Raw genomic sequence first — 221,061 nt, 5'->3', positions numbered from 1 at the left:
AGCTCTGGGTGGAGATCCAGAGAATAAACTTAAGGCATTTTCTTTCATTCAATAGAATTCACATGTACATGTTCCTATAGGAGATGTGTCTCTGCAGGACTTAAATTTGATCTTGTTAATCTTGACTGATCAACACAGGTAAATATGAAAACAGTAATTTGGACACACAGAGGGCACCTTGGGTGACAGAGATCAATGGTGGATAAAGGGCGAATCTAAGCCCTCAGTGAGACTGAGTTTGACACAGCAGGTCTCAAATATGCTAGCATCACTGCTGCTCGGTAAAGGTCTGGATATCTTTTAACCTCAGACTTTGATGTTGTTTGACTCCAAACAGTGTGACTACTTCTAACTTAAAGACTCTTTCATTAGCAATATTATTTAGCCTGACAAGAATTAAATTGGCACTGGTTTTGTTTTGCCCCCTGCGTGTCTCCAGGCTTGTCATCTGCTATTAAACATACAATACACAGCCAGGCAGGCGTCTGTGTGTCCCTGTGTCTGTTTGATGTGGATGATCTCTGATCCCACGTACCCCTGATTGGGACATGTGCTCTGTCTGTCTGCCTTTCACCCTGAACTTGTACAGCCCTCTGAAAAGAACCAGGCAGACTTGAAATTAACTCAATTTGGCAGTAAAATTAAATGTCATACAGATATGTGAGATTATTTCACAAATAGAATATGAGGCTAGTGCCAGGGAATTTGACTTTCACCTCTCAGTGCAGATAAGTCACTTACAATTAATAGATTAATTAATTGCAAGAGGAAAGACTCTCCCCTTTCAGCAATAAATTGTTATTGCTTAAATTATGTGTAATGAATTTGAAGCAGCGGTCGGAGCTGAGAATTTGCCCGGAGGATGGACTGAAGCCAGTGCTGTTAAACTGTTTTGCATGTTGTACTTTCGTGTTAAGGAAAATCTAGCTGAGTGCACAGATGACTGATTTTCATTGAACTCATGCTGGCCAACACATTCTGCTGGAAAGCCACAGTTTCATGTCCTGCAGGCTTGTCTTACCTTTGTGTTTTTTTTTAGCTACAGGAGCATGCTGTTGGGAGTGCGTATTGTCCCCTGCCTCAGTGTGGCTCACATTCCTTCTCTCTCAGAGGTTGTTATGTGTTTGAAAATGGCTGACAGAAAAAGTCTCATTCCAAAGTACAATGATCCTCTTGTGTTCTGCTCTCACTGTCATCCTTCCTGGGCTTACATTAATCGCAACACAGCACCTGCATCGCTCATAAAAGATGCTCCAGCAAAAAGATATGTGTATTTTGCTGCATTTAAAGAGGGAAGACGGGAATGAGTTCAGATTTCTTTCAATCTTCTCATTTTTGAGCCACCAGAGGCTTACATTTGACAGCCTTGATCAAAGTGACAAATCAAACTGTTTGAACATGTTGAAAGACACATTTGACCTCCACTTTAAGCTAAGGGACATACAGTTTAGAATGCACCCATAAATAATGCTTGATGTAATATCATAAAGGATAAAAACGTCACTGTCTAATATTAGAATTTGTGATCATAATTGTTGATATGAAAGTCAGACGGCTCAATTCAAGATCACATCCCATAAAACAAATGCATTTTCAAACATATTTCAATTCAGCTGCCATGACTGCTGAGTACAGGAGCCCTGAAAAACAGCCAAATTGAGCAGCTAAACTAATTGTGACGTGACAGTTCTTGAAGCAGTAAAACACCTGAATGAAGCATCTAAGATAAGCTGAGTACTGATCAAACTTACTCAGAAATTAGATGAAGCACAGAATGTATCCTGGAAGATCATTACCATAATTTTACAGGGAATACACATCAAAAAGACTCCACATGTCAAATTTGTCAGTCTTCTGTATTTTTGAAGGATTTTCAAGCATTAAATGTTGTTCATGGGTTATAGAGATGCCTCTAAATGATCTCTCTGAAGAGAGCTGACAAGAGGAATAAAAAATATAGCCTAATATATTAGTAAAGCTTTTCGCTTTTGCAGATGATCCTCGATACGCTTTTACATAGACACGAAAATAGGTGCATTAGACTCAGAATGTTGCATTAAATCATATCAAAAGAATGAACATAAAAGCAATCTTTCTAGTCTGAAATAATGCCATGGTGGTGTTGTTCATGAAGCTGCAAGAAGGTGAAAAGCTCTTTCATACTTCAAATCTCCAAGAGGCTACAATCATGATGCACTTTTTCCTGGTTGATTAAAATTCAGTGGTGAATATGATTGTTTGATCCTCTAAAAAAAAAAAAAAAAAAAAAAGAAAAAGAAGCCACACGGTGTTAGAAGCAAAACCAGTTTCCTTTATGTGTCTGTTCTAAAGATATTCCATTATTTTTTCAGTCTTGGTCAGTTTTCTATTTCCTCTTTTGTCCGTGTTTTGTGGCAACCCAGTGAGCATTTCTGAGCAACCCAACACCAAACATTTAGTAGGCTTCAGATTTGATTTCAGCTTGAAAATTGAGATGGAGATAGGAAAGCAAAGGAAACAGATGAGTAAGGAAAAGCAACAAGGTTTAATTCTTGGATTTATAGCATTGTATATTGCAGAATATGGGCAGGGCATTAACCTATACCCTCACCATATATTTGTATCATGTATTGTCAGTTCTTGTTATAATCAATTATACTAACTTGCTGTTTAAAAAACCCCAAAAACGTCATTTTGCTATACTTCATTACTACTGGATAGGAACTCATCCAGCTCAGTAGTATTCTGGAAATTCCAGTAAATATATTGTAACATGCCACTGATTCAGCTCAGACGGGGAAAATCCCAGCAGTCATCAGCAAATTCTGGAACTCTGCACTGCCCCCTGGGTCTGAAAGTGGCATTGCAGTTGTCTCGCACTTTTGTCAGCGTGTTGAAGCACGCGTTGAATCATGAAATGTTTTATCATGTCTATTTACAGATTCACGTGTTTGCGATGTATCAACATTTTGTCCATGGCCCATTTTTTGAGGCAAGTTGTTAACACTTTGGGCAGCCAGTGTGGCAGACAAACACAAGGTGTGTGCTGTCTTGCAGCTCCATATAAAGCTGGCAGGGAGACAGCGGAGGGGAAATGGATAAGGACATGACCAGAGAGGACTGTGATGAAACAGGGACAGACGGGGCCAATGCCCTCAACTAGGAGAGAAAAGGCAGCGTGGCGCCTGCTGAGGTGAATCTGTCCGCCGTGCTGGTGCCGGCTTTGTTTGGCCAGAAGATTCCCATCGATAGCCTCAGTGGTTGCTGAGAACACAGGACAAAACATGTAGCCTATGCTAAAAAAAAAACCTCCAGCTTCTTAGTGTTTCTTCTTTTGAACTCTTTAATGTTCTCGTCTCTTTCATCTCTCACAGTCAGGACAATCTAGATCTATAACTTTTATCTCAGTACAGTTAACCGCTGTCATATTCAGATCATGAGCTTAGTCATGCTTTGTGAATCATGGCAAACAAAATGGTCATCATGAGTGGACATCATGTGCAACTTCGAACAGCAGACTTAAAGCGTCTCTATTACCCGCTGAAGCAAGCGGGCCAAAAAAAATTAAGAAAAACAACACCATTCTCCCTGAATGTTAGAAAAGTAGGGACAGATTCTAATAGATGTAGAGCCATTCACGATTGTATTTGTTGACACTGACATTGTGGTCACCCAAAGCAAGCAGACAGGTCAGCAGGGTTATCAGTGGCAGAGACAGACTGACGCAGGGATCCTGCAACATGTTGTTCCCTAATTGAGTCGGCACTGGCAATTTGGAAAGATGTTGAAGGTATAATGAGAATTCAAATGACCTCTAATTCATCAGCATGAACAGCCCGCTATTTATCAGTTTGTGCCGTTATTTTTTCAGTCTATTATTTCCTTTCCTCCAGTATTGATTTTTTTTTTATTTATTCCCGGCTTGATGTTGCTGCGAAGAATTTCTTTTTTTACACTGACAGGTTAATTAATCTGAAAGTGTTTATCGCTATACCTCAGAAATGATATAAAAAATGGTTCAAATGATTTCAGGGTCACAGCTTTCCTATTTAATGGTTAGCAATCTGGTTTAATATCACTATGCCAGTGTCTTTAGATAAACTGGTCCAATTTCAGTCAGTATAGAAAACAAATAACACTCCATTGTGTGCATTAGGAATACAGCAATTTTGTCTTAATAAAACAAGATCATTGGCTATTTGCTATGTTGTAGGATCTTGATGGTCTGGAATTTTTTTATAATTGAAGCTCATACAAAAACAAGATAAGGTTACATTTAATATTTGCAGAGGAAAATACCTGAAATAATCCAGTTCTTAGCTGTTCAGACATAATAAACCACATCACATTACTTTATTCCCCTTTCAAGCGTATTGAAACACCTTGAATCTCAAACAGCGGTTTTTTATCCTGGAGTAGTCAACTACTCTCAGAGGAATTTAATTTGGTTCAACTGCAGGTTCCTGTGTATTATGTAAAAACTCGTGTTCAAAATGAGGGGCTAATCATTCCATTTGAGAGGTTGTAATTACATCCTTTACACTGAGCAATGGATATTTCAAAGTCTCTCCTTCTCTGTCGTGAAGGATTTCCCTGGTTAGAACAAGTGGCGCTCAGCCAGCCGTGCAATAGATTGACCTGTGCGGTGTTGGCCTTTGCTGGGGAATCTATTGCTAGATTTGTTCTAGAAAAGGTCTCTTTTACAGAATATAGATTGCACTCATATATATTGTAGAAATCATTGGCTTGTTCATGTGTGGAATTATGTGTTCTCTTAGTGCAAAGTAGTTACATTTGAAAGAAAGACAGTGGGGGGTTCACAAAAAAAAAGAAATATATATATAGATATCCACCAGTGTTGCAGAACTACAGTATGATGAGGAGGAATAGGGAGGTCAAAACTTCCCCATGGAGTTAGGTAACTGCTGCCAGGAATGGGCTGGGCCTCCAGCAGTGATGAGGCAACACTGGGCCCATGTGTGTATAAATACCTCTGAGCTCTGCATACTGAACAATCAGACAGTAGAAGGACTCATGAAAGAAGTGACAAGGGTCAGACCTGAAAAATCCCACCGGCCAAGAGAATCACTGTCCATCACTGGAGCTGAAGAGTAAATTGAAGACATTGTGGTGCTCTTCGGTGGCCTGACACCCATGAGAAAGAAGACCTATCAACTCTAATCTTCAAAGGATTTAATAAACCATCCCAACAAAAATGAAGGCATTCAGCATTGCAGTTGCAGTGACACTCGTGCTCGCCTTTATATGCATTCTGGAGAGCTCTGCCATCCCATTAACTGGGGTAAGAATATGACTTAAGCTCACCTCATTTCCTTATTAGCTTTAAATGTTTTGTCAGGAAGAAAAGACGTGGTTTCTAAATGTGCATAATTCATTAACAGGTCCAAGAGCTGGAGGAGGCAGGGAGCAATGACACTCCAGTTGCGGTACATCAAGAGACGCCAATGGAATCGTGGATGGTATGTTCAATTGACTGAACGAATTAAGCCAATTATCGTGGGCAAATTAAAATTTATGCGGGTTTGTTTTCCCTACGGAGCACACTGATGCTCTCTTCACACAGGAAAAGGATGTAATGTTGGAGAGTGCACCTTGCTCATGTATCTTGTTTTTCACACAGATGCCAAGTCACTTCAGGCAGAAGCGCCAGAGCCACCTCTCCTTGTGCAGCCTATGCTGCAACTGCTGCAAGAGCTACAAGGGCTGCGGTTTCTGCTGCAAGTTCTGAGGATTCCTGCAGCAATTCATTATTAATTTATTCTGCTTTTTTTCTTATCTCCCCATAAGAAATGACCTTTTCTTTACCTCCTCGTTTAGTGCATTTACTGTTACCATTTTTAAGAGAAATGATTCACAGAACAGCACGGGCAAATGAAGAGCTACTCTTTTGTATTTATTTTATATATTTTCAACTTTTTCACTCTTTTTGTAAGCTCAATGATGTGAACATTTCCTATTTAAGAATATGTAATCTGTGACTGTTTTTTCTTTGACAATGATTATCTGTTGCTGAATAAAAAATATCAACATTTGAGGCTTCCTTAAAAGATGTTTTTGTGTCATTAATATGGAAGACAACATGAACATATCCTCATCGAATGGGTCTAAAGTGAATATCTCAAGTACCATAATACATTTTCTGATCAACTTTATATGTGACAAATCAATGTTATCTGTTATTAATCATTTGTGATTATGGTTGCACACATGTAAAAATCTTGCTGCTTTGGCGGCATGAATGCAAACACCACATTCACAAATTTACATGTTCAGGTATATTGTGTTCTCACATGTTTAACAGGCAGAATGCACAACGTTTATGTGAAACTAGTTTTTTTTTCTTCCTTCCTCTGGAAAATCCTGGACAAAGTAATGACTGAACTTACAGTTGATGACGTAATAACATTTATCATCAAAACTGAACAACATGATGTTCTCAGCAGATGCTCTATAAAAAGACATCTTTAAAACATGAATGTTTTCTTTGTTAAATGGGAAAAACTTTTCATATTCTTGGCTTTCTTGCGTGCCGGCATGTTTCCTTAAGTTTATTTACAGTCAAACAGAAGAAGTGTCAGCATAAGTTAGCATATGATCATAACTTAATTCTATAATTATTGTGATGACCTGAACTTAACAGCAGCTTACAATGGCCTCTGAAATGAGTTCAGTTTCACAGCATTAACAGTTTTTTCAAATCACCACGGCAACACGTGCAGATGTGAGTATTTTTTATTTTATTTTTTTAAATCAGTGAGAGCGAGATCTTTGTGAAGCATGTCAGTAAAAATTCAGAAAAGTTTGCAGCTTCTGTTAATATGAAATTATTCAAGAAATGCGTTGATCTAAAAAAACTAAATCTAACTCACCAAACTACCAACAGATTTTTACAAAATATGATGCGAGCCAGGAAAAAAAATAAAATCCAAACCTCCCACAATGTTTTCACCAAAATCAGTACATGAATAACAAAAATATTGTATCATCTATTGCTTTTTTTAAATGTTTTTCCGGCAATTACAGAATGAGAACGCACTGCAGACCGCTTCCAAATGTCAGACAAACAAGTATGATTTATTTATTTCTCACTCACTTTACTCATTATTCTTGTACTCATTTTCAATACAGTACTCAGTACTCATTTATACATACTGCATAATTTGAATGAAAATATTAGATTATATAACATGCAAATCATTGCACTGTATTTTAGTTGAATGCTCATTAACATATTTCGAAATTGGATTTCTTTTTTTTTAAGTTTCAAACTCATTGTCAATAATCATGAGCCCACAAAAAGCATCTGCTAACAATCGATTACAAGTTGTGACCAGCTTGTACAATATGCTAACGTAGGATAGTCAGTTCATACTGCTGGAGGTTTAATGTTTTGCACAGACAGGCATTTGTATGCACACACACCACACTCAAATAAACCCCCAAACACACGAGAATTTGCTGCCATCAGTCATGTTTTGACAATCGTTTTCATAATAATCATTGCCTAATGATGGGTGTTCATTTTATAAATGACCATGTTTCCTGCATATTGTCATTACAACTGCTATTCACATTCAAGATTAAGATCCCAAATGACATCCCTCAAGATTTATTACAAAGCAACAGCAGCCATTTATAAGTGCTGTTGTCAGTCTTTTATATGGAGGTTGCATGCAGTTTGAGCTTCCACGTGAGTAGATCACTCTGGATTTAGGACAAATTATAAATACATTATAAATATATTATATTCTTTATAAAACTCAATCTAGAACTATTTAGCACAACATGTTTGAAAGCTTTCATGAATAATTACATTTCATTGGCAGTTTCTTTTGGAAATACATCAAGTAAACTAAGTTTATTAAAGATCCTTTAGATGGAGGGTGAAATTTAAAAATATACAGAATGAAAATACAAAATTGGCTCACTAATAAAAGTTGGCATTGTACAGTATACACTCGAGGTATTTTAATGCAGAATTTAGCCCTCCCTCAGCATTATTTCAAACCAAACCTTGAGTTATTCTTGGAATCAGGTGTTTGCCAAGGTTCAACCACTTCATACCATGGAATTCCTCTCACTGCTAAAGTGGAGGATTGAATAAACTCTGGAAGTGTACAATCTAAGCTTGAGTTCATCCAATAAACTCATCCGGCCTACTTAATATAGCCCCAGTCCGGCCTTTAATTTGCATCTAAGACAGTCAAACTCAAAGGAGAAAAGAGTCATCAAAAGAAGATAAACATTGCTAAGGGCAAACAGAACCTCAATAAGAATTTTTAATGACCCAACAAGAATGAACACCAAAGGCAAAACAAGCACAATGAGCCCTGCCTTGTCTCATCTTTGTTTAGCGGTTTAACCTGGGGCCACTTTGTTTATTGGATTTCATTCAAATTAAACTTCTCATTGAGTGTTATAATGCGTGTGTGGAATTATATGAATAGGAGGAAGAAGTGATGACGAGCCCCCTCTGGAAACACATGATGGTCGAGGGTTAGAGGCAGTTTATTGTGTGTACGATCAGGCACGCAGCTGGCAACAATCAAGCAGATATAACATATAACTTATAATGCCAGATGTGCGGGGAAAAACTCCCTGCCCTGTTTATTGTGGACTTACTGAGTAAATGACAAACAGCTGTAAAAGCAGGTGGTTAGTCATAGTGGCAGTCAGGTGTCAAGTGAGACTCACTGAGGTCATCTGGTGGATGGGTATGTTATGACAGGGATATGAAGCAAAATGAATTGCAGGTGCAGCCTGACTGTGGCAAACAGTAGTCATGGCTACATGCACAGTTGAGTCAAGCTACGGTCACAGCTCGACTTGGACATTTAACTGGACCACCAACCTGTGTGTCCAACCTGTTGTTCTGTGGGCAGTGTGAAAAAGTGTTCAAGACGCTTCTAACATTATCTATGGGACATCATTGTAGATTTAATTATAGCAGAATTTATTGCACAGACGCTGTCGTTAAGTAATTTGAAGGATGGTTTTGTCGGATGTTGCTGTGGTTATAAGTACAACCAGTTGACACTTTGTTTTATTGGGCTAATTTTCAATCAAAATTTAGCTGTCTGACTAAAGAAACAGAAAACATGTGAATGTGTTTTGAAAAAAGATAAAACTTTTGTACCATGTCCCATTTCATTCTAGCATCATCTGGGTCTGTTTGTCCAGTTCTAAGAAGCTTGAAGTAGTAGAGTTTTAGTATACCTATTGACAACAAGTGACCCACCTTGTGTTTGATACAGCAGGATCATACAGATACTCTTCCTTAAGGGAGATAACTGTTGCATTTAAAATATGTGCCTGCATGCTTTAAACTAAAAATGAGGCTTTTTTTTTTATGTCTATTTTTTTTTATAGTTTGTGATATAAACACATTTTGTGAGCCAATGGTTTATGAGATTGCTTAGGGAATGATTCAGCCATAAAGACTGCGGCCATCTCCGTTATGAGTGTATTCGATAAAAGAAAGCACGGAGACTGATGTTCCTCATTTCAAATATTTTGACCTGTCGATGTAGAGAAAGTCTGGCTAACAACACTTACATTTCAGAATGAAATCCAGCCTTCAAAAACTTTTCATCTATGGCAAATTTAAAACCCTTTCAAGTTGTTGTATTGGGTAGAAAAGTGAGGAAGTGAATGTAAGAATATTTAGGAGTCAAACTAAAATTACAAAATTACTTTAATGACTTTTTAACTGAACAACACTAAAACGCTGCAGGGCATGTATTTAGTGACAGGAATAGAGCAGAACAAAGATGAAACGGATAGTGAGACAGCAGGTTCAACCAACTCTGAGTCTATTCCTGATCTCTGAGTTGATCTACTCTGAGATAGAAAACTCTTGGTTTTCGGTTCCAGAAACGCTGATTTGAGTGAGTTTAATCAACTCTGAGTAGGTTCACCTTGAGTTTTGCGTGTGCACCACAACTTTAAAAAGCCAGCATCAATGGAGCCCCGATTCGACGAGTCACCATGGCAACGGGGAAGAAGCGGGCTACGTTTTTCACCAACCTCGAATTGTAAATCTTAATGCGCTCATACGGCGAGTTTCAACACGTTTTTAGAAAGAAGTGCAACACCGATGCAGCAGCAAAAGTGTAAGTTTAAATGTAGTCCTTTGCAATCACAATAATATTACAGGGGAAACTGCTTGAATGGTAACCCATTCATTTATTTCATTTAGGTGCAATCCCGCAGGGGAGAAGCGCTCTTGGCAGCAGTTTAAGATGAATTATAAAAACATTGTTCAAACAGGTGAGACCTCGGCATGGAGGCTCATTTTGATCATGTTTTATACTGTAAAGTAAATATTAAGTGGCTATTTGACTGTGCAGTTATTTTATCCCCAACATAATGCTGTTTTCACACACATAAACTTTGTCTTCTCATCTATATCATGTTCTGTTAAATAATTAAGCCTATTTAAACTAACACAGACTTCTACTCAGCCAACAGAAAGAAGGCAGATGCCCGTAAAACGGGTGGTGCCCAGCACTGTCACCTCTTACGGAAGGCCAGTGGCTGAGGGAATCCCCGGAGGGAGTCCACCCCCAAGACACAAGTGTCTTTATAAAATATTATAGGCCTATATATATCTTTTTTAAGCCTATTCATACAAATATTTATTTGTCTTTTATGTAATTTTTTCTTTTGTCCCAACAAAACTCTGAAGTTGAAAATAAACTAAAGTTAACCAAGTCGCCCAAGAAATTTTTTGAAAAGAAGATAAACAAGGCAGACTAATTTGCAGAGCATTGATAAAAATCAAATGGTCAATAATCACAGAAGAAGGAGCTTCACAAATACAGGTAACACAAGTAAACTTAAGCCAACCTAACAGAAACAGAAGAAATTAAGAAAACATAACATCAAAACATATAAACCATGACACACGATTTCCACATATCAGTGTTTCAGTCTGGTCCTAAAATGGCTTTAAAAAGTCTTTTTGTTCAAATAATCTACACTAACCGTACCCAGAAATAACATTAACAATGATAATAATACAAAAAGAAAGAAAGAAATGTCCCATTTACACAAGGATGCAGGTATTTGAAATGACAGATGCATCCTACTTCTATCAGTAGTCCTTGAGCTGCTTTTAGATCCTGATTAGAGTCCAACTTTGCCTAATGAAATTCATTGAACATAATCAAGAGGGCTCACATCTGTCTAAATAAGGGCACACGGTTAATGGTGTATGTCAGAGTGAAACCCAAGCCATGACTTTGAGAAAATTGACTGCAGACCTCTGAGACAGGATTCTGTCAAGAAACAGATCAGAGGAAGGATAAAAGAACATTTCTGCAGTGTTTAAAGTGACAGGGACCACAGTGGCCTTCATTGTTATAGAGTGGAAAGAGGACAGCCATCGGCACCGTGCACCACCAGTCAAGCCATTGTGGCAAAAGACTCATGAACTAGACAGTCTTTACTAACAAGCCCAAGATGCTTGCTAGGAATTTGCCAAAGCCTGCGGAGAACTCTCACAGCAAAGGGGCTCAGGATATCAGACTGCTGCAAACGTTTTGATGTCAACAATATAATCAGAGGAATACCGCAAAGAAAACACAGGAGTGGTTTTGGGAAGCTGTGAGGACGTTTAGACATGTCCAAGCTTGACAGTGGACCTGAACACCAGGGACCATTCCTAAAGAAATCTTAAAATAGTTGCGCTGACGCTCCCCATCCAAATGTTTTCACCATGAAGAATTGGAGACACTTCAAAGAAAAAACAGCTTGCCAACCTTGGGTCATTTGAGACTGTCTTTGCAGCCAATCAGGCACTAAGTGATGGGTCTGGCTAATTATAGAAGTCTTTATCGGATAATTAATTCACAAAACCCTCCAGCTCTCTATTTTTGCTTTTTCATTTAATATCTGTGTCTTGATTGATAAGAAAATAGATGCACTGGATGTATTTTAAGATCTGATCTATGACAAGAAAATGTGAAAAAGTTGAGAGGTCTGTCTACCTGAGCATTCATAAGACAGTTGTGTGTCTTATCCCTCACCCATTGAAATGATGATACTGCTTCAGTGAGATCATGCCAGAGTTTGTGTCATGTTTAACTTTTTACCTCATATCTAGTTATTTTTTAATACCAGCACGATATGGCACCTGTGTTGGTGAAGATTCACCTTGAACTACTGTAAACTGTAAACATCATCGTCTTCAAACTACCTTTTGTTTAAATCGATTCAATTCAGCCGTTTTTTTTTTTTATATATATACTTGTGGTTGTGCGGGCAGAATCAAGAGGCTTAGTATTTGTCATAATTATGGACCTGTGCCATGCAGCCTGTGGGTAGATCCATGCTCGACAGTGTGTGCACGTGCGTGTGTGACAAATGCAAGGATGGCCTATAGGCTCTCGTAATCTGATGTGATATAAAAAAAACACAGGGATGGGAATAGACATAGTTGTTCAGTCAGTCTCTTCCTGTCTTCCATTGATCAGCAGATACCTTAAAGGCTTGGGAAAAAAAATGTTAATTGACTCTTTCACTGCCAAGAAACAACCTTCCCCAATGCAAAGCTTTTGGAGGACATTTCCAAGCCTGATACTGTTGACCTGCTGTCATAATCCCAACCTCACCTCTTTTGCTTAAAAAAAAAGCACCATACTCCTGCTGCACATATCACATCTCCACGCACCTTCATAATGCATCCCACATAACCATTTGCATTTAGATCACCTCTTTTTTTTTTCTTGCATTGCACATTGTGAGGTGGGATCTGAGTCGATACTGCGGTGGGCTTTTAAGGAGAATGGATGGGGGTGGTAATGAAGGCGAACCACCAACACAAACAGGCCGCCTGGCCGTTCCTCCGCCCGGTACCATGCAGCACCTGGAGTCGTTAGTTTTAATTAGCAGAGGGGAGTGATAGGAGCTCCTCTTCTCTACCACCCACCCAACTATCCCTCTGGTGGTGCGCAGCTGAATACTGATGCTCCCTATTACCTCTGCATGCTTTTCCCCCTTTTATTATTGGATTGATTGCTATACCAGCCGCAGATTATAAAAGATTCAGAATGCTTGTCCAAAATAATTCATCAGGTCAACATATGGATTAGCTCAGTCGAATTGATGATTAAAGTGCTTATCCTCACTTGGGGTCGAAGTAGAAGCTCTGCAAACATACTGTACAGCAGGAGCAGTGTGAGTGTTGATGTAGAATCTGTGTTGGCCGCAGAGGAGAGTAATGCCAGTTAAAGAGAAAGATGTGATGTGTCAAGTGGGCAGCTCTCAGATGTTTCATGGTATTAACCTCCTGGCTGTTGCTGAAAGTAAAGCATAAGATTCCAGCATCCTTAACATTCAACTCTCCTTTCTCACCAACGCTGCTCTCAGCACTGATAAAACCTGCAGTCACCTACAATGTCCTGACACTCCACCCACACACTGCACAGATGCCTTGCTAGCTCAAGCAGAAGAGAAGTCAACAGCACAGTTCTCTAAAATTCAAGCAAAGCGCACGATTAATCTGTGCCCAATGATAATGTTTCCTGATATTTCAGAGAACAGTATTGCAAATCTCCTTTTTGTCTATATCACAGTCCCTATGATGACTCCTTCAAGCTTTATCTATTTCATTTTTATTCAAAACTGCCTTTTGTGGATTGGAGTCCTTATAGAATTGCTCTGCTTCACCCCCCTCTCTCCTCTCTATCGAGACATGTTCGATGATTTACATTACCCATCAAATCTTCCAGTACCTTGCTGTCAAATACTCAACATAGCCTTCCAGCCAGCTGGAATACCTTAGGCTCCACCTCATCCTCACAGTGCCTGAATGCCAAACTGAAGGAGCAGGGTGGGGGTTTTGACAGATTTATTTCTGAAAAAAATAAGTCCAGTGTTTTTTAAACCTGGAAAACTCTGGCAGTCCCATTGGTATGTAAAGTCTTATCTGGTTTAGAAATGAGGAACCTTTTTTCTCTAAGGCCTCGCGAGTTCCAGTCAAGAAAAATGGAAAATTGTATAGAGTTTTAAACAATTATGCTCCCTCCTTTAGTCTGCACTGGAATATGAGACAAATTGTGTGGGTAAGATGATGCATCTGAGGAGAAGCATAGCCTGCTTTTCACATAGTTTGTCTCTGCTAAACTGAACAAGCAATATTTTCTCTTGCAGGACAATCCATTTACACACTAAGTACACGCGTATACGCACAGCAGAATGCTCATACTGTTTACTCACACAGCGACCTTTAGATATTTCACAGGTTCCCAAAACCTGTCGAAAAAATTGTGTTGTCTCATATGTGTTACTGCACATAGCCATGTCTTGAAATCTGCATAAATCGTGTCAGTTTTGCTCAGCCTTATATTACCCTTGGGAGTGTTATGTGTTTGAGTGCTGCACAGTATCCCCTGGTCCATGTTGATTATATCAAACAATATGCAGCACGACTGGAATACATAAGGAGACAGGGCACATCTTCCCCCATGGCTGAACTATGTAAGAAGCCTCTTTATCGCAGGGCTCAGTTTAATACTCCAGACTTTGAAGGAGCCACCCTGGGGTGGATAGATAGGGCTTGTCATTGTTTTACTGGCTCAGACTCCCCTATGAAGCTGCATAGGCTCCCCTGTGTGCCTCGAGTCAATGTAACAGTGCTACAAAATCATACAGCATGGATTTGTCATTCCAGCTTTCCATCTCTTATCAGCCAATCTGGGCTAAGACACTAAAATGAATGCCACTTAGTGTCAATAAACTGTTTCAGATTAGAAAGGGAGATAAAAATGTGATAATGAGATTAATTTCTCTGGCTTTACCCAAAGAGACTCTTTGCCAATTGATGCATGTTAATATTCTATTGTATAGGTAAATGTAGAATTATACCTGAAGCAAAGGATTATATTGCAAAACTGTGAGAGCATGTGCAGACTTTTGTAATTAAATTAATCCAGGATTTATGTAGCCCACTCACTGAAGGAATATACATTGTACTGCGATCATGCATCAGTGCATTTTCATGTAATACTATAATGCCATAGATGACTTACTTAATCTGTTCACACACGCCAAAGGTCTCTCTCGTTCTGTCTCTCCCTCAACCTTCATTCACATCCATCACCACGAATGGCTGGTGGCCTGAAACAAGCCTGTCCCACTATAATGGATGGTTCCGATTAGCCGCCTGTGTGTATATGCTTGACAGAGCCACGGCGAGTTGAGCACTGTGAGGCTAGTGATTTGTAAGGTCCGTGTGGTGATACAGTTGGGACGGATGTTAGCCGACCGTTTGGAGTCCCAGTAGAGCTATGTTTCCTGCTGACACCATCACATCTGTAGGCAAATGCGCACGTATGTCTACTTCCCCCCCCCATCTCCAATCCCACGGTTTCTGCACAAATAACTTCCTCCCTGACTTAAAAATGAGCTTCGGGTTGCACCATCCATCGATCCGGCATTCCACCTACATCTTCCCCTCCCAATCTGTTGGCAAGATCCTCCATCAATGTGCTCCCTATTCTTTAGCTTGCTTCCCTGTTACAGTATGACTTTCTTTTGGAGAAAATTCTGTTTAATTATAGTTAAACTAAAGATAGCAGTAAGAAATTCTGCAAAAGTCTTACAGAGAGAAAAACAAAACAATATAAGGAGATCATCTCCAAAGCTGTTAAAACAGGTAAAAAGAAGATTCTTTTATCTGAAAATAGATCTGTAAAAAACAAGAAGAGGGGCTTATATGTTTTGATAAAGAATAGCTGACTAGTGGACAGCTGAATATCTTTATAACTCATCATCAGTGGCAGACTCTCCATGGAGGCTTCAGCACATAGCATTATGAGAAAGGAGGAAATGCATTTGAAGATGATGCTGGAAGAAAAAAAAATCCCTAATTAAGAAAACACTTGACTGCTTTTTTTGCTTGGCTGTGCTCTGATGTGGATACAGCTCCCAAATTCTTTACATCCTCTCATAAAATTCTGAGCTGATTCCCAAAGAGAAAGGGGTCTCTGATGGGTTTTCTAAGAACCTCTTGAAAGAAAAACTTTAATGATGACAACATAGTCTTTGTATTTTATGTCATCTTGGAGATATTCCAAAGGAAGTGCTTCTGCTCACTCCTTGAGCATCTCAGTTAGCTGTGTTGCATGTAATATATTTGTGATGACTCAGCATGTTCATTACAATTTAAATGATCAATAAACTTGTTAGAATTGCTGCTATATCATTAGCAGTCCAAGAAAATCTGTTTTCATTATAAAATAAAGATCACACAAGCTCCACATTGGGAGCAAATGACTCCAGAGGGTTCTTCTTACCCACTGGTGAAGACACAAACCTGAAGAGGAGTTATTTATTACAGACACATGCAGCATCTTTTCATCCTGCTGATTCAGGTCTCCAGAGGTGCTCCACAGCATAAATCAGCAAGGCCCATTCCTCATTCCCCAAACATACATCCATCTATCCTATGGCCCTATGAAGTGCTGCAGTGTATGTCTATGAGAATCATCTGTTGCACCCAAATGCCCCACCCAAACCGAGGGCTTTCCACTCAGATTGTGGAAATCAAGTGGCTACTGTGCAGCACAGCCAGGAGGGTTGGGATCCCCATGGTCCCTGAGTGTGGCCTCCCCTCAAAGAGCATTCCATCTGTGATTGCTGCTGCATGGAGAGAAACAAAGTTTTGAGAAGAAGAGCAGGGATACCCCAGCTCTTCCAAGTCAATATAGGCTCTAGTTAATTTGTTTTATTTAATCACTCTGACATCTATCCTTCAAGTGCCTGACCACCATAGCTTATCCCACCCTCCAAATGACTCCTCTTCCAGCGATTCAAGGATCGAAGGGATTGCCAGGGTAGGTACTGGACCCTACTTTATTATGGTGCTACCGAACAGAGTCAGAGGTTAGAAATTATGGAATATTACACAGGGCACCAGACACAGGACATTTTGTTTGAAAGTCAATCACACACATAAAATCAAAGAGACACTTAAACTGTTTGTGGCGATGTGTGTCTCTTTCCGCGTAAAATGTCTTGCATGTGGTGGTTAGATTGTCTTGTATGCATTTATAGGCTTGCAGTCCACAGCTGCATGCTGTTACAATGCACAAAATGGAGCTGTTTACAGATATTTTTATCACATATACAGTAGGTTGTTTATCCTGGACTGATGATAAAATAAAAATTAATCAACATCTAAGTTTATTATTGCCAAAAAGTAGTTTTTCAAATGCTAGGCAGCACATTTATGTCAGTTTTTAAAAAGGCACCCACCGCAAATCTGAAAGAACACACGCTTTTTTTTCCTGACTGCTAAAGCTGTCAGGAAAAAAAAAAAAAAAAAAAAAAAAAATCACCACACTTTTCATTTTCTCATCGTCTCTATAAATTGTTTGTGGGAAGATAAGAGCCTTGGAGGAAACATGTATTAAAAGACCACTTCCTTCTCCTCCTGTTTTATGCTCCCCAGTATTCTAGCAGGGATGATAAAGTATCGACTTCTACGCTTGTAAAACGTAATGACCTTTAGCCATTTTTTCTGTTAAGTATCATGACAGCACAAAACAAAGCCACAGACAATTTACCATGCACTTTTTCTTAGAGTGAATGCCAGGAATAAAATGATAAAATATTCATTATGTACACCAAATGATTACTGAGAATACCACCACTAACTGATTAAACTTCCTTTCAAGACATTTCCAGGGTTTAAGAAGTTTGGATAATTGAGAAATGTCAGCCAACATGGGACAACCTTAAATGAATTCCTAATCATTCGGATGTATTTGTTTTTTTAAATAACTCAATGGATTATAAAGAAAAGTATCATGACTTTGAGCCTCTTTATTCCGTCTCCGCCTCGATGCAGTGGGTATTTCTGTAGAGCACTATATTTCTCAAATGTAATATCTCTTTCTTCTCCGCCTTCTGAGCCTCCCTTAAAACATAAATCCACTCCAGACTAGCGTGCTCCACAGTCCGCAACGGTTCTGCCGTCTCGCAGATTAAGGCAGAGTGATCCAAACAACTTGGCAACACTCTTCCTGACAATGCACTGATTTGCAAACTGATTACCGTGAAAGAAGGAAATATAGAAAAAACAGGGGTGGATGTAAAGAGGCCAATATCAGATAGAGAGAAATAGGCAGAAAATGACAGTGATGGGAAGAAGAAACAGAGGACAGAAAGGGAGGAAAAAATGGGGAGCGCCAAAGGTGTGCTAGCTGCTTTTACACCAGCAAAAAAGAACAGAAAGGAGGGGAAATTGAAGATAAGAAAGCAGGAACTCCTTCATTTCTAAAAAAAAAAATGATAAAAGAATCGAAAAACTAAAACTAAAACTAAAACAATATGAGATGTTTCAAGGAGCAGCATGAAGAGGAAAGTCGTTCAGGGACTCTGAGGTAAGACAGGGTCAAAAGCATTAAGGCATCAACAACAGAGAAACAACAGTTGTCATGGAAAAGACTGCGATCCCATGTTGCTGTCGGGGACTCTTGCTTGTGTGTGTGTGTGCTTAGCCACAAGCCTGCAGTCAGCCTCTCGGTATGGAGGCAAGGCCACAGTCCAGAGAGCTCAGGTAATTTGACGGATCATGCCACTCAGGCTGTGATGCTTGCAGCTCTCCCTTGCTAGGGATTGTTTCCCCAGGCTTGTTTGGCCAGGCTGGCATGCCGACAGAAGATGAATAGCGGCTTCTTCTCACACCCTGTCTGTCTCTGATCTGTCCTCGCTGCTCCAAGGTCAGCCAGCCACAGAGTTGTGGAGAATGGGAATATGGGTCTGGCAGGGCCGGTTTGCTAACTTGAGGAGAGGGGAAAAAAAGGGAGGTTGAGGATGAGGCAGATGGAGAGGTGTGTGCATGTGTATTGCAAGGAGAAGACAGATGTCAGGGAATCTACAGGGCAGATACATGACTTGGGTGTGAGCAGGTCTGTGCATGCCCTCTGTTTGTCCTCTGTGCTTTTAGTGTGTGTGTGTATTTCTGTGTTTGCAAATTAGCAGAAAACATTTTTTCAGGAATACATCAAACGCCATCAGCATGCTGCTGAGATGGAATCTGCCAACATGCAACATGCAGTTTGCTTGGCCCACCTGCTGCTGAGTGTGTCAGCCTCGCTTGGTTTTTGCAGCCTAGAAACCAAAACAACTTTGTGTGTTTATCCAACTCTTCTGGTAGAATAGAAGCCACTGACCACATCAATAACTTAAAGGAAGACATACTGTATATAGATTATATTTCAGTTGGAATTTTATTTGTTGAAACAAGTTTCTGCTTTTTGAGAAAACTCATTAAATCTGAGCTGTGAACTGGCAGAGGTAATCCTCAGTAAGAAACACATCTATGAACATTAAATCTAATCAAACTTAGAGAATCCTACTGAAGGAGAACAATCCAATGGTGGAGGGAGCTGCAGATGAAAAAGCTGTCGGCATGGGAATTGTCATCATAGTCAACAGTGATGAGTTTGCATTTACCAACACAAATTTTCAAGAAAAGAAAAACTGTATGCAATAATTCATCCAACTGATATGATCTCAAAGGTCATAATTTGCATGAGCAAACATGATTTTAAACAGCTCCTACATATAAAGGTGGTAGAGTAAACAACAAAGAAAATTTGTGTTTTGGTTGTAAGTACTTTTTACCTCATGAGCTAGTATAAGACCCTTCAGCATTAGTTACTTGTACAATGGGTTTTTGCATGATAATCCACCAGTGTTTGGCATGAGGTTGATGAAACTTCACTTCCTGCAAAATTCTTTCAATTGCATGATCTTTGAAGGTTTTTTCTTACTACAGGCACTAAATCCCCTCACAATGTTTCAGTGGGATTTAAGTTAGGCTTTGACTCAGTGAGTCCACAGCACTCTTTGATATTATTCAGAATTCATTTCCACCACCATACTTCACAAGTGGTTTGAGGTTCTTCTTGGACAACTTTGATTCACGTGTTCAGAGCACATTATTCTTAAATGCCTCGGCTTTGCCTTTACATCGTGGTGAATGTCAAAATATAATATCTGTTGCAATGTCCATGGAAATATTTCTCCTAACACGGCTCCCTTGTCTGACCTTTACAGCAACAGCTGCCAAAGGTTTCAGCAAATCTTGTGATTACATTTTTTGTCTTTAAAAGATTTCTATTTCCACCAAAAACATCTGCCCCTGTGGTGAATTTCCTGGGGTGGTCAGTCCTGTACAGACTGACAATCTTTTAAGATCCTCATTACTTCCATATGATTTTCCTTAAAGGGGATTGATCTATGACAAATAATCTTGAGATCTTTTCAAATCCTTTTCTGGACCTATTGTCATCCACAACCGTTTTTTAAGCCTTTACAGAGCTCTATACATCTTGATATGATGACACCACTCTTAAATAGAAAGAAGAGTTCCAGACCTTAGATACCAATGGATTTCCCTTTGGATATTACTAAAGTTTTTAGAATTATAATGGCAAAGCCTATAGCCATAAAGCAATCATAATCATGCTCTAGTATATATGAGCATGTATGTGTTGGGTATATATTTTCAAAATGTTGAATAAAGCCCTCTGAAAAAATTGTTCTTGTTCTGACATAAAAACAATTTTTGGAAGTTTGACTATGCTTCCTTGAGTTTCGTTTAAAAATATTTGTCAGTCTCTGATGGGTTAGATACGGTGATTGAAACATGTTGGGAAAGATTACACACATGGTTTATAGAGAACATTATAAAAACTAGTATATACATGCTGATCTGTAGCAAACCCTTCTCTCCAGAGATGATGCATGTCCATCTACTGAACCAGGTTCTGTGTTTTTACAATAATCTAATATTTGGTGAAATCAAGACCAAAAAAGACAAAGCGTCAAACCATTTCAAGAAAATGATTGTAGTAAGGATTGTAAGGTTAAGGCCGAGATGAGAAAATAAGAAAAACTCAAAGCTTTAAAACACTTTGGAAGTGTTAAAAGCATGTATTGTTAATGTGACATTTCTGGGACAGTTTTCCTCAGCTCAAGAGCATTGCTAACACTGCCGTGCTCCCTTGCTGCCATTGTTATTTTCCCTTCCACATCACATTTGGCTTGAAAACAGCTCTCTTCAGATCATCCTCTGAAGCTATGATTGGACTTTCTACTTTTTGGCCAGAGCCTGCTTTATTGCCGCTATATCGGGCTGGGGGAGGAGGATCAGACCTGACTGGCAGGGAAAAACACAAAGTGCATTCAAATGTAACATTTTCAAATAATAAACCAGATTTCCCTGCAGTACTTTGTTGTAGAGCCAATTTTTTTTATGCGTACTGGTATATTTGTTCTCCTTTGTTACCTGAAATCGAATCTCTATTTTTCCTAGATTATGATATACTTTCTTTCGGCTGTTATGGTTACTGTTGCGGTATGTGCTTATTTACAGGTTGTGTGTGTTATATCTTTGTGTCAATGTGCATATGTGAGCCTCATGAGTGAACTGTATGAATGTCACTAGATCATCTCTTTGTAGATGCAGCTGAATAAGTATAGCTCAGAAAATCAATTTTGTGTGCCACAAGGGTAACATAAAAACAACATAACATTTTTTTATTTGTGTCAGCTAAGCTTTAGTCTTGAAGCGTGCACTGCAAATCATGTTTTTTTTTTTTTTTCCCAGACTAACGCATGGAAAATTGCAATACATGTGGACGCAGCTCTTTCTACATTAGATTTTTTGTTTTCCTTTCAACAAGCTACTGCTCAGGCGCCGCTTTAATTAAAATGTGCTTTTTCCATACACAACATTTGATTTGTGTTGGAATGGAGTTTATATAGCAAATAAATTGTTCTCCTGTTTGGAGGGATGCATGAAATACGTGAAAAAATACGGCCTCTTGTAATGTGAGCATTGCGGCTAGTGGTAATGAGAATTTGATGTTTTTCCAAATGTGTAGTCCAACATCGAGTCTGTACATTCCTTAACTTACTTCATCAGCTCTCCCTTCCCCCCTGTCCCATTCACTCTTCTTAACTAACCTCCTCCTCTTCCTCCTCTCCACCTTGCTGCCCTCTTCCTATAACGGCATCCCCTTGTTCAATCTCTGCACTGTCAGTTTGTGGCTCTCGCCTCTTCTTTAGTCATTGATCACAGTGGCAATAGCGTGTGGTGTTTGCTGGTCTGGAAATGTGCATCTCGACAGGGAAGGAGAGGAGATCAAACACTTTAATTACAGCAGGCTTGTAGGTGGTGCCAGCTACAGGCAGCAGTCATGTAACAAGGACAGGTAGAAGAGAAATGCCAGGGAAAACATGGTTGCATCAGGGCAAAAACCTCATTAATCGTGACGCATTTGATCTCAAACATATACGAATACATTGTGCAAAATCATAAATATCTTGACACTCCTGTGCTCATACCTCCTGTCAACATGGATGGGACTTGAATGTGTATGCTGGGCAAAAGCTCTGTCAAGCTTACTTGTAGGAGAGGAAATCAGTGACTCGTGTGCAAACACCACAAATGCATTTACACACAGTCAAATCCCAACTTAACTTCTTATCAAACTAACAAGCTTCACCGGCCAGTCCTTCACTAAAAGAAAACCCATTCATTTGTAGGAACTGCACTGATCCTACAGAGAAGGACATAGGAAGAAGGAAAGGGCTGACACACCAGCACTAAGATTGATGCTCTGTCTCACTCATCCTTGTGTCTATTCAAAGCTCCAGGCATAGTGCGAACCAACACGTTACTTCAATGGGTTTTATTTCTACCAGGCAGTGCTTCCCTGTCACTCAAAGCCCAGTCACAAGGGCAGACAGTGTCAACCAGCTGATCCAATGTCTGAGACAGCTGGACTTGTCAGAATTACACTGCTTTTAAGATGGAGAGTCAAAAGGTTGTGTTAGGTCAAAAGAAAGGACTATGTGACCTGAAGCACATTAATATGGAATCCCTGTCAGCTTTGGCGAACATGGTAACAGAAAGAGAAAGTTAGAAACTGTCTGGTAAAATAGGAGGGATAAAAGAACAGGTAGATCACAAACAGTTAATACAAAAAGAGCAAGATAAAGTACGCCCATTCTAATTTCTGTGGCTACACAAAGTCCTTTGCTGGTGGGATTCTGTTATAATTGTTAAGGTGGCTTTGTTTGTGGCTTTTAGCTTAATGAGCAAATTAGCTCAATACAGATTTTAGTTAAGCCGAGCAATGAAGTGTTTTTCACTATAAAAATTTAAGCTTGTGGGCAAAATGTAATCAAGGAGACCAATTCTGCCTTATTGTTAGCGAACACAATTTATATTTTCACTAAGATCCTCCGCAGGGGGTGCTGTCCCTCAAAGGCCACAATGAAAGAGAAGAGATAATTAGGAAGATGTGTGAAATAATAAATGCAAAAAGATGATTGCTCTCTGAGAGTTTATCTTTTCTTACCTCTGCAGTATTGTAATCTGTTTAAATGTGTTTTTTTCTATCAGCCCCCGAGGGACTGTCTAAGACATATCAGCTTTATGGTTGTTTGGTCTGGCTTGCACCACAGAAATAGATTTTTTTTTTCATAAAAAGCAAGGTCTTTGATATGGCAGATCAATTTTTCAGAAGTGTTTTTCTTTGATAAACAAGGGCCTTTTCCTCAGCGGGTGAGCACAGGCACAGACTTGGACCTCACCCAGCGCAGGTTGGAACAAGAGCAGTCGAAGAAATTATGGAGAAAATGGAGAAAAAGCGAGAGCGAGGAAGAGGGAGGAGAGGAACAGATGAAGATGGAGGCAGCAGCAGTGAAGAGTATAAAATAAATATTTATGTCCTGTAATGTTTCTGCTTGACAGATTCTACATTATATTAGAATGTGCTACACCTCAACCATGAGGAATGTGTTGGCAATGACTTGCACACCACACCAATAAAGCACATTATTGGATTTGGATAGAAAAGGAAAGGGGTTGTGCAAGAAAGAAGGGAGGAAAGTAATGAAAGATGAAAGAAAGAAACAGAAAGAACAGGAGAAAACTGAACAAAGGGAGGAGATGCAAACAAAGCTCTGACAGACAGAAATTGACATCTCGGGTACAGCAAATTGGACAACGTACATCAAGCAGGTCGAGATAGTGTACACAAGGAAAGATGGCAAAAGAATGAAAGAGAGATTTGTGGCCAATGGAGCGAAGGGCATGAAATGAAGAGAGCCTGGAGGCCCAGTGGAGTGTGTCTGGAGGATATGTGTTGCTAGATCAGGGAGAGGAGTGTGCTGTGGGAGCAGGGATGACTGCAGGTTGGGTCTATCTAGCCGGCTAAAGGAAAGAAGAGACGGACAAGGCCCATATAGTCACCGATAGTAGCCACCAGGATCCACCAGGGAGGTGCAGCAGTTTGGATATGAAGCGAAGGGGAAGAGGACTGATGATGTTTATAATTAAAAAAAATCTCAGTGTTCCATATTTTTGCGGTATCCTGTTGGGGAATGGTAGATTCTTACCATTCTTATATTTATTTAAAGACCATATCTATCATTTCTTTTTATTATAAAATTACACATTTACTTACACATCAGAAATTTGACCTACAGGAAAAGAATCATAAATGAAAACACATACCCATATTCACACTGATATCATCACTCCTGAAGTCAGGCGAGGAAGGAGGGACAATGTTATTACCGTTGTGCCTGGTAATCTTTGAGGCCTATGTTTTGCTGTGTCCATTCGTGATCCAGCACATGCTCATGCATTTATCTAACAAAAATTATTGAAAAATCTATCCATAGATATTTCTTGGCTCATTCTTCACATTCCAGCCTGTTAATCTATTTAGCGGTGCCAATCTGTCAGCCTTCTTAATCAGTTCTCTGAGAATCTGACACCTTGTACTTCAGGACACTCCCAGTAGCTTGCAAGGGGGGAATTAAGCAGCAGCTTCCTGGTAGCTTCTTCTCAAGTCTTTTTGCAGTTGATTTATGTGTTTTCTAATTATTAATACTGCCTTATTTTCACCTTTTATTCTCCTATAACAAAATTGTTGATTATGCAGTAGTTATGCATCAATGGTTCTGCTGTTTGAAGACCGATACATTCATCTTTATCTTTTCTGTGTTTTTTTTTAGATTATTAGTGTGCCTCACAATTACACATTATTTAATATAAAAGATATTCATCAGTTTTAAACAGTATCTCTGATTGTACAAATACACACCACCTGAAAATAATGAATAAGTATTGCGCGTTTCAATGTTTGAAGTCGGAAGTAGAAGTGCACTCTGGAGTTGTGTAGGAAAAAATCTGAGAATGAATTGCTATTACGATAAATCTAAATCTGCTCATTAGCTGGACAAATCATTTATTTGTTAACCCAATTGCTGATAATAAATTGATACATATTTTTTTCAGGTGATTATTGTAAGAGAAGTACTTCAATTCCTCAACTGATTAAGGAATGGAAGTTTAGAGGAGTAAAACCAAAGAACTAAAAAAAGAGCATTGAGATATGAATGTGATAATAAATGAAAAATTAAGAAAAAATTGAATACTGTCAATAACAAAGAAAGAAGGGAAAAGTTCCATTCACACTGGACTTTTACATGGGTTTATTGAAGGATTTGTAGTAATTGCTGAGCTCAATGGTGGTTTTAATCTGCAGGGAATCTGCAGATTTTTGCTATGCTGAATAATAATCTGACAAGGTAAAACCTGGAAAAACCTACATTCAGAACACAGAATATTATAGTTTGAAATATGTTAAACAATGGCATTTATATCAAGATTAAATCAAATGACAGAGTAATGTGAATTCATAAAAACTGCTGCAGTATCATCAATATTCAGTTACATCTGCATACCTAGATTCCTTAATGCCTCTTTTTTGGTTTCCTTGTCTATTTTGATGACTGACTTCTAACATATTCTTGATAATAAAGTGTGTGCAGCCACTCAGCTCTCACAAACATACAAGTTGATGATAGGCCTCCTGCCCAGTGTGAAATGATGGGGAATGAAGATATCCGAGTGGGCAGTGGACACAGTTAGGTATCCAGGATGACACAGAAAGACAGATCTTTTTCTAAAGAATAACATTAGTCATTGTCAGTGAATCCAACTGAATACCAACATTGCTAGGTTTCCTCAGGATGAATAAGCAATATTTGTTAAGCATTTTCTGACACATTAATGCAATGATAAATTATTTGTTTCAGGCATATTTCTGTGTTTGTTTTGGTCCAAATGATTTCTGCAGCTGTAATTGTCCATTCTGAATGTTTGCAAAAAAAATGCACAGGGAGCTAATGCACATTTAATAGTCTCTGTACCAATCAATTCCCCGTCTCGCATTGTTTTTTGGTCTAAAATACGAGGACAATTATTCAGAAGTTTGCTCATACACTTTAATGCCATGCAGCACTGAGAGCAAAATTGCTTGGAGACTGGTGCTGTGTTGGACCATATCAATGGAAGTGTCTTTCTTGCTTCTCCTAAATGCACTCAGACATAAACTACTGAAACGGACAGACCTGGGAGGCAGAGTGAAAGTCAGTGGCAGTTTAGTACAAAGTAGGTATAGGGAGCACTGTCTATTTAGTCTATTTATACACAGTCAGGTTTGTGCTGCTGTGGTGTAGAGGCTGACAATAAGTCAAGCAGGGGGTGTGAGACTGATACTGTTGCCCCCCAGCTTTTAATGTCATCTGCCACAAGAGGAAAATATTGAGGTACAAGTCTGAGCAGGTTGGAGCAAAAGAAATGTGAGAACACAGGTCAGTATTTGCTCTTGACTTCTTGCAGAGATCACCAACTCAGCTAGCATGAAAGAAGTCCAAAAGTTCATCCAGTCTGGCAGTGCAAGTCTGTGGGTTTGCTGATAAAAGCTAAAAAATTTTTGTTTTCTCTGCTAATCGTTTTTGTCGCTTTCCACTAAGTTGTCACTAATGTGGATATGTTCAGCACAGATCAACACAAAAATAGTTATCAGGGAGCCTTGTCTGCCATTTTATCACCAGCTGTAAACAAAACATAGCAATTCCCACAGCAAACTCAATGCATCATGTACATATGTATATATATATATATATATATATATATATATATATATATATATATATATATATATATGCTCTATCCAGACACCACAGCTGTGTAGTGAAGTGTATTTGTTAACAGCAACTGGGAAAAAAAGTTCAGACCAAATTACCTGCTCATGCTTGCAAAATTTTACAGTTCTAAAAAAATGGCACAAATTTCCCCCTATTTAGCCTGAACCCAGATATTTGCTGAGGAACATAAGAAGCATTTTGTAATATTTGTAATGATTATTCAGACAAGCTAAAATATTTACTTACTTTCAGACAGTTATTTGTGTTTATAACAACAATGGATGAAATTACAGTGTGAAATGTGAAAATGGACATTTGTGTTGATAAAACCACAGAGATATAACCCATTCACATTTCTCTAATCTCTGATGAGCTTTAGGATCCTTCATTCCAACGATTTGTAATCAGATCCAGAAATGTTGCTGTGTTGCTTAACCTTTACAGTTCTGGTAAGAAGATGCGTTTTTTAAAAGAAAAAAAAAAGCAATAAAAACCCAGCAAACCCAAGCTGCCCAGCAACAAACAAAGGTTGGACACATATTGGCAACTGGCAGGTATCATGCCTACAAAAACTCAGTTATTGTGGAATTGTTTGATGACATGACTCATTTCTCAAATGCCCTCTTTCAAGGTCACTAACAACACAAGAGCAAAGCATTTTATGGACCCTTTTTGTTGCCACTATGTATATAAATGATCAATCTATCCTCTGTAATATCAACCATCCTCTGTATTATCAACCATTTGTTTGTGCACAACTATTTGGAAGGCTCAAGTTTGCAATTAAGCAATTGCTACTTTGGATTGAGCTCAATGACCACATTTGGGCCGAAGGGCGGAGGACTAAGTCATTAGTTACTACAAGCATTGGTTATCTTGCTTGGTGTTCAGGTTAAATCCATAATTTATGCATTATGCATTTGGAGTGCATTGTGGAAATCTTCCTAAAAATTAGCGCCCAGTTATACACCTAAAAAGGACGAAATAACAGTTATGAATCAAAACAATGAATATGCAACTCAAGTTCACTGGTTGATATATGTCCTGGCCTGTCTGTACAGACAAGTAACAGCTGGACAAATGCAGCCATAGACACTCAGTCGCAAGCAAGCCAGTCACACCCCAAAATATATCTGATCTTTAAGGTGGAATGTTCATCTAATCATAGAATCATTACACAAGATCCAGGACACATTGTTTGAGAAAAATGTACTCTGTGTATGGCAGTGTTTTTAATGTAAAATACAACAGTGAGGGCTTCAGCATCAGCTTCTTGCATTGACAGTGTTCGACACAAAGCCTTTTTTTCAACACAATTATGTATTTTTGATCAATCTATTTAGATAGATTACTTTAGAGAAAATCTGTTGGCAGCCTAGATTCGATCATATTTAGTTGGAACTTGCTTTTAAGTCAACACTCAGGAATATTTCAGAACATCACTTGTGGACATGTTAATCAGATTGCCTTGTTGCATATCAATGAAAGCAAATACCAATTATGTACAAATGAAAAGGGGACCTTAAAACATAACATGCAGCGTCTGGCCAATATATTTCTTTGCAGATTTTTTAAAAGTTGTTATGGTTTAATCTGCTGTAAAAAAAATTCCTATACTGTATTGACAATTTACTATAAATATTTAATTTAGAAATTGTATCATAACTGACTGCCATATGAATAAGTCATTTGTGATTTGATCTGTACAGAATATCGCAACAAACTAATTAATCTAACTTCCTATTACATGTACCACCCTATTTCATGTCATGATTCGCACCGTATTTTGATGTCCGACATCTTATTTACATAAAAGCAAATGTTAGCTTCTGTGTGCAAATAAGGAATTATGCCGTGCTTTATGCATGTAACAAACTCTACGGTAAATGTAATTGCCGTTTCAAAGATGGGCAGAAAATGCACAATGTTCTTTAGATTGAGTGAATCTTGATACAAAGGAAGCAGAACTGAGCTGTGGATCTACATGAGCTGACAGTCACAATTCAGATGTACAAGCTCACACTGGATATCAGATAATGCTACATGCAGTATGCAGATGAAATGAATATTAAAAATGCCTGACAGGGGAAAAGATACTGTACAAGGGCAACTTTAATCTGTTTAACCGCTGTTGATATAACCATTTACATGAATATATGTAAAGGATAAAATCAATTTCAAGACAGAAAATAACAAACAGATCAGGTCCAAACAAACAGAATGCAACTGATTTTAATAATGTCCCACAGTTGAAAGATTGAGGGAGACGTCTTTGAGATTGACTGGATGAAACTTCCCCCAACATCTCGGAGCTTGTGTACAGCTCTTCTTTTGAAAAATATAATGCATTAAAAGGAGACTCACAAACAGACTGAATGAGCTACCGGGCACAGTTGTGCGTTTTGTTTGGACTGTGATACGATGTTTGTCAATGGACTGCATTCAGATTGCACTTTCATTTGTTGACCATTTAAAGCACAGGTTTCGAGGCAATGGGAGGTTCAGTGTCTCACAAAAGGGAGGTCAGGGACTGAAGCATCTAGCCTCCAAACGGTGGACAAATGCTCTACCTCCTGAGCCACAGTTGGCCCAATCAGTTGTCAGCAGGTGTTGTGGTGTCGCTCAAAAAATGGAGCAAGCAGGTTAAGCACAAAAATACCCAAAACAAAGAAGAGATAATCTAATTCCATATGAATAAAAGTCATTTCAATTGCATGCTTAGAGCAAAAATAGAAATTGTTAAGGACCAAGTATTTGCAAAGTCATTTGATGTTATTACCTCCGCCAAGGAGGTTATGTGATCGCCCGAGTTTGTCTGTTGCTTTGTCTGGATGTTCGTTCGTCTGTTCGTGCTGCAATCTTGTGACCTGCCACAAGGTGGCGCGACCTCAAGGTGCCAAAGCCAAACAGAGCCAAAGCCAGACAGAATGCATATTGCGCGGATTTGTTGTAATTAGCACAACAAAAGATTGCAACGGCAAGCCAGTGTGCATAACTGCATATAGCGTAATAATAACGGCGAACACTGCTTCCCGACAGAACATTATAATAATAATAATATTAATAATAATTAATAACGGCGAACACTGCTGTTCAATAATGAATAGGGAGAAGGGAATGCCTCTTCTGCTGACAGCGCCAAAGAACAAGTAGCCCACATCAGGAACGTCTGTCCATACATGGCTCGCTATCCACAGGTAGGTTGGCAGTTGGCGGAGGTCTGCACTCTCTGAGTGCATTTCTATTTTTGGGATGTTATTAAGAGATTAAAGGATAAGACCGGTTTTTTGACATTGGGCCCTTGATTTCACATTATAGCATGATGTTCTACTCACCCCTGCTTGTTGTTGAACATTTGGAGCTGTTCCGAAGATATTCGAGAGGCGTCTGGCTGCTCTCTTGAGATATTCGGCCATGAAACGGTTTCCTATGGGCAAGCTTATACAGGCACAAACTATGCTGTTTATAATTTATTAATTACTGTACATTAGCACTGATAACGTGGAGGTGCGTCGCTTACTTAAAAAAATCCGGGTTATTGTAATTTTGATTTTTTTTTTGTCGTAAAGTGGGTGTTACTGACGTCATCGTCGTGCTACTGCCACAGACAGCCCACAGACCTGCTGCCTATTTATTCATTCGGCTAAAATTCAAAATTAGTAACCCGGATTTTTTTAAGTAAGCGACGCACCTCCACGTTATCAGTGCTAGTGTAAAGTATTTAATAAATTATAAACAGCATAGTTTGTGCCTGTATAAGCTTGCCCATTGGAAACCGTTTCATGGCCGAATATCTCAAGAGAGAAGCCAGACGCCTCGCGAATATCTTCGGAACAGCTCCAAATGACCAACAACAAGCAGGGGTGAGTAGAACATCATGTTATAATGTGAAATCAAGGGCCCAATGTCAAAAAAACGGTCTTATCCTTTAAATAATTCAGTGTTTGAGTGTAACATACATTGGATGTTGCTTGAGGATACATTATAAAAGCCTTGCATTATAATAAATAAGACAACTTCCTCCTCAGTCGTTTATGAAAAATATTCACACAAAGAAATGAATGTACACACACAAGGATCTCAAATCATAAACATACTTTTGCGTATTTGTAGTTTATTGACAGGGACTGTTTTTTTTTTTGTTTTTTTTTAAACATGACAATGTGTCACAAGACAAATTAAAAGTAGTCAAGTCTTAAAACATTTTACCAACATATCATCTGCAGGCTACTGAGTTAAGTTAGCTTACAGCAGTGCGCTTTACAAAGACAGTTAGCCTTCTTTTGTATTTTTCCATATATTTGGTAGTATCTTTTCTACACTCTTAAGTGAGTAAAAAAGATGGATGGAAGGTAGTATCTTCCCTTATTCAAGATTTATCAGTACAAAAGTAATTACCTCTAAAACTCAGTCATAAGCTTCTCTTTCAGGATGTGAAATAAAGTTGGCTCATTAAACGAAAAAGTCCATCTAGCTGAGCAGGATGCCAAAAGAAAAAAATCACTCACACTCAGGCAGGCACATAGGCTCCATGCTTTATTATTTAAAAAATACCCATTTTCTTTGTACTTTCTCTTTTTTCCTTTTTTGATGGCAAGCTGCAAAGCCTGGCCCCTTCACGACACACTTCATTTTCAGCCTATAACACCTTATAACCCCTCTTGAGTTCCAATTTATTATCAGGCAGTACAATGAATGTTATTGAGGGGCTTAAAAACCTGTAATGATCCTTTTCTTCATTATGTAGTGATGGTTACCAAAACACTGCTCAGCAACAGCGAGGTGAATTTAATTAATTAATTAAGAGCTCAATGTGTGTTCAGCATGCAAGGTTATATCGATGCACTCTGCGTATTGTTGCTAAAACTTTTACAGGTGAAGAATCCAAAAAAGTCATTGAACAACTCATTTTTGAATTTTCAAATCTAATGAGAGGACAATTCCGAACTAACCTCACTTGCATCAAAATAAAGTTTTCTTTTCTTTTCACACCACTACATGTTTCCCCAACAGGGAGTTTGGTCTGTCAACGATGCTATTTAATCCGTCTCTCTATCTCTGTTTTAAGAAGACCTTTCTTCACCTCCATCACTGCAGCACTGTAAAACATTTTGTTCTGACTACAAAGACTTCTGTGTCGCATGGCTGTCTGCCTTTTTTTTTTTTTTTCATTTGACTTCTAGTCTTCTCTTTTCCTGCAGGGCTTTGTATGTCATTTTGCAGAGAAAGTATTGCTGACAGTATGTGACGTGTAGGTGAGAACGCTCAATGACCCTGCAGGTCACTTTAATTTATTATCAAGCTTAGACTGCGGTGAAATATACTCCACAGCAGTTAATGTGTCACCTACGTTGTCAATGTTGAGCTTCAATCAGATTGCCTGAGCTTAACAAACAGTGAATATGGAACGTTTTCAGACACTTTGTTTCCTACATTTTATTGTTTGTCAGTCTCTGCTTTAAATTGAGAAAAAAAAAACATTTCTTCATTATTCTAGACACAATACTTAACAAGGACAGAGCAAAAACAAATTTTGAATGTTGGGTGAATTTCTTTAACTATTTAAACTCTTCATACAAAGCAACTCTTTGACAGAAGCATCATAGGTTTGTCAACTTTTCATCCAAGGCTCTTTGAGTCAGATATCTGTTTAGCTGTACAGTTGGAGTTAGAAAGTCTGTTGGTTGATCTAGAGTTTAGTAGAAAAGACGAGAGTAAAACTTTATTGTCCCAGGAGAGCAATTTGTTTTTCCAGACACGCATAATAAAAAACAAGCCACACAAACACTGTACAAAATTCATCTAACCACACTATCCATGCTGTCAATATGAATCAAGGAGAACAGGTGCAAATTATGTGAAAACAAAAACAAGTTAACAACTTATTTCAAAGACTAATAGCAGGCAGAACAAAAGACAGCCTTTACCTAATAGTGCTACCCACATGGAAACCATAGCTATACTCTGAAGGGAGCAACTGATTTAGATGACACATTTAGAGGGTGAAAAACAACTGACTGTGCATTAAGTCCTCTAATAAAGACTAGTATGCAGTGAGGCACAGTGCTGTGAACCATGTACCATCGTGTGAAGAGGCACTGAAACCAACATATAACCACAACAACTTTAAACACTTGCTTTGGCTAAGAAAGAAACCTTACTCTGTCAATCAAAACTACTTGGTTATGGTTAGAAAAAAAAACAACACATTCTTTTTACAACATGACATCCACCTCAATTTTGTTGGTTATCTTAATTACATGTGAACAATAAATTACAAATAAACTTTTTGTCTTCCTGGTTGGGTTTAGCCAATAACATCCCTTGGTTGGGATTATAAAACAATAACGCTAGGGTTAAAAAAAATGTACAACTTGAATTTTATCATCATGGATGCAATTTTTAACACTTTGTACTTTATATATTTTGATCTCAGAAACAGTTGCAACAGAAATAGTTGCAAATTCTTTGAATGTTTTTATAGATCATTTTGGGGAGGAGCACCATCTTGACTGCTTTAAACATGACCCTCTCTTTTAACAGAGGCTGAAGGTTATTTGTTCTTATTTGTAAGATTCAAGCAGCAAATCCTGCTAAAGAAACAACGCATTCCATAAAAGCTGAACAAAGCATTTTCATAGGTGTTGTGTCTATATTAATACTCTTTTTTTTTAATAACAAAAGTTGATTACCCTTCTTGTATTTATCATTAGTATCTGCATTAAAATTCAGCTTCTTATGCAAGATGGTGCTCAAGTACTTCTCGATCATAGACTACTCACATTTTAGAAGGATGGAGGCTACCAAGCTTTTTGGGAGTTAAAATGCCTGGATACAAACATGTTGCAAGGGTTTCCGGGCATTTTTTCTCAACCCCAGGCTTGGTTTTGACTCTGACATAGAGTACATCATTAACTGACCTTCAACAGGCGGGCGTAACTCTTCTTGATTATGTTCATTAAATTCAGTCAGGTATAGGTGGAGTCCGAGTTAGAATCATTCCAAGGGCCCCTGATAAGAGTAGAGTGCATCTGAGGTCAATTGTAATACAAAGGGTGAATACTTCTTAAAACTGAACATTTCAGCCATAATTAGAATAAATTGATGAAACACTAGAAACAAAATGCCTTTTGCCCTGTTATTGTGGGGTATAGTGTGAAGTCTAGTAAAAATGACAAATTCAATCAATTCTAATATTACCCTCAATTATAAAACCATAGAAAACTGACAGGGTCAGTGTTCTGATCAAATATTCCAAAATTACTTTCTTCTGTCGCAATCACTGTCGTGCTTTGGAATTATTAGAGTTTTGCTATACTATTCGTTGCGGCTGTCTTTTGAATGTTCAGTCGCTGATAAACTTACAAGCCCATTTGTGACGCGTCCAAGAAATCCAAGTGTCCATTATCCATTTAAGGTGTTTATTGTAACAAAAATCCAAACTGTGATCAACGAGCAGATGAAGCAAAGGGAAAAAATTATATCTTTTAATAAATAATAATGATCATAATAATGGCGAGATTATAAAGTAGAGTGACGTCTAATGACGGTCAACAAAAAATATTTGAGCTTCTAGTTCTCTTTCTTTGTGTCTCAAAACTCCCGCTACCACACACAATGGGTAACATAAAATAACCACAACCCTGGCTGTGTCACGCAATGACGTCATCAACGCAATGACGTAAAACCTATAAAAGCAAACAAACAAAGGTATACTTTGCTGCGGACTAACAGTTTAAGACAGACACTTAAACTCAGGGTCTGCCCAGCTGCCATTGGATGAGAGGCAGGGTACACCGTGGACCCAAAATTTGGTCATCCAGTGATATTACATGGTACAGCGTGGACCAATATTATTCAATGATATTGCATCTTACAGCTTGTGTGTTTAACTCATGATGCAAGCCAAAAGGTATTTCCACCACACACCTTTTGGAAGAGGATCAGTTTAGAAATAGTTAATAATTACAATATTAATAATAATTTCTGTATAGAGAATCTAACTCCATTCAGCTTATCAAGTAGAGTTGTATTCTGTTCATGTTTACAGGGACAAAACAGGTAGTCCTCTGGCTCGACCAGCAGCAGTCTTTATTGCACACATGCCCTGCTAGTTGGACTGTGAGAGATGTTAACGCACATACTCTATGGGTCTATCCAAGATAAAGCTACAGAAGCATTTACCCTGGGGACATTTCTAAACACTGTAAAAATGACTGGTTTATTTGTACAATAACAAAACTTAGAATATTTTTCAAATAAGGAATACACAAAAACATAAAGCTGGTATTTGTTGAGAATGTATAAACCTGAATGTCATTGCAGTGACAGCAATTTACTCTACTGTGAGTGAGTTATAATTGTGCAAATGTGTCCAGATGAACTCAGGTTGAGTCATCAGTGTTAGAAGGTTGTGTATTGCTTTCACAGCTACAGAGGAAATACATCTTCTGTTTGTGACAGCTACCACAACATCTCAGCAGAATTATCAGGAAATGGTGACAGGTCCTTCACACATTTAAACCCGATGACTGGAATAAATGAAAACTTTATCAACCATTTCATTAATATTTAGATAGCAGCACTAAAACAACAAGAGTAAAACTTGATTCTTACACCACCAATATTGATTGAAGACTAATAGCTTCAGTTTTGCCTTTTTGATGCACTTTTATTAGATGATCACTGTAATCATCTACTTTGACCTTATACTGATCCCTTTTAGAACTCTTAAAACCACATGTTAAATTACATGCCCCCACCTCACCTTACTCAGCAGGTGCTGCCACAGAAAATAATGTCTGCTGAACATGGTGGCTAATTATGCAGATGATTAGCTTATTTAATGGTAAATTTAATCAAGTTAAGACTGCACGAGTAGTGCAGTCAAAGATGACACATAGGATTTCAACACTTGACCCAAATACAGACACATGCCACCGGCAGGTAGTATATAGGTTGCAAAAGAAAATAACTTCAAAAGAACAAACTGAATTTGTTGCAGGCAAAAATGTATTGCCTCGCAAAATTACTCAGTGTAAAGAAAAACAAAAATGAGCAAAGAAATGACAGACAAACAGACAGAAAAGGCTGGGACAAGTCTATATAAACACAGAAGGGCTGTTAGAGAAACAAGACATGTGGGAACAATCAAGCAATCAAAAGAGAGATAATGAGAGAAGCACAGGAAGTAAAATAACACCAGACACAATTAAAGAAATTCAAAATTAATCAGGAAATAACAACCAAAAGCATAAAACAAAAGCAAATGATCTGAATATAAAAATGTATTTCTAATTGATTAGAAGTTGCATTGTACAATGCATTTAATATTTATTGGAATTATACATTTTTTTTTACCCAGATAAAACATGACAGTACAACACTGGATGTGTCACTAGACATCTCTGACCATATTGAGCTCATATTCTATGAAAATATGAGGGAGATTTAGCACAGAACTGAGCCGAGCAGGAAAACGTGTCCCACTTGGATGGAACACTAGCAGTGCATCTTGAAGCCAAGCTTTTGGGAGCAAGCAGGCATCCACAAGTGGTGCCTGAAACCAGAATAATACACCACCACTCTCAGAGTCAATCTTAACTGTGGCGATATGGGCACTTTTTGCCTCCTTAGGCGGGAGCAGCATCTGACACCTGCTGCAGTCTGGGTTTACAGGTGCATGTTGTCCCTGTAGGGCGACAGTTAGCAGCTCAGACCAATTTCCAGAACCAGGGCCTGGGAGACACAGGAACGAAGGATTAGAGAGTAATCTGATAGGTTTAAGGATATGGGTCATGTAATAAGCAGTTGTTGGGAAAACGTGACAAGTTTGCAAATGTATGACAATTGCATTTGACAAGTACAAGTGCATAATTTCTTGTAAAGTGTGAAATAGTGAGATATTTAAAATAATTAATCAACAAACCAAATGACTACAATAGAACGTTTTATTAATCTGCTGCAGTATGATAAGCAAATTACATTAAAATCTCCTGGAAGTACATAAAACAATTCCAGTATGATTTCTGCCACAGAACAATCAGGAGAGCACGGATTTTCACTGCAAGCCTTAAATGAATGCGGCTGAACATGAGTTTCTGCAATGCCCTCTGCCATAGCCACTTCTCACACAGAGCTCAAAACATCCTCTTTTTTTTTGTCCAGAATAAATTCTAAGCTCTGTTTTTAGTTTGTCAAGAGTTCATGTTGTGAATCCTGAATTCCAGAAATCATGGAAGAATCTAATTCTCCTATTTTTTGGTCACCTGGAAAACAGAGCTGCTGGGCATTTCTGTTGTGGCACTGTTTTTTGTTTTTTTGTTAAGCACTGGAAGAAAAAAAACGAGAGCACAGAACAAGATCTGTGAAGAGGCTGCAGTTTCTCAGGAGTTTTCCAAAGGTCACAGTGTCCATTCACACACCAATTTACATTGATCAAGCTTCCCAATAGTTGTTTATGCAAAGGGAGTTTTGCCCAGAAACCTCACTATATATCAACCCGGGACTTAATCCTGCCTCAAGAAAAGCCTAAAACCCTTTTTCACATGAACTCAGTTGCAGATCCACAGCAAGGGTTTCTTTTCCTTGATGATTTTCTTTGTGTTGCGTTACATACCATTTGGTTTTCCTTCCCCACAGTTGATACAGATCAAAGCACAGAACATTTCCCACAGAATCAGGCTATGAATCCCAGCGGCCATTTGAAAGCATCAACAAAATAAAGAATGGAGGTAAGATAATTCTGCTTGTCATGTATTCCGTCGGTCTGTGTTCCAGCATTGTATAGCTATTTATTTAAGAAAAACATTACTTGCCTGACTAGGGTAAAGTGAATAATTAATGCAATGACTAATCAAGTTGAACAATATATTTTGCTTTGGAGGCTTAAATGTCTAATTTTTCTCACTTACCACCCTCGTTTGTTTTCCCAATATACTAGATATTAGACTTTGTAATGCACCACAGGTCTATTCAGAGCACAAAAGCCCATGTTTACAAAAAAATGCTTACAACAGGTGATGAAGTTCGATTTGTTCAGGTATACATCTAAGAAATCAACCCACATCCAAATCCTTTTCATCAGCTAAAATTGAGTTTAGTAAAGTTTGCTAGTATTCAGTATTTTCATACTGTCAAAAAAAATAAAAAAAATCCATGAATTACAAATAATAAGTAACTAACATATAGCCAAAGCCAAATTTATATTTTTCATCTTTTTATTCTAGTTGGGTATGTGATGGAAAAAAATAATAAGTCCATGTTTCATTTTAATCAAGGAACTAGATTTGAAAAATGTTCTTTAAATGCAGATTAAGATTTGTCTCCGACAAAGGTACTTTCTATTCTTTTTGCAAACACTGTTAAAAGTTTATGCGAATATGCGAGCAGCTTTGTGAGGCTCTAACTCTGCATTTATGTCGTGAAAACAGGCATTGCAAACTTGAAAGAACTGTCTGTCTGACTGCCTAATGCAAAAGGAAACTTTAGCTTTTTAAGAAATCTATTTTCCTCCAAATCTTGTTAGGGTAGTGAGGAATTAAAGACAAAAATGCAAACACAACTGCAAAGGCAGATAGGTGAGGAGTTAAAGTAGCTTTATTCTTACTCAAGCAACATCATAATCCAAACAGCACATGTTTGGCAGAAACTGAGAAGGAAACGCAGATAAACTAAACAAGAAGCCAGACCTGAAGTTAATCAAGTATATGCAATGTATAAACTAAATAAAGTAAATCATGGACAACACAACAGTAAGTGATGAGCAATACAAAACAGCTGGGAGGCAATTAGTGATGGAGAGCTGGTGTGTAGCCAAAGCAGGAAGTAAAAATACCTGGAATGAACAGGGCAGACAGGGCAGATATTACAAAATAAAACTTAAATTAGGATGACTGGAACACTGAACATAAAATAAAGGAAAATGAACAAGAATTCTACAAAACAGTTAGCACAAGCTCACCAACCAAATACAAAGTCAATGAAAACAGAGATGATGGTTTACCAAAGCAAACACAAGAACACCAAGCTACCCCTAAACCAGAAGATCTTGATAAAACTTGAGTCTAAACAAACACTTGGAAATATGAGGAGTATTTAAACTAGAATTTCTTGATTTATTCAACAAAAAATATCAAAAGATCTTGTACTTTGGAAAACGTAACTATGCCCCTGCCATTTGGAGCCAGTATTGTTTCCTTTATCATAAATGACTTCTTAGGAGTTTTTTGCTTAGCTGTTCACCAGTCTTATGTTGACTTGTTTACATTTTTAGTTACTGCTCCATGCAAAATTCTTTCGGCTGCAATATGTTTGAAGGTTTTCTTACAGCCTATTGGAAATTTAAATGTGATTCAAACCAAGATTTCACTCAGTTGTTCCATAACAGTCCATAACACTTTTTTCTTTTGGGCTTTCTTGTTTTCTAAGGAACATTATTCTGTTAAAAAGTATACACTTCTAGTTCAAATTCAGCTTTTGGAGAGATGGCCTTAGATTTTCTTGAGTCATGATGATGAATTAATATATTCAAATCTGATGCAATTGTGTGGAGCTTGTATAGTATGTTCTTGTAGTATGTTCCTGAGCCTGTGTGGGTTTTGTTCAAAAACATCCTATTAGGTCTAATAATCAACTGGTATTTCTAAATTAGCCAGAGGTGTGTGTATGAGAGCTTGCATGGTGGTCTTCCTGTGTTTCACCCTTCGATGGACTGCCCAGAGTGAACCCTACCTCTTGATTAGTGTGAACTGGGATGAGCTCCAGCAGCCATCAACCCTCCACAGGACTGACATTCTTTTTATGTGGACCCATTTTCAGAAATTGACTCACTGATTGGCAATAAGACAAATGTATTGATAACATTACCATAGTTTTATACAGAGATTTTCTCTAATAAAATACTTGGCTTCCATGGAAAGTGGACCCTTCCTCCTAACAGGTGGCTCACTGCCATGGTCCCAATGCCTAAATTGATTATCCTGAAGGTGATGCAATTTTGCAAATGCATGATAATGAGATTCCTGCTGCGTTGCAAATCTGTTTGCTTCAGAAATGTCAGTGAAATACCATTGAACAACATCTGCTGGCCTGTCATGACAGCTCTATCAAACAAGACAGAGCATTAATTCTCAGCGGTCATTTTCACAGTTCCACATGATTTGAGTGAAAAAAATCATAGTTTAAAAAGTACCTCCTAAAACTTGGGACAGAACATCTGATAAGACATGATCAATGTGCAAGCAGAGGGGTATTGAGGAAGGTCAGAGGAGATGAAAGGGAAAGCTGGAGGGGCTGAGAGATGGATGGATATCTGCTGAGTGACTGAGATGCACAGCAACGGGGACAGACAAGTTGAGGAGCAGGTGATGCATCACTAATTGACACTGTCAGAGAGCCACGTCAGCGCTATAGGAGCTCAGCTCAAAAGGCATGAACAAATGTTCGCTCGTGTCTTGAAAGAGTAGGATGCGTTTCATCAACGGATAAAACAGGGGGGTGTATGTTGGAAAATTTAGCAGCGGCAGGGCAGGGGATGCACTAATTTTACACAAATTGCAGAGAAGCTTGGCAGCGTCTACAATCAATACATTAATTACGCCGGGGTGTGATAATCATGCAGAGATGTTGGTGACAGCCCTACTTTGATTAATGATTTCACTGGGAATCAGTCCAAGCACAAAACAAATGTGCCAGAACTGTGACACTCATAGTATAGCATATCCTGTATACAACTGTTTAAATTCATATTGATGGACCATGGCAAATGGGTTAAGAGAAGGGAGAAAAAGAATGGCAGGGTCATAAACAATAAAACATTTAATTGTATACTCCATTCCACTTAGCATCACCATTGGGTGAAAATAATCCATTTTAAAAGCCACTGAGTCTATTCTATTGCTGGATAAATTCAATACACTATAAATGTTTAATCTTCATGTTGAAACCCTAAATACTACAACTGCAAAAACAGTATTACATTTCTGGTAGTTCCTCCTTCTCTTTAAAACATCAGCTCTCTCACTTTCTTTTTCTTTCCTCTAACAGTATTAAAAACCCAGCAGAAGGGCGTCCGAGAAAATGCAGCATGGCACAGATTGATTATAGGCAATTGCCTATACATTAGAGACCACCACATAGTGGAGATGTTGCTGCGTTTTGAGGAGAAATTGATAAATCTACCAGCATATGCTTGTGTGATTGCATTGCACAAACAGCTGACTGCAGCTTGTTTTAAAATTGCTTTACATCTACAAACTGATAAGAAGGTTATGGTGATGATGAGTGTATATGTTTTTGTATACGTCTCTGACTGTCAATTGAAAAGCCATCTTTGTTATTCTTGTCCCATCAATCAAACATCCAACATTTCACCTTCAGGAGAAATCTTTTTTCCAAGCAACTGCCTAACAGCTTAGAGCTGAGAAACAGAGATCAAAGAGAAGAATGAAATCACAACTCTTTCATGTGCACAATTATTTAGGTACTTTTCTGTCATACTTTGAGAATCAATACCTGCCCTCCAAGTGTTTTTTACATATTGAAACAGCTTTGTAGAAAACTGCCATGCCACATGCAGTGTGCAGATTGTTGATTCATTAGTCAATTGATATTTAGTTTTACAACTGGATGCACAATTTCAATTTAAAAAAAAGTTGTAAATAAAAAGATAAGAATGCAATGATTTCAAATCTTATAAACCAATATCTTGTCCACACAGAGAACATCTTAAAAGTGAGATATGTTATTGTTTAAGTAAAAAATATTTGCATTTATTAGCTTTGACACCAATATGTCTTAAAAAAAGTTGGGACAATGCCACATTAATTACTGTGTAACATCTCCTCTTCTTTTAACAACAGTGTGTGCACAACCGGGAACTCAGGAGACAGTTGTCACACTTTTGGAAGAGGAATGTTGTCCCATTCTTGTCTGATATAGAATTCTAGCTTCTCATCAGTTTTGTCTCATCTCTTCTCGTCAGTCTTTGTCATAGTTTACTCATAATGATGCAACACATGCTTTTAGTACATGAAAGGTTTGGACCGCAGGCCTTTAATGCATGTACCATACCATCAGAGATGCAGGCTTCTGAAGTGAGCACTGATAACAAGCAGGATGGCCCCCCTCTCCTTTTTACACCAGAGGAAGAAGTGTCCATGATTCAGCAATATATGGACTATATGCAATATTCAGTCTTAAATTTTACATTGAGTAACATTATTTTAAAACTGGCCCACAATTTGTTGAAGGAGGTTTTTGCAGATTGGTGAAACTCTGCCCACCTCAACTTTCTAATCTTCTGCTTTTTGCTTCTAAACTTCTGAGAGACTGCCTGTGAAAGGTGCACTTTTTATACGCGATTATGTTATTGACCGGTTGCAAGTTAACTTTATTGGTTACAAAAAGTTTCTTTTTGGTGCCACTTACTTTTCCAGCCCATCACCCTGTCCTAACTTCTTTGCGACATCTTGCTGCCATCAAATTCAAGATGAGCCTACATTTTTTTTACATTTTACACAGCATCCCAACTTTTTTGGGAATTGGGGGTTGGGTTTTCCAGTGTAAATCATACACATAATAGACATTCTAAAAAAAAAAATCTTGGCTTTCATCATTTTGAAAAGCAATCAAAGGCAGCCACATTTGGCTTCTGTCAGAAATACATTGGATTTTTCATTAAGCCATAAACCAAAGTCAATATGGTGCTTAAATGTTTGGCAAGATTTATCCACTTTGAAACTTGCTCCATGTGTTGCTACTAAGCGTTTGGCAGAGTGATGGATTCATCCTTTCTCTCTACTCAAGCTTTTCGTGCTCTTATGTTCAAGGATTACACCAGTCCTTTTCCTTTCAGTTGGTTTTCAGTGTAAAAGGTTTGCTGCAGCCAGGCCCGTCTCAAGGGGGACACGGGGTCCTCTGTGAGTATGAGATGCAAAGCCAAGGCTCATAATCGTACACAAATCATAGTAAATGGCCCACATTTTGCTGGCATGTTTTTCTCTACAATCACTCACCAGTCGACATGTCGAGGACACATTGCACCACCATTCTTCCAACTGGAAGATGACCACTCTGTGATCTACACAATAAATGAAGAGCGGCAGTCAACAGATTCAAATTGTTAAGTGTCAACATGTCCTTATTTGGTTATGGATTTGATTTCCAGGTATTTTTTTGTATTAAGTCCTTTTAAGCTCCTGAGGTACTACCAACTAACTGCCACCACGGTCTCACATGGTGCCATGATTATCATGTCCATGTTTTCAACTGTCTGCAATGGAAAAAGAAGTAGAGAAGAGCTGAGTCGAACCATACAAAGCAAAGGAAAAAGGCATATGATGTTAAAACTGAATGACAGGCTCAACCAACTCATATCACATGTAAACAACTTCCCCGTTGTCATGGTTACTAATCATAACAAATGTTAAAAAGCACAAGAATTACCAGCAGAGATCCTTCACTCAGCAAAGCATCCTCAAAAAAAATAAAAATAATCATTGTTTTCTTACAAACAAACAAAGAGCTTCATAGGCCCACTTTATTCAGTCCCTTTATTCTCAAGAAATTCAACTTTCTGGAAAGATGCTGGCCTGAACCTCTTGGCACGCAGACGCGCTAGCGTAGCTCACTCGCTTAGCTGGCTGGCTTGTATTGATAGTTGCACAATTAAAGCGATTAAGATGAATAACTAAACAACTTCTCATAACAAGGGGATTAAGTAGCCAAACATGTTAAATGAGATGTTTCACTTACCGCTCCGCTGTCGTTGCTGGAAGCTATGTTGAACTGACTGAAATTCACATGCATATGTAGCAGTTTGTTAAAAAAAACAACAGCAAAAAAAAAACGTTATATTCATTTCACCAAAACACCCCACTTGTATTATTCTTCCTTGGGTTGTCCTTCTTCTCTGCCTGTTCATAACGTAGTAGTGTGAACTTGTTTCTGCTGACCGGTGTGTCTGATGTTGAGCCGCACACCCTCACACGGAGCTCACTGCTTTTATTTCTGTTGACAGTAAAACTGTTGAATTGGATCCGAGTCCCTGTATTTCATTCCCTCACAACACAACGCAGAGGAAAAATGTACAGCAAAAGGCACGCCGGTTACATCATATAGCGCAGTTTGAATGGCTTAATGTGATTGGCTTATGAGTAAATGGTCTCCCACATTGGGTGCGTTCTTATGATTGGCTGAAACAAGGAAGATATCTGATTGGTTGCGGATCATTCCGTGTTAAAAAAGAAGAAGACATTTGTGGGTTGACGCAAGTCAGGGGAGTCTCAAAATCCACACACAAATGCAGCGAAGTCCACAGACCAGAAACAGTTTGTAAATCAAGTTATATTTGTGTGTGCATCAGAAATACATTTGTGAATCTTTTCCTGTGCATTTGTGAATCTTGTCCTGCGCATTTGTGAATATTGAAACTGATTTAGGTGCTGTTTACACATACCCGGGTATTTTGATAAACGCATATTTTCTAACCTTCGTTTTCAAAAAGAACTCGGTGCACACAGCCCCGTTTAAAAAAAAAAAACACGTCTACATTGATCCGGAGAAATACGCTATCAGGAGCTGTTAAATTACGCCAAGCCTGACGGTGGCAGTGTTAGAACAATGAGAATTCCACACAAGCCAATCAGAAACCTAATAGAGAACCGCTGACAGGAAGAACTTCCGGATCCTTTTCAAGAAGAAAATATGGCGCAGGCTCATGTGTGTGGACTGACAGCGAGACTGAGCTACTTTTACACGTTGTGCTGGACTATAAAACTGCTAAAGCCGTGAAAAATGTCTTTATTGTTCAATACATTGTATGACTGTAATATTCAAAATCACACAAGCGAGTATAGCTCTCAACAACAGAAATGCTGCTAGTACCTCCATGCTTGCCAGATAAACAATGAATGGCGTTATCACGCTAGTATCCTGCCAATATGGCGGATAGGGGCGGGGCTCTGTACTACGACGACAACTCCGCATTCCATTCTGAAAACTCCGTTTTCGTCTCTTTCAACCAGTTTACACACAAACGCTAAACGGAGTTTTTAAAAAATCTCCACTTTTGCTGGAGTTTTTTTTTTAGCTTCGTTTTCGGAGGAAAAAACTCCGTTTGTGTATAAACGAAAGGCACAAACGAAGGGAAAGGTCTTCGTTTTTCAAAATACCCGGGTATGTGTAAACAGTACCTTAGCTCCATACCATGTAGCTTACTTTAATTGTGTAATCTAGTTTTTTCATTTAGAGGAGGAAATATTTAACACCAACTAAGTAAGTTCGGTTCCGCTACTGTTGCTACAATTGTGAACTCACTGAGTAAAACTGAATCATTTCCTGTAAGAAATTTACATTACATTTTACCAACCCTTGGGGCATCACGTGACTTGAATGCGTTCTTTGTGATTTTGACTGTTAATCTGTTTACTGTGTCAAAATCACTGCAGTTCAGCTCTGTCCCTGTGGGCACAGTTCTTTGGCTTTTCCCAGCTGACAGATGTAATTAGTTATTTTGCTGCCAGAGCAGTTCTGTCACACACACACATACTAACATAAAAAAAAAGTGACCATCTATATGCAGTGAGACGTTGTGTGCATGTCGATAATGCAGTGAGAGTCAATTACTACTGTTGTTGCCCACAAGAAACAAAAATGGTTTTGTTACTTACAGCAAAACAACTGGTAAAGCACGAGATATGCAACCCTGATTTATTACAGATGTGAGTGTAGAATCACCTGTAGACATAAAAGTGAAATACATCAGTAGTGAATCATATGACACAAGACACACAACCATTTTAACTGGAAATCTGTGTTAACACTACTGTATATCAGTACTGCCAACATGATATTGTATGCAGCGCAACATTTCTGCAGCACAGAAACTTACGATTCCAACTGCATCCGGTCAAGACATTGTTCCACAAATCTGTTGAGGTTACCAAGTAAATGGACAGCGCAAAGGAGCCCAGTTGGTAATGAGTTCCAGAGGAGGCAGATAGAGAGTGAGATAGAGTGGTATTAAAAGAGCAAAAGACAGAGCAGAATGGGAGTGAATGAGCTCGTAAGAAGGGATTGCAGAATTGCACCAACAATAAGAAATGCCTAAATCAATTCTGGACGAAATGAGAGAGATCGATTTGCCAGTGAGACAAAGAAAATAGGCATCGGAGCAGGTATGGGAGTAAAGAGGGAATGAAGGGAGAGAAAATATAACAGAAAAATAAATGTCACCTATTGGAAGTCAGGCAAGAATCACATGTCAAAATCATTTTACAGCTTTAAGCCACAGTCTACTGTCAAGACCAGTATTACACGCAAACATTTTTTCCCAGTTAAATCCTGGTGAAAATACATTTTTTACCCATAATATGTCCATGTCCACCTGCTTCCACCATGAGCAAAACAAACTATCACCACCATGACTGAGAATTTCCACCTTTATACTTCCAGAAACTAATTTCAAAATCAATTATTCAAACAAGTGGGGCTTAGTTCAAACAAAGTTTATCTAATGTTTTGAATTTAGCAGCACATTATTAGCAGTTTACTAGCTTAGTCAATTTGTATAATTTTATCTGTGCCATTGTTTAATTTAAAAACAGTGCGAGAGTCTCTAATGCTATTTTGCTGCTCTGTTTTTGCTTTATTTGACATGCATGTGTGTCAAGTAATTTGCTTTGAGCATAAACTGCATCACTCTTCAGCACATTGTGTCTGTATTAAAATGTATTTTGTTGTGTATTTTAACACCTAACCATGATCTCTCCAAAGCTAAATAATGTACTTTTTATGCCTAACCATAACTCAGTATAGTAATGCAAAACAAAGTAGTACAGTGGTGGGACAAAAAAAGTCAAAATCAAGCCTGGAAGTTCAAATAAAGACAAACATGAAGAAAACGGCAGTCCCAGGATTGGACTCAAACATGAGTTCCTTGCTTGGGAGCTGGATGCCAATGTCCTTCCCTCCCCTCACATCCCCGGAGATGGTCTGTGCTGCTTGTTGTTAAGCCAGCACTATAGAATGACTTTTTCTCGCCACTGTTTACTGCTGTAGAAGGATGACTGTCAACATGCAGACCACCTTTGGGTCTGAAAGTGATGGTAAAGTTTGTCCTATTCTAGCTCTTGACCGAGCATCGGTATGCAATGAACTGCGAATGTGAATGTATTGTGTTAGCATATTCATGAGTTCTTGTTTGATCTAATGCAGATTCTTAACATCTATTTGCTTCTTTCCTACTCTTCAGTTTTAATTTAAAATGGCTCAAAAGCTATTCTCATTTCCTTTTGTACTCCTTTGTACAGAGCAGTACAAAATAGTGACTCAAACTTGGCCCATTTAGACTACATATTAACCTGCAGTCACTCTCAATCCATGTCCAAGCAGCTGCTTTGCAACACTAAAATCCAGATTTTATAACAGCAATGTTGTCTGACATAATCACCATCCAAATAAGTTGAAGACAGCAGCCATTTCCTTAGCTGTATTTCAGCAATATTAATGATCATTCAGGAAGGAAGTTATAAGGAACACAGCACACAGCCTCCATCTGGCTAACAAATCACAAGATGTTTGGACATGCACAGCTCATTCAAAACTCTGTTAACTGTTGACCTCTTTTTGTTGTTCACTTACCATCGTAGATTATTGATGTGTATGCTGTGGCAGAGACCTTGAGGAGTAACACTGTTGACTCTTTTACAGAAACTAGCCAAGGTTTGTTTGTTCAAGACGTAGCTAGATTTGTTGCAAGGTACTTTTCGGTTAAACGTATCTAAATCTGGGGACAACATTGATGACTTGTCAACAAAAACCAAGTCTGTCGCCAGGGGAAACAGACACAGAGCAGACATGAGTCACAAAGAAAGAAGAGGAGGAGCAGGTAGGATGAAAATTAGTAACTTGATCTGGCAGTAACAAAAGCCTTATAACAAATCTGAAAACATCCTACTGATTTGCAAATTATTATCAGACTTTCCTCTCCTGGTTGAGAATAATCACACATCTTGACATTGTGGTCCCAGATTGTGCCTGTGAAGTGATGTGGAGTTCCCTAAATCAGGCAAACTTGTAGAGCTATATTTAGGTCCTTTTAAGGCATGAAAGGATTATGTTAATGAAAAAAAATCTAATTCCAATGAGCAGAGATAAGTTTTAGGAGTTTAAAGAATGCCTGGTGAAGGACTTGTTTGAAGCTGATTTAGTTTTAGTCTAATTTGAATTTTAAGTTCTGAAGCATCATTAATTAAATGTTTTGTTAATTTCTTTTTCCTTTTTTTTTATAATTTATCAATCCATTTCCTCCCATAGTTGTATTGTCTGTCCCAAGCGGTCTTTCAGATGAATGAGAATCTCAATAGCATAATATACTTGCCTCCTCTTGGCAGAGCTGCCGAACTGTGTGGGCTGCCATGTATGTTTGATACTACATGTCCTTGTTTGATTTTTAATTTTCTTAACCACATGAACCTTGGCAAGGCAGTTAAGAGATAACAGTAATTCTAAAGTTTCCTCAATATTTCAGTCATATGAAAACTGTTCATGAAATTATTGATAATAATCACTGTTGATGAATTTATCAGTGTAAGCCTGAAACACCTGTGCACACACATATTTGTTAAAGCAATTATCAATCTAAATTTATCTTATATTTTAGAGATTAGTGTGTTTGGGCATCAGTTTAATTCACTCTTGCAAATGCTAAAACTATCTGTCAGTTTGTCTGCCCCTGGCCTTGTTCATTCATTAACTCTCCCTTTACACCCCGAGGCAAAAAGCAAGGTTGCTATCCTCATTAACCTCTCTGACTCTCTCCAGCTTACCTCAGGCCAGCCCCACCTTAAGCTGAACTCATTACTGCTGCATCAAACTGGGGAGGCGGAAACTGAGGTTGGGAAGCACAAGTAAGAGTGGGCGAGACAAATAGCCGGCTGAAGATGGGAGACTGTCAAAATGGGTGAGAGACAGGGAATTGAAAAAGAGGTTAGAGTACAAAAAAAAAATCTAAGACAGGTGGAGAAAAGTGGGGATTCACTTTCATATGTTTAAATGAAAAAAAGAATAAAAGAGACGGAGCGACACAGATGACAGGGGCAGAGAATCCATTAGGGAAGTCGGGAGTCACTAAGATGATATGTGAACCAGTCATAAGCAGACATGCTTGGAGCTTAAAACTGCAGCACTTGGGATGGTTATACATGACTGATATCCACCTGTAGAAACCAGTTATTCATCACTGTCATTTTTGTTGGCATCAGAGTACCAATTCTCTCAGAATCTTAGAGCAAAGAGTTTCATGGCATCTTCAAAATTCTCTAAACATTCTGACTGCTCTTCTGCACCCCGCTGTCTCGGATGATCAGAGTTCAGTAATGGTTAAAAACACACAATTGATTCATAAGTTGTGGAACAATTACGGGCTCAAATGGATGTAAAAGTAGTCTTGATGATAATGACGAATTATCATCATTCTACCACTCAAAAGAGTTCTGTTTTTTGCAATGGATTTGTGGGTGATTAATGGCATTAAGACACTTTTAATTAGCGAGGGATTGCTTGTGGAATTGAGACGAAACATCTATTCTTGGACAGCAGGAAAGCAACACTGTTCTGCAGCAAAAGTCATGGACTGAAGGCAAATAGTGGATGGTAAGTAAGGCTTTGGTGTGACATGAAACATACCAGTTGGTATGACATTGGTCTACCCGAGTAAAATAATTATGTTGAGGCTTTTTGTGTCGGTGGACTTCAATAACATGTGCCAGTGACTTGGATCTAGAAAGTAAGACTATTTTAATGGTTGAATTGTGCATAGAGTAAAGAAATAAAATGAATGGAAAATTGCAGTTACATTTTGAAAGCCATAAAACAGAGAAGTAGAAGGGGAGACAGTGTTAGGCAGAAGATATGATTCAATTCCATCATCTATTAGAGCTTGGTTAGTGGCTTTGATCTGGCTTCAAGGCCAAGCACTGACACGCTCAGGATCCATTCACATCTTAAAAGGTGACTCTCCCTGTGTCTTGTTTCATCATTTAATCTACATCATACTAACCCTCCTACAGGGAACGATACCCATGTGATTATGAGCACCTAATCCCACCCACACCGCAATATCTGCCATTACAACAATTAACAGCCTTGGCTAAGAACATTGACAGATTGACCCTCAAAAGAGAAAATTCTTAGTAAAAATATTTTTTTTCTCTTCTCTTATTTCATCCTCCTTCGCTTGGCAAGCTCCTTTTCTCATCTCCTCCTTAGTTTCAAAAGCAGTTCCTCAATTTCAAGGTACTTTACAAGCAGGGCGCGTTGCGGCAGCAGCAATCAGCAGTGAAAACAATTCTGTGTTCAAAGCAGGATGTAACAACATCAACTTCTGAGGCACGAACAACCAGGGTTTTGTCAGTGGCGGAAATTAACCAAATTAAAAGGTTCTGGTTGAGAAATCAATTTTTCAAATTAGAATGTGATTTGTTCCTTCCAAGACTTTTTTCCTAAATTTTGAACATTTACACCAAATAAAAACCCTGTAAGTTACACAACGCCATCATTAAAAAATATATTTTAACATCATAATTTGTTATATAATTTTTATTTTGGCAGCTTCCACCACCAGGCCTACTGAACCCAACTGCACATCCACCTCTGCGGCAGCTTCTACCTCCAGGTCTCCTGAGCCCAGCTGCACCTTCACATCTGTGGCTGCTCCCACCGCCTGGCCTCCTCTGTCCAGCTCCACCCCCATCTCTATGATTGATAGCAACATCACTCCTGTCGCCATCCCTCCGCTACAACCTCTGTGTCTAACTATAGAGGAGGTTGGAGCTGAGCTCAGAAGACTTAAGTCAGGGAGGGCTTCAGGCCCAGATGGAGTCTGTCCAAGGCTTATGAGGACTGTTCTGGTCAACTTGCAGTCCCTCTTCAGAGGCTTTTCAATATCAGCATTCAGATGGAAAAAGTCCCGGTGAAAACTTCTTGTCTCATACCAATGCCCAAATTAGGGCAACCGGGGGAGCTGAATGACTACAGACCGGTGGCTTTAACATCTCATATCATGAAGACCTTGAAGACAACTCCTTGTTCGTTGCATGAAATTGCAGGTTGCTGAGGCTCTTGACCCCCTCCAGTTTGCCTACCAGAAACACATAGAAGTGGCAGACGCGATTCTGTTCATGTTGCATCGGGCATATGCTTATCTGGATGTGCCTGGTTCATATGTGAGAATATTGTTCTTTGACTTCTCCAGTGCCTTCAACACCATACGGCCTCCCATACTGAAAGACAAGCTTCTAGGTATGGGTGTGGCCCCCTCCCTGACATCATGGATTATAGACTATCTGACTGCCAGACCACAGTATGTCAGGAAGGAGAGATGTGTTTCTGGAACACTAGAATGCAGTACTGGGGCTCAGCAGGGTACTCTTTTGGCTCCTTTTCTTTACCTGGGGGTGGTGCTGGATAATATTAGTTCAGCAAAACCTACAATAGTAAGCGTTATGAATTGTCAAACAAGCCAGCATTTGGAGGTTGGAGAGGTGATGAAGGACTGTTTGAGGTGGACCAAGTTTGACTGCAGCATAAAATTGGGTTTTTCTTCAAAGGCAAAATCTTGGTGTATGTTTTTTTTTTACATTACATTACGTCATTTTTACTCACTATTTGACTAGGTATCATAGTCTGGTGTAAAATACAGCCTTTAATAATGCTACATTAGCCTGTTGAGGTATCACTGTGGCCCCTGTGGCACTGGACCAGACAATGCAACAACTCACTATTGTCTATCAATTGTCTGTACTATTTATGTACCAGTCCTGATATGTTATACTCACTAATATAGTTGAATCCTTCAGGCGACGCGATGTCAAAATTCAACCACAAATTCATATATCTAATATATTCATATATAATATCTAAGCCTTAGCATTTATCTATTAAAACGTTAGTCTAAACAACTCATTTGTACACTTAACCCTAACCAACGGTGACAGACAGCCAAGACCAAAAGTAAGTAGCCCTCAGGCAATTTTAGTTACATGGAGCTCTGACAGTGGTGCAATTGCACAATGAAAGTTTTGCATAATGCAAAATATAAGCATACTACAACTCCCAAAAGACGAAAATAAGCATTTAATGTTTTTGGAGTTTGAAAATGTGCTAATTAGACCCTTTTTAGGGATGCATGACAGTTTCATATGAAATGTAGACAAATAAGGATTTTAAAAGGTAAACGTACAGTCATCACACTCCATTCCCAATACAATGTACTAAAGCACTGACGTTAACCTGCTTTTTGTCATGCTAAAGAAGCCAATCACATGGTTCCTTGAGAAAACCTAACAGACATGTTAAGGGTATATATGACAAAGTGAGGGTTACACCACAATCTTTTGTTTTACACAAATGTCAAGGATTCATACATTTCGAAATCAAGACCTCCCCTGGGTAAATCAGATCACAACCTTGTTTTTCTCTGTTCAGCATATAAACCCCTTGTCCAGAGACTACCTGTCACAAAAAAGACTGTTAGAAAGTGGTCACATGAAGCTGAAGAAGCCTTACAGGGTTGTTTTGTACAGAAGCAGCTCAAAGTCAAGATCAGAGAGAGCAAGGAGGTGTATAGAAAGAAGCTTGAGAGTAAACTGCAGAGGAACAATATCAGAGATGTGTGGTCAGGAATGAAGAAGATCACAGGCCTCAAGCAGAGGGAGGATCGGATGGATGGAAGTCTGGACAGAGCAAATGAGCTGAACACATTCTTCAACAGGTTCAGTTCAGGAACAAGCTCACCATCCTCCCCTCCTGTTCCCAGCCAAAGAGACATCCCACCCTCCTCTGACTCACAGCTTTCCTGTAACATCTCCACCTCCACCTCAGTCATGGATTCTTCTGCTTCCACTAGTTTGTCTTCAACCCAATCAGGAGATAATGCTGTCCCCTTTGCCTCCCCCTTCCACTTTTCTGTTTCTAGAAGTCAGGTGAAGAGGCAGTTGGAGAGACTGAACCGGAACAAGGCTGCAGGTCCAGATGGTGTCAGCCCCCGAGTCCTGAAGGCCTGTGCAGAGCAGCTCTGTGGGATTCTGCAACACCTTTTCAACCTTAGCTTGACCCAAGAGAAGGTACCACTGTTGTGGAAGACATCCTGTCTGGTTCCGGTACCAAAGAAAATTCACCCTTCAGACATCAATGACTACAGACCTGTTGCCCTGACATCCCACATCATGAAGGTCCTGGAGAGACTCCTGTTGACCCACCTGTGTAAGCAAACCAGCACATATCAGGACCCCCTGCAGTTTGCTTATCGCCATGGAGTTGGAGTTGAAGACGCTATCATACACCTGCTTCAACAAACCCACTGTCATCTGGACAAAGCAGGCAGCACTGTGAGGATCATGTTCTTTGATTTCTCCAGTGCATTTAACACAATTCAGCCTGATCTGCTTCGTCTGAAACTCCAGAAGACTCAGGTGGAGGCCTCAACAATCACCTGGATTAATGACTACCTGACAAACAGACCACAGTTTGTCAGACTGAAGAATTGTGTGTCTAACCAGGTGATCAGCAGCACAGGAGCACCACAGGGGACTGTTCTCTCATCATTCCTTTTCACTCTGTACACTTCAGACTTCCAGTACAAGTCAGACTCCTGTCATCTACAGAAATATTCAGATGACTCTGCAGTTGTCGGGTGTATCAGAGATGGACAAGAAGCTGAGTACAGAGAGCTGGTGGACCGCTTTGTGGCACGGTGTGGGAACAATCATCTCATCTTGAATGTTAACAAAACAAAGGAGATGATTGTAGATTTCAGGAGAAACAGGGTCAGATCAAACCCTGTTTCCATCATGGGAGAAGAAGTGAAGGTGGTTGAGGAATATAAATACCTTGGTGTTCATGTGGACAACAGACTGGACTGGAGACACAACAGTGAAGCAATCTACAAGAAAGGACAGAGCAGACTGTACTTATTGAGGAAGCTAAGGTCCTTCAAGGTTTGCAACAAGATGTTGCAGATCTTCTACAAGTCTGTTGTTGAGAGCGTCATTTCCTCTTGCGTCATCTGTTGGGGCAGCAGCATCAGAACCAGGGACCTAAAAAGACTCAACAACCTGATAAGGAAGGCTGGTTCTGTTCTGGGGACGACTGTGGAACCTCTGGAGACAATAATGCAAAGAAGCATCTATAATAACTCCTTGATTTAATTGAGCTACATCAACATTTAATTTCCCTCTGGGATAAATAAAGTATTTTTGAATTTGAATTGAATTTGAATTATGGCTGAGAAATGTTGGCATTATATGTATATTATATGTATATATAAAGCAATATTTTAACATGGTGGAGATTCCATTAGGTGCAACTTTAATGTCAATTATCTTTTGCCATCCTCCTCTGACTTACCACTCTCCTCTTTTTCCTTCTTTTCAGCTTTAAGTCAATCGAACATCCTTCCATCTCCTTGCAGCTTTTCGAACAGATCCAACTTTCCAATTTCTGTCAGTAATCCCCTACATGAAACTCTGGTTTCTTCCCAGTTCTCCTCTTCTTCCATCTGTCATCCTCAATTTCTCTGGCAGTAGGAGGATCACATCACAATTTCCTCTCCAGCTTCTGTCTTTCTTTTCTATGATTGTTCCATATCCTCCTGTCTTGCTTTTCCCTCATGTCTTTCTGCTTCCTTGCACCTCTTGGGATAACATAATTCAGAGGACAAGCCTTTTGAGACCAAAGGCTTTCCCTCCATCCCTCTCTCCTTCAATCCCTCTCAGTGCGGTTCTCAAAGGGATAGTGATTACAACCAAGTGACTGCTGCCTCTGCCATGCCAATTAATGTCGGGGCCTTAAAGACGTAGCATGAGGAAAGTGGGAAAAACTGGTTGTATCCGCATCTCCATACATTATCATATTAAACAGGCTGTTGGGATGTCTCAGGCCAACTGGTAGCTCTACAGCAGACACTTCAGGGACACGTTCATTCAACCAGACATACTCCACCTCAAACATGTTTGCATAAACTGTCCCGCTACCAAAACAAGCTTGGTGAGGTGTCCTTCTGTCCTTACAGTTGAGGTTCCAAATCTGACATCATAGTATATGTCTTTTTTGTGTATTAATTGGGACTGAAACTAATGTCATTTCATTCTAGTCTCTCAAAGTGTCTCTTGTTGTGGAGGTTGGGTGTAGAGGGTCAGATACCATCATTCTTCAAACAAAAACCCAGAATTGACATGAACAAAAAAAGAGAGGAGCCTCTAATACTGGCTGGTGTGGGTGAAGGGGGAGAGAGGAAATGATGAATAAATAAATAAATAAGCACACTTTTCATTACAATGTGCAAAAAAATAAAAATCCATCTTTTCCACTTTTATCTAATTACTTTAGCGAAATGACCATGCTGTGATAAACATGTTGTTGTAATGGATCAAGCATTTGTCAAAGTCACTGAACGACAGTATTTGCATACATGTCCTGAAGAGCTCGCCCCTAAATGAGCGGATGAACCCGCATTTAAACACACTAGTATGTAGAAACAAGGTGCAATCATCCAGATTGTCACACTAGTAACAATAAGAATTTGAAATAAAGGCCTGTCTCGGATAAAGTCTTGCTCTCTATTTGTGCATATCAGGTCGTGATGCTCCATGCTTGTTTTGCTCTCCACCTTTGTCTTAGTTCATTGTTCGTCACCTGTCTTTAGTTAGTCTTCACCTCCCTTGTGTATTACACAGTATTAAGTATTCACTTACTTCTGAGTTGTGTTTGTTCTTTGTACTCACCCAGTCAAATGTTTCAGGAATTTGTTTATCACCGGTTTCTGTTTTTTAAGCCGTTTAACCTCTTCTTGGAGATTACTGTTTCCCAAGCTTTGATTTGATAAAAAAAAAAAAAAAAAAAAGCCAAAAGTTGACACAAACCTGCAGTACTCTGTGAGTTATTGGTGCATAAAAACTGAAAGCAGCTTCTTCATGTTTAGTTTAAACTCCAGAGACAGAAAGCAAACCTGACCTAAAATGCCCGGATGGTAATGTACCAGAACATCTGAAATGTATTTTAGTCCTAAACTAACAGTAGTATTTCCAAAAACAACTCCTTAGTGGGATAGGAATCTAGTGTGGAGACTGGATTGCAGTGCTTTGTTCCACTTTTCTGGTCTTTGTGAGGACATGAGGAACATAATTTTTCATAATTATTGAGGATCTTCAGCTTTTGTATAGAATGTGTGACGTTTTGTTTTCTGCAAAACAACCTCAAGCACTAGCATAAACAATCCATGTCCCAACTCAACAGTTAAAGAGATGGTTGTTTCATGATATCCTGTGCTTTCTTTTTTTTTCCACACTTCCAGACACTCCTGGCTTACATTTGCTCAGGGTAGCTAAAAGGATCAATTTTAATTTTCAAAATGTAAATTCTTATTTGGATGTTTATTTTCATTAACCGATGCTGAACTTTGTTGTGTAGAAAAGGTTTTCTTATATTGACTCTAAAATCAGGTTAATATTTGTGCAATTTATTAGTCTTTTAGGTTTTAATTAGGCTTTCTGGCAGTTTTCCAAGCAGGTCTCTGAAGAAAGTTTTCTTGTTCATCTAGACCTTAACTTAATCTCCTGTAAACTGCATTTCTTAATCACTAAATGAGCTGAGGGAACAGTTGTCTTTCTATCGATCTATTGCCTTTTCCAGCTTTTTGAAGTGCACAGTTGCTGCTTAGAAGAGCTCATGAGTTCAGAATGTTGGGTCACCAGGCCTCTCCAAAAGATAACTGATCAAGCTGCAGCCCAACGAATCAGATGTGTGTGACCTTTGTTAGATTTATTTGAGAGATTAAATTTATTGGGATGCCCAACCTTTTGCATAGTGCTCCTCTACTGTATTCACTCTGAAATTGCACAAACATTACGCTCTAATCTCGATTAAAATTGTAAAAATCATGTTTAATCTATAACTTATTGTTTCTACTGGACTGGAGACACAACAGTGAAGCCATCTACAAGAAAGGACAGAGCAGACTGTACTTCTTGAGGAAGCTAAGGTCCTTCAAGGTTTGCAACAAGATGTTGCAGATCTTCTACAAGTCTGTTGTTGAGAGCGTCATTTCCTATTGCGTCATCTGTTGGGGCAGCAGCATCAGAACCAGGGACCTAAAAAGACTCAACAACCTGATAAGGAAGGCTGGTTCTGTTCTGGGGACGACTGTGGAACCTCTGGAGACAATAATGCAAAGAAGGATTTTGCATAAAATCAAGAGAATTATGGACAACCCTGAACATCCTCTCCATGAGACTGTTATCGGAAAACAGAGTCTCTTCAGTCAAAGGCTTCTTCAGTTTGGATGCAAAACGGACCGCTACAGGAAATCTTTCCTGCCCACAGCCATCAGCATCTATAATAACTTCTTGATTTAATTGAGCTACATCAACATTTAATTTCCCTCTGGGATAAATAAAGTATTTTTGAATTGAATTTGAATTGAATTGAATTGAATTTGAATTGAATTGAATTTTCTCCTCACAGTAACAGGAATTTTGACCAGGTAGCATACTATTCGCATGTTGCTGCAGGCAATATTAGTTGTACTCGGCTGTCACAAACCCTCCGAGTCTGTGACTGCAAGAGCCCACCACACAAAAGCTGAAGGAAGAATTAAGAAATCCTTCAAATTCACTGCAGTTTTACCATGACAACACTGAAGCTTGTTAGCTCAGTACAAGAATAACTACCAGAAAATAGACGCTCGCCAAAATAATGAGACATAGAAATAGTGACAGAGTAACATTTCTGAGAGATGACTGAGATCATTAAGTCAGAAGTTAGTTACAATAATTGGTTACTGCAACTGTAAGAACTCTCAGTTAGAAAGAAATTAGGTACTGAAGGTAAAAGAAAATCAGGAAAAGGTCAGAGCTCTGATAGGACTACTCTAATTAGTGCTACCTTGGAAGAGGATGAGGTCTTCCTCTTCAGCAAAAAGTCTCCTCACTAAGAGGTCCTTTTCATTTCTACGGTATTACATTTTTTCTTTTAGCAGAAGCTGCCCCGTTTGTTGTCTTCCATCCACTTTAACGATTTCCCTATACAGAGCCTCATTTGCCTCCTTCTTCTCCTTTACATATTTTTTCCTTCAGTCAACATTTTAAATTACTAAGCACTCATTTCTAATTTTAAATGTTACAGCTTCTGCATTTTCATCTTTTGTTACATGTTTTTTTTTTTTCTTCCCTTCTTGTTAAACTTTTCTTCCTTCATTGGCCGACTCCAGTAAAAAGTGTCCAACATTTAGTCTGAAAATGAGAGTCCACTACCTGCCTTTGTAAGTTATCTTACTATCTCTCTTCTGTCTCTGCAGACTCTCCAAGTCTGCAGGAGCCCTCAATTCCAGCTCTGTGCTCATTGCAATGCTGCACAATGATGCAGGGTTAATATGATCACTCGTGTTCTTCACTGCAGTGTTGCCCTCAAGGGAGAAAACCAGACTCAGATAAAAAAAATAAAAAATAAATTAAGAGTATATATCTATAGGAATTTGACAACATAAAAGCAGATAACTCTCTTATGTCAATTCTTATTATTCTCAGACTTTGACTGCGAGGAGAAACTGAGTCAATGCATAATAATTTATTTTTGTTGCTCCCAGAGTAAGCCACCATTTGGAAAAATAAGCATCTCTTAAAAGTCGATCTGAAGTTCCTAATTTGGGACGAATTATGTTAAATTTGTGCAAATCTTACATTAAAACCAGCTGATTGGGTTGTTCGTCTACCATTTATCTGCTGTTTGTGCACTTATGTCAAATTGGCTTTTCTGTTGCTGTTCATACAGCACAGTTCATGAAATGATGAGAAATTTGTTGTGGACAAAAGACAGAATAATTTGCATTCACTTGTGAACAGAAAAAAAAAAGCTTTGGTCAAAATAAAGCAACTCAATCTGGTATGCACGAAAAATGCAAAATAAAATAAACAACAACAATAAAACTCTTTTCATCTGATTAAATGGATGGTTTATAAGGTTTTGCTGAAATTTACCATCCTTAACTCGAGCAGCCTTCTGTATCACTGTACTGTTTTAGGGTGACACTACAGCCATCTTGACATTCAAAAAGAGTGCCATTAAAATTGTATTTGTCCCAACTTTACATTGTATTTGTCCAATAGAGCTTGAATATCCAGTGTGACATGTTATTTCACGCAGAGCCTAAACTGTGCACACTGATGTTGTAGCGTCACATTTTGAGTTAGAAATACAACCTAAACAATTAAGCAGTTATTTTGGTTCACTGGCCAGGGGTCTTATGCAGGTAAGTCTGCAACCTTTAAATATTTAGTTTAATTTTTGCACAGTGTGGAAGTGGAAATTTATCATAATATCCTTTTGCTGCGTCAAGTCAGTCTCTCCAAAATTAAGAAATATACCTCTGTGCTTGCTTGCTTCCACAGTGTGTCATACAGCTTGATGGGAGCTGGCGAGGTCTGAGGGTAATTGGCTTTGTGAAGTGTGAGTCAAAATGCAAATTTTTGTCAACATTTTCACAGTACTTTCATAGAATAACCAATAAAAACAGAATGCAAACAAACTGTGACATGTGACAGGTGCACAAATAATACCTGCGAGTACAACAGAACCAGGCAGAATCACTGACTGTAGTAATGAAAGCCATTCATGAAGCTTCCTGAGTGCAAACACCATATCTTTTGGATCTGAGTTTTTAGTGTCACGCAGAGGCAGTGTTTCTATTTTAATGTGGAAGCTGTACAATTACCGTCCTGCGGCATTTTAGAGCAAATACTGAATTGCACTCCTCCTTCTCATACACAAAGAGAAGGAGGGGGACATGCTGATTAGAGGAACAGCATACCATACTGTGTTTGACTTAATGATTTTGCACAAATAACAGCATACAGTAAATGGTGGATAAGCCCATTTATAAAACGGGGTTTCCCTCAGGCCAAAGACCATCCCGCTCTCTTTTATTCTGTTGCTACATCTTTCTACTGCTGTTTTCACTGTTTGCATGAGCAAATTTGCTGCACATATAAAAACAGAAATGTTAGCTATGGTTTATCTTTCTTTGTCTTATCATGTAGAAATAAGAAGTTGCTCATCTAGCATGCGGTCATTTAAAAAAATTTTTAATTAGGAAGAATCATTTAAGAATAGCTTCCTAAATGACACAGTGTATGACATCATAAACATGACTGTGTCCTAGTTTATTCTGCTGTGTCAGATCTAATCAAGAATGAACTATAATCATTTGCAAACAAGTCACTCACCATGAATAACTAATACCATGCTTTTGATATCTTACCCAATAAACAATTCTTGGTTTTCCTATCATTGGTATATTTGGCTATTCATCTTTCAAAGACAGACATGCCATTAGATAATTCCCTACTATATTCTAATTTTGTCCAAACAGCATAAATCTGCCAGCAGTGCTATATTACCTATGCACTCAGCAGTAATAAAGCATTAATTGGCTACTCTGGGAATTAAAAAACAAAGCAGCAGTTAAAAATGAAACAATAAATCAGCTAATATAAAAATAATTCTATCCCAGGCATACTGTACTTTTAATGGACTAAAGGCTTCTGCATGAGCTAGATTATATGGAACTGCCAAATGTTTGGAAAGTATGCATAAATCTACCTTTCAAAGTTTTCTGTGCTTCACAGCTTCCGATCTGTTGTTGTTGTCATGTTTTTAAGCAAGATTACTTGCTCACAGTGGCTTCTTATATCTTCCCTGAAAGCAACTCCCTTTTACACTTTTAGTGCCATGTGCAGCATTGAGACAAAAGAGACTAACATGCCTACAAATTGCTATTCGGTACTTCTGCATAAATTGAAGGTGTTTTACCCAAATGAGTTTGTGTCTAAGTCAGCAGTCAGATGCTCATAGATCAACACAGTCTGAACAGTCTACACACAACTTATAGACTTTATGTGATGATTTCTCTTTCACCTCGTGTGGTATGTGCTGGCAAAGCCACTGATGATGACCAGTACCAAATCTGTCCTTGTATGTTGTTATGTTATGTTATGTTATGTTAAAACATTTGGCAGTTTTTATCCAAAGCGACTCTTTTCATCCAACATCTCCGAAACCCGCGACACCTAATCAGAAGTGTGGCTCCACCTGACCCACACTCATCCTCTACCTCTGTGTTTGTAGTTATTATGCCTGCCTGTCCCCCAGTGGACTCGTTCCTCCGAGTAGGCTACCGCAGCAACACCAAACCGGCTATAAATCACATTGCAATATCACCGCTCCGTACTTCGCGTCGCGCTCCGCCCCGCCCACTGTGAGCCTTCGATTGGCCGGTGAGGCTCCTTGGTCGGCCTCTCTTAGCGGGACATCGGTGCAATCGTACATCCCGCCTCCTTCCTTAGGGCCCGTGATTGGGAGAAAGGGGCTCTCCTTGAGCTGTCAATCATGTTCCTTCCCTGTGCGCTTCGCATTCAATGCTGCTGCCTGCGACGCGCCGAGTGCGGAGCGAAGAGACGCGCTGCATACCAACAGAGAGACTGGGAGCAGGCTAATTTTGGGTCAGGACGCGCAGAACCCACCCTGTTCTTCGACAAAAACTGACTAATTATTGGGTTCCTGGACGGCTTAAATTTTTACCTTTGCTTCCCGTGCATTTTTTCAACAAATCTCACTGTTCTTTAAGGCACAGGGAGCCAAACTAAGAGTCTGGGATATTAGTTCGTTCTGCACTAATATTTCTCTGGTTGAGAGAGTCTGCAGCGAAGAAGATAAACAACCTTATCAGACTCTCTCTGACGGGAGACATCGAAATGAAAAGTCGAGTCTGATGTTTTCGTCAACTCACATGTAGAAGTAAGGACTATTGCTGCTGACATTCATCCTCTGGGTCGTTTTCCCCCCGCCGCGGTTCCATAAGGGAGGAATACCGTGACATTTGGCTGCAAAAACCAGCAGAAAATCAATCAGAACTCCATCATGGGCTGCCCTCTCTTGCGGAACGCATTCGCTGGTTTGATCCTGGTGCTGCTGTCAAAAGGTAAGTTCTCACAAGCTACTTAGTGATGTGTTGACGTTTCTTTACTGCTGCGTCTCTATATTTACCTTTCATGCCTTTCATTCTTCAAAAGATGGTTGTGGAGGTGAATACTAATGATGGAGAAAAGGAGGGGGGTCTACCTGCATGTGAATCACGCGTGTCTACTGTGCCACTACGCTTCAGCTTTCTATTTGCTTACACAGATATGTAAGGATGGTTGTTTGTAGCCTCGCAAGCTCTGTGCGCGAGAGCGCGTGCGCGCAGCGCCAGGTTCATCTCCAAGCGAACCTCGTGGCTCAGTGTAAGCATCGAGTGGTGCATGTTAAGATGTTTACTACAGAAAAAAAAAAAAAAATAGACACTCATCCCCAGTCTAGTGTGAGCATTCCTTTACGTGACTTGAATGGGCCAGTATCCCCACGCGCATGACGCGTTTCGGTGCGGGTGGGGGCTGTGGAGTTAACGTGAGTACGGGTCGAAGCGATGCAGCGAGACTCATAAGGGAGACGGTGTGTTGTTCTCTTTCTTCAAAACCAAGGTCGAGAGAGACGGAGACGTAGATGATGCAGGGTGGACAGTAGGGAGGGCTGGAGGGGTCAAGCATGAACTGGATGGGTAGTCAAGCCTTAATCCCCTCTTTATTCCTTCTTTTATTTAAAGCATCTTCCCTTCAGCTCCACGAAAGAGACAGGCACACTTTATTATTCTGCTCTGCCATTCCTCCAGTTTTAAACAGTGTACAGTGTGAAGACAACTTGCACAAACAAAGGCTTCAGATGGGATTTTCAGTGTTTTTATGTTGCTGTTGCCCTCATGGAGCACTAGTCTGACAATATTTAAAACCTTCTTGCCTGTCTCACAATAGCATCTTCTAATATCCCCACAAATCAATGGGATGTCCGATCAAACGTTAGCCGTGCACAACATTTCCACTATTCCCTTTAATTTTCCTCTGCCCATCTAGCACGAACACAAACGCTCATACCCTTCTCAATTAGTCCCGCCTGTGTCCGATGGGAAATCAGTATATAAATAAATTACTCTGGCCCTTAATAACAATAATTGATGTGTCAGTGCAATAGGATGTGAGGTTAACAACGTGCAGATGCAGACAAGCCCCTTACCCTCCCGCTCCTGAGCTTCTTGTGGGCAAGGAGAGCCCAGCTGGTCATGCTTGGCTTCCCACAGCAAGCCCCTTCTCTACTCCAGGCAGAGAGCAGACGGACAGCCCTGCAGGAAGTACACAGCACATAAACACAATGGGCTCAGCACCACGCAGTCCAACCCTACAACCATATTGGGTCTCATTTCAGGTTTCAGCCCTCTGAATTTGTAATCTGTGGGTTTTGTGATATGAAAATGTGACCAATCATCCAAGGCACAGTTGAGGAATGATTGGATATTGATGTGAATCGTGCACATAGCAGCACATTCAAAACTGATTCATCTTGGAGAGGGATGCTGCCTGCTGCTGCGTGTTGGTGTAGGTCCTTAAAATGTCCATCTTTTAAGGTGGAAAGCATGCATTATGAAGGGAGACCACGTCTGTAAAAAGGCCACCATTCGTTGCTTGATAAATCATGCAGCAGTGGAATAATCCTTTGCATCTGTGCCCCTGAGAGTCAGGCGTGTGCAATGCGGTTGCGTAAATGCTTCACCACCACTGTTTAACAGATTGAATGTGAGTTATTATTGCCTGTTTAATGATGTATAAGACACATTCCCTTGAATGATTCTACTGCTTCCAGAGTATTTATTTATCTGAGCATATTTCTTCCCTTTATTCTCACACATTTAGTCATTCACATCATGCACAACAAGAAAACACATGTTTTAGGAGAGCAGAGTGTTATTGTAGAAATAGCAAAATGGGTTTCAGACCTGTACAATGCCATGCCAGCCAGGGAATTTTTCTGTGCTGCAAAACACCATTAAGCTATTCAAAGGTTTCCCACAGACTTGGCATGTGAATGCACAAACCAATCCATGGATGTGATGTCCAGGACCTGGCATGCCATCATACCTTTCTCTTCCTAATTTATTTTCCCTTTTTACTTAAAATGTATGGGTACCACTACTCCAGGTGGATGACCAAGTACCCACTCTTACATACAGTAAAATATCTGCATAATCTTGGCACACAAGCTGTCTGCAATTACTCATTATTAAAATGAAAACATACACACACACACACACACACACACACACACTTCATTGTGGAATTAAACAATTTACCTTCTGCTGAAAAGATAGCTTTCACCAAAGAAACATTAAATATAAAAAAAATGGCAATAATACTGTCAACTATTCTATAAAAAGTGAGGTTAACGAGACAAGTTGTTTATGTTGCCTCAAAGGCCATAGCAGAGAATGCTTAAGGTTATATTAAATGATTTAATCATTTTGATACTTTCTTCCAATGTTTCGAAATAAACTACATTTCTACCTCACAGAGGAATCCATTAATGCACTCCAGGAATTTCCACTTTAACACTGTACTGTGTGCAGATATTACTGAATACGTTTTGCTTTAACGATGAAACAGATGGGTTTTTTTACCATCAAGACGGAAGCCCTGGTAAGAGGAAGTGTACAGAGCGGGAACACAGGTGAAAACAAGCAGGGTCGCTTTGTAGCCCGCCATCATTCTTGTTTCAGCAGCATATGGGGGCCAAGTGGGGTCAATGCACATTGCACATGTTAGCACATAGCCATCCTCCTTCTTCCCTGCTCCCTCTCACACACGTTCATACATAAACACAGACACACACACACACATACACACACACACACACACACACACACACACACACACACACACACTCGACTGGATCACCAGTCTTGGCTTGAAGATGAAGAGGAGGGAGATGCCAGCATCAACAGATGCCTTGCGCTCCTATTCTGGAGGGGCCTCTGGTTTTTCTCCCTCCCTTTGAAATCCACAGTTTCTGTGCGCTGTTGTTCTCCATGTTTGGCTTAGAAATCCTCTGCCATTTTGGCAGATTTTATTTATCTGCAAGTGTTGGTGTGAGAGGGCTTGGATTTGGTTTGAAGAGCCTCGGGGACTAGGGTTGGAGATGTACCCCGTACGGAGAGGGCTTGGGGTCTGAATATTTTCCCCAAGGGTTTCATTTTTAATGTGTCTTGTTGTATGGTGGGCGATGGTTCACAGCATCTTACACTGAATCTGTTCCTCACACAGCAAGGAGCAGATCACACCTTAAGAAAAGTCTGGCAGAAACAGGTTATGTGACTGAAAATTAGTTCAATTTGGTGTTTTATGTAAACCTAATTTAGATCAGTAGTTGAGAACTGATGTTTAAATTAAAACACAGTTGAACCAGAATAAAACATGGTATATTGAGCAAGCGGAGTCATCACACATATATATTCTGTCAACTGGCAGTGTGTTTACTCCCATTGGAATCTCTGAAATGAGGATCTCCTTCTGTTTATTATTTATTCAGATTCTATAATTTGCCATGAGTATATTGCAAAATATGAATTCTAAAAATACTTGATTGAGTATAGATAGTAGTAATCAGTGCCTTAAAAGCTAAAAAAAAGTCCATGAATATGGAGTTATATATCATTTAACAACATATTTGTCAAACTGATTACCTAAGTGTTATATTTTAGTTTTTAATCGCAGTAATTTTCCTCATTCATACTGAATGAAACTGGATAGAAAAAACAAATATGATGTGTCTCTGTATAGAAATACGTGCAGAATTGTATGGGGCATAACCCCTTCGGATTTAAGGCAAAAGTGCATGGAAGCCAGGCGCTAATGGTACAAAACCTGTACCATTTTTATGGCTTTAGACTTTGGAGAAACATTTTTCTTTCCACACACCCTCAGAGCTTTGACAGGGGGTGGGTGGGTGACAGATGGATGCATAACCGCAGCTGTTGGTAACTTAAGTTTTATTGTTAACATTAATGTTGTAATTGCAGGACAATTTAGCTGTTAATGTTTCTCAGAACATTTGTCAGACTTTTAGGGCTCCTTGCAAATTTGAAAGTCATTCTAGATAATTCACTGTACTCTTGACCTTTTCTACATCTGCCTAACATAGTTGTATCTATAAGCCTGTCGACTAGGCATGTGCCACTGCCCCACTTACAGTGTCAATAAGGGTAGATCAGAGCTTTTATTCCCCAGGACTAAATCTCCTTGTGTAAACCAAAACATTGTTTTTTTTATTTAATTTGCCTTTTGTAATATTTTCTGCAATACACATATTATTCTAAAAAAAGAACAGAAAGAACATTAGGATGATGGGTACTGTGGCAACAGTTGAGGCGTTAAAGCATTTGAGCCTCTCAGGTAGAAATTTAAAAACAAAATACAGCTTTTTTATACTCAAAGGAACAGTGACATTTTGTAAATGCAAGATATGCTCTTGATGGGGAGTCAGTGGTACCCAGCATCACCTCAATTATCTGACTTGAATTACTTTTCATTCATTTAAAAATTAAATGGATTTTGTTCTAAGAGTTCTGTCTTGTGGATACATTGAATACATTTTAGCTGGCAACCTCCTGCAGTACTTTTTATGAATTTCAAGGTGGTACGGATCCACATCTAGGACAGTGCAAAAGAAAATAAACAACAGAATAGACAAAAAAAAACAACACTCCAATTAACTTCATTCAGAAATTTTACGGATTGGGAATTGATGCTTGTATGCATTGTATAAAAAAAAAGACACTAAACAGACTTATTTGTCCCTAAAAGAGATAAGAAGAGAAGAGAGAAATATGATTCAGAGTAACACAAAAATAAACAATAAGACAGATAGGACAAATCAGAACAGGGTCAAAACAGAAAGACAACTGGATAAAAATACGAGGGGTGTTAATCACAGTGAAAATTCCACCTACTAAATGGCACTTGACCTCCTATATAAAAGAACTATCTCTGAGTATTTGTAGGTGAATGTGTCAGTAACAGCAGTATCAAATGACCACAACTTAATGTGTTTGTTTTTGTTCCCTTAGGCTTTATAGCATTTCCAATTATTGGCCAGACAGAAATTGATAACTACTCCTGTGATCTGTCAGGCTCTAGCCGAACTCTGCATTCATGGTGTTCGCAGCTGTTATGCCATAGTGGTGACTGAGAGGTCACAGGTTCAGCACCTTCTACATAATGATGTGAGGTCACTGCACCATGTTGATACCCTTCAGATTTCTCCTGTGATAAACATTTCTCCAAGGCATACTTCAGTTTTAGGAGTGCGGCAATCACACATAGGCAGTGTCATAAATAATTATTACAGCAAGGCTTGTTTGCAATTATAATTACAGTTCTAATGTATGGAGCTCAGTGTAATGGAAAGTCACTGGGACTGCTTTCAGCTTGGGACAGGTAGTTACACCGTGTTTAATCACTGTTATAATTTGCTCTGTTACAACCTTTCTACATTCTCCTCATCCTTATAGACCTTCACCGGTCTGCCTGTGATTATGAACATGAGCTCTGGGTTGTCACTGTAACAAATGAAAAAGGGCTATGTTTTATTTAGCGCAGGGGAGGGATCGTTCAAAAGGGAGCAGAGTGGCTATAGAAGCAGGAATAAGAGGTGGCTCATGTACTCGCATCAGCCACTGCCTACAAGTGGTAAGATTGGTGCCCTTCATGTGGGTGACTGGGGTTCAAATCCTGACCTCCCCCCCTGCTACCTCCAATAGAGGTCCTAAGGCAAGACCCCCTTACGCTACCTGAGATATGAGAGTGTAAGTCGCTTTGGATAAAAGCGTCTGCCAAATGCATAAACATAAACATAAACACACTCTATGATAGAGAAATAAACATATGCATGCACGCATTGTGGAATAGTTTCTTTACTTGGGCTGCCGGGAAGATAAATTTGAACAATTTCCACACTGAAGGTGTAAGTGGTAAATCGATGGAAAGGCAACAAGAACGGGACATCTTTACCGCATATAGAGTATACATTAGTATGGATATTAACACTCCCATTGATCTCTTTTCATAGCATTCTTATTAAAAAGGTAAATAAGTCTCACTGCAGATTTCTTCCATTTGGTTTTTAAAGCTTCAGTCGTCACTGCAGATTGAGCCATCTGCAGGGAGAAGGCGAGAGGAGGAAAAAGAGATGTTTTCTTGTTTGCTTATGTGCAGATGTTACACATTTAGGAGGAATGATACTGTTCGAGGGGGAGAGAGAGCGCTGTGTGATTTTCTTCTCTCTATTCCTCTTCCTTCTAGTCTTTTTTGTGCCAGGGAGTTAGCATCATTGGAAACACAATTCAGATTAGTGCAGGCGGCTTGTCCAAGGGGAGCCGGGAGGGACGAGGGTCCCGCTTTTCTCCCTGTCCTCATTACCAAAAGACAAGGCGCTCTCCAGCAAATCAATGGAAGAGGCTTAGGCACTAATGCAGGCCATGTCTGGTGATGGGACTTAGCTTTGTGTGTGCGTGCTTTCCGTGTCTCACTGTGTAGTATGTGCTATGTGTATGTGATCCTAGCCTTATCTGCCTATGTGTAAGTTTAATCATTTGTGCTACAACAGAAGGTGGGAGCAAAACATTTATTTCAAACAACTGCTGAATCGTTTGCTTTTGGAGTAACCTCAAAGCTCCCAGCTAACTGTGCTGATATTTAACCACGGGGACATGTGATAGCTTAGAAGCCCCTTAATTACACCAAGATAACGTCAGATTCATCTGTGAATCCATTTAGTCCAGTACTAACGCTGTTACCATTGTAATTATAATTGCTCAGGGCATTGTTGCCATGACTACTACTACTTCAATAGCCTGCAGTTGTATACAACTTCTTTACGCTGACAAAAAAAAACAAAACAGGGCAGCACCTTGGTGTTTCCTGTCAGCAGCCCTTGCAGCAGATGCCAGCATCAAAATTCGTCTAAAGACCCACCTGTCTCACGGCTCAATCTACTGCAGCTGTTCTCCGTGTAGTGGATTCTGCTGTTGCTCTCACATTTTCAACCTCCATCCCACGCTTGCGCTTCTCATTTTGTTTACACAGGTAAAACCACTGGGTGCAACAAATGCTAAATAATAGTTTTATGTTGTGGATTTTCAGCCTCTCCTCCGTCTCTGACATCTCATGGAGCTGGAGGTGTTTCTGGGTCTGTGTGGCGGGAATGGGAGAGCAAAAAGGGAAGAAAGAGAAATAAATAAAACTGAGGAAAACAGATCAATAAATATTTCAGCAGCTGCTCCCTCCACAGACTTCTCCTGAAGCCATAAGAGATGGAGAGGGACACAAAGAGAGGGAGGGATGGATGGATGAAGTGCAAGAAAGAGAGAGAGAGAACAGGGGTAATTGTGTTCCAGACTCTCATTCTCAGTGAGCTCTCAGAGAGATGGACGGTGAAAGAGACCGATAGAGAATGGGGATAATTGTGTCCCGGGCTTTAATAGACAGAGAGAGAAGGCATGAGTGAGGGCTGGAAAAGAGTCACAGGACGTGCTAACGAGCACCACATACCAACATTGTCCTCCATGGGAACGAAAAAAAATATATATGAGAGCCTATACTTTGAGACTTTGGCACGACATAACAATGACTGTAAGAATCTCCTTCTTCCTGACTTTCACTTAATTCTAATTCCTGTCAGGAGTTAGCGACAGACTGTGTGGGTGTGTAGTTTGTGCAGCAAGCGGCTCTAAATGATAATGAGCCGCTCAACAGCTGAGACGGCGAACGTGTCGCCACGAATCAGGCGTGGCCACCGTCAGTGCCAATCATCAGCTGATGTGTTCTCATATTGTCATAAAATTTGCTCATCCAGATTACGTGTTTCACGCAGCTTTTGTAGTGCAGCACATGTGTTTAAGGGGGGGGGCAGAGGAAGCTCATGACGATGGACAGGCCAGAGAGATGGAGGAGTGATGAAAAAATGATTGAAGGAGGACTGCTGGGAGGGAGCGAGGGAGGAGAGGCAGATGGTGTGAGGGAGGAAGGGGATGGAGGGATGCAAAGACTCGCAACAGGCGGTGATCGAGATGGATTGATTTTGGAGGCAGATGATTAGGTGGAATGAAAAAACATGGCAGGTTTATGCTGCCAATAGAAACTGAGTTTGGTAATATTGCTGTGTGAGTGGGAGTTGTGAAACTGTTTCAGGGTCACTTGTTGTGTGATATTGCGGCATTAAGGAGCTGGTGCTAATGTGATATGCTGCTGGTTAGGGAGTCATTCCAGCGAGGCAGCACACCTCTAACAAGACGCTCATGCAGTGTGCCCACATAATGAGTGGTTTGGAGCTAGTCAGGAATCCACAGGTTACATATGTGATGTTATTTAGATAGTCGGTAAAACTGACAACATACGTGGCAATCAAATGTCAACACTACATTCTTTGGTGTTGTTGTTTGGAAAGCTGTATAATTAGGGGAAAAAAATATGCAAATAATGTGTGGTAGTCAGTGCTTGTAACATCCAACCCCATCTACACAGAACTTCACTGCGATTAAAGATGTGTCAGAATCCTCCTGTCGTTTAATGCCAGCACGTGTCTCTGGCTCCAGCTGTGAAGGTGCCGGTGGGAGTTCTTTTAATAAAGTGTCCATGTTAGCATGACATTCTGACAGAGAAGACTCTGTTAGGCAGTGTTTGGCAGTGACAGCCCATAAATGGACTCCCAGGAAAAAGTTCCACAGAAACATTTTTGATTCCTCCCACCACGTCCTCTGGGTATTGGGTGTTCAAAAATTGCGGCACACGTTTTGAAGCGGAGGATCACAGGAATGGTTTTGGAACAAAACATCATATTTTTGATAGTGTGGTTCCATTGTGGTAATTGGGATGTTGGGTGAGATACCATCAGACATTTGCACTGCAAGAGACCTTTAATTGGGTTTGGAAGAAGATGCTGCTGTATTGTTGTATTTCACTAATTAGATGTGGAGTTGGATAATACTAAAAGCCTTTGCTGCTCTTCCCACTTTTTGCGATGCAGAGCAGAATTCCATTAGTGTTTGGACGTGAGCACAGTATTTTGACGCAGATTATTTAAGACATTTCAAGGATATTGTGTGCTTTTAAATCATGCTGCAATCACATTTTGTTCCTTAATTCATAGAGGAGTATGCTGTCTGATTTGTTAAGTTATATCATTCCTAGAGTGCCCGTGTGTCTTCCTAATTCCCCCTCAAAAATCATCTTCCTTTGACATTTCAAGGCAGCAGTGTGCTTTAAAAAATCACGCCAATTACTCTTTTTATTCCTCCTTGTGTCTGAGCAGCAATAGATAAAAGAGAATTTGGCAAAATTGGGCATATTAAAATGCATAATATAATTCCAAAGATGCAAGTCAAATTAGAATTTCTCATCATGCTGTCCTTGTTCAGCGGCTGTTTACTTGTTGTTGCAGCAGTGAATGTAACAGCGATGTTTCCGGAGTCTGTCATACAAAGTGTGTTGGGTTAAAGTTATGTTTGACGTGATCAAATTTGGAGATGGAAGCTCCAAACAGGGTTACTACATAAAAGTAGATATTGTAGGTATCCCTCCCCTCAGAAATGACTTTGTGAAATCATTTGGTCATAGCGGCCAAACATCTCACTCTCTTCCCATCAAGGGGGCTCTAGCTGTATTGATGTGACCTTTATCTAGCAGACCTCCAGTTTTATTAAGAAATAATGAAGGTGCCAGAAAAGGGCTATTAGCTGCTTAATGTCGGGCAACAGTACTCCAATACAACATATATTTGCTGACAAGTCAATATCTATACCTGACAAAGCTGCTGCTGCACTTTAAGAAATGTTGTTGCTGGAATTGTTGGTTTCAATTTGATTCCCTCTTTGAAAACAAAACGGTTTCTGCTGGAGTAGAAAAGCAGTGATTTATACGTCTTTAAATCCTGTTATAAAATGAGAAATACAGTTATATTCAGAGTGATAATGTGATGATATGCTATCAAAACAAAAAAACATAGAAACAAAGACAACAATAAAAGACAACAAAACAAATTCATCATCAGGCTGATGTCAGACGCACACGATTGAAATCTGACGTGAAGACACGGTATCTGAACCAAAGAAGATAAACAGCCCAATTGACGCTTGTTATTAAGCTTCATGTATCGTAAACATCTGCTTTATCAAACCTTCAGCTACCTTTGTTTGTTAGTTTGGTTTTGACAGCTATAATCAGAATTGATCTGTATGCTACAGGGAGGCTGCAAAATTTGACATGACAAATGTTTGGCCGACCGTGCAGGTGTTTTCTCAATCAGGCCGACATGATAGATCCTCTCTCGAATCCATCATGATCAAGCCATATTGACACTATGCTTCTATTAAGAGTTTCTTCTGACAGCAGAGAGAAAAGAAAGATAGCAGCTAGTCAACTGCGGTGGGAAAAGTTTCTGCCAAAAAAACTGCATTTTCACTCAGCCCTACGGAGCGATTATTCATCCAAAAATATTGGAGGGAGTTCTGCTGCTTCTGCTGTTGCTATTGATTTTCATTTAATTAGATTTTTTGCCAGACTGGTTTTGCGTGCTGAATTAATGAGAAGAGTTATGATGGTGGGTGAAAACTTGTATTAGGGTCTGATTATTTCAGAGAGTTTATGCAATGTTTATGCATTGCTGAAGGTATGTAATATATTGAGTTTAACTGACACATGTTTTGTCACTAAAATCTAATGCTGAATATGATGCACTGGAAAAAAACATGTTTGATATAACGTACTATAGGAGACACTTCAGCCAGTCGTTTAATCATTTGGGCTCACTGCTCACAGTGAGGCCTTTATTTTCAAGTATATACGTTTCTGATGTCAGCAATTTGACCGCACAGTTTGATATCATGATTTTTTTTTCTTAAATGTCTGACTTTTGAATGAATAAAGATTTCACTTTTATATAAGTGTGCTGCACAGGCTGAAAGAGTGACTGCCTTTGAAATACAGCGCCTTTGAAACTGCAACATTTCAATTTAGGGGACCTCAATTACACAGTCACTCATGGAAGTGGATGGAATTGCATTACAGTCGTGCCACATTTATTATAATCCAGCCTGTTTGTGTTCTGTGCTTAGTGCTCAGCCCCAGGGACCCCACAGGCCTTCTGACTGTGCCCTCTCACCCGTTGCTACTTTCTACTCTCAGCTCACACTTGAAGACACGAGCGCACAACCCAAGGCCATCTGTTTGGTTTTTCTGGGGCAACTTGATGCCTGCAGGAATATGGACATATGTGGTAAAAAGTACCATCAGAGTTGTCAATCTGCTGTGTCTGCCCTGATTACCTGGGGACCATATCACATCCTCACAACCTTTGATAAAAGCTGTAGCTTCCCTGCTGTGCTGTCCCCTGCAGTGTAACCCCCTTTGCAGTTTAATGGGAATGTGCACCTATATTAATGCCCTTTTTCATCCCATGCTAATTTCATCAAAGATGCTGAAGATGGCACATATATTCTTACGATCATTTTAGAGCGAAATGATGTGTTAATTAATACCACAACAGCATTTTTTATTTACAGAATTAATTTAATAAACACGATGTTACAACCAAATATTTTCAAAAAGTTCCCGTCATGAGCAAAATTACTGCCTGGCCTCATGTAAATATTGTGTAACCAAAACATGTTTATATTGCAGCTCTTATGGTTTTAGGCAATTTATGGAATTTTTCCCCCCATAATTTAGCTGCTTTACACTTCCAGTGTTGCAAAGTGTGATTTTAGCGAAAACCATGATGAAGTAGTTACAAACCTTTCCTTAAATGTGGAAATGATCTCATTTTCAAGCCAAGTCTGGAACTGATTTAAGTGGATATTCAGAGTCATTGTAGAGAAAACATAAATGCACCCGGGCCTGTTGCGAACTTTATAAACGTTTTGTGAATGCACATTGTGTCAGTTTAGGTGTCCCAGTACCTGTGATATGCCCATCATGTGGCAAAAATGCACTGTTGTCAAACAAATTTGACTTCTGAGAGAAGTCTGCGTTATCTTCTTTTAACCTATTGACGCCGGATGTTGCGTAGCGCAACATTGTGCCTAACGCCGGTTGTTGCGTTGCGCAACATGGTCCCTAACGCCGGTTGTTGCGTAGCGCAACATTGTTCATTTATCATTATTTTCAAGGCGCATGTAATGCACAATGATTGGTATTTGTTTGGAGAGGATGAGGACGAGGACGAGGAATTTTTTGGCTTTCAAGTAGACTGGCAGTCCGCTGGATTTCGCCCCCGACGTCAACAAAAGTTTACTCGTACACCGGGGCTGAAGGTGCCAATATCTGAAGATGCAAGTCCTTTAGATGTGTTCTCGCATATTTTCACTGATGAAGTTTGGGATATGTTGGTGACACAGACAAACTTATATGCGGATCAGGCGCGCGGCCACACACCACCCAACTCGAAGTGGAGCCCCGTGTCAAAGCAGGAGATGAAATCTTTCATCGGCAGGGCCGTAACCAGGATTTTTCAAATACCGAGGTCAAATATTGCGATAAATCTTGTTTGACAAAAAAAACATCCTAATATGTTGACTTTTTAAAATACAGTTTGGAAATGTGAATAAACAGAGGTAACTCACAAGCCCATCAAGGAGGTGAATATGTAGGTGAACAAGTTTATTATAACAATGTGATCACAAAAGTAGAGTATTTGAGTGAGTGAGTGAGACTCAGTTCTTCCCCTTTCTTCCTCTACTGACTCTCTCTCTTCAACTCCCTCCTTCTCATCCTCTCCTGTGTCATCTGTTTTAAAATATCATCATCAGCATCACCATTAATATTATTGTTATTATTAATATTACATTATTATTATTATTACTATTGTCACCATCATCACCATGCATGTGCATGACCCACTAAAAGGTCAAATGAATGAGTTGGGTTATTGGTCTAACCGATGTGCAAAATTTTAGACACCATTTGCAATAAAATCCAAATGGTTCATGAAAAATGCAATCATTTTACCTAAGTAACTGGTTGAATCCACCCACTAAATTAACATCGTAGAATGTGCCAAACAGACCACAAGATGTTGGCTGTATTTTAGATGTATATTCTCAATTCAATCCATTCACTCAACACAGAGAAGACATAGGTATCATGCTGGGCCTGACAACTAGCTAAATGCTGGTAAAACTTGGCTTCATAATGCACCATGAGCAGCAAACTAACCTCAAGATTGTGTCATATGAGAGAGTACACGGGGTATTTCATTCTGTTATTTTGCACCGTGTGCATCATCAACTGTTTTAAGTAAAAGAAAAATATAAGTTTCTGACCCAGTTTCTATTAGTCTGCTTTATTTACATGTAGGAAGCCATATAGCACTGAACAAAACTGTAGCTAGTGAGGCTGAATGACCACTAGCCACAGTTGGCACAAAACTGTCAAGCCCTGATTAAAAAAAAAAAAAGTTAGCTTAACAGCCCAAGCCGTGTCACGATTCCCAACAATTCCATTACAGGTCGCTACTTTTCTTTTTGGAAAATCGAATTGAGAGAGAGATTTGTGTGCAGTGTGTTTGTGCCGACTGGAAAACGAAATCCTAACCAAAGGGCTTTGTGACTGTTGCTTGAAATGCTGAGGACAACGATCTAGCATCCTCCTATTCCTAGCCGCGCTTTGAACGCATATGAACATTATGAACTGTCACTCATTCTCACTGGCGATTGGCGAAATGAACTCACCTCCTTCTCTCTTTCTTTTCCCCTGGCCAGTTGGCTTTCCAAAGCTGAGTTTAGTTTGTTTAGTAGATTTCCTCATCTTGCTTCCATTTCCCAGCTGACTTTCGCGTCGAAGCTGTGTAATATGATAAACATGTTTCCAATGTCGGGTGGCGTAAAAAAAAAAAAAAAAGAAAAAAAAAAAAGTCGGGTGCCGTTTTTGCGCTCAGTTTTAAAATATAACGTGATGATAAAGGGATTATGTGGACTTTATTTTCAGAAAAACAAATGAGAATGCATGCTGATCTTTCCACCAATCAAAGTCAGAACGATTTTCATCTTATATTAATTTGACATTTCTCTGAATAAAAAAAAATAAAAAAAAATAAAAAAAACACCGGGGAAAATACCGAGGTCATGACCTGTGTGTCCTCAATGCTGGTTACGGCACTGTTCATCGGTATCTGCCTAACTTTTGGAATAATCAAACTACTAACTCGCCGGGATTACTGGAGGCAGAGCAAGTGGCTGTATCAGACAAATGTCGCCCGAGTGATGGCACGAGATCGTTTTGACATGATCTGGAGGTAATTATTTATTCTTGCGCTTCATTCTGACGACTTCTCATTCTTATTTGAGTGGCGTTGCCCTTATGTAAAAAAAAAAAAAAGAGAGCCCGGTGCGAATTACTGCAGTATAACTATGATGTTTTAGAAGTCGTGTCACTGAAGTTTGCAGTATAACTGCAAAATGCAAGATATATTGCAGTTTCTTTTTATCATTCATTATTATTGCTGATATTATAATTTTGCAATGACGTCTCTATCATGGCCAGAAATGTAGCTGAAGTGGTGCCTACATTTACTACTAATACTAATAATAATAATGATAATAATAATAGTAATGATGATTAGTTATAGTATAGTAATAGTAGTATAATAAATAGCAGCATTGGGTATTATCCTGAATCGTGTGTGTCTGTGTGTGTGTTTGTGTGTGTATTGACTCATCTTTTTCATTTTTTTTTAATGAAAATGTGTTGGTGTTAATGCTGAATGAACATGACGGAATAAAAGCAGAGAATTTAACCTTTAAAATGCAAATTATTTCATGTCTTTATGTGTTTCAGAGGCTGAGACTATTGAATTGTTCTTAGGTGTTTTCAATTAATTGTTTTTAGTTAAAAAAAAACCTCAGGCATTGGGGACCTTTTCTAAAAACTGGCTTAGGCATTGAGCAGCTTTTTTTGCAGGTGCTTTAGGCGCCAATGGGTTAAACTTCCAAAAAGTAAAGAGAAGAGAGCCAAATTAATTACTGGAATTCATAGAAAAAACTGAAATTCAAATCAGAAACATGGATCTACAGTAAATACTTAGTGTCTCGTGCATTTTGTTTTTCAATATTTTGTTCAATATACTACATAGACTTTTTAGCCCACCCATTTATAGCCCATTTAACTACAATGTTTTTGCATTTGATGGAAAAAACTATGGTAACAGTGCCTCTTTTGGTGTGCGTTGTAGATGAGGTTCATTCTGCAAATGAAATTTCTACAGAAAGTAACTTACCTTTGAAAGTTAGTTCCCAAGATGTTACCATTGACCTTTATAGCTAAATAACTCTCCAAACGTGTCAAATGTTTGATAAAGAGGAAAATAGTGTGCCTCCATAACAATTGTAACTGTCTCAGAATGGTGCTCACATAGTATAAATGGAATGGATTCAATACTATTATTTCATCCATGCGCAAAATGTCTGCAGGGCAAAAACTTACCTGTCGATATACAGCCATAAAACCAGAATATCCATTTGAGTCCTTGTCACCTTAATTTCACTTACAACTCTCTCTTTGAAGTATAACCAGGCATCCTGGGTTTTATATGCCTTCAGGGTTTGCTTTGTGAATTTTCCCGGCATAGAAATTAATTAATATTGGAAACTGTCCAGATGTTAATGTCTATGGTCCACAGATCCCTCATTGAGTCTATAGCATCCACGTGGAGACCAACAGCTTTAGATGTAAGATGACTATCACTTGTTATACTCCCAATTACACAACTTGCAGCACTGGCCATGTTGAATGTGTTTTCACTCAGAGAGCTTGACTATTTGGAACTGGGATGTGGCTCCATTGAAGGTTTTAGGGATTGAGTACCAGACAAACAATGTTACATCTGGCTGTTCTTTTTTCCCTTAAACTTTAAAGTGGGTACATTTCTCTTTTTTAGAACAGCTGCAGTAGTCTTTCACAATAACACTTGTCATCTAGCTTCAGTCTGCTCTGATCTTGTCTTCCAAAAATGTTTTTCTCCACTGATTAAACTCTTATTTATACTAGCATTAAAAGAGGTGAAATTGCAAGGCAGGTGTCATCAATTTTAAGTTGATTCAAGATTTATATACTATAAATGTCTAAACATTTTGAATTAAATATGAGGACATGGTTTAAAATGATCTTAATACTATTGACTTATACGTTAGGCACCACCACAGAGAGGCATAAGCTTCTTTCTTGAGAAAAAAAGTCCTCTTGTGCATCTGCCTCTCTGCTCCTCACCCTGGATCTCTCTTCTCTGTGCTTGGGAAAGAGAGACCGAGGAGCCTTTCCCAGTTTGTAACTGTTACGCCACTTGTTAAGGTATTATCAGTGATACTTGTGGGTGTTTTGTTATTACTTGTGATGCAAATTGTTTGTTTCACGAGCTGTTGTGTAGCATGGTGTTTGCTCTGTTAAAGAGATATAGTTGTGGGTCGTTAACATAGACTGTAGATAAAGATAGAAGTAGCTGCCTTAACCTCATCCAGGGCCTTGTGGACTGTTTTTTTTAAACCTTCAGCTTTGCATTTATTCACTGCCATTTTGAGTGGTTGTAACTTGAAGTAATGTGCAAGGGATCAATTAAGCAGCAACCTTTTTTTTTCAACCATCTTGTAAATATATTTATCTGCGCAGTAAAGTTTTAACAAAGTTTCCCCACATCTGTGGGGATTGACGCCTCAAGTGGAAATTTGAGGAACTGCAGCTTTTGGCACTCGTGGTATAGTTCTAACCATGAGTAAGAAGGATAATTGGGATCTTGTCTCAATACTAACACAAGTTATTTTCTTTATGATTAATATTATCTAACTTATTGCCAATTTAAGCCCAACTGCAGTTTTTGCAACTGCGTGCTGTTGTGGGGAGATTTGAAGACATTCATATTGAACAGAAAGTTGGAATTGGGACTGGTGACGCATGAATGTAATTATATACTGCTCCCCATCAAATTGCTGAAATACAAAAATGGCAATAAAATTAATAGGACTGGGCATCAGCCAAATAAACTACTTTAGAAATAGAAATACCAAAACAAAGCTGGTTCTGCTTAACATTGGTAACATTTTTTTCCCTTTATTTCATTTCGAGGCAACATCTACATTTAATGTAGAGTTATGATTTTTATTATAACCTTTGAGTAAAAATACTTGCATACAATTTCAAAATCAGAATTTAGCATTGACTGATGGAAAGCGATTGAGTGATTTGTGGATGATATAGAGAAATATTGTCCACACTTTGTCACCATGATAAAATAGGGAGTAAGTGGATAAGATATGTTGTTTTTTTTTAAATCATAATTGTCTAGATAGTCTCATGCACATCCCGAAGGGGACATAGACTCCATGTTGTCAGACTAGGGACATTGCATTGATCCCTGATGCATAAAGTCTGTGGTTTGGTTTCGCTGTAAGTGCAGCAGGAAGCAGCAGTAATAGCTTTTGCATGTGAGGAAGGGGAAGGTGAGAAGAGATGCTGGGCTGGAGAGGGTCAGGCCACTCCTGTGATGGACTGTGCTTTGCACAAAGGATGGCTGAAGGCAGACTCAGACGGAGGCACACCATATGGTGGGTTGTGTCTGGCTGTAGTCGGTTGTTTTATTTATTAGCCCTGCCAGGTTGGTCGCAACATTAATTTCATGCCTGCGTTACCACACCTGCATCGTGAGGTGAAGTTGCTGACTTCAAGTAGCTGAAAAATATTACATATACAATATACAAAATACAATATTTCCCTCAAACTGCAGGAGAAAAAAAAAGCAAAGTGAAGTGATTAATAACGTGTTAAATAATATCTTGAATTTTGCTGTATAAGCTTTAAGCTTTTGATCTTGTGCAAGCACAGGCCTTTTGATCTCATACATACCCTTTTCAGATATTCTGCGTTGTACTGAATACAGATGTGCTTTCATCTAACCACAAAATCCTAATGAGCGGCAGAGTCACAGCATTTTAGGGTGACAAATACCTTTCTGCTTTCACTCATGTTCATATTAACATCATGTTCTCTGTTACCTTTATTTTGATCATTTCTCACCAGCATTCCTTGTTAGTTGCTCTCATGTCAGTCACCATAGTAATGACTTATTAAAGGAGACTTGGCTCATAAAAGTAGATGATATATTTGACTGACTTCCTCCCCAAACATGTTCATGTGGCCAGGAGGTGTTTGTTCATACAGGCAGATACAGCTATTTCTTTCTTTCAGAGAATATGCAACATATATTGCTTGTGAGAGCAACTGTGTGTGAAAGGTCAAAAATGTTTCCCATTTATGGTCTCGTTTTAAAAAGATTGTTTTTCAGTCCTAACTGTGATTGTTTTCTAACCCTATCCACGTAGTTTTGATTTTTAACCCTAACCAGGTGGGTTTTTTTTCTAGTGTACAGCGTTTACATGTATCCAAGGCAACTGTTTAAATGCTGTTCATGAGGGTGGCAGACGCTTTGTAAAAAGAAGGTATTTTAAACCTAACCATGACTGTTTTCGAGCCCTAATCTGGAATGTTGCTGGAACTGCTTTCAGTTGGAGGACTTGTTGTATGGCAGCTCCCTATTTTTGAAAAATGAGACAAAGAAAATGTATGTGTTGGATTTAAAAGTATCAGACTTGTATTTTTTGGGAATCTGCATTGGGTTTATATATTTTCAGCCTTGGCCCGAAAAGTGTGTTGTTTGTAAACTGCAAGCGATGGACCAATGACAGACTGGAGAAAAAAAGTAAGGAGTCAAACCTCTTGGCTTATTGGTGAGGATCAGTCTGGAGGGAAGGAAAAATTCTCAGTAGAAATCTTTTTCCTGTCATTTTGAAAATGAATGCTGATAAAAGAAATAAGCCCAGCCTCAAGCATCCACAAAATCATGTCATACTATTAATATTTGACACACACTTTAAATTTGGACTCAATAGCTAATGTTTCCCCTCTGCAGATTTCACAAAAGTGAAAATGGAACCCTGTTGGCCTCTTTTTGTGCCAGCAACAGGACGACTACCTGTCTGAAAGATTGTCTGAGAAAGTGACTGAGGTGCTTAACCTAACTCGTCTCATGATTCATCAAAACCCACTAGAATGTGGCTATCCTCATTTTTTTTTCTCTTATTCTTTTACCCATATCAAACAGACAGCCACTCCTAAAAGATTCATGCATGTGGACTTTGGGGTCATTAAAGAATGATCCACTGCAAAGCTGTATTTTCACTCTCATAATGAAATCCAATATTCATGAAATGGATTTTCCTCTCTGCTCACTCATTCCACAGACAGATATGTGTTTGCTGGTGTATTTGGACTGTGTTTGCATAGCCTTGTAAGGCTAGCATGGGTTAATGGTATCCTAAAGGCGCATTTTCAGACCACCCACTTAATTACACAGGGTTGACGGATGACCTCCCTCACGTTACCTGTGTAAAGCAACACAGAGTTACGTCCTATCTTGGCTTTTCTAAGATTGGGGTCAGAGTAAAGACCAGTTAATCAAAGCTTTGTTTACACTAGTATTGTGCTAACCACTCAGAGCTTCCAGGTGGACAGCTTAATCAGATTGGCTCATGTGTATCTAAAACATATGCTATGTAAATGTTGACATTAAAATAATATCAGGGAAGTAAAGAACTATATTGACTCTTGTTAATTGAACATATTTGATTTCTATGTACTTATGTCTCAGTACTGTATTTTGATTTGAAGACATTTTAATTCTCCTAAATTTAAATTGACTTTAATTTTGAGAAAAACTTTGAGAAGTCATGCACTCTTGGAAATGACGTGAGGTCCCATATCACATATGCAAGTACGTCATGAGGGCTAGATATGACTAAGATTGGACTTGTGTCTGCCAGTGGCAGGTTAGTAAGGTTAGCAGCTGTGATGGCAGGAACAGCTGGAGCATGAGTGCTTAAAAAAATGTGCACTTATAAGTGTACATCAAAATATTTTCACAAGTGTCAAAGTATCAAAGGCAAAAATTTTGACATACCAAGAAATTATCACCATGTCCAAAGCAAACAACAAGAGACATTTAAAACTAAGCATGCTTACTCTGCTTCATTCTAGTCCTTGCAAGAAAAAGAAAAAGCTCTGGAATTTTCCTCCTGAATATCCGTACAATGTAGCCGATTTGTCAACAAGACTTAGCAACATGTTATATAAGCTCGCAAAGCAAAGCAAAGCAAAGCAAGACTTCGTCAGACGTTGAGTTTTTAAAAGACTATGCCATGGGAGGCTAGCTTAAGCCCATGTTTCAATTCATATATCTGATGTGTGGCCTTTTAACTAATTTATCTACTTCAATATGACACTCTGTAAAATAAAAAATAAGTAAAATTGAATAAAACATTGCACATCAGATGTTTGTGTTCATTTCTTTAAAAGGTACAATGTATACACGATTATTCAGCCTGTCTGGTAAGTGTGCCAGATATAGTTAAACAGGCTAAAGTAGAGTCCTTGGCAGGTTAATGTCAAATAAGGTATCAAGCCAAAGTACAAGCAAATAAACATAGACAAATAATAATACAATAGCAAATAACAAAATGGCTGATAAAAACAAACAGCTAAGTCATATAAAACATAAAAAGACGACTAATAGACTGCTAATTGTCATGTTTGCACATACAATTCAGTGATTTAAATGGTGTTATTGAATTTGATACTTTTATGAATTTGATTTCTTGTACTCAAAGATGTGACATTACAGTCATTTGTAGTATGTGTGCTTTCCAAAACTGGAAAGTTTTATTGAAATTAAATGCAAAAAAAATTAGATCTGAGGGGGACAAAGACAATTTTGCCAAGGGCCCCTGATGTCTGGAGCTTAAATTTGAAATCATGCATTAAAATCATGAAAAAAAAAAAAAAACGCAGCCAGGGTCAGACTTAATACAGTTAAGTTATCACTTGTTACTTTAAACACAGACATCACAATGTTATTAATTTCTGTAAATTCAAAACTAAACATCCTTCCTTGAATCAGTGTTGGAGAGGCTACATTGTTCTTAGTCTGACCACTAGATGTCATAATCATGAAAAAAATATATATTTCTAATAGGACTTTATTACATTTCTTAAGATATATACAATTAATTATTTATTTCTTCTACACATCTGATGCTGGCAACGTCTGCCTCAGCCTTGAAAGCAGAGAGCTCATCACTATGAGTGACAGTAAGAGGAGTATTTTCACAAGCTGAAGGGGATGGTGGTGGAAAAGCTTGAAAGGTTTTCTTCTGTAGGTGTGAATGAGCCTTGTAGGTCTAATTTAACTTTAAGAGTGACAAGTGGATTTTAAATAAAAGCAAGTAAGTGACACCAGTGTAGATACCCCAGGGCAATATTGGATGGCAATGTCGAATAGTCAAGAAGTGATATCAAGATTTGTGTTCTGAAATGTGGCGGGAAAAAAGAAAATTAAAAACCCAAAAGGACTAATTTGGTGCATAACAGCTTCCTGATTTGCCACCTTGAATTATGGCAGAATTTGTCAAATCTGAGATCTCTGTGATTAGAATTATGCCAACAAAATACCACTATCATCACAGGCATCAGTAGCAATTTTAATCAAGTTGTCTATTTTTGTCATACCATCAAGTCATTATTCCACATTTGATCCTCACTACCTTCATCATGATAACCACCAACACTGCTATCATCGAACAGATAATCAGCTGAATCTTTCCTCCCCATCGTCTCACTGTTATCACCATCCCTATCACTGTTGTTAATTCCCAGCATCACACTCGGCACTCTGCTGCACAATTGTGTTTTGTTGTCGCAGCAAGTCACAGTGTTTTTCTACAACAATTATATACTCCACTGAAGCAAAGGAGGTAATCCTTTCTCTCACTTTGATTCAGGGCTTGAAAACGAAATTATTTTTCAATCGTTCCGTTCTGAACGGTTCAGGCATGTTTAACGTTTTCGTTCTTGCATTCCGCCACCAACATATCGTTCCTGAACAAGTTCGGAACGTAAAATATCGTTCGTTCTTATCGTTCCGGCAGTGTTTGGCGGGCCTATCAAGTCTACGTGTGTGCACTTTACCTTAGAATAGACGTACTCATTAGTATTTGCCCTTGATTTACACCGTAGCTCTATGCCCAAAAATAATAAATCACCGGCAGCATCCAAAAACATTTAGATGGGCTATCCATCCCACATAGCTTACTGTAGCCTATAGGCCTATTCTATGATAAATAATTTCTTATCAAAAACATTTCTGGATAAATGGGGGAGAGCCGGGACGAATGAAACACGTGCGCCAATGCGCGAGATCCAAATTTCTGTTAAGCTTTTTTTCTGCCATTCTGAAGACTATATTTCATCTAATTCACCTATTCTATTATTATTACTTTAGGCTACTTACTTGAGCCCTGTTGCAGAATTTATAGTGGATCCTCCTGTTTTATTTTGACCCAGCATTAAGGCGTGGGTGACGATTGAAACAAGGGTTTCATTCGTCCCGACAGTGTCCTCCTACTGACACTTAAATCCTTTTTGTCAGTAAACCTGACAACGTTAACATTTCATACTTTCGGCTTTATTAAAGTAACGATTCATCTGCTGTATGGTCATAACATCCTACTGCATAAAACAACTAAAACAACTTTTGATCACAAAAAAACTACGAAGGGTAAGATTTTACTTATCAGTGTCAAAAACAGGCTGGTGGGGCTAACGCTGGAACTAGGTGACGTCACGGTGATTCGTGACATGCCTGCATTGAGCCTAGCGGGCAGCGAAGTGAACGCACAACCGGAAGTAGTCGTTTTTTTCCCCTGACAAAGGCTACGCTTTTGTGAAATTTTATAAAATATATAGGGAACGGAAAAAAAAAACGTTATTAACCGGTTTTGTGGATTTCAGAATAACGTTTCTGTTCCGGAACAGTTGAAGACCATTTCGTTTTCGTTTTCGTTTCTGTTTCCGTTCCTCGTAAAATTCCGTTCGTTTTCGGTTTTCGTTTTCGTTCCTTGAACCGGTTCGGAGCCCTGCTTTGATTATATATTTAATTTCTCTCATTCTTCAGCCCAACTTCACCAAACCCACCTTTACTCCTCCCAACATTTATGCACCTTCTTTTGGAATGTGCAGCAACTACCAGAGGTGGACATCTGTAGTAATGTTGACTTCTTCATGTCATCCTCTGAGTTACCCTGGTTACCACTTCTTCTGTGTCTGTTTGTCTTCCTTAGTTCCATGTCTTATGCACAGCCTCTTTCTACTCCTTTGGGTGTTCCTCTCTTGACCCATCTGCTCTCTAAAGCTGGACTTCTGTTGCTCTTCCACTCTGACGGTGTCATAAACTGTGAGACTGCGTGTAGCACAGGGTGTGCTGCTCTGCATGGAGCTGTTTGAGGTGCAGATGGTGTGCAACAGGGGTGCAGATTGATGAAGTCGAAGGATAGAGTGTGTATGTGTGTGGGTTTAAATGTGTGCGCACAAAGCCTTCATGCTCACACTTGTACATTTATTAACCAGGCCTATTCTCAGTGTGAATCTAAGTGAATGAATCTCGGAGGAGGGACTGATATCAGAAGGGCTGCACGCGAGGCAGAGTGTTCCCAAATGTGTGCCCAGCATGTGCCCATGGCTTCATCTGCACTTGTGTTTGTGTCAAGAGAAGGATGAGCTGAACACAAAAGGATGCTGGGTGAAAAGGTCAGCACCAAGTTAACGCTCCTCCTCCTAATCATGAGTCACCACAGAAAGTGGAAGCCACTGTAGGGTCCAGTTCACATCTTACTCCCTGAGGGCAAGCGCCTTGTTATCTCTGCATTTGTCATCCACACCTCGACTGCTGTCATTGTGAGGGAAAATAAAGTTACCCCACACAGGGAAGGGATATTTTCCATTAACAAGTGTTTTCTAATTGGCTCTGAGCACTGACAGACAGCCATGCACTGAACAAGAACATGAGCTTTCTATTAATACAAGCTTGCTTTTGCCTCAGTCTGAGGTGTGAGACGAATGCTCACATTCGCACAGAATCGCATACACATACCAGCACTCACACAGCCACACATATGTGTACACGCAGAACACAAGCTACACAAACAAGTGAATAAATCAGAGCCTGAATAAATTGGGAGATCTTGATATATTTTTCCCTTCATTCCTTTTGCCTCGGCTATTCCTGCTTTCTGCTTGATCTCTCAGCCTCAACAGGAAAAGAGGAATTGAATTAAAAAGTGCTTTTGATATCTCCTCCTCGCTGATAATAAATAAAATGCTCAGACTCCGTCAACAGGATGACTTCCGCCCCTGTTTCACCCTCCTCTGCACACACCCTCATCCTTCCACCCCCACCCCCCTGTCCCACTCCCCTCCTCTGATTGGAATCTGGAAACCCATTTGCTATCATGCTCTCAGACCTAACTCAGACCGTGTCAGGTAGTCTGCACACGTCCCCTTCAGTGCTTGTTCCTTCATTCTCCTCCCTTTCTCCTCCTTTCCCTTTTTTCTCTCGTTTGCCCTCTCCTTTCGTCTTTATCCCCCTCGCCGTCTGCTGTGGGCTCTGTGGAGAATTTGCCCAAATTACCTGTCATACTGGTGGCTACGTGTAAATAAGCTGGGAAAGTGTGTCGCTTTTTCTGTCCCCCTCCTTACTACTCTCTCCCCTCCTTCTTACCTTTATGCTATCTCGTGTCCCTGCAAACTACCTATTCCCTTCTTTTCAATCCATCACATCTTTTTCCTATTTTTTTTTTCTGTGCTCCCTCAACCTCAGTCTCTTCTTGCTGTCTATGCTCTCACAGTTTGCCAAGATTACAACGGTGCAATGGGGTGGTCTTTACAGTTCTTTCTTGTCGGAGTTTATGTCTGACTCTGTGGGAGATGTTGCATGTTGAGAATCAGACATCATCATCTGTCATTTGGCCTTTGAGCTTTGGACGATGGGTTTGGGGCGTAGAAGCGAGACAGTGTGTTCCATGTATTCATCAATGTGAAAGCACAGGTGCACATCTCTACATGATGCTTGGTTTAGATGTATTCTATCCAGCAAATTTTCGTCCCATCTACTCACCTTAGTAATTCTACAAGTGTACACCAGTCTTAAGTGCTTGCTGTTTCGATACTTCCACTTTGTAGTCATGATAGACGAAGATGGAGGTGTGCGAGGGAGGTCAGGGCCAAGCTCTCAGGCCCAATTTCTGCTTTGGAAGGTGTAATCATCTCTTACCCGGGGTTACAAGTGCAAAGACTGTGATTTGGTGGGAGGAAGGTGGAGCCAAAACCCAGTGGAGGATGTTGAAGCGAAGTGGAAAGAGTGAGAAGGAGGAGGACACAGAAACTGAGTTCTTAAAATTCAACCAGCTAACAGAGGCACTAGTCAGCCATCTTGTTAGATTTATTGAGTCTTGCACACTTTACTCTAGAATATTTCAAGGATCCTGTTGAGAGTGAATAGACTCAATTCTTGGATTCAAGAATGGTGTTATCAAAGAAGATATATATAATGCTTTTTTACTTATAAGAGTTTGGTAATGAAACCACAGCAAAGGGAATGCCACTCTTCCTTAAAACCTGCCGTTCCTAAACTCTTGAACTTGTTTGTAGTAACAACACATTTATTTAGCAGATGCTTTTATTCAAAGCAACTTACAAGTGAGGAACACACTGGGGGGAAATGTGGGCTTTAGTACCTTGCCTATGCTGGGGAAGTTTGGGATCAAAACAGCTACCTTTAAATTGACATTCTAACTCCTGAGCTACACCAACATAAACTTTCCTTCTGGACTTTTACGACATCACTATGAAACACATTTGCATAATGCCTGCCCAGTGGCTATTTCGGCACACTTTGAACAAAGACTCAGCAGCTGCCTCACAACGGTTTTTTTTCTTTTTTTCAACAGATGACCAAGAGCATGCCAGTCTTTTTGGAATAGGACCTTAAAGAGGGTTCAGTTCTCTGTAAATAAGTATTAGTAATATGGATAATTTAAACCAGTCTTCTGATGTAACACCAACTCTGTGCTAACAGAGATGGAAATCCAAGAAACCAGCTCTTTTTTTTAGCTCTCATCCTGAAAAAGCACCCTTTCAATTTTCATTCATTCTAGGATTTCACGCTACACCTCTCTTCGGGATCAGATAATTTATACATTTGTTCATCTTTTACACCGTTTGTGGGGACTGTGTGAGGTGAGCTGCTGGTGAAGGTTTGCAGAGATGATAGCACCTGTTAGCTAAAGGGAGCTCAATCACGAGAAGTCACGCATAAGCCCACTGTGATCCCACCATGTGGGAAAAAAGTAAGATATGCCGATCTGTAGAGGGAACATAGTGTAAGTCTCCTAATTGGAGCTCTGTTGAAATATACACATCGAGGAAGAAGGTGGAAAAACATGGTCAGGTAGAAGAACAAGATTTTATGCAATTTTTTACACCAACATATTGATGCAAAAACACATACTTTTAATCTTCTACCATCTCAAGCTTATTCATTTGTTGTGATGTAATGTTATGCACACTGCAGCAGTCTCCAGAGGCTTGGAACATTCACAGAAAAAGAAAACTCAGAGAGAAATTCCTCCTTGTTGTGAATCTTATTAGCATTCCTATTGAAACAATGCACCGCAGGGCATTTTTTCCTCATGTGCAGGCTTTCAAGAGGTGGATGACCAGGTGTGTAGAAACATTCAAAGAAAACAACAGGGGTTTTCCCCCTGCTGGATCTCTTAACTTTGCAGCTATTTCTCAGAAACTTAAAAGACAACAGTGGATCTTAATGGGAACACGGGGTAGCTGGGATTGAGAATTCCAACCTGCTGCACCATCAGACTCTTGCTGCATAAACTGATTACGTGTAACAGTGTGTTGCCGTCATTGTCCTCAGACTTTTCTTTTTGGGCCATCCCCCATGTAAACTAGTCCAGAGCCTCAGCTAGTCAGTCAGCCAGGAACGTTGGGCAGAGAAGCAACAGAGGACATCAGAAACTGACAGCAAGCTGAGAGAGAGGCCTTTGATCGGGGCAGCTCTGCGACTCCACATAGCCCTATTTACCCTGGTCTCTCTGAAACACAGCTACCCTGTTGTCACAAAGCATGGGGAGACTTCGGGACCTTCTTCCTCATGTGCTCTATAGCTCACTGTTAGTTTGACAGGATAAAGCCTGGCTTGATTTCTCCCATGGCTGCCATGCCAAAGTATATACATGCAGAACAAAAGCTCAAGCTAACATTCCCAATAATATGCTTAAGAAAAATCTGGGAACCAGACAAAAAACACATTTTTTATCACTTTATTGTACACCACTGCAAGCAAAGAAGGAACCATGCTTTTCTTAACGAGCTCAGGATAAAATTCCCCACCATGCCATGTTGGCTTTTCATGGCTTGATTTCACATCCATTTATCCACCCCCTCACAGCAAATGGGCTTGAGAATTTATGCCTTTCTACGACAGTGGTGCTATCAAAGCGGAAAGCTGCCTTTGGTTGGAAGAACAGATAATAAAAGGAGTATACGACTGGATCGATACCACTAGCGCTCGTTTGTGGTCAGGCGGCAGCGTAAAGGTGTAACAGAGATTGAAGTGCTTGAGCCAGATGGTAAGAAGACATGGCCTTGTAAAGAAGTTTTGTAGGTTTAATTTAGTTTCTATGTCTTAAAAAGAGTAATTTATATGCACACAGCCAGGCCCTCTTAGGCTGTTTTGAAAAAGCTCATTATTTCACGCTCTGCTGGTTCAATGCCTTCTCTCTCTCTTTTTTTTGGCTTTGTTTGATCATTTATTGTTGTCGTTTTCTTTTCACTTTTGTACACAGGACAGAGACACCAAGGCAGAGCTGGATCACATACGGCTTTGATTGTCCAAAGCTGATTGAATCTCTAAGCCCATTTCTCTTCAGAAGGAGAATGAGGGAAAACAAAAATTCTGCATCTTCCAAGTACTCTGAAGCCATCTCCAGCTTTTTCATTCTCTCCCCAGTTTAACAGTGTACCAAAATCCCAGAGTTCAGATTAAATGATATGACCTGTTTTTTCACTCTGCTGTTGTACTTATTATTGGTGAAAGTTTTTTTTTTTCCGACTGGTGACTATTTTATACAAAACTTGAATTTGATTTCCTCCATAAATCTAATTTAAACTTTTTAAAAGGTTAGAGATAAGCGACAGCAAGGTTAGTCATTGATTTCAGTGTGTTTCCGTGATGGAAATGCTTTGAAGTTGTACAAAGGAGCACATAATGTTATCCCGTGATGCAATTTGATTAGATTAATCAGGTCTCTACTAAGATGGCAGCTCAATATGTTGGCAGTGCAGTGAGGGGAGGGTAAATGGACATACTCAGATTGGGATTGATTTAGCAGGCAGCATCACTGCTGCACCTCTTACTCACCAGTGTTTCCCTGACTGCCAAATTATCCGGAAAACCCAAGCAAATTAACCCTTATATCTGTAATAAGAGCTAGCCTGAATGCATTTGAACTGCACTGTCCAATAAATACGTCATCGATGGCGACCTTAGGCTGAATACTCAGAAGAAATCCAGTTGCAGTCTGCTTTGCCATTTAATAATGGTAAGTCTCCTACATGAAGTGCATCAGCAAGAACTATTAGTCATTAATCTTTTAAAGAACATCTTTGAAACATAAAAGCATTTCTATGTGATGGGATTCCCTAGGCAGATTAGCATTGCAACTGAGTAGGTAACAACCCTGTCCATCGTAGTCTTCTTTTGTGGCTAAGCAGGATTGTAGATACACCACAGAGAATAGCGGGGGTCCAGTCAACTCTTCTACATCTTTTGGGGAACAAAACTGAGTGCAAAGAAGAAGAAAAAATAAAGCCTGAATATAGAATACAGAAAAGAATGATAGATGACTAATAAGAGTATTTGTTCAAGTGGAGATGAGAAGTCATGTCAGTGTCAAAGGGAAACACTTTGCTGATGCCAGAAACACTGAGGAGTATTGTCAACCTTGGTGGAGGGAAGTGCAAATGAGAGTTATGGGAAAAAGGATTTTCTGGAGGACTATAATGAGATGGTCAAAGTTGAAAAGACAGTGTTACATTTTACATTGAGGATGAGAAAGTATCATGGAGATAGTCGAAGAAAAGGTGAGATACAGATACAGAGGCTTACACTCGGCTCATGTATTATTGTGGAACATATTGACAAAGCTTGTAGGGTAGAAATAAAAAACTGCTGGCAGTCTTGTGTAGCGAACTCAAGTGTGGAATTAATACAAACTTAAACCTTTGGAAGACCCAAACATTCCTGTGGGGGATGTTTTTCTGTTTAGGGACCAGATGTGGGACGTCTACACAAAGGAAGAGACTGAGATAGACTAATTTACAACAACTTTTGGCCTATGAAAGCATTTGGGAGTGTATTTGGCACAGACCTGGGCCATAAACTTATGTGGGATGCATTAATAACTTAGTGCTAACTAAGCTGAACAAACAAAGGACCCTCTTAGGAGAAAATCGGAGAAAAACCAGACTAACCCACTCTCTACCTTATCTGGACAAAGTAAATCAAAGGTGACATCTACCCTCACCAAGAAAACTGTATTAAATGTGTTTGATATCTTTGTATAAGTTCTTTCAGGTTCTCAGTGAAATCACGAGCTGCATTTTAAGACCCTTTTCACGATCGTACTTGGAAAAGTAACGAAGAAATAACAATGTTGGAAAAATGACTAACCTGACTATGGAACCACATTGCCCCCTAGTAGTCTGTAGTATTGAATAGTTAAATCCAAATTAAGTCAGAAAACTGGACATTTATATGAAGTAATGCAACTGTTAACCGATGTTCCTGTCCTTTCTTTTTGTACTCCATGGTTAACAGAAGAAACATTGTTTGGTTCGCTATTCATAGTTAATAACTTTACCGATATTCATCTGAATTTTGAGACTTATAATATGTCATGTAATGTGTTATTTGATGTCTTTATATCATAAGTCTATGTTATATCTTTAATCTGAATATCTTAACAAGTTGTGGTGTTTTCAGAATTATCGAGACAAATGTTTTATGAGAGGAATGGAGAAATAGAGTTTCTTGGTTTTATCCAAAATCTCTAACATCAGATCGTCTTACAAACACGCCCATGCAGACGTCACAACAGTTTCAGGCATATCGTTGGCTGAAAGTGTAGCGTAAGCCTACGTCATGCCCCGCCTCTGCGAGTCAAACCCCGGAACCCGCGATCCAAAAATCCAGAATCAATGAGAATCAGATTGAAAAAGAGAGAGAATGGAATTAATGAATCATGAAGAAGAAAGTTATGAACTGAGAAGAAGATGGAAAGACTAAGACTAAGATAGAAAGATGAGGAGGAAGAAGAAGATCCGAGCAAAGAAAGAAACAGAATGAAGTAGTAGAAAGATAAACGTTTTTGTGTTTGTGTTCGTCCATTGTCATCCATGTCTTTTTACGTCTCACGTTTTTAACCTCCGCTGATGCACAATGTTATCACATATTTTTCCTACCAAGAAAGCAAGCGTCAAGCTTGTCAGCTTTTTGTTAATATTTTGTGAATTTAAGTTCAACTCATCAGATTTGGTCAGCAACCCAACCCATTCCCGACACTTGGACAATTATGTCATTCTGTACGGTGAGGTCCTCGGTGCCATCCATTTCCGTCTGCGGATGTATAAGAAGCGACCATCCAGCCAACTTCAAAGTCCACGAAAGTCATCAATAACCAAGGAAGGCCCTGAGACGCTGAACCAAGAGAAATCCACTTGGACTCCGCTGGCTACCACCTGGTGTGTTCCGAGCTGACTAACAGGACTACAGTGAAGTAAGGTCGACCCGTTTTTCATCTTACAGACGGTTACGATAGGTGCCTCAAGATTTTCACTGTTAAAATGATAAATGAATCCAAGATGTCAGTTTGTAGCAGCAAATAATAAACAAACCTAAACTATTTGAATAAATCCAGTACTTCTCCATTCCCCATATTTTATTTTCAATTCACTGAGTGTCTTATTTAATCACCCATATTCAACGCATTTCTCCAGTTTGTTTTAAGGTTCATGTCTTTGGTCATATCGTTTTAATAAATAGTTCATGTATGTATATAATTAACAGGTTGTGCATATGCTTTCTTTACGTAATGTCTGTCAAACCAAACGAGAATTCACGAAAGTAGTGCAATATGAGACTGATTATTAATTGAAATATTAACTTAACATACCAGAATCGTAAGATTCTGTCTTTTTTCCTTCTTTGAAGGTGGTGCCCATACAAATCAGGTTAAATAAGGTTTATTTAGATAGTGACAACGTCTTGTAAATCCTTATATTTTATCAAGTAACGTTACACTTGAAACCAACCATTGATGGATAGGAGCAATGGATAGGAGGATGACAATAGTGTTATTCAGACGAATGAGGCTATGATTCTCCAAAGCGAATGTCACTAGACCCTAGTGTGTATTCAAAGCAGTGGTCTTTGTAAACAACATCCTCTCTTAGGTTTACAAAGGAGTTGGTGTTATCCCTCTTGGTTAGAGGCTGATGATCTGCTAACAAAATGATTGTCATCAACATTCCCTGGGAGGGTGAACTGCAATGTTTACCATTGCTGATTGTGTTTTGAATGACTTTTACAGGCACATTTAAAATGGCTGTTGGTTGTACCACCGTCCCCACACAGGCCACAGCCTCTCACAGAGGCTATTAAAAATCAAGCAAAGACATTGACACGTGAACAGAGCGAGCTGCTCGTCTGGCTTCCTCGACCCCTGAGTGAAAACCAATGTCTGTAACCTTGAGCAAGGTATGCAATTTTCAGTAACAGAGGATGTGACAAGTGCAGCAGTTGCAGTTGAGCAGAGGGTCTTATCAACGTGGGAGTCATCTCATCAAGCTGACATGCAGATAATATAATAGGCTGAAATTGGAGAAAGACAGAATGTTTCAGAAGAAAACCTTTCAGTTCAGCATGTCTGTCTGTTGAAAAGCTTTCTTCCTGGCAGAAGCCATGGTTTAGTTCATCTTTGTGAGGATTCTCCGCAGTTGAGTGCGTGCCAGTATGAGTCTGCGCACAAGTGATCTGTGGTTAGAGCAATCCCTCAGGTGTCTGATATCTGATCGCCTGGATTGATCGGCCCAAGGAGAGCGTGACATTCACCTCGTACTATCAGGCCGCTGGCTCAACCAATAATAAGGCTGTGAAACAACAGTGGTAGAGCCCTTTGTTACAGGAAGTTAATTAGCTCTGCCTGTATCACAGAAGTGAAATAAGAGTAGGGACAGAGTAACTAGAAGCTGCGCTGATTTCCCAGCAGTGGTTGTCTGCAAGATGAAGCAGTCCGTAGCATTGACACTGTGTGTATGTGTTATTGTGTGTGGGGTTCCCCTCTTTCTGGTATAAGGTGAGTCCCTGGGGATGCCAGCTTGATCTTGAGACGAGACACCGAGGCTTTTAGTAAGGCTCCAGGCTGCACAAGGTGGAGCCCCTGCGAGCATTGATCTTTTAGTGCTTTATAGGGAATTTCATCCATAACAATGGAAAACACTGAGGCGTGGTGCTCTACAACCACATAGTGAGGGCTGTGCAGCATTGCTGTCAATACACGTTACTGTGAAATGGAAACAGCAGAAATGGTGATTCCACTAATGGAATTTAATAGCTCTATCGTTTGATTCCACTGAATGCATCATAACAGTTCTCAAGTCTTTGCAATTGCTTCCCATACGTTAACAACTCATAAATGCTAAAAGATTTCTTTACAACAATCAGCCACAACATTAAAACCACAGACATGTTAATATTCTGCTGAAACCTGAATCTAGGTATAGTGATGTGCCAAATGGATGAATGAAAAGGCTACATAAACATTTTTAACTTCACACAAAAGACGTGTATCTATATGCTCCTTGAGTGCTTGTATCATTCATGCTTCTTCGTTTCGATTTATTTGTCCAATATTTCATTTAAAAAAACTCTGATATCAATCAAGCAACACATTTCTGAAATAGTTTGTCTTGAAATAATTTTACCCTTCTATTGTTTCATGTCTGTATTATATTTGCCTTGAATAGTTAGTTACACATTTTTTGAGTTTTATTGGTTTTTCATGTTGTGTGTTTCTTATGCACTAAGCTACATTCTCCTGGTCTTGATCAAATTGAATTAATCAAATATTCTTTATTTTTTTAATATGAATAGTCAGTTAATCATATAATCGCTGCACTGGCATTCGCATGGATGTTATTTTGACATTTACATGAACAACAGATAACTCAAACCCTCCCCCACATGACAGCAGCATGTAGCAGTAGCAGCCTCCCTCAGCTGAACAGCAATGACAAAGAGTCAGAGGTGTTCACCCAGCAAGCCAATTCCACAAAGATGCCATCCCACACCCCACAGGGCCAAAAGCATCTGTTGCTGCTGTCCTGATACTGGAAACCCTAGGACAGCCTCACATGTTCCTTGTTCACATTCTTTGACTGGTCAGAGCTTCTTTGACTGCATGAGGAGGACCAATTGAATGATTGGCAGGTGGTCATAATGTCATGGCTGAATGGTGTATATTTCTGTAGTTTTGGAGAAAAATATGTCCTTTGACTAGCCCTATACCATATGATAACTTTAAAAAAAGTTGTATAACTATTCTCCATCATGAGCTCTCTGCCTTGGTGTAGTATTCTTTTTCAGGCTGTTTTTTTCTCTGTTTGTGTGTGTGTGTATTTGTCTGTCAGCAGGACTACAGAATAACTGTCAAACTTTATGAAACTTAGTGGAGACGTGGAACATAGGCAAAGAAGGCCCCAATCTAATTTTGATGCAGATCCGAGTAGCTCTCATTGAACTTTTTTCAACCCTGCATGTATTTTGAAAGTCGCAGTCTTAGCCAGTAGTAGCAGTACACTTGCTTAGCAGTATTGATTTTCTTATATTTAGACTTCAGCAAGGCCTCAATGTTTATAACACTGTTTAACCATAACACAGTCTTGCAAAAACATTGTGATTTAACCATAATGGTGTAAAATCTATTACTCTCACAGTGAAGACTAAAAGTTAGTGTTGGTACGCTATAGTTGTTGGACTTTCACACTGGAGACAGTATCATAGATTCCAAAAACTTTAACAATGCTCTGTTTTCAATGATATGATACGGCCAGGGATAGCACTCCCCCTCTAACATTGTACATCAAATATTGTTGCTATCTTGCAGCTTTATAGGCTGTAATGGAAAAACTAGCACTTTACTTTTTGCAAAGCAAACCAGAATAACTATTGCACATTTTGAAATCAGACAGAGTGCTATCCATCTTTAAGAATTTAAAATAACCTTCACAATAGCGCTGCACCATAGTTCATTTCAGCATTGACATTGCAGTGAAAGAAAAAAAAACGCATTGCAGGATATAATGTCTGTTTTCGGTGGATGGGTCTCTGCAGCCTTCACCCTCCTTTGATAAGAAGTTAGCCTCCACCTTCCAACACCACTCTGTGCACTGTTCTCCACAGCAACTGTAATAATATGCCCCTGAGGAAAAAAAGCAACAGTTTGGTTTAATGAAACCAAATTTAGAGAATCGGAGTTGAATGAATGAATCAGTTATAATACATCATAATATTTATTTATATTATTCATCTTCTATGTAGATTAACTCCCCTAAAACAGTTGAAAAGATTGTTGAGAAGAATTATTTCCAAATAGAACCATGCAAGTAATCTATTAAAAGTTTCAGACCTGACAAAGCAGCTGTATCATCTTTACATTTACTCCCAGCTATCCATTTGTGGCCAAAACACAAAGTTTGGAGCAATCAACATTTCCTACTTGTAGATATGGTTGATTTTAGATGTGATGACAGTCAACAATAGCAGCTCTTATTATTCATTGATTGGATGTGCTTGTAGTACTTGTTTGTTCTGATTGGTTTAAAATGGCTTCTGAAAGTGATTGTTTCATCCAAGCATTATTGCAGCATAGAATTTAACTGAAAGTGCATGGCCTTTTTAGACAATTTTCTTTGTGATGGTTCAGTGTAACAAACCAACTGGAGTGTCAAGTTGGAAAACAAAATATTGGCATGTTCGTTTTTCCACTCCGTGAAACCCCAATTTATGCTATACAGTATCTTTGTTGGTGAAACTAAATCGAGCAACTGTTTGAGTTGCCTTCCTGGGGTAGACTGAGAATCAATGAGTGGAAAACCATTTGATATTATGATCATGAAAAAAAAAAAAAAAGTCAAATGACAAAATCACAGAATAAGTTGTTTTAACTTATCTGTTTGAGTACTGTGCAAGTAGGAGTACTGCTTTATTATTGAAGAGTAACTAAAAAGATTAAAGAGACAGGGTGAAACTCTGCATAAGAAGATAAATATATAGATAGAAAATAAGGTTCAAATCACGCAACATTTGAAAAGAAGAAACATGACAGAGAAAAAGATATAACTGATTTAGAACCAGCTCTGGAGTCCATGAACAACAGAGCCAAAAGATTCAATGTCTAATTTAAAGTTTTTTAAATCCTATTCAAACCGAGTCTGTAACACATCCTGTAAAATAAGTGACAAATGTTTTTGTAGAGAACTAGTGCGATACATCAAGTTTATTCATTTATTTGCTTGTGTTGCTCATGGGATGTTTGCACTTGTAAATGATTACACACAACTGTTTACATCTATTTTTCCATTTTTATGTCAGTCTCTTACATGTGAATTTTGAATAAACGCAATCAAAAGATTTGGTTGTTTTTAGTAGACCTCATTGTTTGATGAGTTTCAAGAATATATTTTTTAGACCAGTAGGTCCATCTATACCCGTGTTGGTGTGTGACAGATTGTGCTTTTGTTTAGTACTACAACGCTGGTTATGGACTGAAAGTGACATAATGTTCCTGTGTGTGAGGGCAGTTCGAACGACAGATCGAGCCCAGGCCATCAGTTCAATGAATGGTCTTTTCTTTTGTGGTCCACAGGGCCACTTTTTCACAGCAGCACACTGGGACCCTATGACAGCTCTCTCCTATTCAGCAAACTTTTTTTCCCGTTCTATAAGAATCCCTTTGCAAAGCCCTCTCAGTATCTGCCAACAGAAAAAAAAGGGACCTTTGCTTTCGTAACTTGACATGATAGAAATTTTTCTTATGGTTTTTTAATTTATTTCATCAGGAGTTTAATTCTTTGAAAGGGGAGTTAATAGTCTGAGTTATCAGAAAGCTCCCTAGTGGTGCGAGAAGTCACAGTCGATCCCTCTGGATCTCGATCAGGACCCCGAATAGAAGATCCGACGTCATTAGGATTATCTTGGCTAGTCGGCCTGAGGGACAAGTCCTCTCTCTCTAATGTCATGTTCTGAGCAAATCCCCAGATATGAAAACCTCTTTTAAAATTTGCAACCAAAAGCATAATCATTTCTGGATAAATTGGGCAATTTAAGGTTAGTAAAAGCAGACAAAAGATTTAATTTTGATAATTTATGAGACATTATTCAGTTTTTGTTTCTGTGTGAATGTGCTGCAGTGCCAGCAATAGTATTTTGTCTGGCTGGCACGGCCTTAATACAGCTGACACCGTTGCCCGCATTGTGCATTTGGTCTGGCCAGCAGCCATGGTCATCAGAAGCAGTTATGCCTGTCTTTGATCATTAGCTGGGAGGGCAGAGCCTCACTCTTCACAGCACCTGGTTGCCTCTTGCCTCCATGTAATACACACCTCCAGGCTTCCCTGTAGACTGTTTTGTCCCTCCATACTCCTTGTTTGCTTTTTGTTAAATTGAAAATCGAAAATTTCAATTAGATATATATATGTGACACTCTTTTACCCCACTTTGCTATTCACAGTTATACTAATTTGCATGAGTTCCCTAACCTCTGCAAGCTGTCATAATTTCCACTTGGAAATGGAATTCCTTGTTTCCTACCTAAAACAATGTCACAAGGATGTAAACTATGAATTCAGTGAAGTTTTAATTAGTGGCTTGAGTAATGAACCAAAGTAGCAGCAGGTTCAGAATGAAATGAATAATTTTGTGTTGAGGCAGAGTGTCTGTGACACTGTTGGACATGTGGTCTTAGATGTTTCCTCACTGATGGAATTGCGTATGTTTTAGTCGGTACTTATTTAGTCCCCATAGTTCAAAGGCTGTAGCTGACATTTTCCTAATGTGTGTGTATTTTCTGAGGTCGCCATGTCCTTTTCCTTCCCCGTCATTATATGCAGGGCACTTACTAAACCTTTCATAATTTGCTAATGTAGCATTTCACTTCTGAGGTCAGCTGTAATAACACATTTCTCTGAACATTTAGTCTTATCCAGGGTTTTGCACGGAAAGCACTATTAATGTTCCATTCCAATTTGTTATTGGTAAACACTGTGAAATTGCATGAGTCAACAGCTTTGCTGAAGACCCGATTTGCATGAATTTTCCTCTTGAAACAACATCCTCCCTCTTAAAGCATGTTTTAGTCTGTACCATCTGGTCTTTAGTTCAGTACTGTATCAAGCATTGAATAGTCAGTCTCCTAAGAGGAACGAAAGGTTTCTTATTTCTTTCCAATATAGGCTTATGTAGTGTTTGGTATCAAAAACTAACTGCAGTAAATTATATGATGTAGGGCTGTATTTCATCTGCTGAGCTGAGTAAATCCTTATGACTATTTTGTGGATAGACTAACATCCGTCTCCTCTGTAGATCTCTGATCCGTGTCTTTTAGTTTTTGCTGTGAACAGTGTTTATTTTTCTCATTCTGAGAAGCCAAACTGCACAGACCATAAAGCGCTCTGCCACATAGATGTTGCAGTGAATATATCTAATGTGTATTTTTATCACGCCTTTGAAAATTGTTGGCTGCCAAGTGGAAGGATAATAAGATGTGGAACGTGCGGGTGAATTTTAAAACAATTCCAATTTTGCCCTCCGTTTCCATTATCATAATCTTCAAAGATGCTTGTCTTGTTCATTTTGCTCATGACCCTGGCAAGCAAGTCATTGAATTTCCTGAAATAACTGCAAATAAGAGAACCATCATTAAGATCCCCAGTGTGTAGGAGTGATAGGACAGCAGAGGCTTCAGAAATGAAAGGACATCCAGTTGATGGCTTTGCAAATGATCTGAACTCCACTCATGACATGAATGCAAATCTGTCAAGTTTTCCTCTTCCTTCTGCAGTGCTGACTGACCTCCATAATTAGATGAGTGCTGAGAGATGAGCTTAGCTTGTGGCAGTGCTGACGTGAGAGAGTGTTTTTTAAAACATGGTGTAAAGGTTGTAAGACACTGGACAAGTCTGATAGTAACACTGTACCTCGAATTAACTTGGTGAAGTGGTTGTAATCTCATAGGAAATGTTTTTTAATCAAGAAAATGTGTTATTTTTGGCCTTCTTTCACTTAGATGCTGGTAGGGGTGGGAGTTTTTTATGTCACTGTCAACAATAGGGATGTTTTTGTGCCGCCACTGAAAAAATATCTTGAATGCTTTAAACTCGGAGGGTTTTCTGGTAGGGCCTCTTTGTGTATACAACAAAACATGCCAACCTTTTCAAGGCATTAGTATGTAGTCTCTTTGCTTAGATAAACAGAACAATTTAAACATGTGCATTTTTTTAAAATATAGATCAAAGAACATTTGATCACAGAAAAAGTAATAAGACTGGGGGCCAGATTTACTAAACTGGTAAACTGATATGAGGCCAGAAAAGAACAGATTATAGTAGCTAGTTTTTTGGATGATTGACACTGATCTTGTCTCATGTACGAACATAATAGGCCATATGAGCATGACAGTGACTGTTTATCTGGCCTACTTCATTGAAAAAGAAAAAAAAACTACTTCCAAAGTTACAAGCGTGGTGTGACTTCAGTATTCAGCATGATTACATATTTGTCATTGTTTTTCAGCCTGAAGAGTGCATGAGAGTGAGATGATTATTAAGTGAAGCCTCACTGGAATGTCAGTATTTTCAATATTCTTCATGGTATTGTTATTAATATCATGATCATTGCAGTTGAAGGGGCTAGATTTTCTAGATTTTCTCCGGCAAATAAACTATAAAAGTGTGTTGAGCTGTTTTTACACATGAAAGATATTCAGGAGAAAATATGGGCAATTTGGTCTGGTAATTTTCTGCAATTGCTGTTACTCAAGTACTTCACAGCAGGAAACTTTCTGCCTGAGAAGCGCTCTTACAGTTGGTGAGGGTGAGTGTATGTCTAGTGCAAAGAAGGTGAAACATGATGCAAAAAGTACACTTGGGAAATTGCTGTTTTCTTTCTGACTGGCCGAATATAGTGGGTGAGGCTTCTTGATGATTGTTGTTGTTTTATCTTCAATACTGCAAGTATCTGAGGATATCCACAATAATGAAGGGCAATTGGAAAGCAGCAAATGGGTCAGTAAAAAGGAGACATGGCAGCAATTCTCACCAGCAAAAACAAACTCATTCAACTTGTTCAGTAGCAGCAAATGCTCCGGAATATTAGCTGCTCCATTCGCATGTTGTGTCATCTGATGTTCCAGAAATGTTTCTGGGGGGATTGGTAGATAATCTCTTCAAGACGTTCAGAAGAAATGCTGGGACCATTTGCCTTCACAAATACTGAAAAATCTTTCATTTCAGGACTCCAATGCATGTGGGAAAACAGCGTTGTAAAACGGTATGTTCTGATATCATCATCCTGTGGTATTTCAAATAAATCTTCCATGCAGCAAATATCAAAGTTACATCAAGCACAAAATTAAAGTTTTTTTTTTCTGTTGTAACTAATGGCACAATCAGTGATAAATATTGTACTGCAAGCCTTAATGACCATACTGTGCAACTCATTTAAATACTCCCCAAATGTTGGGCTCTGAGGAACCTCCCAAACAATTTGTCTTTAAACTGTGCAGCTTAAGTGTAAAGCTGCTAGAAGCAAAGTTGTGATTTCTGATGATGATATAAATAATAGTCACCAAATGCTGCAGCAATTATGAGTGAGTCACAGAGGACGAACAAGTCCAAAAGGGATGCAGGCAAACAGCCAACATCCCAGAAGAGGCAGAGATTATGAACACAGCAGAAGACGATGACATGTTTGCCCTTGTAACATGGATGAGAGAATCACAGGTATTTATGTTCTAATACATACTGAATGGGTTTGAACTGAAGAGATTTTTCCATATATTGTTTTAATGCTAATTTAAAATTTGCACAAGAAAAACACCAATTCAAATGCATTAAAATAATATTACAAGAGCTTTATATGATCAGGTGAGATGGAAAGAATGGTTTATTGATTAAAGCAAACATTGACGAGGTGGCAGCCATTGTAATAATTAGCACACAGGATGTGACTCATCACCTCTTTTGACTTACAACCTGTCATGTCAGATGGCTTGTTTCACAGAACCATGAGGGAATTTATCTATTTAAAATGTTTGAAAAAAGGACAGCACTTTAAAAAGGAAATCAAAGCAGGTGATAAAGCGTGTCTCTCAAAGTCATGAATAAACTTCAACTAAGTGGAACCAAACAGGACCAATTAGTGATTTGCTGTTGTTTATTGCCGTCACACCCACCTGTTGCAGCTACCATGGGGTGTCATTTAGTTTTGGTGATTAGAATAGAGTATCAACATGCAACTTAAAAGACCATGTAAACTTAGCCATTAATTATTAGTAATTTGGATCTTATTCTTTTAAGGGTGCAAGCCTTTGTCAACTCAACATTTTGAGACGCCCTGTCATTACTCATTATGTTCTCTGCCTGTGCAGCAAATGTGGAGGGAGCTTGTCAGCAGCCTGCGAGCTAATGTTAGCTGCAGCCATAGTTTCTCAGTCAACAACTAAAAAGGAAGAAATGTTATAATATTGTTTTCATTTAGACTTCTAGTCAAATGAGAATGGGAAAAACCAAGGAGCTAATTTTATATACAAGGGTAATTGTTGATAATCTGTTCAGTTGGCAAACAGTACACATGCGCTGCATGTATGTCGAGCATTATCATAGCACTTTTTGACAGCCCTTTCAATGTTTGCTCTCTTCCTCCTGCCTGTGCTCACGTATACAGTTTATCAATACAGCCGAATGCTCTCATTCACATATATTGTTTTGTTTCTTCTGTCACAATGTGAAAAAGGTATGAAATTGTGCCTGAAAAGTGGCCCATTAAGACGGATGAAATAGTTATATCATCACAGCTGCATCATCTGAAAAACACATAAACTAAATAAGTAAAAGATGTGCAGAGATGTTAGCTATTTTGACATTTTCTATAATATCCCAGTGAAAAAGGAACTTACGAGCACAGTTACCTCTTACAAAGTAACAGGGCAGAGGCAGAAAGAGGTGTTTCTGCTACGGGAAAAGATCTCACTCTGGTGTATAAATCACCAAGTTGGCAAGAGTAGCGATGTTTGTCTCCTATTTTACACCATCATAAGTTTTAAATGTGTTTTTCACTGTGGGAGAAAAAGGAATTTGTGTCATTGCAGTGTCTGAAAAGTATGATTTGTAAATCTCTCATTCAGTGCAGACGTGAGAGCCCTGCCACTATGATGCTGATTTGCAATCAGCGCGCATTTACCAGCACCAGCCGGCATCGATCGAGTGATTGATAAGCTCAGAAGCATAGGATTCCAATGCCTTGGTAAATTTGAAACCAGGTCTCAATTCCCATCCCTGTAAAGTAATGCAGCTTGCTTATCCCTTGAAAATACGGGGCAGGGAAAACGTTGGAGCTAAAGCTGTATTCTTACTCAAGTTGATGTCTGAAGAAGATTTAATGACATTGTTTTTCACCTTTTTGAGGATTCACTGGTATACTTTTGATAATGGCATCCCATTGTGCCCTCCCTCTTTACGACAGTTGAACAACACTCATCAGGGCACTAAACACTAGTGTTTATCTTGATTAATCATCTCCTCATATGAGAAGGAACATTTATTTGTATTTTCCTTTTCCAGTTTAATCAACATTGATTAAAATTTGTGAAGCATGTTGATGCAAACCTTGTTAGAGACAGATGTGGTTTTAGGTGAAAATTAAGAGCAGGCACCCAGCTGAGTGTGAATATCATGTGACAGGGAAAGAACATCTGTTGAACAGGTGGAGAACAGAAAGAAGTGGAAACTTCAATTTAAAAAGGACCAGAAGAAATAAGAGAAGTGTGAAGCTGAAGGTTAGAGGCAGAATACGTTTCCGTATGAAAACTAGAGTAGACAGTGTGTAATTAGTTTTTTTCTTTCACACCATTATGTGGAGATCATTAGAAAAGGATGATTTTAGACCATCAAGGGGAACTGGCCAATGAACCAAGCTAAAGCCGTTCCACTTGGAAATAAATTAACGATGATACTCAAATCTTTTTCTATTCATCTGGTCCAATTAACTGATTGTGTTGTGTTATTCTGCAGGCAGGACCTGCAACTCAATGTGAGATGAATTGGAGGATGTGCGACTCTAAATCTATTTGATTAATCACTTTTTTGATAGTGACTCATTATATTAAATTCTTTTCACTCTGTAATAACATATTTAGAGACTGATATCAGTAAAGTAAACAAGATCAAACAGGATAGTTACAACCTCTACAGTTGCATTCCAGTGGGAAATATGTTTGTGTTAATTGCGTTGTTCTTTCTTTGTAAATCTTTCCCATTTCTTTTTTCATATTACAATCACAGCTTTTCTTCGCATGTACTTCATATCGCAGGGTATAAGTCATTCCCCTTCTACATTACTGCTGGCATGTAACGTATTACGTTATTTTGACTGCAGAGCTTTCTTTTTAACTGTAGATAAGGATTCTCTTGCTGGCTTCTGGGCTTCTGTCGCACCGTTTTACAAACTTCCACCTAAATACATAGTGCCCCAAGGTGAGCAGGAGCAACCACACTTGGCCTACTTTACTGAGCTCCCCTTGTTCTTTGCTGCTCTCGAAACGTTTCTTTTATCTTATTGTAACATCACTGACATTCATTCAAATACTCTATATATCTTTGTGTTTGATTCGTACATATACAGTAAAAAATACGTTTTCTTTGATTCATTGTTTGATCAACCGCAAAAAATCAAGTATAAGTTAACCAGCTAAAATTCAGTAAGCTGAAGTAGTGAGCTACAGCAAAACACATTTTAGTTATATGAAGCTCAAAAGCCTCATTACTGGGCCAGTGATAATCTGTTCAGTAAATTTGACATTTGGGTCTTTGTTTTATATATATACACACATATACATAATATGTTGCTGCTGTCTAAAATCCATTTAGGACATTTCATAGCTTTGATCCCATTCTACAATGCAGTGTTTCATTTCTAATTATTTATCCGATTGAAGGACACACACCTACTGTAAACCTGAGATGAGTAGGACCAGGCCAAATATATAGAATATATTACATTAATACCCCCAAATGCTTGGAGAAGCAAATCCCTCCCTCATAAAGTTTTGCTGTGAGTCTCGGCGAATTGCAGTTTGTTATCAAGGGACGCAGCTGGGGACAAAGAAAACTCTGATTTGCTGTGTAGCAAGCACAGTTCTACCTGGCGCTGCAGAAAACTAAAAGCTGTGGGAAGAAAAATGCAATGCAGCAGTTGGATCTATTTTCAGGTGTGTCATGGCGGCATGGCACCACGGTGACACAAATTACTGTAGCGGTGCAGCAGATAAATAAAACACAAAGTTGCTAAACCACATGTGAGATGATATAATTGTAATTTAATTCAATATTCACACAGAGGACAAGGTAACAACCAGTAAATCTGCTACACTTGGTGGTGGCGCATGTCCAACTCGCCGTCAGCATAGTGACAGCAGCACAGGCAGACCTGTGGACTAATGCTGCATGCATTTTTTGTCCCTGCTGGTACAAGTCCCATTGAGACTTATTGTTTTATTCTGTCACTTATCCGCTTAATTGCTGACTTAGTCTAATGCAATCTAAGCCACTTACATTTTTCATACATAGCACATTAACGAGTTAGTGCTGCCTGTGTTGGCCGGGTTAAGGAGTTTTGCTGAAGGGCATTGTCACTGTTACACACTGCCTAAAGACAGTTGTCCTTTTGTGACAACTGTCTTTACACTTTGTCTTTTTCCACCCTCGTGTGGAGTGGATGCAAGGGTTGCTTCATGCTGGGGCTCCTGAAGAGGTGATTTAAAAACTAATTTGCAGGCTTGGATGGCTTGGGTCGGCTCCAAAATCCAGCATTTTGTTTTCTGGATTCTGGATTTTTTTTCTTGTATTGACTGGACAGTGTATCACATATCACACTGCATGGGAGAAACATCCCTGGGTATGGTTGTACAGGAAATAAAGACACTCATGCTGTCCATTAAATATGGCTTAACATTACACCAGCAGTTTCTGGCAGATCTGAGATAATGGGTAGTTTATCTGTATGTGTCTGTGCTTCTATTTATGGGTTTTTTCAGCTCACTTAAAACAGTTGATGGTATGGCAGTCCAATGGCAGACACTCGTCATGACAACATAATTGTTAAACTTCTGTTGCTTTCCATGTCTGGATTATACAACTGTTAAGTAAATCTGTCAGTGGTAGGACATGGAGCAGAAAACAGACGTTATTTGGCATTTTAGACATTACCAAATAAGAACTATATAGAGAACTTATTAATGTTGGTTGCAGGGGTTTAATGGCCTTTGTACTCCATCACTTTTTTGCCCACTTTTCCACATTCTCTTTTTTTGCTGCCTCCATCCTGCATCCCAGTGGTCCACCACGCCAGCTTGGAGCTTGTCAGAGATGGAGGAGAGTATTCTGGCTGTAGAAACTCACATCGATCCACTCACCCGCAGTCCACATCCAAACCTGCTGACTCCCAGCAGAAAATAAAGGGAGACAAAAAACAAAAAAACCTCTCAGCTCTTTGTGTCTCACTCCTCCCTTTTTGTTATTGCAACCATCAAAGACACAGGTCACTTATAAACTCTTTGGTCCCTCGTCCTGTGTTCATAACTACCATTTTCCTCCCCACCCTAATCAGATGTGAATTTCCCCTGTGTTTGTTCAGGATATTGTTTTGATGCACATATCCATTTTTTAAATTCTCCTTCCCATATTTACTATTTCTACCTCCACATTTATCTTTTACTTGTTTTTTCTGCTGCTTCGCTGTTCAGCTTCCCTCTGCATAACTATTGCTCTGTGAACACAAAATACAAAACACACATGCTCTCACACACACACACACACACACACACACACACACATCCATTTCTCTTTGTCTTGCTCCCTGCTGTTTGTAGGCCATCTTGGAGGCTCAGTCATAAGGGATTAGCCACAGACTTGATCACAGTCACAGTTGTTGCCAGTGTTGATTCTGTGGCATGAAGATTTACACCCGACACTTAATAGCACACACGTTGGGGTATTTAGCTCAGGCTTTGCAAGGCAAGCTGCTTGCTCATTCTATGTCTGCCTTAAAAGGACCTTTTTTTTTGTTAAGACGTGAAAACTCACTCACATCAATTCTGTACCACCAGATGAAACATTTCAAACTAAACGAGTTTTGCCATGTGCCATTTAGCCTTCGGCACGTGACTCCATCATTTCTCATTACCTGGTGCCCTCTAGGTGTCACATTATTCCAGTCAGTAGACACAAGTTCCAAAAATACTTAAGCTTATAATACTAGGAAGGAAGCTTATGACACAAGATCAACAATCATTTGAAAAAAGATCTATCGAAGAGATTTATTCAGGGAATAATATCAAAACGATTCAAGAACGACTCGACATACTCTTGGTATTTTGGGGATATTTAATTGTAGTTTCAGATTATTATTTTTTCATGTGGAATATATAACACTTTGGAATAGATAAATCTTTGGAATAGAGCCCTTCAAATATTAAGCAATATAGGATTTCAAAGAGAAAGTGTAAAATTTATATTTAATGAAAGACTGCTTTGTGACTGGGTGCATGTTTCCAAGAATAACTTTAATTTCACAGAATAAAGGTGTGATGTAAGATTATTCTAAATGATTCGCTAATCTCCCTAATTAATGAGTCAATGTGCTTTATTTTTCCAAATCAATCACCATTTAGAAATTCAGTTGGCACTGTAGCTGGAGAAGGATTCTCAGCGTTACATTCTTCATGTGCTCTAGTGTTGGTTTGAGCATTCATACAGAGCCTCTGTGATTTGATGTTTTCCATATTCACCATCCAATAAGCAAGGCGGGAGCACACTACACATTCAGTTTTCCATCATACAGCCCTAATTCATCGAGCATTTTCATCAAAGCCTGAGCCAAGCTGAAAGATCAATGGGCGTTGTGTCTCTTGATGTAGACTGATACTGGCCGACAGGAGAATCAGTAACCATTCAGCTCGCGTCTGTTTACAGTTTGGTATGCTGCCATGCTATTAGGATACAGCGGCTGCCAGTCAGAAGGCTAAGAGCTTCCCCTCTCCCTACTGCGATAAGACAGATCTGATCCGTTCCTTCACTTGGCTGATGTCAGTAGTATCATTAGAATAAATGAATCACCATATTGCACTGTGTCTGCTTCCCTAGCTTCATGCATACGAGAGAAGGCGTGTGTTGGCAGAAACCTGTGTACACGCTGTGTTTTTTTTTTTTTTATATTTTGACCTCTGTGCAAGAACACATGCATTTAAGCTATTCGAATGCAATCAAAATAAAATCTCTGTTTATTCACACAAATGAGTGTCCATGTTCCTCGTTAGGCATCTAAACGAGGACTTAATTAGTTAATTGGCTTGTTACACCAATTGCTCCCCATGCAGCCTGTGTGGGTTGGCTGTCATTCATGGGAGGAACTGTGAAAGAGGAGGAGCTGTCTCGACCAAAGGAAGTAACAAGAGAAAAAACCTTGAGAAAAATGTGCTCATCACATGTTAATTTAATAAAGTGTGGCAGGTCAGTGGCTCGCCACTTAAGAGTGGGATGGTCGTCGTCTTTCTGGTTTGCCCTCAGTCTCATAGCAAAAGAGTGGGTGAGGGGTGACTTTCAATTAGCAGAATGAGCCTAATTAATCAGCGAGGAGGTGAACTGTGATGGGGACCAGCAACATTGCCTGCTCATTGCTGTGACGGGGTGGAAGGTTTTGTTGGTAGTGTCGCTGTGCCCAGACGACCTTCACTGCTGCAGATGGGGAACAACAGAGTGCACACATGACAGCCCAGAATCACCGTTGTCCTCATTACTAAGCAATACGGTAGAAATTTCTTTCTGTGTCGCACATATTACAAGTGACCTGTGCATGATGGCGTCAGCTACAAGGTTTGTAGCATGACAGAAATATTCTGCATTTAAATTAACTCATTAGTTTGGTTTATCAGATCTATCTTAAATGTGTAACATAATCTTGTCTCTCTAAGTACTTATAAAAAGCTGAATTTTACAAGTCATGGTGCAAGATTTTAGTTTTTGTTGCTGTGTTTATTTCCTTACTTGCTCATCAGAAAGCTGTACCCATTTCTAATTAAAGGAGATTAATGCTGATTGACGCAGTCTCCTGGAGTGCTTACTTGAGCATTAAAGAGGGTATCCAGTTCAGTCGCCAAATATTTGGACACTTTTTTATTTTATGTTTACCAAACATATTCAAGTTACAATTAGATAATAAATACATGCCTAAAATGCAAACTCTTATCTTTAATTTGGAGATTTTTACATCAAACTAAATGAAAAGTTTAGTAATTACAGCTCTTTAATATCTTAAACCCTCTTTTTCAGGGCTTGAATATCATGTAATTTTTTAAATACTTAATCAAAATTGATTTGAAGCTGTAAAAGATGCCAACAAAGGATGCATTTTCCTTTGTGATGTGTTGGTAGTCCTTTATTTCTGTTTTTCTTCCTTTAGTTTTGTCTTTAGAAGGTGAAATGCAGCTTGGTCTTGTTCAGATCAGGTAATTGACTTGTGTGGAATATTCTATACTAATGGGTTACTTGCAGTATGTTTTGGGTCCTGGTGTGTCTCTGCTGTAAAGTTGTGTCCAGTCAACTTTTTGCTGAATCTCTGCAGACTGTATATCCCACCCACTTCGGAATTTATCTTCATTGGTAAACATTAGCAAACCGGAACCATTGGAAGCCATACAAGCCTAATATCGTCTTTGGGAGTCAACTGCCCAAATAACATACAGCCCTGCAACAAAAATTCAAAATTTTTTTTTTTTCAATTTAAAATCAATTATGTAAGTTAAGAATTTCTTAAGCTGATAATTTTTATTGAAAGTTGACTGTGGTATAGTAATGAGCGTTGTTCTTTCACAATTTACGCTTCTAGTCCAGCCTCTCCTCTGTATTCCTGCTTCCCACTCTTTAATATTCCTCCAGTTAATGCATGCAGTTGGCTCTTCCATTAGATCTCCCCTCATTCAAAAATGTTGCTTCCCCTCATTGTTCCTTTTGCTCATCCGTAATGCACCCAGCACCACACCTACTCCAATATCCACCAGGGAACTCAAAATTCCTCACTCTACCTGGCTGGACACTCATCCTTTGCTTGCTGCTGGAGCTGCTCATGCCTGCCTCTTGATATTCACGGATTTCAAAACACCAAAACGGTCTGCACCAAAACTCTTTTTCTCATGTTTTTTTAATAAACTGTTTCTTCTTGTTTTAATGGGGAAAAAGTTAAAATAACGAATATTTTCTCTAACAATGAAGGAACTCTTTGTCTTCACACATTTTTTGTGTTAGTAAAGTCCAATTTTAACCAAGTAGATGGTTAAAATTAGCCTGGGTGCCAGCCGAACTTAGCCCCGCCCATAAAATTTTTGGACGGGAAGTTCGGTCTGGCTCTGCTCAGTTGGGAAATCTCTATGCTCGACATCAAAACAGATTGCCAGGGCAGGCTTTATACGATGATGGACAGATGATCAACAGGGACATTATCGACTACGTCACTAAAGAGCGCTTGGTTTGAATTCATTTGAAACAAACATGGCTGCTGCTGGAGAGCTAGGGTGTGTAGATTCTGTCATCGAGTCTGTTCTACATTATCACCACATTGCATTCATTTTAAAAGACGAACAGAGGAAAGCGATAAAGGCTTTTATCGATAGAAAATATGTTTTTGCCATCCTTCCTACAACAAGTGTGTGTCGCTCAATCTACGTCACATATTACGTTGCTCTGATTGGTTGTAGGTCTATCCAATTGAGCTAAGAGGCATTTTTTCTCCTGGTTCGGTTGAAACACGCCCCATACTCAAATCTCTATTGAGCAGTATCAGACTCACATTCTGACTAGAATCGTGAGTATGACGTAGTCAGGCTAGGTTAAAATGGCCTGCAAAAGTATTCACCCCCCTTGGCATTTTTCATGTTTTGTTGCCTCACAACCTGGAATTAAAATGGATTGTTTGAGAGTTTGCACCATTTCATTTACAGAACATGCCTACAACTTTGAATATGTAATATTTTTTTTATTGTGAAGCAAACAAAAAATAAGACAAAATAACAGAAAACTTCACCGTGCATAATTGTTCACCCCCCCTAAAGTCAGTACGTTGTAGAGCCACCTTTTGCAGCAATTGCAGCTGCAAATCTCTTTGCATAAGTCTATGAGCTTGTCACATCTTGCCACTGGGATTTTTGCTCATTCCTCAAGGCGAAACTGCTCTAAATCTTTCATGTTGGATGCTTTTCGCTTTTGAACAGCAATCTTCAAGTCTAACCACAGATTCTCAATTGGATTGATGTCTTGACTTTGACTGGGCCATTCCAACCCATTTAAATGTTTCCCCTTAAACAACTCGAGTGTTGCTTTAGCAGTATGCCACAGGTCATTGTCCTGCTGGAAGGTGAACCTCCGTCCCAGTCTCAAATCACAGGCAGACTGATGCATGTTTTGCTCAAGAATATCCCTGTATTTAGCACCATCCATCTTCCCTCGACTCGGACCAGGATCTCAGTCCCTGCTGCTGAAAAACATCCCCATAGCATGATGCTCCCACCACCATGTTTCACTGTGGGGATGTCATTTTCCTTGGTCGCGGAAAGTTCAATTTTAGTCTCATCTGACCAGAGCACCTTCTTCCATACATTTGGAGAGTCGCCCACATGCCTTTTGGAAAACTCAAAATGTGCCTACTTAAGTTGAGTAAATTATCCAGATAGAGCTCATAACTGCTAGGTGTTCCATGAGCAAAGCAACTATTAGACTCTGTCTTTGGGTGATGCAATGGGCATCAGAGGTAAAATTTTCAAGTCAGATGAGATTCATGTTGCAGCTTAGGTAGCAATCAAAATACCCTGTTGTGTGATAATATATTTGGATAATGCGGAAACATTTTGAAATGCACATGAGAGCATTACACACAAACAAGTAAATATATGTAGAGCGCTTGTTTGGTGTGTGTATGTTTGCAGTGTTCATATGTATGAGGTGTGGGCTTGAGTTAGTGGGAATGGCGTGGGTGTTGACAGTACATTCATATTGGCAGTGGACTCTGGCAGGTCTCCCTCTTAAGGCTAAAATGTTTGCACTTGACTAAAAGCAGAACACCCACACGGTCAGGCTTTTCATAACTAGATGGCTGTTACACAAGTTGAATGCTGATGCTAGCAGCTCCATGGGATCTCTTTCCTTTTTTTTTTTTTTTTTCTGTTTCTGCTTCTTTCTCTCCGTAGCGATAACAGCATCATAGATTGTTTCAGAAGCAAAGTTCCACACTTGGTGTTACAAGGGCGCAAATTATTGTCAGATCCATTTGCTTTCTATTCATCACCGTAGCATTGTGTTTTGTTTAATTGACTGTGAACCTGCTGGTGTGCATCCAGCTCGTGTTCGGCAGACGCCAGGCCTCACAAATGAGTCTGGGGGGAAATAAGAAGAGTCAGCAAATTAGCCAATTCGCATGCATGTCAGTGTGCTGCATTTAGGGTGATGGTGCAGTGATGGACTTGATAGACAGCAGGAAAAGAACAATATAAAAAGCCACAACTGTGAAAGGATCTAATCGCTGCTTCAATTCCTCCTCACTGTCAACCAACTGCATTCGAGATTTATGCTTTCCCTCTTCACACTCAAATTACTAATTACTGGAGAGCATGGGTATAAAATCATGTGTTTCACTTCAGTTCTGTAGCATTTAGAATAATGCTCTTGCACCAAAAGCGGTGAAGACTCGCAACACAACACAGGAATTAATTTACAAGCCTCTGCTTTTTTTTTGTGAGGGTAGCTTCTAGATAAATTTGTCTCTTTAAATCTGTGAAAAGGCAACCAGTGACATGTGGCGGCAAGAAGGAGGTCACAGATCACTGGGTGTAATTGTCACTGATGGGCAGCAACAAGGGCAGCCCTGGGACCGTCTTACTTGGCTTAGTCAATATGAGCATTTGGTGAATGTGCCAGTTGTCTGTGTGCGTGTGTGTGTGTGTGAGAAAGACGCACATTAAGTGAGTGGCATTTTCTCTCCTTCTTCTTCTCTGTTTTAACTCTCAGCCCATCAAATGTCCCATCCCCTTAACATCACTTTGTCACTCCTTACACAACACAACTCCAGGGTCCATTTCATTAGCTGTTATTTTCAGCTGCAGTCCTCTTTGTCTTCACTAAATTGTACTTTGTTATGAGTTATGAGCCTGACGACTTCAAGAATTCTGTCAGGATCACAGTCTTATTTGACCCTTTACCCAGAAGGTGGTTTGTGGAGTGCAATCAGGCTCGGGCTCTCTTGCCGTCACTCATATTGACAGTTTTTTTTTTTCGTTTTTTTTTTGTCAATGTCCTTGGAGTATGTGGCACCATGCATTATTATCCCTTCTTCAAATTGAAATAACACTTGATATTCCACTCTGAATAACATTAAAAACTTTACAAGTGTGACTTGACATGGAGGAGTCGATGCGATAAAAGCCAGCTCAGGACCTTTTGTTACAATGAGGGACACTGTCTCATTTCAGGATGCATGTTTTCTGGAAGCTGTATAAGTGGCTGTGCTGTACAGATAATTAGCAAATTAAGTGGTTTCTCTGTATAAGTCAGTAAGCCCATCATGTTCGCCTCCTAGCAAGAGGATATTGACAGACGTGAATTTAATAATTATAATTAGCAATATCCCCCTTTCCCTCATTCTGACAAGAGTTCATCTGCATACAAAAAGGACTGTTATGTCAAGATTTATATCCAAGCTAATGCATCTCTCTGCTGTGAAGGAAATTCCAATTATCCATGTAAATATTGTGATGCTTATCGTACTAACAATCCATCTATCCATTCATTTTGTTACAAATTGCCTAATAATTACACAGAAGTCATGATTGTCCACATTATAGTAGCTTCCAACATTGCAGTATTAGTAACTTTGACTCATGATTACTGACTTCTTGAAACACTTATCTACACAATAGATGTATGTTCTTGATAAAGAAAAAGTACAGTGATATTATGCTTATATGGCACCCACTTAGAAGAAGGGTTGTGGAAAACGTTCTTGATTTTACATTATTTCTGCCTGTCCGAATGTAAGATAGAATTTGCTGCATAGTTTTAGGCCAGTTGCAAGAATAAATTATTTTAAATTTTACTCTTCTTGACACCACAGATACTCCCGTTGTAATCAGGCAAAAGTGTCAGTCCCACCTCTTTGTGAAGTGGTAAAATGGTTAAAGAGTGGTGAGAATGCAAGTAGTCAAAGGGAAACAATGGTTTCACACAATACTCAAATGACTTACAGGAAACTGGAGCTTTCCCCAGTGGATATATGTAAAAAATGTATAATAATTAAGTAAATAAATGGTCAAAAACTCATGGTCTGGTTACTTCTTTTACCACCACCCCTTCAGTCTAAAAACGTGTACATTTGTTGTTAGATAAACTGAATAATCAGTACTCATTACCCTACTGACACAAAGTTTTAGACCTTTTTCAACTATTTTCATTACAATTAATACAGCCCTAATTGCTGAGATTCATCCATCAGAAACAGTAAAATAAATAATGATGATAAGTTAATTAGAATAAAAAAATTAACCCATGGGCTGAAAGTTTGACAGGAGCACTTTGATTTATTTAAACATTTCAATAAAAACAACTGAATCCAACAAGTGAGATCATAATGCCAGATGTTACCACGTTTGAATCCTTAATCCTAATCGGTTGCTTGTTTTTCATTTCTTTTAGTTGGTAATCCATATTTAAAGCGTAGGACAGCCCAAATATGAGTGTTTGAAGCAGGTTGCAGCTCCTACCTAACTGGTCCCATCTGCAGTGTCAGTTTTGAACATGCAGGATTTGCTAAACTGGTAACGTCATCATGGCAAAGTGGAAATAATGGTACGCTTTTTGCAATAAAATGTTTTTCACTGTATGCTTCAGGCCCTATTAATGATATTTTCCTAATCTTCACCGATTCCTTTATGCCCAACAAAGTAGTCGGCAACTCTAACAGAACAAAAAATAGAAAAAAACAAAGTAAAGTCTGGAAGTGAAAATATAGACAAAAAACCACATCACAGCAGGATAATGTTACGATCGATTGTCAGTGCTCACAGTGGCAGCAATCATTAACTTAAATTCAAACACAGTTACTGCTTGTTTGATAATTCAACCTTATTCTTCAAATGACAAATGGTCAAAACAAAAGTGATGTTTCTTTTATCTTCCCTCACAAAGTAAGTGAATATCTGCCCAAGTCAAAAAACCTGAGCAAACACAAGAATATTGAATACTGGCATTTTCTTTTTAAATAACTTGTAAATTTCACCATGCAATTGGAGTTGTCGTGGCTGTAGTTCATAAGGTACAGAATGTCATCTTTTAATCAGAAAATTGCTAGTTTGATCTCCAAATTCCCAGTCTACGTGTCAAAGGATCCATGGGCCAGATACTGAACCTCACAACGTATTCCTCATTTGTAAAAGTTTTTGCTAAATTAATGAAAACTCTTTTTTAATTTGTAATTAAATTTACCTCATAAAAACTAATAACAAGACCATATTGGCGATTGTTATTGTTGATGTTCATTTCTATCTATAAGATCGACAAAATACAAAATATTTTCAAATTATGATTCAGTCTGAAAAACATTTCAGAGCCTACTTTATTTGAAATGCTAAAATAGACAATAAATCATTACGTTTTATTTGTTTTTACAGCTGGATAGCTTTCTTCTAGGGACGATCTGGTATTTTTTCCACAGAGCAATTCACCACCTGGCATCAAAGTCATCTTTAATATCAGAGCCTCCTGCATCAGCCCAAGCTGTGCCAAAAACTCATTAGAACTTCCACTGAGCAGAAATGAGTGTCACGGGACAGAAGGAGTGGGAATTAAGCAAAACCGCTGACTTTCAAAGATAATGAGAGACCGTGCATACAAGCTGAGTCAAAATATTTTGCACATTTGGAATTGTATCGGTTGATTGAAAAAAAAGCTGTTCACAGGGGATTACCATTAGCCTAGTGGGATAGGTATAGTGGACTGAACATCAGGGAGACAGGAAACATCAGAGGCATGGAGCATCAAGAAAAACTGGTCTTGATGGTTGAGCTTTAGACCCATAAAACACTCCTACACATCTTGTAAATCAAGACTGCAGTCCATCCCTATTTCCTCCCTACCAATGCATGCGTAATAAGACAGCCCCGGTCGACAAAGCAGGAGTATTAACACACTTGAATGCACTAATTAAAGGGATCACTGTAAATCATCTCTGTGGCTGCTTAGCGGTCAAACCCTGTCCTACGCTTTGACCTTTGCCTCTGCCAGTCAACTGTACTCCTTCTGCAGGACCACTCTGCTGGATTCAGGCTAACAAGCTATTAGACCATACAGATGGTCACAGTGGCTGTGGGGGGACAGGCTTAAGCATGGCTGGTTCATTGTCACCTCAAACTGCGTGTGTGGTGAGACGTCTGAAGTCATTTTGTCTCCATGAGAGACTTCTCAGGCTTATGGTTACAGGCTGATATGTGAAAATAGAATTCCATGCATTTTCCTTGAAGTTAATTCACAGGCACTTATAATCTCTTTAGAGGGAAGAAGAATAAAGCGGCTGTTGCTGCTCCTTTTGTTTCCCCTCTTCCCCATCAGAGGTACTCTGGAATATAAGCAAACTGGAACAAAGAGACAACAGGGACCAGTACAGAAAAATAAATCTACTGATTTCATCAGGTTGTTTTGCTGGTGTCACCAAGTTGGTATAGTCCTTGCTTCTTAGACAGGAGGGAGCAGCAACAACCAGCATCTCACTGATCTACTGTAACCAACAGAAGAGATAATGTCAGGCTTCCTGAGGGTGTGCAAGTTCAGGTACAGTTTAATTATCATCTCATTAAGTCTTGTCTTCAAGACATAAAAACTGAATTGAAACAGGCACTGTGAGTTATTATCCAAATGACCAGTTGAATTTGATAATTAAGGCCAGGAGTGGAGAGGAAATGAACAAGCCAGTCGGATTCTCAGGAGGAAGTCGGAGCACACCTGGTGCTGGCTAACCTTCTCCTGTGAATTATTCTAACCCATGGAGCCTCAACATGCTCCCACAGCTGCAGGCCCAGTAGGAGACCCCGGCACTAGAGGACCAATTTAGAGCCAAGTTGGCTGATTGAATCATGGAAATTAAACTGGCTGAGCATATGAAACGCATAATTTCTTGCCAGTCCTACTCACTGATCTAATCATGAAATCCTTCAGGAGGGAGACTGGGTCTCGATGTGCTATGCAAGCATTCTAGCAGCGCCTTGATGTAAATATGTGTTGGGTAACAAGGAGGAGAAACACAACAGAGTCAAAGTAGGAGGCAGGTTTTCCAGTCTACAGGGATATCAGAGGGCCAGCACCCGCCATCTGACAGAGAGAGGCCCTAAGATTCATAAACAAGGCAAGGTTACTTAGGTGGCAAGAAAGGAAACAGGGGCTTTGATTTAATGTGCATCTATGTCAGGCACTTTGTGATAGATGATAGGTTGATACACAATGGTCTGTGTACTATTTAACCCACATGACACACTCCCTGATTCACACAGACTGTCTGACTGACACATTGCCTTAACTGACTGAGCTGACTGACATAGTGACTCACAGTAACATGAAGTCTGATTACAGATAGGGGAGCAGAGGATACCCATGAGGCTCTTCCTGGACCTTTCCCACCTCTAAGCTTGGATGCAGGTGTTGGCCAAGATGCTGAGTGGCCAACAGAGGAAGTTGTGTGTCAAGATTTCCCCAAGATTGTGATGAAAGAGTGAGTGAAGAGCGACATCATCAATGGAGTCAAAAATGGGCTGTCTCCCCAGACCTGAGTGGGTGTGTTTGTCTTTCTCAGATCAATAGCTGCTACGAGGATCCCATGAAAGACAATTTGTGAGGCATAAAGGACAGACCCACTGGTTTAGTTCAAACTGCCCTACTCGGAGATTCATCTTTTTGATTCGCGTTTTTTATTTTCATCATTGATTGTCCATCATGTTATGGTTTCTGCCCTCTTTCCTAATTTGGCACTCATATGATTTAACTTCTCCATTGTTTCATTTGTCCTCGTTGTTGTCCCTTCTCATATGTTGGTGTTCATCCCCTTCTACCCCTACTTTATCTCCATACAGCTACATCTCTTCCCGTCTTTTATTAACACCCCCCCCCCCCCCCCCTCCCCGCTCTGTCTCTCTCTCTCTCTCTGTGCCACAGTGCCAGCTGTGTGATGAGCCAGGGGCTGATAAGCTGTGGTCAGCCTCTCTCCAGATGGTGGCCTGAGCAGCAGCTGCCTTGGGGGTGGGCTTGTGGGTGGTTTTGGTGTGTGGAGTGATTACAGTGTTGTTGCATTTCCAGGTGAAAATGGGAACACACAAAAGAAAATCAATTGTCAGCGGCATGCTATGGTCTGCCTGTTTGAGCCGCTGTTCGACATACACAGGCAGCTTCTCTGCAGTGTGGTTTCTGCTCTGTTGCCGTAGGTGCTGTGTTTGATAGTTTGGCTTTGTGGAGTCGTCTTTGGAAGTGACATGCTTGCTTTCCCATATGAGATACCCCTGCCATGTAGCCCGGAGGATGGAGCCTCAATGGAGATCACCTTCATATGTAGAAGAGACAGTAATCCAATTGTGAGCAATGCTACTTGTTCAGGTTAACCTGTTATGCATCCACATTTTTCGAATGACGTCTAGAACAAATCCAAATCCTCCCACAATATTTACTTCGATGTGAGTCATCGATGTGCCATCATACCCCAGTACGTGATGTAACCCTAATTCCTTTCACCAATAAAGCCTTTTGTTTAAGCCAATGTGCTTGTCACGGTCCTTGCTTGTCTCTATGGATATTCACAGTGTGGATCTGAGCGAGGGGCCAATCTGTGGGAAGAACTCTTAAAACTCTATAGTTTCAGTTATTTCAGCAAAGCCAAAGTAGAATTCCTCACAAGATCAAGTTTTGCAATTGACATACTCTTAATTCTTTGAGATTAAACTAAAACTTGACCCAAACTCCTGTGTAAGACCTTTTGTTTATTCTCAACATCAAAAAGACATACCATAGGTCACCGTCGGTTTCCAAAGATTGTTTATAACATTTCTTCCACTTCTTCCTCCCCCCTCTTCAACACCCCCGCCTCTTAAATTTGGATCCTAACAAGGGCTAAACTCTCTCAACAGCTCCTACATCCACTTCAGACAAGGCCTGTTCTCTTAGAGCTGTTGGTGGGAAAAAGCCAGCCGGCAATGGAGGGTCTCCAAGGGACTTGTGTGAGAGGCATACAAGAGAAAAGGGGGTGGGAGAGTCAGTGGAAAGAGAACGCCTGGGAGAGAAAGCAGGGAGTGAGGAGAGATACCCCTTGTGCATGACAATGAGGAGACCATTCAATTAGCATCACTTTATGGCCTCTGATGTTGATTACCTCAGACAGGCCAGCAAGTCCCATCGTTTTACTGATTAAAACCAAGAGGAGCACAGCAATAAGACACTTGGAAGGATTGGTCAGACAGTGCGGGCTTTCTAATTTCTGTTTTATAAGCAAGGAGAAACAAGGTCAATGCATTCTTGGAAACAGAACCCACTTGTGTTTGTCACTCCAACCGCCAGGTAATGGCATATAAATGAAAGACAAGCTGAGAGGAGAAGTCACTCTGTGCTTTTTTTCTTCTTCAATGAGTGTGATACATATGTCTTGCATGATTTACTTCCGCTAAGAAAAGTGGCGCTCAACATGTGATTAATTGCACTCAGAAATGTCATTACCCCCAACTGGGTAATCAGGCCGGCTTCCAGACGAGTTCTGTGCTGATTGCCAAATGTGTCAACCATGCCAGTCTTTGATGATGGGCCACCTATGCAAGCATGATGGCAGATAATTCTCAAATCAGAAACTGGACGCAGCTTGAGGCTCTGTGACTCCAATTTTTGGTCTTCTAAAACAAAGCAGATATTTTCTCTAATCTCTTTCTCGTGCGTGATGTAACATTTGGTCCCATTATATTTATTCTGCAGAAAAAAAAACATTGCCAGAGGTTCTAAAATCTTCAGATACGTTAGCTGTTGATAAGCTATGTGTTGTCTAGTCTGGAGTATTGTGCCGTCAGTTAGTTTGTACCCAGTTGAGGCAAGTTAATCGGAAAACATGCATCGCACTGAATTGGTCTTGTGCATCCCTGAAAATATTCAGTATGTGTTTGAATTCTCACCTTCTTTTATGTTTGTCCTACCCTGTTTTCATGGCATTACTCAAGGTGATGCACATCAAACATCAGACGACATAATTTGGACACTGACACCGGTGGCTCAAAGGCCATTTGCAGCTAAGCGTGTCTTATCTTCCTGCCAAACAGGACTGTGACAGACACTTCTGACAACCAGTATGAGGGCTGACGTAAGATAAAAATGGGAGGGATGGAGGGCAATGAGCAGGTTGAGGGGGCAGCATAAGCATGTAATGTTTTTAGTCATTGCTGCTAGCAATGTTTGTTGCTTATTTAATAATTCATCCAAAAGCCACTGACCCACTCAATTAAATCCCCCACTATTCTGTTTTACATTTTCCCTTTTCTTCAAGAATGCACAGTCGAGAAATAAAGCAATTTTAATATTCAAACAGTTGCAGGGAGGGATAAACAAGTGGAGGGGAACTGGTAAATGTGATTGCCCCAGTAATTAAATACAGTGGGCTAAAAAGGAGTGGAAGAAAGGGAAAGGGGAATGGACGGGAGGATGTGTTAGTCATATCTGAAACGCATTTGTGACAAGATTACGGGAGGGAAAATAGAAGGGGATTATAGAGGAGTGAGAGGGGAGGAGACATGAGAGAAGGAGTAGGAGGAATTGGATGAGGTCTCGGAGGCCCTGAGGTGTAGGCTTAGACCGCGTGACCTCAAGGGCAGAAGATGCAGTTTGTGTGCGCGACTGTGTATATATTATACCACATTTATGTGGGAGCACAAATAAGCATGTGAAAGAAAGACATAAGATGGAGTAAGTGTGAAATATGAAGCAAATGTAAAGAGAATGCTCATGTTTGTAGTTCTGTCTGCTGTACAGTATGCATATAAAGTGGTTGAAAGCAGCCATTTGTGTGTATATGTGTAAAGGTTCGACAAAGTGTGACTCAGTTTTTTTTTTCTTTTTCTCAAAATGAGGACACCCATCAACCTCCCTATTGAGTGTCTTCTGGCCTTTGCTGCCACAGTTTTGATGGGGGTCATGTGTGTACTTGTGTGTTCGTGGAGTGTGCTCGTGTGTGCATTTTGTGTTCGTTTAAAAGTATTGGATGCGTGTGCCTGTGGGTGTACAATGGTTCACCGCTCCTGTGAACCTCATTCAGTCAAAAGTGCGGTTAGAGATGGAAAATGAACAGCGATTTGATGTTGACAGAGTCAGAGAGAGGGCGGAGTGGTATGTTTTGCGTGGTGTCAGAAGGTTGGGAGTGGCTGTTTTGATGGGGGGTTGCTGGAGGTAATGCTGGCAGCTGTGCAATGATGGTGGAACTCGGAGGAGGTGATGGGGAGCCAGCAAGCAAGCAGCAAACTAGATCAATGACACGGCGGGCACGGCCAGAACAAAGTGCTTCGGCCCTGTGTGTTGATGTGTTGGAAATTGCATCTTCAGGAAACATGCTTGATCAGATTGTGGGATCAATAGAGGACGGTGGCTGCCAGGCTGCTGAGCGACTGAAGAGGCAAGGGAGCCAAGTATGGGCCTGAATGAGAATCAAGGGGGCGCAGACCAAAGCTCCATAACCTCCTTCAGATGGTCTAATACAATATGTCACCTCAGCCACCAGAGGGGCTGAGCCAGAGAGATTGGGGGAAGGGGCCTGCCAACGGTAAAGACTGTTAAGGTCGTTGGAATCCAAAAGCAAATTGAACAGATTCAATTCCACCACAGCATTCCTGGGATTGGCTGAGAGGCTTTAAACAGACTGTGGTGTGTAATGGGCCGGCCATGCATCTACCAAATGTTAGTGATGTTATCAACCAAATATCTTATCCCACTTGCATTAATAATACACATTAATGGTCAGGGAATTGGTTCAGTAGCAGCACACTTGCATGGCAGTGGTTGGGCACAACCAGCAGTACATAGTATACACAGAAGGATGATGGACAGTTGATGCTTGAGTTTATTTTACAACAGACATTTAAACATAATTAATAGGCACACTCGGTTTCTTTACGTCTTTTTTCTTTCTTTTTCAAATGCACATAATGAAACACACAGCATCCTGTCTTCACAACTGCCTGATAACATCATTCATGAAGTCTATACACACATAAAACACACTCACACATACAAAACACTCATCCAAGTCAAGCAATGCGGCAGAGATCCCCCCCCTCCAATACAAGGCTGTTTCTATGGCAACAAGCTCTAGTTTCTGGCACTGAAAAGGGGAAAGTTACAGAAAAAAAATGTGCGGCCTCCAGGAGGCGGGCAGGGGGATTGTTGGAGGACTGGCCTGGGGAGGTGGTGAACAGTTAGGGTTCAAGAGGATGGCAGGTTTATGCCTAGCGCTCAGCTCAGTGCTTAAATTGAATCTCTCTTATGATCTGTATATCTGACCTTGTGTTCCACTTTCAGCTAAAATAGTTTGTTTAAACTCATCAAAGGCACGGACGTGACATCAAAGCATCTGCTGCCAAAAATTAACTGCCATGCGAAGGGAGGGGGGTGGCACAGCCTCAAGGCCTGACATGTAGGTCAAGGGTGTCCGGAGACAGACAGCTTGTTGTTCATTTCTTCCAGTGTCTGTTTTGTGGCTTTCGTGGCTTTCACTTTCCATTGAAATGCTCAGACCAGTTTCCCTCCTGCCCCTGGGCTTATAGAATTATTCTGCTGACTTTTGAGCAGGTTTCATGGAAGATTTATCAACGTCTCACCTATAATCTTGACAGCGGAGTGACCAAGGCTTTATAAGTGCTTGAGAATCCTTCAGTCCTGAATTATAACCCCCTACCATGGAAAAACACATTACCAATGCAGCACCATGCAACTGCAGCTTGATTATCCGCCGCAAGAAAAGTTTTTTTTTTCACATCTTTCCCTGAATGAGTGTCTGTTTGTGTTGTGGAGAACTTGCCTGAAGGGGACAGGCTGATAGCTTGGCAATAGCACTGGCAAATCAACTGGAGGCCATTTTCACACCTAAGTCTTGCTTGACTTAGTGCAATATTAATATATCTCTTCTTCGCCATATTCTCCTTTCTCTTCACCTCACTTCCTCTCTGGAGAGATTTGCCTTGTGACTGCGACAAACATCTAAGCTTTTTCTTATCTGTCATTTCGTTTTTCTTGGTTGCTTCGACTACACTGCAGTGTTTCTTTCACATTACTTATTCTTTGTTCCTTTTCTCAACTCTTTGTCTTCTCACTCTCCTTTTTCTCTTGGCCTTTCTTTTGCTCTCAAGTTCTCTTTTAGCATACACTTCAGAATGACTGTGACTGACATATCCAGGCACAATCCCACAGCATCCATAATATTTTTACATCAAAGCAAGGCATACACACATTTTTAAAGACATTTCATTGACAACATTCTCCTTCACTTGATCCCAATGGATTTACAGGTTTGTGCACTTAGCAGATGGTTTACGAGGTTAAGTGTGGAGTGTGTTGGTGTGAGCTGACACTTATTTATGAGAGGTGAACTCAAACACTGCAACAAATATAGACGTTTGGGATACTTCACAGCGCTGCTCACTGTCAAGGACCACTGAGACATGTGGCCAGGGTTAAGTGGAAGAATGTTTCTTTTTTATTGTGGACTTACACCTCGGTCTTCATTACACATTTCGCTCAACTGCAATACTAAAATACCTCCATCCTTTTCAGAGAAGGTGAGGAACTCCTGACAACCTTTTTCAACCAATAACTGTTTGAAATTGTCAAAGTTGTGCTGAACTGTTTAGAATCATAATTGGTCGAGAAAGGTTGGTGTGAGCTCAACTTGAACCTGCAAGTACACAATGGGCCTCTATTATTTGAGTCACCTATAAAAAATGTCTTGCTCTCTTTCCATATGAGTGAGATGAGATCTGGCTGGCCAGCTTGAAATGATGTGATTGACCCCAAAACTTTGATGATGCCTGTGACTGGCATCTGTGAATGAGTTTTTCTTTTTTTTCCAGCTCCTAATCCCCCCATGAGAATGCGTTTTCTTTCTTTCTCTACTCTCTCTGCTTGTTTTCTTGTCGATGTTTCATCTCTATACTCCCTCGACCACTTTTTCCCCTTCCATTGCTCCATGCATCCTCTTGTTTACCTTCGTTCTCCCTTGATCAGACTTAGACAAGCCCAATTCTTCTGACCCTTTTACCCTGTCCTGCCTCTAGCCTTTCCACGGGAATGAACAAATTTGATGATCAATTCTCCTTCTATCTTGCAGCACACACACACTTTCACACCCTAAACTGCCTCAGAGTGCAGAGATCAGCTCAGCCCAGCTGCCTGCCAGCCAATTACAAAGCCACATCACGAAACACCACTGTCGCCAACCCCCACCTGCGAGCCTCCATGCGTCAATCTATTCCTGTCCACTTCCTTCTTCTATTACAAGCCCCACTCAAAAGACTTCCATTTTATCACTTTTAATTACATACTGTGCCAAAGGTTTCCCTCCTGCAGTTCTTGGACACTAGATTGTCTTACACCTCCACCCACTCTGTCAGGACTCCAACAGCAGTTTACCCTCCAACTTGCTCGCAATAATCCTCCGTGTTTTTTTTTGTTTTTGTTTTTTGTTTTTTCGCCAAATTGTTTCGTGACATGTTTCATCTTTTTCCTCGACTCAAGCTTGGCTAACCCAAGTCCCTGCTGAGCCAGCTCCCGTTCCTCTATGCTTTACACTCAGCTCTAATTAAAAGCTGTCTGATACGAACACCCATTTTAACCATTCCCCTTCTTTGAGTATATAGCAGCCCTGTAGTGTGATCTCATTAAATACATATCAGCAACATAATAAATGCTTAAATCTCACTTCACAATGGATATCTATGTCATTCAGTCTTTTGTGTCACACTGTGTTGTATGACAACATTTGTCTTTTTTACATGTTGCTTAAAAAGCTTAGTAGATTGTTGTTAGTTTGCATACTGAGGTAATTTTGAGTTTAGGTCTGTCTAGACAAACCTGAGGAAAACATTCAGTTCTGGACTTTCTTACAAACAGTCTTCCCTTCCCTTCAATTTCAACATTTTCAACATTTTAGAAGAGATATTTTAGTACTGGAACCCAGCTGCATCTCCACCAATTGTCCAAAAAAGCTGTTGTGGCTTGAGCTTTCAGCGGGGCGCCTCCAGTCTTTCGCTTTGTTTATTACCCTAATTTGTTTGGTCTAGTGTAGTAGCATCAGACATGTTACTCTGCTAACAGGCACAATGAGCCGCAAGGTCAGTGGTTAACAGCTCTCTTGAACTATCCTGCTGCCTCCTGAAATCCTCATTTTTAAGTTTAAAGGTGTATTAAAGGCACGAGGATGGAAACCCATGGGCTTGAGGTTAAAGGCTGAGTCCACCATTTAGAGCTATTTACATTTGAGCAAGCCTTGAGGGGAGAAGGCAGGTTTCACACTAAGTTACAGGAAGATAGTACAGATTCCAATCATAACTATCAGAAAAAGACAGAGGTGAACTAGTGCTGTTTCCACTCATTATCAACTGCTATGGCCAGCTGAAAACGCTCAGTCCTATTTGACAACCCTTTGTCCAAAGAGTAGTCAGGAACAGCCGTGTTGAACAAGGCTTAGCCTTTCTGTTCATATGTCAGGTTGTGTTAACAGCAGAGCACTTATTTGTCCCATTCATGTGTAGTGTTTTTGACCTCTTATCCTCTATCTGAGCAGCCAGCAGCCTCCCTCTGACTCTTCACCTCAATTTGCTGCTTCACATCCAAAGACCCAGACTTCAAAGTTTTTATGACTGGTGTGTCTGTTGCTCCTCCTGTTTCAGATGTTGCTTTTGAAGTAAAAGTTCAATCTGGAACATTTCACAAGCAACTTATTTTCCAGCCGTTTTCTTGATTTTTCTATTGATTCCCATGTGACTTGGTAGCAAGGAAAAGGAAGAGAAAAAAGGTTAAAAAAAAATTAAAAGGAAGAGAAGGAGGGTGTTGAATCGATGTTAGCTTGACATCCCGTGGGGGGGGGGGGGGTATTGAGAAAAAGAAAATGTTTTTTTTATTTTCTATTCCAAAAGCCACCTGCAAATTTCCATGTAATATTCAGTGATCTTCTTTCTTATTGAGCTTGCAAGCAGTGTGACCGCGAGATGTTGGTTGTTATTGGAAATCTTTAAAGGACATCAATTTGTAAGCTCAAGGCCAACTTCGGAAATGATCAAGGCAAATTTCTGTGTCCAAAGTAAACACAGAGGATCTACTGCACTACATTACTAAATCTTGCCCTGTAGCTATTTCTCTACTTTGATTGTGTCTCTAAGATGGTTGTCACATACCCAAACAAAAACAGAGGGCATTTTGTGTTATGGCCATATTTTGAGTCACAGGAGGAGACCAGATCCATATATATTTAAATCCCAGATGCCTTTCATTAAAAAAGTGCAATCAAATTCTGTTCGTGCCCATGTAATCAGGGAAGGCAGTCATTAATTATAGCAGTGTAGTAGAGCTCAAAACTTTAATTCACAAATGGCACAGCTGCATGCTGCAGTCTCCTCTGTGTACTCTGCATCTCCATGTCTAGCCCATGAGCGGCTCCATACACCACTCCCTCACCAGTCATCCTCCATGGCTTTGACCAAGCGTGCAAATGGCAAATGGACACTGGCTGCCCCAGCAGGCCTTTCAGCCCATGTCTTATTCATGAGCAGGGGTTGGTGCGATGCCCCTCGTCACACACCATGTCAGAAACACTGACGGCTCTAACCACTCTCCAAACCTCTTCGTACCCACTAAAACTGCCATGACATTTTCACTTTATGTGCTGCTCTGCTGTTATCCTGGCTAGCAAGGAAAGAGATCATAGTAAAAGCCAGCCGTAACGGCAGAAAACACTGAGCTGAAATGTAATCCTATGCAACTCCAAGCTCACAGCTAGTCATCACTGCTCTATAAGTTGCTGTGTGAATATGATAATGTGATTACCGATGGTGTTTTTGGTTATTGCAGCACATCAGTGAGGAGAATCTAATGTTGTGGTCTGGCTACAGGCAAGATTGCAGTTTGCCTATTCCAACAAGCATCTCATAAAGAGCACAGAGTGGAGCTAAGCAAGAGAGGTTAGATGATTACGTGCCTCTGTGGTTTCAGGAAGATGGGTCCAGCGTCCCAGGCAACAGTGACATCAGTAGTCTGACATTCAAGATGAAATGTCTACTGCACAGCTCGTGAAGTCAATAAAGTAATAAAGTTGTATTGAGCACTGGGCTTTGTTTAAAGGTCGGGTCATTTTTGGTAGCCAGCGAAGGTGTTGGCTGTGCACAAGGTGGTGACATTAACAGGCACAAGTCAACAATAATGTGTGCTCCCGAAAGAACTATTTCACTAACTATAATCATTGGTAGGGCATAAATACATTTACAAAGACTTATCTCTCTTTGACTTGATGTTGGGGCAACAATATTTGTATTAGGTTTCCCTCCTGAGACTTTTGTCTCTTAGAACGTTAGAAAATGTTCAGGTGAACAAAGGCAAGCCACATTGAAGAATTTCACCTTTATAGTGGCTTCATCTTTTTTCTAAGAGCTGGCAGTGTCATTGAGAATCAACAGATGGATTAAATTTTAACAAGACACCAATGATGGTCTCTCTGCAGGCTTTAAACATCCAATCTATCACGGCCATGGCCCTCCCTCTTTCGCCTTCTGCTCAGCTCTATCTGTCTCTTTCTCCTAAATGGTTTGGGGAAGGAAAATTTATCTCTTGATTAAAATTTAATTATAAGCCAGTTAAAAATTTCCCTCTCTTCTTTCACTGCCCTCAATAGAAACAACTTTTCCCTCCAGGTGGAAAGCATCTCACTTAGGTGACGGAGAAACTGCTAGACTCTCCCGGGGACAGTGATTATTTCTCAGCCTCTTTTATTACACCTATAGATCAGCACAATTAAAGTCCAAAAAGGGGATCATAAAATGCCTTTTTCCTAATGCTGTGGCACTCTGGGGGTCTAACGTGAGAGCTTGGCCATTTACGACTATCTGTCCTGTTGCTGCCCCACCTTCAATTGGTTCAAAGTTAAGTCCATGAAAGCAGAAATAAACTCTAATCCACTTATCTCATTGATTCATCCAGCTCTGACCCTCCTTGCCCTGACCCTGCCTTGCCTAGAGATCATATATTGGGCTCTGTCCACATGCTGTCCCGCTTGGCCTGAGTAACGCACAGGGACAAGGGTCAGAAGGATGCATAGCAACACATAGTTGAGGTTGTAGCAAGGATCTCATTCTCTCAATTAGTCTCCTCCTGAGTCTCCCTGGCCCTTTGGGGCTCAGCATTTAATAAGTAATTGAATAGATGATTTCTATTTGGCTGGCTCTTCACGTACTGGCTCCCCTTGTGGAGGGTAGAAGTGGATGGTTTTGTTCACAGTTTGTGTCATCCATGTCTTAGTCCCCTTTAACCACAATGGTGGCAAAGGATACACATCACATCTCTCAAGTGATGTCACATTTGAGTGTGTCCATGTGTGTGTGGTCATCTTCCAGCTGTGCTGCTACTCCTTAATGACCCGCACTGTGCCTGGGAGCGGGGGGGTGTCACAGCATCGTGACTATCAGCCTAGGCAGATTGGCTGCTGCCACAATCCCAGCCCCATCCAAGCCCTCTGTGCACATCACACTCAGCCCAACACGCACAGAAAAAAAAAAACACGCTCTTACAAATACACATCACCATGTCTCCTGCTGCTTGGATTCCTCTAAATGTGTTTACGCTGCTGTGGATGGCTGCCCGAAGATGCTATTATGAATTGATGTGACTTCAGGGTAAAGATGTGTGTTCGTGTTCAGATAATATGCATGTGCTGACTGAATCTATACAGCATCTATATGAAAAGCTGAGATTGATTGTGCGGCTGTGACATGTTGCAGAATGAACATCCCATGTGCATGGCATAGGCTATTACCAAAGCTGGGTTTTATTAACCTGCCATGGCCTTGGGGCAGAGAGGAGTCCCCAGTGTGACCTCCGATTGTAACTTTGAAGTATCCATGCAGTAGAAGGCACAGAACAGAATAGAGATGGTGAATTATGCTTAACATATACCCCAAACAACAAGTAGTGTGTCATAAAACCACCTCACATCTGCACAGTCAGCTTGCTTGGATTTTGAATAACCACTAATGTTTAGTTTAGTTATTTCGATTTTTTATTTCGAACAAATAAAACATCAACAATAACAAACAAACAAAGAAAAAACCCCAAAGCAAATTAAAAAGTCTCCAACAACAACAACAACAACAACAAAAATCAGTAAAAAACAAAAAGGGAGCAGGAAGAAACACAGGGTTATCCAGTCCTCCCCCTCAGTTCACCTACATTTTCAAAACAGTAACAAACTACATATATATGTATTCATACTATCTTCATAATCAAGTCCATAACTATATATTCATGCTAGTTTAATAATCAAAAACATTATATATATATATATATATATATATAGCTATATATACACATACACATATCCATGCATATTCATAATGTATATCAGATACAATCAGACCATTTTATTATAAGTCTTAATTTATTAAAAAAAAATTGTTCCTCTTCCTCATTTTTTTTGTACCCATCGAATATTGATTTATTCTTGAATTGTGTGATATTTATACTTTGTTTAAGTTCTTCGTCAAGCTCATTCCACACGGTCACCCCACAAACTAAAATGCACATGCTTTTAAGAGTGGTGTGAACACACGGCTGTTTTAATCTGAATTATCAGATTAAATCAGAGGTTGTACCCTCCTTCTATTCTTTAATAAAGTAGTATGACTTGGAAGTATATTATTTCTTGCTTTGGACATCACTTTTAAAATTGACCAAATCCATGAATTTCATAACTTGGGATTTAAAAAAAAGTGAATTTGTGTTTGTATTTAGAATAGATAGACATGAAGGGGCGATTCATTAGGATTAGCTATTAAGTTTCTTTTGTGTTGGTGCCCACATACTAACCAAAAAAGACTCCACCAAAACAGTCAATAGAAAAGAAAGTTGTTGTTGTGTTTGGAAATACAGTTTCTAGAATTTAGATATGTCAAAACCACCAGTAAGAACTGAAATTACATCTTAAACTGCTATAGTTTTCAAATAAATCAGAAAATAATTAAAAATATTTTTAACCAGAGAACTGAGAACTTTTAACCTTAGATGTATTAAAATTTAATTTTGAGTCACCTCTAAAACACAAGATTATTGTAAGTAGACATTTTTGAATGTTGCTTCTTATACCAAGGATTTTCAAAGATCTAAGGACTGCTACCAAGGCCGACCTGATGAGTCTGAGTAATTGACACCCACATCTCGAGGCGGATACTCCAACAAACACTTAACAAGGCTGGTCTCCATAGATGCAAACCTTCACTTCATTAAGACAGACAAACGAAAGCTTGCTTAGCTCACAGATTATCTGTTCTGTGGATACATCGTACAAAATAGAGTTATCTGGACACAGGGACTTAGCTTTTTGTTGGCAAAAGGAAGGAGAAGCACACAACTCCAAGAACCTTATTCCCATGGTCAAGCAACGAGACAGGAATGTAATTTTTTGAGCTTTCTGTGTTAGCAAGTGGTCTGTGCAACGTTGTCAAATTAAATGGTATCATGAGAAAAATCGCACAGTTTGCAGAGAAAGAAAGTGTCCCAGGTTTTGACTTTCCAACAAAACGATGAAACTCACAGTCAAAATTATTAAGAAGTGATAAACAAAGAATAACAGTTTGGAGTTGCCTAGGTAGAGACCTTAATAACAAAGACCTCAAGACCAGCAATATGGCAAGGAAGCCTTCAAAAACCTGGAGATCATCTCTGAAGTAGTCCAAAATCTCGTAGAAATCTCGTTAGCTTACATAAGAATCATTTGATTTTTGATCATTGAAAAGGGGTATGGTTAATTTGAGACTCACATTAAAACAAACTGAACAGAAATGTGTACTTTTGAAAAAAGTGAGGGATACGAGGACACAGAGTGTGTTTCCATATGTATGAGAGAGGCTGAAGGTCTCAGAAAAGAATTAAGATGGTTCATCAAGAGAGAGAAAAAGAAGAAAAATGCTAGAACATTTATTTTGATAGCAAGGGAGAAGAGAAGTGGGAGTATATTTAGAGGCAAAGGAAGAAGGATGGAACGAATGAGAGTGAGGGAGAGGGGAGAGGGGAAAGAGTCCATCACAGATCTCTAGTTGCAGCCTTCAATCAATTATTAACGCCGTGCAGATTAGCGGCCGAGCCAACAAACGATGCAATGATGGCTGTCAGTTTCCCCCGCACCACCGCCTACCCAGGGAATGATGCAGAATGAGAAAACGACGAAAGGAGAAAGAAAGAGGGGAAGAGCAGCGATGAGAGATGAATTGGAAAAGAAGTTGGAACAAACTTGTTCTGTGGTTTGTTTATTTCTCTGGGAGAGAGAGATAGCAGTATGAGCTTCTGAGGAGTGTGATGTGCTGATATTGGTAAAGAGAAAAAGAAGTCACTTTCTGTCTTGATTGAACTATAGTCTAGTTCAGTTTATAGGAAAGGGGGCATGAAGATATATAGGAATGGAGATTTGTCAGCTAGGTTAAGGAAGATAATAAAGTCTTTAATTTTCCTTTCAAATCTTTACTTGTTGTCCAATTGGGGCAATACTGTAAATCAGTCCTTTTTTATTTAGTAAAACATTAAAGTAAAAAAAGAGGACAAAACACAACAAAATACCTGCTTTTAGCTTTTTAAATTAGCTTTTTGTTTTTGTTGTTTTTCTACGTTTAAAAGTGACTTTGATGGGTTTTCCGACAAAAACCTTGAACATTTTCTTGTATTTGTACCAAATACTACCATTAGATAATGTAGGAATAGTGTAGATCTATTAAACCTACAGACTGTTTACTAAATTCTGTTACCAATCATGTCACATCTGTGCCAAAACTTAGATTTCTTAAGCAACAACTACCGTACTCAAGATTAAAATAAAGTATGTTTGTGTAGACTCATGATATTTGTCCAGTGATCTGAGCCCACATAAAGTTGTGGCTGTTTAGTTGAAGCTCCACCCACAGTAACCAAGGCTGTCACAATTATTACATTTCCCATGCAGATTATTGAGATTAAACATTTTATTGGCTCTTTTTATTTTTAGGCCATTGTTATACCTTAAGTCTTAAAGGTAGGGTAGGAGATCCTGGATTTTGAGTCCAGCGAAGCTGCATTTTGAAAATATATAAAATAAAAAGTCCCAACCCTTTTCTTCACTTTCCCCCCGAAGGCACGCCTCTAGAGTACATGAACGCGCACGAGCACGAAGGTGCACGAGCGCTGTTCTGACAGCAAGCATCGATCGTTGCCGTATTTAGTATTTAGTATATGCTAACTATACGTTTAATAATGCTAGGTGCTAGCCAAGCTGGCTCTAGTTTAGCTTCCTGCCAAGCTTCTGGACGCGTAATTCGTTCACGGAGCAGGGTACGCGCACAGGGGGAAGGAGGGGGAGGGGGAGGGGGAGGGGGGAGGGGGAGGGGGAGGGAGGAGCAGATTGCAGTTTGATAGACGGCATCAGAATCCAATCATTGTGAACGGTCCGTTCACAATGATTGGATACTGTTTTTCCTAGATTGTACGTTCTAGAGGCCACTAAAACTTTTCATATTTGTGTCAAAACTTTTAATTAATTGGTTGCAATGGGGGTGTGAAGAGTATTTCAAGTAATATGTAAAAAAATGTTCCAGAAAAAGATCCCCTACCCAACCTTTAAGTCTAAGGTGAAAAACAGTATTCTTCAATTCAAAGTGATACATGTAGACTTTCTGAACAGAAAAATTGCACATGGCAGATATGTCATGTCCACAGCAGACAAGATGATGTCTAATAAAGGCATAAACCCTCTCTGTCAGTCCACATGACTGAATGGTGGAATACGATTACAAAATCATTGTCAGTTTTACCAAGCTGTTTTCAAACAGGTTAAAGAAGACAGTTATGACAATTATACAATGCAGTACAGTACACCCTGAAAAGGTAGCCAGCCCCTCAGGTAATCACAGAGACAAATAAAACGTTTGAGCTTTGGTGATTTTTTAATGTTTTACATGTTTTTCATGGCCAACATAGTTTTGGGGAAGCAGAGTTTGCAATCTAAGCTGCTAGATGTCACTACACCCCTCACTCTTTATAGTAAAAAGAGACATCCCTGTCTATCGTTTCTGTCTTCAAGTCTCATAAGACAAATCAGTGCTATAAAACTGGATTTTTCAGTTGTTTTGTGTACTTCTACATCTTATGTTTTCGTTCTGTTTTTCTTTAATATGAACACAGTACATTGAGTTTGTTTGATTGTTATTTTAAACTTTCAGAAAATGTATTGCCCCTTTTTGTATTTGGCTCAGGATATAAGATTACATTTAGTAAGTTAGATAGTATAATATCGATGTTATCATCTGCTTGTTTGAGTGCTGATCAAAATTAGAAGTACAATAAATGCTTACTGTTCCCCTTAATCAATTGAAGATAAGAATGTGATAAGATTAGGTGTTTTGAAAAAATGATTTGCTGTTATTTCATATTTGTGTTTGGGTTTCAGTCTCTAACATATCACACTACCAGAATAGATGTGAGATAATGATGAAGTGGAGCAGCCTCAGAAAAACACGAAATACCTGGGAGAACAGATCATTTTAAATATGCAGAAGCACCGTTTCCAGGAACATGAGAAAAAATAAAGTTTTTTTTTACCGGTTTTTATTTCTTTCAGTCTAATTTAATTAAGGTGATGTTAACCACTTTCCTAAAAAGTTTAGGTGTAGAAAGTGAACCTGAACTTTTTACCTCAGTGTGGGAGAACAGCTCTCACCTGGGACACCAAAAGCAACTAAGGGAAATGACAATTTTGATGATGGAGCAGTTTGTTTGTAGAGGTGAGAGAAACAGGAAAAAAAGGAGGTTGAGTGAGATAAAGTGGGTAAAAAGGAAAGAGGAACGCTTTAGAGGAGGGTTTGCTTGACCTCAAAACGTACAATGGTAGATCTCTGAAGGGCACCACAGCTGGGACGCCCCTGAGTAAGCACAATTAACCTATATGCCCAGTGGTACTATACATAGCTTTTTATAGAGGTTAGGGTAGATTTGTGTTGAGCAATGCTTTTTGAGCATGTTAAAACTCCCAAAATTCATAAATCATTCAGATTTACCTCAGAATTTGCTGACCCTATGGGGGACATCCACTAAAGAAACACTGAGTACATCCTCTCTGATGACCCTGTATTTACATTATTATCTCCATCTTAGAATGGTGTTAGAACTATGTGGTTGAAAGTCTGAATCAGATATGCTCACCTGGTGGTTCTATCCGAGCTCATCAAAGCCAGCAGGCTTTTCACTACGTCTGAAATCTGGACTCTGAGCTCATCCAAATAATATAAAATATAATGTGAAAATGACAACCAACAACCAACATGACCACTTCTTGACACTTATTTTCTTTATTCTTGATTCATTTTACATCTACTGATTGTGGAATTAAATGTTCAATAAAAACAATACTATTAAAGCTTGACATCAGACATATGGCAAAGCTTGCTTGCTTAAAGTACTAAAAAACACCTATTCGATAGCACCGAATGTGCACATTCGGTGCATACATGTGCACTGATCATAATGCTCCTCACTAAATCTGTGGCATTTAGTTTTCATTCATATATTCAAATCAAATCAAATCAAATTTATTTGTATAGCACATTTCATGTACAAACAATTCAAAGTGTTTACATAAAATAAAAGCATTGCAGCAGGGAGTGGAAGAAGCATTAAAAATACATAAAAGAATATTAAGAGAAACAAATAAAATCATTTAAATGAATTTAAAAACAAGCAACAGTCTAGATAAGTTAAAAGATACCATGCAGATTTCATGCATAGACACATGAGAAAAGAAATGTCTTTAACCTGGATTTAAAAATGTCTCCATTTGGTGAAAGTTTAATCTCCACTGGCAGTTTGTTCCACTTGTTTGCAGCATAACAGCTAAATGCTGCTTCTCCGTGTTTAGTGTTTAGTCTGGACTCTGGACTGGACCAGCTGACCTGAGTCCTTGGATCTAAGAGCTCTGCTGGCTTTATATTCTCTGAACATATCACAGATGTATTTTGGGCCTAAACCGTTCTGGGATTTGTAAACCATCAGCAGACTTTTAAAATCTATTCTGTGACTGACTGGAAGCCAGTGTAAAGATTTTAAAACTGGTGTGATGTGTTCAGATCTCTTAGTCCTGGTTAAAACTCTAGCAGCAGCGTTCTGGATGAGCTGGAGATGTTTAATGCTCTTTTTTATATTAATAAGCCTTTATATACTCAGCCTGTACTTTTGCCCATTCCTGCATTCCATGTATAGTGACATACTTTGTACTGATGACCTAATCTTATCGTCCAGGACTCCCACCCATCAATTGATCTTGTGGGAAAAAAATGCAGCATTTTGTACCATAATGACTTCAATGTAAATTAGGCTCGTGTCATTGGCTTCACTGGAACATGCAGTTCTGCTATTGTCTCCCACTGACTTCCACAAATAAAGTGATATTGGTAAGTTTGAATGTTTTTTGTGTGAAGAAAGTATGTGTTGTGTATAAATAATCAATAACATAAGCATAGCCACATCAGTTGAGATTGGCTTCGGTAAGATGTGCTTGTGTTGATATGCTAATTAGCCATGTGGGAATTACCTTACTCTATATTAACAAGCCCTGCTGTCATAATTGCTAACCCCACCATCCCCCACCATGGCCGGTCAGCAACAAAGCAACTGTGGAAAACATGTTGGGGGTTGTCTTTTTGCTACAGATATGCTTATGAATTTAAGATGGATTATTCAAAGGGATTTTTGCAAATGGAGAAAAAAGTGGCGGCAGTGATTTCTGGTGCTTTTCAGCAGCATTACATTACATTACGGTCATTTTGTAAGCATTACATCTGTGACACTGAGGATCTCTCCCGCTCAATTTGTCACCATTTGCACGTGACAGAGGTGGATGGTTAATGTTCTCCTGGCCCCGACCTCTGCTGTCCCCTAGGCCTCTCATCATTCTCCCCGTTCACCACAGCAGGCCTTTGCCTGCGACCATGTGGGATGTGAGCAAGATGGGCTCCACACTGTCAAACAACCCTTCTCGGCCTCATGGGATGACAACACAAGAAGCCTGCTCTGAGGGCTCAACAGACTTTACATTAAAGTTTGCTTGGTGGCCGTATATGTGATTCCAGCCCTGAGAGTCCAAGGTCTGCCCTTTGGAACCCAGACCTCAATGAAGTGAAGTGGAAAGCTTTATTATCACAGTTCACTGGAGAGATTAGTGAATTTTTCATCTTCTTGAGAAAAATAATGTAATATACTGCACCTTAGATCTACCCAAAATCACTGCTAGATCCATTCTCTCGTTGCTCTGGTTTCAACACAGAATAAGTAACTGTCATTTTTCTCTTATTGTTTCATTTGGTTAATTTTACGAATAAGGAGAAGAAGCAGTCCCATTTGTAACAAGGAAATGGGGAAGAAAAATTTATTTTGTGTAGCCAATGGGGTTTCAGTCATGTAAGCCTTCAGGTTTGTTCTTTAACTCTAGTCCACAAACCAGTGAGCAGTTTTAAAGCCACCTGCACCTTTGTGCATGCATTGACCGCAGAAAATTGACCTTCTTCAGGTTCGCTTTCAGGGGAGAATAAAAGCACTTCTCCAGGGGCTCGATGAATAAATCACGCATACACACAAAAAACAATGCGTACAGCTTTTCCTCCAAACAAACTGGTATTTATAAAGACGGAATGTGTGGTGAGAATGTGGGCTCCTTGTGTACTCGTCACACGTTGTGTAATCACGTTATAAGAGCAATGTAACCCTGATATGATGTGGTAATGGAAAAGGATAAAACATAAAATTATGAAAAATTAAAACATATGATTCAATAGAGTTAAATTAGTTTGATGATGATTTAATTTTGCCCTAATTTGTTTATTGTTGTTGATTTTTGATTACACACTCTAATTCAATTGTAGGTACAGCCAAGCACCGTGCTCGTATGTAATGGTTGTGCAGGACCTTGCAAACAAGGCTTTAAAAAGAGAATGAGTATTAGGAGATAAGATAAGCTTATATTCAGACAGCAGACACATTTGAGTCTAATCTCTGTCAGTTTTGGCTCAGTTATAGAGCCACATATGGGCAAAACATTCTTTGCTGTCTCATTACCCTGCTATAGGCTTCCTAAAGCTGTTTAAGAAAACAGCAAATTTACCATGATCCATCTGTACATCTGTGTCTCCCTCCTGATCGTTTCCATGCAAGGCTGTATACTATACAAGGCTACATATTCATCCACACCAGTTTAAGAGAAGTTGCCAGTCCTCCATCAGTAGCTCTGAGGCTGTTTTTTGTGAGCTGATGAACGGTTTCTCTTATTTGTAATTAGATAATTTCAAATGAGAAGTTTGGAGAGTGTTTCCTTTCATTCATGGCTTAAAATATGAGTGGAAATGAGGTTTCTATATATTCCCTAGATATTCGTCTATAGTTAATGAGATTTACAAAAGAGAGACGTATGTATGGCTGTCCCAAAAATGTATTCAACCAACAATGCATGAGATAAGTTGTGCAAAGGGGTTAAATTACTTTACTGGCAACGATACACATGATTTTATAAATCTGGCAAAAGAATATGTACATGCACATGTATGCTTCTGTGCATTATGTCAAGTATTTTAGGCATGAAACTGACTGAGACAAGTTTTAAGAATCTGGCCCCAGGGCTCAACAGTGACTACCTCAGAACGAATGCAATTTCTGAAAATCTGCCACCTTTCAGAAGTACAATGGCTTTGTGCTCTAAACTTTACCATCAACGACATAAAAGACACCAAATAGCAATGCCGCAACCATCTCTGTTTCCTCCTTTTCATCATTTTGGTCTCAAAGATCTTTAGTAGCAGTCATACATTGTTTAGCCCTGCTCTGAATTCAAAGTCTGCAAGCTCCAGCAGTGGAAAAGTGATCATGCTATAATTAACCAGTAAGCATGAAAAATATTAATTCAGACTTTTTTTCAAAAGAAATATTTCTATCATCCTACACCTCAAATATGCTTCTATTACATTTGCACGTATTTTTCCCCTTAGAGTCCAAGGGCAGAATTAATTTAACCAATTCCTGCCAGGTGTGAGAGCTGAATTAGAGAAAATAAGGGTGTGGTGCTGGTTAATAAGGTCAGGAGAGAAACTCATGGGTTGCCCTTCTTGCCCAAGGCTTTTTTCGAAAGGGAAAGAGGTTTTAAGTTTGCCAGAAGGAACAAGGATTTGCAATTAACCAGAGTGCCACCAAGGAAAAAAAAGATGATGATGACAGAGTGGTGGAAAAAAGAGCAAAAGGAGAAAATGAAATGTGCGTTTTCTGAACAGCTGTCTGGCAGTAGTGTGTGAATACTTCCATGCAAAGGAGGTGGTGGGCTTTTGGTGCGGATGTATTCACACATGATGGTGTCTTTTTTTTAAAAGAGCTATTGGCAGACTGTCTTTAGCTGCACCATTTTTTTTCCCTCTCCACCGCTTGTTAAGCCAGTCTTCTTCCATCAGGGGCTGCCTGCTGCACCATCTGCGGCTGCAAAATGCCCAAAATGTATTAGTGGAAAGAATATGGACGATGAAGAGCAAATATCTACCAAGAGAGTGGCACTGAGATAGAGATAGGAGGGAAGGAGCGGGGACCAAGACAGCAGGAGATAGAACTGCAGAAACTTCCATTTAAAGTTTTTAATAAAACATCTATTTCAAAATAATTTAAAAGAGTAGTAACAAGAAGGAGGAAGAGCGAGGAAAGAGGCGGACTAAGAGTGTCAAAGAGGAGTCAAGTAGGTGCACTGAGAAAACGAGTGAAAGGAGAAATGATGCAGAGCAAAAGAAAAAAAACCGGCAGGAATGGAGTGAAGCAAATGGAGAAATGAGGCGGAGAAGAAGTGACAACAGAGGGAGAAGCTCGAGGGGAAGGGAGCCAAAGAGGGGGAGAAGATGATGAAGAGGAGGAGAAGGGCTTACAGGGGGTCTGTGCATGGCAGCAAGATGTTCTTTGTGCCTGTCAGAGTCTGACTAAAGATCAGGATTTGTGTGACACATCTGTACTAAATCTCTAACATCGACATTCTGCCTGTCTCTGCGTTTATCTGGGGAACTCTGTCTCTCACTCAGTTTCCTCTTTTTCTCCTTATATATTTTTTATTTATATATCCATCATACCCTGTTTTGTTTCTCTCATGCTTCTATTTAAAATCACGCCATTGTATTTCTGCTTTGTTTGACAAAATCTGCACTGACAGGTGATGAGAGCAGATTAAATGCAGTAAAGGTTCTGAACCTACAAATTCATGTGTACATTAATTTTGCCTGTCCATCCAATCATACGTGTGGCCCCATTTTTATTGCATTTTTAATTTTTCTCCTCCCTCACAGGCAGCCCTTCTTTCCCCTTCACCTCTCTGCCACTCTCCCAATATCTCCCACCTTTCTTCTTCTCCCGACCAGCTCTTACACCATCATCTATCTTCAGCACTGACTCATGATTCCCACGAGGGCTGCGAGGTGACAGGGATCATAGAGCTTTGTGGAACTTGTATGCTCAGATAAGCGACTGAATTAGACGTAAGTGAAGATCAGCTGTGGCATTGCAGGGGAGAGCAGATGAGCAAGTAGGTGAGAAGATAAGAACAGGGAGAGCGAGAAAGAGGAGAGGAGTAAAAGTGAGTTGAAGGATAGTGACAGAAAGAAAAGAGTGGAAAAAAGCAAAAGGCACAGTCATTTGAGGAGGTTTTAGAAGCACGGATGGAGAAAGTTGCTTCACCTGTTGAGCTTTATGATAATGGTGAAAGATTTATACCGACTGGCAGCTTGTCCATGCACTTACTGTATGTTTGCAACATCGTAGACTGTGTGATAACTGCAAGGAGGTGCTGATGCATTTTACACTTTCACTTACACCAGATATTCCTACTTCCGTTGCTTAATAAAATGTCAGAACATCTGCACTATATTTGACCCAATGAACAGCAAAATATTTTCCACATTTAGATATGAAGTAAATCTATCAGCAACACAGAAATTAAATTGAACACAAATCTGTGTGCATGCAGCCCTACAGATTGGCTATGCTGTATCCACCCACATAAATATTATGGGAACTGCTGATGTTTAACAAGGTAACATTAAAATTGTCTTGAGGTTTCGGAGGCCCCAATCTCAGACAAGCCTCCGGAGACAGGCAGGTGTTGAAATAAACTTTTCTTCACAAAAACAATAGACTTCAAAGGCAAGGAGTCCAGAAAATATGATCTAAAGTATCTAAGCTGATCGTATCATTGGATTGGATGCAAAAAACCAAACGACCAACAAAGGTTAAAGGTTAACAAAGTACATTCAACAGCCAGCAGTGGCTATATTTCCTGTATTTGCAAGAAATCTGTTTTGTGAAAATGACCCTACTTTTTACTTGATGTGCAACCTTGGTAAACACATTCCTAATATGATTATGGCCTCAGTCTCTGGGCTCTCTTCTTATTTCATGATATTTATTTTGTGAATTATGGCCCCATTTAAAGTTAACAAGACAATATATCATATATGCTTTAGGATGGAGCTGAACATAAGAGTCCAGAAAACAAATGGCTGATGTCACTGGGGCTTTATCCGTTTATAATTTTACAATCACAACAACGGAGAGACAGCCTGCAATGCATTATGGTGTGTGGCAGTTAATGTAGTCCAGTGGTTCCCCAAAGCATGTGCCGCAGCACGCTGCCGATACCTTGTGCAAGTCCAAGTGTGGCATGGGACCTTCTTTTTTTTTTACATATATTATGATCTCAAACCCTATTGCTGTAATTAGTATTTTCAGTCACATTCACATGTATTTCAGCCCTAAATTGGATTAAGCAGGTATAGAAAATGGATGGATGGATATATTTCACTGTTGGGATTTGTTATTCTAACACATCCGTTTCATGACTAATCTAGGAATTATTCAAGCGTAAAAAAAAGTGGCTCCTCTACTTATATTAGACAACTTAGCAAAGAACCAATCCTAAATTATATCTCTGGGTACTTTGTTATTAGCAGCCTGTTACAATGATACATAGTTGTTTCTATAAAAAATGCCAAATGTAACACAGTTTGACATAAAATAGTATTTCTATACCAATAAGAATTGCCCAGTTTGGAGCTATTAGCTCCAAACTGGGCAAGTGAAGGACAGAAGACGAAATGACAGACCTAAAAAACTATCTACAGCAGATGAAAATTGAGAAATCGGGAAAATAAAAATCCATCTAGGACCTAACACAAGACCTCAGAGGTGCAGTTGATCCATCTACTGTTCACTAAAACCTCATGAGAAATGGTCTCCATGGAAGAGTAGCTATTAAAAAGCTATTCTTAAGCAAGGTAAACAGGGAGAAAAGACTACTACACCAAGTACACCAAACGACACAAGAACAGGACTGAAAATCTTAAGCAACAGCTTATGGATGGATGACTCCTCCCCAGAACCCGGACCTCAAAATAGTTGAAGTAGTGTGGGATCAGAAAACAAGGCAAAAGACAGCCAACATCCAAAGAAGAGCTTTGGAATGTCCCTAAGTTTACTTAAAGAAATTAGAAAGCTTGACGAAGAGGGTTTAGGCTGTGTTGAAGAATAAAGGTTTCTTTTGCCTTATATATTGTATTTCCATTCATGTTTGCACATGTTCTTATTAATCACTGCACCTGTTTCCCATATTCCCCAGGAAACATACTGTATACATAAAGAAATGGGGCTTGGGTCAAGACTTTTGCACAATAACATCTACCCATACAACAAGTACATTCATGTGTGCCTAAGTCTTCTTCTTTACCTTCGCAATGAAATCTCTTTTGATAGAAATCAATTTGCCAAAAATGTACGATCTCGAGTAAAACAGGCATGCTGTAAATTCTATGTATTCATGTTAATTTGACATTTTTGTATATCATTGTATGTAAACATGCAAATATAAATGGTGAACTCTCTTGCATGTAGCTGAGATAGACAGCCAGGCATGGAGAGAAGGAAAAGGAACTAGACAAATAATAGAGAAGCTCACAGAGAAAAATAGAGGAGGAAGCAAAGTGAAAAAAGTGTCAAATCTAATTTAGATCCTGTCCAGCTGCTGGATGACTAATGTAGATTTGAGGAAGATACCCATTTTTTAAACATGTGCAGACCTTAACGAACTAAATAGAGAGTAAAAGAAAAATGTCAGGGACTGGTAATATTTTCTAAATCAGACATTTCACACTCGCTCAAACAGTGCGGTACTTGGGAGGAGCAAGAAATCTCAAGCTTTAGTAGAAGTAGATGAGCCAGATTGCTGCAAAGTAGGTACAGCATTGAAAAAATGACTTCACAGCAAAATAACTCCTGGAACACAGTGAACATCACAGATAGATGATAAGTTGCATAAGTGAGAAGGAATCATGGGATGGGTTTTTCATGGAAAATAACCTCATCTTCTGCCGCATTTTGTCTTTGATCAAAAAGTTTTTTTTCATTCAGGGCCTGAATGTTCTGATTCATGCACAGTCACAGCTTTCCGAAGGTTAGTGTACAACACAGGGTTTGGATTTTAATCTTTTACTCCAGACACCAGTGCAAATGCAGGGAATAAACATCTGGCTAATGTCTTCTCGGGTCATTTGCAGATGAAGTCTGTGCCGCTGCATTATGTTCTGAGAAACGATAATGAGACAGTTTGTAAAAAGGTTAGAAATTATGAGTCAAAAAGCTATCCCACCCTGACACAGTCGCTTGCTCCCTTGCTTAATAATAATAATGACTGACAAGCAAATAAAAAATCTTTACTATTTCTTTTACTAAACTTAGACTTCAAGGATCACCTCGGGATATTAAAATTCCATCTAAAGGGAGGATACTTTTATTTCTACATCACAAAGGTTATGATATTTTGTAATATTTCTTGTACAGAATATGCTTTTACTTGGGGAAGAATCATTGTCATACATAGTAATTCTTACCATGCCCTTGACATTTGCAGTACATCCTGTCAGCTGTGTGTGTATTGTCATTAATATTTCATTTTGTGTCACAGGAAGGTGGCTATATCTTGATGTATCATTTTACCCGAGTGCATTGTAGGCTATGCATTCTGACACTGCAAAAAAATAAATGATTCTTCAGGATTTTCTCGCTGTGGTTATCATTTGAAAACAGCTCACAAGAAGAAAGAAAGATTTTGAATGTGAATGAATATATTACCTGCTCTTATGATTTCATGTGGGTGTAAGTATATGCATAAGGTTTGTGTCCACTCCTCATATTCTTGTGTGTGCAAGTTAAATTGTTTTGCAGCTCGTTCACACATGCAGGAAAGAGAATCCAGAGATAAATTTCAGTGCTCCACATGAAGGAGCATTTATCCAACTCATAGAGCTCCAAGCAGACGGTCCTATGATAACTTATGTTGACTTGGAAATTTGTTTCTATTTGTTACTGAGCACTGAAAGATTAATAATCTCCACAATGAGAGAAACACAACCCTTTCTGCTAGAAAAAGCAGTAAGAAAAGGTAGAAGAAACTAATGTGCAGGGATAACTAAAAGGTAAATCAGGCAGTGGCATTGTATTTAATTGCACAGTTCTTCTGTCACAGCTTTAGTCATGCTCCTTATTTCCTCGTATTCCCCGATAGCCTCAGGCTTTGGTAAAACAGCTTCATTGAGAACATGAGCCAGCAGACTCAGAAGTGGCTCAGTCCACCAGGGCTGACATAAACGCACAGCTTAGTTTTGCCCCAAGTAACTAGCTGTATGCTTATATCCTCCTCAAACAAGCTATGACACATTAATTCACCTATACCTCTCTACTCATCCCCCTGTTTTTCATCCTGAGTAGTTTTTCTGCATGTCGCACGTGAGACTCCTCTCGGTTTTGCTCAGCAGCAAAGATTAAATGGCCTCTTTACTGATTGCTTCTTTCTCATGCCCTGGCCTCTCTAAAGAAATACCAAAAGCACCATCACCCAGGATGAAAGGAAAGGCTAGAGGGTGAAAAGGAGGGCAGACGTCTTTAAAGTCTGGAATATTTTTAACTTAGAGGGCTTCTTTTCTCATCGAGATGAGAGGGCAACCAATGAACATGAACAAAACTATCATGTTGTCAAGGGAATGGAGGCTTTTTTGCAGTATGGTAGTGGCAGCACGTCAGTGGTGCCAAAAGCTATTCGGGATCTCATCCGGCTCCCATCTGATGTGAGACAAGGATACAGATAGAGAGAGAGAGGGAAGTTTTAGGGTTTGTTGAAGGAGAGGAAACTCTTGCCTAGTGATCCAGATATCTCACAGGAAAATTCATGTCATCTAAGCTCCATCCTACTTACAGACCCAGGCTGACCTGAGCATGCGGTGCTGGTTTGAATGTCTGCCATGTGCTCTCCAGCACAGCTGTAGCCAGCCAAAACTGGCACGTTGGCTATGTGTTTAGGATCCAGCAGTGGCGAGTCACAGCAGTGTAGCAACAATGGCAAGAGCTGCTGTGACTCAGAATGCAAATGAACCCCTTCCGCAGCTGTAAGGATGGCTGTGGGCACAGCCAGGCAGACTCTAACTGCACACAAGCATAGGAAATATGCAAACACATCCACAGAAACTCACACTCCCACACCCACACAGATTTGAAAATATGCACACAGCAAACAGATTTGCAAAAGCTTGGAAATACACATATTCATATTAATTCTCACCCTCTGTCTCTCCCTCTCTCACACACAAGCTAATAGTCACTTCATCTGTGCACACCAGCGTCTTAGTGCACTGCACCATGCCTCCTTCTTTTTTTCCTTCTCCTATTCCTTCCCTCTGGAGCTCCCTCCTAAGCAGGTGTTAGCTGATTTCTGTTCCCTCAGGTAATTCTGTTTGTTCTTTGCAGCAAGTACTACTGCTGTGAATTATCCTGACAGCACATTTCTCCTGGGCTCTGGCCCTCAATCCTTCCCCCTTCCTGGCCTTACGCTGTTTTCCATCTCTTCCCCTGCACTTTGCACCTCCATCCTTTCTCTCTGCTTGGATATCCTGCTTTCATCCTCACTCTCTTACCAAACCCCTGTGGCTCATGTAGCGAGATCCCAGGACAAGCAGCCCAGTGGTCCAGAATGCACAAAAAAACACACATTGCAGCAAGCCTCCACACTCAAAATGGTCACTCAAACACACATGCCAGGAAATATACTTGTTGATATATAAATTCATGGATTGACTTTAACCCCTCGCTTTTTCAGCCCTACAGTCAGTAATTTTTGAATCCACTGAGCTTGAAATTCATTACTAAGAATTTGTTGGTTCGCTGCTGTAGCCAAAATGTTTGTTTTGTTATTTGCAATGAATTACTTATTTAGATTACTCATTAGCATGGCAGCTTCAGACAGTAGCTAATTGCCTTCCCATTCAGTCATTACAATTAACTCTTATTGCTCTGTTTGAGTATATTACATATTTTGCATATTTCCACAGACATTTCACAGTCAGAATGAAATGAATTGTGGTGGGAAAATTAATGAGCTAAGTCAATGGTGGTGCTGTAAAGGCTTATGCATGCAAAAATTTAAACAAAAAGCTAAATGAAATCTTTTATTCAGCTCCACAATAACTCAAGATTTTGTTCAGAATTCACAGAATACATTGTCAGTGCATTATCTTTTATCCTCAATGAAAATTGCATGATTTTAGCTTTTCACTCTAAGTTAATATCCAGATTAGAAGCAGTGGCAGTAGTTTGGCAGCTCCAAACTCTGTTTCCCATTAAACCTACTTTTTGAGTGCATCATAAATGACCATTGGCAGCATGTACTGCCTGGTCATCCATTTCACACACACTGCCCAAACACTCAACTGACTTTTTGATGCCTCATTCCTTTTGACTCCACTTTACAGCCAATGGTCCTATTGAAAATAACGGCTCCCATGCTATTACACTTCTTTGTCTCCTGTCACCATCAGATGGTAATTGCTCTTTTTATTGTACCCTCTTAGAGGCTCAAGTGTAAACTATAGAGTAAGTTTTGCTGGCGTTCTGGAAGCTTAACCGCATGGATGGAAATAGGCCCATTTGCTCAGTCTTGCAGCAGCCTATAAACAGAGCTCCTTTAATGGGTAGAAATACGGAAACTGTTTTAAATATATATGTATAATAAGATTAAAACAATTGTTAAAAAAAAAACTGTGCCTCTTATTAAGATAAGACCTCTTATTTAATTGTGTGTGGGTGACAATAATTCTGTTGTTCAAAACTGTTATTTTCTATAATGGAAAAAGCAAATTACATTGTAATGACACAGCCCTGCTGGAGCTGTAGAAATGAATCTAGTGCTGAATCTAGTCCATTGTGTGCAAAGGCCAAAGTTGTCGATGCAGGAAATTACTGTTTGTTGCCAGTTTGTAGCCTCCATTTATGGCTGTTTTTAAGGATAACCTCAGCAATTGTAGCAAAAGCCTTGCAAAAATGAAAAACATGAGCAGGTATAACAACAATCTTGCATGATAGTAGGTAAAAATTGCATTTGTCCATATGTACAAGTTATAGATATGTAAAGGGTGTGGAAATTGTGAGAGGGCTGCACGGTGGGGTGTTGGTTAGCACCTCACAGCAAGAGGGTTCCTGGTTCGAATCCTGCCTGGGGCATTTCTGCATTTGCGTGTTCTCCCGCTGTATGCGTGGGTTCTCACCGGGTACCCCAGCTTCCTCCAACTGTCCAAAAACAAGCATGTTAGGTTAATTGGTGTCTCTAAATTGTCCCTAGGAGTGAGCGTGAGCATGCATGGTTGTTTGTCTCTGTGTGGCCCGGTAATGGACTGGCGACCTGTCCAGGGTGTACCCCACCTCTCGCCTAATGACAGCTGGGATAAGCTCCAGACCCCATATTTTTCTATGTGTAACTCTAACCAACCGTAACTGAAGTTGAAATGTGAAAAATGATGGGCCAATACTGGGTTCAACTGTGCTCAAGCTTTGGTGTCTAGCTTGATGTTGATGTTGAGTCCATGTGGAATGCCAGGTTTTAAACTCCCCCTCAAGGCTTTCTGAACATGTTAAAGTTGTGCAATATCATGTTTGTGACTGTTTCACATAATGTAGAGTAGACTGTAAGCATGCATAAAGCAAGCATAAAATGTTGTGATTTTAATATTTTTGATCACACGTTACAGTTTAATGTAATGCAAAATGTAGGTATGTAATTATTTTGGATCCAAGAAAAAGTATGTTACCCTTTATAGAGCACTTCCTTTGGAAAGAGCAATGTTTTGTGCTTAGGGCCAAAAAAGCTATTACACATTCTACTGCACTGTAAGTATCGTGTGTTTGTCTTTTGGTTAAGAACGCAGACCAGTAATTCTGTTAACATGCGTTGTTAGCGTCTCTTGCTGCTTTGAGTGGCGTGCAAAAGTTGGAGGTCTAAAGTGATGTACATTTGAGTAACGTGCACATGAGATAGCATATCACTAAACCAAATATAGCCCTCCACTCGAAATCCAAAAATCTGTTTGGTGTCATAAAGGGCACCTGCTGTTAGACTTGATGTGCTGCAGATTTTATATTCCTTTCGTTTTCTTAAAAAGTATGTCATTGTCAGAGGATCTTTGATGCAGAGCTCCTTGATGCATCGGTATGTTATGTTTCTTTTTGAGAGCAGTGACAACAGCACCCAACAAATCTGTCAAATTATTAGTGTACAAGTTATATTTGAGGAAGTCTACAGGGCCTTGTGTAAGGCCGATGGGCGCGTGTGTATAAGTGTACTCCCTGGGAAAGGAAGTAACAGTTTAACTACCGTATCGATTTCAAGAGTGCTAAAGGGTTTAGGCATCAGTCCAAGGAAAATAGGGGTAAAAGAAAGTGGACTGGGGCTTGTCCCTGGTTTTAGTACTTTTTGCTTTTCTCCCTAGCCACGCTTGCTTCAGTGGTAAAGATCTGTGGCTACCCATTGAAGTTGTAGAACTGCTGCATTGAGTACTATATGGCTATGTGCACTCTGCAGTGCTCTATTGATTGATGTGTGAAAAGGGATTAGTAGATGGGAGGGAGATGAGAGCGTGTGGGTGGGTGGTTAGGATTCTGGGTGGAAATAAGCAACAGGGGGCAGAATTGCAGATGCGGCATATATACAATGAAAAGTTATACTTTTGATTTGTACATGATGATTGTTCTGCGTGAGAGTTCAAACTGTGCAAGTAGTTATTTGTGTGTGTGAAATGTTGGAATATTGGGCCCAAACTAAATTACCTTGAATAAAGAGCAGTAAGATGTCAAACCAATCTTCCTGATGCTTCTAAACGAGTCCAACAGAGCACTTAAAATGTCAAAATAAGCCACAAATGTTTTAGCCATTTCACTACATTCCTCCAACAAAAACATATTTGCTGTATGAGGAGGAGGAAAAAAAATGACATTACCAAACAGATTCAAAACAATTCATTCACCCTGACTTCTCTGACATTTCGTAGATTTCCTGTCAAGTGGAATCCTGCCAACATCCATTTTGCTTCACTGGCAATTGTGAAAAGCAAGCAACCTGCATATTCGTCTTGTTGAGCGAGACATCCAGGTGGTTTCTCACCGCTTTCCCATCACTCTCTTCCTGCTCTCCTGTTGCTCTGTCCCTGACAGGCGGTGCGGCGGGTGGAAGCAGCCGGAAGGGGAGTGTGAGATTTCATAAATAGGGAATAGAGGGCTGAAGGAGTAGCGGAGGGAAGGAGATGTGGATAAGGAGGATGAGGGCAAGCAGAGGGGTGGACATGGGCTTGGATTTGGGCCGTCTAGAGTTAATGGGATCAGACGAGGAAGAGAAAGGGATATCTGTGCCTGTTAATGTTTAATCCCTCATCCCCAACCCCTTGTCTCCTGCCTGCAGCTTTTGGCATCTAATAATCCTTGGGCTGCCTCTCTTCATCATCAAGGTATCGAAGGGAAGGGCCTCTGTAAATATTTAATTGGCTGCAGTATGCCGGTGTTAATTATGCGGGTGTGTCTCTCCTTTGCTTTTTCTCTCTAAACCAGCAGTACTCCGTCCACTCTGCTTTATAAATACCTATATATATATATCTATATATATATAGATATATATGTACACACCGCTATTACTGCTTCTCTTATTGCTATATACTTTTGTTATCACTTAATAGTACCACTCCACTCACCTCTGCTGTTATTTCTGCAGTTACTATTACTACACCCTGTAATTCCACATTCAGCTACAGCTTTTCCTCATTCTCAGTGACTTTCCTTTTTAGGACCTTACCTCACCCTGGTTATCTATCTTCACCTCTGCCTTCCACCTTGTGCTGTACCGCTCTTCTTCTCCTTTCAATTTCTGAGCCATGGCAGCGCCTGTTGAAACGGATTATTGTTATGGGTTCCATTATAACCTCTGCGTCTTATCCGTCTTGACGCCAATCATGCTTTCTGAAGTAGCTTTCCCTTTATGTGTTTATTTGATCGTCAAGGGCAAAACTAACTAGATGAACAGCACAAAGACAGCATTTCAAGGACTTTGCAAGTTAAAGTTGTACAGCTCAATAGAGCTCTCATAAGTGTCTGCCAGTAGCAAGTGCAATTACAAACAGGCACATGTAAAAGTCAAGAGAATACAAATCACATAATGGATGTCTCGTGGGCACTGAGCAAGCAGCATTGCAACAAACTGACAAAAAAACAGTGTAAGAGAGGCAAACAAACATTAGATTACAAGTGGAGGAAGTAATGTGATCGCCTCGGCCAGCGACAGTTAAAAAAAAAAACGTTTTTTGCAGTTGACCAAAACAGGTCTCCTTTTGCTCAATTTGTACCAGCAGTTAGGTGAAAAATAGTCTCCTTGATCTGTGTTTTCATGCATGTAATCCCTCAACCATGTTCATTCATTTTATTCTGTCATATGTTAAATTTAGGCTTGAAGCTCAATTCTGTGTACTGACAAAGGCTTAAGGTTGTCCTTTGAATATCAGTCATGTTGCATATTTGTGGCTCTGCATATATATGCAGGTGAAGGTTTCATTTGTGAGCAAAGAAGGTTTTTGCATGATTTTTTAGGGAGATACTAGTAGTTAGACTAGACAGTATCTGCTGTAGACAGCAGTAAGCAGAGAAATTCAAACGTTGGTTGCCACTAAATGTGGGGGCCACTGTATTGTTCACCACCAATATTCTCCAGCTCTGGTTATTCATCTTTAAAACTCAGCTATGTTCTGTTTTGTGTAGGCTAACCACTTTTCTCTCCCACAACTCTCTTTAGAGTATCAACGTGGTAAAGAAAAAAGCTTTTTTTTTGTGCGTGTGTTTCCACATTTAGAGTGTAGTTTAAGCTTCTCTGTTGGCAAGCATCCTTCTCTCTGGAGTGTCAGTGGCCAAGACTCCTGAATCATCCTGGTGGGTGCAGTTCAGCCTGTATGCCAAACCCAGGAGGAAGCAGAGAAAAGGAGAGACATTGATCAATGGGGCCAAAAGAAACCCAGAAACTTAAAGTGACATTTGAAGGTGATGTTTTTGGTCATGCAACAGCACACTGGTGGTTGCACTTTAGCCTCATTATTGTATTGTTTGATCATGTCTGTTGTGTTTGGTTGGTAGTATTTGGTGTAATTGCCTCAAAGGGATGAGTAATGGTTTGGAGGCATGTTGTCATTCAGCCATTTAATGACTGGATTTTGTTTAACACCCAACACTCCCACTCAATGCTACAGATGCACAATTCTTATTCCTTTTTCCATAGATGCTATAAGCGTAAATCTCCGTGAATAATTGCATACTACAATATTTTTTATTCTATGTGACTACTGTTTCCTGCATACAAACCAATATGTCAGTCTTTAGTATTCTTAACATTAAATGCTAATCCACAAAGCTGTTCTACTTTGTGTGTGTATCATTTCAACTTATTTACATCAGCCTCACCTTTATGTCTACATCATATTTGAAGCAAAGAGAAATTTAAGACACCTACTTGTGGTTTGATATGGTCTTCATGAGTAAATTTTTTTGTATTACCGGTAATTGCCGTGCATTGTCAGACTTATTTCCACAATAAGGCGTTACATTGGAATGGCTTGGCTAAACCACCTTGATATTTCAGGAAGAAAGGAAATAAAACCTGGAGTTTGTGCTTCTTCATAACACAGTTCAGAAAGAAGGCTGCACGCTCAAGATTCATTTCTTTATTCTGTATCAAATGGTTCTAGGCACTGGCCTACCTCTTAAGGATACAAGCGCAGGTCGTCACTGTTCATTCCAAAAGGAAACGTGAACATGAGTTCAAAATCTTGCGTCTTGTATTCTCAGAAGGGAATATTGGACTAATTTTACACAGTTTTACAAAACATTCAAAGTCAGCTTTTTCTTTCTGACTGACAAATCAGAGAGAAAATTACTTTATTTGATACCAGCCTGTCTCAGAAGTACACTTGCTGAAACGAAATTTGACAACATATACCTCTTAGGACAAGAACAAATACAATGCCTGGCCAAAAAGAAAAAAAGCACGCCCTCTATTTAACTAAGCAAACATTTTAGAGTCTCCCATGGGTAAAGTACTGTAGTTATTAACAAGTTTCAGTAGGCAATGAGAAACCCTAACTGATGAACTGAGTAGCTTTTCATTCCCTAAATAACCACGTCAAAATCCTGTTGTCATATAAAAGGTGTTACTCTGTTTCAGAGGGGTCAAATTATTGGTCTGCATGAGGCAAATAAAACAACTAAGGAACAAAAAAAAGAACAAAAAGCGTTGCTAAAACCTAGAAGTGGTGAACCATCATTTTAGAGGACAAAATGTGGTCTAAAAAAACCTTTAAAAGTTATGGTCAGAGATCACTTAAACATTTTGTAAAATCATGTTGAAGAAAATCAACAGTAGAAGCTCACAGCTATGTTTAATTGTGAAAATACTTCTGCATGCACTGTGTGAAGATGACCCAAGGTAATCAAAGATAAAAGGTGCTCCAGCAAAATATTAGCGAGTGTGATTTTTATTTTTATTTTTTTTAGGCTAGGTAGTATTACATACTTTGTGCACACAAGGTTTTCTCACCTCTTTTCCAAAAAAAATGTCCTCACAGCATTGTTTACAAAATAAACTCCATCCTCATAAAAAAGTGTGCATGCAACCTTTCTGACAGAAATGACAGAGGACCTCATTACAGTTTCCTGCCCTTCAACATATACAGGTAAAGCAGCTCAGTTGAATGCTACAGCAATCTCCTGGACTTGCAAAACTTCTGCTGCTATTCCATCCATCCATCCATTTTCTATACCTGCTAAATCTGTTGGTCAGCTTGCAGGGGGCTGGAGCCTATCCCAGCTGTTATTTGGGTGAGAGGTGGGCACATCCAGGGTGTGCTTACTCCTAAGGACAATGTTTTTTTTTTAGAGACACCTTTTTGGACACTGGGGTACCTGGAGAGAACCCACACATACGCATGGGAGACATGCAAACTCCACACAGAAAGGCCCCAGCTGGGAGTTGAACCTGGAACCACTCTTGCTGTGAGGTGACGGTGCTAACCACCACACCACAGTGTAGCCCCTGCTGCTATTCTTCAGCTTAAATCACCTCATTCTCAAAGTTTCCCCACCAACCGAGGTCTGTCCTGGGTTATGTCACAGTGTACTCTATAACTTCAGAGGTGTTCTCACGCCTCCGTTACTTTGCCTGTAGTTGGCCTGTAACTGTAAATGTTTGTGCAAACATCACCAGGGCTATCTTGGCAGAGTCCGCCGTCGCCAGTTAAACAAAGACACCGACTCATATTTGTGACATTAAACAAGGAGATAGCAGACATAAACCTTGGTTTTTCTAAAAATGTTCAGTTTCAGTACCAAAGACTTGTGGTTATCAAAGTATTCCTGTTTATGTGTACAGGGCCTAACATAACTTGGATACTGTACATGAAAAATTTGACTCTTACTCATTTAACTCTTCCAATAATATCATACTACACACATCCCAGTTAAACAACATTTACAACTTTCTTCTCACTTGTAAGACGTGATGTCTGTACTATATGGTATACTTTGCGAAAGATTCTTGTTTAAAAAAGTCATGATCATCTTATATTGTTCTAAGATGAAAAAATGCAGAAACCTTGGAACCTTTGTAAAGCCTTTGGTGTCTAGAAGGATAATGTCTTACTAGAACCCACGGACAGACATGTAAAAATGTCCCCTCAAACACTGTTAGCACATTCTTTGTAGATCCAAGAACCAAGCATGTTTGCCTTACTTTATGATCCAAGCATTGTGACAAATTGAAGGTTGTAGTTTGGAGACTGTTATTTTCCTGTAACAACGGAGGTTCAGACAGTGGTAACATGCAATTGGCATGCTTATCCCAGTAGTTTACATTCAGTGGGTCGGATTATGGTATCAAAACTGAATAGTCCATCTGTCAGGCTAATATAAATGATAATACAGCTATTGCTCACACAATTCTTTGCAGGGGAACCAGGGAAATAGGGAGCATAAATCTCAGCAGTGCCCTGAGGGCACCTTTGTCTGAGGACAGAGGTGGTCTCTCGGTGCTGAAATACAGCTCCTGGTTCTGTTTCATTGATGCATTCAAAGAGCAGGGCTGACATGAAGAAAAGTTCCACATGCATTTTTTTTTTCTCTCTGTGAGTTTCACCTTCAAGATGAAGGCATATTTGTATTTTCAATAGGAATTATTTTCTGTGTTTTTGAGGCCACATTGAATACCTTCATCTCTTACTAGTATTTAAACTTACTTGCCTGTGATTTGTCCTGTGATTCAGTGCAGGAGAAGAATTGTAGGGTGAATGTGTTGACCTGGTTATCAGGTTAAGCTGTGCCTGGGAGTGGAGACAGGTTTTGGGATGCAAGGTGCCAATCGAGCCGTGAAGATGGGAATTGAGTAGGGAAATGGGAATAACTGCCTGCTGGTTTGTAACCTTCACAGTGTTGTCTGGAGCATTCATCGTATGCATACATCATTGATTCTATCAAAGCAAGTCCATATTTTGTGTATGTGCCTCTGTGTTTCATTAGGTTGTAGAGAGTATGTTTGCGCCTGTAATTGCATACATATGTGTATTTATGACGGCATTTCACACAGGTATTGAAGCCTCAACTGAACTGAACTAGTCCAAATAAAGTGTAAAGTACCACGTTCCTGAAAGAAAACAGCTGAGAGCTTGAGCTGAGTATATGAAGACTGAGAGAGAAGAGGCATGAGCACAGCAAAACAATACATTATTCCACAGGGGTAAAAAAACACAGATAAACGAGTGCTTGTGAAAGTTTTTGAACGTTGTACACAATGGCTAATGTGCTGTGCCCCTCCCCCAGGGCTTTTAGAGATGGAGCCAGTTCTCGGATCCTTGGCCGGCCTAGATAGCACAGCAGCAGTGGCAGCATCAGCAGTGCCCATTAATGCGATTACAGCTTTTAGTGGGAGATTTTCAGGGCCAATTTTCTTTTGAAGCATCATTAGTTTGTCCTCTTTTCTTGTTCCCTGTTGGTATGTCAGCTGACAAACATCGGCGCTCACACCCAGCATCTGCCTTCAGTAACACATGCAGTGAAATACACAATCTTAAAAACATGAACACACAAATACACTTTCATGCACCTAGTCTATAGAACATCATATACAGAAAAGGCAGAGTTACACTCACAAAAACAGCAAAAGAGGCATAAAAACAAGCATGTTTAGTCTTTATTTAAGAAATAATAAAGTACTGTTTAGTATAGTTGGAAGGACCTTTGCTATGCAGTTTGAAAACTTTTTAATAAGCAGCGCATGATATGCGTTATAATGCAGAGGGCTCTCTCATTATTCTTTGTAATCAAACCATGATTCCTCAAAAATGCTTCTCTAATTTGAAACCCACATTACTCATCTATTTAGTGGTGCATTGCCATCACTTCTGGCTTTAATCTCTTAGCAAGTTCTCATATGACGTGCTTAACATGTCTCTACTTTTGCACAGCTACTTAACAAACCTTGAGGTGCCTCTTAGCACCTGAGTGCAGCAGCTTTGTTTCATAAAGTCACCATTTATTAAACCTCAAGGCGAGGCAGCAGATAAAGCCTATTGAGATATTGAGGTCATCTTGCAGGAGGAGGGAAAAAAATATTGTCAAAGATAGAGGGAGGGCAGAAGCCAGAGTCTTGGGTGACATGCTGTGTTTCAGCAGAGTTAAGATGAACAGAGCCATGTGTCCTACTGGGGAACAGCCTGCTTTCATATGCAATATCATTGCCAGCATACAGTATAAGGTCTTTGGCTTTAATTGTTAGCAGTTCAAGCAGGTTCACAATAAATTAATTCAAACTGTTTTATTTTTTCCCCATACCCGTACATGTCACGGCACTCACAAATGCCAAGCTTGTTTTTCCTCTTCAGCTAATGACTCTCAGGATGTGTGTCTGTTCTTGTGTGAGTTTGTAATACAGTTTATGTTTGTGTCCTTGTATGCACGTGCTTCTGTTCTTTGTGTGTGTATTGGTAGGCAGGTTGAGCATCCCTTCTGTTACCGTTGCTGTCCCTTCATTTCACGCTTCAGCAGCTCCGCGTGAATCCTCTTCCCTTGGCTCATTATCAGTGCTGTTCAATGAACACGCATCCCACCAGAATGCCGGGTAAAACTGAATTATTATTCAAGAATGAGGGTTAGTGCAGACATTGGGACTCTTTTGTTTTGTATATTTATGACTTTCCCTTTAGAAACGTTAGCAGGATGCAGGACATATTAATGGTAGGCAATGGATCTTCAAGCACCAGAGCTAAGATTGATGAGCACCAGTGGATTGTCTAGTGTTGCTATTGGATGCTCATTTGACTCTTCTCTTATTTTTCTTGGCAGGGTCCAGTGTACATGGAGCAGAATTCGGACACCTTCTGGACAACATAACAGTGTTGGAAGGCGAAAGTGTCACTTTGAGGTAACTCTTGATCCTACACCTGCACCAACTGATTGCATGAAAAAAATGTTTGCCCTTCCACCACCTGTCATGCTGGCTTGATTGCCAATTCTCTGTCTCATAACTTTAATTAGGCGTCCTACAATGGGCCATATTTTCAAGCACTGTCTATCCCAGTTAATTGAATGATAATAACTGTCAAATACTGATGGAGTCATAAAGTCTGTTGTGACAAAAACCCTTTCTTTTTGCTTAGATGTAACAATATTGCTAGTCAGCTCAGGGGTGGACCTCCTCTCTGCCCAACCACACCTACCTAACTGTGAGAGATGAAGTAGAAATCACAGCTTTTCCCGACTCCCAACCAAGCTGGAAAACAACCAACTTACCTTTCCACCTGGATATGACCAGGCTTGGAAATATATTCAGCTATACAGAAAAAGGAATATTAAACAATTCAACATTGCTTACATCATCATTAAGCCTACATATCTGCAACAACTCTGAACAAATTAATCTTTTAGTCCATCTTTTTCTCTTGAAAGAAGAGTGAACCTCCTACGAAAAACAAATATATTATTCTGAAGCCAGGTACAAATTTGTCAATATTTGTCAACAACATCGAGTCTCTCTCAAAGTTGGAGATCAAAGAACCAGGATCTATATTGTCATCAAGACGTGTAGCTTGAAGCTGTCTTATTGATGCTGTGAAATCAAATATATAGGATTTACTCAGGCGTTTTCACATCTGAAAGCCCAAACTTAGGTGATAAAATCTTTGCTCTTGGTGTGACCTTTTCTTTTTGTATATTTTGGAATCATAAATGCTGTGTAGTAGTATTTACGTTACGAGAATGACTCTTGTTTCTGGGTGTGAACTGTAGTTCCAGTGTTGATTACCATGTGAATTAGATGGCTTTAAAGCCTCATTAGTTGTATTGTGATGACATATTTTTTAATCAGATGTGTATTCAAGTCTAGTCTGTGCAGGTCAGCACACAGCTGTGAAAGAAAAGACTAAAAAGCTTTAGAAATAAACTCAATTTTAATGTAAAATCACTTTTCCCCAAGTGGCACAAATACTTTTGTTGTGCTTGAGACAACGCTGTTGTGTTGGCTTTGATGCAGCCCATTAAGAAGAGGCACTTTTGATGTTATTATGATGCTCATTTCCTTTGGGCTTACAGTCCTGTAGCAACACCATCAGTGCAGAAGTGATTCATTTAAAAATAGATTTAAAAATTAGAGCATGCTTACAAAGATAATAGATTTCTATGGAGGGATTTCTTACATTATTGTCTCTTTATTCAAACCCACCAGCCACAAACAGACAGCTAATCACAATCAATATGAAAAGGTGTGTTTGCTGTTTAAGTCATGTGTCGGTGTGAAGATCAGCACTGCGCCTCGTAGCCTGTTTGCTGAAGACTTCCAGGCTCAGTTTCTCTGTGGTTGTTATGCACTTGGCAAGTGATCTACCTCAGATATATCTATCCAGGTCATATCAATCAAACATAAATACTTCAGAGGCATGTCATCTTACTAGCTGAAGCTGGGTAAGGACATCTAGTGGCCAAGTGTAGAACTGAAGTTTCAGCTTCAGAAGCTTCAGTACACCACAGTATTTTACTTTTAGGGTCTGAATGATTTTTTAGTTTATTGCCATTTACCTTTATTATGCTCAAGTGGCCAGACTTGAATTGCATGCATCTCAAGCTGCTTTTATTTTCAAAGTTGGCTTGCAGACAAAACAAATGACTAAGCTGTGAATGACAGTCTGTCTGACTACTTATCGTGCAGTTTGCCGCTCACAAGCTGTTGACTTCTCTGCCGACTAATCTTAGCCAAATGTTCTATAACTTGGCCCATTTTGCTCAACCTGTGTGACAGGAAGAACATGTAAAAAGTTTGCTCAATTGTAATGCATTACTCAAGAGTTTACAGACAAATAAAACTGAGAGACAGCTAAAAATTTGAATTAAAGTCTGAATTTGAATGAAAGAGGAATGCAGATTCAGCACATGAGGTCACTGAATGGTTTGATGAGAATGATAATTAGGTGAATTGTGTGCTGTAGTCTTTGCAGTCGCAGCATTTCCTCCGAAATGAACAGAGAGCGCTCACGCGTTCTTATCTTAACAACCAATAGAGGGATTATTATTTTGGAGAATGAAGGTCTTTTCCTTTATTAAACTTGAAGTTTTTTAACAAAATCTGTTAAAACCCTAGATCGCTCTGGTAGGAAATCTCTACCTGATTTTAGACACGTACCAACTTTTGCTTATTGGAAATGACAAATGTCTATCGAAGTCATTATATTGATTGGCACTGTGATGTGCAAAAGTTTGGGCACCCCGTGTGGACATTTTGACAGTGTGATAAACCACTTTATTAAAGATTGGCCTGATTCCCAAAAGACATTAAATTGAAGTTGACAAATTCATTCATTATTGGAAGCAAGATTACTTTTTTTGTTCCCATCATTTATTATGTTACAATAATAAAACAAGAAAAGGAAAAAAAACTGATGCAAATGTTTGGGTGGACCTTTTATGGTTAGTACTTACCAAAACCACTTTTTGGCATAGCTTGTAAACAATCTTTATAGCAAGCTAAGAATCTTTCAGGTCTTGTTTGGCTGAATTCTTCATGGACCATCTTGGGCTCCTTTGAGGTTTTTAACACGTTTTCAGTGATGTTTGAGTTTTTGGAATGTGAGGACTTTAGCTTTTGCTTTAGGATGTCACTATCCACTTGTAGAAGTCATCCTCATTTTATCTTTAACTTTGTTTCATGCATGTGATGTTTGTTTCCACAATGAGCTGATATTTAATTGAATGCATCCTTTCCTACACCAGTAAAACGTTCATTGTATTTACAGATTGCAGCAGACTGACTGATCTGCTCCTCTGCTGAACAGTAAAAGTTTATCCACAGCAAAGAACAATAACTATAACTGTAAAGGTAATGATGAGCATCCACACTGCTAAACAGCGATGTTCTGTAAGTGGTGCTGCCAAACATGCTCTGTGCATTCCAGCTGTGCCTAAGCCCTGGAGTTGAATTTTATGACCTGCTGCTGCTGTACAGTGCACAGAGGAAGAAACCAGATAAACCTTCCAAGAAATCCTTCAAAGACAAGAGGAGTTGGAAGTATCCGCTCCTGTTGCAAGATCTGTCTTCTTTTGAGAATAGATTTTATTCATACTATTGTATGAGTCAACATTAGTTTGGGATTAAAGTGACAACTGTCAAAGAGGACATCAGTAATGAACAAACTTCCATGCTAAAGGCTGCTTGGTGGCATGTTACAGTTATTTTGTTGCATTTAGTTTACCAGTATTGGTGTTCTTAAAGTTGTGGCATGGTCTCCTATATCCATTTGAATTTACAACTATTTTTTATTTCCATTATAGTTATTGTTTGTAGAGTGGAAGGCCTTTTAGAGAGGTGTTCTTTTCATGAAATTCTGCTTTTTTTTCTCCAAATACAGCTTTGCTTATTGTGAACCGAAAATTTAATAGTCTACATGCTTCTTTCCTTCCATCAGGTTTGTTTGGATGTTTGTCACATAGGAAATGTTCTTGCTCTTGTGACTCCTCTGTAAAGGTCTGATAAATCTTCGTAAAGGTCCTTTACAGTCAAACAGGGGTTGATTGGCATTTTTAGCATTCCTGCAAGTCATTCTCTCAAAGTGTTCCTGTCTTCCAGACCTCAGTTTGACCTCCATCATTCCTGTTAATGGCCGTTCCTTAATTACTTTGAATTGAGGAAAATGCTACCTAAAAACACATCAGTCATTTTCATTTTCAGAGTGCTTTGAAGCCTGCTAGAGGACCTTATGGCTACTGATTGCTGGTACAAAGATTTGAAAAGTAATTTTAAAGAAAACTTGCATCACCTGGCTTTTTGTAATTATTGCCCTAACCCTATTTTTGAAAAGATCTGCGATCTGGTAAAAAGTCAACTTTTTTGTGTTCCCCAACTTTTACCTGATGCTTCTCTTTTTTTTTTACAGTCACAAATATGTACAAAAAGAAAACCTGTTGCTTGAAATGTTGAAAAGAATATGATATGAAACTGTGCACCTTTCTGAAATCAGTTAATCCTCTATTCACAATAACAACTTTTTATAACTAGAATCACAAAACTGTGGACCCATGTCTTTGTATATAACAAGCCTCTCTGTGATTATGTTTTTGATAACTACCTGTCAAGTCATCACGTAAAACATGCATCTCACTTGCTAATCACGCCCTCTTGTCTCACAGATGTCGGATTGACGAGGAGGTGACCCACAAAGCTTGGCTGAACCGCTCTAATATCCTTTTCACGGGGACAGATAAGTGGTCACTGGACAAGCGCGTGACGCTGGTCAACAGCAGCAACAGTGATTTCTCCATTCACATCGACAAGGTGCAAGTAACGGACGAGGGACCCTACACCTGCACCTTCCAAGCCAACAACAAACCCCGCATCGCCAATGTCTACCTCATCGTCCAAGGTGAGCAGCTGAGTTGTGACGTAACTGGACTCCAGTAAAAGTGACTGTTTACTGTTACCCTTATGTGTCCAGAGCCTGCAGGAGTACTTGCTGCTGATACTGGAAAAGAAAAACACCCATTGTAACCATTGGACCTCATGTTTCAATCCTGTTTCTGTTAAATTATGCTTTAATAGTATATTAGAATCCATAATATGTTATTTTTATGACTTAAAGTTGGTATTTATGTTCATATCAAAATTAAATGACATGTGTATAGTATGCTAAATTGGTCTTTGCATTAGGACAGGTTAGCAAAGAGTAGCTAGTAAGAGAAGCTGAGCCCATTTCTTTTTTTTTTTTCACATGGCCTGTTAAGATTACTTGGTCTGTGCCCAGAAAGCTGGATCAGATGGATGAGGACGAACGCTGAGTAGATTAGGTGCATGGGAGGCTGTTCAGCTGCCTAACTAAATAAATGTCAGAGCAGTACCACAATTTGGGCTTGGTCATCAAGTCAGCAACTAAGTGAATGAAAGTCTGACTGATCCTGAGCGACACGATGTATTGATGCAGAACTGCCCAGAGGATGGATCTCAGACCTTTCCTCCTTGCATGTGTCAATTATTTTTGTATGTATTGCTCTGTGTAGTGAACTTACACATCAACAGCAAAATGAAACTTTTATCTGGATATTGGAATGAAAATACAGGCCTTGAACACAGATGGCATAAATATTATTCACTTTACTATTGCAGATTATCTCCAGGGTCCAAAGCTTGGCAAAGATGACCATCTATCAGCCAGTTATGTACCCAATTCTAAGTCGCATCCAAATGCAGCCCAAACTTGATATCACGCTAAATAATTACACCCTCAAGTCAGTGTATCAAGCAGGAGCAGTGCTGAACTCCAGCAAGATAGAGAAAAAGGATCATTGGTAGATGTCTTGCAAAAAGCAATCTCATTAAACAGTGATGAGCGATTATTTCAATTCAAGGACCATTTTGTTATCAAACTAACTAGATGCACATGTCACACCGGCACGTTGAGTGGGAACAAAGTGGTTTTCATGGCTTAGTGTGAAAAACAGAAGTAAAAGTCAATCAAAGTACACTGACAAATGTCCTTTTTTAAAGATCAGTTAGATTATATGTCAGAAGGAAGACATTTTTAATGCTCATTTCCAGCAGTTTTGAACTTGTGAACCAATCCTGCTGATCTACGTGAATGGTGAAGCATGTTGTTGCACAGTTCAGGAAGAACTCAGTAACAGATCATTAATCAGCTGATTACCTGTCAGATATCTTAACACCTTTATAAACTATGAGGCCATAACTTATCAATTATTTATGAAATGGAAAGGTGATTTTGAGGTAGTATTTTAATGGCATGATCTTGTTTTTCAGTGCCGGCAAGAATCGTCAACATCTCGAAAAATGTGTCGGTGAACGAGGGAGAGAACATAAACCTTTATTGTCTGGCGGTTGGCCGGCCTGAGCCCACTGTTACCTGGAAGGAGCAAAAATGTAAGCCACCCAATTTTGTTTGCTCTTCTTCAGATCCAGAGATCTCTTGTTCACACGTTTACCTTTATCTGCCCGTCTGTACATTCATCTCGTAACCTCGTTATGGCTGTGAAAGTCATTTCTTTTTTTCCTCCAGCCTATATTCTCATCAGCATTCAGTTCATGTCCACGTCTTTATCCCTCATTCCTCTTTCATCCATTTAAACCCAGCTGTTTAGTCTGTACCCATCTTAAATTCATAGTCCCACATTTCCCCACGTCCCAATGTTTTGTCCCAAATAACCACACATTATACGTAATTATCCCCAACGCGCTACCAGTAATCGTCACCATCTGTCTTCATCCACCTTGTCATCCAGCATCACAGTGCCAACAGCCACTTTTGGCATTACATCAGCTGCGTTTTTTTTTTGCTTCAGCTAGTGTGAGAAATCAAGGTGGATCTGGGTGGTCAGAAGGCATGACTTAATAGATGAATTCCGATCCTTTTGACCTCATCACCACAGCATTTATTCCTTATATCCTCACACTTATGTAATCAATGTTCTAAATCAGGCATGTAATCATTACATGGCCTCCAGAGATATTTGAGTTAAAGAAGTTTTTTTAGAGTTGTAACTGATAGTCATGGTTAATCTGTCTGGCACATAAAGACCATTTCTATCTAATGAATATTCCACTTTGATGTAACTAAAAATTCCTTAGTTTATTTTAGGTATTGGTTCTTTGAGCAAATTATTGATTTATTAGGTTTCCAAGTAGAAAATGGCTAGATTCCTATTGTGTGTTTTTTTTCAGTTCCTCCATTTCTTCTTAATCTGAAATCAAAAGGTTTTCATCACTTAGCTTTTTTTTTTACCCCTCATCAGAAATGACTGAACAGGTTGCTATGAAACCTATGTTGACTTTCCTATAGAGGCTGATCTAAATTTGAAAAGGAAATTTGAACCAATTTTGATTTTACATGTCAATCAATTTTACAAAATCAATACAATGCATGGCTGCACGGTGGTGTGGTGGTGAGCACCGTTAGCATGACCTCCCTGTGTATGCCTTGGTTCTCCCGGGTACCCTGGCTTCCTCCCACCGCCCAAAAACATGCACAGTTAATTAGTGGCTTAAGTTGACAGTGGGAGTGAGTGTGAGTGTGAGTGTGAGTGTGAGTGTGAGTGTGAGTGTGGATGATTGTTTGTCTCGTTTGTCTCTGTGGGGGCCTGTGATGGATTGGCGACCTGTCCAGGGAGTACCCTGCCTCTCGCCTAATGACAGCTGGGATAGGCTCCAGCCCCCCGCAACCCTGAGTTGGATTAAGCGGGTATAAAAAAATGGATGGATGGAATACAATAATTCATAAACGCATTGAAATATTGACCTGAAATGTGCATATTGGATCATTAAACCTGCAAAGTGACTCAGTCTTTAAATGGAATTTGGTAATGATTTATTGAACTTGATTTTTTTTTGTGTAGACATATCTACATGTCTACACATTTCCCGCTCCAAACATGAGATACTAGAAAGCTGAAAATGCTTTTTTTTCTTCAGAAATATTCAATATAACTAAATATCTGTATATCCTCAAATCTTTATTATAATGCAGTCACACTGACATTTATGTCTAACTCCAATTAGTGTGGTATGCACATTTTTGACATGCTAACACAATTTTCTGAGGTCCTAATGACATGCCTGTGTCATGCTTTGGTAAAAATGCCAAAGAAAGACAGTCCAGCAATTCTTTTTTCCACCATGAATTTATTCCTCTTTCCAGAGTAGCAAGCCCTCTAAACTCAACTACATCCCTCTCTTCTGCTGTTTTTTTTTTCTTTTGACATAGCCTTCGCTCTCCAGCATTAATCAAACTAATTACTTATATGGCAGTTCATCAACAGACCGATGGTACTGATGAGTCTTTAAGGCACAATCTTTTTTGGATTGAACTGGCCCATGATGTTGAAATATCACACTACAGAACATAACATCCAGCCATACAGCAGGTTAAAGTTCCAGTAATAAATCACTACACATTTCCGCTCAATGAACTCTGACCTTCATTGTCAATATCTCTGTGTTTGGATTAAGTTTTTAGAAGTGAATGAAACTTTTCACAGATGTTACAATTTTGTTTTTGCAGTAGTGGGTCTTTGTGTAGTCCTGCTCTCAATGACTGATGGGAAATCAGAATTCCCAAGTGAGGTAAAAAGTTAAAGAACGCAAATGAGGAATCAGATATCCTGTCAGTTGTAACTTAAGAAACCCAAATAATATGCTCCCAATTACAGATAAAGTCTCTTTTCTTTTGGATAATATGTTGCCTTTAATAAATAAAAGATACCTTGAGCTTCTGAGAGTGTGTGTGGAAACCCATGTCTCTCCAGCAACACAATTAGTTGTTCATCTTCTGTGAAGATGTGTGGGCTTTGGCACCAGCTGCCGTGTGGTCATTCTCCGCAAGCACCTCGGGGAATATATTATATGGTGAGAACTGCGATGTTTCGTAGCTTTGCAGAATAACCCAGCAAACCACCTGAAATGCAAGAAAAGAATAGATGAGGTTATTTGAAAATTTTCCATTAAAAACTTAAATTAGAGACCTTATGAGTTTTTGAGCAGACATGATTTTCTGTTCATGGTAAGCCTCACAACACGTTGGTAGGCAGAGGATGACCAGTGCCCCAGGAATATAGGCATTGCAGTGGGAGGTGAAGAGCAGCAGTTCTCGCTGTGCTTGAATTACTTTTTAAGTGAACCACGACCTTGAGATGGGCCTGCAATTTTCAGTGATGAACAAGCGTGCTGATGGGTTCGTCTTGGGCAAAGATTTCAAACTTCAGAGGAAAAGCACAAAAGTCAGTGTTAGCTTTAGCAATGGTCATTTAGCTGTATTGGCAAGATCTATCTGACTTTGAGTGTTTCAAGAAAATCATGTATGTGTTCTTCAATGGACAAACCAGAGAGTGAGATTGTGTAGAATATTAAAGGTGAGAGACCGTATATTCTCACATCTTAAAACTCAAAGGCCAGTAATGACACTGCTTAAATAACCCTGATTTAATTTCTACACCAATTTCTACACAGTGGAAGAGTGAGAGACAGTGTTTTATCATTGTCTCGGGGCATGCCTGTTATTAAGGCTCAGAGATCTGAATACCTGAAACTGTAGTGAGAGAGCATCAGCGATAGGATTCTCATGACCAGAGATGAAGCAGCTTGCAAAACAAAATAATCCAAGATGCAAGATATATAATAATAATATGATGCATGAGACTTTATTATTGGCATCTTTAAGCCACCTTATTATTCACTGTAGCCGCATGTTGCAGAATACCACTATTTGTGCCCTGGACCATCTGCTGCCCTGTAAAATGTAAGCAACAACAATACAGTAAATCTCAAATGTAGATATACATTTAGATTGGAGTCAAAAGTCAGATGGCCAAACCTCAGCAAAACATTCCTTATTTTAAAACCCCCAAACCCAACAGAAGGTACTGCAGATGTAAAACTGGAGGGAATCTGAAGATTCTTGGAAGTCATGGTAAAAGCTTAAATAAGACTAGATTGCTGTGGTGCGTTTGATAAGTATGTAGAGTATGAGACAGATCACATGGGAGGCAGCAGAGCAGCTTAAGTTGCCTGCCTGAACTAGCTCGCAGGCATTGCTTTATTTATGTATGTGACATGTTTTCAATAATGTCAGCAGACACTAATTGTTTAAGTGCTCACAGCTTGCTTGAACTCTGATCATTGCTGCTAAAAGCTTTAATTTTCTTGTTTCTTTTTCTGGGTTTCCTTCCTTGAGTGGGAAAAAACTTTAACCCTAGAGCTCTATGACCAGTGGGTGCACTTCGTTGTGTGTAATATCAGTATGTGTGTGACTGAGTAGTATTTTTTAAGGCAAAATTGAATCTGAGAGATGACTTTACAGTGGGCTGTGAAATGAAGGCTTTTCAGTGTTCTGAAAGTCAGCTAAGTCACAGTTAAAACTGTATTTATTATGCAATGCATTGGCTGACTACAGCAGCAGCAACACAGATGAAAGGCAGCAGCAAAATAACAATGATAAATAGGTCAGAGTGAACAACTACTCAACATGCTGTGATTATAATGTTAGGCCAGTAAATGCACAGCTTACTGTACAGCGGTACTTACAGGCAGGTTTGGCCTTCATCAGATCTGTACCCCCTCCTCTCCTGTGTTTGTCCCCAGGTTTGCCTACACACAATGTCCTCTGCCTAGTTAGTGTTTGTGAACCTACACAGCACTATCAGTACCTCAGGCAGCGATCACACACTCCTACATACACAGCAAAAGTATAGAGGAGAAAAGAAAAGCATGCATGAATGCACACCTGCAACAAACACACACAGTGGCACAACTTTACATCACAAACTCTGCGCGGTTGTCCTCACTTGAAAGCCTACAGCATTTCTCCTCTGTCAGCAGTAATCCTCCCTCTCTAACTGCCCCCACCATCACCGCTTTCCTCACTCCCTTCCCTACCCCCTCATAACCCCTCAGCTTGCAGAGATAGGGCCCACATTGCTATTCCGAAGGAGTCTCTGCAACCAAGCCATCAGTTGCAGGAGACCAGGGGCATTGGAGATAGGGGAGGGGTTGTCATGCCCAAAGAAACAGCAAGAAGCAGCCAGCCATCTGTCCCCATTACCCAGACTGCAGAGAGAAAATGCAGGGAGGGGCAGTGAGGAGAGGAGTTTAAGTTGAATGGAAAATGTATGTTTGTTGGTTGTGGAGGTTGTGGATTAGTAGGAGGCGCAACTCAGCAGAGGTCAGGGAGACCTGGCAGAAGTCTCTGACCCCTTTGCAATTTCTCTGCAATTACATGGAATTTTCCTTGCATGTGAAAGTGATACTGAGCTTCACTGTTATTTGCAGGCACCACCTCCTCCATCATCCTCACCAAAGCTCAGATATAATCTGTTTCACCCACTCACTCTCTCTGGCATCAATCAGTTAACCCACAGAGGGACAAACAATCATTTTGTCTCATTCAGTTAAAAACATTAGTGTTGCGCAGGCTTATCATTTGACATGCCAGTCATTAAAACAGGCATTCACGCAGACTTAACATGAATAGATGCCTGCGGTGGTGGCATGTGCATCTGGTGCAAGCTAAAAAGTCAGAGATGGGGATGATAAGGATACAATTTGCACACAGTATGTGTTCTATATATGGTATGTGACAGGTTGTTTACAACAGATTGTGTTGTGGTATTTCTGGAAGGTGTGTGGATGCAAAGGTTGACTCAGCAACAAAGCAGCTGTAATGGACATTTTTTGCTTTGGGTTTTGATAGGGAAGCTGAGGCAAACAAAACCTTATAGGAGGGAGGCTGGAACAATATAAAGTTGCATGAATAAGTTTTGGCATCCCAAAAAATATGTATATTTCTATGAATTGTTACCTAAGTGTATGATAAACTGATCTCCAGAAAGCATAAGGTTAAAGATGAAACCTACTTTTCTTTTTTTGTCTACAAGACTATTGTACTATTTTTTGTCTTTTTCAGTTTAGATTAGAAATGAAAATGGAACCAAAAGTTTTATCCCTCCTAGAAAATGAAGCTCTTTCCAAAGTTTCAGACAATTAGCTTGTGAGGTTTGTAACTTGTTCACCATCATTGTTACAAAAATCCAAATGATGCTAATTCTCTGACTCCTTTAAACTTGCTCACTTTAAAAATTTTAATATATTATGCCCAAAAACCAGGAAGAGGTTATAAACAAAAGTTTTTTCGGTAATTTTTTCCTCAGTTAGTAATGTAATTAAGAATCTGCAGTAAAAGAGGTGGTCGAGTTGAGGTCTGGAAGAATCAAACTTTCAGAGAGAACAGTGTAAAGTTGCCAGAAAGACACATCTTTCACGATAAGTTTGTAGGAAGATTTAGAGAACAACTGAGAACTTTCACTGAATTTGTAATCTCGTGCAAAAAAAATCATCAATCTTTGAAGCGCAGGGATGAATAATGGTGGACCACCCTAAAGATCTCAAAACTTTTACACACTTAAATAATGGGACTTTGGCTGAAGGAGCCTGAGATATCAAAATGACTGGACAACACTTCACAGCACATCACTTTAGCTTGACAATATGAAAACATATTTGCACTATTGTTGGTTTTGGACAAAACGTTTATTTCTGAATAAGATATGATGAAAACTTTTGGAATTTACTGTATGATATCATTCAAAAAACAACACACAGTTCCTGTTATAAACCAGCACTGAGCTTCATATTTACACTTACACACAAACTTTCTTACTTCAGGGCTGGTTGCTACCTTTGTTTGTTCACCTTTAGATTTAAAATGTCTTCAGGCTTCCCCTGGTAACCCTGCATGTCATGTCATAGCACTGTGGATTGTGGGTAATTCCCTCAGGCAAAGTCTATAGAAATGCTGTCTTGTTCAAAGTTTGCATAAAGAACTCACTTGATGTTGTGACAGTGGGACAGCCTTCAGCTCCCACTGATGAGGCAGGAACATGCCTTAAGGGCAATGTCTGTAAAGATCGGGAATGGGATTGCATATACTGAGTAAAGTTGATCAGTGACAAGTGATGGACAGATGGGTTGAGAAAAAAGTGATAGGATAAGATGGAAAGTCATAAGACATCCACCCAACATGTGGAGAAACACACATCTCTGCTCTTACGGACTCTTAATCTATGAGAACTAAGATGTAGAACTTACAGGTGTGATAAACAAGATGTGATAAAAAGATTTCAAACACATACACACATACATAGCTTTATTTCCTTTTTTCGGGCAACATCGTTTCCAGTTTGCTTTCCATTTCGAGGCCATGAGTACATACTTATGCACTACAGTTGAGTCTCATCAAAGTGTCTCATTTTGAAAAAGGTTAAAAAAAAAAATTGCAGTCAATACAAACAGCTAAATTGCTGCAATTTAAGTAACACTTTAAAACATTTTTAAAAAATGCTGGGATTTTGTAAAAGAAGTGAGTATGTTATTGTGCAAAAAGTGACAGTGTTAATTGGCATTTGTTTACTGCATTTGATTACTACATGTTTGTGAGTATTTACATCAGCAGTGTGTTGGATTAACTCAAAATAACCCACAGTGGCTGTGCTTAAGATAATAAACGAACATGTCACCCACCGCGGTTTTAGACTATAATGGATCTCAGTGGGAGCAGAACAAGCTTCACCACGCTTTGGCTACACAGACAATAGGCCTACTTGTTAGTGGAATGAAATCATAATAGGTTTTGATCTTTTCTTTGGATTTTGTGATGATGAAATATACCTCTTTTTTCAATTACTGTAGCATACACCTTAAACACATACATTTGTACAAAATATAAGTAATAATCTGGAGCAATATCAGAGACGTTTACTCGTGTGTGACGAGCTCTAAGGGTGGACAGGTCCTCCTGCAAATTTCATCTTAAATAACATGCATTTCAGCCACCAACTCTTGCTTATAACTGTAAGGGGTTGTCCATCTTTCTCTGTCTCAACCTGACATCAGACATCTCTGCCTTGACTGGAGTTTTTGTAATGGAAATGAATAAGAGGTGATGAAAAATCAAGTGCCCTGAGTATCACAGGGAAAAAAGAGCCCATTTCCACTGTAGGGAAAGCCTGTACTCCTGATCCTTTACCCCACTTTTCATTCACACTCCCCACTCTACTCTAAGGTGCCATCCAACTATCTCTGGTGGTCAGGATCCTTCAAAAGCCTAAGTGGTTGATGGAGCTATATTTTACCAACCATTGTAGGTGTGCCAGAGGCCGGCCCTGCTAAGATATGATCTCCAACCAAAGTGGAGAGAGGTGTGAAATGCAGCCTTGCAGATCTCAGGGGAAGGAGAGTGAAAGGGTTGTCCTATTACGGCATACATTCTGTCAGAGTTGTCGATGAAAAGTCAGTGAAAGAAAAAACCATATCAAATAACCAGCTTGACACCTCTCACTGCTTTTCTTTCTATGTTGCTGTATCTCTCATTCTCCTTTATCTTATTTCTGTTAATCTCTTTCAGTTTCCTGCATGGTATCTCTGGAAAATGATCACCCTCTGTGTCTGAAAAGAGCACTGTGGCGGTTGAAAATTCTCATGTTATATTTCCCACGTCCTCTATATTTCTTGGAAGTTTTCCCCTTTGCATCACCACACCCCCCCTCCCCTAGCAAAGTTGGATACTCTGCTTGCTTGACAGAGATGTCACAAGTGAGCTATATTTATCAAACTAATGGAATGAGTGAATACATTGCACACACCACGAAACATCAGCCAGCCCCTGCCGGCAGTTTCTCGGGTGGCACATGCAGCCATCACCGCGGTTGTCGTTCGTTGCTCAGCCTGCGCCGCAGCAGCTGCAAATAATCGTCTCCGGCTCAGTAGCCGCACTAATAATCCTCCAGTATAATCTTCAATTAGAAGCGCAGCGCTAATCTCTGTCAGGAATAATCGTGGCATTTAAAGTCTTTTTGTGTGTGTTTGCGTTGGTGTTGCTCTCAAACGTGTACAGGAGCTGTTTGTAAGCAGAGTTAAAGGTCTACTGATTGACAGTGGTTTGGATGTGTGTGTTTTTTAAAGCCTTAAAAGAGACCGGAGGGGGGGGGCTTCAAATGGGAAAAGTGATCAGCAATTTAAGAGCTGGATTTCCTTGTTAGTCGTGAGATTATATATTATGCTGTGTTCCACAGTCTGACTTCTTTAATGGGTTAAAAGAAAGGCTTAATGGTTTTAGAGGCTGTGAGACAGCTGGCTGCTAAGGCTTGCAGGGAGGAGGGAGTGCACTCGCATTCTCATTCTTCTTCTCTCTCTGCCACTGTCGAGCCAATAACACCCCCAGCATCCAGTCCCTCACATGAAGGAGTAATAACTTGTAGCGAGTCCCCTCGACTCTGAAGAGATTTTGTGGCAGTTCGTCGCCCAAGGAAAAAGAGCAAAAGTGCGAGACTGACTAATTTGGTTTTTGCTGCACCTGGGAGTTTGTCAAAATCAAATAACAGCCAAATTTTCTTCTCACCATGTAATGTGGTGAATTAGTCATCACCCCCTGCTGCATCCAGTGCTTTCAAATAAAGCTCAATTTCCCCAGACATTAAAAAGCAAAGGTGTCACTTACACCAATCAGGCAAAACATTAAAACTACTGACATGTAAAGTGAGTAACACTGCTCATCTTGTTACGACGCAATGTTGTACTGGGGACAACCTGCATCCTGGCATTCTCATTCACCTACCCAAGCATTTTTGCAGACTATTCAGATGATATATCTGATAGGGCCCCACCCCACAACGCACAGGGCCCAGCGGATCCATAACGCCTCAGTTCCTGTATTCCTTGTCAACCCTGACTGGTTGTAGCTCTTTTGGTTGCATTAGGAGAACCTGTAAAATGTTATAAACATTTCTCCAAAAAAAAAAAAAAAAATCACCTTCTTATTCATTATTTTACTGAGCAAACCTGCTTCAGAAAAATAACTGAACACTGACATATTTTTCTTTGATTACAGATATTTAATTAGGGCTTATTCATAATTCAGCATCATCATGTACCAACTTTTTGTGCTGTTGTTAAATGTTTCATGATGTCACTACAGGATTAATTATCATGTTATTGATTTTCACATCACTCTGCTCCTTATGCCAATATTTCCAAAGTAGAATCGAATAATGTTTTATTTGTCGTTACCTGCATATTGGCCTTCCCCATCCTCTTAAATTACATCACCCATAAGTGCATTTGTCAGTAGTTTGATGCTGTATCTCAAGTAGTAAACCATAAATCTGTAGTCTGAGTTACCTTGCATTTGATTTAGAGTGACCTTTGGCTTCACCTTTTTTATAATTAGATGGACTGGTGAGTGAGGGGGAGTTCTTAGACATTACGGAAATCAAGAGGCATCAGGCCGAGGACTATGAATGCATCGCCCACAACGGTGTGGCTCCACCTGATCAGCGCAAGGTCAAAGTCACAGTCTACTGTAAGTACAGCGCCATATGCAGGACACAATAGCCCTGTGGTGATAATTCGCCTGGACCTGATTTGCATAATTGTATATTAATAACATGTGTAAATTCTGTACATGCATTATTATTTGTATATCATACTTTAGTTCTCAGCGGGTATTTTTCAACCTTTTGCACAAACCCAGTTAGACATGACTTGAATTTTATGTTCACCTTTACTTCTTCATTTTCTGCCAGACCCTCCCATGATCACAGACATGAAAAACATGCCTGCCCATTTGGGAAAGACAGCCATCTTGCGCTGTGAAGCAATGGCAGTCCCACCAGCCACCTTTGAATGGTACAGAGACGATCACAGGTGAGACCACAAACTAATTCAGGGATTATTTATTAAATTCAACCACACCACGCCAGCTGAATGTACAATGCCTGTTTTCTCTCTCCTGTGCCTGTATGCCTGTATTTTCAACTCGTGCTTTTTGAAAAATGCCCCTCAGAGTGGCTCTAAGTTTTGACCTGGAATAATGAGCTTTTGAAACTATGCTCATTATTGGGGCTGCAGTGTTTGTTAGTTTTTTTTTAACACATTTCAAAATGTTGAAAATGCATAAAAGCCAGCTAACATTTTACCATAACCTCTGTAAAACTCCCTAATAAAATTAATCTGAATAACATTTTTTTTAGTTAAATGGTAATGATCGGAAATTGACAGTGAATTGCATTACTCAGCAGCCATTATGCAAATGTAAAAAAAAATATTGAGTTATACGTAAATTAAATTACTACTTCAATGTGTGTTGAATGGTAAGCTTATTTTTATATGAGTGTCTCGTAGTAGCTTCGCCAGCATTAATTATTGGCCTGTGGTCTGTATTGGTGTTAAAGTTCCATTGTTTAACATTTAAGAGGATTCATTTCAAGAGATGCCTTCTAACACTGTTCATGATTGCATCAAATCATATCCACAGATGCTCTTCCACATGTCCATTATGCTGCACCGGCATGTTTGGTGCAGCATAATGTGTCCCATAATGGACAGTCTAAACACATCATTCTCCTGTAAAGAATGATAAAAGAATGATAGATAAATAGACAAAGAGCTGATTAGGTGATAATAGACAACAGTACGACTCATTAGTATTTGTGTTTCTACTTTTGATTGACACATAAAGGCATTAGCCTAAACTAAACATCTAAGATCTGTTAAACATCTTTTAAACATGAATTTTCTCGATAAGTTAAGGAGTTTTCATGAGCTACAATCAAACCATTATCGCTTTTAATTTTATGCCAACAAGAAAGAGGAAATATGAGTTAACAGCAGTAAACACAATGAGGAGCAACAGAGCAAATTGGGTTTGTTCATTTTATCTTTACTCAAAAGCTGGTATTTTTTACACATATCCTTACAAATCCTGAATGTCCAAAACCTTTACTTTTCAGTGTCAGATAAAGAAAACACTGCTTTGTTTGACGACCTTGCCACTTTTTACCTTTGGCTCTACTGTGTCCAATGCTTCATTCAAGGCTAAATCTCTATCTCATGAGGTTTAGCCAACAGCTTGGAGATCCAAACAAATTTTGTTCTTATTATTTTTCCAGGGTTGGATATTTGTAAAACAGACTGTTTTAAGTGGCCATGAGCACTTAACTGAAAACATTTGAATGACAACATATATGTTTTCCACTCAACAGTATTCAGATTTGACTGGCTTACTGTGGATGTGGTCTTGGCTGTGATTGTAGCTCACCTCTGACATGGGAATATATCTGAGATGATTTTATATTTACAATCTTCGTGTGAAATTTACAAAAGGTCCCAGAAAGCTTACATGAGTGAGATGTATTTGGCAACAGGCCCACCGAGACAAGGTATCAAGACACCAGAGAGAGCTGCTGATAGGGTTTAATAGGCCCCAATTGGACGGCTTTGTCATTTCTGGACATTGAGATTTCATTATTAATATAAGGTGAGGTAATTCTTTGAGGAAACTATGTTGAATGGCTGTCACAAGAAAAGGGTATAAATGAATTCTCTATGTGTGAAGTTATGATGTATTATCTTTCCTTTTTTGTCATTGTTTTTTCTTTTTCTTCCTATTCCTTTCCTTCTGCACCAACACCGCTGCCACCAAGGCCGGTAGAGAATGACAACACCTTGAGGATCAAAAACGAGAAGACACGCTCGCTGTTGCTGTTCACCAATGTGACAGAGAAACATTTTGGCAACTACACTTGCTTTGCCTCAAACCGCCTGGGTGCCGCCAACGCCAGTATGCTGCTGTTTCGTAAGTTGTCACACAGAACTCACTTCATGCCGGTGCATTTCACTACGAGCAAGATTTCACAATTGCACTTCCATTTATTTTATAGGACTATCTACAGTTAGAACAGACGTTCTACTTCAAAAAGATATGCAATGTCACTATTTTCCTCTGCTTGTATGGTCTGTTTTTGCTCTGCACACTGCAAAGCATTTTCTCAGCCTTCTCTTCACTCCCTCTTCTAATTTTCTTTATTCTCCGTTCCATTAAAGCTTTGCCTGCCTATATTACAGCTTCTTTCTCTTCTAAACGTACACACCTCACCCTCCATCTCTCGTCCACATTCCTGCGTCGCACTGCTCTGTCCCGTTACCCAAGAACTTGTCATTTCTCTCAGAGCCCCGTTTACATCAACGATCTCCAATGAGCGATTTCCTACCCTTCTATTTCTCTTCACCCTAACTCCACCCTACTCCCTTTAGTGCATTTGGCATTACCATCTTAAGTGAGTCCTTCATCTATCCCCTTTCTTCCTTCATTCCTTTACCCATTATCTCGCCCAGTCTCCCTTCAATGACTCACTCCTCCGTCAGGCCCATACATCTTCCTGCTCCCTTTTTCCACCACGGCTGCCACTTCTGTCAGCCTATCTCTCCATCATCTGTCCTTCTGCCTCCTCTTTCCCTCCTAATCTTCTACTGCCATCATTACAACACAACAAACCCCTTTTCTGTCCTGGACTGGGCAAAGAAAATTGGACCATAATCACACACTCAGTGGTATTTCTATTCATATGCAGTTCTTCACTGTCATTGCCTTTCCTGGCTTTATTTTTCTGCTTTTTTACCTCTTTGTTCACCATTTTAAAGGTGTTACATGTATCATTTAGACATCAGCCCCCCACTATCACATCAACATTGGTATATTGTAATTATTGTAAAAAATTAAATAATTTATGAGGCCACTGCCAGCCTGTTCTAGCCTTCACCTTAGAATGATACCGAACAGGATAAGGTGCTAGATTAGATGTTTTGATATCTAGTAACTGCATAACAGCACAGCAGAGGAACAGAGAAGGTTAATTAAGGGCTCCCACTGTTGCCCTTTCAAGCATCCACTGCCCTGGTTCAAATAGCATATTGTAGATTGTATATAGAAGAGTAATTGTATTTATTTTGCTGCCTGGACAAATTCACATATTTTTGTGTTAACTCGGTCGAGCTGTTGCTACGTTTTAAGGGCCTGGAGTCTTTTCCAGCTGCCTTTGGGCAAGTTTGCATTCTGGATGGGTCACCAGTTTATCACAGGGCAAACAGACATCTCTAATAGAAAAACATACTAGTCTATAATACTTTAGAGAAGTTTTACTCATGTATGGACTTTCTCAAATCATCACAGAGGTTTGTAAAAACATGCTCAAAAATATACATGCATCAACTTATTTTCTTCATTTAGTAACTCAAAGTTTCTGAGCCTCTTCTAAATACTCATAATTAATGGCATCATCATTCGTTCAAACAACAACTGTAAATATAAGTGATTTTTGGCTGTATTGTTAGGTGAAGATGCAAACTTTCACCCTCAGCTGAGAGTAAATACATTTGGATGATCATGATCTTCTCAAGAACCACTGAGAGACATGTCTCCCATAAACTGAAAGCTGCTGGAACACTAGTGTCACTGTCATATTTTACAATCTAATTTTCAAAAATGTAGGGATGCTGTGGAAAGTGTAAAGAAAAGCAGAGTTCAATGATTTGCAAATCTTATAAACCAATATTTTATTCACAATAGAATATAGAAATGTTGAAAGTGAGACATTTCAGGAAAAATATTAGCTCATGAATTTGATAGCAGCAACATGTCTAAACAAAGGTTTGGGTAAGAGAAGGCTGTATAAGTAAGTGGAACTAAAAAGAAACAGCTGGAGGAACATATTGCAACTAATTAGGTAATTGGCAACTGGTCAGTTACATGATTATGTAGCGTTGACACGTTATTAATTAATATTTACCTCGAAAATAGCTGGGGCACCACCTCTTCTGTTTAATTTGTTACGTTACAGTCCAAAGAGGAAGACTGTTTAAAATCTTGCAATCCTAGTATGTTATTTTAAGAATCAGTCTCATTCTGAGTCGTGCGTCCTATTTGGATTGGTAACCGGCTTTAGTAACTGTCTGTGACACTCTTAAGTGGCTTAAAATAAACATTTATTCAACATTGCACAGGTATATAGGGGTATAAACAATTGATAAAGAGACAGAAATTAGAATTATTGGGGAAACCAAAAAAAAAGGGTAATAGGGAAGAAAGGAGCAGGCCATTAACAGAGTTACCTATCAAAAATGTGACTAAATCTGGTTCATAACACGGATATTGTGCCAACAGTCTTCTGCCCGCGTAGGTCTGTTCATTCGTCGCTTCCAGAGAAAGTTTTCACTTTATCCACGGTTTCAAAAGATCTCAAACCAGCACCTTACTTTGTCGTAGAGTATCGTGGTTATTTACAAGGTGAGCGTCAGTCCTTGGAGACCACGTTTCCTTGATTACCAGCGGCTGGGCGTCGTTGTTGGAGACCACGTTTCCTTGGTTACCAGCGGCTGGGCGTCGTTGTTGGAGACCACGTTTCCTTGGTGACCGGCTGGGTGACGTTTAGTCGGCTGTTCTTCTTGGGCCGGGCGGTGTGATTTAGCAAACACTCGCGTGTATCGGACCAGACTTTATAAAAAAAAGGAAGTCTAAAAAAAATGGGAATTAATAGTTACGGAGTAAAATAGAGAGAGGACAGAAGACTTGAGCTAAGAGCAAGCGATAAGACAAGAGAGAGAAGAGATTGTAAGCAAGCTTAGGGGACAAAGGGAGTGGTCAAGGCTTGGAGGACCACAGGGAGGTCCCAGAGTTGCGGATTTTGAGAGTAAGCAGTAAGAGCGAGCTAAGAGGGGGAAGATGGTAGATATGAGAGCTAAGCAGGGCAAGAGCAAGAGGCCGATTTTCTGCGCGCCTCTCTTTTAAGCTGGAGATCACATGTCAGCTTTCGTCCAATCAGAGTTCAGCTGGCTTTTGACCCAAGGGAAAAAGGGGGGGTTGACCACGCTGAATTCATGAGACAAAAAGGGGGGCTTTCTGCGAAGAAAAGGGGGAACTTCTCTCTTTCAAACGCATTTACCTACGTTACACTGATTTATACAACATAATGTTCCTAACAGACAATAATGTTGCATACGAGCAGGCATAAACACAAATATGAACATGGAACAGTTATCAGCATACAATACTTCATATTATCATGATAGAAATGGTATGACAACTTTGGTTGCTGTTAATTTAGAATGATCTGCAGCTGTTTGGGTAATACCTGTGGAATTAAACACTATTAGGTTATGCATTGCACATAATGAGAACATTAAACATGACATATTTGATATTGTCTATTTCATTGGGTTGACATAAAGAAAAGTGTCCGTTATCCATGTCCTTTGGGGGGCGCTGTGGCTCCACGAGAGGGATTCTCTTTAAAATCCAATTTTCATAACTTGATAATTAAGGAAGGTACAAGAATGGCGAATGTTTCAAAATGATCTGTAGGTTTGTCCAGTAATGATTTTCACACTTTCAGTCTACGGAAAGCGAGGTTTATAGTGGAATTTTCACTCTCTGAAAATAGGGAAGTGTGGCATTCCTTCAAGTTGGACCAGCAGGACATTTGAGGCTACATCTGCTCCCTTATCAGGAGGTGTCCTACATAATTTATTATTCGTAGCTGGTCTGGGGGAGAGAAGACTCGGAAACAAAGAACCCCATTTAGTTGGTCTCACATCTGGCTCCGTTATCTCCTTTGAGCTGATCCGTTGAGAGGGTCGTAAAGAGGGTACGTTTCTTGATGTCAAGAAAGGTTGGATCTTTATGTAAACATCTCTGTGCTCTGTCTTTCCTGAGAGCACGCTACATATCCCCCACTTGATTTGGAGGTGTCCTGGGGAGATCTCGGAATCACGGAGGAGTAATCCCAGTGGTCTCAGGTCCAAGAGGCTGAGGTGTTCTCTGAGGTGGTTGTGTTGGCTTTTCCTATCTTGTAGTACTATTTTACTGTAAGACTTATGGAATTAGAAAAACATATAAAAAGATATAACGAATTTAACTACGGTTTCTTAAGGGACTATAGTCGTAGCCTGAAACTAATGTCTAACCTATCTTCTAGCTAATTCTTTATAAAAGGGTAAATGGACTAAGTAACAAAGAAAAATCCAAAAGGGGCAGAGGTGACAGAAAAGTTGGCTTAGAGTTATACTTCATTCGCTAGTTCGTGGACTGCAGGGGAATATATGACTCGGGGTTCTTCCGATTCTGTCTCCTCATCAAAAATCACTAGATCGGTGGTGTTTTTGTCCTGATCTGGCTTCTTACGTTTGTTACGTCTCGTGGTCCATTTGAGTAGGTTAATTTGGCCCTGGAGGGCGTTAGCGCGTCGAGAATATAGGTACGCGATTCCGAAGGTGAGGAGGTAGCCTAGGGCAACCATAGTCGCGGTTACTGTGTCGGGGCCTGACCATGAGTAGGATATAGTTGGTCGGGGAGGTTTGTTGCTGGAGGTTATTTCTTTCAGCACGTTCTCTATGGGACTGACGTCAATGGTTTTAAAACCTTCAAATTGGAGTTGAGTGATCGTGTCTGCCTCAAGCTCCAGGGATTGCTTTGAGTAGAAATCGGAGATTTCTATTTCCCCGTCGTATTGGTCAGGATTAAGGTGGTAAAGGGCCAGGTCTCCTATGTGAAGGATTGCGCCTTCAGGAACTGTGACCCACAATGTGCGGTTTGGTAGTTCCATTTTGGTAGACGTGTCGTGTTGATCGTAACTAATAGTGGCGGTCTTCGCTGGAGTGTTAACCAACCAGCGACTTCCCACAGTTTCTGCTTGGGTGTTAGTTACTTGGTATTTTGGTGTGAGAGTTGTTTGGCACTGGGAGTCTTCGGTGAGAAGTTTAAGTCCACAGAGGCCCCCAGTGTCGTCTCTAACGAATGGTTTGCTGGGGCAGAGATAATGAATGTCTCTGGTAAGGGTGCACATTTTTAAATTGGGCGCGAGGTAGAGATCTGGAGAACTATCGTGGTACGCTACCACTGTTGGTGTGTGCACTTTAACGTGGGTTTCACCTTTCCAGATTCCTACGTTGATGACGTCTTTTAGTCGGTAGATGTTGTCGAGGGTAACTATGGGAAGATTAATGAGGAAGGCTATTTCGCGGCCTTCGGGATTTACGTGAATGGGGACTGCGCTGCCTAGTGTATAAGCTAGATGTGCTTGCAAGGGGTTAACAATTTCTCTAGTGGCCGTGGACAGAATGTCCTGTACTACGGCTAGCGACACTAGGTACGGAGGGATTTTTCCCATAGCTAGAGTATCAACGGAGGAGCTAACATCTCTTATCAGATCAGACATGAGCATAGTTACCAGCTGTGTGTGAGCATAATCAACCTTTAAAACTCCCAGCAGTGTGTCTTCTGCTGCGACTGTCTTCATCAGGGTTTCACTATGGGAGTTCAAAACCAAGACCGTGCCTTCCACAGTTTTGGTCACCGTGCTGAGCTGTCCTCTCTGCAAGTCTAGTTGCTGTTGGATGCCCGGGATTTCACCCTGCAACTCACCCATATGACGCTTTATCGCGGCAATGTTTACGGCATTCACGGCTGACGCCCCCAAACTGAATAGGGAGCCGACGGCGGATGCGGCTGCCAGTAGTCCCCCAATGAAGCGTTTCTCCCTTCTGTTCGCCCCACTCAGTTCTGATTGAGTGATGGTGAACTTCTGGAGTTGTTGCAACATATGGGTGATGTCTACCTCCGCATGAGTGATGACTTCTCTCTTCCACCGAGCGCCGGCCCACGAAGTCAGTTTGGCGGAGCTAGGCACGTTCCTCGTGCACAGCACACTAGGACTGAACCGGACATACACCTTCTGGGTGTGTAGCCGGCAGTTGGTGATCAGGAGTCCGGGTTGTTCCATTAGAACAATTCCGGAGTCTGGTCCGGGTTCAACGATCTCAGTCCAAGTGGGAATAGTTGCCAGTCCCATCGTCGCAAGTATGAGCCAGAGTGTCATCATCCTGGTGAAAAACAGTGATGGATATTAGGGCTTATTTCAAATTGATACACTTTTGGTTGGACGGAGGTTAGAGTTGGCTAGTTCACCCCCACTTGCAGTTAGTGTGTTAGTAGCTTTTATTAGACAGGCAGGTGGATCGGGAAGACGGATTTTAGTTTGAACTATTCTGGTTTTGCCTATTTTGATTTTAGTTCCTTGCTAATAATATTGTTTAGGAGGGAGCTCTGTGTTCTTTTCTTTTATCGTTTTGTTAAGGCTTTTGCTCCCCCCCTTGTGGATCTCGGTTTTATGGGTTTGCTGAGACCTGATTGTCCTCAGCGGGTCCCCTAAAGCTTTTATGTGGTCTAATTTGGTTTCTGTGGACCCATTTGGACTTGGCTTCTTTCTGTCCTTGGCTGATTTTTATCTGATACACCACTGGTGACAGTTTTTCGGTGATCAGGTGGGGTCCTGTCCATCGAGGAAGGAACTTTTTGGCCAGCTTTCCAACCTTGTGACTCGTCTGTTCACCGGTTTTGGTGAAGTTGTAGTACCAGACCTTGTCCCCCACTTGGAGTTCCTCCTGTGAGGCTTTTTGGTCATAATAGCTCTTTCTTCCCTCGACCGATTTTTCCAGGTGTTTCTGAGCGAATGCAAAGGTTACCTGTAGGTGTCTGCTGAGGTCCTTCATGTACTGGTGAGTGGTGTACGCTGTTGCTACACTGGCTTCACCTGGTTGGTAGAGCAGATGCAGTGGCATTGTCATCTGTCTGCCTGTCATCATTTCAAACGGGGAGATTCCCGTTGCTTCGTGTGGTGTTGCTCTGATGGCCATTAAGACCAACGGCAATTTTACATCCCAATCTCGTTGGTTGGATGCAACGTACTTCTTAAGTATGTTCACCACAGTTCGGTTGGCTCGCTCTACTTGACCTGAGGCTCGCGGGTGATAACTGATGTGAAAGTTTGCTTTCACACCCAGAGCTTGCCACAACTGTTGCATGACTTCTGCCGTGAAGTGTGTTCCTCTGTCTGAGTTGACACGACTCGGAAGGCCGAATCTTGAGAACACATGGTTCATGAGTAGGTAGGCGGTAGTTTCAGCTGTATCGTTTGCAGCTGGTAGGCATTCTACCCATTTGGTGAATGCACATGTAACCGTGAGGAAGTATTTGTTGCCTCTGGTTGATTTGGTGAGAGGTCCCACCCAGTCAATTTGGAGGTCTGACCATGGGAATGAGATGCCTCTCCTCTGCAACGGAGCCCGGTGTATCGGGTTTGTCGGCTGAAACTGGCAACACACAAGGCATCCTTTGATGTAGTCGGCTACATCTTTTCTCATTTTTGGCCAGTATGCCACTTGTTTTAACGCGCTGTATGTTGCTTTGACACCTTTGTGTCCAGCCGCGGGAAGGTCGTGTGCGTGCACGAGCATCACCCCCCTTTGGTTTCGAGGGACCACGAACGCAGGTGAAGAGAGTGCGTCGGAAACATGAACTAAGACACCTTTGACCAACCGCAGGGCTGATCGAGTGGCAAAGAGTTTCCTTAAATCAGGGATGTTATTGAGGTCAGACTCAGAGGGTGTGTTTGAGCCGTCAGACACGAACAACACCATTTTATTGATGGCAGGGTCGAGCGATTGAAGGGTGACCAGATCAGTGTCGGTGAACGCTGGTTCCACTGACACTGATCCATCGTTAGATGTCTGGGCGGGAGGGTTCGTTTTGGAACGCGTCACCACACAGACCTGTGGTTCGGAGGAGTCCGCGGTGGCTGCGGTTAGCCACGAGGGATCCAGTGACCAGGGGATGCCATGCATCGCTCCCTGTTTTGCCAAGGAATCAGTTAGATCGTTCAGTTCTTTGTCTTGCCCCGGTACACGTGAGTGGCCTCTGACCTTTTTCCAGTAGATCTGCATGTTGTTGGACTCAATGGCGTGGTTACATGCCAGGAACAATTCTTTATTTTTCACAGGTTTTCTGCTGGAAGTCAGGAAACCATTGCGTTTCCACGTGGCAAGGTGGCAAGAGAAACTGAGACGAGCGTAGTTTGAATCAGTACAAATCAATAAGTCTTTCACACCTTTTTCTGCAGCAAGTTGTACCGTGATCAGGACACTTGCCACTTCTGCGTATTGGGACGACTGTGAACCAAGCTGGAAGCTTTGAGGTTCATAGGGTTTGTTTTGGAGCCAAACGACGCCTGCACCTGCTCGTGTAACCGTGTCGTGATGGAAAGAGCACCCATCTACATACGCAGTAGTCATGTTTTTACACACATTTTCATCGTAGTAGTGGTGGTGGGGGTTGGTTACAGGTGAGGGTTTGTCTGTAATTGCGCAGAGTGGAGGTGTATCTGCAGTGCAGTTCTGACATGCAGCAAGATCGGTGCCGAGAGGGCTCTTTTTGTTCTGCGCGTAGCGGACTTCTAAGTCGAAACTTTGCAGAGCCATTAGCCATGAGGCCACACGGGCATTTGTTACAACTCCATCCCTTATACGTTGGCTGTTAAGGAACGTGGTAGGTTGGTGTTGTGTTTCTACAATGACCTTTTGGCCTCCAAGGTAGTTGGAGAAATGTTTAACTGCCCAAACTGTGGCAAGCAGAGCTTTTTCACAGTCAGAATATTTCAGCTCGGGTATAGCTAGCGTTTTACTGGCGTACGCCACTACTCTCTTATCCTGGTCGTATTTCTGATACAGACCAGCGCTTAAACAGTGAGTTGAGAAGCCCACTTCGAGGTGGAATGGTTTGTCGCAGTTAGGGTAGTTTAAACATGGTGCTGTGCACAGTTTTTCTTTTAAGGTGGACATGGCCTTTTGTTGTGGCTCAGCCCAGATAAAAGGTGTGTCCTTTTTAAGTAGTTCCGTTAGAGGTTTTGCTATGTCGGCATAGCTCTCAATGAACTGTCGAGAGTAGTTGCAGACTCCTAAGAAGCTGCGGAGCTCAGAGACGTTTGAGGGAACTTTGATGTTACTGATGCCCTGGATGCGGTTAACTTGTGGCTCGACACCACTTGGTCCTACTAGGAGACCGACGTAGTCTACTTTGGTTTTGCACCACTGACATTTTGAGAGTGATATTTTTGCACCCGCAGTGGTGAGTTGACCCAGGACATGGTCGATTTCCTGAATGTGTGCATCCAGGTTGGGGCTACGGAGAAGGATGTCATCGACGTAGATGAGGTTACCTCGTTCGCCGGCATCAGGACATGCTTTGTTCAGAAATATGTTGAATTCAGCAGGTGAGTTGGCGTAGCCAAAAGGACACCTGGTGAATGTATATTGACGGTTAGCGAACGTGAATGCCAACTTGTGTTGGTCCTCAGCGTGTACTGGAATGGTCCAGAAACCCGACGCCACGTCTAGAGTGGAGAAGTATTTGGCATTTTTAACGCGAGGAAGTTCTTGTTCAAGCTGAGTCATTGGCCACCTCGAGAGAGGGACCTGTTGGTTGAGTTTTCGATAGTCGATCGTGAGTCTCCATTTTCCATTGGGTTTCACGACCGGCCAGAGCGGTGCCGAGTAAGTGCTGTTACAAGGCCGAATGATCCCGTTTTTCAACAGGTCGTCTATTATTTCTTGTATAGGCTCCTGTGATGCTAGAGGAATCTTATACTGACGCACAAAAGTTGGTGGTGCGTCTGGTGGAGTAGGAATGCGCATTGAGTGGATTGTGGTTAACCCACAATCTGAAGAATCAAGTGAGAAAAAGTCCTGATATTTGAGAAGGGTTTGGCGTAGCTTGTCGCGTTCCTCGTCATTAACGAGAGCGTTAGCTTGCGTTACCACTTCTTCGATTCGATCAGCAACATTAGGGGATGGCCCTGTTGTTACTTTTTCCTGTGCGTCGGGAGAGTCTGGGGTTGATGTAACCGCCAAGACGTCAACCGTGTGAAGTGTCATTTGTTCATCATGACTAAGATCAATGCGACTGACTGAGTTCTGGTCGAGAGTCACGACCGAAAAGAGTGCGATCGCCCTTGAAGGCTTTGTGTAGACAACGTGAGTTGTCTGATGTTTTGGGTAGAGTGGAGTTGGGATTTGTCCCAGTATTGGGATGCCCAGCTCAAAGTCATGGAAGTCGGTACTGATAAGCCAGCCCAGTGGCGTGCCTTTTGGGATCAGTATGGCTTCCTCGCCGATGTTGTTGATCAGCAAGAATGTGGTCCTAGAATTTAGGCCCAAAAGAGGAGTTGCTTCCAGGGACAGTCCAAGTTCGAAGAACAATGGCGAAGGTTGAAACAGAGCTTGTGAGTGGTTAAGATTCTGTCCTGGTTGCATGCATATTTGGAGAGGGACATTCGCCGTGCGTGCTGGTATTGTGGCATGTTGGAAGTTAGCTACTTGACATACCTCTGGAATTGTCTGTCCTGACTTCAGGTTGTCTGCGTCAGGCAGATAAGAAGAATCACGCACGGGTGTTAGTGACCACAGAATGTTATTTACTGTGTCAATTTGGACACCTAGTCTCACCAGTATATCGCCTCCTACGTACACTGAGTGTGGAAGGTCGGGAATAACCAGAAAAGTGTGAACCAGCATTCTGTTATTCCACTTTACTGTGAGAGCACAAACACCCATGGCAGTGAGTGTTGTGGTTGGTGTAGGATCTGATGGGAAACGGAATGTCTTTTTCACCATCCGGAGATTGGCGTTTTCTCGTGCCAATGACTCATACAGATCCTTACTGATTGCGGATTTATCAGCCCATAAAGCTATAATCACATCATCTATCTGCGACTTTTGCAGTTCAAGACCTCCGAGCACCTGTGGACAGTACTCGTCCTGCGTGGCTGACGGTTGTAATGCACACAGGAAAGTGTCTCGCTGTGTCGCGAGCTGCGTCACCAGGTTGTCAGGGTCGGCCTGAGCGGCTGGACTGCTGTGGACAACCTCATCGTGTGTTACGGTTTCGGACGGCTCGAGTGAAGTTATCTGTTGGACAGAGTTATGCTTTTCACTTTCAAGGACATAGCAGCTAAAATCTTCATTGTACGGAAAAGTAATCGTCAGAGGTTCTCGCACTTGTGCCCACACTTTCAATCGTTTGAAATCGAGTAAAGGCTCGAAACGGTTCAGAAGATCTTTTCCGACAAGCAAAGGAATGGACTCAAGCGATGACACATACACGGGATGAATCAGAGTCATTGGTCCGATTGACAGTTGTATCAGAGATACTGCTGACAGCGTAGTGTTATTAGAGGCGTACGGGCGCACCTCCAGAGAGCAAGGTTGGAGTTTTAACTCTTTATTGCCGTGGTTTGCTGCCTTACGAAGTCTGTTAAAAAGAGATAGAGACATTAAAGTTATATCCGCGGCAGTGTCGAGGAGAGCTTCATGTCTCAGCACATCTTCCAAGGTTAATGAGATGTAAAACTTGCGTGCGACTCCCTTTTCAGAGAGGTTGCACAGAAATTGGTGTACAGGTGGTTCAACTTGTATCAGAGAGGCATCCTGGTCAGAGGAGATCTCTTTTTGATCCAGCTGTACAACCAAGACTGCGCTAGGTGGGAGAGGATCTTTCGCCTCTTCTTCTGTGTTGTTCACAGGAGTTTGTGACTCTGTTTGAGCCTGTTGTGGATCCAGCTCAGATTCTGGATGTGGCTCGGTTGATCGTTCTGGCTGTGAAAAGGAATCAGCTGGCAGAGCCAGGTTCTGTGTCACAGTGGTTATAGACAGAAGATCAGACTTTTTGTCAACTTTCTTTTCTTTCATTTCTTGCAACAAACGTTTAATATTGTCTATCTCATCCTGGCTGAGACCAAAGGCTTCTTTTTCCTTTTCAGATCTCATGCCTGGAGAGTCTTTGTTGCTCCTTTTGTGTGAATCATTCGATTCCTGTTGGGATAATTTGGACCATTCCGTGCGTGGATGTGTGTCCCGAGGCCTATTTTTATAGTCACCCTGATTCTCCCGAGCTGGGTATTTGGGAAACCGGTTTGGGAAGAACTTTCCTCTGTGAGGGTTAAAAGGAGGTTCGTTGTGTTCTGCACGTGAGTGAGATCGCTCTTTACTGGGCCAGTGAGGTTTCGAGTAGCCGTCTCTCGGATGAGACGGTTGAGTCTGTGATGTCTTGTGACTCTCACTAGACCGCTGTGGTCGGGTGTCGTGACCAGTTGCCTTACCCCTTTGGGCTCCTTCGAGCTCCATAGGTGGGTGTTCGGCGTTCAGCGTCAGAACAGTGTTATGCTCTGGCTGTTTAGCTTGTCTGTGTTTCTGGAAACCTAAAGTGGCCCACTCACGGAGCTGCACAATTGTGGCTGTTCGCGGATTAGCCATGACCCCCAAGTGGTGACTAGTAACGGGATGGAGATTTTGGATGAAGAGCGTTTTGAAATTTATATCTTCCTCCATTCCCTTGTCGTTGCGTGAGCCAAAATAAGCTTTGAGGAGACGGTAATAGTACTGCTGAGGCAGCTCACTACGTCCCTGTTTAACCATCATGGCGGTACTTAGACCAGACTGAGACAGCTCATCTGAAAATTCCCTCTCCATCGTTTGACAGAGAAGTGCATAATCATTTTGGATGTAATCAAGCTGACGTTCGATGAATCTACTTACTTCACGGCTGGACGTGATTTTAATCAAGTAGATTTTGTCCGTAATGGATGCGTTTGGAAATCGACGCAAATAGAAGTCAATATCATTTAAGTAAGCTCGGGTGTCGTGCGGCCCCCCAGGAGTGGGTTCGAACCTTGGCACGTTGCGAGCGATTTTGTCTAATTCTCGGTCAGAAGGTCCCAACGGTGTGTGGTTTCCCGGAGCAAGGACCGACTGATCCAGTCTGGTTGGTTCTGGGGACTCACCGTGGGCTCTGAAAGGATTTGGGGTGGCTGGCCCTGTTGGGGGAAAGAACGACTCCCCCTGGGCTCCCTTATAGCTAAAACGGCCTTCCTTTTCTGGTTGAGAGGTATCATGCATTTTCAGTTTGCGTTCAGCCTCCAAGGGCTGACGTAAATCTCTTTTTGCATTTATCAACTCTCCTGTTAGGCGTTCGTTTTGCTGATACGCTTCATTGATTTTGTCTTTAGCTTCGCCGAGGTGTTCCTGCAAAAGCTGTATCTGTTTTTGTTTAGCACTGAGATGCGTCTCATAGGATGCGACTTCAGTGTTCAAATCCTGCACTGTCTGCAGGGCATCGTGGAGAGGTTGTTGCGAGTCCTTATGGGCTTTATCAACCTCTTCCAGTTTAGCTTGGTTAGCCAGCAACTCTTGTTGGCACTGCTGGAGCGATTCCCCAAGCTCCCCGTTTATCCCTTTTAGTTGATTCATATCTCTGTCTGATTGTTCAACCTGGGTTGTTAATTTCTCTATTTGGTCAGCAGCCTGGCTTGCTGTCCTTTCAGAGACTTCTAATTTATGTTGGAGGAATTTCTTTTCCTCCTGTAATTGCGTTATCGTTTGCGACCGAGTTTTGAGTTTTTCAGCGGCTTGCTCCACCACCTTATGGGCATGTTTGAATCGCGCGGAGAAGACGACAGCTAAGCTCCCCAATAACTTTGTTAAAGTTTTGTCTTTGGGCGTCTTCGCTTCCACTCCTGCAATAAGTTCTGACACTATTGCCCCGAGCTCGTTGGGGTCAGTGCCTGTTATTTTGTTGACATAACCTGGAATTAGCTCTTCAGTCAAATCCATCAGGGTGTTTTCCATTGCTTCGAATGGATCGTCCTGACTGGACGTGTCAGAAGTCATGTTGATTTGTCGAGAAAAGTTTTGTTAATCTATTTGTTTTAGGCGTAACCGTGGTAAGCAGTTAGGCAAGTTATAGACTAAGTTTAGCGTGTCTGGAAGAAGGGAAGGAAAGTAAGAAAAAGGAAAGAAAAAAAAATTAAAAAAAAAAAAAAAAATTCTTTCAATTTAAAATTAATAAAATAAAAAAAAAAATAAAATAATTAAAAATTAAAATTAAAATTAATGATAAAAAAAAATGTTTTAAAAGTTTATCGCTTAAAATTATTTAATTCCAAATTGCTTTTGAAATTAAACTTAAAACAAAATTAACTAACAACAAGATGGAAATAATCAAACAAAAGAAAATTCAGAAAGAAGTATTCCTTAATAAAATTTATCTTACTTGATTAAGCCAAATTATTGATAAGTTCTTTCCTTCTTCCAAGTGTCGTTCCTTTTCTAATGATGTTAATTTTGGGGTTGCTGATTGGGGTGTCGCAATTTAGGAGTGGTGGATATAATCCACCGTTTTAGGTTGACTCTCTTTTAACCTTAAAAATCAGTTACTGTTGAGTTTTCTGATTTTAAATTTCCTATTTATTTAAGAATCGTTTTTCTCTTAAACCCTTAAACAAGTTATGCAAACAGTCATTGTTAGTACAGGAATTAGTTGTGAACCACGTGATTGCTTTTCAATTCAATCACTTCACCACAAGTTACAATGGCGCTGGTCAGATTTGTTAGTCAAACACCATTTCCCAGAATTCCTTCACTTTGTTGTAATTAACCAAGCTACCAGCAGATGACGCTAAGGCTCGTTCTTGTGTTATGTGCAGCGGACTTCCAGGGGAAGAGTGAGAAAGTGCTGACGTCAGATGTTGACGACTTTGGCACCTCCCACTCAGGAAGTGTCAGTGCTGTGTGGCTCTCAGCCCACAGCAAATTTTTAGCTTAGCAGACTCACGCCAAGCTTTTAAACAACATTCATGTCACAAGCAAAGAGAAACACGGCGGTTTCTAACACAGCTTTTATCAACAGCTTTGCAGAAGAGGCAGCATTTGCGAGACGTGGCAGTCTCCAACTTTCCACCTTAAGCTTTTAAGGGCTTCCAACACGTCAGCGCTCCTGCCGACGTGCTGACTCAATTGGGCTCGTGCTTCTACGAACACCGAGTTAAAACAGACTTGCCTTTAGGCACTTCAACTCTTCAAAATTGACTATAACTACCCTCTCTTCGGGAAGTGATAATACACACGCCGTATAGACGTTACTTTTCGGTCACGGGAAGCTTCGCCGTGCCGCCTCTAATCTCCTGGCTGTTTGTAAACAAACCAGCTGCTGGCTATGTAGCTACACTAGCTTCAGCACGGAGTCCTGAGTTCAGCAGATGATCACCGGAATCTCGCGGATAATTATCTCTGTTCCTCAGAGTGGTTATATCAATGTTGGATACTCGCAACCATTAATCCCCACTTGGCCAGATATTATTGAGCGTTTTTTTTAACACGCTCTTGCATGCAAAATTACTTAAGGCGGAAGCACACTCAGGCAGCGCTGACGTGTTCCGTTTCTGTGTTTTTGTAATACTTTCTTACTACAAAAACAATTCAAACAACAAGTTTATGCGTCCATAAAGTTCGTTATTTGGCTCTTCTTTACTCTCGTTAACTCTCAACCTGATGCAGGAAACAACAGTTTGTAAAAATGCTCACACACAGACAGCTTTTGCTAAGCGCGGCTACTTCACAAATAGCCTCGGACGGACGGCACCAAAATATATGTAGCGTTGACACGTTATTAATTAATATTTACCTCGAAAATAGCTGGGGCACCACCTCTTCTGTTTAATTTGTTACGTTACAGTCCAAAGAGGAAGACTGTTTAAAATCTTGCAATCCTAGTATGTTATTTTAAGAATCAGTCTCATTCTGAGTCGTGCGTCCTATTTGGATTGGTAACCGGCTTTAGTAACTGTCTGTGACACTCTTAAGTGGCTTAAAATAAACATTTATTCAACATTGCACAGGTATATAGGGGTATAAACAATTGATAAAGAGACAGAAATTAGAATTATTGGGGAAACCAAAAAAAAAGGGTAATAGGGAAGAAAGGAGCAGGCCATTAACAGAGTTACCTATCAAAAATGTGACTAAATCTGGTTCATAACACGGATATTGTGCCAACAGTCTTCTGCCCGCGTAGGTCTGTTCATTCGTCGCTTCCAGAGAAAGTTTTCACTTTATCCACGGTTTCAAAAGATCTCAAACCAGCACCTTACTTTGTCGTAGAGTATCGTGGTTATTTACAAGGTGAGCGTCAGTCCTTGGAGACCACGTTTCCTTGATTACCAGCGGCTGGGCGTCGTTGTTGGAGACCACGTTTCCTTGGTTACCAGCGGCTGGGCGTCGTTGTTGGAGACCACGTTTCCTTGGTGACCGGCTGGGTGACGTTTAGTCGGCTGTTCTTCTTGGGCCGGGCGGTGTGATTTAGCAAACACTCGCGTGTATCGGACCAGACTTTATAAAAAAAAGGAAGTCTAAAAAAAATGGGAATTAATAGTTACGGAGTAAAATAGAGAGAGGACAGAAGACTTGAGCTAAGAGCAAGCGATAAGACAAGAGAGAGAAGAGATTGTAAGCAAGCTTAGGGGACAAAGGGAGTGGTCAAGGCTTGGAGGACCACAGGGAGGTCCCAGAGTTGCGGATTTTGAGAGTAAGCAGTAAGAGCGAGCTAAGAGGGGGAAGATGGTAGATATGAGAGCTAAGCAGGGCAAGAGCAAGAGGCCGATTTTCTGCGCGCCTCTCTTTTAAGCTGGAGATCACATGTCAGCTTTCGTCCAATCAGAGTTCAGCTGGCTTTTGACCCAAGGGAAAAAGGGGGGGTTGACCACGCTGAATTCATGAGACAAAAAGGGGGGCTTTCTGCGAAGAAAAGGGGGAACTTCTCTCTTTCAAACGCATTTACCTACGTTACACTGATTTATACAACATAATGTTCCTAACAGACAATAATGTTGCATACGAGCAGGCATAAACACAAATATGAACATGGAACAGTTATCAGCATACAATACTTCATATTATCATGATAGAAATGGTATGACAACTTTGGTTGCTGTTAATTTAGAATGATCTGCAGCTGTTTGGGTAATACCTGTGGAATTAAACACTATTAGGTTATGCATTGCACATAATGAGAACATTAAACATGACATATTTGATATTGTCTATTTCATTGGGTTGACATAAAGAAAAGTGTCCGTTATCCATGTCCTTTGGGGGGCGCTGTGGCTCCACGAGAGGGATTCTCTTTAAAATCCAATTTTCATAACTTGATAATTAAGGAAGGTACAAGAATGGCGAATGTTTCAAAATGATCTGTAGGTTTGTCCAGTAATGATTTTCACACTTTCAGTCTACGGAAAGCGAGGTTTATAGTGGAATTTTCACTCTCTGAAAATAGGGAAGTGTGGCATTCCTTCAAGTTGGACCAGCAGGACATTTGAGGCTACATCTGCTCCCTTATCAGGAGGTGTCCTACATAATTTATTATTCGTAGCTGGTCTGGGGGAGAGAAGACTCGGAAACAAAGAACCCCATTTAGTTGGTCTCACATCTGGCTCCGTTATCTCCTTTGAGCTGATCCGTTGAGAGGGTCGTAAAGAGGGTACGTTTCTTGATGTCAAGAAAGGTTGGATCTTTATGTAAACATCTCTGTGCTCTGTCTTTCCTGAGAGCACGCTACAATTGGGTATAAGACAAGTGCAGATTAGAGAGGCAGAGTCTCTCAGAAATAAAGATAAGCAGAGGTTTTTGAGAATAATGTTTCTCAATGTGAAAATGCAAAAGATTGAGAGAATCTGGAGACATCTCTATGCACATGGGGCACAGCTGAAAATCAATATTGGATGCCCATTATCTTGAGGCCCTCAGGCAACACTGACCTGCCTGCAGACCAGACCTTGCAAACACTGAAAATATTTGATGCATCATGAAACACAAAATAGTAGAAAGAACACCCAGGACTGTTGAGCTGCTAGAAACTTGTATCAGAGAAGACTGGGTCAACATTCCGCTCCCAAAGGTCCAGCAGCTGGTCTCCTCAGTTCCCAGATGTGAACTTACTGTTGTTGGGCTAGAAAAATAGATGCTACACAGTGGTAAACATGGGCCTGTTCCAACTTTTTGATTAAAGTTACAGTGACAGTTAAAAGTTTCCATGCATCTACTGTCGTGTTCGTTCCTCTGAGAGAGGAAAGACAAACTCCAAGTCTAGCTCAGAATTTATGAAATTGTTCAAGGTTCAAGTTACACAGCACTGTGGACCTCTCTCTGCCAGGCAGTCTGATCAGAAAAAGGGTACCACTCTTTTGCAAAATAAGCTTTTATATTGCCATACAAACATGATGTGAATATTTTTGGTCCAAAAGTTGGGGAGAAGTTGGTTTAGACTTGACTTTCCCTGAATGGTCCTTGGTCCGATATCAGCCTCGTACCCCATCTCTGCTACAGTCAGATGTCTTCTCCCTTTGTGGGAAAACTCCTCCCTATCTCGCTGTGTCCGGTAATTTTCCACTATAGGCTTCATCCCACCTGTTTATACTCTCCCTGTAAGCATGTAGCAATTTCTCTCAACACTCAACTCAGTCCCTTTCCTGTTTTGACCCTTCACACCGTGGGGTTAATGCTTGTTCGCTTCAAAAAGGAGTGTATCAACTCTGTATAAGCGCAATGCATAAATGTGTACAACAAAAGGTCATTTTAAACCCTCAACACTACTCTTTCAAAATCATCGGATAGTTGTGTCAACACACTGTATGTTCGTTTCGAGACATGCAACCCTAAAAACTCCAGTTGAATAACAGCGATATGAGCGTCTGTCTGTCTTCCTCCCTTAAACCATAATAATGGTGGTGGTGGCATCATTCTCTGGAGCTATTTTGTTGACAGTGGAACTGGTAGATTGCATAGAACGATAAGGAAGGAAGATCACCTCAGATTTCCTTAACACAAACTCAAACTTCACAGCTTAAGCCTGGACACAGCTGGATTTTCCATCCGGACAAACATGTCAGACACACTTCAATGTATTTATTGGATAAAGTTAACTTTAAGCCCATGTAATAGCCTGCCCCGGTTCTGACCTCAGCCCCATTGAAGATGCAGCATGTAGTCAGCTTTAAAAGATAAAAAGGTCAGTGCATCAAAAAGAAAAAAATAGCTCTGCCACAGCTACCAACTTGCCAAAATAAATGTAGCCAAATGTTGTGTGAGTTGTATTTACATTCTGACCCTGACCCTGTGCTGATTTTACATCTAAGCTGTTACAAACACGGATAATTTTTTCATTCAGTGGTTGCAGCTTTCCGTGTGATTCTAACAGTGGCTTCCCCTCTTGTTCTCTCTTTGTACCGGCTCTGTTTCTCTCCAGGACCGGGGGCCCTACAGGGCCGAGGGACCGGTTTACACGCAGGGATGAGCGTCAGCATGTCTGCGTGGGTTTCCCTCTCTGCTGTTCTTCTCCTTAAGGTGTAACGATCTCACTCTGTTTGGAATTGTCCTTAAACGTCCCTGAAAGCCCCACTTGTTCCTCCGCTCCCTCACCCCCACTATGGAAGGAAAAAGGATATGAAATTCTTTAATTACGAACCCATCACTGTGAACTAAAAGAATATGCATTATTCCAGGAGCCATTCAATCATCGCATTAAACACACGACTACTCCAACCCTTGCAATCCCAATTCAATTTTGAGGTCAACTCATTGTTGATGTCTTCTCTTCTCTTGCTCTCTTACACACAAATTGTCTTTTGTTTTGTCTCCCAGAATGCCTTGCAGCTTTGTCTGACTTGGTACTTCTCTTCCTCACCTTGTTTTCCACATTATCACTGGGCTGATGTTAATAGAGAGTGTATATTAATGATGACTGTGTTGGTGATCAATGAGATAATAGATAATCTAACAACTGGATGGTCATTTATGTAGGATACTACACAGACTATTGACTGGCCTACAATGTTTGCCTTATGGAAATTATACATGAAATCACAGTATTTTGGTGGTTATTTATGGAAATGATAGTTATAATATGATTCTGGTGGTCATGTGACCTTTTGAAAATTGTCCAATTGGTGGCCCTGTGAAGTGTCACTCTTTGATCACACACACACACACACACAACAACAACTGACACAAATGTATGGCTTTTTGATTTTAACTGTGTAGCAGTGAAGCTGCAATGAATGATGTCAAAATGTATAAAAAATTAAAAAAGGGTGGGTGGTGACGGCGTAAGTCTTAACTACCCCTTTATGTAACTTGGGGAATTTATACTAAGGTGTCGCATGTGGACTCCCTCAATACCCAAACCTTTTCAGCCCCCCCACCCCTTCAGTCCTTCTGTTCAAAGTGCTATGTCTAGTCCCCCTTCGCATTGCTGTAGTGTTCTTCTGCTGTGTGTCAAACCCCCACCCCAATTCCCTCGCTCTTCTTCCTCCAGTGTAAATATATGCAGTTAAGAGGCCTTGCCAGTGACTTCATGTTGGCAACAACATCTCCAATAGGCCTCGACTACGCTCCAGTCTGAAGCAGCAAGAGACTGTCCACTGACAACATTATCTTCTGTTTCAAAGCTGCAGCCCCGTCCTCTTTGTCGCTTGTTGATAGCATGTACTGGTTAGAGATGTTCCTGTTGTGAGTCCATACACTTCCTCCCTCCCTCCCTTCCTCCCTGCACTGTGTCTGTTTTATTCTGCAAGGTTACCTGCTTTTACTTTTTTGGTGTTAATAATACTACCGATGAAGATGATGATGATGATGTTAATAAGTATTTGAATAACTGAATAGTAATTCCATGTGAGAAAAAAAAAAGAGCAACATCTGATGGTAAAGAGCCGTACGTGGGACAAATAGTTTTTTGTACCTGACTCACACACATTGAACAACTTCAGAGAAAAAAAAAACAACAAAAAAAGGTGTAAAGTTTTCGAAGTGATGTGCTCTATTTTGCCATGACAAGCTTTTTAAAGACATATTTGAAACACTTAAAGAGATCATTTTCATTTGAGTCCAGAAGCAGTGAATGGTGATGTAATTTATCATTTTCAGCAGTGTATGTATTTGACTGTCTTTGTCATGCTGTTAACTGCATCAAACACACATTTACTGCACATTTGTCCACTTGTCAGAGTGCGTCCTCTCCGACCAGCTAGATAAATGATTTGGAATCTTGTCAGTCTTTGGTTGTGGCTGTAAGTCAGTTCTTGTTCTGCCAGACCACAGGGAGATAAAGATGTAATTAGCCATTACCTGCGGCTGGCTAAGTGAAGGAGCCCGGGCTCCACCTGTCCTTCCTGCCGCCCAGTTATGGCCCCCATAAATCAAGCTCAATCCTGCCATTGACAGGAATCCTCTTCAAGGACAACCTCGCCTTGGTGTGCTAGTACTCCCTCCAGTGTGTACCTGTGACATGCAGGCATGAGCACTACAAAACCCCTATGGCACAATTATTCAGCCACTTCCCCTGCCCAGCACAAACAGTGGGAGGAAAGTCTGTATTCCAACATAGCGCCAGTCATTTTCCCTTTTGAACACTGTTCCACTCACGTGCAGCGACTATATGCAAATTTGCCATGAAAAGCCTGCATGGAGGAATGAATATACCCCTGGCTGAACCCTGACTTCTGCGACCTGAAAGGGGAATTACTCAATACTGAATCAAATGTCTGAATGTGTTTTATTATTTTGAATTTTGTTTCAAACCAGCAATAACCCCTAGTTCTACTGTGCAAGAAATATCAGTCAAGGTTAAAGATGTGGTGTAATATCTGAAATGATCTGCCATTAACAAGCTCATATCAAATAAGTCTGTTGTTGTACTTTTATTGTGTGCAGTGAAATGATTGTGAAGCTTTGTTTAAATGGCTCTCAATACTACACTACATGTTGTACTCAAGAAGTCTCGCTCTCTGGAATGAATTTGGGTTGTCTGTGTGACAGAGCACACTTTGTGCATGTATCTTGTTGCTCCAAAAGAAAAAAAAGAAAAAGAAAATGATGGATTCCATTTCAAGCACAATAGCAGGTTGTTTGGTCAGTGCTTCTTTTTTCTGTCTCAATCACATTTACATTCTCCATATATCTGTCTTTTATGTAGATTTTTTTTTGTCACTCAAATATTCTGCTCCATGACAGGATTCTGCTGTCTTCTTCAGTGGAGTATAACATCTGTATGTACATAATATGTCCTTGATCAAGAAAAGAAAAAACAAGATGAAAAAAAAACAGACGAAAAAAGTCACATACTGTCATGTTTGTCAGTGTGGGTTTAAGAAAAGCATGTCAGTTTTTGAGTATGGCTGGATTTTGAAAAAAAAAAAACAATAAAATATTTGTTGTGTTCAGGTTTGCGGGTAAAAGGCCTGCATTGAGGGGAAACTGGGCAATACAACTTGAAATGGTGGTTTTGATAGAAAGTGAGCATTTCTACAAACAATCTGTATCGTTTAAAACATGTTTTCATGAGTTATGATGCAGATACAGAGCTGTGCAAGTTTAAGCTTTCCAGCTAGGGTGCAGTAAAAATAGAGAGCTTAACTAAATTAGTTGCTTTTAAAAATGCAGCACCCATCCTGGGAACACTGCTGCACACTGCTCCACTGTTCCTCTATAGATTTATCCAGTGTCAATGCTGCTTTAAAGGATAAGACCGGTTTTTTGACATTGGGCCCTTGATTTCACATTATAGCATGATGTTCTACTCACCCCTGCTTGTTGTTTGTCATTTGGAGCTGTTCCGAAGATATTCGCGAGGCGTCTGGCTGCTCTCTTGAGATATTCGGCCATGAAACGGTTTCCTATGGGCAAGCTCATACAGGCACAAACTATGCTGTTTATAATTTATTAATTACTCTACACTAGCACTGATAACGTGGAGGTGCGTCGCTTACTTAAAAAAATCCGGGTTATTGTAATTTTGATTTTTTTGTCGTAAAGTAGGTGTTACTGACGTCATCGTCGTGCTACTGCCACAGACAGCCCACAGACCTGCTGCCTATTTATTCATTCGGCTAAAATTCAAAATTAGTAACCCGGATTTTTTTAAGTAAGCGACGCACCTCCACGTTATCAGTGCTGGTGTAGAGTAATTAATAAATTATAAACAGCATAGTTTGTACCTGTATAAGCTTGCCCATAGGAAACCGTTTCATGGCCGAATATCTCAAGAGAGCAGCCGGACGCCTCGCGAATATCTTCGGAACAGCTCCAAATGACCAACAACAAGCAGGGGTGAGTAGAACATCATGTTATAATGTGAAATCAAGGGCCCAATGTCAAAAAACCGGTCTTATCCTTTAAGGGCGCACAGCTTCTGTTGCAGGAGTCCTTCTCGTTGCTGACACTGGTTCTTAATGACTTTATGATGACTGATGCTGTTATGCCGTGATAAGAATCTAAACAGCTGAAGTAAAAGCTTTTGCACAGTGCTGTACAAAAGTCACATGTGGTGTGACAGAAAGACTGCGGAGTGTGTTGTCAAGAAGCAGGTCCCTGGAGTGCACAATTTTAGGGTAGATAAAGTTCCTGTTGAGAGAGCACCCGGTCTGACGAGCCTGTGGGAGGATACCCTGACAAAGCAAATCCAAAAGCTGGAGGGCCAGAGGGAGATGGGATGACACTAACCAGACTGGGAACTTTCCGTTTCGGGGAGGAAGACAGACAGACGCTCATACTGCATTTCCAAACTTGAGAGCTGTGGTCTTCCCTAAGGGAAGGTGTAGCACACACTATTTATGGCTGCACCAAGTAATTTGAACCGCATTAACATAGCCTTAATCACAAACGCAGTCTGGCCTACTTCAAGAGTGTAAATAACACCCCAACTGGGGTTCACTGAGTTTACAGTGATATAAACAAGACAATTCCTCAGTCCCTAATTACATTCGGTCCACCCTGATGGGAAAGTGTTGATTGGCTGCTGTAGCTGAAGGTTATGATGATCTGTTTACAGAATCTTTATTAATAAGGTACCATGAAAGCTGTTTATAGCTCACAAATTTTATGCCAGTTTACAGAATGTGGCATTGTATTGTACTTTAAAGGGTGCTACTTTTGTTAGTTTATCTAGTTTAGTAGCACTTAATGGGTTCTAAATTATTGGCTGCAATGTTCTTTATTCATATTTGTTGGCATATCTTTTGTGTTGAAATATAGATTCTAAAAACTTGGATTTTAAAAGTGTCAGGTAATTAAGGGTGTAAGGGCAGGTAAAGATCTGGGTTGTTGGAGTGAAATAGGGCAGTTTTTCCTTTAAAGTCAAGACTGGATAACAGCAAAAGAACATTACATTACATTACGGTTATTTTGCAGACGCTTTTATCCAAAGCGACTATAAAATAGAACCATAAAATAGCTTTGATAAGGTATGAATATATCACTTTCTTTGTTTAATGAATGTCAGCAGGCTCAAACTGTAACCTTTCTTACAACACCTTTACTACATAAAACAGGAAGGAGCAGACTTTCAATTCAGAGCGCAATGGTTAATCAATACATTCGACTGAATGGCTTTGAAATAGAGCAATTTCTCCCCAGCCCCAGAATCTGGATTGATCAAGTGTCTATAGAGCAGCCTTAGAACAGAGAGCATAATTCATCATGCCTGATACAAGACACCCCTAATTGCACATTGATTTTAAGCCCTTCTCTGAAACTATTTGGGCAAGCTGTAACGTCTGCTCAGTAAACTATGTGTTCAGAGCTATGACTCAGATCCAGGGAATGAAGAATTAATCATTTGTTTTTCTTTTCAAGTCAATCCAATCTTTGCTTTTCTAAAAAATACTCCCAATAACATTGCCTGTTAAACATAGTGGGTGCAGCAGTGTTTTATTGTTATGTATCTGTAGATACAGAGATTTAACCTGGAGACTTTGCTGTTGCTAGAGTCGGTAGCTATGGCTTGAATCTAGTTATTGTAAGCTTACGATGCTTAATAATATTACAGTAAATTATATGTAAAAGATTAAGGTTTATTTGTTAGAAATTGTAGATATTGCAGCACCAGATTCAGTATACCAAAAAGGAAATGCTACATTAGAGTGACAATTACATATAAGCGATTATTATAATTCCAAATCCCCTGCTTATGTCCTTTACTGCAAAGCATGCCTAATTCAAATATATTATCCCAATTATCTATTGTTTACCAACGATCTACAGGCTCATTCAGCTCTCATGGGCAAAGACAGTGTAACTAGTGTATTAAAGGGATAGTTCGCCTCTTTTGACATGAAGCTGTATGACATCCCATACTAGCAATATCGTTTATGAACATTGACTTACCCCCCTGCTGCGTACTGTGAGCCGAGTTCCAGCCTCGTTTTGGCGTTTGATGAAAGGAGTCCGGCTAGTTGGCTGGGGCTTAAAAAATAAAGCGTTTTGCTTCTCAAAACAATTTGCGTTCAAAAGAGTAATACATTTGCATCACAAAATAGTTCTCCAGGAAAAAAACAGACCTCACAATCGCTTGGCGCTATTTTCTCTCCCTTCATATCACTGCGGTCTACACCAACTAGCCGGACTACTTTCGTCAACGCCAAAACAAGGCCGGAACTCGGCTCACAGTACGCAGTAGGGGGTAAGTCGATGTTCATAAATGATATTGCTAGTATGGGATGTCACACAGCTTCATGTCAAAAGAGGTGAACTATCCCTTTAAGGCCCAGAACTGATCCATTACCACAGCTAATGTATGCATTGATATACCACAGACAATGAGGAAAAACTTAATGATTGTAAATACAAAAACGATAGATAGATAGATAGATAGATAGATAGATAGATAGATAGATAGATAGATAGATAGATAGATAGATAGCTTGCTAAGAGTAGTAAAATCATTCAATTCAGGTGTTCTATGTTTTAAATAAATACAGATGGACACACGGAGCCATCTGACTTGTCCTCCTCCTCACTGTGGCCACAGATGGTGTCTTGTCAATCATTCACCTAAGAACAGGAGCGCCTGGCTAATTAACAGCATGCTGCACTCCACCAGCTGAGCAACAACAACATTCACACGAACCATGCAACACAAAGGATGCATCTCGCCCACCACATCTCCCCTAGTCATTAAGTCGCCCACCTCACATCTCCAACATATAAAGAGCCCCATTACTTGGTTTCTGTGAATTACCATCCCACGCTTGGCATTTTCCTTGTCAATCAACCGATGGGTAAATATTGGTTGTGGTGCCGGGGACTGACAGGGAAAAAGTTGGATTTCTTTCACAAGTGACAGCCCCAACTGGTGATTTTGTGCTGATTAATATTGCTGTTATGAGATGGAAGGGATGCCAGGCTGAGGTGAAGTCACAGTAAGCTGCACTGGAAGCTGGAATACGTGGCAGGATGGGTTATGAGGGCTGGCCAGGCTGTGCAGAAATAGAAAAAGTCTCATTTGGAAAAAGGAAATTTTTCCAGAAGAGAACCACCATGTATAGTTGCTAAAATGAGCTGACTTTGGTTAGTGTTGAACACCCTCCCTGAACACACACAAACACATTTGAATTAATTTCGTTTAGCAATCCTCCGTTTCTTTTTGTGTGTAGATAATATCTCCTATTCCTCTCTCCTACCCCATAGTGCTCCGGGTCTGCCCACTCTGCTGTTATTATTATAAATGGTATGTGTGTATTTGAGTGTGAGTAGTGAAGTGATGTATGTTCAAATGTGCTTTACGCTCAACTATGAGCACTTCAAGGGGCCTCACGTGCAAGCTGTATGTGTGCATTTGTGCGTTTCTGTGTGTATTCTCTGAGCTCCACAGGGTAGGTTTTGTGGTTTGTTCATAATACACAGCTAGATTACAGACATTTATTACATGTTTTAAGATTTTATCAATGTATACACACAAGATAGAATGAAAGGGAGAAAGCATTTGTCTTCCACTCTGACAGATGTTCTGTGCTGTGAAGCGATGATTGTACTCCTTTTTGATTCATTAATTTGCTGAACTTTTTAGTTCAGAGTTTGTTTGTTTGTTTTTTGTTTTTTCAAAATCCATAAAGTGGAGTTAAAAATGATATCAAGTGGAGGGAGACAAAAAATAAAACTCTGTTTTGTTTTTAACAGAACTCATTGTGTGTGGTTTGTTGCTGGAAGCAGAACTCTCTGTGGTTAGAAAGGAGATGAGGTCAGGCGGTTGCTTCACCTTATTTTTTGCTTCCAGCTGAGTAAACAGCCTTAGCTTTAGTTGTGTTTGCAGGTTTGTCTCATTTTTTCTTTTCTTACCTTAATTGAAAAGTCTGCTTCTGGGTTGATGGGACACCATCATAAAGGACTCACATAAAACTCTTTTCCAGCAAATGACACAAATGTTACAAGTGTGTAATAATGTCTTGATAAGCTGTTGTCATTATCAGTCTTTTATATGAAAGTTTTGGCTGTCATCATGTGGTTAGTGTTAATTTGCAACTATGTTGTAGCTACAAATGAGACATTTTGCAATCATGAGACCTTTCCTCCTCTCGTCAGGGCCAAACATCTGTGTCTCTTCAACTTCAACACCACCTGCACATATTTTGTCATGAATTATCAAACAAACTGATAATGGCAAATCTGTTCTACTTATTCATAATAAAACAATTTAAGCAGTATTTTTTTTAAAGTAATCTGTCCAGAACAGAAACCTATCAAATTGCGACCGTCATGAATTCTCTCTGTATAATAACATGTAAATAAAATAAGTCCATCTATTATTTGATTAACGTTTACAGCTTAAATCATTCTAAAACTCTGAAATGTGAGTAGGATTAAAGTCCTAGGAATGAAATCAAACTACAATTCAGATTGTCGTCACTGTAAAGAAAGATTTCACTATTAAAAAAACGTAAAATACTGACTGCAAATAGCATTTTACTGTTAGTATTCCCGCTACTGGGATTCTTAAACTTATTCCCTTAAATTAGCTTGGATATGATTGTGCAAATGAGGCTGTATGAATACACAAATCTGACCCCACTAACATCTTTGCTAGCAGTTTCTAAAGGCTCTTGGTCCATTAGATGGGCCAAATCCCACAAGCTAGTGGCTAGCACCCTGTCAAATGACTTGGACAAGTGAGTGAAGGGCCTCTGCAAAATGGAAATGGGTGTTTTTCAGTCAGTGGGTTAGGTTTATTCTGAAATCCCAAGATGTAATTGGCAAGAATCAATCTCTCGTTTGTGATAACTACTCTCGACGGGCATTGGTTCATATAGGAAAAGAAGATGGTGAATAAGCTTTTTAATCATTGAGAGTCTTTGCAAAACTATGTAGGGAATAAGTAACTCACTTGCTGTGGTTAAGGCAGACTTGTGAAAACTATGAACAGTTGTAGCATCACAAATTTGCAAAATAGCAAACTGTTATACAGATTTATGCTGCAAACTTGTTTTGCTGAATGGGGCAGAGCTTGTTTGCATCTCAAGTAAGCTAGTTATAGCACAACACAGTAAATTTGGCAACTCTTTCCAGTGGAAAATAGCTTGTGTCTTCTATTCCCTGTATTCCCTTATATTGCATCTCAATACAGCCAAATTCCCAACAAAGCTGCTTTCACACATATTTTTCTGTTTCTAGTCAGAGGGTAAAACAAATTGTGACAAAATGGCAACCCATAATTCTATGTGTTCTGCCGTGGTTTCTGCTCTGCTTTGATAAGCATCATTTGAAAAACCCACCATTCAATTAAGTTAAAGGCAACGGCTGTGTTGTGATCATCAATCATTTTGAACTTGAAAAAAAAACCATAACCAGCTGTCCATGATCTTGTAACACATAAATACACATTCACAAGGCTTGATTTTTAGGACTTTAAAAGTAACATATTAAGTGTAACACCAACACTTAATGTAAAATTAGTAATCAAAAAGTTTACAATTCAAACTAAAATGACCTAATCTTGTTAATATAACATTACGTATTGAGCTATTGAGAGTGTTGCAGAGATTGAATTTGCCTGGCAAGTCTTTTTCTGCTTCAGAAACTGGCAAAGCTCAACTAAACATATTCACATTTGTGTTGTTAAAGGGAATGAGTGTGAGTGTGCTACGAATGTGTGAAATGTAAAAGGCTTTTTCATAATAATTCAATTTTTTACCACAACAATTTATGGTATTTCTTGCTCCCAATTTCACTGTCTGATGGATGGTTGGGTCACATCAGTCACTGCTTTTTACTGATTCTTATTTACAGAAACCAATGTAATGTCCCTTTAAATCAATGTAATTATAGCGTTTCTTAGAGTGGAACCTCTCTCGTTTCAATTAAGCAAACTAAATTGAATTTAATTAAATTCCAAGCAGACAACTTTTTTCTTCAACTTGAAACCCCTAAGTTTCTTTTTCTAACTTTGATTATGAGAGTTATCACCTAGGATTTCTCCCCTCAAAGGGCACAGAATTAAATTTATTATACTGTAGCTCATTAGGGTGCCCAAGACATTCATATTCACAGGGCTAGCACAAGAATAACTCAAGAAATCCAAATCAAAACAAGAGTTTTAGAGTAAATTTGTACATTTACGACTTTGAGGCAACTGTTCTGGACAAAAAGGAATTTGTTATAATATCGATCCATGTTTTGCTCAAAGCTCATATTCATAAATTTTTATTCAATTATGTTTTCTATAGGTGTCATGGTATGTTTATTTAATCTTAATATTGTCTTGCAAATCAAACAGTTCTAATGGTGTCGAAAGGTCTGCCCTGCTTGAAATTTGCAAAATGACAACTTATTAGGTTGGGCTCTTGTTTCTATCAGCGTACACAAAATGTGCCTAATTGTCTGCAAAGACTGACGTATATAGTACGTATACACCCCATCGTTCACCGAGATTCAAGTTTTTAATGAACCTTAGCCTCTAACAATTGTGCGTGAGGAGGGAAAAAAAAGCTAAGAAAAGCTTGTTGTGATGCCAAGGAAGCTTCGATCCTAAGAGTGCTTGAAAAGTTATTTCACCCCCCAAGCTCGGAATGGGAAATAGCAGCAGCCTGGAACAGCAAGCTCACCTGTGTGTGTTTGTGCTGATGGCAAGAATAGGTACTTACAAATTCAAGTCAGCTATGTTATAAAATGTGATATTGTCACATAATTTCTAGAAGTTATTTGATCCTATTTTAAAAACTAAGCCTCTGATCCTGGTAAATATAGCTTCAGAGTGAATATTTCGCTACATCATGCTGAAGTCCCTAAAACTTTAGCAGAAGTATGACAAATTGAAAAAGATTTTGTTGTTCCTTCAATACCGATTAATTTAGTATTTAAACTGTGTTTGAAGTTAACATAGTACCTATCTATTAAATAAAGCCATTGAATGTAAAACATTCAGCCACTGAAAAACTGTATTGTTATTTTTCGATATATTTGCCATTTCCAGATTAATATTGATTGATGAAAGGGTATTATCTTTCATATTTTTACATATTTAAAGAATAGTAGTTTAACACTTTTTAATAAAAAGGTTTTAATATTGTAAAAACCTATTATGGATGCACAGTAAAGTTATTTTACGGTAAAATTCTCCACAAATAACACAAGGTTTGAAGGAATTGAAAAATCAGAAGCCCCCAATGGATCTTTTTTGGCTAAAAAGCAATATTTACCAGTTGCTGTTGTTGTTTTGGACCAAATTATATGAGAGAATTATTAAATCAACACAGAATAAATTTTGCCCTTGAGATATTATTTTATCGAACATTAACTGAATTAGAAACAGTTTTTTTCTAGGAGTGTGATTATTCTTTGAGTTTAAGTGATTTTCAGTACAAACTTTAACCCAGTCCACTAAAAGATCCCTTTTATCAATGCTTTGAAAGAATCACAAAAGTCGTTAAATTTAGCTTTGAGGGCCAAATGGTAGCGTGTGTGTGGTTGTTTGTCTCGTTTGTCTCTGTGTTGCCCTGTGATGGACTGGGGACTTGTCCAGGATGTACCCCGCCTCTCGCCTGATGACTGCTGGGATAGGCTCCAGCCCCCTATTTTTCTATGTGTAACTCTAATCAACTGTAACTGACAATGAAGTTGAAATGTGAAAAATTATGTTTACTGAACCATTCGCATAATTTTTCTTAAAAGAAAATTCATAACATGGCCCAGGAGCTATGCATAACTGTCAATAACCACAAACAGATGGCACTGTGTGGGACCTGTTTCTGGAAAATGACTGGTTTCTGGTCTTTTTTGTTATTCATACTCTAGTTTGAGCATCTGGGTGTTTTGTTACTTATCTGCCACACACTCTCAATTATCACGTCAATCACACTTGGCCAAACAATCAGTTACGAAAATCACATTTTTGCCAGATATGTTAACATCTTGTATGTAATTAATTGTTTTTATGATAAACATATTTTGGTGACAACAAGTCCTCTAGCTTTTACATCAATGTAGGATGTTTGTTCTTGCTCTCAAATTTGACGCATTATAGTGTCCTCGAAAGTACCCCACAAGCAGCGGGTGGGAGATACAACGCATACGCAGGTTTTCACCAAGGAGCAGATCATTCTCAATTGTTTCCAAAAAGACACCAGGACATAAGGAGATAGTAGGAGGATTTACTCATTTATGTGTTCATGACTCAAATTCCAGACCAACATATGACATCAGCTCTTCCTCCCTATGAGATACGGTCAGGCGATAACACTAGTCGATTGAGAGAATGTTCATGGTTTAGACTGAAATACATTTTTTTTTAATTCACAACACGACTGCAACCATCACCTTAATGGATGCTAAATATACAATTCATATGTAGCCGCTCACATGACCACTAGTGGCTGCGTAGTCTACAAACATGACGACAGGCCGTTTCAGCCTGCATGTTCAAATGTATCATGGGAACGTAATTGAGAAGAGGACAGTTTCTTTGGTGCTGTTTATCACATCAAAAGTCTTTCAAGTTTTCACTGCATTGTAAAAATCTACTACTATTCACATCAACTTTTATTCCTCCGGTTGCTGGAGTCTGGTCAACATTGTGACATCAGTCCAGCTGTCATCCAGGCTTACAAAAACACATTTAAAGTATTTGTACTTAAAGTTCTTTGTAAGACACATTGTAAATGGCTCTGTCTTTAGCTTAGACAGCGAACCCAGAGGGACTGAGGGTAAGACAGTATCCTCCACCTCTCAGTGTCATGCACAGCGAGCCGGCAACCCTGTCCTGTCATTTCAAAGTTAAATCCCTCAAGTATTGAGTTCACTGGTTCTTAGGAACTTAGGAAAGCAGCTCATCCCAAAGCCATTGAGGCAGATCTTTGTGGAGAAAAATCAAACCTCCTCTCTAGTGACTGCACTGTAGGATTCTGGGTGGTATTACTGAGGGGGCACATCCTGCAGAAAAACCTAGAGTGAGGAAACAGCACCGAGCAGTTCATCTTGGGTGAGAAACAAATAGCTGTTTCAGAAATGAACAAGCCCACAATTCATTAGGTTTTCTGTGTTTTGGAGATGTTGCCTTGCTGGTAATTATGTCTCATTTGTATTTTCTGAGTCACACCGTGTAGTGAGGGGCCCCGCGAGGGCTATATATCACCGTAAGACAAATGGCCAGCCTCAATCTATAAAAATTCAAGTCGTGAAATTCCTTCAGAGTTCATCTTTCTGCCTGAGCAGTTTCATGACAGATCTAGAAATAATCACCCCGGCACCATTCGCAGTGCCTTGTATCGATCTTGCCCAGGGAATTGAAACTCACCAGAAAACAAGGCAGGGAGGAATGGCCAAATTATTATGTGGAAATCCTCCATGCGGAAGAAAAGCTTTCTTTTGATTTTTCCTGAATACAATGTTGTGTCCACCAGATGCCCACTGATATAGCATGTTTCCATACATTTTGCTCTTTATTTTCTCTCAGATGTATTCTTTTTTTATGTAAACTAGTCTTGGCTTTAAGGTAAAGCTTTTTGAAACTATATGCCTTAAATAACATAGTGTAAAGCTCCAATAGTATCTAGTTGTGAAGGCGGTATTACAGATTGGATTTTTTGAGTTTAGTCTTTGTGTATGTTTATCTCCTTTTTCTGTGTCCAAGAATGATTTGCCATGCAACCTACTGCATTTTCTACATTTTTACTCCTCCACCAGTTCTGTATTTCTCCCTAATTCTTCTTATACAGATAATATAAAACATTTTTCTTTCCATGTCTGTGCCTTATTCTCAGTTTCTGTATATCAATATTTGCCTCTGCAATGGTCCAGTTTCATTAAAGGGATCTCATCTGACATGTTGTTTTTATTTTTGTAGCCTACTCCCAACACTAACCCCAACTTCTGCTCCTTAAATATTACCTCAGATTTCCCAAAGCACATATACTAGCCACTGGGTTCTTTTCAGTCTCACTGGAGTCCAGCCCAGTAACTTCAACCTCAGCTGGACCTACCAAAGCACAGTGGCAGATATAGATCACATGTCAGACACCAATTGCACCCTCCCTGCCAACAACCCTCACAGCAGTCTGTCTGACCACCAACTGACTCTGAGCCCTGCTGGTTTCACATTGGCTGGAGAGCTGCAGTCATTCAAGTCAGTCAAAGTCTTTCCTGGTGAGCGACAGCCACAGCCTGGAAGCGAACCTCTTCAGTGATTTTATCCTCTCCAAAAGCTGTCCTTGATAATGGGGATAATGTTCACTTTCAGGACCACTCTTCTGACTATTCCTTCTCTTGGGGTAGATTTTGAAGGAAAATCAAATAATTTCCTGAATATTGTGTTTTTAACAGCAGAATTTTTATTAAATATTATTATTCAAGCCACTATCGAGACAATGGTTGTTGAATGATGTTTTCACTGGTAAAATTCCCATTCAAAGTAGAAGTCTGCTTTTGATCAAAGTGTTTTTATGATCCTTTACATAGAAAATTGTACTATATATCACATCCACCAACATTAATTCTGACAAATCTTTTTCTCACTGTTTACCATGTCAAATTGTACTAAATAAAGTCTTATGATACCTGCTGTTTATCAAGAAAGCTGTCAGCGATACATAAATCCCTGCCATAGTAAATGCAGAGCACATGTAGCATGTAGCTGCACCTGGTTCATTTAACACTTTAATCCAAAATAGAAATATTTTCATGTGATGAAAACAACAAGACTTTATTTTAGGCTTTCTAACTGAAACACTTGAGAGAGTAATAGTTGTCGCAGGTTTCAAACCTTAAAAAACAGTTCAATGTTCCTAGATAGAAATGCATTTGTTTCTAGAAACACTTGGATTCATTTTGATTGATATATTGCTGTCATCTGGTAAATAAAAAATGCGTTTCCATTTGAAGTTTCAGGAAACCAGGAATAAATACAACGTGTATGTTCCGTAGGTATATTGTGTTTTTAAATGCATGCACTTAAAAAGTGGCAACTGGGATTATATTTACTGTCACACGATGTCGGGCTGTGGGTTTCAATATTTGGCTTTTAGCCTAAGTTTGTGGGTCTGCTGTTTGATGCTTAGTGGGTAGCACATGTTTTATACATATACTTTGGTTGAATTTTTGGAGCTTTTTTTATCTAAACATCTTCATTCTAAGTCTGGAAAAGAGTGATGAGACTGAACCAAGTGAGTGCATTTGTTTGCCAAAAACTAAAACAATTAAATTTGATACGCAAAAAAGCTCCCTTATAATGCAGTTCCATTACACAGTTGATCCAGTGGCATGAAAATATTGATTTAAACTGCTTCAGAAGATTATGCACAAATGAGTTTAAATTCAAATTTGTATTTTCTAAGTATTTACATTGCAGTTTGGATAGTCTTCACATTAGCTGATGATTAAATTACGAGATTGTTAATACAGCCTTTTGAGTAGTTTCAACAGCCAATTACACATCTGCGGAGTACATGAACTGAACCCCTAAAACAACCTGTTTGTGCTTTACGGGCATATAGGCATCCCTGTTCCAAACAGCGCACTCAACACAAACACAGAGTTCATGGTCTCACAAACTAAAAGCGTCTCGCTCAGTGTCTGTCCTACTTGACTGTTAATGTGGCTCAGACATCGATCATTCCACAGCAACAGATTGCCTGCAGTACAGCATACTTGAACAAATTAATGATTTTTCCAGTCAATGTTTAAACACCTCTCCTTCCTGGGAGGAGGATAACGTCCATCTGCCAAAGCCGGTTCAGCCTTTCAGATTTATTTCTGTCACGCCCAATGAAATGATAAGACAGTATAATGAGTGTGTTGGCCTTTTTGTTGCTCTCCCTTCCAGATGCCACTCCCGATGAGTTTATTTCACAATTGAATATCCTCACGATGTATTTCTTCTCTGTGGTGACTTGTGTTTTGTACTGGAAGGTAAGACTGTTGTTAACCTCTTTAGAAAGAATTACAGGAAGCTATTAAAGGGATAGTTCGCCTCTTTTGACATGAAGCTGTATGACATCCCATATAGCAATATCATTTATGAACATTGACTTACCCCCCGCTGCGTCCTGTGAGCCGAATCCCAGCTGAGTTTTGCGTTCCACGAAGGTAGTCCGGCTAGTTGGCTAGGGTCAAACAAATAAAGCGTTTTGCTTGTCAAAAAAATATCCGTTCAAAAGAGTAATACATTTGCATCACAAAATGTTGTCCTGGAAAAAGTCAGACCTCACTTCGCTTGGCGCTATTTTTGCCTCCCTTGATATCAATGCGTCCAATGTAAAACAGTGCAGACCGAAGAGCAAACCGAGCACTCCCTAGCCACCTAGCGATAGCCGCACCTGTTACGGTGTTTACTGCTCGGAAGCAGGGGACTGCTGGGTCTGCTCTTCGGTCTGCACAGTTTTACATTGGACGCATTGATATCAAGGGAGGCAAAAATAGCGCCAAGCGAAGCGAGGTCTGACTTTTTCCAGGACAACATTTTGTGATGCAAATGTATTACTCTTTTGAACGGATATTTTTTTGAGAAGCAAAACGCTTTATTTTTTTGACCCTAGCCAACTAGCCGGACTACCTTCGTGGAACGCAAAACTCAGCTGGGATTCGGCTCACAGGACGCAGCGGGGGGTAAGTCAATGTTCATAAATGATATTGCTATATGGGATGTCATACAGCTTCATGTCAAAAGAGGCGAACTATCCCTTTAAAGAACCACATTGAATCTGTGTGATCCATCTCTCCTCAGCAGTCGAATATGTTTGGGTGCAGGGAAAATGATAGCCTGGGCGAAAGCCGACTGTTGACTCCGTCAAACACAGTGGCGTCACTAGGCCTATTTTAGGGGGGCTTCAGCCCCCCTAAAATATTCTCAAGCCCCCCTAAATAATTTTATGTTCATTTCTTTATTTTTTTTATTATTTTTTTTTTTTACAAAAAAATGCAGACAAATTCAATATAATGTGGCCAGAATATGAGTTAAAATAAATAATCATACAACCAGTCATTATTAACTTAAATATGATCATAAATCTTAGTTTCCCTATAGTGAAAGGTAGAGAGTCAGGGTCAGTGGTCGTTATCCAATCCATTCCACTTGTTCATAGAGCACGCCCACATCACTGAAATCCAGTCCACGTTTTCCCTGCAACCTAGGTTGCACTCGTCTCGGCACCTGGGTACCTGCAGCATGTGTACCGGGAGCGGAGCACACAGAACCAAAAAATGGATATACGAAAAAAAATTTCGTAGAGTTAGCTCAAGGGGGTCAGCTTCTATGTTCCCACGGCCCATTGGTCCCACAGCCCATTGGTCCCACATCATAAAGACTTTTAACATTATTTTTTAGGCCCATTGGTCTAAAATTTAGAATTTTAATGAAAGTTTTCACTAATCTTTATTGTCACTTAGCACAGTGAGGGAGGCCCATACAGAATTTTTATGTGGGGTATGCATGGGAATGTTCCTCAACTACATGAGGAACACATATATCCAATAAATAAATGTTGTTTTATGGCAGCTTACCACCGGGTCATGAATGACACTGGTCAAGTGCGCCACTCTGGACTATGATGATATTTTATTGGCCACTTTTTATTGTGTAAAGCCAATTTAGTCATGAAATACATATTATTATTGTTATTATTAGTAGTAGCAGTAGTATTAGTAGTACCAGTGCAGTTGTAGGTGTTTTTCAACTTTTGGAAATGAAGCTAAAAAAAAACAGCTGAGGAAATAATAAAAAATAAAATAAAATAAAAAAAGGTTAGCATGTGAAGGCCAAATGTCTTTACACCTTTTTCGCTATTAGTTTACTCAGAAATGTAAGAACATGGAGTTGTGGGACATAGGGCCTAAGCTGTGGGACCAATGGGCCTAAAAAATAAAAAAAAAAAGTCTTAGTGACGTGGGACCAATGGGCCGTGGGAACATAGACACGCTCCCAGCTCCAGCCCCCCAGCTAACAACAGAAAGTCCCATGTAGTTAATGAACGAAATGCTCCCTGTTTGACAAATAAAAACAGAGGAGGTTCTGGTGGCCAGAAACTTTCTTGCCCGGAAAACAGAGGCTGGATGTTCACCCAAAGATATGTTGACTGTGCACAACCTCCTTGATTCAGACATGTTTCCCTCTCTGAAGGCAACCATCCAAGTTGCTATAACAGTGCCTGTAAGCAGCTGCTCGTGTGAAAGGTCCTTTAGTGTACTGCGCCGGCTGCACTCCTGGCTACGCCAAACAATGGGTCAGAAAAGACTTCACAGTCTTGCAGTCATGTCGATTGAAAAAGAGGCACTTCAGCACCTAAATAACAATAGAGTGATAGACGCCTTTGCCACCCTTAAAAACAGACGACATTCTTTGATGCTTCCACCCACCAAGTAACTGCCAATTGTAGCCATGTTATTTTAAAATGGTGTACTTAGTGAGAACACAGTGCTTTTTTTTTTGCATAGTTTTGTATAATACATGAATAAGAAGCATTGGTTAAATACGGCACTGTAACTATGTGGATTTTTTCTTTTTGTTGTTGTTGTTAATGCTGTAAACATACAGTACTTCCTGTGTTTGTTGTGGAACTGTACTAAAGATGTTGTTAGCTGTTTGTGAAATTAAACGTTCGCTCACATCCTGTGCATCTCCTGGGGGCTTAGCCCCCCCTGTCCTTAAAACCTAGTGACGCCCCTGGAATCCGTTCCCATGGAGGGTGGGACCTTACTCAGCAACTTAAATTCATTGGAGTTCCCTTAACCAATCAGTAATGTTTAGAAATGACGTAGGTTATGCGCCGAGGTTCATGCTTACTCTCGCGAGGCTCTAGCTCGCGAATCACGCTTCCCACATCCGCTTTCATTACCATTTGATAAATCAAACTTTTCCCAAAGCCAGTTGGAAGGAGAGCTACGACATCCTTGCCACTAACAAAATTGACGAGGCATTCCTCTTGCTCTTGTTTTAATTGTGTAATGCGCTCCAGAGTTGAGACAACTTCATGGATAGCTTCTAGCGTCTCTTCTTCCGTCACCATGTTTATTTCCGCTGCGGTTGAACTACAATTACATGGACTACAATGGACTCCGCGCGTGAGTTCTGCGTCACCACTCTCAACTGTTTGCTGGTTGGCAAAACACTGAGCGAACCGAGGTAGGGGGATTGGGCCAGACTATGTGCGGAGCCAAAATCTTTGGGCGGATGTACGTAGGATGGCGTCGCCAGGCTAGGAAAATGATGCCATGGAAATGCAATGTTTCCCTCTACCTTTGGCAAACACATCAGGTATACGCAGACATGTGCACACCCACTCACATGGGACTGTTTTTCTTATTTGTCTTATCCAAGTAACTTATCAGACATTGTTAGGAAAAAGTCAACACTGATGCAATAAGCAATTACTGCCTTCCAGGAAACACAAAATGAAATAGGGGAAGAAATAAAAAAAAGGATCACCGGTCTGAGAACAGCTCATATCAGCAGACCAACCTTTGACAAACAACTTCATACTAGATTCAAACCCAGAGACAGAGAAAAAAAAAAATTATTCAAGAGTTACCAGTTAAATCTACACTATACGTAAATTACATGCAAAGATCCTAATCAAAGTTTGTCTTAATTTTAGGCCACATGTTGGTTCACCTTGGCTGACATTTATTCTTTAATTTCTCGTACACGTCCTCCTAACCCCAATTCCTTTCTTCTCAAACATCAAAGGTGATTACTTCTGAAACGTTTTGTCACTGCAGCATGCTGACTAGCGTGTTTTTGGTTTTGTTCATTGCATCAGTGGTGGGTGGCCCACTCATCTTAGTCATTTACTGGCGTTTGTGTGTCAAAATGAATGCTTCGTGCCTTTTTCCATCCTCCTGTCAAATAAATACACTGTTTAGCTCAACCCCCGTATGGGCCTAATCCTCACAAAACAGGATTACAGCCGATGCCAGCGCTTGCTTGTGTGATAGCATTGTTTCATGTTTGCAGCATGTGGGACGAGATCTTGATTTATATGTTGGAGGAAGTTCATATTAAATTGAGGTTTGCCTACTCTGCCGAGGGCAAAATCTGTTGCCAGGAATTGTGAACATTTAAGGCATGATGAGGCATCGACAGTTTTAGAACATTAGGTTTTTTCTGGCCAATTAAGGTTAAATTACAGAAATTTGATTAATTTTCATTTAACCTATTTCTCTGAATGTGACACAACATAGAAATGGTTTAGATCTTATACAACATGACTGATCAGGTGATGGGGTCAAAATACATGTGATGCATAAGCGCTCTTCACATTAGTCATTGACTCTTTCAAAGCAAATTAGTCCCCATCTCTGCTCTTTCATTTACACACACACAATAACCCTCCTCTTGACACTTACTCATAGATTAATGATTACATGAATGTATTATTATTTAGTTTATTTATGAAAATGATGTTTGTGGGGAAATTTTCCATTCCTGCCATTAGGTCACACAGACAAGGAAACACAGTACTTTTACCATTCCAATGCCTACAAAATGATAGTCATAAAATATACTTCTCAGTATACAGTTTGTGTAAGAAAATAATGCATCTTATTTACACTATGAAATTACAATCTTTGTCATGTGGAATTCACCACAATAATATGTGTAATGAATTAAGGATTTTAAGTCCAAATAAATATATAGAGAGATCATTTTTGTAATATATATCATAATTTCAGAATTTTTACCTCAGAACATCACCAAAAAGCTTTCAGATGAACAGCAATATCATTATATGAATAGAAAACTTGGAAAAAGTAAAATGCTTTTTAAAATAATACATATTTTTCTTTCCCTTTCTTTCAGTAATTGAGGTACACTCCAAATAGGAGGTGAAAAGCTAAAAAAAAAACATCCATTTGTAATCACTGTATTATCAAAAGTGTATATCAAATAATATATTAATATCAAACTATCAATATTATATTGCTATCACTATGTAATAATTATAATTGATAGTGATCAATACAATTTCATATTGCATCTATAGAGACAAATATTATATAGATATAAGCATAAAGTATACTTTACATCAGAATTACAATTAATTTGCACAAGAAATTACAAAATTAAAGAATATACCATATGAATTGAAGAAAACAGTATGCTGTACTGTACACTTCAGTTGTGCATTTAAGGGTAATAAAATAGTCCTGTTTTTTGCAACACCCTCAAACTTCCATTCACTCTTTCACCACTTTTGCTTGACACATAATGAGCACGTTGTTACAAAACAAACAACATATTCTGTATGAAAAGAAAGCTGGTAAGAAAGCTTTGTCTCTCGTGATGAGCAAATGATGTCTGAAACTGTTGCTTAGATGTTGTCTTATTGCCATCACTTTGTCACATATACACAAACGTCACCACGTTAAAGGTGCTCTTGTGAAATCCTGCTAGTTAATGCAAGAACTGCTTTGTCATTTTATGTGACAGTTCAAAGTGTCCTGTCTCTGCAGCTTTACACAGTATGCTGTTGTATTAAAATTGATGAGGCAAACAGTAAGCTGTATCAAATAGAAAGTTCATCAGAGAGTCAAACAAAAACATGCTGCAGTGTATACAGCCCAGTCATTTTCTCACGTGTAAAAACATAAACAAGGAATTAATTTCCTGCTTGCAGGGATGAAGAAATTAGTGGAGGCAGCTGGTCACAGTTCCCTTCTAGTGAGCTCAGATCGCATTGATCTCCTCTTGTTTGGCTTCCTTATCTTTTGCAGTCTTGTTATTTCTCCCCCTAACAGCCCAGAACATGCAACAGGATGTGCACCTGTTGAAGCGACTTTTAAACCCTTCCAACACACTCCCCACAGTTCCTCTCACAGCAGAGGAAGAGAAGTAGAAAATAAGAGGGTCCAGACAGGCATTAAAGGTGCTGCACAGCAGGGCTTTGTCTCTCCAGACAGGACTTTTCCATGTAATAAAACCCACAATGTGTGAGACATTGTAGGGGCCAAAACATAAAGCAAACACCAACAGTGTTCCAAGAGCCATGCCAATGGCCCGGAGGCGCCTGCGCCGGTCAATGTGGTGCAGCTTGGACAGAATCCTGATGAAGTTGATGTAGCAGAAACTGCAAATGAGGAAAGGGATGCAGAAAAGCACAATACAGAGCTCCAGACGCACAGGAAGAAGGACCTGCAGCTGAGCTTCATTAAAATCTTTATAACATACCTCCTTACTTTTTGCAATAGTGACATTGGTGGAATTTGGGGTGTTTTCTGTTCCAATATAAGGTATGATGAACACAATGCTCAGATGCACAAAGGAGAAAATCCAGAAGAAGATGCTGGCAGCTACAGCATACGCAGGTCGGCGCTTCAGGGTATGCTGTATCGGGAAAGCTACACCCAAATAGCGCTCTACACTGACAGCAGTGAGGAAGAAGGTGCTGTTGTAGATGGTCATGTAGAAGACAAAGCCAGACATTGGGCAAAGGATGTAAGGCAGGTCCCAGAGCATGTTGTTCATCACTTCCTGCATCTTGAATGGCAGGAAGAGGAGAAAAAGGAGGTCAGAGATGGTCAGGTTGAGGAGCAGGATGTCAATCGGTGTAGGTTTCTGCCTAACCTTCCTGCTGAAGGTGTAGAAGGCGAGGACATTTGCTGGAAAGCCCAGTACAAATGTAATGATGTAGACAGAGAGACACAGCCCAGTGTGGCACTCCTGCATGGTGGCCTCAGTGTACGCAAGTCAATCAGATCAGTCCGGGACTGAGATGTGTCGCGTTGTGTCCTTGTCTCCGTCTCTGGTGGATGAATAGACTGGTGCACAATTGGGTCTGATCTGTCATAAAGTTCAAACCACAGGAAATGAAGGGTTGCTTAGGGTCAGCGGAATGGAACAAACCCGACAAGACAGTGTGGTTTTCCTGTCCCCACGTATAACCCAACTCTCATTGTTTCTTCGAGGGCTCAGAGCTCTGCAAATAAGACAGAATGGAAAAAGATTACTGCATTGCACAGAAAGTATTTCAAACCACAGTTCATTTGACACTTTATTTAAGTATGCGCAGTTATAATTTTCATACATTCATTTTTTGCCTAAGAGCTGAAAGATTATAGAATTTATCCAGAGATACACTGAAATTCATTTTGTCCATAAATTCTTTCTTAATTTCTTTCCTTATCTATACTTGAGAGTTTATTGAGTTGGTGTATTATCTTATAATGAGGAGCCAATGTTTTGGTCTCTGCACATGAATTTGTATACAACCTAACACTGTGTTATTGCTTGCTCCGTGATGTAAATACACTGCAACAATGCTTTTATCATTAACTTCCAGCCCTGGTTGTCACTATATCCACAAATACTGGACATACTGTGAAAATGATGACCCTCATAAACCTAATGAGTTAACTACACTGGGGAAATTAGTGTCTCAGAGCTTCACGGCACAATTTTACTGCATTGTGCTGACCTCACAACACTCTCCCAGTCCACTTCAGCATATTATTGTGTCAAAAACAAAAAAAGCTAAGCAAAAGCTGGACGATTGAAATAATCTAAAAAGTCTTTAGGTGTGTATGACATCAAGAAAGTTAGTTTCTTACCTTTTATGTAAAGAGCAGCATCAAGTGAAAGGCATGACAGAGGTTCAGCTCTTATAATCCGGCGACGAAGCAGGAGGAAGTTTTTTTTTTTACTGCTTTCCAGTAGAGTGTGACGAAACCAAAGAAATACTACCAACTGAAGCAATTTGTAGACTTCCCCTTTGTGGCGGTTTGCTTCGCTACATCTTCTCTCCCCACCTCAAGAAGTTTTCAATGTCAATGTTTAAAATTACTGAGGTAATTGTGGCTCACCTCCACTGCGTGTTTCTTGGCACACCAAAGTGTGGCGATTACTCAGCTGTTTTGTTTGATCTAGTAGTCTATTCACCAGCCTTCAGCTCACACCTGCCGTCGTCTGGCACATCCCCTTATTAACATGATAATCTAAACATTCAGTGCAGATTATAGGAATTATTATTGGGAGCACACTGCTGCAGTTTATCTCCCACACTAACCAAACACGGTTTCCCTGGTAACAATCGGCCTTTTTGCAGAATAAGTGGAACAGACGGTCTCTGCAAGGCTGTTTGATTGTAGGTTATTAAATCATATTTAGTTATCCACACCCAAAGCGTCTTCATAAACAACTCGTGGTCACGAGACGGAGGGAAAAAGAGGTGACCGGTTGTCAGAGCAGTCTGCTCTGCACAGCATGCAGTGAGGCCAGCAGAGCCAGTTATATGGTTGACAAATAGAGGCTTGCCGTTTGTAGAGTAATATTTGTCACACGATGTAAAATAATGATAAACCACAACTGACTCAGCTTACTCAAAGGACATTGATCAGATCTCCGCTTGGTGAGATGATTTAATATTCTGCTGGTGGAAGACTTGAAGGGATGTTAGAGTTTAAGGCGCCTTCTGTGCATTTATCACCTAATAATGCGACAAAAGGGTCATGTTTGTCCTGAAGAGGTGACACGTGAAGCGCAAGTAGTTCTGTCAGAACCACTCGTCAAAACGAGACGAGAACAGAGATGAATTTCAGAAGCTTATTCTGAATGCATACATTTTATGTTTGGCGGTATGGCTCTGTTCGGAGGAAGTTCCCGACTTTTCCATGAGCTCCATGGAAGCCAAGACAGGGAACAGCAGCATCCTCAGGTGGAGTGCCTTCCATTTGCTGTAAAGGCAACAAACCCCCCAACAGACCATACTGAAACGCAGCCAGCCAATTGGATTGTTGGACCAGGGTGTCCTACAACCCCCCAACTGACCATACCGGAACGCAGCCAGCCAATTGATAAGTTGGAACCAGGGTATCCTACCCCCCCCCAACGATTTATTAGCTACCAACGTGTGACACCATTATGATTAGTAGTATTAATATTACAAAATAATTATTAAACCGCGACTACGCTTGACGTTAAAAAGGTGGAACTGCCGTAGGCTCACATTAACACAGACTGAAATGTGATGCGAGTATTTAATTGGGGCAAGCATTGAACTCAACCACTTAGGTACACCATAAAAATATATTCGGTCTCCACAGCAGCGACAGCGCTTTGCGGCAGGGCAAAGCAGAGCAAGATCCAAGCAAAGCAGCAAGATCCAAGCAAGCAGAACAGGATCCAAGCAGAACAGGATCCGATCCAAGAACAGCAAATGAGATCCAAGCAGGCAGAGCAAGATCCAAGCAAGCAGAACAGGATCCAAGCAAGCAGAGCAACATCCGAGCCAAGACAGCAAAACGAGATCCAAGCAAAGCACCATCCAAGCAAAGCAGAGCAAGATCAGATCCAAGAACAGCAAAACGAGATCCAAGCAAAGCAAAGCAACATCCAAGCAAGCAGAGCTTTAAGGCTGAGTTATACTTCTTTTAACTGCCCTGGCGCCTTGCGCGTATGTTAATGGCTCGAGACGTTTATACTTCATTTTGCTTTGTCGGCGGTTGCGTGTGCTGCGTGGCGATTCACCGCCAGGACAGTAGGTGGAGTAGCGGGTTTTTTCAATGACAAGCCTACTATGATGAAAGGAAATTCACCGCCAGGACCTCTTCGAGTGATTCATGCTTCTTCTTCTTGTAAATAGCCGGTATTTTATCAGATTTCAACACTTTGGGGGTCTAAACGACTACTTTCTCGCCTGAAAATGTTTCAAATGTTGCTAAAGTTATATATTTACAGAGTTTATAGCTTAAGGGAAATCAGCTTTTCAGGCCGGCTGATTTCGGCTCGGGCAGGAGTGAAGTGCACCGTGTGTAAACGCTCTGCATACTGTTAGATCGAGTATGCCGTTTTCAAGTAGTAGGCGGTTTCGAACACAGCCAGTGGCTTGCGCTTGCGTAAAGTTTAGAAAATTGAGGTGACACACGCAAGGGGGGGCTTGCAACCGCGCAAGGGCTTGCGTTGCATCTTGCGTTACCGACTATAAACCAGGCTTTAACACACTTCACCTGACCACCTAGGAAGTTAAAGTCACCGTGAGCTTGCTTATTTTGCTATCCACACAATTAAAAGCCATAAAGCCTGACACAAATGACCTCTGTCATTGCTGTTCGTGCCATCAATTCCGGGAGCGGTTTTAATGATTTGACTTCCTCCCAAATTTATTTTCGATCTTAATCAGCATCTTTCATGCAAAGTTGAGCCCTACCAGTGGCTCTTGTTTTATTTAAACAGAGGCACAGCTGCACAATTTTTTTATTTTTTTTTAAATATACCAGTAGGCAGCTATTCTAAGTGGAAAAATCACGTGCACAACCTCGTCCACAGAGGGGGAGGGGTTTGGGGGCGATTCGGAGCTTGTTAGAGGTTGGGGGAGGGACCTGAAAGTTGTATCAGTTCGAATTTTCCGACTTTAGACTCGCAATTTTGAAAACCTGCCTACTGCAGCTCTAAGTAAAAATATACTGAAAATCTAGCTGTGGCAAGATGACACGTAGCATGGCAACTTGGCATCAACAGGGCATCACAATGGCTTGAGTAAGCAGAGAAACAGGATGCCATTTATTTTCAAACTTCCAAGAAGGCCAGCAGCCTCCAAAATGACACAAAATGAGAAGAGGCAAGTGCTTCCTAACACGAGCACATCACATGCATAAGTCGTATACAAATAGCCAGAAAGCAACACTCAGTATTTGCAAGCAAGAAACTAAAGGGAAGAAAGAAAAGCCTCCAGTGTTTCCTGCAACATGTTTCTCAGAGGTTCATCCTGCACCAGTACTTACTGGACAGTTTGCCCTTTTATCAGTTTACGCTGAAATCAGCTTTTACAGGCTGCTTCTCACAGAAGGAAAAATGACAACGCTCCTCCTGAAGGGATTAGCTGTGGCATCAACCGTGGGGACGATGGTTGAAATGTTTTGATGTCATGCAATTAGCATGCCATTTGCTGAGCAAGAGCCAATCACAAACAGGCTGGTGTTACACGAAGTGGCCGGACGCTTGTCCACAAAGCATCACAAACATATGCTGTAGAACTGCTACAGATGTCAGATCCTTTAAATCAGAGTGCATCACTGATCTCAAGTGCCATCTTGTGTTTATGCTCAAGCCTTTAAACACAAAACTGTTGGACGCATTGTGCTTGAAATTGTCCCCTAAATGGCCCCAAAGAAACGAGTGAGGATGGCAGGGATTGTTTGGACGGGAAGCACAAAAGC

General features: G+C 40.0%; 3 protein-coding genes across 3 annotated transcripts; 2 read left to right on the top strand and 1 right to left on the bottom strand.

The window, feature by feature from the left end:
• The first annotated feature begins 4,998 nt into the window (after nt 1-4,998).
• On the top strand, nt 4,999-6,032 carry hamp (hepcidin antimicrobial peptide). Its single transcript, XM_075466758.1, has 3 exons — nt 4,999-5,281; nt 5,382-5,459; nt 5,621-6,032. The coding sequence occupies exons 1-3, from the start codon at nt 5,195-5,197 to the stop codon at nt 5,726-5,728; spliced, it is 273 nt and encodes a 90-aa protein (XP_075322873.1). The 5' UTR covers nt 4,999-5,194; the 3' UTR covers nt 5,729-6,032.
• A 55,419-nt stretch (nt 6,033-61,451) lies between these two features.
• Nucleotides 61,452-197,236, top strand: iglon5 (IgLON family member 5). Its single transcript, XM_075466055.1, has 8 exons — nt 61,452-62,062; nt 156,426-156,504; nt 160,755-160,987; nt 162,376-162,495; nt 172,343-172,474; nt 172,698-172,818; nt 174,597-174,748; nt 193,910-197,236. The coding sequence occupies exons 1-8, from the start codon at nt 62,002-62,004 to the stop codon at nt 194,011-194,013; spliced, it is 1,002 nt and encodes a 333-aa protein (XP_075322170.1). The 5' UTR covers nt 61,452-62,001; the 3' UTR covers nt 194,014-197,236.
• Nucleotides 197,237-214,324: 17,088 nt separating this feature from the next.
• On the bottom strand, nt 214,325-217,493 carry LOC142380835 (free fatty acid receptor 2-like). Its single transcript, XM_075466757.1, has 2 exons — nt 217,459-217,493; nt 214,325-216,827 (listed from the first exon to the last, which is right to left on the bottom strand). The coding sequence occupies exon 2, from the start codon at nt 216,575-216,577 to the stop codon at nt 215,579-215,581; it is 999 nt and encodes a 332-aa protein (XP_075322872.1). The 5' UTR covers nt 216,578-216,827; nt 217,459-217,493; the 3' UTR covers nt 214,325-215,578.
• Nucleotides 217,494-221,061: the final 3,568 nt, after the last annotated feature.

This window comes from Odontesthes bonariensis, chromosome 5 (assembly GCF_027942865.1).
Source record: "Odontesthes bonariensis isolate fOdoBon6 chromosome 5, fOdoBon6.hap1, whole genome shotgun sequence".
NCBI classification, from domain to species: domain Eukaryota; kingdom Metazoa; phylum Chordata; class Actinopteri; order Atheriniformes; family Atherinopsidae; genus Odontesthes; species Odontesthes bonariensis.
Note: the sequence above shows the minus strand (reverse complement) of the source record. Positions and strands in the feature narration are given on the sequence as shown.

Excerpts from the sequence above, each read along its gene's own strand:
- hamp (XM_075466758.1), top strand. The coding sequence starts at position 5,195 with ATGAAGGCATTCAGCATTGCAGTTGCAGTGACACTCGTGCTCGCCTTT. Across the intron at positions 5,282-5,381 it reads CTGCCATCCCATTAACTGGG|GTCCAAGAGCTGGAGGAGGC; the intron begins GTAAGAATATGA and ends ATTCATTAACAG. Across the intron at positions 5,460-5,620 it reads CGCCAATGGAATCGTGGATG|ATGCCAAGTCACTTCAGGCA; the intron begins GTATGTTCAATT and ends TTTTTCACACAG.
- iglon5 (XM_075466055.1), top strand. The coding sequence starts at position 62,002 with ATGGGCTGCCCTCTCTTGCGGAACGCATTCGCTGGTTTGATCCTGGTG. Across the intron at positions 156,505-160,754 it reads GGCGAAAGTGTCACTTTGAG|ATGTCGGATTGACGAGGAGG; the intron begins GTAACTCTTGAT and ends CTTGTCTCACAG. Across the intron at positions 174,749-193,909 it reads CGCCAGTATGCTGCTGTTTC|GACCGGGGGCCCTACAGGGC; the intron begins GTAAGTTGTCAC and ends GTTTCTCTCCAG.
- LOC142380835 (XM_075466757.1), bottom strand. The coding sequence starts at position 216,577 with ATGCAGGAGTGCCACACTGGGCTGTGTCTCTCTGTCTACATCATTACA.